The sequence below is a fragment of the Dama dama genome, chromosome 15 (assembly GCF_033118175.1).
Source record: "Dama dama isolate Ldn47 chromosome 15, ASM3311817v1, whole genome shotgun sequence".
NCBI lineage: Eukaryota > Metazoa > Chordata > Mammalia > Artiodactyla > Cervidae > Dama > Dama dama.
The window spans coordinates 96,320,540-96,600,610 of record NC_083695.1 but is presented as its reverse complement, the minus strand read 5'-3'; the positions used below and the strand labels follow the sequence as shown (position 1 = coordinate 96,600,610).

Below are 280,071 nucleotides of genomic sequence, written 5' to 3'. Positions count from 1 at the left end.
CTCCCGCTGCTGCAGCACAACCTGCGTCACCACCTGCGGAGGCCGCTGACCAGCATCGCGGATGTCCTGGAGCAGGCGGACAGGTGGCGGCCGGCGCTGGCCCCGGGGAGGCGGCGGGGGGCAAGGCTCGGGGTGGGGATGGAATCCAGCTCCTCTTCCCAGAAAGAGGGCAGGAGCCCACGGTGTCCCCCAGAGGTGGCGGCTCCAGAGGCCGCCGGCCGTGGGGCAGGGCCCTGCGGGGCAGACGGGGACGCCCAGGTGGCACCCGCCTGAGCTCGAGAGGGGCCGAGGGGAAAGGGCTTCGTCAGGGGGGTCCTGGGCCGCGTGGCGGGTGACGGTGGGGGGCACGGGCTGTGGGCGCAGGCGCGGGAGGGGAGGGGCCGGATGGGTGAGCAGGGAGGCCTCCGTGTCTCTCCTCTCCTGCCCGGGCAGGACGCCCCCGGGGGCGGGTGTGCTGCAGGACAGTCCCTGGCAGACACGGGGCCGCGAGATGGGGGCTTGGCAGAGGAGAGGCGTGCAGGGTCACCTGGGAGGGCGTCGGCTGCAGGGAGGGGCCGTGGGGAGCTGCCCCGCCCCCGTCTGCCTCGGAGACGAGCTGCGCTGTGTGCTGAGTCGCTCAGTCGTGTCCGACTCTGCGACCCCGTGGCCCACAGCCCGCCAGGCTCCTCTGTCCATGGGAGTCTCCGGGCAAGAATACTGGAGTGGGTTGCCATGCCCTCCTCCAGGGGATCTTCCCGACCCAGGGATGGAACTCAGGTCTTCCGCATTGCATGTGGATTCTTTACCGTCTGAGCACCAGGGAAGCCCTGAGATTAATCAGGGGTGAATTTTGTCGCCATCGTGAGCCCTCCCTTGGAGCAGGGTTCCCAGCAGGGGAGCCAGGGACCTGGTCGTCAGCCTGTGGTCTGGCGGCTGTCTGTACCAGCACCATTCATTTCCTGCAGGCACTTGGGGATCTTGACCGTGAAGAGTTACATCTCTCTTCAAATCTGGGATTTTTACTCAGAAGGAGAAACTATTTTTAAATGAGTAAAAATCCCAGATTTGAAGAGAGATGTAACTCTTCACAGAGGAGATCCCCAAGTGCCTGCAGGAAATGAATGGTGCTGGTTGTATGATAGCTCCTAGCCCAGGCTCCCGGGCTCCCTGCAAAACTTCCTTGTTCACAGCCCCACCCCCTCATGTGACTCACACCAAATTCTGGAGATTTCATGCAGCCCATTAGTTCTCTTTTATTTTGCAAATTCTCTAATTTCTTCCTCTTTAGCCTATATTTTTAAATTTTAATGGCATCCTCTTCCAAAATATCTTATTGTCATATTTGTTTGGTTTTTTAAATAACACCTAGTTGCCCTCCTTTTTTTTCTCTGACAGTTCTTTTTCTGATTAACTTTATTGTGATATAATTGCATACAACAGAATGAACACGTAAGTGTCCACTTGCGGTGTTGTTTCTTAACCATGGAGGGCTGATGAATGCTTCTTTAACTATTGAGAGGAGCTCTGACTTTTCTCTTTTGATCTTTAATGTGGCAAATCATGCTGACTGGGTTTTGAGTAGTGAACCAACCTTGCCTTCCCTGCACGGTCTCGACATGCGTGCTTTTTTCTGTATTGCCGGGTTTGATGTCCCTTAGTGTGGTTAAGGGTTTTGCGTGTATATTCGTGAGGATGTTGGCCTGTGATTTTCTTCTTTTGTAATGCTTTTGCCAGGATTTGACATGAAGGTCATGCCAACTTCATTAAATGATTTGGGAAGGTGGGAAGGATTCCTTCTCCTTTGCTTTCTGAAGGAGTTTGTGCAATATTGGTGTTTTCTTCCTTAAATGTTGGACAGAATCCAGTGAGACTATCTGAGCCCATCTGAGGTGTTTCTCTTTCCATCCTTTCAACTCTCATGCTGTGGACCTTTCGATTTAAAGTGTAGAACACAACTCTTAACATCATGTCTTGTCAACAGCATGCAGCTCGGTCTTTTTTTAAATTGTGTGTGGTCGTCTCTGCCTTGTGATTGGATTGTTTGGCCCCTTTGGGTTTAGTGTGACTTCCAGCTTGTCTGCAGTCTCATCATCTGTTTCCGCCTGACCCTTGGGTTCTGCTGCGGCTCTGTCCCTGCCTTCTGTGAGGCTGCTTGAAGTTCTGCCATTGTGGTTTTCCTTCAGTTGGTCGGCTCATCTGTCCACGGTACCCCTGGGGCGGGAGGGGCGTCACTGTAGGGCTAACAGGGCACGTCCCCCTTCGCCGGGTCAGTGGGGGGAAGCCTGTCTGCCTGCCCGTCGTCCACCCCACTGTGTGGCTGTTCCTTGTCTTTTACTTCTAAATGTGTTATACGTACATCTTACAGTGCTGTATTGCTCTTAGCAGCTGGTGTTGTTGTTTTTAAAGAAAATTACAGAAAAAAAACATCTCTTATATTTGCCACTTCCTCGGCGATCCCGCAGGCTCTCCCTTCCTGCTTACCCTCAGATCCAGGTTTCTGCCTGCAGGTATTTGAGCCGGAGCAGCTTCCTTTATTTCCTCTTGTAATGCATGACTGCTGGTGAGGAATTCTCTTGGCTTTTGTTGACCTGAAAAATGGCTTTCCCTTACCATCACCTCTGAAGGTTATTTTCACCAGTTATTGGATTCTGGGTTTGTGGATTTTTTTCTCTTTAAATACTTTGAAGACGTTGTTTTATTTTCTTCTTAGTTTTTGCTAAAAACCCAGGAGTTATTTTAAGCGTGGTTCTCCTGAATGTAATATGTCTTCCCCTCCCTTCTGTTTTCAGATTTGTGTCTCTTAACTTTTGCTTTCTGCATTTTGCTTATTACTTTGCCGACAAAGGTCTGTCTAGTCAAAGCTATGGTTTTTCCAATAGTCATGTATGGATGTGAGAGTTGGGACTATAAAGGAAGCTGAGCGCCAAAGAACTGATGCTTTTGAACTGTGGTGTTGGAGAAGACTCTTGAGAGTCCCTTGGACTGAAAGGAGATCCAACCAGTCCATCCTAAAGGAGATCAGTCCTTTGAATCAGTCCAGTGAATATTCACTGGAAGGACTGATGCTGAAGCTGAAACTACAATACTCTGGCCCCCTGATGTGAAAAACTGAGTCACTGGAAAAGACCCTGATGCTGGGAAAGATTGAGAGCAGGAGGAGAAGGGGACGACAGAGGATGAGATGGTTGGATGGCATCACTGACTCGATGGACATGAATTTGAGCAAGCTCCGGGAGTTGGTGATGGACAGGGAGGCCTGGCATGCTGCAGTCCATGAGTCAGTCACAAAGAGTCGGACATTACTGAGCAACTGAACGGAACTGATTCCTTAGAGCCTTTTTAAAAAAGGCTTTCTTGGGGTTTGCTGATATACTCAAATATGTAAGATGATATTTTCATCAAATTTGGGAAATTACTGGCTATTATTTTTTTAAATATAGTTCTGCCTCAGTCTTGCTCTTTTGGGGGAGTATGAGTTACAACATTGAATAGTGTCTTAACTGGTCTCTAAGGCTCTGTTCATTTTCTTCTGAGAATTTTTTTTTATGTGGACCATTTTTAGAAATCTTGTTGAATTTGTTACAGTATTGTTTTTCTGTTTTATGTTGTGGCTTTTTGGCTGCCAGGCGTGTTGGATTCTTAGCTCCCCAACCAGGGATCAAACTCACACCTCCTGCTTTGGAAGATGAAGTCTCAACCACTGGACTGCCTGGGAGGTCCTGGCTCTATTCATTTTTTAAAAATCTTTTTCAATATATTCTTCTGGTGGGATAATTTCTATTGATCTGACTTCAGGTTCACTGACTCTTTTTCTGCTCTCCAATCTGCTGTTAAGCTCAACCAAGAATTTTTTCATTTCAGTTATTACAGAGTTTTTGCTGTAATATTTCCTTTCTTCTTTACTGAGATTCTGTATCTGTTCTCTCATTAGCAATGTTTTCCTTCAGCTTTTTGTACATATTTATTTTTGTATTGTGATATCGGCATGAAGGACTTACCTGCTAACCCAGCGTCTGGCCCACCTTGCGTCCTGACTGTGGGCTTTACCTTCTCCTGCTTCCTGGCCTCAGCTGTAGCTGCTTATCGTGTGCTGGACGCTGTGGCTGCTGCACTGTGGAGTCTGTGATTCTGTGATCTTTTCAGGAAGTGCTGGTTTTTGCTTGCTTTCGTGGGCACTTCAGTTACTGGCTGAGAGGTGGCTCCCTGTTTCCTTGGCTGTGTCTCTGGAAGGTCATGGTGTTTTCCAGCCTGCACCGTGCTCCCTGCAGGCTCTGATGCACGTTCTGTTTGGGCGGGTCGAGAGCGCTCTTCCTGGGCCCTCACTCCTGGGGAGAAAGCCCGTGCAGTCTCGGCTGACGTCGGATGAGAGAGCAACACCCAGCTGTCTCCTCTCTGGCGGGCAGGCCAGCAACAGCTGGTCCGGTTCCAGTCCCAGTTCCACTTCTCCAGCCCCGAGCAGAGGGCACCCTCTCTGGACTCCCCACCCCGGCTCCGTGGGTCCGCACTCCGCCCGCGGTGCCGCAGGACACTGTCTCCAGGAGGCCGCAAGCATGGGCCTTTTCTGAGTTTCCTGCTCCAGGGCCCCAGGCTTGCACTGCCCAGACCTGGGGCTGTTGGGTCCAGCTTTACGCCTGGCAGAGACCTGGTCACCACTGGAAGCAGAGTAGCTCTGAAAATCACTCATTTCGAATGCTCTTCGTCTGACCCCGTTGGTCCTGTTTTGGCAGGGGCGGGGCCTCTCATCTGAGTTAGCTCTGTGTACTGGCCTCATCTGCACGGCCTCCTTGAGCCGGAGCTTTGCTGGCTTGTTTCTGGAAGGACTGTTCTGCTGTGTTGCTCTTCAGTCAATCTTGTCAGACTCTTTGTGGCCCTAGGAACTGCCGCACGCCAGGCCTCCCTGTCCTTCACCATCTCCCGCAGCTTGCTCAAACTCATGTCCATTGAGTTGATGGTGCCATCCAACCATCTCATCCTGTGTCAGCCCCTTCTCCTCCTGTCCTCAATCTTTGCCAGTATCAGGGTCTTTTCCACTGAGTTGGCTCTTCACATCAGCTGGACAAAGTATTGGAGTTTCAGCTTCAGCATCAGTCCTTCCAGTGAATATCAGAGTTGATTTCCTTTAGGATTGACTGGCTGGATCTCCTTGCTGTCCAAGGGACTCTCAATCGGCTTGCCTCAGCTGGCTCCTAGGGTGGTTCAGCCCGGAACGGGTCTCACATTGCGGATTCAGGCTCAAGCTGCCTGCCCTGAGCACACCCCGAGGCCCTGGGCCGACTCCCTTCTGCGGGCCTCCTCTCTCCCTGCCCCAGAGGGAAGGGACCCGTCACTGGCTACCGTCCAGGCTTCCAGGCAGACGCTGTGGACCCAGTCCCCTGATGGGAGCACAGACCTCACCCTTGGCCTCACCCGGGTGCCCTCGCCTGCCCACGACGCCCAGGTGCCCTGACCGCTGCCTCCTCACCCCCGAGGCCACAGCCCCAGCCTGTGACGCTCTCGCCTTGTTTCGGTGGGGGGTCAGTCCGTGGGTCCCCTCGCACTTTAACTGGACCCAAGTTATCGGCCGTGTTGATGCTCCTGTGCAGGGCAGAGGCTGTGCGGGGACTGCAGGTGCTGCTGATGTGAAGGCTTTGGGGAGACTGTTTATTGTTTTAGACGTGGGCGGCTCCAGCAGGGACGCAGCAAGAACAAGCTCCAGGCAGGACCCACAGCCCATGGACGCGTGGCTGTTGTGAGCTGGGATGTGTGAGCCATGGCCGAGGAGATGGAGAGACTCAGAGCAGAGCAGAGAGGGCCCCGCCCCCCAAGGCAAAGCCTGGGCCTCAGTTCAGTCGCTCAGTCGAGTCCGACTCTTTGCGACCCCACGGACTGCAGCACGCCAGGCCTCCCTGTCCATCACCAACTCCCAGAGCTTGCTCAAACTCATGTCCATTGAGTCGGTGATGTGATGCCCTGTCGGCCCCTTCTCCTCCTGCCTTCAATCTTTGCCAGCATCAGGGTCTTTTCCAATGACTCAGTTTTTCTCATGAGGTGGCCGAAGTATTAGAGTTTCAGCTTCAGCATCAGTCCTTCCAATGAACACCCAGGACTGATCTCATTTAGGATGGACTGATTGGATCTCCTTGCAGTCCAAGGGACTCTCAAGAGTCTTTTCCAACACCACAGTTCAAAACCATCAATTCTTCAGTGCTCATCTCTATAGTCCAACTCTCACATCCATACATGACTACTGGAAAAATCATAGCTTTGACTAGATGGACATTTGTCCATTTGTCCATGACTAGATGTTGACAAAGTAATCTCTCTGCTTTTTAATATGCTGCCTAGGTTGGTCATAACTTGTCTTCTAAGGCACAAGCGTCTTTTAATTTCATGGCTCCAGTCACCATCTGCAGTGATTTTGGAGGCCCCCAAAATAAAGTCTGTCACTGTTTCCATTGTTTCCCCATCTATTTGTCATGAAGCGATGGGACCAGATGCTATGATCTTGGTTTCCTGAATGTTGAGCTTTAAGCCAACTTTTTCACTCTCCTCTTTCACTTTCATCAAGAGGCTCTTTAGTTCTTCACTTTCTGCCATAAGGGTGGTGTCATCTGCGTGTCTGAGGTTATTGATATTTCTCCCGGCAGTCTTGATTCCAGCTTGTGCTTCCTCCAGCCCAGCGTTTCTCATGATGTACTCTGCACATAAGTTAAGCAAGCAGGGGGACAATACACAGCCTTGGCCTCGGGCGGCACTGAGCTCACTTGCTGGTGATGCTAGGAGCCCCCGCGGTGCCGGGCACCCTGGCTTTCATGCCTCGGCTGGTTCTGGCACGGACCCAGCTGGCCCACCTGCTGCTTCTCAGCCCTGGTGCACCAGTGGTCTCTGAGATCTCCCGGGGTCCGCAGGGCCCTCTTCTTCTTCCCTCGTGTGGGTCCTGGCAGCAGGGCAGGCGGAAGGCAGGGCTGGAAAGCCCGGTACCGCCCCTGACGCTGTCTGCCCCCCCAGCCTCGCGGCCCAGCTTCGCTGCCAGGTGCACCTGGAGATGGCGCACATCGAGGAGGACGCGGACCGGCTGGAGCCCGCCATGGAGCACCTGAAGAAGGCCATGGTCCTGGACGGCCTGGGGCTCTACCAGGACAAGATCAAGATGGCCCTCAACCGCCTGCAGCTGTGCGCCACCTTGTACCAGGTGCCCGCGCGCGACGAGGACAAGGCCACCATGGCCATCGAGCAGGTGCCGCGGGCTCGGCTCCCGGGCGGGTGGGCCCGTCAGACCCCGAGGGCTGGGCAGGAAGCCGTTCAGCACGTCGCCTCCCCTCTACAGGCAAAGAAGGCGATGCCCAAGGACAGCGTGCGCAAGAAGCGGGCGCTCCTGGTGAACGCGGGGCTGGCCCTGGCCCCCGACACCTTCCAGGTCGTGCTGGACAGCGAGAACGAGGCCAGAGGTGCGCAGGTGCTCCCGGTGGGGGCGCCCGCCTGCCCCGACCTCGCCCCCCGGCCTCTGCGCCCATGTGCGGCCTCCTGCCCCACTCTCCCGCCCTGACTCGTGGGGTCAGGGGAGCCTGTCTCCTGGGCCATACGGCCCCGCCCAGTGGGAGGATTGCCACCTGTTTCCTTCCTGTCCTGCCAGGCGTGAGGGCCTCGGGCCCTGAAGGGCAGGCACCCCGGGCACACGGGGCTTGGTGTGCTGCACCCGGCGAGGGCTCGGGCAGGAGAAACGGGCTGACGGGCAAGGGGCTTCAGCAGGGTCTCCGCCAGCCAGCTCCTGAAGACCTGGGCATGGGTGGCGGGCATTGGGGGCCGGCCTGGCGGCTCGTGCCGCCAGTCATTCTGCCCACCAGCTGCTCTTGGCGCCTGGAGTCCCCTCCCAGACAAATCACATTTAGCAAGACCTAACTCTCATGAAATCCAACCAGTCCATCCTAAAGGAGATCAGTCCTGGGTGTTCATTGGAAGGACTGACTCTGAAGCCAAAACTCCAATACTTTGGCCACCTGATGCGGAGAGCTGACTCATTTGAAAAGACCCCAATGCTGGGAAAGATTGAGGGCAGGAGGAGTAGGGGACGACAGAGGATGAGATGGTGGGATGCAATCACCAACTCAATGGACATGGGTTTGGATGGACTCCAGGAGTTGGTGATGGACAAGGAGGCCTGGCATGCTGCGGTTCATGGGGTCACAAACAGTCGGACATGACTGAGCGACTGAAGTGAACTTTCATGAAAAGATAAAAAAATGTCCATGGGAGGCTCCGCCCCACCCTGTCCCGAGTCCCACGTGGGCTGGTTTCGGGAGTGTTCCCGACTTGCCGCGTCAGCACCCCATCCCGCTGTCCCCCTGCAGTTTCTACCGGGAAGACCCGGGGCCGCTTCACCTACCTGTTTGCCAAGGCGCGGCACCACATGCTCAGCGTGGACAAGGCCGTGGGCCATCTGCGGCGCCTGGGTGGCCAGAATGACAAGGAGCGGTGAGCAGCCCGGGGGGTGCGGGGCCTCGGGTCTGGGGGGACGTGGCACCGGCCCGCCCTCCCCCCAACCTGCGTGGCCTCTGGCCGGCTCCCCGAGCAAGCTGTGGCCTGCACGTCTGTGCAGGATACACATCTGGGCAGAGCTGGCCAAGGTGGCCCGGAAGCAGAACGTGTGGGACGTGTGCCGGACGGCCAGCCGCTTCTGCCTCCTGTACGACAGCGTCAAGGTGAAGAAGCCGGCCAAGTTCAAGCGAGGTGGGTGACCCCATGAACCTCCAGCCGCACACAGGCTCTTCCCAGGCACTGTGGGGTCACTGTGGGGTCCACCAGAGCTCAGGAAGGGGTCATGGGGCTGGAGCCTCCAGGCAGAGGCTGGGCGGGAGCGGCCCTCCACCGTGAGCACTGGGTCCGGCTGAGTCTGGCCTGCAGGTCCCTGGAAGCGGTGGTCTTGGGGATGGTGAGGACACGGGGGCATGCCAGGGGCCCCAGGGGGCGGAGACATGGGTGTTGTGGGAGTGTTGGGGGCTTCTTGAGGGGCAGAACAGCACATGCAAAACCAAGAGCTGTGCTGTCTGTTGGGGAATCAGCTGGAGGTTCGCTGAGGCCAAGCTGGCTTTGGGCAGCCCTCGCTGCCCCTGGGGCCCTGTGCTTGGGAGGCCTCCCAGAGATGCCGCCCCTCACCCCACCCCCCTTCTCGGGGACCATGCCATCCCTGAGAAGCACTTCAGGCTCTGACAGGCGGCACCCTGGTGTTGCAGGCAGGAAGAAGAAGGGCTGGGATGGCCCAGGGCTGGACTCCTGGGGCCACTCAGAAGCCACCCTGCAGAAGCAGGCATCCCCCACGCTGCTGCGCAAGTTCGCGGAGGTGGGCTTCATCAGCGCCGAGGTGCGTCCCCTGTATCTGCACAGACGTGACCCTAAGCATCCATCCCTGCTCCCCAAGTGGCCTGTCGCTTACGAAAGTTTTCCTGCATTCTTGGGAGGTTTTCTGGAAGAAACATATGTCAAAATGTATCGTGAGGAGTGTTGATATTAATTGTCCTTTGAAGGAGTGTGTGAACTGTGAGTCCCCAGTGATGTGGGTCCCAGGGGCTGGTTGGTACTGGACCTGGGCATGTCCTGGCCCGCGAGTAGCTTCAGAAGCACTTTGAGTCAGGTGTGAGAGAGAAACCTGGCTTCTGATGTCATCTTGGAGGCTGCTGGGCCCACAGCGAGCCTGGCCCCCTCTGTGCGCACACAGAGACCCCAGGCCAGCTGGGTGATGGAGCGGGGGGCCTGCACATGCACACAGCGGTGAGGCTGCTTGGGGTGGTTTCTTTTGGGGGTCGAGGGAGCAACCCGGCGTAACCCAGACAGAACGCTCCCGGGCTTGGTCAGTGAGGGCCTGCCGGTCACCTCCTGAGGGCCCGGCCAGTGCTGTGAGTGGGGGCAGGTGGGCAAGCCCGGGGCCCCAGGCAAGGCACCTGCCCCCGTTGTCAGTCCCGTCTCAGTCCCGTCGCCCTGCCCAGGGGCCTCGGCCACCTCCGGGGCGTCCGTGCATGGCCGCAGAGGACAGGGACCAGGACTCGGTGGCCCCTGAGGTGTAAGGGGCACGTTTGTCCTGGGGGGCTGCATCTCTGAGTTGCAGGTGTGTGGGGGAGGAGATGTCCCCTGGGGTAGGGAGGGTCGGGGGTTGGGAAGGCCTGTGGGCACCGTGCCGGCCTCTGCTCAGGGGCCGCTGGCCACTCCGTCCTCCGCAGGCCACCGTCCACCTGCTGCGGTCGGAAGGCGTGCAGCTGAACGACCGGCCCATGCCCCCCGAGGACATGAGCCAGCACCCGATGGGCTACATACCCGAGTCCCCGGAGGACAATGCCGAGTGGATCACGTACCGGTAGGGGCGCCGCCCGCGGGGCTGGGGGCACAAGGCGGGGGCTGGGCTGAGCGCAGCGCTGAGAGGCAGGGGCCACTGCCCGGCATGTCTCGTGGCTCACACCAGCGCCCGTGTGGCCAGTCTTTCCTGTCACTAGTGGAAACGGGGTGTGAGGGGGGTGGTGGTCACGGGGGAAGCTGTCCTGGGAAGTCCGTGATCAGGACGAGGGTCCAATCAGGAGAGCGAGGTACTGTCGTAGCAACAGTATTTTGCTGTTTTCATCTGAAGTGAAGTATAAAGTGAACGTGGCAGTGAGTGACCGTCCACGGGGCCGTCCCGGGAGCCGAGGCCCTAGCTGCCCACTGACCGCAGGGATGGGTCTGCCCCACTGGCTCCCCCGGTGGCCGGGCCCTCATGCGTGCCCGCTGTGGGGGGCCTGCATGCCCTTTGCCCAGGAAGGGCTCAGGGAAGGACCCCGACTCTGTGCAGACGGCATTTGTCTGGAGGTTTCAGAGCACAGCCTGGGGCTAGGGCCAGGCTCTCCATGCCTGGAAGAGGGCCTGGGCCGCATCTGACCCACAGCTTTTGTACAGCCCGCCAACTCACAGTGGTTTTGACACTTTTTAGTTTGTGAAACTCAATAGCAAAAACGACACAACAGAGAAGGGACTGTGTAGCTGTCAAACCCCAGGGTACCTGCTGTCTGGCCCTTTACGATAAAGGTTCACCAAGCCTTGGTCCGAGGCCAGCAGGTGCCCGGTGTCCACGCAGACCGAGGAGGGCGGCCTGTGTGTGATGGGCCAGGGAGACCGGCGCAGGCAGATGTAGAGGTGGACAGGCAGCTTGCAGGCCTTGGCCGGGGGTCCAGCCTCAGACAGGGATGGGCAGGGAGATGGGAGGGCCGGGGGGAGCCAGGCAGGTCCTGTCCTTCAGTGAGAACGATGGGCAGCCGCTGACAGGGCAGCCTTCTGAGCCCCGGCTCCAGGGACGGCTTCTGGGTGGCGTCCGAGTGCCGGCTCAGGCAGCGTCTGGCTCCTGGAGAGCCTGACGGATGCCTCCCGCAGGAACTGGATAGAGGGCCTCTCGCAGTACGCCATGAACTGCTGGCTGCGCTCCGCCGACATCGGGCAGGAGCTTCAGGAGCCGTGGATCGTGCAGAACGCCGTGGTCTACGTGCTGAATCACAACCACCACCTCCTCAAGGCCGGGCGGCAGCGGGAGCTCCTGGACGCCCTGTACCACCTGCTGGGCATCGTGAAGGCCGTGGGCCACAGTGGGTGCGTGAGGCTGCCCAGGCTCCGTCCTGCCGCTGCCAGAGACCCTGGGCTTCAGGCTGGGAGCCGGGGGGCAGACGTGCGTCCCCTCGGGGGAGGAGCATGTGGGGCCACCAGCACCCAGCGCCTGGCAGTGATGGGGCTTCTGTCTAACTGGCTGTGTACCCCAGGCAAAACACGCACCCTCTCTGAGCCGCAGGCAGGCACGTGGGGATTGCTCGGGCGCCCTCATGCCCACACGCAGGCTCCCAGCCTGTCCCATTCTGTTCCAAGCAGAGGGATTCTGGGACAGGTTGGCAGAGGCCGGGGTCTCACAGAAACAGGGCTGGAAGCTGACCTGGGTCCCTGTGTTTCCTCATCCAGCTGAGAAGCATGAAAGCATCAAGTCAGGTCAAAGGTCACAGCTTTCCCTCACGATGAGCTAGCTTTTGAAGCCCTCTTTGTGTTTTCTGTTGGTTTGGCTTTTAGTCTAAACACTCAGATTTAAAGGTTTTTGACAGATCCTGAAATAGGAAGGCTCGCTTGAACCAGGACCCAGAGATGTCTGCATAGGAGCACACAGCGGAACAGGCCGCGGGGCAGGGGCCTGCCTGGGGCCCTCAGCTCTCCTTTGGGCACGAGGCCCCGGCAGGGTCCCCGGGACCATAGGGCTGCTGGGGGGCATGCCTCTCAGGGGCCTGCCTGGCGCCCTCAGCTCTCCTCTGGGCACGAGACCCCGGCAGGGTCCCCGGGACCACGGGGCTGCTGGGGGGCGTGCCTCTCCTTCTCAGGGGGTGCTGGGGGGCGTGCCTCTCAGGGGCCTGCCTGGCGCCCTCAGCTCTCCTCTGGGCACGAGGCCCCGGCAGGGTCCCCGGGACCACGGGGCTGCTGGGGGGCGTGCCTCTCAGGGGCCTGCCTGGCGCCCTCAGCTCTCCTCTGGGCACGAGACCCCGGCAGGGCCCCCGGGACCACGGGGCTGCTGGGGGGCGTGCCTCTCAGGGGCCTGCCTGGCGCCCTCAGCTCTCCTCTGGGCACGAGACCCCGGCAGGGCCCCCGGGACCACGGGGCTGCTGGGGGGCGTGCCTCTCAGGGGCCTGCCTGGGGCCCTCAGCTCTCCTCTGGGCACGAGACCCCGGCAGGGTCCCCGGGACCACGGGGCTGCTGGGGGGCGTGCCTCTCCTCAGGGGGGTTCTGGGGGGGCGTGCCTCTTCTCCTCAGGGGGGTGCTGGGGGGGCGTGCCTCTCCTTCTCAGGGGGGTGCTGGGGGGGCGTGCCTCTCCTCCTCAAGGGGGTGCTGGTGGGGCATGCCTCTCCTTCTCAGGGGGGCGTCTGTATCTGAGCTCATGCAGATCAGGCGTGTTTGCCGGTTCTGACGATTCTGGCACTGAGACGTTTCAAAGAGAAACAGGGAGGTTCTGGCCCAAGTCCGCTTACCTGGCACCCGATGGAGGGCCTGCTGGACGGCCCAATGGCGGGCATGGCGGCCAGGCAGGCCTATGCGTCCAGGCCCCGCGGACTCCCTGGGGGTCCCGCCCATGCGGCACAGAGGGTGCCCCGCAGCCGGCCGGTCACAGCACCCCCGCGGCTCCCCCGGGGCGGCCTGGCCTGGACGCGCTGGTCTTGCAGGGACTCGCTGCTGCTGGCGATGCTGTGCAGTGCGCTCGCGCGAGGCCTGATCATCCACTGGATCCCAGCCCTGGTTCCGGAGAAGGCCAGGAAGCAGGCGCGCTCCAACCCGCTCCACACGCCGCTGGACCCCGAGGCTGCCTCTGAAGTCAGGGCCGCTGTGGAGGTACCGCCCGGCAGGTGGGGCGGCGCAGGGAGGGCAGCTGAGGAAGTGAGGCTGGGGGCTTCTCAACTGCCCGGAAATGGGGCTTGGGGCGGGGGGACTGGGCGGGATGTGCTTTCTCTAAAAATGAGGACTCTGTAGGGTCAGGGACATCCCTGCATGGCTCAGACCGCAGAAAAATGTGATGTGAGGCTGGAGAGCAGGGCCGGTGCGGTTCAGAGGGGGATGCTGCAGAACGAACACAAAGTGCGGACCCCGGTCACCGGCGGTTCCACAGTGACCGGGGCGGGGGGATGTTTGTCCCCTGACTTTACTTCCTGGTGACGTGGGCTGTGGGTGGCCATCCCGGTCAAGGAGGATGGATGTTGATGGCGTTGACCAGCCCAGAGCAGCACCTCCTGCAGGAGTTCAAAGACCACCTCTGCCGCCTGCTGCGGGCCCGGCTGTAACACAGGGCGGGGAGCGAGGACAAAGGAGCCGCCGTGTCACGCTGCGGGGGCGCCTGGGCCCTGGGAAAGCCAGGCCGGCTGCATGTCTGGCAGGGATGGCAGAGCTGGGCGGAGTGGGTGAGGGCTCAGGCAGAGGGCAGAAGGCAGGCACTTGGGAGGCTCCAGGGATCCCACCAGATAGGGAGGGGTGAGCCTGGGCTGCCCTTGCTGGGGCCTGTCCGGCGGCTTCCAGACCGTCCAGGCAGGCAGGGTATGAGGCACAACTGTCCTGTGGCTGGGTGTCCGTCAGGAAGGGCCGGGCCAGCGTGCCCACGGAGGGCAGGTGGCTGCGTCTGGGATCAACCATGCCCTCTGCTGCGGGGCCTGATGGGAAGGGGTCTTCCCAGGCAAGCCCAGGAAGGGGGGTGTCCTTGACCAGGCTGCACAGAGGAACAGCAGGGGTGGGCCTGTCAGCCCCCTGGGTTTCTGAGCTGCAGGGTCCTGAGCGGTTCATGAAAGACAGGTGTTCATGTTACACTTTAGGGGAAAAATGAAACCTCAGAAAACATGGAGCAAAATGGGGCGCATGGTTAGTGCCTGGCTTGGTGGCTCCAGGGGCCAAGCCTGTGACAGGTGATGGGGTCCCAACGCCAGTGAAAGACAGGGAACAAAGGCCTCATTCATGCAGGCGGGACAGGGAGCTCAGTCCTGGCCGTGCAGCCCCCAGAACCAACATCAGCCACTGTGTCGAGGCCGGTGGGGACCTGTGGGGGGACCTGATGGCAACACCAGGGGCTGGGCTCACTGCAGCCGCCATGCCTCATCGCCTCAGGACTTGGCCTGTTTGGACCACTTTGCCGGCTGGACCGAGAGCCAGGTCCACTTGTTTTTGCAGATGGGGTCTTGGCCCAGCTTCCCTGTTTGGATTCAGGTGTCATGAACAAGAGCCCCTCCATTTCAGATCTGCGAGTTTGCCCTGAACCTGACCAACGGGATGGAGCCCGAGGAGGTGGTGCCCGTGAGTGCCCGGCAGCAGCTCATTGCCACGTGGGTGAAGGGCAAGCAGCTCCTGCAGCAGCAGATCGGGCCACGGCTGGGCACGGAGGAGCAGGTGCTATGAGCAGCCTGGGGGCGGGGCCGTGCTGGAGGCGGGGTGGGGCCGTGCTGGGAGGCTTCCTTGCAGGAGGCTCTGTCCTCTGTGGCTGCCACCCGTAGGGGTGAGGCAGAAGGCCTCCTCGAGCTGCCTGGTCGCAGCCTCCCTTCCTTCCTCCAGCCGATGGCCGTGGTTCTAACTGTCCAGCAAGAGGGCTGGGCTTCTGGGGCACTGTCCACCCGCTGATACCTCACTTTGGCTTATCTGGAGGCGCCTCCAGGCCAGAGGGGGCGCCCCCTTGGCAGGGCCTTGCAGCCCCTGAGCCGTGAGCAGAAGACCACGGGAGTGAGGGGTGGGGAGCAGCCGGGGACCCAGCAGACGGGGCTGGGACACGGATGGAGCCCACGGGAGGCTCCCTCGGCCCGGCTGGAGCCGGGACACACTGCTTTAGGTGGGAAGTGAGGCTGGCGAGAGTGTGGCCCTCAGGGAGGGGCATCTGATCTCAGCAGGAGCAAGCGTGGATTGGAGCCGGTTCACGGAGGTGGCCCGCCGGCACAGGGCTACCTCTGTGCCTGGCCAGTTGCCCTCCACATCTGGCCGGGTCAGTTAGCTGCCCAACCACCTTAGGGCTGCAGTGCCTGCTCCCGCTTATCTCATGAGAAGATAACTTGGAGACAGGAAAGAAGGAAGGGAAGGGAAAGTTGCTCAGTCGTATTGCACTTTTTGTGACCCCAGGGACTATACAGTCCATGGAATTCTCCAGGCCAGAATACTGGAGTGGGTAGCCTTTCCCTTCTCCAGGGGATCTTCCCGACCCAGAGATTGAACCCGGGTCTCCTGCATTGCAGGCGGATTCTTTACCAGCTGAGCCTCAAGGGGAGTCCTTGTGGCTTCCCTCATTGCCAAGTCTTTTGCTTCCCTCGTAGATCAGTCGGTAAAGAATCCGCCTGCAGTGCAGGAGACCGGGGTTTGATTCCTGGGTTGGGAAGATCCCCTGGAGAAGGAAATGGCAACCCACTCCAGTATTCTGGCCTGAAGAATCCTGTGGACAGAGGAGCCTGGCAGGCTCGGGGTCATAAGAGTTGGGCACAACTTAGCGACTAAACCATCTTGGAAACAGACTTTCACGCTAACAGCTCCTGTTGTCGCTGAAGAGCTGCTGTGTCTCAGGGCTCACATCCCCAGTATTCCAGGCTCTCCAGCGCTTGGGCCTCACGGGCCCTCTGCCTTCCTCCCACCAGAGCACCAACGAAGACATCAGCTCCATGACCAGAGTTCTCGTCGCCCTGGAGATGTACTCCTGCAACGGGCTGGGCCTCATGGACTTCACTGTGCCCCCCTTAGCCCAGGTAGGTGTCCCCCTACCCTAGAGGTGCCGCCTCCTCCCGCAGACGTGTCACCTCATATCCCACAGGTATCCTCTCCCCCCACAGGTGTCACGCCACCCCCAGGTGTCCCCTCCCCTCACAGGTGTCACCTGCTATCCCACAGGTGTCCCCTCCCCCACAGGTGTCACCCCACCCTCCAGGTATCACCTCCCCTCACAGGTGCCCCCTCCCCCACAGGTGTCCCCTCTCCTCACAGGTGTCCCTTCCCCCACAGGTGTCACCCCACCCCCAGGTGTCCCCTCCCCCCACAGGTGTCCCCTCCCCCACAGGTGTCCCCTCCCCCACAGGTGTCCCTTCCCCCACAGGTGTCACCCCACCCCCAGGTGTCCCCTCCCCCCACAGGTGTCCCCTCTCCTCACAGGTGTCCCCTCTCCTCACAGGTGTCCCCTCCCCCACAGGTGTCCCCTCCCCCACAGGTGTCACCCCACCCTCCAGGTATCACCTCCCCTCACAGGTGCCCCCTCCCCCATAGGTGTCCCCTCTCCTCACAGGTGTCCCCTCCCCCACAGGTGTCCCCCCCCCCCCACAGGTGTCCCTTCCCCCACAGGTGTCACCCCACCCCCAGGTGTCCCCTCCCCCCACAGGTGTCCCCTCCCCCACAGGTGTCCCCTCTCCTCACAGGTGTCCCCTCCCCCACAGGTGTCCCCTCCCCCACAGGTGTCCCCTGCTATCCCACAGGTGTCCCTTCCCCCACAGGTGTCACCCCACCCCCAGGTGTCCCCTCCCCCCACAGGTGTCCCCTCCCCCACAGGTGTCCCCTCTCCTCACAGGTGTCCCCTCCCCCACAGGTGTCCCCTCCCCCACAGGTGTCACCCCACCCTCCAGGTATCACCTCCCCTCACAGGTGCCCCCTCCCCCATAGGTGTCCCCTCTCCTCACAGGTGTCCCCTCCCCCACAGGTGTCCCCTCCCCCACAGGTGTCCCTTCCCCCACAGGTGTCACCCCACCCCCAGGTGTCCCCTCCCCCCACAGGTGTCCCCTCCCCCACAGGTGTCCCCTCCCCCACAGGTGTCCCCTCTCCTCACAGGTGTCCCCTCCCCCACAGGTGTCCCCTCCCCCACAGGTGCCCCCTCCCCCACAGGTGTCCCCTCTCCTCACAGGTGTCCCCTCCCCCACAGGTGTCCCCTCTCCTCACAGGTGTCCCCTCCCCCCACAGGTGTCACCCCACCCCCAGGTGTCCCCTCCCCCACAGGTGTCCCCTCCCCCACAGGTGTCCCCTCCCCCCACAGGTGTCACCCCACCCCCAGGTGTCCCCTCCCCCACAGGTGTCCCCTCCCCCCACAGGTGTCACCCCACCCCCAGGTGTCCCCTCCCCCCCCAGGTGTCCCCTCCCCCACAGGTGTCACCCCACCCCCAGGTGTCCCCTCCCCCACAGGTGTCCCTTCCCCCACAGGTGTCCCCTCTCCTCACAGGTGTCCCCTCCCCCACAGGTGTCCCCTCCCCCCCAGGTGTCCCCTCCCCCCACAGGTGTCACCCCACCCCCAGGTGTCCCCTCCCCCCACAGGTGTCCCCTCCCCCACAGGTGTCACCCCACCCCCAGGTGTCCCCTCCCCCACAGGTGTCCCTTCCCCCACAGGTGTCCCCTCTCCTCACAGGTGTCCCCTCCCCCACAGGTGTCACCCCACCCCCAGGTGTCCCCTCCCCCACAGGTGTCCCCTCCCCCCACAGGTGTCACCCCACCCCCAGGTGTCCCCTCCCCCCACAGGTGTCCCCTCCCCCACAGGTGTCACCCCACCCCCAGGTGTCCCCTCCCCCACAGGTGTCCCTTCCCCCACAGGTGTCCCCTCTCCTCACAGGTGTCCCCTCCCCCACAGGTGTCCCCTCCCCCACAGGTGTCCCCTCCCCCCACAGGTGTCCCCTCCCCCACAGGTGTCACCCCACCCCCAGGTGTCCCCTCCCCCACAGGTGTCCCTTCCCCCACAGGTGTCCCCTCCCCCCACAGGTGTCCCCTCCCCCACAGGTGTCACCCCACCCCCAGGTGTCCCCTCCCCCACAGGTGTCCCCTCCCCCACAGGTGTCCCCTCACAGCCCAGCTGTCACCTCCCCCGCAGGTATCACCTCAGCCCCCCAGGTGTCGCCTCTCCCCACAGGTGTCACCGTCCTCTCCCCAGCCCAGGTCGGTGTCACTGGGGTCTGGTGGGCATACCCAGGGGCTGTGCCCTGACAAACCTACCGACTCCGGTTGGTTATTTGAATCCTGTTGCTGAGACCAGGAACCGGGTAGAGGGCCTAGCCCTGCGGCCGGAGTCCCACCCGTGTCTAAATCACAGCACTCACCCGCCTCCCAGCAGCGCCGAGGTTCCCTCAGGGCCTCCGAGTCTGGTTTCCTGAGGGCTGTGTCTGTGCTTCTCCGCACTCCGCCCAGGGCAGGGCCGCCCGTGTGGAGGAAGGCAGTGTGGACACTGGGACGTTTGTCCCCGACCTGCCAACCCACCCGGGCTTGGCCGAGGTTGGCAGCTAGTGCTTCACCCTCATGGGTGGCTCAGCCAAGACCAAGTGGCCAGTGGACCCGGGGGAGGTCAGCCTGCGTGCTGGCAGCAGAGACGCCCCCCACTCACAGACACCCCCTCCTCCACGCGGGCAGCTGGTGAAGATGGCCTCAGAGTGCACCTGGTCCGACCTCCTGGTGGAGTTGCAGACCCTCATGCGGCTGACCCACTTCACCTACGTGGCCCGAGACCATGAGGCCACCATGGCCTGCTCAGAGAAGGCCATCCAGATGGGCATCAAGTACCTTCGGACCTTCAATCCGTGAGTCACCCCGGGCCTGACCTGTGCCCCCATGGTGAGGCGCCTCCACCGGGGCTCACCCCCCACCAGACAGGCCCCACAGCCGCCCCGCGCCTCCCAGCCCCGTGTCTGCCAGGGCGACACCTCATCCGGGGGCCCTGGGAAGCCATGCTCAGCCGCATCCTGGGGGCAGAGAGGTGGAAAGAGTCTCACAGCTCAACCCACGGCGCCAGAGAGGAAGCTACCTTTAAAGTGGTTTTGGGCTGGTGACTTAGGAGGCCAAATAAATTCAGAAGTAATTAAATGGTGATTACAGGGAAAGGAAAATGTCCCCTGCCCCCAACCTGGCTCCTCTCTACCTGGGTGCTGCCCGCAGCCTGCTCTCCAGGGCCCCCGTGGCATCCAGACACTCCCTCAAAGCCTCGTCTGTGGCCCTGTGCCCCGGGCTTCCTTCAGCTCATAGGTAGTCAGGGCACTCAAGTCTTCTCTCTTCGCTATCATGAGCACTTCTGCTGTATCCTTGCGGCTCTTCTCTTCGACGTATTCCGAGTTTATTTCCTAAAAGAGGGGGTCCGTCCTGGACCCCCTGTCAGGAAGTCGCCCACTGTTGCAGCCAGCTGGGCTGGTAGTGCAGGGCCGGATCCAAGACTTCGCTTGTGAAAGATTCCCAGACGCCGCGTCCTGGCCTCACTGCAGGGTGAGGCGCATCAGAGGGGCCAAGGGCTCAGGGAAGATGAGGGGCGGCAGCCCAGGTGCCTGGTGTGGGGAGACAGAGAAGGCGCAGGGGTAACACACAGAACACCCAGTTGCCCGGCAGGACATCTGACACCAGGCAGGGACTTGGAGTTCTTCTCGGAAGTCTTCCTGGGGTTCCCCGCCAGGCACTGGTGTCCGCTGACCACTGTAAAGCTATGCCCATCAGCAAATAAGCCATATTCATCATGCATGAACTGAGGTTTCTAAGAGTTTTAAAAGGATTTCAGCTTTAAAGAGAACACCAACATGAAGAAATAGGGAAAACTGCTTAGGATGAGAGTGCCATAATAATATAACGGCCAGCTATCTCCCAGGAAAAGCAGGCAGATTCATTCAGGGAACAGCAGAGGAATTGCACTTAGGGAAATGCAAACTTTGGTGGACGACAGGAAATCCAGAAAATAAGGAGGAGAGCTTGCTTTTATATGGAAAAGGGGGTGTCAGGAGGGCCTGCAGTGACCAGAGTCATTGGGGAAGCTGGGCGTCTGAAGTGAAGAAGGCTTCCTTTTGGCTGGCTGTGACCATCTCTCCTGGCTGGGCTTTCAGAGAGTGGGGGTGGGGGGGGCGCGGAGGCACTTTTTCTGCCTCCATCTGGACAGTAAGCAGAGGCATCTGTCTGGGGCGTGTGGTGGGGGCGCCCTCCTGTCCGGGGTAACTGAGGTGCGTGGCGGGCATGGGACCTCCCCCACAGGCCTGGCCCAACTCAGCTGTGCTTGAGGCCTCAGTGATTCATTCCACATATTATATGATGATCTGAATGAACATTAAAAAAGTAAATGACTTCTAATATCTTGAGAAGATGTAACATTTAAAAATTAAAATGTAGTATTGTGGAAAAGGAATAAGGAGCAAAAGGAAAAGGATTAAAGACCTCTTGAAAATTAGAAAGGTAATTTCTGAAGTTGAAAATAAAGTCAATGAAGAACTGGAAGATGAAGTGTGAGGAAATCTCTCAGAAAATATATGAAGAAGGACAGACAGAAAACATGAGAGAAAAGCCAGAGGAAGTATGGGAATTGTACTGCAGATCGAAGACCCAACTATTGGAATTACAGGATGAAGGAGGAAAGAGCTCTTAAGAAAGGAATTTAAAAAAGAGTGGCGCAGGAGAGTTCCCTGAGCAGGGGACACCCTCTCACGACTGACTCTCCAGCCCTTTGACCAGTGAGAAGAATGAAGGGATACTTGCATCCAGATGCATCACAGGATAGTCAGGTCATAAGAAGCCTATCCTATAGCTTTTAGAAGGAAGCGATCTACAAAGAAGTAGGAAATAGAAATGCAACAGTCTTCTCAGGAGTCATCACTTGAAGCTAAAAGAAAGTGGAGTGGTCTAAGTGGAAGCAGATTTCTACATGTAATTCCAACTCACCCAAACTTTCAGGCATCCGGATAAAGAAAGTTACTTTTAAACAGAAAACGTATTTGCCATACATCTGTTTCTAGAAAGTTACTTGAGGATACAATCTGGAAAAACGAGAGAGTAAACCAAAAAAGAAAAAGATGTTGGATGCTGCAAATAAGAGATTCAATCCAGAAAAGTTGCCCAGCTTTGCTGCTGGCTGAGGGCCACCTCAGCCAGGATGTAGGGGCAGGACCGGAGGAGGAAGAAGGGAGAAAAGGCAATTGGAAATGCCAGAAAACACGAAAGTGATATACAGCTTGACTCTTCAGTGAAACACGTTGACATTATCATGGTGTTTATTGATATTTCTGTGTTAGGACTAGCATTTTGACAAGGAAGATTTATCCATGGTTACCCAATAAAATGTAAGGGTCACCAATTTTGACAGCACAAAACTGCAGTGAAAGCACAGTTAACATATTTCAGCAGTGGGAAGAGGGAGAGAACAGGTGTAAGAGCTGCATCTGGGGAGCTGAGGAGTGGGCCGGCACTGGAGGGTCTACAGGGTACTCGGAGGTACAGAGATGATAAATGGGGGAAATAAAAGTAATGCCAGGGCCAGGAAAAGTGCAGAAGGAAGGTCTGAGGAGGCCACACTCCGCGTTTGCCCTGGTGAGACTTCTGTCGGTTATGTGTAAAATTCACAAACCGGGAAACCGAGAAGGAAGCCCCTTTTTGGAGAGAAGAATGGATCCACTCGAAGACAGAGCCGAACACGGGTCAGTTCTTCCTGGGAAGCAGACTGGGAGCTGGGTGGAAAGTTCTTAACCACATAGTATGTGCCACCTCGATAAAAATTCAGAAGCTAATTTTAAAAGAAAGGAAAAGCTGGGTGAAGAGCCAGTGCCGCATCGTCTCCCGGGACTGATGAGGCTGACGTCCCCGCTCGGCAGGCACAGCCGGGCTTGTCCAGGACCAGAGCGGCACCGGCCGGCCCACCTTGGTTTCATCAGTGGTTCTTAAATTGAGTTTTATTTTGAAACAGCAGCTCCTAGCCTAGTAAAAGAGGCTAGAAAGATCAAGGTTTACATATGGTGATAGAGAAAGGGCTGGTGGGATGAGACAAGTTTGATTTTCGCTTAGACCTCTGAGAACGCATTGGTAGACTACTGCTGCCCTCTAGCGGCGGCCGGTGGCACTGCACCCAGCGGGGTCACCGCTCCCGGGGCTTGACCGCGGACTAGACCTTTCTCACCCTCACAGCACTGCTGTCTCCAGGTCTGCAGCTGGGCGCTGGGAGGCTGGAGAGGCAGAGGCCAGTGGTCTCTTCAGGGGTGCCACACTTCACGTGGTCCTGCTGGCCGCTCAGAGCCCTGTGCCTGGCCCCAGTCAGCAAGATGCACAATCAACTTCAGCCCTGTGGCATGTGCTGCAAGTGATTCACCTTAAAAAAAAAAAAAAAAATACATATATATATATATACACATATATATACACACACACACATACATATATACATACATATTTCAAACTTTTATGCTATTTTTCTATTTTGCAAGTTACATAAAGAAACTTAGTGTGGAATTGGTCACAGAGTAATTTTTATGATAGCATTTCACAACAATACTGCAAATAGTTCTCAGATCTTGGTGAAAAATAGTGCGGTTACTAGTCAACTAGTATTCTCACATGGATGCATGACACACAGTGGATCTCATGGTTGTGCTCTTTGAGGCCCCATGGGTGGCAGCCCGCTAGGCTCCAGGAAAGAATACTGGAGTGTGCTGCCATGCCCTCCTCCAGGGCAAGTGTGTGATTACCAGAATCAGTTTCATGTTTATACTATTAATGCAAAATATAAACTTCACATAGATTCCTAAAGTGAACCAACATAGGTTACCTTTCTACTTTGTTTAGCATTTTTATTTAACATAATCATCATCACTGTTGGGTCTTTATAACTTGATAAAATACATGAAACGTCTGTTTCCAGACACTGACCAGCAGATGGCCCAAGGTGGCACTTCCTGCAGGAAGAGACCATCAGACGTGAACCCCACACACAGCCTCTGCCTGGGGTTGGGGGACAGGGAGGTGGAAGAGCCCAGACAGAAGAAACGCTTGAGGGGGCCAGAGATCAAAGCGGGGGCCTGCTGGGGCAGCCGACCCCACAGGATGCGGGGCAAGTGGAGGTTCTTGGGGAGAGAAGGCGCGATGCATGCCTGGCAGAAGCAAGTGAACGAGATGAGGGAGTCCCTGTGACTCCCGGGAGTCGGGGAGTGCCCACTGAACCTCTCCTGTTCAGGAAGAGCAGGCCTCGGGGGCAGGGCCATCAGGGCTCTGTGAGACCCACCCTGAGAAGCCTCACCCAGATCTCAGACGGACAAGGATGAGCCACAGGAAACTCACCGGCTGCCAGCTGCCAGAGTGAAACCCAGTCTCCCTTTAAAGGAGGCTGTCTCAGCCACGCTCTGAACAATACAGCCCCCATCCCCAGTGCCCAGCGTAGCAGCAAAGGTTGCTAGACACATGGGAAAATGAGAAAACGTGTGGCCCAGGAGAAAAAGCAGTCAGCAGACTCAGACGTGACACAGGTGTTGGAGTTAGCAGACGATGCACTTAAAACAGTGATTATAAATGCAAGGAAGAAAGGACTTTGATAGACAAATTAGTGTATAGGTGAGGAATTTCACCCAAGAAATGGGAACTATAATAAAGAACTAGGGAAAATCTGGAAGTGACAAGTATGACCTCTGACATGGACACCTCACTGGGAGGGCCTGAACACCGGGCAGCAGACTGTGGAAACCGAAGCACAGGAGGCACGGCCTGGAAAACAGGAGCAGCGCCTTCGGGGGAGGGGCTGCGGCCGCGCAAGTGCAGGTGGGCTTTGGAGGTCAGCAGCCAGAAAGCAAGGTGGAAGTTGTCTCGAATTAAAGATATCAACACAGAGGTCCAGGATTTTCAGTGAACCCCAAGCAGGATAAACATATAAAGGATACCGCGCCTATATTTATTGTAGTCAAATCGCTGGACTACACACCCAAAGGTGACAGGAAAACCCTGAAAGGAAGGTGGAAGGGAAATAGACGCGTCACACTCAGGGATGAGACCCACGTTCTCATTGGGAGCAATGTAGCCCACTTTAACTGGTGGGAAAGAAAAAGCCTGGTTGATCTAGAACTCTATGTACACGAAAAATAGTCTTCAGTAAATGAAGGCAAAATAAAGACATTTTAGACTGATTAAAACTAAGGGAATCCATCCCCAGGAGAGCCAGCGCGGAACAGTGTGCTCAGGAGGTTCTCCTGCCTGAAGGAGGGTGGTCCCTGGTGGGGACTCCGCTCGGGAAGCAGTGACAAATGCCGAAATGGTGGACGTGCGGCTGCGCGTGCCGTTCTTCCCCCTTCAGTTCCTGAAAAGACACTCGACCGTGAGCTGTGATAAGTTGCTTCAGTCGCGTCTGACTCTGTGCGACCCCGTGGACTGTAGCCCACCAGGCTCCCCTGTCCATGGGATTCTGCAGGCAAGAAGACTGGAGTGGGTTGCCATTCCCTCCTCCAGGGGATCTTCCCGACCCAGCGATCAACCCTGCATCTCTTATATCTCCTCCATCTCTTTACCACTAGCACCACCTGGGAAGCCCTTAAAAGGCACATGCTGTTTTAAAACAAATACATGCTGTGCTGTGAGATTGTCGACAAATGTGGAAGTAAAGTCTGTGACAGTGACCACACAGAGGGTGGGCTTGAGGGACGCGCGTGTGGTGGTGTCCTGTCGTCCGTGCAGTGACATGATGTCAGTTAACCAGACTGTGATTAGTGAAGGGTGTACTCTGTGATCACTCGAGCAGGTACTCCAAACACAGTAAAACAAACGCTTATGATGGAAAACCCAATAGAGAAGATAAAGTTGGATACTAAAAAATATTCAATTAATCCAAAAGGGGGTGGAAAGAAACAGAACATGTGAGACAAAAGGCAAACAGCAAAGTGGAAGATCGAACCTGACCGTACCAAAAACGGTGTTAAACGTGAACAGACCAACACTCCAGGTACAATGCAGAGGTTATCCCACTGGATACAAAAAGCAAGACCCAGCTGAGGTCATTTTCAAGAGAGACTCTCCAGATACAAAGACACAGAGGCACAGTTTAAGGGGGCAGAGGATGGACTCTGCCAGCCTTGGGTGTAAGAGCACTGGTGGGGCTGTAGGAAATGAGATCAGAGAAAAGGTTCAATCGGCAAGAAAATGTAAAATCTCAAGTGTGCACATCCTTAACGGCAGAGCTTCAAAATTCAAAAATCAAAGAATTAGACACAGTCACAGTTACAGCTGTAGATTTCAACACTCCTCTCCAGCAGCGGACAGAACAAAAGAACACTCAGCAGATCACCCAACTGTCCTTGACCGACTCTCCAAGACCCTGTCCTGGTCTTCATGTCTCCAGGACGCCAAGGCCCACTTGGGCGGGCTCTCCCCCACCTCCTGGGGGACGGAGCCAGCTTGCCATTCATCCCAAGAGTGGACTTGACCGGGCCCTGCAGACCCTGATCCCTGCAGGCCGAGGAGCAGCCTCCTTCTCCCCTGGACTCCTGATGGACAGGGTGGCCGAGCAGCTGGCGGCTCCTGCAGTCAGGTGCCTGCCTTCGGGGTGTCCCGGGCCGTGGGGAGGTGGGTCTCCCCAGGAACCAGTGCTTTTCTCCTGGAGAGAGTCTGGTGCCCTGGGCCAAGCTGCAGGAATGCACGTCATGTGAGTGCACGAGCCGTCACTCGGCTGAGAGGAGAGTGCTCATGGCCCCTGGATGTTGCAGAGTCTGAACTGTAGGCTCTCAGTTCTCAGCGCAGAGCCAAGGCCGCTGAAGAAGTCATGCTCTGCAGCACTGGGGACAGGGCCCCCTTGCTCCCGCAGGGCCGGACCTCGCCTGGGGTGGGGCCTCCTTCCATTCTCATTGCCACGCAAGACACCCTACAAAGTAGGCATTCAAACATCAGTTTATGATTCTGTCTCATGGTTCTGCGGGTTGGCTGGACTCAGCGGTTAGTTCTGGTTCGGGGATGTTCACAGGCTTACTCTGGACGCCCCCAGCACCCTCCCCCACCAGGCGGCTCCTGGGGCCCTCCCCTTCGCAGCACCTTCCTCCCCGCGGAGCCCCCTGTGAGCCGAGGCGCCTGTCTGTCCCCAGGGTGGAGGTTCAGCTGCTGGCGGAGATGCTGAGCTTGGTGGCCTGCACCCAGGGTAGGAGCATCATGGAGAACCTCAAGGGGCGGAAGCAGCTGCGCCTGGCGGCCGCCAAGGCCTTCATCGAGAGCGCCAGGTGCGCCTTGGCTCTCGAGGGCCACTCACCGTGGGTGGAGATGTGGGGACCACGGTGCATGGCGCTTCGTGGGGACTGCCCTGAGGCCCACCCCTCCCCGGGGGCCCTGTGGCCAGGGTCATCTCCCGCCCCGTGCAGTGACCCCCAGTCCACCCCCAGGGTCCCGGGCAGCATGAGCGGCTGAACCGGGATGGGCCCAAGAAACCGGGAGCGGAGGGTGGTGCGTGGTCACAGCGTGACTGCCAGGGAGGAGCCCGTCCAGGCCCTGCAGAGCCGACCTGGGCCCCCACCCGCAGCGCCACCCTAGGCCAGGCCTTCCCCGCAGGTTTGCAGGCATCGCAGGGAGCAGCGCCCTGGTGATGCTGGCCGCCCGGCACTTCTGGAACACCTGGCTCCCGCTGCTGTCCTCCCCCGGCAGCCGGAAGAAGTGCAAGAGCGCCACCCAGAGGATCATCGGCATCATCAACAAGACGGAGGCCAAGAAGCAGGTGCTGGGCCGCCTCTCGTCCGGCCTCCTCCTGGGGAAAGGCGGGCGCCGCGGAGCCGTGAGGGCGGGGACGCGAAGGCCGCCTGGGGGCGGGGGCGTGGCACCGCTGAGGCCCAGCAGGCGGGTGGGCGGCTCCGCGGCGCCCGCCCCCTCGCCGGGAGCTCCAGTGTGACAGCAGGGCGGAGGCAGGCCGGGGGCACAGGCCACCCAGGGCCCAGGGAGGCCCCCCGAGGCGGGGAGGCGTCTGGGGACCTCGGGGCGCAGCCTCCCAGCTGCCCGGTGCTCATGTGGGAGGGTGGTCGTGGCCCCGGGAAGGGCCCTTGACCTGAGGCCTCAGTGACCCTCAAGGAGCAGCGCGCTGGCTGCGGCTGTCTCATAGCTTTATTGTGTGGAGGGCTTCCCCCGACTCCTGGTTTTCCGGGAGATGTGATGAAGTGTTTTTGGATTTTGCCAAGCGCCTTTTCTCCATCAGTTGAGATGACCGTTGGTTTTCTCCTGTTTTCCTTGTGTTAACATGATGCATTCTTTATGTGGAACTAGCCTGTGTCCCTGGGGTAGAGCTCACTTGGTCATGGTGAATAATGTTTTACCATATTGTTGGATTCAATTTGCAATTCGGCAGCGTATTTTGTTGAGAATTCCTGCCTCTATATTCATAAAGGATATTCATCTATCATTTTCTTTTCTTGTGATGTCTTTATCTGGACCCCCTGTCAAAGTAATGCTGGTCTCATAGAATGAGTTAAGAGCTATTCCTTCCTCTTCAGTTTTTTGAAGAATTGAGAAGGATCGGTGTGATTCTTTTTTTAAATGTTTGGTAGAATTCACCTTTGAAGCCATCTTGTCGAAGACTTTTCTTTATTGGGAGGTTTCTGATTACTGATTCAGACTTTACTGTTAGAAGTTTGTTGAAATTTTTTATTTCTTCTTGAGTCAGCTTAGGCGATTTGAGTGTTTGGAGGGATTTCTCCATTTCTTTTATGTTATCTAGTTTGTTGGAATAGAGTTGCTAATTGATTGATAGTCTGTTGATATGGCAGCTCTTTTTATCACTGTAGGGTTGATACTGTTATTTCCACTTTCATTTCTGATTTTAGTTATTTGTGTCTTCTTTTTCTGTCAGTCTAGCTAAAGGTTTGTCCATTTTGTTGATCCTGCATTTTTTCCTGTTATTTTCTGTGCTCTATATTTAATAACTACCCCCCAACTTTGGATTTAGCTCTTTTTTTTTTTTCACATTCTTTAAGGTGTAAAGTTAGATTGTTGGTTTGAGGTCTGTCTTCTTTCTCAATGCTGCTGTTTGCAGCAATGATCTTCCCCCTGAGCCCTGCTTTTGTCGTGTCCTGCTTTTGTCGTGTCCTGAGCCCTGCTTTTGTCGTGTAAGTTTTCCTAACATGCCCTTGACCCTGTTGATTCAAAGCTATAAAGCTGCCTCGGATGCTTCGTGGCATTAAAAGCCATAAGCTATGTTGAGGGGCTAGTCTGTGTGTATGTGTGTGTGCCTGTGTGTGCATTTGTTCTAAGTCAGTGAACCTCGAACTGCAAAAAAATGTGATTCCACTTCTTGGGACTTAGTATTTCAGAAATTTAGCTGTGATTTCCATAATTCGATATGGAGCCAAATGAAAAACAAACTGATGAAATAATAAGTTGCAGCTTTGACGTCTGTGTTGTTAATCTGTTTTTACTTCAGGAGAAAGGGGGAACACTGCTCTTGCACCAGTGGCCCACGGCCGACTTCCAAAGTGGAGGGATGACAGAAGGGAATTTCCTCCCAGGTTTGTAGGCTGGGAAGTGCCCACGCTTTTAGATGCTTTTAGAGTCTCTGTAGAGCTGGCAAAGTCACGGCCATGAGCACAGGTAGTACCAGTCCAGTGCTGAATGCAGGGTGGGCACGGGGCGGGCCCTTTGCGAGCAACCAGGGACCCCCACTGTGCTCACGAAGAAACCAGCCCGGATGCCGCTACCCGGGGTCTCCCAGGCAGCCCTGCGCTCTGCTCTCCGGGTTATTCTGGCAGGCACCTCCCACTTCCGTAGCCACAGAAACGTGGAGATACATTTCTGAGGGAAAAAGTGATCTTAAAGCAGTAAATGCTTTATAATTTATTTCTAAGACAAGACGACGGTCTGCTAAAAAGTGGAGTGGCCCACCCTTGCTCGCATGGGGCCGAGGTGTGCACTGGGAGGCTGGACACGTGGATTCGAGCAGCAGCCGCTGCAGGGTCTGTGAGAGAGAAACTCTGGTTTAAAATAGTGAACGTGAATGTGACTGTGTGTGATTATTAAGCTGAGCGCTAGACCCAGCAGCTCAGACTGTTTGCTGGTGTGGCCGGGGGAGACGCGGACGGCGGCCCAGACCCTCAGGACCTTCGAGGAGCTGGGCTGCGGGGGAACCTGCACCGCCCCGCACACCCGCGCCCCGGCAACACTTTGCTCCAAGTGCTGAAATGTACATCAGATGGCTACAGTGTTAGCGGCTGTAAAAATTCAAATTATAGAGAAAATGAGAAACTAGAATTGAGCAGAGCAGTGTTTTGAGGAAAGATTACTTCCTAAAGTTTAAAGTGGTCAAAAAGGCATACTTACAGATACATGAAAATTTTAATGATGAGAGAATAGTGAGAAATGCAGGAAATTAAAAAGTGAACACTGGAAAGGTATTTGCGTCCAGTTTGGCAGCTAAATGGTACATTTCTGTGATGCCTGAGTAGTTGCACTAGTCAGCTTAGGCAATGCCGAGCTCATAACAAATAGCCTTGACTGTGAGGAGCCTTCTCGGCCCAGGCATGTGGTTCCACGTTGGGCTGGCTGAGGTGTGGGGAGAACCCTCACGATTCCTGAGTGTCAGACATTGACCAGGTCATCTGGTCATGGGCCTAAATCCACCTGCTCCTGTGAATTCCGTCCCAGCACTGACGGGAGTGCTGGGAGGGGGGCGGGGGAAGGGGAGCACAGGAGCCCTCGGGGCCTGGGGGGTGGGAGTTGCTGCTGTCCTCTTAGCCGGCAGGCTGATGACATGCTGGCAGGATCCTGGGCATGTCCTCCCCTTTGCTATAGTGATTCGAACACAGGAAAGAGAGCTACATGGTCACTGATGTAAAACAGGACAGCCTGAGCATCTGGGACCAGCTGTGGGGACTCTGCTTCAATGGACAGTGGGGCTGAGGCCACTTTATTGCTTTATTGACTACACCAAAGCCTTTGACTGTGTGGATCACAACAAACTGTGGATGATTCTTAAAGAGATGGGAATACCAGGCCACCTGACCTGCCTCCTGAGAGATCTGTGTGCAGGTCAAGAAGCATAAATTAGAACCGGACATGGAATAACAGACTGGTACAAAATTAGGAAAGGAGTACATCAAGGTTATATATTGTCATCCTGCTTATTTAACTTATATGCAGAGTACATCATGAGAAACGCTGGACTGGATGAAGCACAAGCTGGAATCAAGATTGCCGGGAGAAATATCAATAACCTCAGATATGCAGATGACACCACCCTCATGGCAGAAAACAAAGAACTAAAAAGCCTCTTGATGAAAGTGAAAGAGGAAAGTGAAAAAGTTGACTTAAAAGCTCAACATTCAGAAAACTAAGATCATGGCATCCGGTCCCATCACTTCATGGCAAATAGATGGGGAAACAGTGGAAACAGTGACAGACTTCATTTTTTTGGGCTCCAAAATCACTAAAGATGGTGACTGCAGTCGTGAAATTAAAAGATGCTTGCTCTTTGGAAGAAAAGCTATGACCAACCTAGACAGCATATTAAAAAGCAGAGAGATTACTTTGCTGACAAAGGTTTGTATAGTCAAAGCTATGATTTTTCCAGTAGTCATGTGTGGATGTGAGAGTTGGACTAGAAAGAAAGCTGAGCACCGAAGAATTGGTGCTTTTGAACTGTGGTGTTGGAGAAGACTCTTGAGAGTCCCTTGGACTGCAAGGAGATGGAATCAGTCCATCCTGAAGGAGATCAGTCCTGGGTGTTCATTGGAAGGACTGATGCTGAAGCTGAAACTCCAATACTTTGGCCACCTCATGAGAAGAGTTGACTCATGTGAAAAGACCCTGATGCTGGGAGGGATTGGGGGCAGGAGGAGAAGGGGACGACAGAGGATGAGATGGCTGGATGGCATCACTGACTCGATGGGCATGAGTTTGAGTAAACTCCGGGAGTTGGTGATGGACAGGGAGGCCTGGCGTGCTGCGGTTCATGGGGTTGCAGAGTCGGACACGACTGAGCAACTGAACTGAGTCGACTGACTGACTGAACTGACTGACTGACTGACTGACGGGCTGAGACCCAGGCGGCACTGTGCTGCGTGGAGTGAGCGGTGCCCAGGATCTGGGTTCCGGCCTCCACCCCAGGCCTGCAGGGCCGAGGAGGCCTGGGGAGGCAGGGCGCAGCAGGGCACTTGGCGGAGGAGAGGAGGTGGGGGAGGGGGGCAGGGGGCGCCGTGAGGACCCCTGAGCCATCACCCCCAAAAGGACTGAGGCATTCCCCCGAGGCTGACCCCGCGGGGCAGCCCTGCGCGTCTGAGGTTCTGAGGCAGGTGGCCTTGGCGGCTGTGTCCCCAGTGCTTCCTGGGGCTCCTGGTCCCGCAGGCTCCTGGGTGGGGGCCACCTCAAGCTGCTGGAACCCCAGTCCCAGGACCCTCACCCGGTGCCCTGGTGTTCCCAGGCCCCCCTGAGCCCCCTCTCCCACCGCAGGGACCGAGGACGACCTAACGCTGCGGGCCGCGCTCTACGGGCTGCTCTTCCACAGCCATGCCGACCAGGAAGACTGGGAGGGCGGCCTCAAGGTGCTGGATGAGGCCATGCAGGTGCTGCCACGGACGGCGCACCGCCTGTGAGTGCCCAGCTCCCAGGGAGGCCCCCGTGCAGCACCCCCTGCAGCCCTCCCCAGGGTGCCCCCCCAACCCCCCAGGGTGCCTCCCCCCAGCCCCCCAGGGTCCCCCCCCAGCCCCCAGGGTGCCCCCTCTGCAGCCCCCCAGGGATCCCCCCCTGCAGCCCCCAGGATGCCTCCCCCCCAGCCCCCAGGGATCCCCCCCCGCAGTCCCCAGGGAGACCCCCTCACAGCCCTCCCCAGGGTGCCCCCCAGCCCCCCAGGGTGCCCCCCTGCAGCCCCCAGGGTGCCCCCTCTGCAGCCCCCCAGGGAGCCCCCCACCCTGCAGCAGTCCCCAGGGTGCCTCCCCTGTAGACCCCATTGCAGCCCTCCCCAGGGTGCCCCCCACAGCCCCCCAGGGTGTCTCCCCCCCCCAGAGCCCTCACTCTCCCCTTTCCTCTGGTGATTTTATTTCCCTCCTAAGAACTCAGCACAAGAAGAGAAGGGATTTAACACCCAACACACACAAATGACAAATTAACAAGACACAACACGCCATCTCCAATATAGTCAACTTTTGTTTTGTTTTCTCTTTGTGAGTGGGAACATGGACAAGTACGTCCGTTTGGGTGCATTCTGTATGCTTGTGGCTTTTACTGTTCAGTTCAGGCATTAATTTCTCTCTGACGTCTCTTCAGCCTGATCTTCAAACACATGGTCATCGTGAAGGCCAAGCTCGGCCAGAGCTTCCTGATGGAGATCCAGAAGTTCCGGGACCAGAGCGAGGAGTACCTGGCCCGCATGTGGCAGCGCCTGGCCCTCAACTCCAAGAGCGTGCACGGCGAGCTGACCTGCTACCACAACGCCATCCAGGCCCTGCAGGTTGGCGGGGTGCAGCTGGGGGCCCGCACTGGGGTGGGGAGGCGCCCAGTGCCTTGGGAGGAGAGTGGGGCAGGGGGCAGAGCGGGCCTGAGACGCTGTCCGCCTGCCCGAGGGACGTGGCCCCTGCAAGGCTGTGGGGCGGGGGGGGGCGGCCAGTGGGTCAGAGAGGACACAGGACTCTGCAGGGTTTGGGGTCCTTGGGGACAGCCCGCACCCCCCAGAAGTCAAGACACAGGTTCCTCTCGGTGCACTTGGGAGATCTGGGGAAAGGCAGGCACCTTGATCTGAGCACTCTCGGGTTGGGGTGTCCCCCGGGAAACGGTCCAAGCACAGGCTCCTGTGGTCAAGTAGAGGCCTGGCTCCCCAACAAGTGGCCATGGGCACCCCTGCACCTCACTCCTGAGGCCAGGCCAGGGGTCTCGAGGCCAGGTTGGGGGGTGCCGCTGGCCGAGCTTTTGGTAAATTCACAGGGCTGTGCAGCCTCCGTCACAGTCCGTTTCAGAACACTTCGGCACCCCCAACCCCAGGTCGGTTGGCTGCCTGTCCCTCCCTGCCTCCCTGCCAGCCCCAGGGAGCTGGGGTCACGAGGATGGGAGCAGGCAGGCAGGTCCTCTGGATCCTCTGGATCCGGCCACCCTCCCGGGGCCTTGTCTTTGAGAAATGTCAGATCCTTTACAGATTTTTTAATTCGGTTGTCTGTCCACTTATTCAGTTCAGTTCAGTTCAGTTCAGTCGCTCAGTAATGTCCAACTCTTTGCCACCCCATGAACCGCAGCACGCCAGGCCTCCCTGTCCATCACCAACTCCCGGAGTTTACCCAAACTCATGTCCATTGAGTTGGTGATGCCATCCAACCATCTCATCCTCTGTCGTCCCTTTCTCCTCCTGCCCTCAATCTTTCCCAACATCAGGGTCTTTTCAAATGAGTCAGCTCTTTGCATCAGGTGGCCAAAACATTGGAGTTTCAGCTTCAACTTCAGTCGTTCCAATGAACACCCAGTACTGATTTCCTTTAGGATGGACTGATTGGATCTCCTTGCAATCCAAGGGACTCTCAAGAGTCTTCTCCAACACCACAGTTCAAAAGCACCAATTCTTCAGGGCTCAACTTTCTTTATAGTCCAGCTCTCACATCCATACATGACTACTGGAAGAACATAGACCTTTGTTGGCAAAGTAATGTCTCTGCTTTTTAATATGCTGTCTAGGTTGGACATAACTTTCCTTCCAAGGAGTAAACGTCTTTTAATTTCATGGCTGCAATCACCATCTGCAGTGATTTTGGAGCCCCCCAAAATAAAGTCTTTCACTGTTTCCACTGTTTCCCCATCTATTTGCCACAAAGTGATGGGACCAGATGCCATGACCTTAGTTTTCTGAATGCTGAGTTTAAGCCAACTTTCTCACTCTCCTCTTTCACTTTCATCAAGAGTCTCTGTAGTTCTTTGTTTTCTGCCATAGAGTGGTGTCATCTGCATATCTGAGGTTAATTGATATTTCTCCCGGCAATCTTGATTCCAGCTTGTGCTTCATCCAGCCCAGCGTTTACTTATTATTGGGTTGTAGATATTTTTTGTGTGTTTTGGATACAAGCCCCTCGTCAGATACATGATTTGTAAGTATTTTTTGTCATTCCGTAGGTTGTCTTTTCAGCTACTTTCTCATTTTCTTAATGATGTCATTTATAGCACAAAAGTTTATAATATTGATGAAGTCCAGTTAGTCTATTTTTCATGCTGCTGGAGCTTGTGCCTTTAGCTTTGTATCTGAGAAACCACCGTTCAGCGCCATGAAGATGTCTGCATTTCCTTCCAAGGGTGTCGTGGTTGTCAGGGTTGTCAGGTTTAAGTCCTCGCTGCGTCTGGAGTCCGGCCTTGTGTCTGGTGTGACGTGAGGGCCTGCTGTCTTCCTGGGTCTGTGGTTCCCAGTCTGCCCAGCCCCACTGTTGAAACGATGACCGTGCTCTCTTCCACGCCACTTGTCCCCGTCACCTGCCTTGCACAGCTCCTGTCAAAGCTACCAGTGGCCACAAACGCCACGGCCATTCTGCGGCCCCATCTGAGCCCTTCTCTGCACTGATGCTCACCTGTCACCTGGCTTCCAGGCCCCCCACCTCCAGGCGTCTGCCCACATGCTAATGAAGGGGAGGACCTGCTCAGGGCGTGGCGTCCAGCCCCCCGCCCCCGGGCAGCTCTCCCCCCTGCCCCGTGGTGGTGTCAGGCCGTGTCTTAGGCTGGTCCATCCTGCCCTTGCGTCCCCCCACCCGGCCGCCTGCCCTGCCCTCAGACTCCTGCCCCTCCGGCTGTTCGTCGTCCTAGGTGCAGGGTGTGGGGCCCAGTCTGAGGCCCAGCAGGTGGGGGCGGGCGGGCTCCTCGGGGCGGGACGGGGGTGGGGGGCAGCGGCTGCCATCCTGCCGCGGTGGGTGATCACCAGTGTCGGGTCTGTGCGGCCAGGCCGTGGGCGCAGCACCTCCCCTGCCCTCCTCGCCCCGCGGGCCACGTGCTGGAGGAGCCCCAGGGCTGAGGTCGGAGCGCCTGCAGGGAGCCCCTGAGGCCGCCGTTGCCCCGGGGGCGGGCGGGCCGTGGGGCATCCTCGGGGCGCGGAGGCCGGGACACTCGCCAGGCTTCGGCCCTGCTGCCCGTCGCCCGTGGTGGTCTGGCCGAGCCTGGTGGGCGCCCTCTGCCCTCGCGGCGCCCTGCGGGGTCCGCGTGGCTGCCGCGTCCGCGTGGCTGCCGCGTGCTCCAGCCTTTTGTGTTGCATCCCGAAGAAGCCGGATAGCGAGTGGCAGAAGGTGGACTCCATCATGGAGTTCAGCGAGTGGCTGTACCACAAGCAGTTCCCTCTGGAGGACGTGGCCTTCCACCTCAAGTGGGCAATCGACATCCTGCTGCGGATGCAGCCGGGGCGGCGCGACCGCGAGCCAGCCGGCGCGGGGGCCGCGGACGCGGGGGACGCAGGTGAGGGGCGCCTCTGGCTGGGGGCGGGCCACCCACCGCTGGGGGCTCCGCGGTCACCCCGTCCCCCTGCGGGGCACGCTCCCTGTGGGCTTGGCGAGGTTAGGTGCCCGTGCAGCCGGCAGGCCCGCCCAGCACCCTGAGGGAGGCGGCGGCTGACGCGGTGAGCTGAGCTCGCTTAGGGGAGGCCGGGGCGGGGCGCGTGGCCGCTCAGCAGCTGCCCTGGGTGCCCCCAGGGGGCCAGCAGAGGGCCCCAGGGCCGCTGGCCGGCGTTCCCAGCCCCGAGGCGGCCAATTCCTGGGGCTGCAGAGTTCAGGGTCGGAGAGGGCCACCTCCTGTCTGCACAAGCTAGAGGCGCAAGGGCTTGTCCGCTTGGTGTCCAGGCCCTTCTGGATGTGTCCACACACCCAGCTCAGACCAGCTAGGGGTAACCATGGTGGGCGGGGGGCTCCAAGTAGACCCCAGAGCTCAGAACCCTACCCCAGCCTGGGATGTGGCCAGTGTCCCTGCAGGCGGGCCAGGGGAGCCCTGGGAGGCCTGTCCCTGAGGCCGACCTTGAGCCCTGGGAGCGGGGCGCTGTCCCCTCGGGAAGAGAAGCAGCCCCAGGCTGGGGGCTGGCGGGCCCTGGGCTGGTCAGCGGGGACACCAGCAGGGGCCTGTCTTCCAGATGAGCAGGCGTCCAGTCTGGGGGCCCTAGAGGGCCCGGGGGGCGCAGGGCCCCCCTCCCTGCAGGAGCTGCAGAGCGTGCGGCAGCTGGAGACGCTGGCCCGTGCCTACACCCTGCTGGCCCTGGTGGTGACCCCGTGCTACGCTGGCCACCAGGACTACTGCCTCATGGCCTACGCCTTCCTGCACCGCATCTGGCAGGTGAGGCTGCCTGCCATGCTGCCGCGGGTCCCGGTCTCTCCTGGGACCACGTCCGCCCCTCCTCCCCAGCGCCTCCCACCCCTGGCTCTGGAGACTCGAGGGGGCTTCCTCCTTTGCAAGACTCAGGCCAGTGCCTTTGCGCAACCACCCTCAAAGCCTCTCTTCCCACCGCACTGCCTCTGGGCTTCCAGAGCCTTCTGTGCGCCCCTTCACATAGCTGCCTTCCTACCACCTGTCTAGAGGGCCCCCAGGGCAGCGCCTGGTGGCCTCGTCTTCTCAGGAACCTCCCTGGGCTGTGCTCCCCAGCAGGACAGCGTTGGCAGGACAGGCCTCTCTTCTTGGGGCGAGTTCGCCCCCCTCCCCCACCCAGCAGGGCCATCGGCGTTTGGCAGCAGGAAGGACAAGGAAGGCCATCCTTGTCTGCTAGACTCCCCAGGCCCCCCTACCCCACCATGCAGTTGCAGTTCTTTTAGGAGAACCATTAAAAGTCACTTGAGTGTGTTCTCCATTAAAGACATTAATTCATTTTACGGAACTGACAAACCCTTCTTTAAGATCAGCCATGCATCTCTCCAGAGTCCTGGAGGAAGTGCCCTGAGTGCTCACAGCCTGGCCACTCCCAGCCTTAGGGTCCTCAACCGGCCCTCAGATCTGCATGGGGGGAGGGAAACCCACTTCTGTCATTGTTGTTCAGTCATGTCAGACTCTTTGCTACCCCATAGCCTGTCCTTCACCATCTCCTAGAGCTTGCTCAAACTCAGTCCATCCAGTCGATGATGCCATCTAACCATCTCATCCTGTGTCACCCCCTTCTCGTGCCTTCAGTCATTCCCAGCTTCAGAGTCTTTTCCAAGGAGTCAGTTCTTTGCATCAGGTGGCCAAAGTGTTGAAGCTTCAGCTTCAGCATCAGTCCTTCCAATGAACACCCAGGACTGATCTTTAGGATGGACTGATTGAATCTCCTTGTTGTCCCAGGGACTCTCAAGAGTCTTCTCAAACACCACAGGTCAAAAGCATCAATTCTTCGGTGCTCAGCTTTCTTTATGGTCCAACTCTCACATCCATACATGACTACTGGAAAAATCATAGTTTTGAGTAGACGGATCTTTGTCAGCAAAGTAATGTCTCTGCTTTGTAATATGCTGTCTGTGTTGGTCATAGCTTTTCTTCCAAGGAGCAAGCGGCTTTTAATTTCACTGCTGCAGTCAGACATTAACATTGCAAATTTGGATTTCTTTTCACAGGTTTCTTTCTCAACAGCGGGAAAATCCACTTCAGAAAGTAGAATTTCAGCAACAGCAAGCTCACACTTGTTGTTGCCTAAAAAAGAGAAAGAGAAAAGCAGAGACAGAGACAAGGACAAGATCAGAGACAAGGAGAAGGACAAGGACAAGGACAAGGACAAGGGGAGGGACCCGAAGCAGGTGACCGTACCCTCTGGTAGACAGGCTGCACCCCAGCCGCCCCTGAAGATCCTTGTGCCAGACGCTGGGCCGCGAAGGGCGAGGAACGTCCTGGCCCCTCTGCCCGCTTTCCTCCTCTGGGATGTGAGGCGGCCTCAGTGCCTCTGCCCCAGGTGTCAGGAGGCTGACATGGGGAGAGTCTGGCTTCTTCCTGGTGACCAGCTGCTTTCCCGGAGCCCTGGCTATGCGGGGCAGAGCAGCACTTTCTCTGCATCCCATGGGGGCCTGTGCATGTCACTTTGTCAGCTGGAGGGACTGCCCCCACCCTGGCCATCCCACTGGACTGACCCCTCGGGAGACACCCCGCCTCCTTCCTGCAGCCCTGCTGAGCTGGGACGTGTTGGGGGGGGGGGCACGTCCAGGGCACAAGCTCCGAGTGGCTGTGGGAAGTGATGTCAGCTATCATCTGTGGCTCAGGTATCTCCACGGAGCCCCGCCACACCCATCCCCAGAGGTGCTGCCTGCCAGGGGCGAACGACCTCTATTCCCACAGGGCCCCCTGGGTGTCTACCTCCAGATCTACCTCCCAAAGCAGAGCCTGGCTTCTTGCTTTGCAGTTCCAGAGTCCTGCTCCTGGCAAATGCCTTGAAGACTTGCCCTCAAGCCTAGAAGAGTGGGCTTCCTATGCCTGCCCCGAAGAACTCATATCTGTATTCAAACAGGATCAGAGTGACTTTACCATCAACCCGTCAACTATCCAGAAGCCGGTGGGTGGACCCAACGCCTCTCCTGCAGGCCTGCGTCCCATGTCCCACCTGCTGGGCTTTCTAGTGTGAAGTGGGTCCAGAGAGTGGCCAGGCCCCTGGCCCTCCCCAGGTCCCTCCGTAGGCACCTGTGCGGCGTGTTCCCCGCGCCGACCACACCCCCGCGCGGACCACACCCCTGCGCCTGCGGTCCCGCTGGGCGCGCTCCCCCCCCCCCCCACCCCGGGGCGTCAGGTGCTGCTGAGTGCTCCGGCGGGAGGGTCTTCCCCACAGCTCCAGAGGCACGGGTTCAAAACTTGGGCTGCCGTCTAGGGGTCTGTGGTCCATACCCCGCCCCGGCGCCCGGGAGGGTCCTCCCTACCTCCCCCAGCAGCTGGGCTCCCAGGCGTGTGCCGCGTGGCTCCCGTGTCTGCCTCTGTGCTCATGAGGCTTCTCCTCTGTGTCCGTCTCATCTCCTAGATGATTTTGGTAATTTATCCGCAGATTCTTTTGATTTTATGTGTGTATGCAAAATATGCATTTTATCTGCAAACCTCTTCCCTAATTTGGGATTGTTACACTGTTTCCTCGCCTCACCTGACTCGCCAGGTTGCCTCCAGCTCAACACCACAGGTGGCGAGGCCTCCCGGTCTTGGCAAGACTCCGTATGACCGATGCTCGTTGGGGGTTCATAGACATTCTTCACTGGTTAAGCGAGTTCCTTTATTTCTGTTTGCTAAGAGTTTTAAGCTTGAACAGCTATGAAAGTGAAAGTCGCTCAGTCATGTCTGACTCTTTGTGACCCCATGGTCTATACAGTCATGGAATTCTCCAGGCCAGAATACTGCAGTGGGTAGCCTTTCCCTCCTCCAGGGGATCTTCCCAACCCAGGGATCGAACCCAGGTCTCCTGCACTGCAGGTGGATTCTTCACCAGCTGAGCCACAAGGGAAACCCCATAAACAGCTATAGATTCTTATCAGATATTTTTCTCCATTTATTCAAATTATAATTTTTTCTCTTTCATTCCTTCAACTTGGTTGACATGTATTATCATTTCATTTATCATCAGGTTCAACAGGCTAATGTTTTATTTGGGGTGTTTGCCTCTCTGTTGATGAGAAAAGTTGGTGTTCAGGTTTCCTTTCACACTACATGCTTGTCAGGATGGGATGAGAAGTTACACTGACTCCAAGCTGTTTTCTGCTCCCAAAGCTTCTGACCCCCACATGTGGATTTCCACACAACAGCGAGTTCTCAGCGCCCCTGTGGACACCAGCCAGGGGACCACCCCACTGAGCTCGGCTCTGACACTTAACTGCTGGGTCAGTGTGGGCCCCAGGGATCAGGGCTCCCTCGAGGCCTGCTCCAGCAGACACCCGTCATGAGCGTCGTGTCCCCAGGCCACCGCACATCTGTCCAGTGTGGCCACCAGTCGGGGTCCCAGGCTCCTCCCCAGGTTTGATATTTGCTATGACGGCCCCCAGACTCGGGGAAACTTAGCAGATACGCTGGTCTGTTATAAAGGATATTGTAACGGATACAGACAAACAGCCAGAAGAGGAGGTCTGCGGGGCAGGTCTGGAGGGTCCCAAACACGGGAGTGTCTGTCCCCGAGGAGCTGGGGGCCACTAGGCCCCTCCCTCCTGGCAGGTGGACGTGCTCACCAGCCCAGAAGCTCTCCATGCCCCCTCCCGTAGGGGGTTCACGTAGGTTCCAGGACAGGGCATGACTGGTCCTCTCGTGGCCGTTGGTCCCTAACTTGACCTCCAGCCCCTCCCCTCCCCAAGTATCGGGGGACGGGCTGAGGGTCTCACTGTCCTGCCATGTGGTTGGTCCCTCTGGCCGCCGACCTGCCTCCTGAAGGTCTGCAGGAGCGGCCGAGTCCCCTCGTGGGTTTGAACTCAGGTGGGGTGAGAGGGTTCTAGGTGCTCAGTGCTGGAACCAGGAGCAGGACCAGACGCGCGTGTCGTGTTTTCTCACAGCATCACACTCACCTTTCAGTCAATTCCAAAATGTTCCTTTTTCAAGCTCTTCTTGAGAAGAATTTGTATAAAATTAGCTATTGTTTCTTCCTTAAACGTTTGGAAGAATTCCCTGGTGAAGAGTTCTGGGCCTAGATCTATTTGGGAAGATATTAAATTATGGATCCACTTTATTTAATAGTTACAGAACCCTTTACATTTTTAAATTTTTTTTTTGTAGTAATTTTGGTGGGTTGTATTTTTCTAGGATGTTTCCAGTTAATATAAAATATAAGATATACTGGTATAATGTTGTTTTTAATATCCTGTTGTTATCTTTTTAGTGTCTGTAGAACCTATAAATATTTCTGTCTCCCTCCACCCCCTTTCTTGAGCGGCCTCATCAGGAATTATCAGTTAGTCCGTCAAAAAGCCACGTGCTTTCCAGGCCAGTCAGATACCACTGGGCTTGAACGTGACAGGGCTGTTTTACTTCATTTCCCTTAAGGCTCAGACACAGACTTCTGGGACCTGATGGGAGCTTTTAGCCTTCGGTGGGCCCTCAGCTCCACCCGACAGGGAAGTCAGAGGCACGAGCAGGCTCTCCACTGCCTCGGCCTCAGCCAACACCCAGGTCACGGCCCCAGTGCGCTGAGTTCACACATCTGAACTCCCCTCTTCTTGCGCTAAATGACTAAAAAATTAGTCATTTTTTCCGAGTTGTTCAGTCCTCAGTGCTTTAAGCAGATTTTTTAAATTGTTCATCCATATTTTCCAGTTTTCCACTAATGAATAATTGCTTTATCAAACCTAGTCCAGCATTATAAGAAGTATTAGTGCATCTCTGCCTGTATTTAATTTTAAAGCAGTTGGTGGGTACATAAAGAAAACAAAGACTCTCTAATTTGAACGAAAGCAGGTAGATTATTCTCGTGAGGAGCTTTAGCTGTGTTTGTGCTAAAAAGTCTAGGAAGTTGCACGTGACAAGGTGAAAGCTGTTGATGAAGCAGAGGATGCAGAGAGCAAGTCACTGGTCCCCTCGGCAGACGGGAATCCGCACCGCGTGTGGCTCCGGGGGTGGGGGGACAGAGCTCCCGGGGAGGGCCCTGGGGGCCAGGACCTCATCCTCGGCGCCCTTGACCTCGCGTGTTTGCTGTGTTTTGACGCAGACGTACAGTCTGTACTACCTGGACCGCTTGGTGGAGGCCCTGCAGGAGATGTTCCTTCATGAGCTCGCAGTCCCGGTCCTGCAGCTGGGGGCGCTCGTCGCGGCCTCCGTGGTTGAAAGCGAGAGTCTGGCGAGCCTCTACCACCTCCGGTGGGTGCGCCTGCGCCGCAGGGCGGCTGGCGCGCTTCTGTGGCTAAAGCGAAGACTTGCCCAAAGCAATATGGAGACAGATCAGACCTTAAAACATTAATTCCGTGGCTGACTATTTATATAAATAATAAAGTCGCTAAGATTTGTAAAGCCAAGTACGTCAAAATACTTAAACATAAAAATATTCTTAATTTTTTAATTTCTACTTGGTTTTTAAGAGAGTATCATTGTTTCAAGGAGATACACGCTGACGCAGAATAAGCAGAGTAAAGGGGCATTGTGTCCTCAACCTACTCAAATAGTCAGGAAAAAAATTACATATATATAAAAATTTTATATATTTACCCACACATAATTTTTTATTCTGTCCTGAGCTATATATAAAATTTATATATGAAGCAATTTATATGTATATTAGTATAATTTTTGTACTATTGTATATGTAGATAGAGAACCTGGACAATGAAGGATGTTCAATAATTCTTCGTAGTGTTTGTGTAACTTATCTGGAAGCTTTCAAATCATTTCAAAATAAGAGTGTTTTGCACAAAAGTCAGAGCAGAGCTCGTCGGCTTGCAGTTGTGATGGGGTCAGAGCCGCACCGTGCCTCGTCGCCGCCTCTGGAGGTGACCCTGAGACCCCGAGACTGTAAATGTGTTGAGGAATCTGATGACGGCGTCTGCTGTCTCCCCTGGTGACTTGGCTTGGCTTTAGAGATCATTGAAAAGAGCCACAGAGTATCTGTTCCTTTTCCGTTTGCCCATCTGTGCCCCGCCTCCCGAGCCCAGGGCAGCCTGACTCAGGGCTGACGCTCCTCTCGCCCCCAGACTTGCCCTGGCTTGTTCTGACTTGAGGTTGAGGGAGGCGGCCACGTACCACGAGGAGATGGTGGGGCAGGCCTACATCTGCGACGTGGAGCAGGCCAGGTGAGCCGCTGTGGCTGGCGCGGACCCCCTTCCCCCTGTGGCAGGGCCCCCTGCTCTCACCCCCCCCCCCGTGTGAGCCCCCCACTGTGGTGTGGACCCCTCCCCCACTGCGGCGGGGCCCCCTGCTCTCACCCCCCCCCCTGTGTGAGCCCCCCACTGTGGTGTGGACCCCCTTCCCCCTGCGGCAGGGCCCCCTGCTCTGACACCCCCGGTGTGAGCCCCCCACTGTGGTGTGGACCCCTCCCCGACTGCGGCGGGGCCCCCTGCTCTGACACCCCCCCCGTGTGAGCCCCCCACTGTGGTGTGGACCCCTCCCCCCCTGCGGCAGGGCCCCCTGCTCTCACACCCCCGGTGTGTGCCCCCCACTGTGGTGTGGACCCCCTTCCCCCTGCGGCAGGGCCCCCTGCTCTCACACCCCCGGTGTGAGCCCCCCACTGTGGTGTGGACCCCTCCCCCACTGCGGCAGGGCCCCCTGCTCTGACACCCCCGGTGTGTGCCCCCCACTGTGGTGTGGACCCCCGTCCCCCTGCGGCGGGGCCCCCTGCTCTCACACCCCCGGTGTGTGCCCCCCACTGTGGTGTGGACCCCCGTCCCCCTGCGGCAGGGCCCCCTGCTCTGACACCCCCCCCCCCGTGTGTGCCCCCCACTGTGGTGTGGACCCCCTTCCCCCTGTGGCAGGGCCCCCTGCTCTCACACCCCACCCCCGTGTGAGGCCCCCACTGTGGTGTGGACCCCCTTCCCCCACTGCGGCGGGGCCCCCTGCTGTGACGCCCCCCCCCCCGTGTGTGCCCCCGACTGCGGCGGGGCCCCCTGCTGTGATGCCCCTCCCGGCCCCCATGTGGCACAGACCCCCTGCTGTGATGCCCCTCCCGGCCCCCATGTGGCACAGACCCCCTGCTGTGATGCCCCTCCCGGGCCCCCATGTGGCACAGACCCCCTGCTGTGATGCCCCTCCGGGCCCCATGTGGCACAGACCCCCTGCTGTGATGCCCCTCCCGGCCCCCATGTGGCACAGACCCCCTGCTGTGATGCCCCTCCCGGGCCCCATGTGGCACAGACCCCCTGCTGTGATGCCCCTCCCGGCCCCCATGTGGCACAGACCCCCTGCTGTGATGCCCCTCCTGGCCCCCATGTGGCACAGACCCCCTGCTGTGATGCCCCTCCCGGCCCCCATGTGGCACAGACCCCCTGCTGTGATGCCCCTCCCGGGCCCCCATGTGGCACAGACCCCCTGCTGTGATGCCCCTCCGGGCCCCATGTGGCACAGCACCCCTGCTGTGATGCCCCTCCGGGCCCCATGTGGCACAGACCCCCTGCTGTGATGCCCCTCCCGGCCCCCATGTGGCACAGACCCCCTGCTGTGATGCCCCTCCCGGCCCCCATGTGGCACAGACCCCCTGCTGTGATGCCCCTCCGGGTCCCCCATGTGGCACAGACCCCCTGCTGTGATGCCCCTCCGGGCCCCATGTGGCACAGCACCCCTGCTGTGATGCCCCTCCGGGCCCCATGTGGCACAGACCCCCTGCTGTGATGCCCCTCCCGGCCCCCATGTGGCACAGACCCCCTGCTGTGATGCCCCTCCGCGCCCCCATGTGGCACAGACCCCCTGCTGTGATGCCCCTCCCGGCCCCCATGTGGCACAGACCCCCTGCTGTGATGCCCCTCCGGGCCCCCATGTGGCACAGAACCCCTGCTGTAGCGCTGACCCCCCTGCCCTCTGCCTGGGCTCGATGCCGGCCCTGCTCTCAGCTGCATCTCCTCGGGAAAACTGGGAGTCATCTGTGCTGCTAAACCAGGGGAATTTTTTAAAAAGCCTTGTAAACACGAGTGGATGTTGTGGCTTTTATTTTGTATTTTTTTGATTACTGTTGAACATTTTCAGGTGCTCTGGCCGTTCTGTTTCTTTCTTGGCATAATGCTCATTTTACTCATATTAGCTGCAGAAAAGAAATTGCCTTGAAAAAGGAGAAAAATAAGGAACCTCTATTAGAAGAAAGTCTGCCAGCACTGAATGAGCTCCCCGCTTCGGCCCCGCAGGCAGAGATGAAGCCCCTCATAGCAAAGGATAAGGTAGCCTTGCTCTGCAGAAGCTGCTTAACTCCTGGCCCAGTGGGGGCGACGACAGGCCCAGCTCCAGCCACTCCGCTTGGACCTGTCCTAGCGGCCAAGGCCTCCTGATCCTTGAGCCGGCTCCTGGGAAATCCAGAGACTGATGGGGTGTGTCCCTGCCCCTCCGGCCCTCAGGGAAGGCGAGACTGCAGGGTTTGAACTGTGGTTCAGAGAGGACAGGCTGGGGGTGGCCGGTGGGGGGCGGGAGCTCCCACACCAACGGGAAGGGGAAGGGCGATCCCTCGCAGCGGGCGCAGAGCAGCTGGGAGGCCTGAGTGCCCCCGCCTTCCCCGCGCGCAGTGGGCCTGCCTCTAGCGCTTGCCTGTGAGGGAAATGACCGTCCCATGTGTGGTCCAAGGCCGCCTGTCACCGTGGCAGTTCCGCCCCCTGCACCCAGCGCTGCTCCGTGGCCTGGCCGTGAGCAGGGACGGGCATCCTGGGAGGACAGCCTGGCCACGGGCCCTGGAGCAGGGACTGGGCTCGGGCGTGCGGGGCCGGGGGCAGCCGTGCCAACGGCGCCCGTCCTGCACCCACGCAGCCGCCATGGGCCTGTGCGTCTTACAGATCCTGAAGGTAAATGAAGAGACCGGCAGGGGCCTGGACGGAACATCCTTCCCACTGCTGTGGACCCTCAAGGCCGAAGTCCTGCTGAAGATGGAGCTGTACCAGCCTGCGCGGCTGCTGCTGTCAGAGGCCTACCTGGCCTTCCAGGTGAGGCCACACCTGCCCAACCCACTACACCTGTGGGGCCTGCTCCCCCAGAAGCAGCCCCACCCCCAGCCCCTGGCTAGGATGGCTGCTCTCTGGGAGGCAGGGACCTTCTGTGCTGAAGACTGTTCTAGAGCCTCCATCTGACTGTGGAGGTCTATCTGCTCCTCTAGCTTCATTACAGCCCGTTTGCTATAACTGCGGCGGGTCTGTGCTGCGTCCTCTCTTCCTCCTGGGCCGCGGAGACCACGTGTTTCTGAGCAGGCCCCTCATGGTGCGTGTGGACGATGGGGCCCTCGAGAGGCCGAGGGCTTCCGTTTGTTCTCAGAGGCAGATGGCGTCCCAGGGCCCCGACCTGCTCCAGAGCTCTGTTCTGCTTCTCCGTTTGGGCCCTGCAGGTGTCTGTGGCCACTCGGAGGTCTCCCCAGGGGCCTGGGTTTCCCTCCAGGCCCCCTTGGAAAGGCTCCCTCCAGTGTGGACACCCAGCCCTCGGCTCAGCCTCTCAGGCCCCTACCGTCTGCTGGCTTTCCTGAGGCGGCTCGGCTGCTCCCCCAGGAGGGACCTCCCGTGTCGGCTCCTGGACGCCTCGGCTCCTGCCTCCTCTCTCCAGCCTGACTGAGACCCTCTTCCTGGGCTCCGTCCCCACAAGGATGGTGCCCTGGGGAAGGCCCAGCACGGAGTGGAGCCAACCCATGTGTCCCTCCCTCCCTGGAGGGGGTTGCTGGGCTGCAGCATCAGCAGCTCCCAGGGCCCCCAGTGGGCGGCTCCATCTCCGGGCAACGTTCAGGATTGTTCCCTGGGAGGGGGCGGCAAGGTTGTAGAACTGTTCGAGTTGGCCGTTGCTTTGGAACAGAACCCTAGAGAGAAACATCGCTTGCTTTCTGTCTCAGGCAGGGGGACAGCGTGGCCGGGGGAGGGACTGAGACAGCCGTGTGACTGGTGGAGCGGAGTGGGCAGGACGGGCCTTGGGGGATGCGGGGGGACCCAGAGGGGGCGCAGGAGGTCAAGGAGGCAGGGCTGTGAGCCAGCACCCGCCGGCCCCGGGCACTGCGACCCCATCTCCCGGCCTGCGCCTGAGCGTCTGGGACCTTCCCGGTCAACCTCCCTCAGACCCATGAAAGGGTGGTCCACACTCTCCGAACCTCTGCCCAGCGGCCGCCCGGCCCTCCTGCTGCCGGGAGGGGCTTCCTAGACTCTGCGGAGCAGGTCTTCACACACACAGGCATTGAGCTCAGCGCTGGGTCCCTCGTGCTGCAGGCTCATCCCTGGACAGGCACCAGGACCTGGACTCCATCTCTGCCTCTCTATCTCTGCCTCGCGGTCTCTGTCTCTGTATGCGTCTCTCTCTGTCTCTCTCGCCCACTGCCCCACCCCATCCTCCGTCCACACGCACCTCCTTTGCAGGAGCTGGGCGATCCTCTCGCACAGTCCAGGTGCCTGCACTTGCTGGCCCAGCTCGCCAACAAGGAGAAGAAGCACGGGCAGGCTCGGCAGATGGTGGAGAAGGCCCAGCGCCTGGGAGGGAGCGAGGAGTTCTGGTACCAGTCCACCCTGACCCTGGCGGACTCGCTCCTGTCCGCAGAGGGCGAGAGGCGAGAGACCCTGGTGAGGGGCCGCTGCATGCGGGGCGGGGGGCCGGTGGGTGGGGGGTGGCAGGGCCATGGTGACTCCGCCAGGCCTGCCCCAGGTCTGCAAGCTGTTCCAGAAGCTCATAGACACCTTCAACGTGCTCAAGAAAGAGAGGCCAAACCGAATGCCCATGTTGGAATTCATGACCACAGACCTGGAAGCCAGGTAACATTCTGTGAGGAAGAACGTTGATCACCGTGAAAGTTGTGGTGTTCTTCTTTCTGCTATTAATTGTAAGTCATATTTCGAGCCTGTGAAGTTCAGAGACGTGCAGGACAGGGGCCTGTGTCCACAGCTGCCTCCCGCATCCCTTCCTTGGCAGCCAGCCTCTTTCCTGGGACCAGGCGGGCTGGTGGCTTGTTTGTCCCTGGACTCTCAGCTCCTCAGAGGTGGCTTGATACCCAGGAAGCCCCTAAGGCTGGAGAAGGTCCGGCCACTCCTCTCCCTGAAGTCAGTGTGGGCGCCCCAGGTGGTCAGCCTTCTCCCGGGGTCTGTCGGCCTGCCTGCCGCTCTCCCCTCCAGTTTTCGGGCTGAGCGTCTGGTCCACGATCACAGCATCAAGCTCTCTGCAGAAGCCTGAGGGGCGGGAGGCCACAGGACAGACTCCAGGCAGGAATGTATGCGCTCAGACGAGTAGTCTGTCCCTGAGCCGTCCTTCCAGTTGGTCACTGGGCTTCTGGAAAGCAGCCTCCCGTGGTCTCAGCTCCAGCTGCACGGGCCTCTTTCTAGGAACGCACAGAGCCGGCCCCAGGTCTGTCTGTTAAGTCAGACTTGCAGGTCCCGCCTTCAGAGAACAGCTTCTGCTCCATGACCAGAGCACCGCAGCTTTTGCCTGATTGGGGTTTTTTTTTACTGCCTTCCTCTCTGTTGAACTCCTCCTGTGCTGGGACAGGGCTCCTCATGGCTGTTCTGTCCCACCTCCGAGGGGGCCCCTTGGTCCTCCCCCAGCAAATGCTCCTGGACCCCCAGCTGCAGGTTTGACACGTGAACAGGCTTCATTTCCGCCTGGTTTTCCTCTCTTCTCCAGAGTTCTTTAAGAGAGGGATTTCGAATTTTCAGAGGGATGGAGAATGCCTGGGTGGGGAGATGTTAGTGTCTGACTCCGTGGCATTGTCACCAAGGGCGTGGCTTGTGGTGTCTCCAGTGCTGCCCCGAAGGTGCCCCTCCCGTAGCCCAGAGCGAGCTGGCTGTGGGCGGCGGCCGGCCCCCCAGTCGCAGCGTCGCCCCGCCCCCGCCCCCGCCCCCGCAGGTGTGTGAGCCTTCAGATCAAAGCCATCGAGGAGCAGCTGGACAGAGACCCCCAGGAGAACTTGTTTCTGACGCTGGAAATAGACCGCCGCTTGCTGGAGGTGGAGGAGAAGTTTGCCAGCATCGGCCACAAGGAGAAGTGCATGGACATTCAGCTGGAGCGGGCCCGCATAAAGAGGTGGGGACCCGCTGTGCTCCCTGCCCTGGGGAAGCGCACGGACGCAGCCCCCCGCCCAGCCCCGGGCACGCGAGCGTCGCTCCGCGTCTCACTCAGCCGTGGACACGCACACCTTTTCACACTCAGCCACACGCGTGTCGCCTCAGAGGCCAGGAGCTGCCCGCCCCCAGCAGAGCCGTCACCTCCCCTGGCCGCGCCCATCGTCTGCCCATCCCCCACAGCCTCCCGAGGGCCACCCCACGTGGGGGCCACGCAGGGGTTCAAAACACAGCAAGCAACCAAAGGCCGGGCTTACAAGTAGTCTCTATGAGGGAAAAGGCACGCGCCACCTGGGAGCCCGCGCAGCAGGCAGCTGTGGTCACCGAAGCCGCTGGGGTCTCGTAGGGCGTGGGCACACTCAGACACGGCCGGAAGTGAGGGGCCCGCGCAGCCCCCCGGCACCGCAGCGGCCGCAGCGCCTGCAAACGAGCTTCAGACCGTGCACGTGCGGTGCTCCAGGTCTCCACCTCTCTTCCAAATAGGTTGAGAGGATCTTTCCAGTAACACACCCAATTATAAGATGTAAAGTGCTAATGAAATATACATTGTAATTACATGAAAATTACATGCTACACATTTTTAGTACTGACAATGTAATGCTTTGACGGTTTTGTTCTAAATGTCACTCTTCTTCTGGTAAAGGTTGTCTGCCCAAAGTGAGAAATTTGAAGAGCAGAGAACTGCATGTTACTTGGAAGCATACGACCTGGCCCAGAGAGCCGTGGCTGGAGCGGTGGACCTGTTTCTCAGTGTCCAGAGCTTACTGTCCCTTCACGACGTAAGGATGTTATATGAATTTAACCTCAATTTTTAAAAATCCCAGAAAGCTATGGGAGAGATGCCCAAATATTTGGAAAGTAAATAGCATACACCAGAATAACTGTGGGCCAGAGAAAAAAATCAGAAGGGAAACTATTTTGAACTATAGTGTGTGTGTGTGTGTGTGTGTGTGTGTGTGTGTGGGGTGGTGGGGGGCACATATCAAAATGTGTAAGAGATCTCTAATGCAACACTTAGGGGAGCTTTTGTAGCACCAAATAGTTGTGTGAGAAGAGAAAAAAACCCTAAATCAGTTATTTCAACATGAAAGTAGAAAGAGCAAATCAAACTCAAAATAAGTAGAAAAGAAATTAAAGACCACAGTGCAAACCATTGAAATAGAAAACTGAAAAATGGAAAAGTCAGTAAAGCCAAATACTATTTCTTTAAAGAGATCAATAAATTGATAAACTTCTAGTCAGACTGATTAAAGAGAGAGAAAGAATATAAATTAACAATATCAGAAATAAGAGATGTGACATCACTATAGACTCTATATGTTGAAAAGATAATAAGGGAATTTCATGAACAACTTTATGGCATATGTTTGACAATGGAGATGAAATGGAAAATTCCTTGGAAGACACAAACGACCAAAGTTCAGTCAGAAAGAAATAGATAATGTGAATAGCCCTCAGTCTATTAAATAAATTGGATTTGTAGTTAAAAGTTTTTCCATGAAGAAAATGTCAGACCCATATGCATTTACTAGAGAATATCAGCAAGCATTTAAGGGAAAAAAACAATACCAATTCTGTACAGATTCTCTGGGAAAATTGAAAAGGAGGGAATACATCCCAACTCTTCTGTAAGGCTGGTGTCAGTGTGATACCAAAGCAAGATAAAGATATTAAGAAAAACCCTATTGACAGTTCTTCTTCATGATCATAGATGTAAAAATTCTAAACAAAATTTGGGAAATTAAGTCCAACAATGTGTAAAAAGGATAATATACCAGGTTGATCCCAGGATTTGTGTAACAGTCAAAAGTCAATTTGGTTCACCAGATATTTTTAAAAATTAAACATTATTGGACTTCCCTGGTGGTACAGTAGGTGAGAATCCACCCACCAGCGCAGGGGATGGGGTTTGACCCCTGGTCTAGGAAGATGCCGCCTGCCGTGGAGCAGCGAAACCCACGTGCATGGCTGCTGGCCTGTGTGCTGTGAAGTTTGCGCGCCCAGAGCCTCTGCAACAAGAGAAGCCCACGCACCACAACTAGAGAGTAACCCAACTCGCCACAACTAGAGAAGGCCTGTGTGCAGCAGCAAAAGACCCAGAGCGACCAGAAAGAAAAACAGGTATAAGAAAAAAGCACTCAACAAGATCCAACATCCGTTCCTGATAAAATAAAACAAAACCTCTTAGCAAACCATTCATAGAAGGGATCTTCCTCAGTCTGATTAAGGGCATCTGTGAAAAAAACTAGAGCTCACATGTTGAAAGACTGAATGCATTTTCCTTAAGATGAGGAATAAGATAGTGGTGTGTCCTCCACCACTTCAATCCAGAATGCTATTAGAGTTCTAGCCAATTCAATCAGGCAAGACAAAGAAACTAAAGCATCCAGGTTAGAAATGAACATGTAAAACTATCTTTGTTCACAGATGATGTGGTTGTCTGTGTAGAAAACCTTGTGCAATCTACAGAATAATACAGCTGCTAGTACTAAGGAGTGAGCTTAGTAAGGTTGCATGGTACATGAACAGTACACAGACACTAATTGTATATCCTATACACTAATAATGATCAATTGTATATTAAATATGACAGCACACATATGAAATTTGACCCAGAAAGTGAAAACTCATACCCTGAGAACCACAAAACATTGCTAGAAAAACTAAACAACACCTAAACAAATGGAAAGGTATATTAAGTTCATGGCTCAGGAGACATGATGTTATTAAGATGTCAATTCCCCCCTAAATTATCTACAATCCTGATCAAGATTCTGCAGAGTTTTTTTAAACAGAAATTGACAAAGTGATTTTTAAATCTATGGGGAATTTAAAAGGCCTAACATAGCCAACACAACTTTGAAAAAGAAGAACAAAGTTGGGGGCCTAACATTACCTGATTTTAAGACTTACTGTAAAGCTACGGGTGAATAATTTAACTCAGATGACCATAATATCTACTACTGTGGGCAAGAATCCCTTAGAAGAAATGGAGTAGCCCTCATAGTCAACAAAAGAGTCCGAAATGCAGTACTTGGATGCAATCTCAAAAACGACAGAATGATCTCTGTTCGTTTCCAAGGCAAACCATTCAACATCACAGTAATCCAAGTCTATGCCCCGACCAGTAATGCTGAAGAAGCTGAAGTTGAACGGTTCTATGAAGACTTACAAGACCTTATAGAACTAACACCAGAAAAAGATGTCCTTTTCATTATAGGGGACTGGAATGCAAAAGTCGGAAGTCAAGAAATATCTGGAGTAACAGGAAAATTTGGCCTTGGAGTACGGAATGAAGCAGGGCAAAGGCTAATAGAGTTTTGCCAAGAGAACTCACTGGTCATAGCAAACACCCTCTTCCAACAACACAAGAGAAGACTCTACACATGGACATCACCAGATGGTCAATACTGAAATCAGACTGATTCTATTCTTTGCAGCCAAAGATGGAGAACCTCTATATAGTCATCGAAAACAAGACCAGGAGCTGACTGTGGCTCAGATCATGAACTCCTTATTGCCAAATTCAGAGTTAAGTTGAAGAAAGTAGGGAAAACCACTAGACCATTCAGGTATGACCTAAATCAAACCCCTTAAGATTATACAGTGGAAATGACAAATAGACTCAAGGGATTAGATCTGATAAGAGTGCCTGAAGAAGTATGGACGGAGGAGGTTCATGACATTGTACAGGAGGCAGTGAACAAGACCATCCCCAAGAAAAAGAAATGCAAAAAGGCAAAACGGTTGTCTGAAGAGGCCTTACAAATAGTTGTAAAAAGAAGAGAAGCAAAAGGCAAAGGAGAAAAGGAAAGATATACCCATCTGAATGCAGAGTTCCAAAGAATCACAAAGAGAGATAAGAAAGCCGTCCTCAGTGATCAATGCAAAGAAATAGAGGAAAACAATAGAATGGGAAAGACTAGAGATCTCTTCAAGAAAATTAGAGATACCAAGAGAACAGTTCATGCCAAGATGGGCTTTATAAAGGACAGAAATGGTATGGACCTAACAGAAACAGAAGATATTAAGAAGAGGTGGCAAGAATACACAGAACAACAATATAAAAATGATCTTCATGACTCAGATTACCACAATGGTGTGATCACTCACGTAGAGCCAGACATCCTGGAATGCGAAGGCAAGTGGGCCTTAGGAAGCATCACTATGAACAAAGCTAGTGGAGGTGATGGAATTCCAGTTGAGCTGTTTCAAATCCTAAAAGATGATGCTGTGAAAGTGCTACACTCAGTATGCCAGCAAATTTGGAAAACTCAGCAGTGGCCACAGGACTGGAAAAGGTCAGTTTTCATTCCAATCCCAAAGAAAGGCAATGCCAGAGAATGCTCAGACTACCACACAATTGCACTCATCTCACATGCTAGTAAAGTAATGCTCAAAATTCTCCAAGCCAGGCTTCAACAATACATGAACCGTGAACTTCCAGATGTTCAAGCTGGATTTAGAAAAGGCAGAGGAACCAGAGATCAAATTGCCAACATCTGTTGGATCATTAAAAAAGCAAGAGAGTTCCAGAAAAAGATTTACTTCTGCTTTATTGACTACACCAAAGCCTTTGACCATGTGGATTACAACAAACTGTGGAAAATTCTTTAAGAGACGGGAATACCAGAACACCTGACCTGCCTCTTGAGAAATCTGTATGCAGGTCAGGAAGCAACATTTAGAACTGGACAAGGAACAACAGACTGGTTCCAAATAGGGAAAGGAGTACGTCAAGGCTGTATATTGTTACCCTGTTTATTTAACTTTTATTCAGAGTACATCATGAGAAACACTGGGCTGGATGAAGCACAAGCTAAAATCAAGAATCCCAGGAGGAATATCAATAACCTCACATATGCAGATGACACCACTCTATGGCAGAAAGTGAAGAAGAACTAAAGAGCCTCTTGATGAAAGTTAAAGATGAGAGTGAAAAAGTTGGCTTAAAACTCAACATTCAGAAAACTAAGATCATGGCATCTAGCCCCATCACTTCATGGCAAATAGATGGGGAAACAGTGGAAACAGTGACAGACTTTATTTTTTTGGGTTCCAAAATCACTGCAGATGGTGACTGCAGCCATGAAATTAAAAGACACTTGCTCCTTGGAAGAAAAGTTTTGACCAACCTAGATAGCATATTAAAAAGCAGAGACATTACTTTGCCAACAAAGGTCCGTCTAGTCAAAGCTATGGTTTTTCCAGTAGTCATGTATGGATGTGAGAGTTGGACTATAAAGAAAGCTGAGCACCGAAAAATTGATGCTTTTGAACTGTGGTGTTGGAGAAGACTCTTGAGAGTCCCTTGGACTGCAAGGAGATCCAACCAGCCCATCCTAAAGGAAACCAACTCTGAATATTCGTTGGGAGGACTGATGCTGAAGTTGGAACTCCACTACTTTGGCCACCTGATACGAAGAACTGACTCATTGGAAAAGACCCTGATGCTGGGAAAGATTGAAGGTGGGAGGAGAAGGGTACAACAGAGGATGAGATGGTTGGATGGCATCACTGACTCAATAGACATGAGTCTGAGTAAACTCTGGGACTTGGTGATGGACAGGGAAGCCTGGCGTGCTGCAGTCCATGAGGTCGCAAAGAGTCAGACACAACTGAGCGACTGAACTGAACTGTAAAGCTATGGGAATCGAGATAGTGTGTTTTTCATGTAAAATTACACATCATTGGAACATAATAGAGAATCTAAAAATAGACACATGCATACAGAAAGAAAACTGACTTTCAGCAAAGGTGCAAAGAGAGTTCAGTGAAGAAGGGCTCACCTTTAAAACAAAGCTCCTGGAGCAACTGGACGTCTATCCCCCGGAATTACCCTCCATTCATACGTCACACCCCGTGTAAAAACCAGCTCAAGACTGGTCGGTCACAGGCCTACATGTGAGAGCTGAAACTGTGACACCTTTAGAAGAAAACATAGGAAAACGCCTCTGCAGCCTTAAAGTTTAGCAAAGCTTTCTTATCCATGACACCAAAATCATAATTCATCAAAGAAAAAATTTATAAATTGGACTCAGCTCTTCAAAAGACACCATTAAGAGAATGCAAAGACAAGTTGCAGACTGGGAGAAAATATTTACAAATCATTTATCTGACAAAGGTCTTGTATCTAGAATATATTAATGTAAAGAACTTTCAAAACAGACATAAGCAACCCAATAAAAACTGGCCAAACGTCTGAACAGACAATTCTTCAGAGAAAATACGTGGATGGTAAACAGTCACAAGAGAAGACTGCAAGTTTATTAGTGAGTCAGGGAAAAACCACCACACAACTGTTAACAGGGCTACAACTTGAAGGACCAGTTACACCAAATGTTATCAAGACGTGAGAAACTGGGACACCCCTCCCACGCTGCCGATGGGGACAGCACGAGCGACCACCTGGGAATGGTTTGGCGGTTTCGTGAAGAGTGAAGGCACGGGCCCCCTGGCCCAGCCACCCCGCTCCTGGGCGTGTGCGGAGCGCTCACAGCAGCGCTGCCTGCCACAGCCCCAAACTGGGGGTGTGGGAGCAAGCAGGCAGACGGCCCGGCAGAGCGCGGCTCGTCCGCGTGGAGGACTCACGCACACGCGCCCCGCGCTGCAGTCCGTGGGGTCGCAGAGAGTCTGACATGGCTGAGCGACGGAACGGCTCCCAGGATGGACACAGCCTGCAGAGAGCAGGTGCTCTGCGGTTCCATTACGTAAAATCTGAGGAACAGCAACTGACCAGCCGAGCCGGCAGAGAGGCTCGCCTGGGAGGGAGAAGCGGAGGGAGAGGCGGGAGGGGCCGGGCGGCGGGCAGGGGCGGGGCCGGGCGGCGGGCAGGGGCGGGGCCGGGCGGCGGGCAGGGGCGGGACCTGGCGGCGGCGGGCGGGACCTGACGGGCGGGGCGGGCTCGCCTAGGAGGGAGAAGCGGAGGGAGAGGCGGGCGGGGCCGGGCGGCGGGCAGGGGCGGGGCCCGGCGGCGGGCAGGGGCGGGGCCTGGCGGCGGGCGGGGCGGGGCCTGGCGGCGGGCAGGGGCGGGGCCGGGCGGCGGGCAGGGGCGGGACCTGGCGGCGGCGGGCGGGACCTGACAGGCGGGGCGGGCTCGCCTAGGAGGGAGAAGCGGAGGGAGAGGCGGGCGGGGCCGGGCGGCGGGCAGGGGCGGGGCCCGGCGGCGGGCAGGGGCGGGGCCTGGCGACGGGCAGGGGCGGGGCCTGGCGGCGGGCAGGGGCGGGGCCTGGCGGCGGGCGGGGCGGGGCCTGGCGGCGGGCAGGGGCGGGGCCTGGCGACGGGCAGGGGCGGGGCCTGGCGGCGGGCGGGGCGGGGCGGGGCCTGGCGGCGGCCGGCCTGGCCCGGCTGTGCTCCCGCGCCCTGACGGCCGGCCGCACCCCGCAGCTACAGAATGTCAGCAGCCCTGTGATGCGGAAACTGCGGTACCTCAAGCTCAGCCTCGTGGAGGGCTGTCTGGACACGCTGCAGCTCACTTGGGAGGACGCCCGGCGGCGGCAGCTGGAGCAAAGCTCCACGGACAAGCTGCTGTCCGACTTCCTGCAGAGCCCCAGCGACTACACCGCCGTCGGCCTGGTAACGCCCCGGACACGCGCTGGGGGGCCTCCCCCCGTGTGCCTGACCAGCCACTGGGAGTCCGGGAGGCCGGGGTTCACAAACGTCCCCCGAGATCTCTGAGCAGAGGGGCTCCCTACCCCGGCAGCTCCCAGCAGCCCAGAAAGGCCCATCTGACCGGCCAGTGAGATCGGGGTCTTCCTGGGGGAGGTGCCCCTTCCCAAGGTGTGTGCTCTGACGGCTGTGTCGTCACAGGAAGGCGTCCGCAAAGGTGAACTTCAGTCTGTTAAAAAGATGTCACCTCTGCAGAACAGTTCTGAGCAAAACGTGTTCTGTTGTTAGACTGTTTCGGATTTCGGGAAGTGTGGACCCAATGAACTTGACGTAACTAAATAAATCAAATGAATCCTAAATGGAACTCAGTACAAACTCCCGCCCATGTCAACCTGCCCCAAATTGAGACTCCTCAGCAGACTCTGGAACCTCCCAGCACCTGAGCATTGGAGACCCTCGCCACATTGCAGGGCTTTTGGAGGGTGGGGCCTGGGTGGGCAGCAGCGGTGGCCCTTGTTGGGTGACTGAGGTGGTCTGTGTCCCTGAAGAAGTGGTTCAGCCTGAAGCACAGCCTGGTCCACATGGTGCTGGCGCAGCTGGGGAGCCTGCAGTCGCTGAGCGCGGACTCCGAGGAGCCTCACCCATGGTTCCTGGGCCTGGCCGGGAAGACGCTGCACCTGCTGGCCGAGAACTGGGACCTCCTGCTCCCCGCCTGCTACTGGGAGGAGAGCCTCTGGGTGCGTTCTGGCTGGCTCCCAGACTGACCACTTAGGCCTAAAAATCATACACTTAGAGCTCACGGGATCTTAGTAAGAACTGGGGTAGAAAACAGGCCTTGAATTGTCCGGGGTCAAGAAGCGTGGTGTGGGCTGTGGAGGGAGGACAAGGTAGGCCAAAGGCCCGACCCCCGGAGGAAGAACGGGGAGAAGGGGCGAGCAGGACAGGCCGTCCTAAGTGGGGCATCCCACCCCCGCCCCACGAGGCATCCCTGGGCGGTGGCTCCTGGCGCCTCTTTCCACCCCAGCAGCTCTGTGCCTGAGGACCGGGCCCCCGCCCTACCCGGGGATCGGTCCTGCCCACCCCCACTGCTCCCCCACTCCCCGCCCCCACCCACCCACACGGTCCAGAGAAGCCCTCCTCCCAACAGCGCGCCAGTGCACCCAGGCTGGCCCTCTTCTCTCCAGGACCCACCCCCTGCCAGGTTGCCCTGCAGGCCTGGTGCCCCTGAGGAAGCCCCTGCCCCTAGGAAGGGATTCTGGTGACAGCCGCCACCATGGGAGCTCCTGGTCATCGTCCTAAATGCCTCTGTAGACGCCAGGAGGCACCTGCCCAGGTGCAGCCAGGCCGGCCCCAGGGACCTGGCTGGGTGTACAGCCCTGGGGTCAGCCCAGTGGCGGCTGTCCGGGCTTCCAGGCCCTCAGACGTGACTCACATGTGGGTGAATTGGTGGCATTTTGGCCCTGCATTCAACCAGTATTCACTGGGCACCTGAAAAGGTGGTTCTGGGTCAGGTAGACACGGACCAGACATGTGGCCCCTCTTGGAGCGGGCGCCCGTCTGGGAAGCTGCGCTCACCACACCCCCACTTGGAGGGGCTGCCCACCTTTGTCTCATCCCCACAGACCCACGGCTCCCCCAACCTGAGTCTCCTGGGCCTGCTGCCCCCCAGGCAGGTCCCCCTGGCCTCCCGAGGACCCCTCCAGGTGCCTTGTCCTGCAGAGGAGACAAGAGGAGCCTTGTGCTTTTGGCCCCTGGGCCCCTGGGGCAGACGGGCACCCAGCTCCCCCAGGCCTGGTGCTCAAGGGAGGGGATTTGTGGGCCCTGAAGGGGTGCGGCACAGAAGGCCATCCCCACGGGCATGCCCAGGCTCCTCCCTGCGACATCTGCCAGATGCCGGCTTCTCTGCCAGGCCCTCACCGGTCACCTAAATCAGTGAAGGGTGGGCTGCAGCGCGCCTGCCATGCCCCCTCACCCAGGGGTCCTGCAGAGACGCGCTTCCACACTGCCCTGACTGCAGGTGTGTCCTCTGTAGGGGGGCGCTGATCTGAGCAGCCTCAGGGGTCTGGAGATCAACCAGGAGGACCCGGAACATGAGGGGCCCTACGATGAACTGCCGTCCTTCAGGGCCACCCCCGAGGAGCGGAGGAAGGGCTGGGATCAGAGGGTACGCCGGCCCCCACCCAGCCCCAGGCCGCCCGGCCCGCAGAGCCCGCCTGAGTCTGAGGTCCCCCTGCGGAGGAGGGTGGTGCTGGCGCAGCAGTACCTGGCCCAGGCATCCGAGGTGCTGCTGCAGTGCCTGCATGGGGCCCTGGGCAGCAACCTACTGGACATCGCCGCGACCGCCAGCCTGGAGATGGTGGAGTGCATGGGCATCCTGGAGCCCACGACCGCCTGCCAGTTCCTCGCGCTGTCTCAGGTATGCTCGGCTCCAGGCCCCTTCTGCAAGGCCCCCCGAGGCCCCAGTGCTCCCTCTGCCGGTGGCCCCACCCACCAGGCTGCGACTGGGCTCTGCTTTAAGGATGGCGCTCATTGGAGGAGGCACCCCGGGTACCAAGAGAAGGGCGTCTGGCCCCCCATCACAGTTCCCATGGGCGCACGAGCAGCGGAAGCCCCCAAACTTGTGTTCCTGGGGCTCAGGGGAGAGCAGAGCGCTCTCCTCCCCGCATCCCGAGCCGGCAGCCCGCGGGCTCCACGGTGAAGGCGGGCTCGCCCGGCCTGTCGGCTGTGCCAGCCGCCTGGAGAAGCGCCTGGGTGCCCACCTGCCATGGGCAGTGCCCGGGCCCCCCCGGCAGCCTCCACCGTCTGTTTCAGAGCTGCTCGGCCTCCGAGAGGATGCGCGATGTCCTGTTCGCAGCCACGGCCAACACCAGCAGCTCACAGCTGGCCGCGCTGCTGCAGCTCCAGGACAGACTGAGGCGCCAGGAGAGGACCTCCACCAACCTCTGTGCCAGCGTGGAGCAGAGGCTGGCCGCCACATCCAAGGTAACCAAGCCGAGGCCGCCCTTGAGCCTGCCCCACCCCGCAGCTCTGCAGATGCCCTCGGACCGGGTGCAGATCCCGGTGCTGCCTCCCGCTTGCTGTGTGGTTCTGGGGGGGGCCACTCACCCTCTCTGAGCTGCAGCTTCTCATGGGCCCAGTGGGGAGAGCAGCCCACCTTCAGCACTGGTGAGACTCTGCGAACTCACAGCACAGACACCCAGGCCTGTGGTGGTCACGAAGAGGAGGGGGGAGGATGGGGCTCTGGGGGGGGTCCGTTTCAGTTTATGCTGTGTTTTAGGAAATATTTTATATTCAGCCAAGTCTTAGAATTTAATTTTGGAAGAAATGTGCAGAGCATGGTAGCTCATAGCACCTCCTCTTTTATTTGGACTAGCAAATGTGAATTGGAGACCTAAAGAAATTAAACTTGATGAAGTTGAATACAGAAAACAGGCCAGAATGCTCTGGTAAATCCCGCCCTCCTCCTCCATGGGGCTTCTGTGACCGCTGGTGTGGGCCCACCTCGTACCCCTCGGGCCAGGCTGCCTTTCTCCTTCTGACCAGTAGGGATGGGATGACACTCTGTGCGGGCCGTCCTGTGTGTGCCAGGGGTGCTAGCGGCAGCCCTGGCCTCCAGCGCCTTCCCACGTGACACCCCAAAAATGTCTCCAGGCCAAGAGCCCTGTGACCCAGGGACAGGAACCGCCCTCCTGCAGGGCGGGGCCCGCCTGGAGGGGTGAGAGGCAGTCTGTAAACCCTGGCAAGACTCATCAGTTGAAAGCCCAGCAGGGCTCTGCTGAGACACGGTACTGGAGGGGACGACCCAGTGGCCAGTCAGCGGGGACCCGCGTCCCCAGCCCGTGAGCACCAGGGAGAGTTTCAAATGTGTGAACAGAACCGACCCAGACAGGAGCCGCAGACAGATCCTCGGCTCCGTGGGGAGGCTGGACCCATCCTCTCAGTTGCTGGTAGAAGGAGAAGCAGCAGCAGCAGCAACCTGCAGGAGTGTGCAGAATCGTCCCCGAGTGCGGGAGGTCTGAACGGACTTGGCCTGACGTTCAGGGAACGGGGAGACAGTCTGTGGGCGGAGCCTTTACCAAGCCGACCATCATTGGCCACAGGATGCCTCAGCAAATGCCAAAGCACTGAGATCATTCAGTTTGTTTTCTAACCACAAGGAAATTAAAACAGAAATCAATAACTAAAAGATCCATGTGAAAAAAAGCTGCAGTTTCCTTGAAATTCAACAGTATGTTTATCATCATCAATTGGTCAAAGAAGAAATGATAATGGAGTTTACAAAATATTTTAAATTGACTTAAACAATGAAAATACTATATAAGAAAACTTAGGAGACTTGTCTAAAACAGAGTTTAGGGGAAAAAATACACCCTTGAGCACAAAAAGAAAGCCTTACAAAAACAGTGATTTATACTTTGATTTCAAAAAGCTAGAATAAAAACATCTAAGAAAAAAGGAAAACAAATGAGAGATAGAACAACAAAACCCATGATATTAAATCATGCCTACAGCAGAGGAAATCAATAATAGCAAGAATGGGTTCCAAGGGGAAAACTACTAATAGTAAAATTGATAAACACTTAGGAAGACCTGACAAAGAAAAGAGGGAAGACAGAAATTTCAGGATAGGTAATATGACATCATGAGATCCTTCAGACATCAAAAAACTAGTAAGAGATTGTTCTTATAACCTTAGTCTAATAAATTTGACAATTTGAATGAAATGGAAAAATTCCTCAAAAAATATAACCTACCGAAGCTGACAACAGAAAATCTGAATAACTTAATCTCTCTTCCAGAAGTGTCTTGACACTTAACACTCAAGTGTCTTAACACCGTCACAAAGAGAGTCCCAGACCCAGTTGGCTTCATCAACAAATTCCGCCAAACACTGAAGGAAGAAATGATCTTTCAGGGGCCAGGAGCAAGAGGAACACTCCGTGACTGTCCTCAGAGAGGCCCCGCGAGCCTCCATACTGAAGGCCCAACGAGGACCTCACATGCGGGGAAAATCTCTTATCACCGTGGACACACAGTATCAGCAAGAAGACCCAGGAACTGTGAAAGGGATAACGCAGGAGGATCAGGTGCTGTGCACCATGCAATCTAGTATTTTAACTCATTCAGTATAGTCCACCGTACTAACAGGAGGAAAAGGAGAAAATCGTAAGCCCATCTTGATAGATGCAGAAAAACCGTTTGTCAAAATTCAACACCAGCCCATGATTTCAAAAAATCAAGATAGGAGATAATTTTTTTTAAATTTATTTGTTTTTAATTAAAGGGTAATTGCTTTACAGTATTGTGCTGGTTTCTACCAAGCATCAACGTGAATCAGCCGTGGGTTTACCCACGTCCCTGCCCACCTCCCTCCCCATCCCACCCCTCTAGGTTGTTACCCAGCCGCGGATTGAGGTCCGAGTCACACAGCAGCTTCCATTGGCTTTCTGGCTTACATACGGCAATGTATGTTTCCATATTACTAAGAAGATAATTTCCTTAATTTGATAAAGGATGTCTTTAAAACCCTATAGCAAAAATCATACTATACATTAATTTTCAGAAAAATTCTGAAAACTTTTCTCTTAGAGTTGAAATGACACAAGAAAGCTATCATACTTCTATTCAATAGAATAGTTAGACTAGGAAAAGGAATAAAGGGCAGAAGCATTGAAAAGGAAGAAGTAAAACTGATTATTCAGAGTCAACATGATTATGGGCCTTAAAAGTCATCAACTCTGAGACACAGCATGCAGACGGCAGGTCACGACTGACGGCCGTCCCGATGATTGCATCTCTACACGCCAGTTACAAACAAGCGGCTACAGTGTCTGAATAACACCATTTTCAGTGACATCAAACCCAATCAAACACCTAAGGAAAATCTAACAAAAGACATATGATCTCTACCCCCAAAGCCATAAACCTCTTTAAGGAAAATTGAAAAAGAACTGACTGAGAGAGGCAGCCGCGTCTGGGGGAGGAAGACTCTGTGTGAACACGTTTGTAAGGAAGTGGCAGCTTCCGAACAAGATAGCAAGACCTGCTTGAAGCGGCGGAAGAGAAGACACGACAGAAAAAGGCCAGGAACAGGCCCACCGCACACGCCTGACGCACGTCGAGGCCGACACTCAGGCGGGGAGGGGACGGTGCAGCCCCGCCCGGGGGATGGCTCCCCCCGAGAAGGTGATGCAGTGGAGCTCACGGAGGAAGCTTTCGGAGACGAGCCTCCTCATCACCGGGAAGGAGGTACAAACTTTACTACATGCTGCTAACCCTCTGTTCATCAGAACCACAGCCCGGGAGTCAAAGGCAAACCTCAGAGGAGGTCCAGCACACACGAGTGACCGGGAGCTGGAATCCCGTGTGGAGAAAGGAGGTGGCTCTCGGAAGGAGAGAGACTGACCCTCCAAGAGAGGAAATGCACGCGGCTGGACTGTCACAGAAGACACCCAAACAGCCAGTAAACCCTTAAAACGCTGCCCAGCTTCACTGGTCATCAGAGAAATGCACTACTGGACGTCCACCAGAGGGGCGGAGAGCACCCAGGGCTGAAGAGGAGGGGGCCCCGGGGGGGTGGGGTGGGGTGGCTAGGGTCCCTCCGCAAGTAGCCCCTTGGGAAGTGAGTTCAACCCAGCAACTCTTCCTGCCGGCTGTGGTCCCCAAGAACAGACGTCACAGCAGTATTTGTGCCCCCTGGCCACAGACGGATGAGAGGCTGTGCCTTCCCAACGGGACACTGCAGGCAAAAAGGGCAACAGGGTCAGCTGCCACGGGTGCCAGCCTGGAGGGACCCGGGACACTGGGCGGAGGCCGCTGGAGCTGAGGAGGTCTGGCCCCTGTGACCCATCCCCCAGCTTGGGGAGCATCCTGCTTCGATCCGTCTGCTCCGCTGGAACAGGCGTTCCCCGCGCCCCCTGCAGGGGACCTGACTGTGGACACTGGTCAGCCCCTGCAAACCTGAAGCTCATTTCATCAGAAAGCGGGGGGAGGGCGTGAGCGGCTCCTCTCTGAGGGTGGTCTGCGGGCTGCCGGCGGCTCCTGCTGCAGACCCGCAGCAAAGGGACCGGGGCGCAGGCGGGCTGAACCGCACCATCTACGGGCTGGGAGACTGACTGCGGGCCTCGGGGCCTGTGTCTGCGCGGGGGCGCCGCGGGGCCGCGGGGAGCGGAGGGGCGGAGCGGACGGGCCCTCCACGCGGCTGGGTCCGTGCCTTGCTCGGCGGTGCCGCGGCGAGGTCCGCGCGCTTCTGCTGCCCCCTGGCGGCGGCCGCCGGCCCACACTGACCCTGAGGGTCACCCGCAGGCTTGGCAAAACCTCCGCGTCACCGAAGAGCACTTTAACCTCTTGAATGACATTCCTCCCACCGTTCGGGTCATCTTCCTGCACCACTCCAGGGACGGGTGAGGCCTTCTCCCCTGCTCCCCAGCCGCTCCCAGGGCCCTGCCCCCTGCGCCGGCGGTCACTGTGGACACAGCACGGGCCGGGGTGGGCTGCCCGTTGGGATGGGGAGGGTGGACCACCCCTCTGCCAGGGTGCCCAGGCTGACGGGTATGACGGCGGGGGGCCTGGCACAGTGCCGCCTCCTGCCAGCACACAGCCCTGATCTAAAGGGCACGGTGGAACTGCAGCAGACACCCCGGTCTGCCAGCCTCGCCACGCTGCAAAGTGCTGTGGGCGGGCGAGCGGGTGGGGGGGAGGCCATGTGACTCCACGTCCTCACTTGGCTGAGGTTCAAGGGAGGGGCTCATGTTGGGGCGGCGGGGGGTGGGGGGGGTGGCCCAGAGTCGGCCTCTTCAGGGTTCCTCTGGGACCCCACCCCGTCCTGCCAACAGGACCTGTCTGTATGGCGCCTCCTACGACAAAACCAAGTCCGTCCCTGCAGCCAAAGGCAGAATACTCCAGACAGGGGGTGAGTCGTGCCACAGCACCGCCCTGTGCGGGGTTGGGGTGTCCCTGGGGGGCGGGGCAGACAGAGACCCAGGGGTTGCCAGCCCCCATTCAGGCATCTTTCCCAGGTAGGGAGGGGGCATCAGGCGGAAGCAGCAGAGCCTGGCCCGTGTGCCTCCCACTGGGGAGACCCCCCCAGCATTCCCCCTCCAGCTCCTCCCTAGGCCTCAGCACTTCATTCCACCTGCCCGTTCACTACAGCCACAGATGGAGAGCCGTCTGCTCTGCCCCAGGGCCCCCTGGATACTTCCTGGTGCCCCGCTCCTGAACGTCAACAGGAGTGACACCCCCCAGCCTGACCCCTGCTGGGGGCCAGACCCCGTTCCCTGCTGAGCCCTCACGGTGCCTGCACACAGCCTGGGCACATTGCGGATGCCGAGTTTCTGTCCGCCTTCCTTCCCAGCCTCTCTGGCCGTCCCCTCTCCAGGGTTCTGGCGCTGACTCCTTCTGGGGAAGGTCCCAAAGCGTTGCCCATAGCTTGCCACCCCCCATCAGTCCGGCGGTGCACAGCGTTCCACCCGTAGTGCTCTCAGCCAGAAGGGTGGTCTGTGAGGCCCTGTGTGGCAACGCGCCTCTGTCTCCGCAGGCTCCTGCAAGGTGGCTCGGGTGGCCGTGAGCCCCGCTGACTTGTCCCACCTGCTGGCCAGTGTCCAGCAGTTCCGGGAGCAGGCCCAGGCTGAGGCCTACAGTGAGGACATGGCCCTGAGCACTGGCCTGGTGAGACCCGAGCCCACGGGCAGGGCAGGGACCACCGCCCGGCACTGCCGGACCCCAGGTCAGGCTCCCCAACCAGACCCGGCGCCAACTCTGCTTTGAGTCCTTGAGCCAAGCCTGGTGCAGACGCCCCTGCTGTGCCAGCAGAGGAGTGCCCTGGCTCTGAGCGGGGCCTTTCCTGGGGGTCGCTTGCAGTGTCTGGCCCCTTCCTTCTCACCGCCTGGGGGCTCCAGGGGGCCCCCTTTGACACCTTCTGACCTCGGCGGTTGTTTGGGTTGAGGAGAAGTCGGAAGGCGTGCACCCGACGGGGGAGGACCGCGCTCTGCTGAGGTTCGAGGTGGTCTTGAAGTCCATGGAGCAGTACCTGCAGCCGCTGTTCCCGCTGCTCAGCTGCCCCCCGGAGCCCAGGTACCGCCCAGGGTCGCCTCCCGAGGGGCTCGGGCCCCCGAGTTCTAGCCGGACTGCTGGAACCCTGGGGGCGGAGGGTCACGGCGTCCCTTTCCCCACAGGTGCGCACAGGTCCCAAGCAGTGTGACGCCCAGGGTGAGGGTGGGCAGGCGGGGGCTCCATGCAAAAGCCAGCTCAGCCTGCAGCCCTGAGCCCCGCGGCGAGCCAAGCGGCTGGCTGTGGGCGTGGGAAGGTCAGAGTTTGTGCGGCTGAGGCCACGCCCCAGGCTTCTTTCTCTGCGGGATCGGGCCAGGGACTGACCTGGAGAGACCACGGGCCCTCAGAGACAGAAGCTGGGCTCTGCCCGCCTTCCGTCGGGGGGACGTCTGGCCCTGCCCCAGACCTTTTCTGGGGGACGTCCCTGCCACGCGGACCCCCGCTGCCCTCTGGTCTGGGTGTGGTGGAAGGGAAGAGCCTGGCAAAGGGCCTGTGGATCTGGGTTTGGGGGGAAGGAAGGTGGAGGGGTCAGCACATGGACTCCCTGATTAGCCAGCAGGTCAGAGCGTCCTGATTTCAATGTGTTCACGTCCATGCCCCGGTCTCGGGAGACGGGCCCCCAGCAGGGAGCGTGGGGAGCCTCATGCCCTGATGCTGCCCTGGTGACGCGCTGCCCCGAGGACTCACTGCCCCTTCTCAGTGGTGTTCATGGGTTTTTTCAACCTGAATCTGTGCCTTTGCTTTCAGAGCACCGATCCCCGTGGTTGTTTCAGATTCTGGAAAAACCAAGGGCAAAGACAAGGAGAGGAAAGCGTCCCTGTCCCAGGGTGAGCGGGGCCTGGGGCCTGGCCTGCTCTGGGTGGTGCTGATCGGTGCCCTGGCAGGCCACGTGCAACCTCCCGCTGCCCACCCCGCCCTCAGGCCCCCCGGCAAGCCGAGGGCCAGAGACCATGGCGATGTCACCGTCACCCTCAGGGGCTGACGGCCGGAGCAGCCGTGGGGTCCCGGGAGCACCGCCACACTTTCTGTAACGGAGCTGCCCCGGCGGCCACGGGCCCCTCTGGACGGTCCTCGGGGAGCGGGGCTAGCACAACCTCCCGTCCCTTGAAGGGGCTCCTTGCTGGGAGGAGCCGAGGCTCCAGCACTTGCCTCAGGAGTGCCTACGGAGCGCGGGCGGCCCTCGGCACCACAGAGGACATGCCGTCCCCCCACCAGGCGGTGTCCAGGCCCTGGCTGTGCCCAGTTCAGCCTCCTCGCCGAGTCCCTCGCGGGGTGGGGGTGGGGGTGGCGAGGGGCAGGGGTCTGCTGCCTCCAGGGGGCGGTAGCCGCTGCGTTCCCCCCCTCCCCCCGCAGTGCAGCCCGAGGTCGCAGACGACGTCATCCTGATCGCGGACAGGCATCTGCTGGAGCTGCCGCTGGAAGGGCTCTCCGTGTTCGACGACGGGCTGGTCTCCTCGCTGTCGCGGGAGTTTTCTCTCCAGATGCTGTGCAATCGCCTCCGCAGAGAGGAGCCAGGTGAGGGCTGGGCGGACACCTGAAACGTGCAGATGGCTCTCACGGTAAGAGCGCAGCTCTTGTCAAGAGGCGGTCGGCAGAGTCGCCCTGCTTTTCAAGGCCCTGGTGCATCTGGAGGTGCTTGGGGAGCACCTTCCATGAGCCAGCGCTCTGACAGCTGCCAGTGTACCCCAGGCAGGACCCTAACTTCCCTCCTGACCTCACAAACGTCTGTCTGTAAGGAGGGGGCTGGTGGTCACCGGCCAGCGATACAGTTGGTCATCGATTAGATGGTGAGAGGCAGCAAGGGAGAGGGCCGGCAGGCCTGGCCTGGCCTGGGGGCAGGGGCGGGCCAGGCACGGTCACTCTGTTTCACGAACATGCAGGGCATGCAAACATCCTCCAGGTGGTACATTTGTGCCGTGTGGTTTCTGGCATGTATGTTTCACTATGATAAATATCAAATTACATTAAAGATAAAGAGATTGGACTTTTATTTTCACCCAAGATAAGGTGAAAGAGACCAGATATGCCGTTCCAGCTGAAACAACCAAAACCCAGACAAAAATACATGAAGCACCAATTATCAGATATTGGCAACCAGGCAGTGGGCCCAGCGATCCCCAAGAGAGGAAAACAGGCAGCTGAGCCGCAGCTTTCTGCCCGGAGAGTCTCAGGCTGCAGCATGTGAGGGGAGGCCCAGGCAGAGCCCAGCGGTCTCCCCAAGGTGAGCAGAGGGGGACTGTGGACACATGGCGATCCTGGGAGGAGAGACACGCAGAGGGTCCCCTCCGTCCCCAGCTGCGACCCAGTCGTGACCCAGTGCAGGCGCGCGTGGAGACGACACCCAGAAAGAAACCTCATGGCCGCCAGCATCGGGCACAGGGGCTGAGGGTGCGGCTTCTGTCCATGGGAGCCGGTGTCAGCCCCACCGCCAGAGCTGAAATACTCCTCAAGGCATCAGACTGTTTCCAGGTAACCTAACTGTGTCTCAAAATAAGGTTTCAGATGTAAAGAATTAAAAAAAAAAAATCCAGGACCCAACAAGGTAAAATTTGAAATGTCTGACATCCAATCAAAAAGTACTTGCCTTCAAAGACCGCTAAAGAAAAATCAGTCAAAAGCAGCAGCAGAAATGACGCAGGTGATAGAGTCAGCCAACAAACCATTCAGCAGGCCCTGGGCCTGTGGCCCACGTGTCAGGAGGTGGTGGGAGGTGGAGTGTGGTGAGCAGAGACGTGCAAGGCGTGAAGTGGACCCGAACTGAGCTTCTGCTGAGGAGAGACACGCCCTGGGCAGCATTGCTGCAGCCGGCACGGCAAGAGGGAAGCCTCGTGAGCTTGAAGAGATTAAAGAAACAAACTGGGGGAAAAACAGAACCAAAAAACTGGGGGAAACAGAACAGAGCGGCAGTGAGCTGCTGGACGAGGTAAAGCAATGAATTTGCCTGTAGAGGAGTTTTCTCAGGGGGAACATCTGAGTTCATAATGACCAGTTTTCCCCCCAATTTCATGAAAACCGTCATCTTGCAGACCCAAGAAGTTCAGTGAATCCCGAACACAAGAAACGAAGAAAACTACAAAGGGACCATTGTAGTCAGAGTGATTAAAACCAGTGGTGGAGTATTTTGCAAGCAGCCAAGGGGAAAAGAGCCAAGAAGAGGTGGCAAGAATACACAGAAGAACTGGACAAAAAAGATCTTCGCGACCCAGATAATCATGATGGTGTGATCACTCACCTAGAGCCAGACATCCTGGAGTGTGAAGTCAAGTGGGCCTTAGGAAGCATCACTAGAGGAGGTGATGGGATTCCAGTTGAGCTATTTCAAATCCTAAAAGATGATGCTGTGAAAGTGCTGCACTCAATATGCCAGCAAATTTGGAAAACTCAGCAGTGGCCACAGGACTGGAAAAGGTCAGTTTTCATTCCAATCCCAAAGAAAGGCAATGCCAGAGAATGCTCAGACTACTGCACAATTGCACCTCATCTCACATGTTAGCAAAGTAATGCTCAAAATTCTCCAAGCCAGCCTTCAACAGTATGTGAACCGTGAACTTCCAGATGTTCAAGCTGGATTTAGAGAAGACAGAGGAACCAGAGATCAAATTGCCAGCATCCATTGGATCACTGAAAAAGCAAGAGAGTTCCTTTATTGACTATGCCAAAGCCTTTGTGTGGACCACAACAAACTCTGGAAAATTCTTAAAGAGATGGGAATACCAGACCACCTGACCTGCCTCTTGAGAAATCTGTATGCAAGTTAGGAAGCAACCGTTAGAATGGGACGTGAGACACCAGGCTGGTTCCAAATAGGGAAAGGAGTATGTCAAGGCTGTATATTGTCACTCTGCTTATTTAACTTATATGCAGAGTACTTCATGCGAAGTGCTGGACTGATTGAAGCACAAGCTGGAACCAAGATTGCCGGGAGAAATATCAATAACCTCAGATATGCAGATGACACTGCCCTTATGGCAGAAAGTGAAGAAGAACTAAAAAGCCTCTTGATGAAAGTGGAAGAGGAGAGTGAAAAAGTTGGCTTAAAACTTAACATTCAGAAAACTAAGCTCATGGCATCCGGTCCCATCACTTCACGGCAAATAGATGGGGAAACAGTGACAGACTTTATTTTTTTGTTCTCCAAAATCACTGCAGATGGTGACTGCAGCCATGAAATTAAAAGACGCTTGCTCCTTGGAAGAAAAGCTATGACCAACCTAGACAGCATATTAAAAAGCAGAGATGTTACTTTGCCAACAAAGGCCGGTCTAGTCAAAGCTATGGTTTTTCCAGCAGTCATGTACAGATGTGAGAGTTGGACTATAAAGAAAGTTGAGCACCGAAAAATTGATGCTTTTGAACTGTGGTGTTGGAGAAGACTCTTGAGAGTCTCTTGGACTGCAAGGAGATCCACCCAGTCCATCCTAAAGGAAATCATTCCTGAATATTCACTGGAAGGACTGATGCTGAAGCTGAAACTCTAATACTTTGGCCACCTGATGCGAAGAGCTGACTCAATGGGAAAGACCCTGATGCTGGGAGGGATTGGGGGCAGGAGGAGAAGGGGACAACAGAGGATGAGATGGCTGGATGGCATCACTGACTCAATGGACATGAGTTTGGGTAAACTCTGGGAGTTAGTGATGGACAGGGAGGCCTGGTGTGCCGCGGTCCATGGGGTCGCAAAGAGTCAGACACGACTAAGCGACTGAACTGGACTGAAGGGGAAAAGACACCCTGTGTATCAAGAAGCAAACACAAGAGGCACAGCAGGCTTCTCAGCTGAAATGACACAAGTAGTGAAGGACGTCTTTAAATTATTACAGAAATAAAAAAAGAAATATCTATCAATGTGGATATTTTAAAAAATAACTCTCAAGAACAGTGGTGAAATTCTTTTTCAGAAACAGATGAGTTGAATTCTTCCCAGCAGGCCTGCTTACCCCACAAGAAAGGCTGAGCATGCTCTCCAGGCAGGGAAAAAAAGGTGGGAGTCCACGTCTACACAAAGAAATAAACACCAGAAGCTGGAAAAGGGTGGGTGGGCCATTAAAACTTTTTTCTTAATTTAAAATCTCTTTAAGAGATGTTGACATTAAAAATTAACAGCAATGTGTGGTGGGGTTTACAGCATTATATAAATGAACGTGTGGGGCAGCAAGGGCTGTGGGTGAGAGTCATGTGCTGACCAACCAGCGGCCAGCGACCTGCGGCCAGCACAGCAACTGGACACGGAGACAGAAACATGCAGCTGGGACTCGATGAAGAAGAGGAAAGAGAATCATGAAACAGCAGGACTGACCAGAAGCAGCCAGGAGGAGGGGACACGGAGAAAGCAGAGACAGGACAGAGAGAAATAAAACAGCAAGATGGTGTGTTTGCACCCCAGCACCCCAGTAATCAGTCTCCGTGCAAGGTCAAAACACCCATATCAAAAGGTGAAGATCCCCTCCCTGGATGGAAATGCAAGGCCTGGCCCCAAACATGCTTCTTTAAGGAAATCAGCTTAAATCAAAGGACACTAATGGGCCAGAAATTAAGGGTGGAAGAGACCCTGGGTTCCTGGCCCACCCAGAGCACAAGCAGGAGTGGGGTGGGTGGGTGGAGCCTGGTACAAGCCCCGCCCATTTGCACCCCTGCGGCTGGGAGTCCCACCCCTTTCACATTTTATGGGCTATTTGATGTCTTCGTTGTGAGAATCTGTTCTAGTTTTTCGCCAGTTTTTGCCTTGGGTGTTCCAGGTTTTGTTCGTTAGGTCCGCATACATTTTCTGATCACTTGTCTGAACTGCCAATCTCCTTCTCAAGCTCATCTCTTCACTGGTACCTGGTACCTCTCCATGAACAAAGTATTTGAATAGAGTCCAGCGTATCCATCTTCTCAAAACTTAACACCTCGTGCTTATGAGGTCTTTTAAAATAAAACATATATTTTCTTACCTGAAGACCATGAAGATACTCTGTGATGTCCTCCATGTCTCTTTTTCTTCACCTTTCATGTTTTTGTCTACCTTCCACCGGATACTGGTTTTTGTGTACAGTTAAGGGTTAGTTTTCTTTTTTCCGCGTGAGGCCCCAGCTGTCTGCACACCATTATTGGAGGGCCTTCCTGTCTGCACTGCTCTGCATTGCCAGCGTTGTCTGGAAGAGCAGATCATCCTGTGGGCATCCGGCGGTGATGCAGGACAACGTCCCAGAGATGTCCCTCTCTTGATCCCCAGGCCCCAAGAGGATGCGACCTGACGTGACAAAAGGGCCTTCGCGGGTGTGGCTAGTGACAGATCCTGAGGTGGGGACATTGTCCTGATTGTCTGGGTGGCCCCGTGCCATCACCAGGGTCCTGAAAACAGGCAGGGGGCGGGCACGGAGGGAGTGGAATGAGCTCCTGGCGCCTCCAGGGACTGGAAAAGGCAAGGTTGCCGATCGTGCTTGGAGCCTTGAGGAGGACCCGGCCCTGAGCACACCTCGGTTTTAACCCAGTGGGACCCCTTTTGATTTCTGGCCTCTAGAACTGTTGTTTGAAGCCCCTGCATTTGTGGTAATTTGTTACAGCAGCAACAGCACCAACGCAAACTCTCACCATAAAGTAGCGAGCACACTGCGTGAATGTGAGCTGTCTTTCCGAAGCAGTGTTGAGTGGGGATGAAAAAGAAGGATTCCGCATACCCCTGAGTGAGGACTTCTCAGAGCCTGGAACCCTCAGGCTGGAGGAGTGCTCTTTGAATGTTAATTATTCACGGCAAACCTTTAAGGATAACCACAAAAGAACACAACTGGTGTATAAATTCCAAACCAATAAAGAGGGGAAATAAGCAAGAGAAACAAGTGAACCAAGACCTCAGTCAAGTTACAAGCAGCCAGTGATGGAGACCCACACACAGAACAGCAGGGCGAGGTGCCAGGACCCGTCCATTAGATCGAGAGCCAAAAAGGTGAGCGGCCCCACCTGCCACTAAAGGCAGAGTGAGCCAGAGCATGCCAGTCGGCGCTGTCTGAGCGCCCGACTCCTGACCAGAGAGGAGCCACGGCAGCCGGCAAGCAGAGGAAGACATGAGAGGTGCCCGGTGCCACTGGAAGGGCGCCTTCTCTCTCTGCAGCGGAGCCACCTTTATCGCCTCGGGCCCCGCGGGGCAGGGCCGTCACTCGGTGACCAAGGAGCCCCAAACAGGGGAAGCACAAGTGGCAAGAACCTGGGGCGAGGCTGGGGCCCACGCTGGCGATGGGCGAGTCCAGCCCGCGGCCAGCACTGCCGGCATGAGCAGGAAGGGCACAGACAGGCTTTGAGCAACAAAGCTAACAAACTCGGCCTCATGGACACATGGATCTTGTATCTAGAAATTAGAGAAACAGGCTGAGACCATGTGTGACTGGGTCAGATACCAGTTCCCAAAAGATGGATTTTTTTTTTTAAATCCCCATATTTCAGAAATTTTAAAACAGTGACTTCTAAATAGCTCAGCTCATGGGACTCAGAAGAAGTGACCACAGAAATGTCAAAAAGACTGGATTACAGCAGACTCGAGAGGAAAAGGGCTGGAGGCTTTAAGCTGAGCATCTAATTTGGGAAGTTAGAGCAAGAGCAGCAAAAACAAAAAAACAAAAGAAAAAACGAAGAAAGCAAAGGAAAGCCTACAAAAAATACATGAACAGACACCAACAAAATTGGAAGCAAAGATAAACATTGGTTGTTTGAGAAAATAAAAAAAAAAAAAACTCGTAAAATAGACACATTCTTGTGAGAATGATCCAGAAAAAAATAAAGGTACAAATATACAATATTAGAAATAAAAGAGACACAAACTCTAAAGAGCATTAGATATTTAAGATAATAGACTATTGTGAACAACTTTGTGGCAATATATTCAAAAATTTAGGCAAATTTTTTACAACATCCTAGGGAAAAAGAACTCGAGACTCAAGAAGGAAAGAAAACCCCAACAGCCTCATAGCCAAGAAAGAAAGATCAACAGATTTACATTCCCCCACAAAAATACCAGTTTTACCATTTTTTTTCTGTTGAATTCTACCAAAATTCCAAGAAACTGTTCTTGTCAGTCTGTTCACATCTCCCAGGTAGAAGGGAAAAGTCTATCTTCTGCTGGCCAGGGGTGACCCTGACGCCTGCACTGCTCAAGAATAGGAAAGAAAGAAAAATATAACATTTCACCACCCCGTCTGATCTTAAAACCTATAGATGTCACAGGTGAAGAGAGTAAAGGGAAAATGAACCTGTAAACATCTCAGATGATGCATGTGTTCACAACAGAAATTCTTAGCAAGCCAGGAGTGGAGTGAACGCCTCTTCTTGATGGAAGAATTGATCTGAATCTAGAGCAGGCTGCCTCCTGTGTGCCCCGTAAAGTCAGGCCTCGGCAGAGAACCCCCATGTCAGTGCTTACATCTGTGCTCACCTGGAAGCCTCCGCAGAGGTCAGTTCCCTCCACCAGGAGAGGGACGGGCAGGGAGCAGACGGTGTGAACTCTCAGGAGGCCGAGCAGCCAGCAAACAGCGCCCGCCCGCGATGAGTGGGCAGGCGGCACGCACATCGGCAGGTGACCCGCGTGGTGTGTGAATGGTCAGGTGTGCAGGCCTGGGCGCCTCTGGCAACTGTTCCTTTCTTGTGACCTCCTGGCCCAGGCCTTTCCCAGCCCTGGGAGCTTTTACATTTGAGAAATTACTGCCATTTCAGATTTACCAAAATTAAAATCAACTGTTCTCAGTGCTTGTTTTTACATTGAGGTGAGATTCACATAATATAAAATTAACCATTTTCAAGTGAACGATTCAGTGGTGTCTAGTGCCCTCAATCCTTGTGCCTCTGTCTAGCTCCATGACCCCACTTCCTGTTACTGTCTCAGCAGAAGGGAACATGAAGAAGGAGAGCAGAGGCAAAGACCACAAGAAGAGGGGCGCAACACGGAAGGCCAGGAAGGTAGGTGGTCTCGGCCCCGCTGAGCCCCAGGGCCTGGGAGCCTGAGGCCGGGCCCCTGGCTGGAGCGGGCCAGCTCTGCCCGCAGGCCACACCCCGAGGGACTCCTGCCTGTCTTCACAGGGCAGCATGCCCCGCATCGTCCCCTCCCACTGCGTCCTCGTCGACTCGGACAACTTCAAGTGTATCCTTTGATGCTTCACCCACCCCAGACACGGATCCTGGGGCCTAGTTCTCCTTAACCAAGGCCCAGTCGTCGTGGACCCCTATGAGGAGGCCCAAGGCCCAGGTGAGTGCTCCCCGCCACGGGCCGCCCCCAGCACTGGGAACATGGAGGCCTGGGTGCTGGCCTCTGAGCCTCTGCCCTGCCTCCATGTGGCCCTGGGCCAGCTCCTGCTTCACCTCCCCTGGGGAAGGGGGACGGTGGCCGTGTGCTCCGAGACCCACCCGGCCTCTCGTCGGCAGCCAGGGCAGGTCAACAGCGTGTGACAGGGACCCCTGAATTGGCAGGGTGCCGCCACCAGGTGTGGACCTGTGGCAGAGGGTCGGCCCCGCGGCTCTGGGACGATTCCTTGGCTCTTGGGCTGAGCTGGTTTTCAGCGTCTTCACAGAGGAGGGAACGGGCGCCACCCCTCCACTCCCCCAGGCTCCTCGCCCGTGAGGAGCCAGGCCCCGGGCGCCCGCCGCACCAAGGGCCACCCCGTGGCCGCACCCGCGACGCCATCCCATTCTGGTCACCGTCCCATTCTGGTTGCAGAAATGCTGACTCCTGTCTCCGTGACCCGGGAAATTTTGGAGAGATTCCGAGACACGTTCACTGGGAAATGGACGGGGCACCTGGGCAGTAAGCAGTTTCCCAGGTTGGCCTCTGGGCCCCTCCCGCCCTGACCCCCTTGTTTCCTCAGCCCCTTCCTCCCTGCCCGGAGGCGCCTAGAGTCCCAGCGCCCGGATAGACCTAGGCCCAGGGGGTGCGCTCCCACCGGCTCAGCTTCAAGGGTCTCCAGGCGGCGCCTCGCCGAGGGGCGGGGCCCTGGGAGGGGCGGGGGCGGGGCCTTGGAGGGGCGGGGCGGGGCCTTGGAGGGGCGGGGCGGGGCGGGGCCTGGGAGGGGCGGGGCGGGGCGGGGCGGGGCGGGGCGGGGCGGGGGCCTGGGAGGGGCGGGGCGGGGCCTGGGAGGGGCGGGGCGGGGCGGGGGCCTGGGAGGGGCGGGGCGGGGCCTGGGAGGGGCGGGGCGGGGCGGGGGCCTGGGAGGGGCGGGGCGGGGCGGGGGCCTGGGAAGGGCGGGGCGGGGCGGGGCGGGGCGGGGGCCTGGGAGGGGCGGGGCGGGGCGGGGCGGGGCCTGGGAGGGGCGGGGCGGGGCGGGGGCCTGGGAGGGGCGGGGCGGGGCCAGCTGCGGGCCGGTCTCGTCCCAGCCAACGCCCTCGGGGACTTGGGCTCCTGGGCTGCAGGAAGGTCCCTCCGCTGCTACTCAGAGTAACCGCCCGGGGGAGGCCTGGAGCGGACCGCGGCACAGGGTGCTCACGGTGGCGGCCCTGAGTCCCGTCGCCTCCCCGCCCCAGCTTCTTCTTCCTCTCCTGCCTTGGCAGCCAGGCCGAGTGGGAGCAGCTTCTGGGCAGCTGCACAGGCTTCTTCTTCTACGGGATGGAGAACTTCCTATCGCACATATTAGTGGAAAGGTTGGCCGCCATGAACTTGGAAGGTGAGACCTCGGAGGCCCGCCTCTCTGCTACACCCGCCCGCACAGGGCACGGGTCGAATTCGCACAAGGACAGAGCACGCACCCTGCGTCTTATCAGGTGTCTCCGGTCCTCTGATGCAGGGCTGGGGGCTTTAGGACCGCACAGCAGGGCCTGGGGGTGGGGCTGAGGCCGCTCCTGCCTCCGTCCCCTCCTCCATTTCTCTGAGAGCGCAGGCTCGGGAGCTGGGGCAGGTCACCCTTTAGGACTGGGCCTTCAGAGTCCAGGAGGGCTGGGCCGGCGTTTCTGGAAGGTGCTGGTCACAACCCTCCCCCGCTCCCAGTTCTCGTACCTGAACTGCAGGCTCTGGCCCCGTTTCCCAGTTTCTTCTCACTGCCCACTGGCACCCGCATCACCCCACCCCACCCAGGTGCCCCCATATCCCACCCCCACCCTCATCCCCAGCCAAGCCTGTGCTCACAGCTGGAGGTTTCGACTGCACTGGGGATGGCCCCCGAGGCAGGCCCACAGTCATACTGCTGCGGGTAAGCAGAGGTCGGCCTCGGCCGTGGGGCTTTCTCATGCCCGCACCCACGTGCTCCATTTCCGGCCCGGGCCCTGTTTCAATGGGCGCAGGAGGCCGCTGCCTCGTAGGGGCAGCTGGGAGCCGAAACCCCTCCTGGAGGTCGGGGAGCTGCAGCAGGCCCCCGTATGGCCTAGAAAATGGACCAAAGTCTGAGCCTCGGGCAGAGGGGGCTGCATTCCCACAGCTGCCTGTGCCCTGGGTGACACCCCGCCCACAAGGTCCCCCCGCCCCCGGGCATGCCACCGCTGAGACCCGCCTGTGACCGCAGAGTGTCAGATGGCAGTGCTGCTGGACCTGGCCCAGTCCTGCGAGAGCGTGCGGCGCCATGCGGAGTCCGCGGAGAGCAGGAGGTGCCCGGGGCCCCCTCTGGCCCCTGACGGGAGACCTGGGGGGCATGTGAGCGGTGGACGTCCATCTGGGGCATTGGCCCTGCCCCCCACAGCAGCCCGGCTGCCGTGACCTGCCCCCAGACTCTGCCCTGGCAAAGTCCCGGGCCGGGGGTGGGGGGGGGTTGCTGCCAGCACTGACCACAGGCCTTGCTGGAGCCTCGGGCAGCTGGGCTTGGGACCGGAGACAGAGGGGGCAGTGGGGAGGACACCTGGCCCCAGCACCCCACATCACCTGTCACACACACCCCAGGGCTGCGGGGGCTGCGGGCAGCGGGACTGCAGACCACCGTCTGCTGGGCGTTCATCCCCTCGCCGCCCCCCCCCCCCCCGCCGGCCGCAGGGAGCCATCCAGAGATGTGCTGGTGCCCTGAGATGACTTTTCTTGCTAAATGGCATTTAACTGTGTACATAGGGGGGCCGGCGGTGGGTGGGCAGGTGGGATCTGGACTTTTCAAGAAGCTCAAGGATGGTGAGTCCAGCTACCGGGCCCCACGCTTGGCGCTCTTCGGGCTGTGGACGGGCGGCTCGGGCCGGACCCCTTGTGCCAGCCCACGATCTCGGTCCCCTGCAGTGAACTCCAGCTGTCCTTGGAGGAGCCAGTCGAGACCGCCATCCTCCTGAGCCTGGTGGGGGTCGGGAGCATCGTGGTGAGCCAGTGGGCTACGGTCCTGCAGGACAACGCGATGCGGGCCCGGGTCTTGTGGGAAAGTGAGTGGTTCCGGCACTGCCGCCCAGTCCTGCAGCCACGCGGCCTCCTGGGGCCTGTGGGGGGTGGACGGCCCATCTCAAGGCTGGTTCTTGTCTAGATCTGTTGGCGGTTGGCAGGCCAATCGGGAGAACAACCCGCCTGCTTCAGGAGGTGGGAGCCAGTGAAACTGCCTACCACGGTAACTAGAAATGGGCTCTCCTCGTCCAGTCCCTCGGGCGTGGGGTTGGGGGACTCTCACTTCTCCTGTTTCCAGGGATCCTCAGCCTCCTACAGCCCACAGCCTGTGTGAAATCTAGCATCCAGTGTCTTTAGGGAGAAACACACAAATGACTAGAACATCTTTATCTTCAAAAGGCTCAAGTCCTCAAACCCTGAAAGCCCCCCAGGGTGCTCTTGGGGGGGAAACCCACCCACTCCTCCAGCGCAAATGAAACCCTAATGTCCACATGTAGCAACAGCGTCCCACATGGATTCTGGTGTGAAAAAGCCCAGTGCAGCACCAGGTAGCTTGAGCAGCACGCTGACAGGAGCATCTGCCATAACTAAGAAAGGTTTAGCCTAGCTCACGAGATCTTCAAATACAGAGTGCAGAAGGAGCTTAAAGTTTAAAATCCCGTGGTCCACAGTGCCAGGAGGTGGTTGCCAAACAATAAACGCTTGTTGAATGAGTGAGCAAGTGAGTGCATGAGTGAGCCAAGTGTGTGTGTACATAAGTGTGTGAGTGAGCAAGTATGGGAGTATGCGTGTGAGGGGGTGTGTGAGTGAGCATGTAGGAGCAAGTGTGTGAGGGTGTGTGAGTGAGGGAGCCGTTGGGCGGGCGAGTGGGTGAGGTTGGCCCGTGGCTCCGCAGCGTCCACACCTGGGCAGTGCGGAAGGCAGGGCCCGCGGCACCATCCCCTCCGTCGGGCTGGCCCCGGGTGTCGGTCCCTGTGAGCCCGCATCGCGTGCCTGTCCGCTCTCCCCAGACGAGTCCTCGCACGTCTGGAAGGATGGGCCGGCGGCACTCCGGCCGCAGCTGCAGGGCTCCGAGCGGCTCCCGATCACCCTCAACATGGTGCTCTACGGGCTGCCGCACCAGGCCATCATGTGAGGGGCGCCCGGCCCGCTCTCGGGGGTCTTCAGCCTCCTCCTGAGACCCCTGCCAGGCTGCCCAGAGGAGCCCCCACCCCGTTCTGCACAGGGTGGCGCCTGCGCGTCTCCACCGTGAAGCCAGGGCCCCGTGGATGGAGGAGAGTCTCTGGGGGTGGGTGGGGGTACCCGGGCCCACCCCACAAGGGCCCACCCCTTGTTTCTCCAGGCTCTCCCGGGGGCCCCAGGCCTCCATGACTTGGCTCCTAATGAGGACACGGTTCTGTCCATGTGCTTTAATAAACAGCTTCATCACCTCTGAACTGTGTTTCTGTGCCCCCAAAGCAGGGACCAGCCTGGTTCTGCCCCCCGCCTGGTGCAGATGCCAGTACCTCCAAACTCACAGGGAGATTGTGGCCATGTGACCTGAGCCCCGGGGCCTCCCTGCCCCAGCTTTCTGTCCGGGGCTGGGACTCACATCCTGGGTAAAGGTGACCGTGTGTTCAGGACTCCCAGGGGCCCAGCCTGACCCACTGGCCCTGTGGGGCTTTGCCAAGGAGATGGGAAGGGCTGGGATGTCCACTGCAAATGCCTCTCGGTGGCGTGGCCGGCGTGGGACTTGACAGCCCTGATGTCCCGGCCCTGTGGCGGGGCGGCCTGGTCTGCGCTCTGACGGCTCTAGGGCATACCCAGCTCCGCAGGCCTGTGGGGACCAGGAGGGGACAGGCTGGTGGCAGGGGCAGGCAGAAGAGCCAGCGGGGAGACTGGGGCCAAGACCTCGTCTCCCCTGAATCGAGGGACCGGAAATGGCAAAGCAAACACGCCAGGAATCCTTGGTCTCCCGTGTCTCTGGAAGGAATCTAAAGTGGTGCAGCCCTTCTAGAAAAGAGCTTGGCAGGTTTTCATAAACTGTGTGTGCAGTTAGCACCTGAGCCAACCTCTGCACGGATCCCAGGGAAATGGAAACTTAGGTTCACACAAACATACCTGCATGAATGTGTCTGGCAGCTTCATCCCATTAGAGCAAAAACTAGAACCAACCCAAAGGCCTTCACCTCGAGTGGTTAATAAGCAGGCAGTGCATTTACTTGCTGGAACGCCCATGGTGGAAAGGAAGCACCCGTGGCTGGACTGGACCTCAAGGGCATCGTGTTGAGCGGAGAAGCCAACACCAAGGTCACTCGCTGTGGTGTCGTTCAGACAACGTCCTCAGAGCGCAGAGCAGCTGAGGGGAGAACGCGCCCACGGAAGGCCTGGGGCAAAGCCGGGTTCTGCACCTGGGCTGTGACCAGGCCACAGATCTACACTCGGGAGAACACTGCACCGCGCCCTGGCCACACACAGACGTGCACACACACACCAACACACACAGACAGACACACACAGTCACAGGGAGACACAACACAGGCATAGACACGAGCACACGCAAACACACAGACACACACAGAGGCACACAAACATACAGACACGGAAACCCAGACACAGACACACACCTCACAGACGCACCCCTGTCGGGGTGACGGCGGCAGACCCAGGTCCACGCCCGATCGCAGCACCAGCCTGGGCCCCTGGTTTGCCTGGGCTGTTTCCGCAGCTTCCTGTGAATCTATAATTAATTCACCATAAGTTTTTTAAGACCTCATCTTTGATTATATTGAGGTGATGATTCCCCTCTTTTGTGTTTGATTTTTTTCTTTTCTTCAAACATATACACATATTTGTTCCAGTTTTTTTTTTTCTTCTCTTTTTTAAAAAAAGCGCTAACTAATGACCAGGGAATAAATTCAAATGGGGCAGCGTTGGAAATATGAGCTTCCCTCTAGAAAGATGCTGGCACCCTCCCAGACAACAAGGATAAAAGCTTCTGGAAATACTTCATCCATGCAGCGTCGCATTTTTCACCTGGAGCCGTGTCTCTCCTGTGAGAAATGTGAGTGCCGTTCTGTGTAGCCGAGGCTTCAGTCGCCCTCTGAGTTATGTCCCGGCAACATGACAAATCACAGTATCAATTAGCTGCTGTAACACAAGTGGCATTCTGTAATATATTCAAGCACGAAAAACCGCGTAGGTGAAATTTATGTAACCCTAAAAACTATAAGGAGAGAAAAGATCACTTGGAATTTATTGGTAATAATAGGAGACAACGTAATTCCAACAGTGCACGGCCCTTTGAGAAAGGGCGGCCAGGCCTGCAAGTTGTGAGTGTTCCAGAAAGGACGCAGGTGGGTGATGGGGCGCCCCGGCGCAGGGGAAGGGGACAGCGTTGCCTGGAGATCCCAGCCCTGCCCCCACCCAGCCTCCCCCTTCCGGAGCAGCAGTTGGCTCAGGGCCAGGCTGAGCTCCAGAGTCCAGACAGGCTCCCCGACCTTGAGCTGGTCGTCCAGGAGCCCCAGCCTCCCCGGGACAGCGCAGCACCCAGGATGGGGCGGGGCGAGGGTGGGGGGGGCGGCGGCGGCAGGGGCTCACAGCAGCCGGGGATGGGACCAGTCGGTTTCTGCTGGTCAGTCACCCGCTTCGAAGTTCAACTTGCTTTCCGAATTTACGTCTTAGAAACAGTGGTTTCCATATTTTTAAAATATGGAGTTTCTTTCAGCAGTATGCTTTATTATAGGAAACTTAGGGGGGAATTAAAGGGAGAAAAGCACTCAGATTTCCTGTTTTCGCACAGTGAGCTCCTGGTGTTTTCGCACTTGGTAAAGGTCTTGTCATTTTGAGATGTTAGTCGGAATCTTGCTCAAAGTCTTCCTACTCTCAGACAGGCTGCCTGCAAGCACGACAATTCCAGTGCCCCGGAATAAGGGTCAGTGGGTTGGGGGGGGATCGCTGAATGGGTGAGGAGCCCAGGGTCCCCCTCATCGCTGGGGGTCTGTGGGCTGTGGAGCTGGGCCAGCCCAGGTGGGGGTTCATGTTCCTATGATCTGCCCCAGGGGTGGTCCCAGCTCCCCCCCGGACAGCACCCTTTTGCTCATGGAATCCCACATAACACCATCACCAGGCAGACCAAGGTCCGTCTCCCGGGACGTGGCCCCTGCCTTCGCCTCGAGGGAGACCCGGCCTCTGTCTGTCCTGGCGCTGAGCTCGGCCCCCTGCATCAGGGCACCTGCCTTGGTCCTCTCCGGGGGGCCGGCCTACGGTTCTAGCCAGGTCCCCTGTCCCCCGGGGCCTCCGGCACCTGGGCCCACCTTCCTCTCCCAGCAGTTAATTCCCTCTCACAGCTCAAACAGTCCTTCTGGGTTGATCAGGATTAAGAAATTAGGTGGGTTAATAAAGCTAAAATGTCCACAGACGCTTGTATATAAATTTCTATTAAGTTCCCTCATTCAACACTGGTCTCTTAATAGTTTAATTTCTGTATTAAATAATTAAAACTCTATTTTCAATTGCTGTGAACAATTGTTTTCCTTAATGATCTTCCTGGAGGAGCCAGTAATTTTATATCTTGTAAAAATGATTAACTGGCATCATTATCCCATATGTCTGAAATATAACCCAGCAACTTCAAGAAAGGCCATTTGTATTCAATTAATGCTCCCTTGCATTAAGACATACAATATTACTTCACGTCCTCTCATTTTATTATGACGATGATGGAGATAGAAACAACCAGTTTCATTATCCCATTTCCAACAGAGAAATCAATTTTCAGCGCGTCTCTGCCCTTACAAAGAAGAAGGCGGCGTGGTTCCTGGGGAGCGGCTGCTGCAAACTCCCTCCGGGCGGCGGCCCAACTGCAGGGTCCTCCCCTGGACCGGGGGCTTCTCCATGGGCAGCCCTTCTGGGGCTCTGAGAGGGGCCCGTGACCTTCGCCTCCCGGGGGTTGTCCGGGAGGGGAGGGGCCTGCCTGCTCCTCCCCTCCCCCAGCATCAGTCTGGCCCCCGCCCCATGGGCCCCCATGCCCAGATGGGGGTCTCCTGAGAGATAGCCCTGCTCCCGGGACCCGTGTTGGCCTTGGACAGACCAGGCCCCCACGTGGAATCGGAGGGGCTGGGGGACGCCCTGCAGTGAGCAGCCCCTTTGTCAGGGTGATTCAAGGGACGCGCCCTGCCTCGCCACTCAATCAAGGGCGCTGGCGACCAGGATAATCTAATTGTTTGACGTTTTTATCACAATTCATTGAGACCAGAGGCAGATGACTAGATTAACACCCCGTGCTGTTGGCTGATGGCCGGGAAGGAGCTGATGGGGAGCTCTTAAATTCTCTTATTACAGATTTTAATTCTCTGACACACAGTGAGAGGCGGCCCCAGGAAAATGAGGTGGAGCCTCCTCGGCCCAGCGCCCTGGGATCGGGGCGCCCGCACACCCTCCCTGTTCTTCTGGGCACCTGCTCTGAGCCAGGCTCTGGGACAGGGGTTCTGGGGGCAAACAGTCCGGGGGGACCAGGGGCCTTCCTGTCTGAGCCTTGGGACTCCCGCACCCGGGAAACATGCTCTGACAGGTTGCTAAGCTCTAGGGCTCAGAACCGTCCCCGGAAGAAGCTGTGCCTGGAGCCCCCAGACTCAGGGCTGCTGGGGGCCAGTGTCTCGGGGGCAGTTTGCATAGAATTTCCTTGACCAGTGAGTTGACCATCTTTTCATGTATCTCGTGACTCGGAGGCCAGGTATAGAGCCAGCAGGCAGGGACCCCCTGGGGACTCTGTCGGAGCACCTGGTGAGGTGGACTTGGCGGGGCCTAGGCGTCTGTCCTCCCCAGGGCCAAGTGGATGTTCTACAGAGGACTTTTGGTTTACTGTTACATTTTAGTGAAAGCGAAAGTTGCTCAGTCATGTCCAATTCTTTGCGGCCCTATGGACTATACAGTCCAAGGAATTCTCCAGGCCAGAATACTAGAGTGAGTTGCCATGTGCTTCTCTAGGGGATCTTCCCAACCCAGGGATTGAACCCAGGTCTCCCACATTGCAGGCAGATTCTTCACCAGCTGAGCCATTTAAGTCGTGCATAATATGTGATGGAGAACACTGGATGCGGGGATGGGGTGACTGCTGTCCAGAGGATCCTGGGGGGCCGCCTCCAGGGGTCTGCTGGGCCAGCAAAGCCCCTCCCAGGGCAGCGCAGGCCTCTCAGGGGGGCAGCTGTGCTGGACGGGCCTGGCTGTGGGAGAGGCTCTGGGCGGGGGCTGGGACAGTGTGGACGGAGCCCCCGGGCAGGCAGTGGGGGCGGGGTGTGGAGGGGGACAAGCCTGGGGAGGGGGCGTGTCTGACCTCCGCCGCTGCAGCCGGGAACCATGTCAGGATGATGTCCGTGTGGACATCAGTAGTGGTGGAAGCTGTCACACCTGACCCCTGAGCCTGGGAGTGATGGGACAGTGAGGACAGAGAGCCAGGTGTGGCCACACATGTGGCCGTCTGCTGAGGGCTGGCGTCCTGGAGCAGGATGCCCTCCAAAGGCTCCCACCCTGGCTGCCTATCGGCCCTCCAGCCGCTCACAATAGGCTAGCTTGGATTTTCCCGAAAACTGAGCGCAGACATCATCCTTAGGGCCGAAATCTCAGGGTTTAAGTAAAAGGGGGAAGAAGATTTGTCTGCAGACTGAACCACCTTCTGCTGGCCTGGCCATGGCCTCCAAGCCCCAGGGCTCTCGGCTCAGCATCTGAGTCCCCTGACCACCCAGGTGTCCCAGCTGCAGGGCCAGTATTATAAAGCTACAAATCGTCCCCTGACTTGCTGGAACTGGAGCCAGTTTGGATATGCAGTGAGACATTAAGATAAAAACAAACGATCTTGCCCAGACTCAGGGCTCCGATCAGCTGGAGAACAGCAGCCTGGTCCTGATCGGAGCTGCCCCAGGCAGGGCACGGAGGGGCCAGATCAAGGTGGGGCTGTCCTCCTCCCACGCACCCCCCGTCCTGCCCCCTTGCAGCCTTCTTGCCCTGCAGCCCACGACCAGGGTGCTCCCATGCCTGCCCCTCGTGGCCTTCAGCCTGCCCCTCTAGCCGAGTTTGCAGCCCCCTGGAGGAGGCTCGTAGCTGCTCACATGGCACCCCCCACCGCGGGCTGGCGCTCTGCCGCTGGCCCACAGGTCCTCCCCAGCCTCTCCCGGCACGAGCGGCAACCGAGGAGGCTATCCTGCTGCAGGGACCAGCTCCAAGTCTCGGCACGCGCCGCGGACCCCAGGCAGGCCTCGCGGTGAACGTCCCGCGTGGGGGTGGCGGGGTGGAGTCTGCGGTGGATCCTCGGGAGGGCCCCAGCCAAGAGCGGAGAGGCTCCTCCTGCATGAGCTTGGGGCTGCAGCCCAGCAGGTCTGGCCCCTGGGTCCAGTCAGGGGGGCTTGCTCAGAGCACCCGCACGTCACGGGCACCCCACGGCCAGAACCACCTCGCCCGCTGACCGTACCACACGGCCGCCCCTGGGGCTCCAGCTTCCTCTTCCCGTGTCGCTAGTTTTGCTCACAGACCCGCAGTCAACAGGGCGGGAGAAGACGGTCCCTGAGCTCAAACAGACGCAGCCCGGCCTCATCCGTCCTGACCAACGGCCAGTCAGCTCCCAGGATGTGGACCTTTGATGTCTGAGTTAATAAAAGGGATCATGTACACAGGAAACACGGGGAAACGCAGTGGACACTGCAAAAAGGAAGGAAGACAGAATACGTCCTCTCCCTCCTCTGCAGGCCCCGCCCCTCCCCCAAGTCCCTCCCACTTCTCAGGCTCCACCCCTCCAGGTCCCTTCCCCTTCTCTGCAGGCTCCGCCCTCCTCCAAGTCCCTTCCCTTCCTCCACAGGCTCCGCCCTCCTCCAAGTCCCTCCCACTTCTCCACAGGCTCCGCCCCTCCAGGTCCCTTCCCCTTCTCTGCAGGCTCTGCCCCTCCTCCAAGTCCCTCCCACTTCTCAGGCTCCACCCCTCCTCCAAGTCCCTCCCTCTCCTCCGCAGGCTTTGCCCCTCCTCCAAGTCCCTCCCACTTCTCCACAGGCTCCGCCCCTCCAGGTCCCTTCCCCTTCTCTGCAGGCTCCGCCCCTCCTCCAAGTCCCTCCCCCTCTTCACCGGGCTCCTCCCCTCCCCCAACCTGTCCCTTCTCCCCAGGCCACACCCCTTACCCGGGCTCCTCCTCCGCTCACAAGGCTCTTCCCCCTCCCGCGCAGACTCCTCCCCAGGGCAGCGTTTGGTGCCATGGCTACTTATGAGATTTTTCTCTGGATAAGTGTCCATATATTTAACGATGAAATGACAATCTATTTAATGAAATGATGGCACATTTTCCCCAAGTGCTATTATATTAGAAAAGCTCTCAGAGAAGGCTGCCCCCATCGCGCGTGTTTTTGTGGATGTCACACTTCACACACAGCCCAGCTCCAGGTTACTGTTCACCCAGGATACAAGCAGTCTGTTTACTTCGGTGAAACTACTGATATCTGCTTCGAGAATAATGTGCGGCTGCTCCCGTAACTTGGTCGTGTCTCTGTTTTCAGAAGAGAGAATTCAATATATTTACTAGACCCCAGCACTGATCATTCAGCCCTCCACTCCCCGCATCTGACTTGGGCCATCATGGATTAGGAGGGTGAGTTAAGGTTCACGACCACAGTTTGGTTTCTTTTTGCTTCTTTGTGCATTTCTGTCGCTTTTTAACTCTTAAGGATTTTGGTGCCAGGTTTCTCTTCAGAACAGCTTGTAGCTTCCACTGTTATCAACTGTGGCTTTGAGTCAGACCTCAGAGGTCTTACTGTCTGGCCACACATGTCTGTAGGTCACTCACAGACTGCCTGTTGGCAGGGACGCGCCCACCTTCCTCACCAGGACCTCACAGGTCTCCCTGGAGGAGCCCCTGTGTCTCCATGTTGTGTCCTGGCCAGAGGAAGACCAAGCAAGCAGAAAAGCAGACCGGATGACAAAGGGAAGAACTGGGGGAGCCACAGGTGAGAAGGGAGGCAGGACATCAGGGACCGTCAGGGAAGTGAAGGAATATCAGAGAAGTGCGTCAGGGAACGGAAGACCAGCGGCACCGCTGGAACCACAGCTGAACTTGAGGTGAGCCACACAGGATGAACTTGAGAACCTCTAGATCTGCTCAGAGGCTCAGAGGGACTCGCCCCAACACGGCCATCAGGTTCTGCACATGTGCCTCGCGGCCCTCCCGGGACAATCGCTAAAGGTGGGAAACTGGGGAAGCTGAAGGCGCTGGCATACAGACTGTGGCACACCCACAGAGCCGCTCGCGATCCTGGGTCCTGCCCGGCGGCGCCACGCGGGTGCCAGGACACAGAGGGGCCTGGACTGGAGAGTGTGTCAGTTCTGGGTGGGGGTCTTACACAGAGAGACCGCCCACGGGGGGCGTATTTCATCTGCTCGGCGCTTAGGGGTCGTGCCCCCGGGGACCAGGGCAGTGCCGGCCCCACAGGCTCAGGCTGCGGTCGGTCATGCAGGAGAGCGAAGCGGTGAGCGGAAAGGAGGCTGGCCACGCTGTGGAGTGGGCGCTGAGCCGCGGCAGACGGCTCCTTTCTTCATCGGTTCAGTGTTTCACAACTGGTGTCTGTCACCCTCATGACCATAAGAAAAGCTCTGTTTGAGACAAAATTGCTTTCCACTCAGGTCTTTGTCAACTGTCATTTATCCAAAGATGTCAAGAATGCCGCCCTGGCCTGAGGCCGTCAAGGATACCTTGACAGCAGAACCAGGATCCAAACTGCCTTCAGTCAGTCTCCACCACGGCTGGAGCCCATGGGGCCCAGGGAGCACCCAGCCTGCACCCGGTGAGCCTAGCGCCCTCCTTTGTGCACAAGACCCCCCCCCTCATGTGCCTGGGGCCAGGACCCACGTGTGCCTGGGACACCTGCCACGTGTCTGGGACCCCCCGTGTGCCCAGGACTCCCCCGTGTCCCCCTGTGTGCCTCGGACCCCCTCCCCCATGAGCCCAGGACAACCTTTGTGCCCGGGACCCCCACGGGCCAGGCAGGAGGAACTCTGGCCAGGAGGGTGGATTAACTTCCTGAGGTGAATTAAATTAGGCACAACCTCTTGGGGCCCTTTGTAGGAAGAGGCAACCAGGCCGTGAAACGCAAGCTCACAGGGTCCCACAGACCAAACTTCGTCCTGATGTCATGGGCCACCAGCCCCTGGGGCTGCCCACACCCCTACCCCGTGGCAGAGGGGTTTGGTGGCCTGGCAGCTGCAGAGTTTTGAAGCCCTTGGGGGGCTTGGGCCAGACTAGCCTCTGGGCCCAGCTCACTGCCTCCCCAGCCCTGCGAGACCCATTTCCCAGACGGGGGGTGGCCAGGCAGTGGGCAGCCTGGACTGGGGGTCGGAAGCCCCCAGGCATTGCAGGAGGCGTGGGGTTCTCTTTGTCTCACATGGCAGATACATTCCTCAAAGTCAGGGGGACTGTTCGGAGCCTGGCTGTTCCCTTTTAGGAGCCTAGAGGAGAAATGCCAGGCTGCGGCCAACGCCAGCCCTGACCTGCGCTGGTGGGAGAGGCTTTCCGTAGACCAAGGACCCCTGCCTGCCGCCCCCTCAGCCCAGAACGGGGCGGGGACCTCAGCGTGCTTACCTGAAATCCCTCCTGGTCCAGCCAGCTGCCCAGTGACCCTTTAAAAGGGCGAATAGTTTCCCATCAGGGGCAGCTCCTCCCTGGAGATGACCCCTGCCTTCTGGGATGGTCCTTGGGGTGGCCCTGCCCCAGCTCCCGCCCCCTCCACGGGTCTCCTGGAAGCAGGCCCTCCCCCAGGCAGCCGCTTGGCCCCCTCAGTGACGGTGCCGGGGTCACCCTGTCAATAACGTCAACCTGCGTTTGCTGGGCTTGGTCGTTAACTGGCCTCCTGTCTGCAGCCTCCGTCCCGAGGCATTTTAATAAAGACCTGGGGATACATGGACGCTCCGGCCTGAGCGCCAGACCCCGCCCACGGCGGATAGAACCGACGACAGCGGCGGGGCCCAGGGGTGGGGGCGGCGCCCAGGCGTGGGGGCGGCGCTGGTCACAGCACAGCTGGACCCTCACCCGCCAGCAAGCCCCCATGGGCTCCAGAGCAGCCTGGAACACAGCCAGACGCCCTTCCGGAAGCATCCACTTGGCCAGCGTGTCCGAGCCATCCTGGGAGCACAGCGAACATGCTGGAGCCGATGCCCTAACACAAATCTTGCGCTCGGCGCCCAATTAGCACGTTTGGCACGCGGTCAGACCCCCGGGAGAGCAGCCCCGGAGAGAGATCATTACGAGACTGCGCGTCTGGTGCGGGGGTCCGGGGCGGGGGGCCTGGGATGAGCTTGGGGCTGATTTACGGCCGCGCTGTCTTTGTCCTTCCCTGAAGGAGACGCGAGTCTTGGGACCCCGAGGAGCGCTTCTGAGGCGCCATGCGGCTGCACCTCCTCCTCGGGGCCCCTTTGCCTGGCACAGAGTGGGGAGTGATTTCCAGCTCATGTCAGAACATTCGGGGTGCGTGCCCCAGCTGGGCCCCCTCCATGGAGGGAGTGGGAGCCGCACTCTTGGAGGCTGGAGTCCCCCACCCCCGCCCCGGCCCAGCGTGGATGCGGCTGCGAGGCACTGGGGGCCACAGATCTCCAACCAAGAGCCGAGCACCACCCAGAAGCAGAAAGCGGAGCAAAATGGCAACCCCAGAAAGGTGCTCGGAGCTGGGGGGCCTGCGGGCCTGGAGGCAGGAGGGGGAGAGGTTGAGGGGCAGGTTTGTCCATGCCTTTGGCCTGGTCCAGACCCGCATGGGCGGTTCCCTCCTGAACCCCCAATTCTCTCGGCCGGTGAGGTGTTCATACAGCCAGTCCTTCACTCGAGCTCTTTGCAGCCTGGGCCCCTGGTGGGTCGGAGCCTGTCCTGGACCAAGAACCTTGCAGGACCTTGGAAACGAGGAGGCGACCCAGCCTCGGTGCCCATTGGACGTGGAACGTGTGAGGGGGTGGGTAGCCGACCTGGGGGCGGGGCCCCGGGGAGGGAGGAAGCCCAGGTGGGCGGGGCGGCGGGGTGTGGCCAGTGCCGCCCACGTGCTGGGGCCAAGAGTCTGAGGCCAAGCCCGCCCAGCAGATGGGGCCTCCCTGCTGATCCCAGGTGCACCGTCAAGGAGGTTGCAAGATGCCACCCTCTTAAGAAGCTGCCTGAGAAGAGCCTGAAAACAACTGGGCCTACGTCAGCGGAGGGTGGGCGTCTGTTCGTACGGGGGCACCTCCCAGCAGGCACGAGAGGCCTGTGGCCATGTGCCCCCGGGGAGGGAGTGACCCAGAGTCGTGAGGTCAGATGACTCAGTACCGTGGGGCCCTGCACAGCCGCAGGTCCCGGGAGGCCACGTGGTCACAGCCGCCCCGTTTCTGTGGGGCGGGCGAACAGTCTCAATCTGGGTGTTTCTTTCAGGAGAAGGAAGGCGAGGTCCACACACAGCATGGTGAGAGGCGGGGGTCTGCCGACAGGAAGGAATAGTGTGGTTCTGTGCGCTGCTCTGGGGATGTTCCTACGTGTATCAAGACGCATAACTTTGAAAGTACAGGAGCTGGAGAAGGGGAGCTGGGGCGAGGGGAGGGGCTCTGCGGGGGTACGCCCACCTGAACCTGGCTGGGGGCGGGGCTTCAAGCCCAGAAAAGCCGGAGCCTCGCCGCGCACGGGGGAGGGGTGGGAGCTCCCCGCAGGTCCGGGAGCCCTGGCCCCTGTCCAGGCCGCCTCCTGCGGGGAAGGGGCGGGCAGCCCGGGCCCTTCGGCCTCTGCTCCCGGGTCTCTGCTTCCTTTACAGACCTGCTGGGCCCCTCCCACCCGCCACGGGCCCCAGCCTCCCAGGGACTGGCCAGCATCTTCCCAGGGAAGGTGCTTGGCTCAGAAAGTCCCGTTCAGGGACACCCACACGCCCATGGTGTCTGACACCTGAGCACAGGGCTCTCTCTGGGGGAGCCCAGGCTTTGAAGCCTCTGAAGCCTGGAACTGGGTTCATGTTCGTTTCTTGACCTTGTAGCACTCAGCCCCCTGGGTGCCCCAGGCATGAGGGGCCTTTGCAACCGGGAGCCGACTTGACGGCAGGTGCATCAGTGCGGAGGGGCTCAGAGCGGACCGAGCAGAGTGAGCCTCAAGACGACGAGAGCCCGCGGACAGTGGTCCGGGGGGTGGTGGAGGGCAGGGCGGCAGCAAAGGGGCCGGTGTGGGGGTCAGAGGGGAGGGGGCCGCTGAGGGCCTGGGTCTGAGGCTCACTAGTCATCTCATGGGGAATTAACCCAAACGGATTATGGGGGGCAGGACTGGGCTTCAAGTAGGGGGGAGAGGGTGAGGTCGGGCTGGCGCCCCGCTGGGCCTCCTCTCGTGGCCACCGTCACCCCTCCCTATCCCCCGGCCCAGGCGCACCCTCAGCCCGCAGTGACCCTTCAGGCAGTCACCCTGCGGGTGGCGCTGGGGGTCGGCGGAGCGAAGCCGGCAGGGGATCCGCCAGCTGCCTTTCCGGGGTCGGCCAGGCGAGGGCACCAGCGGGATAGGCAGGGGTCCGGTCTTTCCCGGCAGGGATGTCTGCGGGGAGGGGTGGGGTTTGCGCCCACCCAGCTCCCTTCAGCGTCTGCAGAACCTGGGAGGCCCTGCAGCAGCACAGGCGCCCATCAGGCGGCCTCTCCGGCTCCAGGGCCCCGGGGGCCACGCCTCCACCCGGACATCCCTGAGCCCCAGCTGGCAGGCACTTGGTTCTCTTGACCCACCACTCCCTGGTGAGCAGCCCCCTGACTCCGCCCCCAGGTGCGGTCCCCTCCTCTTGCTCCCGAGGTCGAGGACTGATCCCACGTGGGAGGACAAAGCCAGGGTCCTTTGCCATTTGCAGGAAGCCATCGAGGGGGCGTGCTTGGGGCAGGGGGCAGCTCCACGACTTACCAGCCAAAATGGCAAATCTTCATCGGTTTGCCAACTCCAGAGCTATCTGCTTGGTTGGAGACGGGATCCAAGCTCCCTCCAGAGACGCACCCCCTTCTTCCCCTCCGTTCCCCGGCCCCACGCCGGCCAGGCTCTGACCCAGTCCGGGCTAGGACACCGGCTGGTCCTGGCTGGCCCTCCTGAGGGACCACCTTTCCTGACCTCCCTCTTCCTAGCTATCATTGGTCCCGTTCCTCTCCTGCACGGACTTGCGGGGTTTTGTTTATTGCTGAAGAAGAGGGCGGCAGAGGATGCGATGGTTGGATGGCATCACCCACTTAGTGTACATGAATCTGAGCAGCTGCGGGAGCCAGAGGAGGACAGGGGAGCCTGGCCTGCTGCAGCCCATGGGGCCGCAAAAAGCCCGCCGACTTGGCGACTGAACAACACCAGTCGTGCCCGCCGGGGTGCAGGGTGGCGCTCGCTGTTCACGTGGCTCTCCCAGAGCGCGCCTGACACGGAGCATGACCCGATAAATAAACGTGACTAAGTCAAGATCTCTGCCAAACCGCGAGTTCCGCGCGTGCCCGCGACGTCAACGTGAGAGCGAAGCGAGGCGCACGGCCGCCTTCCTTGGCGGGGCTTCTCCTTCGGTACCAGGAGGGGGCATTGGCAGACCCGTCCGCTCCGGCCGAATCGGCTCCGGCGGCGGTACCCGAGGCGCTCCTTCCCCGCAGAACTCTCCCTTCCCTGGCCGACCCGGAGCGGGGAGGCGTTTCCTTCGGTCCTACCCAGGGGGCGGCTCCCGGGAGCGCCGGAGGAGAAGGTGGGGCGGGGGCCGGGCTCCAGGCGGAGGCACGCAGCCCCGGAGTGCCCGGAGATGGCGGGCCGACAGGTGGAACTGGTTGAGCCTACACACCCGGAACTGGGGCGCTGGGGTCGGGGGTGGCGGTGGGGGTTCCGTGCCACCGCGTCTGGAAGGGTAGGCGGGCGGGCATCTGGGGCTTGGGAACCCCCGCGCGCGGGGCGGGAGAGGGCGCGTGGAGAGGGCACCGAGACACCCCCCGCCAGACAGCATGGAGATGCAGCTGCCCTCACCCCTCCTATGGCGCCCCCCAACCCACTCTGGCCCCTCCAAACGGCACTCCGGCCCCCCATTCCGCACCCACGGCACCTAGCTCCCTGGAGAGCCAAGCGCGCTGCGGCTGCAGGCGATGCAGCCCCACTCGCAACCCCAAGCGTTCCGGCCGCAGCCTAGGGAGGGCCCCGGGGCGCAGGGCAGCGGTTCGGCACTGTTTCCTCAGAGGGAAGGAGGATGCAGAGGACCCAGCCTGGGGTTCGAGGAGCCGAGCGCGGCGCCCAGAGCGGCAGTGTTCCTCCTGCCACCGAACCAAGGTCTCGGGGAGGATAATGCGCCCTGTCGACTGTCCGGGCACGCCACGCCTGGCCCGCCAAGGGGACTTTGGCCGCAGCAATCCAGAACCTGCTCCCCGGGGCAGAGTCGGGAAAGGGAGCCGGCCCGCCCCTCACGTGGCCCCGCCCCAGTCCCCCTGGTCCCTCCCCCAAGTCCTGACCTCCCGCCCGGATCAGAGGCTTGGGAGGCCCGGCCGCCGCCTTCCAGGAGCCCAGAGGGGCCCAAACCCGGCAGAAAAGGATCCGCGGCTGCGCTCTCGGGGCACACAAACGCTGTGCCCCAGGTAAGGGGCGCAAGCCAGGCCCGGGGCGAATCTCAGGGCGCAGCCGCCATAGTGAGCGCGGAGAAACTCGGTGTCCGGGGTCTGGCTTGGCTGGTGCGGATCGCCTGCGGGGCAGCCGCACCCGGATCCTGCGAGTGCGGCCCGGCCAAGCAAGCAGGAAGAGAGAAACTCCCTTGCGCGCGGGCTGCACCGCACACGAAGCCGGCCGGTATCACGCGCGGTGGCGCGCCGCCCGGGACAGCACGGTGCGCGCACACGCGGGCAATGGGGGCCACCTAATGCCCGCCCAGCCCCGGCGGCAAGTGGCTTTCTTAGAGGCGATCTGGCGTAGGGACTTGCAGCACCACACCCGTAGAACTGCACAAAACGAAAATAGACCCCTGGAGATCTCGGTACCAGGGGACGCTGGGTCCCCGCCCAGAGCCGAGAGGGCTGCTCTCGTGTGCGCCACCGAAATCCTGGCGGCCCGGGTGAAACGGGAAAGTCGTTGCTAACCGGCTGCACCAGGCCCGAGAGAGGCCGGCTGGCAGACACCGCTCCCTACCCCGCGCCCCCCCCCCCCCCCCCCCCAGCCAGCCCCGGACACGAAACAGCAGCCATCAGTTGGTACGCGTTCCCGTCACGGTCCCAAAGGGCAGTGAATAATAGTAATAACCGTCACTTAATATGTGACACCACCCAAGAGAACCTAGGAGGCAACGTCCACGATTGTACTCGGCGCCTGCTCTCCGCCGGCGCTCGCAGTTTACTGCGATCGTATTTGAATCCGCACTACCATCTACCGGGAGGGAGGAGTGCTCACCCCGAGGACTGCACCACGCGCCCAGCGTGCCCGTCAAAAGGCCGCGCTTCTGCCCGCGGCCCCCCACGCCCCGTGACTCGGGCCCAGTCTGCCAGGGTCCCCGACCCCAGGCTCCGGCCGCGCTTTGCGAGGGCGCGGCGGCACCTGAGGCCCCGCGCGGCGTCCAGGCCCGAGCTCCGGGTTCAGGTTGCCTCCCAGGAGTGAGTGCGACCGCACGACCAGGAAATATCCCAACCCGGCCGCGTACAGCCCCGCGGGCCGGGACTGGACGGGGACCCGGCCCCCATACACTCCACGCGCGACCCGGAGGCCCCGGGGCAGGCCTCGCCGAGGCGCCAGCCACTGCGTTGGGAAACAGAGCGGATTCTCGCGGGCCAAGTCTAACCTTCGGCTCGTGGGCACGGACGTCCCGCTTCTCGCGCCCTCTGCATCCCAGAGCAGGAGGTTCTCGGAAACGTTCTCAGTCCTCCCTCAAACCTGGGACCGTGACCCCGGGACTGCCTACCGGCTCCCCGCGCCCTCCCACTGGCGCCTCTGCTCCGAACAGGGCGCACCGCGTGTGCCGAGTGGATCCTCAAATCTGCATTCTCTCGGTGATAAAATATGCTCTCGTATTTTTTCCTGATTTCCCATTAAAACCTTTGCCTAACTAAACTCCCATCCAACGGGATTTATTTCGTCCCCGGGGAGATAAATCAGGGGGCAAATTTACGGCCCGGGAGGGACCCGCCGCGCTAATGGGCGCTTCATGGAGTGCGCGGCGGGGGCGCGGACGGCGGGCGCTGGCCAATGGCCGGGCCGCGGGCGCCCACAGCCAATCAGCGCGCGCGCCGCGCCAGGGCCCCGCGGTTATCAGCGCGTCCGGCCCGCGCGGCGCCGCTCGGACCGGCCCCGGGGCTGCCGCCGCCGCCGCCTCCCGGAGCGCCCCCGCCGCCGCCCGCCCTGCGCCGGAGCCGCCACCCGCCCTCGAGCCCGCCCTCCGCGCCGTCGGCGCCCTCGCCCAGCGCCCGCCCGGGCCGCGCGCAAACTTCCCGGGCCGGCGGGCGGCGGCGGCGGCGGCGGCGGGGCCCGGATGGGCGCCCGGGCCGGCGGCGGCGGCGCCCATGGACGCTAACCGCCCGGGCGCGTTCGTGCTGAGCAGCGCCCCGCTGGCCGCGCTGCACAACATGGCCGAGATGAAGACGTCGCTATTCCCATATGCGTTGCAGGGCCCGGCCGGCTTCAAGGCGCCCGCGCTGGGCGGCCTGGGCGCGCAGCTGCCCCTTGGCACCCCGCACGGCATCAGCGACATCCTGGGGCGGCCGGTGGGCGCGGCGGGCGGCGGCCTCCTGGGCGGCTTGCCCCGGCTCAACGGGCTGGCCTCGTCAGCTGGCGTCTACTTCGGGCCCGCGGCCGCCGTGGCGCGCGGCTATCCCAAGCCCCTGGCCGAGCTTCCCGGGCGCCCGCCCATCTTTTGGCCCGGAGTGGTGCAGGGCTCGCCCTGGAGGGATCCCCGCCTGACCGGCCCTGGTAAGTGGCCCGCGCGCGGGTTCGGCGTGGGGCGGGCGCGGGCGGGACCGTTGGCCGCACTCACCGAGCCCCCTCTGCAGCCCAGGCCGGCGGGGTCCTGGACAAGGACGGCAAGAAGAAGCACTCGCGGCCGACCTTCTCGGGCCAGCAGATCTTCGCGCTGGAGAAGACTTTCGAGCAGACGAAGTACCTGGCGGGGCCCGAGCGCGCGCGCCTCGCCTACTCCCTGGGCATGACTGAGAGCCAGGTCAAGGTGAGGCGGCGTCGCGCGGGGCTCGCTTAGCCGCAGTCCGCTCGCTCCCCCGCGTCCTGCGAAAGGCGCGCAAGCGGCCGCGCTGCGGCCGGGGCCGGAGCGGAGGGGCAGCCTGGGGCGGGCCTTGGCGTCCGCGCGGGCGCCAGCGGCTGGCCCAGGCCGCCGAGGGGCCGAGCTGCCGCCGGCGGGTGCTCCGGGGGACCCCGCGTGATGGGCGCCCTCCACCCCAGGTGTGGTTCCAGAACCGCCGGACCAAGTGGCGCAAGCGGCACGCGGCGGAGATGGCGTCGGCCAAGAAGAAGCAGGACTCGGACGCCGAGAAGCTGAAGGTGGGCGGCTCGGACGCGGAGGACGATGACGACGAGTACAACCGGCCCCTGGACCCCAACTCGGACGACGAGAAGATCACGCGGCTGCTCAAGAAGCACAAAGCCCCGAACTTGGCGCTGGTCAGCCCGTGCGGCGGCGGCGCGGGGGACGCCTCGTGAGGGCGCGGGGCCGGGCCGGACAACCAGGGTACGGACGCGGGCCGGCGCCCTTGCCAGCCGCCCGCGCCGCAGTGTGTATATATATTTTTACAGAGTAAGTTATACGGCGGCCCGGCTCAGGCTCTGCATCGGGGCCGCTGGCGCCGCGCGTCCCTGGTGGAATCACTTTGTATAATCAATAAATTATTTAACACGTCCCCGTCGGAGCCGCGGCTCCGTAGGCCCTTCGCCTGTTTCTTCCCATTCGGAAAGCCGCGGGCGAGGCGGCGGCACGGCCTCCGCTCCTGCCGGGGACACCGTGCCGGGCCGCTGTCCACTGTCCAGGCCCGCGGGGCCCGCGCCTTCGGCTGGAAGGGCACCTGGGGCTTGCGCGGGCCGGGCTCGGCAGCGGGCCCGACGGAGGCCGGGGGTCCCGCGTTCCGGGCGCCCGGGCGGCAGCAGCTCGCAGAAGCGAGGGCGCCGAGAGGACCGGCGCGGGGAAGGCGGCCCGGCCCCGCGGACCCTCGGACCGCCCGCCGAGGGAAGGGGCTCCCTGGCCGGGAGCCGCGAGGAGCCGGACTCCGCGGGCTGGAGCAGAGCCGACGGCGCGGGGAGGAGCAGGGAGCAGGTAGGGCCTCTTGTTCCCCGCCCCACTCTGGCCACCCCAGGGCTAGGGCCCTCCTTTCGCGGCTCGGACGGATGTAGTTTGGGCAGGTTTAAACACATTCCCGGTGCCCGCCCCACCCCGGGCGGTAGCTTTGGGTAGGTGGGGGGTTGGTGAAGGTCGCCTGTGGGCCCAGGCTCCTACCCACCTGCTCTGGTCTGATTATGTAGATTCAACCGCCCAGCCTTAGTAGCTGCAGACTTTGGAAGTCGCGCTAAACTCAACATAGGGTGAAATAAATCAGGTTTTAAACTCATCAGCACCATAGCTGATCTGCTGCTATTATTTAGACTTTTTATGGGTAGAAAGTGTGACTTAATTCAAAGGACTACAAAGATATTTTATGGGTAGAAAGTGAGATTTAATTCAAAGGACTACAAAGAGAAGCCCAAAGTAATTCTGCCAGCAGCTCATAGTTCTCTGGGGGCCCTGGGGTTTGCACCGAAAGTATGTCTGGCGGCCTCTTGAGCTCCATGCCCCTCCCGGGCAGCTCAGCTTGCACCCCAGGGTGCCCCCACCGGCCAGACCCCCCAGGCCCCACCGTGGAGAGGCAGGGACGCTCTCCTCTCTGGCGTGTTCTTCACCCCCACCTCAGAGGCAAGGATTCTGGTGAACAGCCTGGATTTCTCTGGTTCACGGGAGAGTCCCCCCCCCCCACCCCGGGCCCCCAGACTGGATGCTCCCCGTGGTTGCAGCTTCATGGGCATGACTGTGGTGTTAATTTTAAAAGTTAAATATAAAGGGTTATATTACTGTAAGATTTATCTTGGAAGTCATTACTGGAAATGTTAAAAGAGTAAAAGGCTGAGTTTTTTTCCACACAACTGCACCAATTTTAAAAACAGATGCTTTCCACTGACTGGTTTTCTTTTTAAGAGAGAACTTTAAAAAAATTTATGTGCATAAAAACTATTCTTTCAGCTCTAAGTTAGGAGCAAAGGAATTTCCAGTTTTAAAGTTTTGAGGAAGGCAATGCATTTATGTAATTTCATTTAAAAAATGCTGAGGGGTAAATCCCAGTAGGTACCTATTCCAAAAGACGTTCTTTCTTTTCCCCATCACGGCTCAGCTCTGTGACAGAATCCGACGGGACATGGGGCCTGGGTCGCGGACGAGGTGACCTGGACTGCAGCCTGCAAAGGGCCCGGAGCGCCAGAGGAAGAAACACAATCAAACGTTGTTTTCACCAAAATCAATTTTATTGCTTAGGGACCGGAGCGGTCATTTCCAAAGGCCTCCAGAGTGACCAACAGCTGAAACCCTGCTACACAGAAATCACCGTGGGCCGGAACGGCCGTGCGGCACGTAGACAGAGTAACCACAGCTTGACACACACCCCAATCTTTCTGTCGAGGATGCAGACTCGGCCGGTGGACGCCAAACCGCTTGCGACGGTAGTGATTCACCTAAAGCAAGCATCGCCCCGGCGCCTGCACCCAGCCCGGAGTTCTGTAGTGTTAAAGCAGATCAATAAACGTCATTTGTGTTTCACCCTCGGGCCGGGCGCCACCTCTGACCGCCGTGCTGGGTGTCGGGGGCAGGGACGTGTGGCAGGGTCACGACGAGCCGTGGGAGGCGCGGCAACCGGGGACGCATACAGTTTGTTTCTCTTAATAGTTTATATACAGCCCATGTTAAAAGCGGTTTCTATCGGAAGCAGACTAGGCTAGTTTTATTTCTCCCATGATATTATTGTTTTGTGTAGAATACTTGGCACCATAGAACAGTAACAAAAGACGGACAAAACGGTTTACAAAATTCTTGAAAGGTACACCCGAGCTAGCTATAAACTTCACATTCAGTTCTTGATATTACACAGAAGGAGGCCTAGGAGTCTGACTGCGCGCGTGAGCGCCGCGGGCCGCCCGAGCCCCGCCACGCGGCCGGGCGCAGTCCCGACTTGACAGGCGTGTGTGGGCGCGCAGGCGACCAGCTCCCAGACTCAGTTCCACTGCTGATAGGACACTCAAGCATTCATACTGGAAAGTATATTTAGCGTAAGTTTTGGTAAGGTTTATAAATTATTTTTAAAAAGTATATATTTATATATATTTATATATATAAAAATGGAAAGCAGCTGCAGTGTGACTCAGAAGCCATGTAACATGGCATCAGAGTGACGACGGGGAGGGGCCTCCAGAGCGGAAGCGGGGGCCTTGTGCCCCTGGTGTGGAGCCTGGCCGCCTGCTCAGCCCCCGCCGCAGGGTGACTCAGCCCCGCGGGGTTTCTGCACCCGAGAAGCTCCTCCACGCTGACAATGATTAAAAATCGAAAACCGTGACATCTAAAATACACATCTTTTTGCTGTCTATTAGAGTTTTGGCAACAGGACTGTGACTCGTTAAAAAAAAAACCCAATGTTTCTACTTGATGCCGCATGGACAGACACGACGGTGAGGTATGTGAGGCTTGTCCGGAGCGCCGTCCGGGGCTGAAGCAGAGTGTGGGGCCGGCCGTCTGGCGGTGGCGCTCGGGCGGTCTGGACGCAGCTGTCGGAGGACGTGGGCCCTGGTGCTACGGGGGGGTCTCGCCGGGGGTCCCCTCGAGGCGCTGGCATCGCCTCCCTGCCGTGGAATCAGGCGTTGGTTACAGAGGCACACACACCGGGAAAAGCTCAGAAAGGTGAACTCGAGGGAAGGAGGCATATTTACCACCACGTCACTGCACCACACAACACTTGTGCACACGTGCGTGAGGTTTACCTGCCCCGGGCGCGATGCGGAAGGCCAGGAACACGGGCTGCGGGGGAGAAGAGAGGTCGTCAGGGCCGACCGGCCACGGCCAGCGGGCCCAGCGCCGGACCCTGTCCTGGGGAGCTGGCCCTGGGCGACCCAAGGCGGGAGGCAGAGAGCCTTCGTGCTCCATAGAGACAGCATTATTTCCACATAGAAACCGGTGTAAAAGCTCATTTCAGAGCTGCGATTCAGGCCCCGAGAACACAGGGAAGGACGGAGCCTGGCCGGGGATCCAGCCGCTGGGTCACTGAACGACTGAAGCACCAAGCCACTGCCACCAAGAAGCAGGTGGGCGGCCGGCCTAGAAGGGGAAGCGGTGACCGTCTCTCCCGGGCCGCCGGGGACACAGGACCCGTGGCCCCACGCCCCTCAGAGGGGCTGCAGGCTGGGGGCCGGGCAGAGTCACACATCCAAGGTTGGTCCGGGAACACTAGGTGGTTCCCTGAAGCTGGGCGGTGACACGGACATCTCTCCCAACCCGGGCGGCAGGGGCGGAGGCCAGTAAGATGCTCGGGTGCAGGCTCGGAAACACCTCCAGAGGGACCAGGGGGCACGGTCCTCTGGCAGACACGGACTCCGTCTCTTTCTGCTGTGACCAGTCTCCTGTCTTCCTATCCACCTGCCTCACCACCCGCTACGCACCTGCTGGTGCTCCATTAAAATCAAACACAGGCGGACTCGGCCACGTCTGTGAAGCCGGACCAGGAGGCGGAGGGGGGGTCAGGAGGAGCACCCCGACAGCCCCGCCCCCCACGGCCCCCACGCCCCCGCACCGGTCGGTCACCTTGTGGTCTCCCATGCAGACGTTGGGCCCGATGTGGTCGTAGGTGACGACCTTCTCCTCGCTCTCCGACTGGGAAAAGCAAACAGAGGAAGAGATGTGGGAGGCAGAAGCGGGGGGCTTCCTGGGCAGCAGCAGGGACAGCCTCTGTGGCTGTGCCACCCTCTGCCACCCTGCCCACTCCTCCCTGGGGCTCCAGCCGGCTCAGAACCGCCAGTGAGCCGCTGGCCCCCAGGAAGGAGCGGCCGGAGGCAGCACTCGGCCCCTGCTCGCGGAGGGGAGGGCTCCGGCCTCGGGGGGGTGCCAACCTTCCTTGGGGGCTGGAGGCAACGTTCCCTGGGGGCTGGCGTGGCCTCTGCTCACGGCCATCAGGGCAGATGGGAGCTCTCCTTCCAGGTGTGTTCCTGTCACCAGAGAGTCCCACCTGGTCTCCGTTTTCCCCCTTGGCATTTGTTTTTGACCCAGAACTCCCTGTTCACAGGAGAACAGATGCTCCTGAACGCACAGGGCTGCGCGCTCAGGCCTCCCCGCCGCCAGCCTGCGGGCGCCGCCCAGGACGTGCTGCTGGTGGTCAGTCCCAGCTCCAGCTGGGCAGGGCTTTCACAGCCGCGGCTGAAGCCTCTGAGACCATAAACTGAATTATCCTTAATGCAGTAGGAAGCGTAAGGTCAGCTTTACTTTCCAGCGTGGTCGTCTGCCAGGAACTGCGACAACAGACCCCCGCACATCCGTGGCGGCCGCAGCGCCTCCCTGGAGTGGGAAGCATTCATCAAACGCAGCGTGGTAATTTACAAAGGCAGCATAAAATTGTGGATTTCCAAGTGCATAATCGTGAGACAGATAAACAGATCACAGCGGACTTCTCACACCTCCCTGCGCATCCATCACGGCGGCCGCCCCCTCCGAGTTCGGGGCGGGAAGTAGAACCGACATGACACTGAGCTGACCGAGCGTGGCATGATGGATGACGCCTCGGAAGCCGCGGCGAGGCGGCTGCTGGGCCGGTGACGCCCACCACCGTGGGAGCCCCCAGGGGAGGGCCCGCAGGGGAACCCGTGGCCAGGAAGGCTCCGGGCCCTCTCCACAATGGGCCACCCAGCCAGGCTCCGTCCCCACGAGTCTGCAGCATCAAACCTCCGGCCTGAGAGCGGAGATGAGGCCACTCGCAGGTGGCCGTCTGCTGTCCGCCTTCCTGGACTCTGCAGCCCTGGGTGCCTCCCGACACCAGGCACTCCGGCTGTCCTGGTGGCTTCACCGCAAGATGCCTTTTCCCTGGAAGATGACCCTCACCTCCTCTCTGCCCCGATGAGCCCGCTCTGGCCGCAGCTCGGGGCTCCGCTGGCCCAGTGCACTCAGAGCTGGCAGGTGTGGCCCACCGTGTCCACTGTCCACTCTGCTTCCTCTCGGCCCATCATGGAGCCCTGGGGGCAGGCCAGCAGGGGGCGCGGGGCTGAGTCTGAGGCCACACGTGTGTGCAAGGTCTGTGTGGTCAGGGCCCGCCTGTCCCTTGCGGCTCATGTTGTGAAGGCTGCTCGTGGGAGGGCCCACGGCCCGTCCTCCGTGCTGGGCTCTGGGGGCCTGCCCGCCAGCTGTCCAGCCAACCCCCAGGCCCCGTCACAGCGCACTCAATGCAGCCTCCATGCACCCAGCCCAGTTCAGGAGGTCTCTCCCCGGGACCTGGCTCACAGCAGGGTGTCCAGGGCTGCCCGCCCCAGAAAGGCCAGCAAGATCTTCCATAGGGGGTGCCACCGGGCCGCGGGTGGGGGTCGGCGTGCACCTGGCTGGTCCCAGAAGCTCTGCCCTCCCGGCTGTGTCTCTGGATGAGGCTCTGGGCCCCGGAGGCAGACAGGACTCCTCAGAGCAACCGCGGGGGCCATGCAGGCTGGTGACCAGAGCCCCGGACGTCCTGGGTTGAGGTCGGGGGACCACCCGCCCCATCCTGACTGGCTGCCCACGTCACTCAGAGGCAGGACTGCTGCCCTCATGAATCAATGCACTTCATTATTGTATTTTTTCATTGATGGGGTTGACAAAACCAGTGCAGATATTGATTCTTGAGAGCAGTCCTTTTGTGCTAAACGTGGGTATTGAAAACCCCAGGAATCGAGAGGCTACAGGAGCTGGAGCCGCCGCCCCCCACCCCAGCACTGCAGCAGCCTCCAGTCCCGGGCGTTCGTGTGACTCAGCTCAGATTTACAACTTAAGGAAATAGGACGACTTCACAGCTCAGGAGCTCTTTCGAGGACAAGAGCCCATTGACTTCTCCAAGCACGCAATAAACTGAAACGACTCCTGACACCCTGGCGACCGACAGTTTACGCTGTTTTGACCCCAGAACCTGGGCTGCATCCCAGCCCGAGGACTGCGGGTGGAAGGCAGGAGGGAGCCCCCAGGCCGGGCCCGCCCCCCAGGTCGGCCCGCCCCCAGCCGGCCCGCCCCACCCCCGGCCCTCCAGGCCTCACTCACCCTGAGGATCAGCTCCTTGGCGGACGGGGACATGAGTACGCGGTCACACCAGGCGGGGCAGCGGGTGTTCATGTACTGCCGGCCCTGGCTGCAGTCCTCACTGTACGGGTAGCTGGGGATACAGGACAGGCGCGGTCAGCAGCCGCCGCCGGCCCCCCTGCAGCCCCTCCTCCACGTGGGGGAGGCCCCGCGGGCTGCACCCCAGAAAGGCCCAGCCTGTCTGGGAGACAGAGAGGCGACAGAAGCTTGCAGAACCGAATCCCGCACTGTCCCTCCCAGCACTTCAGATAAATCCCCCCAAGTACGCGGCTCGTCTTCTCAACTTGGCTTTGCTTCTGGACGCAGCCTAAAGCACAAACCTTCAGGATGCCTGTGGACGGCTGGCTGACCCGTTCCTTTGCCCTCAGCACGTGTCCTGTGCCCCCGTGTGTGGGAGGCCTGGACCAGCGGGACAAACGTCCTGGTCCCCTCCTAAGCACCAGGCCAGGCACACAGCCTTCTTGGTCAAATATCACCATTTTCAGTTCAGTTCAGTCGTTCAGTCATGTCTGACTCTTTGTGACCCCATGAACCACAGCACACCAGGCCTCCCTGTCCGTCACCAACTCCCGGAGTCCACCGAAACCCATGTCCATTGAGTTAGTGATGCCATCCAACCATCTGATCCTCTGTCGTCCCCTTCTCCTGCCCTCAATCACCATTTTATATTTATCATTACAGACAAGAACCTACACATGGTCCAACTCTGAATTAGGGACCACGGAGGTGTCCAAGAAGCACTCCCTAAACTTTAACACAAAGGTGGACCTGTCCACTGCAGGGAGGTGGCCCCTGCTGGCCTCATCTGTGCGATGCATGCTGTCCCTGTGTTAAATGCATTTTTGTTTTTCACAAAAGTGAACGCTGCAGCTTTTTCCATAATAATTTGTCCTGTAAAAGCATCTCTCCCCACGTGGAGCACTCATCCATACTTGGGAAGGGATGAATCCCTGTGGAGACTTAGACACTCTGCCTGGGCAGAGCCAGGACATGTGCGTCTGCCCGGTGTGTTGGTCACAGTCGCCCCAAGGCACACACCTGGGCAGAGCCCCACGCAGGGGGCTCAGCAGCCCACTCCCAGCCAGGGCACCCGACCGCAGCCAGCTGCCTGGGACCCTGCTTCCTGTTTGCTCCCAGACCCGTTTCAGCAGCAAACATCTATCCACTGTTGGAGGCGTTTTGGTTACTTCTAGGTTTGGGGAGTGCTTGGCTGTGATGGGTGGACCCCCAGGGGCCCAAGACTCTGTTGGGGGCTGGAAGGTAATCTCTGTGCTCGTGGCCACACAGACAGGGCCCCACCCCACACCGGACAGGCAAAGCCATGGGAATGATTCCTGGACTGGATCTCGAGCCTGTGAGACCCGGTTTAGGAGTCGGTGGGAGGAGTGGGGAGCACGTGGAAGGTAGGACCCTCAGACCTCAGGGAAGGGAGGTTTGGAAGGGGCTGTCCCGAGGGCAGGGGGCAGGGCAGGGCTGCGTGGGGGCGAGGAGAGCCTTCCACGTCACGGGAAGTCGCTGCCGCGCCTCAGTGGGAGAGCTCGCTAGGCCATCTCACTCACACTTTGATCCTTGTTTGCAAGCCAATGACAGTGTGATTTGGAGTGTGTTCACTTCTGGGATGATGAGGGCAGAGGTAGAGAGGCTCTGAAAACCAGGTGTGCCAGCCAGAGAATGCCAATCAGTACCCCTGCTGTCTCAGCAGCTCCTGCCTGCTGGCACCAGCAGTGCCCATGGCGCATGATTCTCTGGTTGACAGGCTGGATGCCCTGAGGTGGCCACTGTCTCTCAGGCGGACACTGTCCACCAGCCTCTGCCCCCAGGAGATGCCAAAGCTGGGCAGCCAGTGGAGCACCGGCCGTCTCCACAAACGCCAAGAGCCCGCAGCCCCGGAGCCCATGAGCCTCTGTCCTGACCACCTGGCCCAAGCGAGAGGAAGAACTGTTTTCACAGAACAGTCATGAGGATGATGCAGGCCTGGGGAGTGTGGAGAGGAGCAGGCGTGGCCCTTCTCTGTGACTGCGGCCACTTGTACAAATCCGGATGTGGTCTCCCTCCCTGGCCAGTGCTGCTTCTGGACAGATCCCCCGGGGTTCAGCCACAACAGAACCAACAGAGCCAGCAGGTTCTGCCTTTTAACCACAGAGGGCAGCATGGTAGAGCCCAGGCCCAGGATGCCCTGAGCTGGCAGATGTGCCCGAGGACATCCCCGCACACCTGGCAGCACACCCACCAGGTACACACCTTCCAGGTACAAATCCATCCAGGTACACACCCATCAGGTACACATCCATCAGGTACACACCCACCCAGGTACACAGCCACCCAGGTACACACCCACCCAGGTGCACATTCACCAGATACACGCCCACCCAGGTACACAACCTCCAGGTACACACGCATCAGGTACACACCCACCAGGTACACTCCCACCCAGGCGCACATTCACCAGATACACGCCCAGGCAACACACTCACCCAGGTACACACCCTAGCCATACACCCAGGTAACACTCCCAGGGAATGCATATACTCAGGAAACACACATGTATACACATACACACATGAGTTTTCTACCATATGCACAAAAACTCATGAATACATCATGCACACACCCCCACATAAAAATCTACACACATGCCAATACCTGTCTGCTCATATGTGAATATACCATGTACATGTGCACACGGAGCTCATGCATACACACACCCACACCTATGCAATGCACACCTGTACACACTCATGTATTTACACGCACATACCACACACAGGCCCATATATACACGTACCCATGCACAAGTGCATACACAACCCACACCCACAAGACACGCTGCATACACCCCTGCACACATACCCACATATCCACACCTGTGCCTGTGTAACCATGTCTGCATACACACATGTACATATACTCACACCTGTGCACACCCACACCCGTGCACTATGGATACCATATGCACACATGCAGACCTATGCACTGCACAAAGACATGCGATTAGTCTATAACCCGGCCCCATATATCCTGCACACACACCCACACAAGTACATACCGCACACACATGCATTCACACCCATGTGGGGCCACATCAGGCACATGTGCTGACATAGTGCACACAGTGAATATACCCATGCACGATCCTCTGTGCACACACTCTACACGCGTGTGCACGGGAGCTCACGCCTGCACATACACAGGCAGCTCTCCTGGGATCACTTATTTTCTGGTAGTCAGAGAACACATCTGGGTACCAAGTGGCCACCATTTCTAACCATGTCCCCGCAGCTGCTTCTGCTGACACGTTCCCAGTGTTGGGACAGCTCTCCAGACACGGGGCTGTGAGTGCCACCCAATGGCCAGGAACATGGTTTTAAACATGAGGGAACAAAATAGAGGGGATGGGTATGACCTAGGCACTGGAGGAGGGAAGGTGGGTAGTGGGGGAGGGGATAATAAGGTGGTGGGGAAGGGGGAATGACCCGGGCAGTGGGGGAGGGGTGGGTGATCTGAGCAGTGGGGGAGGGGCCATGACCTGGACTGTGGGGGACGAGTGGGTGATCTGAGCAGTGGGGGAGGGGCTGTGACCTGGGAAGTGAGGGAGGGGTTGATGACCTGTGCTGTGGGGTGGCGGGGGGTGGGTGGCCTGCCTTGGAGACTCGGTCCTTGCATGCAGGCTGGGAGGTCAGGGGCTGTGAGCGGGGACCCTCAGCTCAGGGAGCCCACGTCTTAATCTGTAAACCGTGACCTTTCCCACCTTAGAGAACCTGAAATGCTACTTCCCAGTTAAACGGAGAAAGTCTGACCCCTTGACTGATGGGCCTCCCAGTGGCCCCTGCCCCCTGCCCCTCCCAGACCACCTCCCCTCAGGGGGCGGCCCCACCTCCAGCCAGAGAAAGGTCTCTGGCCTAGACATGCTTGCAGGGAGGGGACACCGTCCTTGGAGAGCTGGCACGGCCCTAACACGCCGGCCAGGTCACAGGACGTCCGTGGTTCCCGGACGAGGGGAGGACGTCTCAGGCTGTTCTCCTGCCGCTGGAGCCCGTCAGGCCCGAGGCAGGTGAGGCCCAGAGGGCAGGTGATCTCCGGGTGCCCACAGCCCGGGCACCGCCCTCCCGTGTGGGAGTTCCTCCACGTGGCACCAAAGCATCCCCACCCCCAACAGTCCGACAGGATCTCACGGGCCAGGCCACGCCCCACCTGGGGGCCACGCCCCTTCCCAGAGCCCATCCCTGGGGCCTGGCTGAACCCCGAGGTCTGTGCAGGCCGACGGGCCCCTCCCAGCCCTGACATGCCTCTCTGCTGCCCGGGGGATGGGGGCTCGTCGCTCGGCCACCCGAGCGGACCACAAGGTCCTGGGGCTCCTGGCGGGTCCGTCCCCCCACACCTTCTGCGCTCTGTGCCTGGCTGAGCGTCCAGGCTGCAGGGTTTGAGAAGCTCACGGACAGCCACCTGCTCGGGCTGCTCGGGACGCGGATGCCCACAGGTCCTCCTCCTGGCCGGGCCACAGCCCGTGTGCACCCTGATCAAGTGGGAGAGACGCCCGGGACCCCTGCACCACCCCCGGACAGGAGGGGAAACCAGTCCCTCAGGACGGCCGTATTTCCAGCGGGCCTTGGCGGCTTGTGTCACCACACACTTTGTCGTTTCAGTAGCGTCACGGCCCAGGGACGACGCGGCGGGGCAGCTCCTGGACACGCTGCTGAGGCCGCCTGCTCGGTCCCAGCTGCTGAGTCACCGGCTCCCAGGCATTGGAGCTGCTGCTGGGCGCCTGCGCCCGGGGGCCACATCCCTGCCTCTCTGGCCCCTGAACCTCGAACCACTGGTCTGGGTGCCGAAGGTGAGCGGCAGGTGCCCGGCCACCTCAGCCAGTCTGGACTCACAGGGAGTCCTGGGTCCAGTGGACTCGTCTGACCTCTGGAGTGAGACTCGGGAAGAAGGCTGAGCTTCACGGGGAGTCCGGGAGGACCTGTGATGCAGATCTGACGTGTTTACCTCCCGCAAGGCCCGGCACAGACTTGGTGGGGGCAGACGGCGCTCTCAGCCCCACCGGCAGCGGCTCCTAGCAGCCCTGCTCCCTAAGGACAATTCCCTGAACCTGCCCAAGGCCCATTTTCTCCCAAGGGGTAAGAATTCCCACTTGGAATCTGTAAAAGGACAGAGACGGAGGGAGCAGCCGTGGGGGGCGTCCATGTCCTCCAGATGGGCCTGGGGTGGCTGAGCGGGCCAAGTGTCCTGGGCCATTTTGTAACCGGCTCTCTTTCCCCACACCCCCACCCTGCCCCTCTGCGGCCCCGGGCAGGTCAGGGAGGAGCAGGCTGCTATAGCTGCGGATTTCAAAATTCTGTAAACACCAGAGCAAAACACCACAAAAGCTCATGTACCTGAGAAAGACAGAACGAACACCCGCGTCCCAATGGCCCCAGAAAGATCCAGAGCTTGGAGCTGCCTCAGTGGCCCCTCGTAGGCTCCTCTGGGAGGCTGTGTCGGCACCCAGGAGAGCAGGCTGGGAGGGGGGCGGGAGGAGGCACGGGGGGCAGGGAAGCATGGACGGGAGGTTACCTGCGCGCCAGCGAGTGGGTGGTCCTTACCTGGGAGGGAACGAGATGTCCAGTTCATACAGTCTGTCCTTAAACACAGACAGCTCTTTGTCGAATTCTAAGAGCTGAGGAAAAGAAAGAAGACAAGGGTCGCTTGGGCTTGCATCCCTGGGGGCACCGGGCAGCCTGGGAAGGGACACCGTGACTTCCGACCCTGGCACCTGCCCTGCACACCACCCGGGCCGTGAGCGAGGGCTGCTCAGGCGTGTGGCTGGACGGTCCTGCAGGCCCCGGGGTGAGGCCAAGCGCTGAGCAGCCGGGGCCGCCTCGCCCCGCTGAGCGCGCAGGGTGCGGCCACGGCCGCGTTGGAGTCGCTCTGAGGTGCCCTCACCCGAAGGCAGAGTCCAGCAGTGGGGACGCTGTTCTGCCCCAGTGGAGCCACACTCCCAAGCGCGGGCCTCACCGGGAGGACCACAAATGGGACTGGCCTGATGGGCTCCTCAGAGCCACACCCATGGGCACTGCGCCTCCAGCAGGCAGGCCCTGCAGCCACGAGTGCCCTGGGCACGTGGTCACTGCTTACGCCCTCGGCAGCATGTGGGAGCGTGGCATCCCACAGGCCCGAGGCCACACGGTCCCCTCTCCTCCCGCCACCTCAGCCCTGCAATCCGCAGGCCATGTGCCCAGCAACCCTGGGAGCCAGGATTGACCTGAGCCGCCTGCCGAGCCCGCGGGCAGCAAGCCAGCCCTCAGCCGGGCCACTCCCCTCAGGTGGGTCAGAGGGAAGCAGGCCGGACACCTCCCGGCAGGAGCTCCTGGGGGTGATTACAGGGGTTGAGGGGGGACCGAGGCTCCTTCTGCACAAACAGGACGCTTCAGACACAGCTGCCTGATCCCAGTGGCCACCAAGCACTGACCCTGCCTGATGAGGCTGGAGGCTGGGTCCACGGCTGCCACCGTGAGCCCAAGTCTGCTGCTAAGAGGCACCAGTGGCAAGCCTTGCCCCACTCAGCACCCATCATGGCCCTGCTGGGGGCCTAGGGGTGCAGGGCCAGAAGTGGGGTGCAGAGAGGTTTTGGGGGGAGGGGAGGCACAGGGCGGGGGCTCTGCGGGGGTGGGGGCATGGGACCAGAGCCCCTCAGCTCCCAGGCGCAAGCAGCCTCCTGCCCCCACCTCTAGGGAGCAGCTGGGGCCAAACAGCTCCTGGAAGGTTCCGGAGTCGGTGTCTCAGGGTGCCTGGGGCGGGGAACAAGTCTCCAGGGAGGGCGAAGCATGGGCATGGGGCCTGGACCAGCTCTGGGTTCACATAGGTTTGCATAAATGTGTGCCTGGAGACACCCTCACAGCACGCTCGCAGGACGCACCCCCACAGGGCGGCGGCAGGCGTGTCATCCATAGCCTCCCAAGCGTGAATGCTCGGCCTTCTCAGCTCAGGAGGAGGATGGCCCTGACCCCCGCGGAGCCTGCCAGCATCGCTGGCTCATCGCCCCCGGCGGCCCGCCGCCAGTGTCCTTCTGTAGAGGGGTCTGGCGCTGGGGTTGCTCTCAGTCTTGGCGTTTGGTGTCCTGCTCGGGATGCCCCGAGCTCTTCAGGACCGCGCCTTCCACCCCCGCCAGCTCCAAGCGTCCCTCTCGTGTCCCGCCCACGACCCGCTGCACGAGCCCCATGCCCGGCGCTCCGTCCGTCCGGACACTCTGCTCCCCAGGGCAGACTCTCCCGTCCCTGGCTGCTGCGAGAGCCGCTTATGTGTCTTCATCTGCCTGGACTTTTCAGCATATGGTGTTTATGTTTCTGATTCTTTCCTGTTTGCTTCATAGTCTCAGAATTTTTATCAAGCACTCCGTGATCCGACCTCTTGGACGCCCGCTTCCGTGGAGGGCTTCCTGCTCGCTGTGTCCCTGCGGCCCTCGGGGCTCCCTGCCTCGGCTGCGGGAGGCCAGCACACGGCGTTTCAGGGATGATACTGCATTTCTGTTGAAATGGTAATCTGTATCTCTTTGAGATTTTTCACAGCCTGATAACCAATTTCACATGTATCTTAAACATTCTTCTTGATTACAAAGTGAGGAACAGCGCGGGGCGTGTGTGGACAATGATGAAGCGGTCGGCCGGCCGGCCGTATCTGTCAGGTGCCGTCCGGGCCGTGCACCTTTCTCTGCTGCTGCAGAGGTGCGGCGCTGATGAAGGGAAGAGGCTGGAAAATCGATGCGGCGGAGCCGGAGCAGGTGCTACACACACAGAAAACATCTCTATCCAACGGGCCGAGCGCCGGGAACACTCCCGCGCCTGCCCTGGGACAGCCGTGGAGAATTTAATCTCTCCAAATCCTCACCAGGGCACTCCATCCTGCCGCCTGACAGCCACACTTATAATTAATTATACAATTTCGATGGGAATATCGACTAAACAAAGCTATAAATCATAGAAAAAGTCAATAGGCATGGACACATTCAATCATGTCCCGGCCAATGATTACTACTCTTAAAATACAATAATTATTTTCAGAGCCAGCTTGAATTAAATTTCTGTCAGGCGGGAACAAGACCAGGGGTTGATCAAGGATGCGATGGACCCGGGACCGCAGCTGAGCTGCACATCCATCCTGGTGGGCGTCTCACCCTGAAGGTGAGAGCTTGTCCGGAGGCCCCGGGGGTCTGCATGCCTGCCTCCTGCAGGGGGCCGCGGTTACCGTGGAGCCAGCCCTTCACTGGGAGGCATGAGGCCTCCACCCCCAAGCTTCCTGACCCGACCGGGGGGCCCAGGGGCCCCCCAGAAACCCTCGGGGAGGCCTCATCTCTGCTTCGACTCCACCACGTCCTTTCATCTTGGGGCAGACTCAAACTTCTCCCAGATATTCAAATTAATTTTCCTCCACATTGAAAGAGCACAGTTTCACAGAATAAATTGATACGTCTAAGGCAGTGTCTGCTGTTTCCAGGTAGTGACATGCTTCCCAGGCAGTAAGGGAGGCCAGCGGGGGCTCTGGGCTCAGGGGCACCTTCCCTCTGCCCACCCCCCACGCTGTGGGACGCAGAGGAGCTCACCTCCCCGGGACCTGAGGGTCCCCAAGGAGCCAGCTGTGCACGGGCCGTGGGCCGAGTGTCCAAGGACACCAGGCGGGTGGAAGCGGCAGAGGCGGCTCGGGAGCGCCTGGGGCCGGGGTGCACTATGCAGCGGCGGAGGCGGGCTCGCAGAAGGAGGGCAGGGCCCCGTGTCGGGCTCAAAGCTGGGCCTGAGCGGATGGCCGTGTGACTGGGCCTGGCTGAGCTCCAAGCTGGGAGGGGACGGAGGGGCTGGGGTGCAGGAAGGAGGCCAGGAGGAGGGGTGGGGGCCGGGGGTGGGGCAGACTCAGGTGGTGGAGAGTCCAGGCCCCAAAGCCAACGGGCTGGAGAGGTGAGGGGTCACGGCGGGTGACAGGGGTTTCCCAGGGGCGGGCGGGCAGGCAGGCAGGGTGGGGGGCTCTGTGCAGGGGCTCGAGACTGGCAGGGCCTGCCAGACAGCTGGACAGCCCCCATCCAGACAGACATGCCCTCCTCTGGGCACCTGCAGATGGTGGACCCTGCTCGGGGAGGCGCAGAGCCCCCACGGGACCTGAGGAGACGCAATGCAGAGGTGGTGCCCAGACCCTGCAGGTGGCCTGGCCGCCCAGGGTGCCCGGAGCACGGAGGGCTGAGCCAGGGCAGAGGGACAGACAGGGCCTGAATCCCAGCATGGCTCCGGCCTCTGGGATAAAGACATCCCTGAGAGGTCACAGTGGTCTTGGTGGGGTAACTGGGAGCTAAAAATGGGGACCGCGGTATAGCTTCACTACACACACACACACACACACACACACACACACGGGTGTTGGTGGCACGGGATGCCCCTCAAATTCTCAAGATGGTCTCTCCTCTTTCCAAAGCAAGCCCAGGCCTCAGTGGGTGGGCCCTGAACAGAGGGTCTGCACCCAAAGCTGTCAGCCCTCTGCCTCTCACCTGGGGGGTCCCCAGTGCCAAGGGCCATGCTGACCGTCAAAGACAGTGAAGCAGGTGGCTGCAGCCTGGCCAGAGACAGGAGGCACACCAGTCAGGGCCCAGCCCGAGGTGAGGGGAGGCCCGGGGTCCGCGCTGCCTGGGGCAGCGGTGGGACTCACCGCCGTGCCGTTGTCGTCCCGGAAAACCTCCTGGTTGAAGTAGTCAAAGAGCTTCTTCTCCAGCTGGAGCATCACCTGTTGTGGGGGGAGCGTCAGAGCAGGCGGGACCCTCCCCAGAGTGGGGCCACGAGGGGGTGTGCGGGGGTCAGAGCAGGCGGGACCCTCCCCAGGGCGGGGCCACGAGGGGGTGTGCGGGGGTCAGAGCAGGGGGCCCTCCCCAGGGCGGGGCCACGAGGGGGTGTGCGGGGGTCAGAGCAGGCGGGACCCTCCCCAGGGCGGGGCCACGAGGGGGTGTGCGGGGGTCAGAGCAGGCGGGACCCTCCCCAGGGCGCCAGCCGCACCCTCCGCACTCACCTTCCGGTCGTTGTCTGACTCGCGGAATATCAGCTTCACGACTTCGTTGGTGTCCGCGGCCCGGACGGTCTGCATCGTGGCCTTTGTGCAGAGAGTCTGGGAAAGACACGGAGGAACTTGGTCTGAGACCTGCCGCCTGGCCGCCCGACCCGGTTCCTCTGCCCTCACTGTCCAGCTGGATTGGGAGCTCACTCCTCCCAACTGCCCGGCCGGCCCCTCTGCCCTCCGTCCAGGCTGCTCTGTGGACCCAGAGGCCCAGGAGGCCCCCACGGCCACGATGGTGAAGGGCAGCCAGGCAGGACCTGGAGGGCAGCAGGGAAGCAGAGGCCATGGCGGAGGGGGGGAAGGGAGGGGCCCGGCCTCCCAGCAGGTACCCCTGGTCCCGCCCCACCCTGGGCGTGGGGCAAGGACAGGCCACAGCAGGAAGGTAAACGGGGTCCCTCCCCAAAGTCAGGACAAAGCCAGAGCCTGGCCGGGGGTGCAGGGCAGCACTGGCCAGACCCCGGTGCAGTGAAGAGAAAGAACCGCTCAGGAGGGGCTGAGAGACGGCCAGGCTCGGAGACGTGCTGGCGAGGACCCGGGGCCACTCAGCTCCCTTCGGAATTGTCCGTCCGCAGGGTCCACACAGAGAGGCCGCGGGGGTCAGGGGCCAGAACCGGATTTTGCTCTGTGTGTAAGTTATACCTCAATGGAACTCGTTTTGTTTTTTTTTCCATGGTTTTTATGAAAAAGATAAAGAAGAAAGACTGCTGCAACAGAACAACTGATGTTGACTTGAAGAAACCGTTTCGTCCGAGGAGCCTGTGGGGTCACCTTGGGGTGGAGCGCAGGGCTCAGGCCGGGGTGGCTGGCACTGGGGGGGCAGGCACTGGCATTCAGGGCACACACAGCAAATCAGGTCAAGCCCCCAAAGTGGCTTTTGGACTCATGTGTCACAAATCAGTCTGGCTGCCTTCAAACGGCCGGATTAGAACAAGGGCCCCAGCAACCCAGCCAGGGCGCGCCCCCCAGCCTGCGAAGAGGCCGCGCCATCCAGATGCTAATGTGCTAAGGGGCTTAAGAGCCCTGAATGGGGAGGCCGGCAGGCAGACGGCTTACTCAGAGGAAACGAATAGTCTTCGCCCAAAGGCGGCTGCTGCAAACTTCTTAAAAAAACCGCTTTATCGCTCCCCCTCGCACAGGCTCCCAGCGGATACACATCTGCCTGGCCGGCCCCTCGCGCTCGGCCGCTCCCACATTCAGGGCGCCCAGGCCGCCCCTTTCAGCCGCAGCCGTGACCGCTCGAGCAGAAAGCCCAGGGCAGGGCCTTTCCGGCTCCCTTTACATAGGCATTTTCCTCTTTTCAAAGGAGAAAAAAATTCCCCAAAAGCTGTTTTTGAAGAACCATCTGAGGTTTATTTCGTTATCAGTAGCCGCGCGGAGGCCCCGGAGGGTGACGCGGGGATGTCTGACTGGCACTCGGGGCCCCGGGCTTTTTGCTCGGAATTTGGCGATGCAGCCGCTGCCAAGGATGGGCGCCGTGAGGGCCCCCAGGACGGCGGGGCTGGAAAGGCAGCCTGTGGTGTTCTTCCTGCGTGGCTGGCCCACTCCCCTTCCCTGGCACAAACGCGGCCCCCCACCCCCCGGGTCCGAATTTCAGTGCAGGTGGAGCCCCTCGGGCCCCAGGACGTGAGCCCGTGAGTGTGGCCTTACAGAACCTGCTCTGATCTCTGTCAGACGGAGGGGGCGAGGGGTGGACAGCCAGCCCCACACCCGAGGATGGGGGCCCACCGTCCCAGGGTCAGCCAGGAGCTGGTCAGGAGCGTCCTGGTCAGAGTAAGGCCTGGCCTGGGGGGGTCTGTGTTCTGGGTCGAGAAGCGCCTTTTGGGAAGAGTGTGCAGTGAGCTTTGGCGTGCAGAGGTCAGAGGCACACCAGCTGTCTCCTCGCTGCAAGCGCCGAGTTTCTAGGTGGTCAGGAAAAGTGACGAGGCTTTCTCATGTGTGCACTCCAAGAGACAGCGTGTGTTAAAACAGCGTCTCAGTCTTTTTATGATGTCCTGCCAGGTTTTAGACCAGTTATAGCTGTGATTCCGCAGACCCTGCTTCTGTCTGCACCCAGCACGCTGGACCACAGGAGGGGGTCCTCTGCACCCCAAGTTCCCAAAGGACCCGAAGAGGTTAGGCAGGCGGGCACCTGCGGTTGGCGTCCAGAAAACACAGCCTGCACGGGGGGCACTCCTCGGGCTGGGGGTGTTGGGGAGACCGTGACGGAGCTAACAGAGCAGGGAGCCTGGTAGGGGCCCCACGCAGGCCGAGACCAGGGCGCTCACCCCGCCCCGGGCCCCACAGGGCCGCCCGTGAGGGGGCTAGGCTCAGAGGACGCTTTCGCCCCTGACCTGTCCTGACCAGACCAGGTATTAGAGCCAGGGGCGCCCTTCCTGCAACCAGACCCCCCAGGCCCCATGTTCCTGGCTTCTGGGAGCCTCCGTGGAGCACCCGGGTCCCCGGGACAGCTGGGCACAGCCAGGCGACCAGCAGCCAAGCGGCGCCCCTCCTGGACCCCGACATGGGGGCACCACGGCCTCTGCACAGATTCACCCCATGCTTCCTGACCTCAGCACCCCCCCCAGGCCTGCACCTGGGGCATGGGGCCCCGTCAAGCCTGGGCGGCGGCCTCGGGAGAGTGAGCAGGGTCACTGTCTGGGGTCCTGATGTGTCGGGGAGCGCAGAGGGTGGGGCAGGTCTAATCCCGACTTCTGGCAGCGAGGAGAGCCAGTCGGACCGGAGGGAGGCTGGTTCAGGCTCGGCAGGGGTGGGGGGGTGTGCCTGCCCCCCCGCCGAAGGGGCAAGGGCTCAGACGAACCAGAGGAGCCCCCAGCAGTCTGGCCCCAGAGGCCGCCTGGCTCCAGCTCCTTCCTTGTGCCTTCTCTGCTCATGTGTGACCCTGAGGACACGTGTGTGGGGATGCTCTCACTGCGGACAGGGGCCGGGCACCCACGGGGTCCAGCAGCCTCATGGTGGGGCCGCCTGCCACTGGTGTAGGCCTCTCCCCGTCAAGGGTATGGGAGGTGCGCCCACAGCGTCCTCACCCCAGATCACTCAGCTTCTCAGACCTTTGGGGATTAACTTTTTTCCCATCAAATGGAAAGTAAACTGGGCTTCAAATGGAAAGTTACCAGACAGCAGCTTCCTGAAGTTGTGACGCCCAGCCAGCAGGACCTCGGGTGCATCCCCCAGACATGGACCCACAGGAAGGACAGCTGGCCTCCCCCTGGGAGGCCAGCCGCACTCTGCGGCCCACGGACTAGACGCAGCCTCACCAAGCTGGGGTCCGTCCACTGCCCTAAATGGAGCCGTGCATCCAGAGAACTCGGGCCGGCCCCGCCCCGGCTCCAGCCCCGCAGAGGGCGGGCGAGCCCCTCCAGCCCGTTTCAGCCACTGAGGGACGGGTCTCCTTCTTGCCTGGGGAAGAGGAAGGAGCTGGTCTGAAGAAAGCGCAGGTCCCTGCTGCAGGCCGGCCCTTCCGGACACTTAGGCGGGGGCCGGGGCGGGGGGAGGCTGGCTTCGGGGCCCGCTGGTGGGTGGGCTCGGGGTGCCCCACGCCAGGGCTTTCATCCCCTGACAACCTCACGCAGGAGACATGCGGACCCTGTGATAGCGTGAAATCGGAGACAAGGCCAGGGCACAAAGAGGCTGACTGGCCGTGGCCGCTGTCCCCCCTCCAGCAGCCAGCATGCCCCAGGGCCAGCACGAGGGGCTGCCAGAGACAGCTCGGACAGGAAGCCCATCCCGCAGGATCTAAACGCGGTGCCCGCAGCGTAAGGACTGTCGGCTGCCCGCCCACGCACGGCCGCTGGCATCCAGGGGCCCCTCTGCAGGGAGGCCCGTCCTGCCCCACCTGGGGAAGGACAGCAGCCTCGCTCCGGGGGGCCCGCTCTGGGCAGCAATGCAGGCGCAGGGAGTGAAGCTGGAGAGGCCCAGACCTCGGACGAGGTTCCGTGTTCCTCTCGGGTCTGAGAGGCCTGGTTGCGCCCAGCCCCCACCCACCTCGAGCCCAGGACATGGGTGTGCACACGCGGCCTTCTCGGAGGCCCTGGGCTCCGGCCGCTCACGTGGGACTGGGCTCTGGAGGACCGGTCCCTGCTCCCCCACGAGACTGCTGCCCAGACCTGCCTCCCAGGGTGGAGGGCGAAGGCCACCCCCTGCACCCCACTCACAAGTCAGCCTGTGGGGGCTCTGGGCCTGACGCTAGGCACTGACACGTCATGGAGCACAAAGCCCCAAACACTGACGGCCAGTGGCCCCGCAGGTCAGGGAACCGGAGCAGCCTCGCCCCCCAGGGAGGGCCCGGGTCCTGGCCGCCAGGGCCCGTGGATGTCCTTTCAGCCTCCTTCCCCATCACACGTACGCACACACGTGCATGTGGACGCAGAGCCCGGCACACGTGGACACACTCAGCTTCTGGGAGGCCAGAGCCCTGGTTAGCCTGGCCCTGCTCGGGTTCTGGGCCCCCTGGGTGGCCGGGCCGGCCTGAGGCCCAGGAGGCCACCGTGCTGGTGGGGGCCGGGGCAGGGGGTCTGAGGCCAGGGGGCTGGGCCACATCGCGGTCCTGGGGCAGGGGGACTCATGCTGTGGAGACCGGTGTCACTGGGCTGCCTCCACTGCTCAGCTGCATGAAGCGGGGCCCAGAGCAGGCACCCCGAGAGCAGGGGCACGACACCCCCTGGCGGCCTCCATGCTGCGGGCTGGGGTGTGAGGCCACAGGAGGGGCCTGGCAGGGGCCCCGCCCGCAGGGATGGCCTCTGGTGACAAATCCCTGGCTATCAGAGTCCGGCGGCCTGACTGACAGACGGAGGGTACAGTCCCAGACCGGCCGAGGATGGGAGGCCGAGCAGCGCCCATGTGGGGTCCTCACCGGAGAGCACCAGGGGGGGTCGCCCTGCGTCTGGAGGGAGCTGCCCCCCTCACACCCCACTCCACGCACTCTGACCCTCACAGTGAACACCATCTTTTCAGAGACTTTCCTGGCAGGGCCCTGGGCCCTGGGAGGAGGGACATCTCTCGAGTGCCGAGAGCCTCAGACTCGGAGGGCCCAAAGCCACAGACCCCACGTGCGGGAGCCACCGGTCTGTCCGCGGAGGCCCCGCTGTGCGGCCGCGCCCATGTCAGAGGCGCCCTCGCCCTCTTTGTTCTGTGTTTTCAGTTGTTCAAGAGAACAACAACCCCCATAAAGACCCTTTCATCTCTGCCCCAAGATGCTCGCCGACTCCCTATCCGTCCACAGCGAGGGGACAGTGCCCACACGCGGCCGGCGGGGCAAACCAGGGGAGCACGGCCAATCTTTCTGGAAGGAAGCAGCTTGGGCTCGTGTCCAGCAGGACTGGGCTGTTGTGGGTCTGGCCAGGGGGCCTGCCACACACCTGGTGCAGCCTTCCCCAGACAGCAGGCTTGGGCCTGCGGGGCCGCGGGGGCAGGACAGGCTAGGCGGGAGAGCGAGACCCTCACCACCTTCTTCTGTGACCGAGCAGGATGCCCCGGGGCCTCCTGGGACTGACCAGGCCCTGTCCGCCGCCCGCCTCTCGTTTGCAGAAAAACGTCAGCCTCCTAGGCTCTCCCTGAGTTCCAGAGAATAAATTTAACCAGAGAAGTAAGAATATGCAGAGACAGGCTGGGTGGGTTCATGGGGCCTTGCAAAGGGCCAGCCTGGCTGACAACCAGGGGTGAGGCCCTTCCCGGCCGCGTGGGAAGCCGCCCTGCCCTGGTCGTAGCTACAGCCAGGGGCAGGAGGCCATGGGCAGCCCGTGTCCTCTTCGGGCTTGCCACGGGGTGGGCTCTGCGCCTTCCTGTTCCCCTCCAAGGTGGGCTCCAAGCCGTCAGTGCTGGGAGCCTGGCTGCCCCTGCAGCAAGGCCTGGGACCCTGAGACCGTGTGCGCCGGGAAGGCTGCAGTCTCTGAGGAGCCGTGTCCTCGGGTGGGGGGGCACCTGAGCCTGTACCTGTCAGCAGCCAGCAGCCGGGCGTTAAAAACCGCCGCCAGCCTCTGAAAATGCACCCGTCCCTGGGGCTGTCGGTGGTGACGCATGGCAGGTGGGCGTGGCCGGGCTGGTGGAGATGGGAGCGCCTGGCGCTGCTGTCTCTCTTTGTCACTGGCCGGCTGGGTGCCCAGCTGCCAGCTGCCACCACGCAAGGCACGGAACATGCCCTCTGAGCAATCTTGCTGGCAGGGCTGAGCGCCGTTAATTAGTTCGGGACGCACAGCCCATTAGACGGTGTGTGATCACCACGTTTACTTTTGTGTATGTTTTAATTACAGCTTCGGCAGTGCCAGGCTTGATCACTGGACCATCTTCTCGGTTCTGCTCTGCGAGCTTGTTCGTATTAATTTGCATCTGAGACGTGAAGCTCTAGTTCTGGGGGGACAGCCTTTCACTGTGCATGTCTTTCTGAGGCTGGTGCCCAGCAAGGTGCCTGAGACCCCGCACTGCAGAGGGTCACGGCCGGCCAGGCTTCCTAGAGGCCCTGCCCGCTGCAGTCCGGCACAACCAGCTGCTGCCCCCGCCTCACGGCTGCCTGGCACCCTCGCTGCCCTGGGAAGGAGCCGACTCTCGTCAGGGCTCCCCTAGGGGTTGGTGCGGTGAGCAACCAGGAGCAGGACGCCCCGGGCACCCCAGGGGCCCAGGCGGGGGAGGACGCACCTGCCACTCCAGGGCCGGGGACCAGCAATGGAAACCAGAGCCCCGGCCGGCAGCTTCTCGTCGGGCCGGCAGAGGGTGACCTGGGTTTCCCTCCTCAGGGGGGTCCCGTGTCACCTCCAGGCGAGAAGATGCTGGCGGGCAGACGTCCCCTGTCCCCGCCTCCTCTGACCTTCCTGCCTGCAGGGCTGCCGTGTGGTCTGGGTCGCTCGGGGTCGCCTTGGGCCCGACGCTGATCTTGGGCAATCTGGAAACTGTGGGGTGACCCGCTAGCTGCGGGCACAGGCCTCCCCAGGAACACAGGTTGGGACCAGCATGGTCTCTGCTGCTCCACGAGCTGGTCTGCAGACCAGTCCCAGGCGTCTCTCGGGGTTGCTGCTGGGGCCGCTCACACCCGGGGGAAGGTCAGTCCCGGGCCACGGCCCCGGGCCAAGCCCTGTGCCTGCTGTCTGGAAGCAAAGGGCCGGGGCCGCAACTCCTGGGCTCAGTCCTCAGAGGGGCACCCCAGCCCCGCCCCCCCTTCTGGAGCCCCCGTTCCCCGGGGCCGTGCAAGCCCCAAGAAGGAGCCCCCCACCCTCACACGGCTCCCTGGTAACAGCCACGGCCCTGAGGCGGCGAAGTCCCAGCAGTCTCGCCTGGCACCGGGTTCTCACGCTGCCGCTCACGTCAGGAAGCCCTCCCTCTGCCCAGCGGCCTTTTGGGAAAACGTGGGGAAGCTTTCTCTGGTTTCTAGAAGCTTCTTCAAGCGGCTTCCACAGCAAGAAATCTTTCCAGAACGGCCCGTTGGCCAGCAGACCCCGTCAGTCCACAAGACACTAACACTGCAGGTGGAAGTTGAAGATCTCAGTAGGAAAGCTGCTGAAGTTAACTCAACAGAGGAGCTTGGTGGTCTTCAGCTGACTGTTTAGATCCAGGCGTGCCCACAAGCGTGTTTTCCGAGTTACCGACAGCATCAGCTCGGGCGGGAAGAGCAAGCCCGCGCTGGCGGGAGGGCGGTAGCTGCACTAGGCTCAGTGGCGGCCTCGCTGCGCACCCAGCCTTGGCAGACGTGACTGGTCACGGCCCTCCCGCCGAGCTCCCCCTGGATTTGGGGTGGCCTGCGTCCGCTTGCACTGTCCGCACACAGGCAGGGGGGCCAGCAGGCTGGGAGCCCGCAAGGACCAGTGGAGGCTGAGGGGCACTGGGGCCCCCAGAGCTGACGGGAGGGAGGGATCCCCTGAGCTCAGAGCCCCCAGACGCCACTGCAGGGGCCCCGGGGCCGTGCCCGGGAGGTGCCGCCAGGCAAAGCCGTGTCTTTAGCAGGAACTTCAGGACACATGCGGTCGCTGTGACGTCCCTGACTGGTTGCACGTGCCTGGGGTCAAAGGCTACATGGCGACTGTATGAGACACGGGGGTGGGCCCGACATCACGCGCCACGCTGTGCGTCCTCGATGCCCCACAGGACCCCTGCTTCTCTGAGGCCAGGGCACCCGGCCTCGGGGTCTGGAACCAGGCACTACTGTGAAGAGCTGTTGCTCAAACAACCATGGTTGGGGAACAGGGGGACCCTGACCATGCCCCCCCTGGGCCTTCCCTGGCCCGAAGATGGTCCCGGCCACACCCCTTGCTGGGCAACCTTGGCCCCACCTCCCCGCGCCAGGCAGCCCCTCGGCCCTCGTGGCCCCAGACCTGTCACCGCGTGGGTCCCTCTGGGCTTCCCGCCCCTGCGGAAGTGCGGTCCACAGTACAGTCAGTGGGGCTTCCAATTAAGACATAAAACGCCTAACCTGGAGCTCACAGCTGATTCACTGCCTGTTAATTCACCTCCCGAGGAAGGGACGCGGGCACGCGGGGCGTCTACGGCTCTGTTAGTGGCCGAGCTACTACCCTGCACCCGCTCTCGCGGGGTCACCCGCGGGAGAGGCAGGCAGGGTGGGGTGCTCGGCCGGCGCTGGGTCTGTCTTATGGGGCAGGGCACCAGGGTCGGGGGTAGGTACAGGGTGGCCGGCCACGGAAGCCGAGGGCGGGGAGGCCGGGGCGGCCCCCGCGGGGCCGGGAGGGAAGGCCTGTGCATGTGCTGCGGCCCCACCGATAACTCGGCGGCTGGTGAGAACCGTGTGCAGACAGCAGCGCTTCAGGTGGCTCCCTGCCTAAGTCGGTCAGTCAGCTGGGAAGGTGCCCAAGAACGAAGACCCCCCAGGCCTTCTGGGAGGGAGAGGAGGCTGGGGGCCCTCCTGAAACCCAGGGCCTGTGGCCTTCAGAGCAGTGCGTTGGCACTCCGGGTCTCTCTGCAGATGCCCAGAGCAGGCAGCCCTCTGCACACTGGGGGCCCACGACCTCCCCACAGCGTGGCCCTCACGACCCTGCTCCGGCCGAGCCGCCTGGTCACTGCCCCCCTGTCCCTCGTGGCCAAGGACATGGGCCCCAGTGTCCTCTGGGTGCTGGGCTGAGCGGGCCAGGCTGCCTGCTCGGGGCGAACACAGCGGGACCGACAGCCCGGCCCTGGGCAGCGCCTGCCCGGCCCCGCCCAGAGCGCCCTGAGACCCCGCCCAGAGAGCCCTGAGACCCCGCCCAGAGCGCCCTGAGACCCCGCCCAGAGCCCGCTGCGACCCCGCCCAGAGCCCCCTGCGACCCCGCCCAGAGCCCCCTGAGACCCCAGTCAGAGCCCCCTGCGACCCCGCCCAGAGCCCCCTGAGACCCCGGTCAGAGCCCCCTGCGACCCCGCCCAGAGCCCCCTGAGACCCCGGTCAGAGCCCCCTGCGACCCCGCCCAGAGCGCCCTGAGACCCCGCCCAGAGCCCCGTGAGACCCCGCCCAGAGTCCCCTGCGACCCCGCCCAGAGCCCCCTGAGACCCCGGTCAGAGCCCCCTGCGACCCCGCCCAGAGCGCCCTGAGACCCCGCCCAGAGCCCCCTGCGACCCCGGTCAGAGCGCCCTGAGACCCCGCCCAGAGCCCCCTGCGACCCCGGTCAGAGCCCCCTGAGACCCCGCCCAGAGCCCCCTGAGACCCCGGTCAGAGCCCCCTGCGACCCCGCCCAGAGCCCCCTGAGACCCCGGTCAGAGCCCCCTGAGACCCCGCCCAGAGCGCCCTGAGACCCCGCCCAGAGCCCCGTGAGACCCCGCCCAGAGTCCCCTGCGACCCCGCCCAGAGCCCCCTGAGACCCCGGTCAGAGCCCCCTGCGACCCCGCCCAGAGCCCCCTGAGACCCCGGTCAGAGCCCCCTGAGACCCCGCCCAGAGCGCCCTGAGACCCCGCCCAGAGCCCCCTGAGACCCCGCCCAGAGCCCCCTGTGACCCCGTCCAGAGCCCCCTGCGACCCCGCCCAGAGCCCCCTGCGACCCCACCCGAGCCCCCTGAGACCCCGGCTAGCACCAGACATTTGCGCGGTCACTGTGTGGTGGAAGTTCTTCCTCTAGGGTGACGGGGTGGGCGGTCCCTGAGGTCAAGCTAAGGTCTGAAGGGGAAGAGTCAGGAGAAGGGATGCTGGGTAGATGGGTCTGGGGAGGGGAGAGGGGTTGCACATTTTATGGGGTGTGCGGTTGGCCCGGCTCCACACACATGCCCGCTCACGCCTGCACACGCCCGCTCATGCCTGCACATGCCCAGGGCCATGTCCTCTGCTTCCCACTTGGGAAGGAAGGGGACAGCGCTGCAGGAGGCCCTGACTGTGTTGCCCACGCTCCCCACTGGCCTGGCACTGCCCCTCCCCTCCAGGGGCCGCTCACCGAGCTACCCCCGCCCCCCGCGGACACCAGAGCCCCGGGCGCCCGTGTCCCTGGGCAGTCCTGCCTGGTCCCGGAGCCGCTGCCGTTTCTGTGGTGTCTGCCCTTCTGGGGAAGAGAAGGTCACCCTGGAAACCTCCTGACTTTTCCCGGCGCGCAGCTTAGCAGCCCCCAGGCACCAGCCCTGGTCTGGCCACGGCCTGGCATGGGGCCTCGGGCCAGAAGAGGGCTGTTCCGGGCACAGCAGGCTCATCGGGCCCAAATACCGGCCAGACATGCCCTGGTTCGGGGGCTCAAGTTGGGACAATGTGGCTTTTCAACCCATGAAGAGGCTCTGCGGGTGAGGGCACGGCTGTGGGCACCGGGGCCCGAGCCCCTCCCAGCAGCGCGTGCACACGGGCATCGCCCGGGCCTCAAAGGGGCGCGTCCGGGGCATCTGTGCCGCTGACTGAGCCAACGCGCGCTTTCATCATTTGTCTGAAAATGCCAGAGGGGTGGACAGCCGCTTGCCACGCTCACGTGCCTACGCCCCCCGCAGTGCTCAGATTTAAGAGGAAGCCTTCTGCAAGGAGGGAGTCACTTGTACCTGAGAGGCCAGAGGGAGACGATGGGGGACACGGTCACCCACACGCCCACATGTGGTGGGCCCATGCTGGGCGGGCTCTGTGTGCTGCCCCCTGCCAGGCCAGGGTCTGGGTGGACCTGCTACCCTCGGGCAGCAGGCAGAGTCCCCACTTCGAGGCCCTGTCGCCATCAGCCTGCAGCCCCACGAGTCAAATGTGGCGGCGGAGCACCAGCTCAGAGAAGCCAGTCCACGGCTCCAGGCCCCCCAGCTAGGACCTGACGGACCCGGGCACCTTCCGGCTGGTCTGACCCGGCTCCACCCATGCCTGCTGCTAACTGGGTCCTCACCCAGCCCCCTGAGGGCTCAGGAGATGCTAGGGGAAGCGGAGGCACTGGGGGTGAATCGCTGACCAGGAGGTATCCTCACCGCAGCCTCCTGCCCCAGCTTCCCATAACGGGCCCCCCATAACACTACGGCGTTCTTCACGAGGCATTTCAGCCGTAACCAAACCAGTGAGCAGGAGGGCAGGAACGTGCCCGTCGAGGACCACGGGCTCTGCTGTTTACACAACACGACCAAACGCAGGTGAGGCTCCCACGGGGCCTACCTCCACCACGGACTTGGAATCCAGCCGGAAGTTGAAATCACCGAAGACAAAGTAGGATGCCTTCTCGAACCGCTGGTCGATGATCCTGGGAGGAGAGGAGGGAAGGAGTCACTGAGGTGTAGCCTGCCTACCACGCCTGACCTCAGCCCTGAGCCCCAGAGGCCGTGATCCTCAGCGGGGCTGGTATGGGAGCCACACTGCCTTGGGGGGCAAAGGAAGCCTGCACTGGTCACCTCTGGCTCAAAGCAGGATGAGATCTGTCGCTGACAGGACCGCCCGCAGGACGGATGTGCGCCCCAGCAGAAGGGAAGGGCGGCTCGCTGCCCAACCGTGGCCGCACGGACGCCCCCACTGAGACGGGGCAGCGGGGCCCCGGGGCCCAGGGTGGGGGGCGCCCACTCGGCCCACGGTGGACCCTGAGAAGGCGCATGTCATGGGCAGGCAGAGCCAGGGAGCACCGCTCACCCCCGATCAACTCAGAAACTTCTGCCCGGTTACCCCTGCGGGCCCCAGCGTGGAGGGTGAGGGCAGCCCCCCGGGGCGGCCTTTCCCAGGGACTTGTTGGCTGAGAAGGAAGAGGTGGCCAGGAGCAGCGTCACCGCCATTTCATGGCGCTGGGTGGGGGCCCATCACCTGGTGGGGGGCTCTGCCCGTCCATCCATCCGTCCGTCCCCGTCCATCTGTCCCCCCCCCGTCCCCGGGAAGGCCGGCGGCCGCTCCTCTCACACATGGGTCCACGCTCTCCTCACCACTGCTCCTGCCTGCTTTTCTTTCTGGCTCCTTGCCTCCAGCGTTGAGTTCCAGGAGTTTCCCTGGAAAGTGCACCGTGAGCCCTGTGCTCCCGGCACTGCCCAGGGGCCTTGAGTTCCTCATAGGAAACACACCCACTCCCCCCACTGGGCCGCGGGCATTCTCCCCCAGGCTGGCTCCGCTCCGCGCGGAGTTGGCGGCCTTTAATCCATCTGGAATTGCTCTGGAGGATGGGTTTTGAGTCCATTGGTCTCTCCAGAGGCGACTGGTCCTAACCCTGCAGGAAACGCTCAGTCCTCCCTGCCGGAGCCTGCAGAGTCCCTGGTCACCGGGTCTTTGGAAACTCCTTTCCTACACGTGTTTGTCCCGTTCCTGTCGCTTTAAGTAACAGCACTTCATGACAGATGTGCTTCTCACTGAAATTCTTCTAAAAATCTCAGCTGTTTCCACGTTTTTCTTGCATATTAACTGTTGTATCATGTTGCTGAATTCCACAAAAAGTCTTGTTTTCTGGTTTAACTGGATTGATTCTCACACACACCAGTTTGAAGAGAAAGGACATATTTTAACAAATTGTTACTAACGGTGCAGATGAGCAGTAACATAGCTTCTGGGGTTAAAGTTAAATCTTCTGTGGAGGAGACACTCCCCAGGGATGAAAACTCGGGGAGGCCCTAGGGTCGGCCCGGGGGAGCCCTGCGCCTGGGACCAGCCTTGCCCCTTACCCCACCCACCCACTGGGCATCCACGGGCGGGGTTGGGGGGGATGGAACCTCCCCACAGACTGTCGAGACCTGAGTCATCTTGAAAAAGTGAATCTTCAGAGCTGTTAAACGCTTCCAGAAGAACACACCTCAGAGAACCTGCGCAGTGTCCCCATCAGGACGTCGGGTGCGGCCCCCGGGTCACCCGCCTCCGGGGCCCCGAGCACAGCCCCCCCTCCCCAGGAAAGGAGAGGCAGCAAGGCACCCCCCCAGCCCTGCCTCCAGAGCCCAGCGGGTGACTGGGAGCGATGCCCACAGGAAACACCACCGTGCTCTACAAAAAGCCGCCAACCTGCTCCACTCACGGCAGCCCTCCCAGCCCTGCCTCGACCACTGGCTGCAGGACGCGGGGGGCGGGGCGGGCAGGGGAACAGGGGCTTCCCGTGCCCTCCAGCCTTATGCTGGGCAACCCCACTCCCCGTGGAGAGGCCCGGAGGCCCCCGGGGTCAGCTCCTGGCCTCTGACCGCCGCCCTGCCCAGGGGGGCTGCTTCCAAAGGGAGACGTGGGGGCGGCCCTCAGTGCCCCAGGTCAGGGGGCCCCGGGTCAGGGGACCAGCAGGAGGCGGTGACCCCCACAGGGGCCTGGGACCACCTCCCGCCAACACAGGACCTCAAGCCACTCAAACACCTCACTTTTCTTTTGCTCTCTGTATTTATTAACTTTTTAAGGAAAACTGAACTGAGGCAAAGCTTCCGCTTGATCTGAAGGGAGGAAGTAGACACACCTCACGTGTCACACGCCTACACTGCCTGTCCTGATGGCCTGTCACCCTGTTTATTAAGCCGAGGAGCAGGGTCCCCGAGAACAGCCCTGAACTCAGGCAAACCCGCTGCCCTCGGGCATCGCCCCGCCGCGGTGTTGGCTTGTGTGTCACACGTGAGCACGGTGACGGACACAGCTTAGATGCAGGGGCACCCGAACCCTACACATTCTCCAGCCAGCGCGTTTGTGCTCAATCTTATTTTTAAAGAACCTGCCCTGTTCCCTGAGGTGGGAAAGGCCAGGGCGCCACGCTTCCTGGGAACCCCCCATCCCGCGCTCCAGAAGAGGCCTGGCGGCACTGGGGGGCCACGGCCCTCTCCTGCTCCCGGGGGCGGGAGGTGGCCACGGCCAGGGGCGGAGGGATGCATGGGGTCGGCCTGGGTCTGGGCTCCGGTCCCCACGGGGGCTTCCCCGGAGGCCCGAAGCGCCGAGCAGATGACGGAAGGGCTGGTGAAGTGGGAGCCCAGCCGACGGCCCTCATCACCGGGGGACAGATGGACCCTGAGACCAGGAAGCGGGGCAAATGGCCGACACAGAACCGGGGAAGCAGACGACTGTTCGGCCTGTTTTGGGGGTAGTTTCCTTTTATACAAAGTAACAGACTTCAGATTTACTATCGGACTGAATAGACTTTGAGAAGCTTGGGGGTTTGCAGGGTGAGAGGCTGCGTTGGGCAGCCTTCCTGGAACCCGGCCCAGTGGTTTCTCTTGTGACGGCCGTGGTGACTGGTGACGGATTTCATCACCTTGTCTCGTCGTGTAATTCCATCATTAAAACCCTAAACTTTATCATATTTCCGGGCCCTGCTCTTTCTGCCGTAATGGCCCACGCCCATCAATAACCGCAGCGTGGGCGCGAGATGGAGCGGCTGTCCGCAGAGGCAATCGCCGGAGAGCGGGCGAGGCCCGCGCTTTTAATCTCAATATAGCGCCGTTCGGACCAGCAGGAAAAAGAGTTGTTTTAAAATTAATTACCTTGTCAGTAGCTATTATGATTAAAAAGTGTGCCCACATCAATACCGTGTGCCTAATTCAGAAACAGAGTCACAAGAAAGGCCATAAAAATCAATGGTTTAGGCCTTGAAGACGGAGGCTCTCTCTGCTGACGGGTGAGCTCACTGCGTGATGCTCAGGCCGCGGGCAGGCTGCTGGGCGGGGCAGTGGGGCATGGGGCCTTCTTTTGTTAGTTTTATCTGCTGAACGTGGTAGAAACCAACCTCCCAACCTTGGGCTTGTCTCGGATCTGCGGGAGGCCATGTGCTCGGAGAGAACAACCTGATCAGCAAAACACGGCGGTGGGAGCTTCTGACAACCAGGCTTCCCTCTGAGCTGCCGTCAACAGGCCAACCTTCCTGGAAGCCACTCTTGGGACTACATGCTTACGCTGCCCCGTGTGGTGTGCGGGCCCCCGGCGTGGGCTGGGGGGGCCGCAGCCCTGGGGACGGTCCCTGGTGTGGGCTGGGGGGGCCTCAGCCCTGGGGGATGGTCCCTGGTGTGGGCTGTGGGCTGGGGGGCCACAGCCCCGGGGACGGTCCCTGGTGTGGGCTGTGGGCTGGGGGGCCACAGCCCCGGGGACGGTCCCTGGTGTGGGCTATGGGCTGGGGGGCCGCAGCCCTGGGGACGGTCCCTGGTGTGGGCTGGGGGGGCCTCAGCCCTGGGGGATGGTCCCTGGTGTGGGCTGTGGGCTGGGGGGCCGCAGCCCTGGGGATGGTCCCTGGCGTGGGCTGGGGGGGCCTCAGCCCTGGGGGATGGTCCCTAGTGTGGGCTGGGGGGGCCTCAGCCCTGGGGGATGGTCCCTGGTGTGGGCTGTGGGCTGGGGGGCCACAGCCCTGGGGACGGTCCCTGGTGTGGGCTATGGGCTGGGGGGCCACAGCCCCAGCGACGGTCCCTGGTGTGGGCTGTGGGCTGGGGGGCCGCAGCCCCGGGGACGGTCCCTGGTGTGGGTTGGTGGGGGGCGCAGCCCCGGGGACGGTCCCTGGTGTGGGTTGGGGGGGCCTCAGCCCTGGGGGACGGTCCCTGGCGTGGGCTGTGGGCTGGGGGGCCGCAGCCCCGGGAATGATCCCTGGAGTGCCAGCTGCTGGCACAAGGGGCCTGAGGTGGGGGCAGGGAGGGGGGCCCAGGTGACTGGGGAAGGACCCTCTTGTTGACAGAGCAGAGCCAGGCGGGTGAGCCCCTCCAACACGCCCACCCCCGGGGGCCCGCCAGGTCCCTGCGATTCACAGGCCCGAGGGGCCCCAGGGACCTGCCCGCCACACCCACTCCCCCAGCCACCGTCTCCCAGGCCGGGCGCCCCAGGACCCATGATGGGTGCATGCCTCGCGCAGCGGGCAGCCAGGCTGAGCCATCACCACAGCCCCGGGGCCTCACTCAGGGTCCTGGCACTGGAGACACCCGGGCCCCAGCCCTCACGTGGGGCGGACCCGGGGAGGCCATGGCCCAGAGCAGCAGGACAGAGAGCGCTGGGCCACCTGCTGAGCTTCCCAGGGGCTGCACCCCACGTCGAAAACACCCGCCCTAGTCTTAGTGGGCTAGTGGCCAGAGCTCTGCTGTTGGAACGAGGCCTGAGGCCCTGCTGGGCGCTGGGCTGTCACCGCAACTCGTATGTTGAAGCCCAGTCCCCTCAAAATGGTACTGGAGACAATTAAGGTCAAATGGGGTCACGAAAGTGGACCCAGATTCAACAGGACAGGTGTCCGTGAGAGAAGAGGCCTGCAGCTGCTTGTGTCTCCCAAAGACGTGGCAAGAAGGCGGCCATCGCTGTCCAACCAGGACGCGGGCCTCCCAGAGCTGGCCACGCTGACTGAGCCCAGAGCTGCAGGGATGCACATGCTGCCCCAGCTCCTGCCTGAGCTCCGTCTGTGCACAGACCGCCCCAACCACGGGGCTGCCTCGGGGGCTGCAGGCCCTTCTCAGTCAGATCCCCGCGGGGCATCCGCGTCTCCAGGGCCGGCTGCTCCAGGCCTCCCGGGCGAGCTGTCCGCTCGCACTCACTCTCACTCGCGCTTTTAACAGCACGGTGACGTCACAGCACCTTTCTGCTCGGACGCCACCACCGGCGAGAAGCAGAGACGTGCCCCAGCCTCCTGGGCCGCTGGGCTCCATGCGCAGCCCAGGAAAGCAGCACCGGGGCTCGGGAACGGGACCTTTCAGCCCTTCGGCGCCCACGAACACGGGCCCTCGGGAGACGCAGGCCATCGGGCGGCTCCGCCTGGCTGAGCGCGCGGGCTGGCGGGGCCACAGTCCAGCAGCGAAGGAGGGCTCGAGCAGTCTAAACAGCGGCCAAGAAAGCGAGGCCGGCGGGCGGACGAGCACGGAGGCGCCGGCTCAAGGGGCAGTGAGCTGTGGCGTGGACGTGCTGGAGCCGGGACACGCCGCGGAGGGAGTGGTCATGCGCCGTCCACATGGCGGTCGGGATGTTATCTAGGACGCACGTGGGAGCCCGCACCCCGCAAACACGGATGCTGCCAACACACCATGGGGACACACACGGGTGTGAACGCACACGGCTGCGCGGGAACATGCAGGGGGTCCCCGGGTGGGGTGGGACGACCCTGCACTGGGATGGGGAGGGCGGGACGCGGGCTCAGAGCGCGAGCGCGGGCCCTGGCAGCACCCTCAACTCTGTCTGAGCAGGACAACACGGAAACGGCGATGTGGGCGCGCTTAGTGGGGGCCCCGACTTCACCTCCGCTGGTGCTGTGCTCGGCTCTTGTGACGCACAGGCTCACAGCCCCGCAATGTCAGGACAGCAGCTTGTTCCTGGGCCAGCCCGGGACCTCGCATGCCCTCCCGCCCAATGCCAGGAACACGCAGGGGCCCTGCCCTCTGGCCAACGAGGAGCTGGGGTGGCGAAGAGGCTGCCCGTCGGGCCTGGAAGCCCGCGTCCAAGTTGGGCTCCGACGCGGGGACAGCGGCCGCCCGGGGGGCCCACCGTGCAGGGCGTCCCGACGACCCACATCCTTAGCACGGGGCCTGCCTCTGCCTGGAGACCAGAGGTTTTCTTTTCTGCCGGCTGGCTGGCGGGGCGAGCTCTGGGAACGGCCCGGAGAGAAGCCCCGGGACGCGGGCCTTTGAGCGGCTGACAGCTGACGGATGGCCGCCTGCAGGACGACAAAGGGGGCTGTGTGTCTGCCGCGTCATGCCGCAGCTCCCTGGGAACTAATTGCTCGGAGTCGCCCCGGGCAGCTTTATTTCTCTGGCAATCATTTTCTCTGAATGCCCCAAAATGAGCATGAAACAACTCTTTTGACCGGACATAAAAGTTAAATGTCCCAATGTTGACCAAATTAACTTCAGTGCTGTGACAATGGACTGTATTTGTGAGCAGACACCAGGGGACAAAGGGGCGCTTTCTGCCCGGATTTCACAGTTGTGATGTAAAATTGTTCCTACGGACCTGGCCAGGCCGCGCTGCAAAGGGAGACACAAGAGCCCTGTCACTTGTGGAAAAAAACCTCATTTCACGGCCGAGAGCTTGGGAGAGGCCAGGAAGGGCTGTGTGAGCTGGTCTCTGCTGCTGGGTTGACACCCAAAATGCTCCCCCCACAGGGTGTAGCTGTGTGCCTGACAGGGACCCCCCACGGGTACAAAGGTGCACACAGCCCCCCAGAGACCCGGGCAGGGTCCGAGCCCCGCCCAGGCGGATGGGACCCCAGCCCCATGCAGAGGCCCTGACACCGCCATCCCCGCATCTTTAAGCTTGGTGTGCTTCCCTAACTAGAGGTCTGTCTCCTTCTAACCTTTCAGAACAAGAGATTTCAAGCAAGAAATTAGTGCGCAAAACATCAGTTGTTATTTGCCATAAAACCTGCCCTCTAGTAACACTGGAAAGTCTATTTTCCTGCGTTTCTGGGGTGACTCCTCCCCACAGAGCCCCTCGCAGCAAGAAGTGCAGATACATCTGCAAGTTCACACACTTCAGACCAGAGTCTTCCTCTTGGGTGTTTTTCTTTATAAGTTAGCTTTTCACTTGGAAATAATCTTAGAGTCACAGGACAGTTGCAAGCAGGGCACGAGGTGCCTCTCGGTCTTAACCCAGGTCCCCTGGGCCAGCCTACGGGGGCAGGACGTGGCTCGCCGGGCCTGACACCCACACCCGGGTGGAAACACGGGCCTGTGAGGCCCTCCAGGGAGATTAAGACGGGACCCCCACGCTCCCTCTCTGCGTCCACATCGGCCGCAGACAATGTTCCCAGAGGTTCCCAACGCCCTGAATGGGGCCCCCTTGGTGGCAGCGTCCATTCAGGGGCCAGCGTGGCATTGTGCTCCCATCGGCAGAGCAGAATGCAGTCTGCTGGTGGCTGCCAAAAGGTTAGCAGCCCCGATGAAAGGGCGTCCGTCACTCACCGCCACAGAACAGCCCTTTGTGCGGGCGCCGGCCGCACCGGGAGGTCCGGACGCGGCTGGCTGGGCGCCCCACAGACGCCGTCCATGGGAACGCGGAGGCCGCTTCCCGGGGGCCGCGCAGCAGCAGTTCAGGCCCTGACAGGCCCTGAGGCCACTCGCCTCTGCTGACCGACTGCAGCCTCCAAGAGCGGCCCATTCCCTGGCTGGCTCAGCGCTGCCGTGAAGACGGCCTGGGAGGCCTGTCCGGCCACTGAGAGGGTCACCCCTCCCAGCGGGGCTGCTCCCGAGTCTGCCGTGACTGCATGCGCCCCTCCCCCTGGACCAAACAGCCTGTTTCAGCTGGGCTGCAGGCCGATGCCCCCGAGGGCTGACCGCCCGGAGCCTCAGCACCGACCCGGCCATGCTAGCGCCCAGCTACCCTGGCATCAAGCGGCAAAGGCTCGGGTCCAGCGTGCTGTCCCTGCCTCCGGTGATCGACACCCAGCTCAGGCCATGGCTGGACGCCCAGCTCCGAGGAGAGCTCGCTGTGGAGGCGGCAAGGGCAGGTAGACCCCCGTGTCCCCCACGTGCGGGGTCTCAGGGGCCGGACGGACCTCAGGGACCCTGGGAGTGAGCTGGTGACCACTGCCTCATCCCAGGGCACAGAACCCTGGCCTCCCACTCCATCCAGGGCGCGTCCTGACCAAGCACAACTTGGGGGCTGGGCGGGCCGGCAGGGCGCTGGGGAAACTGGAGACGCTTCCCAAGACCAGGCGGGCCGGGGCCCCCGAGAGTGGGGGCTGTGCAGGGGGGGCTCGCAGATGCTGGGCTCTGGCAAACCAGGCCTAAACGGCGGATTAGCTGGGGTGAGACTGCCTCTCCCTCCCAGATGACAGCGCGTCGGCGCTGACGTGGCGGAGGTCACGGGAGATCACCGTGGACAGACGAGGACCAGAGGGCCCAGGTGGGGCCCTGCGCACTGGCTCCGATGGGGCCGGGTGGCCACGAGCCGGGGCAGGAGGTGGAGGCCGGCGTCCTGAAGCCCACCGAGGTGGCCTCCCCTCTGGTCAGGGGCCCGAAGCTCGGACCAAGAAGCAGGGGCAGAGCGGGGAGGGAGGCGGCACTCAGCGGGCAGGGGTCAGAGGGCAGAGGTCAGGGGTCAGCGGGCGGGGGCGGGGGTTGGGCCAGGGCTTGTGCTTTATCCCCGGGCTGACATTTGTCAGTTTGTATTTTTGGTAAACAGGGGAAAGCAAGCTATGACAAGGTGGAAAGCCAGCCTTGATCCTCCCCAGAGGCGGGCGGGCGGGGAGGCCCCTCAGCACTCACCTGTCGAGCACGTAGCCCAGGGCCTTGTGCCGGATCCCCGAGTACACAGAGGGGCTGGTCTCCCAGGCAACCAGGTTGGAAGCATCATGGAAGAGATGGATGTTCACCAAGTCGAAGGCACTGCGGGGACAGACAGGAAGCTCAGGACGCGGGCTGGAGCTGCTGGGTCCCCTGGGCGGCCCCCTGCCATCCCACCCCGCTCCCCGAGCAGGTGCCGCCAGGCTGCCTGGGGCAAGTCCTCCTCTGACGTGTGGTCGGATGACACGCTGGACTCACGCGCGCGAGCCCTCACACAGGAAGGACCCACACACAAAGGTCACCACCAGCGGCAAAGGGGCCCAGAGAGGATGCTAGGACCGTTCCCCAAAACAGAGGGGCGGGGAGGACGGAGAGGAGCAGGGAGGACAGAGAGGACGGGGAGGACGGGGAGGAGTGGGGAGGGTGGGGAGGAGCGGGGAGGAGCAGGGAGGGTGGGGGACAACGGGGAGGAGTGGGGAGGGTCCGGGAGGAGCGGGGGGCGGGTGGAGGAGGACAGGGAGGAATGGGGGGGTGGGGGAGGATGGGGGAGGGAGGGGGAGGGAGGGGGAGGACGGGGAGGAGCAGGGAGGACGGGGGAGGAGCAGGGAGGGTCGGGGAGGATGGGGGGGGAGCGGGGAGGGTGGTGGATGATGGGGAGGAGCGGGGAGGGTCGGGGAGGACGGGGGAGGTGTGGGGGTGGGGAGGATGGGGGAGGACAGGGAGGAGCGGGGAGGGTGGGGGAGGACAGGGGAGGAGTGGGGAGGGTGGGGAGGAGCGGGGAGGAGCAGGGAGGGTGGGGGACAACGGGGAGGAGTGGGGAGGGTCCGGGAGGAGCGGGGGGCGGGTGGAGGAGGACAGGGAGGAATGGGGGGGTGGGGGAGGATGGGGGAGGGATGGGGAGGATGGGGAGGAGCAGGGAGGACGGGGGAGGAGCAGGGAGGGTCGGGGAGGATGGGGGGCGGAGCGGGGAGGGTGGGGGAGGACGGGGGGGGGGAGCGGGGAGGGTGGTGGATGATGGGGAGGAGCGGGGAGGGTCAGGGAGGACGGGGGAGGTGTGGGGGTGGGGAGGATGGGGGAGGACAGGGAGGAGCGGGGAGGGTGGGGGAGGACGGGGGAGGAGCGGGGAGGGTGGGGGAGGACAGGGGAGGAGTGGGGGGGGCGGGAGGACGGAGAGGAGTGGGGAGGGTGGGGAGGAGAGGGCGGGGAGGAGCTGGGCGCTTGCCCAGGCCTCAGCTCCCTACGTAGCTGGCCGTGCACCCGAAGGCCCCATGCGGGTCAGCACTCCGTGTAGAGGGTCGGGGCACTGGGGGGTTCAGTTCACTCTGCAGAAGCAGCCGTGAGCTCACAGTCCCTGCGAAGCCTTGGGGAAAGACCACGGCCCACGTTTCCTGCGGGCCTGCAGGGGCGTGGGGAGGCTGGGTGGGCCCGTGAGTGCCAGGAGCCCTGGGGCATCGCTGGGGCCTGTGTGGCTCACAGCAGAGGGGGCGGGTGGGTTCCATGTCCCCTGCGGAGTCGGGGCCACCAGGCCCTGAGACCCAGCCTGACAGCACGCCCCCCGCCCCCGCCCAAGCACATGGAGGAAGCTCCAGCTCTCTGCTCTGGCCGCATGGTGACCACTGAGCCCAGAGCCCCTCCCTGGGCCATGGGCGGCAGTCGGGGGCCGGGTCAGGAGGCTGCGGCGGTCTCGGCTCCTCCCACCCCAGAGCTCTGGGACCCCTGCCCAGGGGACGCCCCGACTGCGTGCTGCCCCAGCAAGGGGGTCGTGTGGACATGGGGGGCGGTCCCAAGGAGGGGCCGCAGCGGTCAGCCAGCGGCAGGCTGGGCCTCCCCCAGCGGAGCACTCGCAGTGCCGACCCAGGAGGACAGGCACACGCCGCGTGGGTGGGGCGCAGGCTCCTCAAGGTGCCCTGTCCCGGGGCGGGGTGGGGGGGGCGCCCAACTTCCCGAGGGACCCCCACCCATGCTCAGAGTGCTGCTGGCCATGCGGCCTGGGCCTCTTGGCCACGCTCGGGGTCCCCGGGCATCGCAGGGCTCACCAACCCCGTCCGGCCGGGGAAGGGGGGCGCTGGCCGCAGGGGCTGCGGAGCACATACCAGTCTGCCAGGCACCACCGCGTCCGGAGGAAGCCTTTCCGCGACCACTTGCACTAGAAGGCAAAGAGGCCACACTGGTCAGTGGGGGCGGGGGAGGGAGGGAGGCCCGCGACGGCTCTGTGATGCCGCCGTGCTGGGAGCGCGGGCCACAGCAGCGTCAGCGTGACCCAGACGGCCACGCGGGGCCCTTCCTGACCCCCAGGCTGCAGCCTCATGCCGGCACGGCTTCCTGGAACATCTGCCTTCCCAGAACAGCCCAGGGCTGGTGCCCAGGAGGAGTGTGGGGAGAGCCCGTGGGGACAGGCAGGGGGCAGGGGCGGGGGCCAATGTGGTCCCAGCGCTGCGCCCGTCCAGGGAGGCAGGGGCTCCAGCCTGGCCACTGAGCGCAGACACCCAGCTCAAGGGCCTCCCCTCACCACCCACCCAACAGCCAGACTTCATGAGACACCCGCTCCAGCTGGTAGACCCCATCCTCTGCACGGCCTGGGCAGGCCAGGTCACAGCGGCCTTGAGTCTGGACGAGTCTTTGTCAGGACCCTGCCTCACTGGCCTTCTCTCCGACCACGGCTGGTTAGAACCACCTCGCTGGTTGGTGCGGCTGCTGCGGGACCTGGGAGCCCCTAAGGTTGAGAACGGCACCCAGGGTCACGTGGGCGTGGTCACCCGCAGGGGCCGGGGGGCCGGGGCAGGTCCTCGGGGGGCCCTCGCCCTCTCCTAGCGCCAGAGCGGGAGGCGGAGCGGGGTCTTCAGGTGCACCAGGCATTGGTGCCTCCCCGCGCCCCGGTGGCCTCTCCAGAGAAGCAGTGACTGACCCTCCACCCTCTGCCCCTGCAGAGAATGGGAGGTGGTCATCGCCACCCCGCTGCCCTCGGGCACGTCAGGAAACCAGAAGCCGCAGTGCAGAGCGGCCCTGCCTCAGAGGCCCGGCTTCTGGGCTCAGGGCGAGCCTTCGGAAGCAGGACCAGGGTCCGGGCCCCCAGAGTGGCCTGCGGTCCGCACCCACGTGGAGGGGGCTGGGGCATCCGAGCAAGAGCTCCTGGACGTAGGTGCCTGTTGCAAATGGAGGCAGGGTGCGCGGGCGGAACTGGGTTCTCCCCTGCCTCCCACTGTCCCGTCCACCCTTCTGGGCTCCCTGGCCATCGCCACCTTCTCCAGCCCCCGTGGCGTCCGGGGGTGGCCGGCTGCCCCCCGGCACCCACCCCGACTCTCAGAGAGGCCCTCGCCCCTGGAGAGGAGACCACGGGGGTCGGGGGTGGGGGCACGCCGTTCAGCTGACAATATCAAGTCCCCGCTCAGATGCCCCGTTAATAGGATTCCTTTACCAGCAGATGGATTGCGCACACAGGCGGCTTCATCTACTAAAAGACGACATAAATCTCGGTGAGAAAAGGGAGGCTGCGGGAGGTTATCAGCACACAGGCCCCGTGAAAGGCCCGCCTCGGAGCATTAGCGGAATTAATTCATCTTTCATAAGAGCTCGGAGCGGCCCCGTGATCTATGGCAACAAGCAATTTCTCACTACGGGCTTGAGGAAAAAAAAACGCCTCAGCCCCAATCGACTACACAAATCTGCTTTTTAAAAATGGTCTCGCATTATCTGAAGTGCTGCTCCCAGAGGTAGTGTTTGAAACGCATGTCGAGCCAAAAAAACCCGTAAATCAGCGGGGAGAGTTCTGTTAGTTTTAGACGCGGTGGGCTGTAATTATTTGGAATGGCATTATGCCTCCATCATGGTAATTACATTTAGATTATCCTTAAGCGGTGGTAATAAAAGAAAGAGAAATCAGTCTTACACTAATTCCCTCCCCCAAAGTGTGTCTGAATGAAGCGGCCGGGCGGGCCTGCCTGCAGAGCAGGAGCGCCTGCCGAGGGCCGGCTGACCCCACGGGCCCCTGGGGAGCCTCCGGTAGACACGTGGTCCTGCCAGGGGCCCTGGGGTTTCTCACACCCGAGAAATCCCGGACTATTGACAGAATGGTAGAAGCTTGTGTGTTTTTCTCAATAAGATTTTCCTCCCGTTAATTCATCAAGATGAAAGGAAAATGAACAAGTCCTGGAAACTTAGACAACGTCAGACCCAGCAGACCACACACGTGGGCGATTCCGTGGGGTGGAACGGGGGCCCCAGGCTGGGGTCACCTCCTCCCAGGACACACTGCCCTGGTGCAGATATCTGGGTCCACACAGAGGCACCCCGCCTCCTTCCTCCAGAGACACACTCTGCCCTCTCTCTGTGGCGGGCAGGGGGGCCCCGCGGAGCCTGCAGCCTAGTCAGTCCCTCCCTCAGAGGGTGTGTGTGTGGGGGACCACGGCTGAGCCCCCAGCACGCCCACCCATCCACCTGCCCGCCTTCGCCCCCATCACGCCCCCAGGGCCTGGCAGGAGAGAGACGGCGGGGGGAACCCCGGGCACACTGGGGCCTGGAGAGGGAGAGACAGGGGGACCCCAGGCATGCTGGGCCCTGGAGAGAGAGAGAGATGGGGGGACCCCAGGCACGCCGGGGCCTGGAGAGGGAGAGAGACGGGGGGACCCCAGGCACGCCGGGGCCTGGAGAGGGAGAGAGATGGGGGCCCCAGGCACGCTGGGCCCTGGAGAGGGGGAAACGGGGGGACCCCAGGCACGCTGGGCCCTGGAGAGGGAGAAACGGGGGGACCCCAGGCACACTGGGGCCTGGAGAGAGAGAGACGGGGGACCCCAGGCACGCCAGGGCCTGGAGAAGGAGAGGGACGGGGGACCCCAGGCACGCTGGGCCCTGGAGAGGGGGAAACGGGGGGACCCCAGGCACACTGGGTCCTGGAGAGAGAGAGAGAGAGACGGGGGACCCCAGGCACGCCGGGCCCTGGAGAGGGAGAGAGACGGGGGGACCCCAGGCATGCCGGGGCCTGGAGAGGGAGAGAGACGGGGGACCCCAGGCACGCCGGGCCCTGGAGAGGGAGAGACGGGTGGACCCCAGGCACGCTGGGGCCTGGAGAGGGAGAGAGACGGGGGACCCCAGGCACACTGGGGCCTGGAGAGGGAGAGAGATGAGGGGACTCCAGGCACGTCGGGGCCTGGAGAGGGAGGGAGACGGGGGACCCCAGGCACGCTGGGCCCTGGAGAGGGGGAAACGGGGCGACCCCAGGCACACTGGGGCCTGGAGAGAGAGAGAGAGACGGGGGACCCCAGGCACGCCGGGCCCTGGAGAGGGAGAGGGGGGCGGACCCCAGGCACGCCGGGGCCTGGAGAGGGAGAGATGGGGGGACCCCAGGCATGCTGGGCCCTGGAGAGGGAAAGACGGGGGGACCCCAGGCTTGCTGGGGCCTGGAGAGGGAGAGATGGGGGGACCCCAGGCATGCTGGGCCCTGGAGAGGGAAAGACGGGGGGACCCCAGGCTTGCTGGGGCCTGGAGAGGGAGAGATGGGGGGACCCCAGGCATGCTGGGCCCTGGAGAGGGAGAGATGGGGGGACCCCAGGCACACTGGGGCCTGGAGAGGGAGAGACAGGGGGACCCCAGGCACACTGGGGCCTGGAGAGGGAGAGATGGGGGGACCCCAGGCACACTGGGGCCTGGAGAGGGAGAGATGGGGGGACCCCAGACATGCTGGGCCCTGGAGAGGGAGAGATGGGGAGACCCCAGGCACACTGGGGCCTGGAGAGGGAGAGATGGGGGGACCCCAGGCATGCTGGGCCCTGGAGAGGGAGAGATGGAGAGACCCCAGGCATGCTGGGCCCTGGAGAGGGAGAGACAGGGGGACCCCAGGCATGCTGGGCCCTGGAGAGGGAGAGATGGGGAGACCCCAGGCACACTGGGGCCTGGAGAGGGAGAGATGGGGGGACCCCAGGCATGCTGGGCCCTGGAGAGGGAAAGACGGGGGGACCCCAGGCTTGCTGGGGCCTGGAGAGGGAGAGATGGGGGGACCCCAGGCATGCTGGGCCCTGGAGAGGGAGAGATGGGGGGACCCCAGGCACACTGGGGCCTGGAGAGGGAGAGACAGGGGGACCCCAGGCACACTGGGGCCTGGAGAGGGAGAGATGGGGGGACCCCAGGCACACTGGGGCCTGGAGAGGGAGAGATGGGGGGACCCCAGACATGCTGGGCCCTGGAGAGGGAGAGATGGGGAGACCCCAGGCACACTGGGGCCTGGAGAGGGAGAGATGGGGGGACCCCAGGCATGCTGGGCCCTGGAGAGGGAGAGATGGAGAGACCCCAGGCATGCTGGGCCCTGGAGAGGGAGAGACAGGGGGACCCCAGGCATGCTGGGCCCTGGAGAGGGAGAGATGGGGAGACCCCAGGCACACTGGGGCCTGGAGAGGGAGAGATGGGGGGACCCCAGGCATGCTGGGCCCTGGAGAGGGAGAGATGGGGAGACCCCAGGCACGCTGGGCCCTGGAGAGGGAGAGACAGGGGGACCCCAGGCACGCCGGGCCCTGGAGAGGGAAAGACGGGGGGACCCCAGGCTCGCTGGGGCCTGGAGAAGGAGAGACGGGGGACCCCAGGCACACTGGGCCCTGGAGAGAGAGAGAGATGGGGGACCCCAGGCACACTGGGCCCTGGAGAGAGAGAGAGATGGGGGACCCCAGGCACACTGGGGCCTGGAGAGGGAGAGAGACGGGGGACCCCAGGCACACTGGGGCCTGGAGAGGGAGAGAGACGGGGGGACCCGGGGCACACTGGGGCCTGGAGAGGGAGAGAGACGGGGGGACCCGGGGCACACTGGGGCCTGGAGAGGGAGAGAGACGGGGGACCCCAGGTACACTGGGGCCTGGAGAGGGAGAGAGACGGGGGACCCCAGGCACACTGGGGCCTGGAGAGGGAGAGAGACGGGGGACCCCGGGGCACACTGGGGCCTGGAGAGGGAGAGAGACGGGGGACCCCAGGCACACTGGGGCCTGGAGAGGGAGAGAGACGGGGGGACCCGGGGCACACTGGGGCCTGGAGAGGGAGAGAGACGGGGGACCCCAGGCACACTGGGGCCTGGAGAGGGAGAGAGACGAGGGGACCCGGGGCACACTGGGCCCTGGAGAGGGAGAGACGGGGGACCCCAGGCACACTGGGGCCTGGAGAGGGAGAGAGATGAGGGGACTCCGGGCACACTGGGGCCTGGAGAGGGAGAGACGGGGGACCCCAGGCACACTGGGGCCTGGAGAGGGAGAGAGATGAGGGGACTCCGGGCACACTGGGGCCTGGAGAGGGAGAGAGACGGGGGACCCCGGGCACACTGGGGCCTGGAGAGGGAGAGAGACGGGGGACCCCAGGCACACTGGGGCCTGGAGAGGGAGAGAGACGGGGGGACCCGGGGCACACTGGGGCCTGGAGAGGGAGAGAGACGGGGGACCCCAGGCACACTGGGGCCTGGAGAGGGAGAGACGGGGGACCCCAGGCATGCCGGGCCCTGGAGAGGGTGCCCCGTAGAACAGAGCCTGAGGGTGAGGGGTGTGGGTGCCCTCAGAAGGGGCCACGGTCCCGGGAGGGGTGCAGGCCGGAGCCACAGCGGGCGGGCTGGGGGTGGGCCGGGCTCACGGAGGCTCTGGGTCAGGCGCCGGGCCCTCCCTGCAGGGAGTGGCCTCATCGGTGGGGCTCCTCGGCCTGCCCAGGAGGACACGGTGACCCTCACGGACGACCTTCTCCGAGGACTGCCACAGTCCCTGGCCGGGAGCCTCCGGGGACCCGGCTCCAAGGCCACAGGGCAGTGAGAGGACCCCAACCTCCGAGTCAGCTGCAAGCGACGGGGACGAGGGGCTCTGGGGGGTCAGCTGAGTCTCCGGGGTGACAGGGATGTACCGCACACGTCCGCTCCGGGCCAGGTCACCAAGCGCGTCCCGCCCTGGCGGGTGTGGAGTGGGACGACATCCCGGACACCAGGCAGCCCCTGGGGGCAGTGGCCGGGGCAGCGGTGCTGCGAGGGAACCGGCGGGCTGGGCTTCAGCAGAGCCTGCCCGCTGGCCCGGGTGCCTGCCAGTCAGGGGCCGCACTCGCCTCGGCCCGTCACGGTTCAGGAATCGAGTGCTGATTAAAGGAGAAAGTCGCAAAGAAAGATACTAAGCTAAAAAAAAAAAGAAAGAAAGATACTAAGCTGCTTGGGCGGGGTGGGGGGAAAGGGGGGGCTACCTCAAAGGCTCCCCACCCGGCCGTCAAGTCCTTACCCCGTGAGGCCCTGGGCCTAGCACTGCCCGCGGGCTGTCCAGCCCCTGCACTGACCAGGCGAGGTGCCCTGGCCTTCCCTGCTGGGTGCACGGACCCCGGACATCACCAGGGGTGTCAGGGTCCCCCCTGCAGAGAAGCTGCTGAAATACCAGAGCCTCCTACTTGGCCGGTTCAGGGCTGTCCCTTAACTGCCCCCTGGACCCCTGCAAGCTGGCTCTCCCCCTGTCAGAGGCCAGGACCCTCCCTGTGGTACTGCAGACCCCTCCACCAGCCTCCCCCGAATGGAAGCATTTCCACTGCCGTCCCTCTCAGGCCGGGGCCAGTGCTGGCTGCAGCGAGCCGTGGGGAGTCTGGATGGGGTGGGGCCAGGAGACAACTCGGCCTCTCAAGCTGACTTCTCAGCCTTGCCCTGTTCCCGGGAAGCTCAACCACCCTCCTGCTGAACGGGCTCTGGCCAACGGACTGGGGGGACTGCGGGGCTGAGCCGCATTGGGGTGGGGGGTGGGGGTCAGGGGAGGGGGTGCCCCAGCCACGCCCTCCCCAACCCACAGGGCAGAGGGGACAGCCCCCGGGGCAGGGACTGCGGCAGGCGGGGTGGATGGGCTGGGAGGCGGCCCCTGACATCAAGTCCTTGGCGGGGACAATGGATGGGGAAGCTGTGCCTGGCGGGATGAGGGGCTCATCCTTCATGGAAGCGGCCACAATTCCTTCACCGCAGGAGCGGGTCATAAAGCAAGTTAATAAAGCCATGGCCTTGCTGAAATCAGCTCGAGTGCCGGGTGCGGGGCGGGGGCGGGGGGGTGATGCTCCTCCAGTCGGGGGAGGGGGCGGGGTGATGCCCAGCTCTCCACGACCCCCAAGCTTCACAGGGTCACGTCCCACTCTGTGTCCACAGGCCCCCAGGGAAGGTGATCCGCCTGGTCAACCTGTGGATTTCACTGTCAGGAGGCTCTGGAGATGCTGGTTATTACAACATTCTCTAAAAGTACGGGGATCCAAAATTGTGTGTGCAGCGTAATGGCTGCATAAAAATAACAAAATTGTACAAAAGCGCCTGAAACCCACAGGAACCGCACCCAGGCTTTCTGTGTCCGAGCAGTGGCGAGAAACAACCCACACCTCCGTGTGCTCCCAGAGCTCTGGGGAGCAGGCACCCGGGGAGGGGGGAACCGCACCCCAGGGCTTTCCCTGTGGGAGCGTGGGGGCTGGTCAGCACCCTGGGGACGGGGAGAGCCCCCCGAGGGCCTGCACCCCCAGTCCCAGCGCTCCCGTCCGGAGTGTCACCAGCAGACCAACACGCTCAGCGAGGTTTGCTGGAAGCCCCAAGGGACAGTCCTCCTGCACCCTTGGGGGAAGGGCCTTCTGCCTGGGAGTGACGATGCCGGCTGACATCAACCACGGGTCCTCAGCCCTCACCCGAGGACACCCCGCCGAGCCCACCCGGGTCGAACCTCCAGCAGAGCAGGACGCCAGGGCATGGCAGCATGGGGGTGCGGTGGGGACATCCTGTCTTGGAGTGTGACGCGTTCGCGGCCCAGGCCTGCACTGGGCTGGCTGCCCCGGCGGTGACCTACCTCGGGGAAGTAGTCCTGCGGGAACTTCTCCTTCTCCAGCATGGGCGTGCTCTCCAGCGTGTCCGAGTAGATCTCCTTGCCGGTCACCTTCTTGTACTTCTTGGCTGGAAGAAGGCCCAGGGTGACTTCAGTTCTGCCCCCCACCCCTGGCTCAGGGCCACAGTGTCCACGTCCCACCCGGGCAGCCCCGTGCGGGGCGAGGGCTGCAACCCCGGGCAGGCAGCTGCTCCCAGGGACCCGGGGCCCATAAATCGCCATCCCCACGGCTGGACCCTGACCCTGGACTTCATCTCCCTCGGAGCGCCTGGCCTCAGGTTTACAGGGGCTAATTGGCTCCTGTGAGCAAACGGCTGCATTTGAAAGGGCTGTGGCGTTACCGTCCTCTCATGCTCAAGGTAAATTTATTTAATAACATTGATTTCCTCCTGCCATCACTCACAGCTAGGGAAGGGGAGTCCTTATGTGAGATTGGGTCGGGGGGGGGGCGCAGGCAAGGTGGCCGGGAGCTTTGGGCCCGCTCCCCGCCTGCCCGCATCCAGCCGACCCCCGCACACAGGGCCAGCACACCCAGGCCGGGATCACTCCCTTCACAGACCATTGTCTCTGCATCCGCCATGGGGCTAAACGCACACTGTCACTGGGCCGGGGGCAGAAGGCTGCGAGCTTCCCCCAGACACCGGCAGGGTGCCTGGCTGCAGGAGGGCCTGCTGAGACCGCCCCGGGGAGCCCCCACCGGCTGCAGGGACATCACGCTTCCCCTGCTCCCTGGGGGCCGTGGGGAGGGCCCTGGGTGCTCAGGCGGAGGATGAGCTGCCCTGCCAGAGTGCCCCGGGTCCGGCCCCGGGTCCTGCAAGCAGCCCCAGCTGGGCTCTATGGAGCAGCGCCCGCCCCTCGAGCCCAGGGAGCAGAGACGGGATGTGACGAGAGCCCCCCACCCGGGGCAGGGCTGCGCAGGGCCCGCCGCACCTCCGACCTTGTCCCCAAACCAGCGAGCCGGGCCCCTGCCGATGGGCACCTCTGCACCTCAACTGCCCCCCAGGTCCCCAGACTGCCAACTCCCAAGGCCCACGAGCTGGCGCCAGGGGGAGGGTAAACGGACAAGGGCCGAGAGAGGCCCGAGCCACCAGGACGGAGGGAGTCCACTCCCGAATGGGAGCACGGCGGCCAGTGCACAGGACGGGTGGGGTCAGAGCGGGGGAGGTCAGGGAGCCCGTGGGGCAGGGCGGGGCTGAGCCGGCGGAGGAGCCAGGGGCGGCCTGGGCCCCCGCGGCATCTGCGGAGGGCACGGGCCACGTGGAGGCCCAGCCCCGGGGACACCCTCCTCCCGTTCGTCTGACCTCAGCAGTGGGAGGCGCTGCCCGCCGAGGGGCCTCCAGGGGAGCAGGGCCCGCACGTCCAGGCGCCCTACACGGGTGTTTATCCCGCCTTCCGAGGGTCCTCTCGGCTGACAGCCATGGCCTGGGTTTGGCCCAGACCTGAGAATAAAGGAAGTTCTTTCTAAAGGTCTGCTCAGGACAGGGATCCTCGGATCAAAGCTGAGTCCTCGCCACAGCCAGCCCGGGGCATTGGCTTGTGTGCTGCATGGGGTGGAGGCCCCCAGAACGGACATCCTCAGGATGGACGGACGTCCTCAGGACAGACGGATGTCCACAGGACAGACGGACATCCATGGGACAGACACCCCCGCCCTTGGCGCGCCAGGCGGGCACAGGTGTGGGACCAGCCTGGAGGCTCGCCAGAAGGAGGGCGGGGGTGGGGGCCACGGCAGGAGGCAGTTCTGCTGAGATGAAACCTGGGTCCCTTGAGGAAAGAGGAGACTGGGGAGGGGTGGGTAGGAGAAGACCTTGGTCTTTCTCAAACAAGTAAGATTTTATTTTTAGAGCAGCTTGGGGATTACAAAAACTGAGCTGCAAGTGGAGCGTTCCCGTCCTCCTGCAGTTCAGGAGACCCAGGTTCAGCCCCCGGGTGGGGAAGGTCCCCTGGAGGAGGGCACAGCAACCCACTCCAGTATTCTCGCCCGGAGAATCCCAAGGACAGAGGAGCCTGGTGGGCTACAGTTCCCGGGGTCACAAAGAGTCAGACACGACTGAGTGACTAACTCACTTTCACAGCTTCCCAACAGCCTGCATTGGTGGGCTCGTGCGTGCTGGGGGTCCCGACAAACGCAGACATCACAAATGCACCTATCCACCACTGCAGCCTCACAGAGCACTTCCTCAGCCCTGAAACCATGCTCCACCCAACCCGGATCAGCCAGCCTCACTTCTGCTGCCTCCACTGTGGGTGGCCTTCCCCAACGGGCCACGTTCCCTCAGGAACACACGTTTGAGCTTCCTCCGTGAGTTTTTGTGTCTTGATAGTCATTTAGTTTTGCTGCTGGAAGATATTTCAAGTCTGGATGGCCCACAGTCTGTGTATTCCTTCATCTATGAAGGACACACTCTGGTTACTTCCAGTTTTTGCTAATTATGAAAAAAGATGCTATAAACATTTCTGTACAGGTCTGTGTGTTGTCATTAAGTTTTCCACTCATTTGGGTAAATCCCAAGAAATATAAGAGTGTGTCTGGCTTTGCAAGAAATCATCGAGCTGTGAACCGCAGAGGCTGGACCGTTTTGCTTCCCCACCAGCAAAGAGGGAGGCTTCCTGCTGCCCCACATCCCGCCAGCGTGTCAGCAGACTTCAGGTGTTCTCACAGGTGTGTGTGGGTTTTAACTTGCATTTCCCTGATGGCATATGATGTTGAATAGCTTTTCATCGCCCACTCCAGTGTTCTTGCCTGGAGAATCCAAGGGATGGCAGAGCCTGGTGGGCTGCCGTCTATGGCGTCACACAGAGTCAGACACGGCTGAAGTGACTTAGCAGCAGCAGCAGCTTTTCATCATATCTGTGTATCTTCTTGGGTGAGATTCTGTTCAAATCTTTTGCTGTTCAGTCGCTCACTCGTGCCTGATTCTTTGTGACCCCCTGGACTGCAGCACGCCAGGCTTCCCTGTCCTTCACTATCTCCCTGAGCTTGCTATAATTCATGTCCATTGAGTTGGTGATGCCATTCAACCATCTCATGCTCTGTCGTCCCCTTCTCCTCCCACCTTCAATCTTTCCCAGCATCACGGTCTTTTCTAATGAGTCAGTTCTTTGCATCAGGTGACCAAACTATTGGAGCTTCAGCAGCATCAGTCCTTCCAATGAATATTCAGGATTGATTTTCTTCAGGACTGACTGGTTTGATCTCCTTGCAGTCCAGGGGACTCTCAAGAGTCTTCTCCAACACCACAGTTCGAAAGCACCAATTCTTTGATGCTCAGCCTTCTTTATAGTCGAACTCTCACATCCATACATGACTACTGGAAAAACCATAGCTTTGACTAGATGGACCTTTGTTGGCAAAGTAATGTCTCTGCTTTTTAATATGCTGTCTAGGTTTGTCATAGCTTTTCTTCTAAGGAGCAAGTGTCTTTTAATTTCGTGGCTGCAGTCACCATCTGCAGTGATTTGGGAGCCCAAGAAAATAATGTCTGTCACTATTTCCATTGTTTCCCCATCTATTCTCCATAAAATGATGGGGCTGGAGGCCAGGATCTTTGTTTTTTGAATGGTGAGTTTTTTAAGCCAGCTTTTTTACTGTCCTCTTTCACTTTCATCAAGAGGTTCTTTAGTTCTTCTTCACTTTCTGCCGTGAGGGTGAGGGTGGTGTCATCTGCATATCTGAGGTTATTGGTATTTCTCCTGGCAATCTTGATTCCAGCTTGTGCTTCATCCAGCCGAGCGTTTCTCATGATGTACTCTGCATATAAGTTAAATAAGCAGGGTGACAATATGCACCCTTAATGTATTCCTTTCCAATCTGGAACCAGTCTGTTGTTCCATGTTCTATTCTAACTGTTGCTTCTTGACCTGCATATAGGTTTCTCAGGAGGCAGGTCAGGTGGTCTGGTATTCCCATCTCTTAAGAATTCCCCACAGTTTGTTGTGATCCACATGGTCAAAGGCATTAGTGTAGTCAATGAAGCACAAGTAGATGTTTTTCTGGAACTCTCTTGCTTTTTCTGTGATTCAATGGATGTTGGCAATTTGATCTCTGGTTCCTCTGCCTTTTCTAAATCCAGCTTGAACATCTGGTAGTTCTCAGTTCACATACTGTTGAAGCCTGGTTTGGAGGATTTTGAGCATTACTTTGCTAGCATGTGAGAAGAGTGCAATTGTGCGGTAGTTTGAACATTCTTTGGCACTGCCTTCCTTTGGCTCACTTTTAAATTGTGTTATTTTCTTATTGCTGAGTTTTAAAGAGTTCTTTTTTATTTGGATAACAGTCCTTAAGTGCCTTTTCAAATGTTTTCTCCCAGTCTGTGGCTGGTCTTCTCATCCTCTTAACAGAGAGAGAACATGGTTTTCACTCCAGTAAAGTCCAGCTCACAGTTTTCCCTTTCACAGAGCATGTTTTTGGTGCTGCATCTGAAGAGTCATCACTAAACCATCATTAAAACACCTACATTTCCTCCTATGTTATCGTCCAGGAGTTTTATAGTTTCACACTTTACAGTTGGGTCTCTGATTCATTTTGAGTTAATATTTGTGAAGGTGCAAGGTCTGTGACTAGATTCATTTTCCTCGCATATGGACAGACCCCAGCACCACTTGTTGAGAAGACTATCTTTGCTCTATTTTATTACTCTTGCTCCTTTGTTAAAGGTCAGTTGACTTTGTGTGTGAGGGTCCATTTCTGTCCTCACTATTCCGTTTGATCTATTTGTCTGTTCTTCCACCAACATCACGCTGTTTTGATTCCTGTAACCTTATAGAAAGTCTTGACGTTGAATAGTGTCAGCCCTCCAATCTTGTTCTCCTCCTTCAATACTGGGTTGGCTATTCTGGGTCTTTTGCCTCCTCTCCATATAAACTTTAGGATAAATTGGTCAGTACCCCCAAGAAAACTTTCTGGGACTTAGAACAAGCTTGTGTTGAACCTATGGATCAAGTTGGGAAGAACTTGACAATCCTGAATCTTCCTATAAACGAACATGGACTATCCCTCCACTTAGTTGGGTCTTCTTTGACTCCTTTAATCAGATTTCATAGTTTCTCTCATGGAGATATTGCACATATCTTTTAAAAATAATCTAATTCATCTTCGTATGGCCGTGCTGGGCCTCCACTGCTACACGGGCTTTTCTCTAGTTGCGGCGTGTGGGGGCTGCTCTGGTTGAGGGGCACGGGCTTCTCACGGCGGTGGCGTCTCTGGCCGTGGAGTGTGGGCTCTACGGTGTGCGGGTTCCGGCAGCTGCAGTTCTCGGGCTCTGGCGCACTGGCTCAGTAGGTGTGAAGCTTAGGCTCTGTTGCTCCGTGGCGTGTGGGATCTTCTCAGATCGGGGGTTGAACTTGTGTTTCCTGCATTGGCAGGAGTATTCTTTACCACTGAGCCACCAGGAAACCCCAATGTTGTATGTATTTTGTTAGGTTTATTCCCAAGTACTTTTTGGTATGTGAGCTAATGTAAATGATATTGTGTTCTTAATTTCGAGTTCCACCTGTTAAATGCTATCAGCGAAAGCCCTTAACTTATGCTTATTAACCTCACATCCTACACGCTTGCTTATTGGCACTCATTTCTGCTGCTGCTGCTGTTGATGTTAGTTCCTTAGGATTTTCTATATAAACTCGTCACCTAAGACGTAAGACAACACCTTCCTATCAATAAGACTTTTATGTCTTTTCTTGTCATATTACAGTAGCCAAGATTTCCAGTGTGACGTGGAAGAGAAATGGTGGGAGTGGACACCCCCGCCTAGATACTGACCTTAGGAGAAAAGCATCTAGATCTAGTTTCTCACTATTAAGCATGACTTCGTGCAGAATCTCTGTAGCTGTTCTTTACCAAGTTGAGGAAGTTCTCCTCTATTCCTAGTTTCCTGAGTTTTTATTAAAAATGGGTATTGGATTTTCTCAAATTTTTTCCTGCATCTATTGATATAGTCATGTGATTTTCTCTTTTAGCCTATCGATGTGATGGATTACATTGATTGATTTTTGAATGGTGACTCAGGCTTACATACCTAGAGTAAATCTGAATTGGTCACAGTGCATAATTTTTCTTATATGTTGCTAGTTTTGAGTTGCTAATATTGTCAATATGTTGAGAATTTTGCTTTGTATGTTCATGAGAGATACTGGCCTGTACTCTTCCTTTTGTGTAATACCCTTGTCTAGTCTTGGTATCAGGGTAATGCTGGCCGTGTAGAATGAATTAGAAAGTCTTCCCTCTGCTTTTACTTTCTGGGAGAGATTCTAAAGAATCGGTATAATTTCCTCCTTGAACGTTTAGTAGAATTCACCAGTGACACCATTTGGGCCTGAGACTTTCTTGTTTAGAAGGTTATGAAGTACTGACTGAATTTCCTTTAACAGATAATTCATATTATCTACTCCTCCTTGAATGAGTTTTGATAGACTATCTTTCAAGGAAGTGGGCCATCTAAGTCATCAAATCTACAGGCGCAGACTTGTTCACAATATCCCTATATTATCCTTTTAATGTCCACTGGATCAGTAGTGATGGTCCCTCTCTCATTTCTGATATTAATTTGTGCCTTTTATTCTTTGTTAGCCTGACTAAAGGTTTACCAATTTTACTGATTTTTTCAAAGAATCAGTTCCTGGTTTCATTAATTTTCTGTTCTGAGTGTCTGTTTTCAATTTCATTGCTGTGTGCTCTGATTTTCGTTGTTTCTTCTCGTCTACTTACTTTGGATTTAACCTGCTCCTCTTGCTTGCCCAGCTGTGACAGGAACCTGAGGGGAGGCTGGGACTGTCTATCTTTCTCCCCGCTGGCTGGGCCTTGATCAGACCCCAGTGGGCTGCATGCTAGTCAAGGGTTTTCCTTGAGGTCAGGCGTCTGGGAGGAACAGAACGCTCTGGGCGTTTCGAATTGCTACTCTCCTCTCCCTTGCCAGAGGCATGCAGGGATTTCCCTTCATCTTCATCCTGAGAACCTGGTGGGGCTCCTGGAGGCAAACCCACGAAGGGGGCCCTAAGGATGACCCTGCGTGGTCTCCCTGCCGTGACCTGACTGCATGATGGTCTCTGCTCATGGCTCTGACTCTCAGGCCTGCCCGGCCATCTCCCCAGCTTGAGGGGCAGCAGTCTGTCCCGTGACCTTGCTCCTCTGAGGGGTCTACGGAGAGTCACCTATTTACAGCCGGTTTGGATTGTCTCTTCTGTGAGGCTGAACTAACAACGTCCTCGCTTGTCACGTGTTGGACCAGAAACTGAAACCCCTTTCATCTGTCTCATCTCAACTTTCTAAGTAGGAAAATATCTGTTAAAACCCAGGCTGTCTGTTCTTTAAAGTGTGTTCAAACTGCACAAATCTGGATTACTTTTGCTGTAGCTCAGTTTCAGGCAGAAATGCAAGCCTTGAAGAGCAGGGGCTGGGGAGCAAGGGCCGGCGGCCACGCCTGCCCGAGACTCCGGCCGCGCCCACTGCTGTGGGTCGGTAGGAACACCCGCCACGCCGCGGCTTGTTGGCTCAGGGCATGACCACAGCCCGTGTTATCACAGTTCTTGTCAATGACAATGCACAGGTCTTGCTGGAGTCGAACGTACATCTAAGGTACAGCTGTAAAGAGACTGTGGGCTAACCAGGCACTTCATGATGACTTTGATGTAGTCATGCAGCATTTCTGCAAAGCCTTACTTGAAAAGGGGAGAAGCTCAACAGAGGGGGTGCCTGTCGGGCCAGAGGTGCAGGTTCCTTAGAAGCAAAGCCCTTCTGCTGCAGCTGCGCCTGGAGCCGCTGTGTCTGCATCCTCTCCCCACCTCGCTCACGGCCCTGCGGCCACGACACTCAACGTCCAGTGTCTGCAAGGGCGTGGGGAGAGCAGCCTGCTCCCTCCAGGTCTGTTGGCCGCTCTCAGCCCCTCGGTGGGGCAGCCAGGGGCTGCGTCTCAGGTGCAGAGAATCTGCAGGCAACGGCCTGGTGAAGACCTGCTGTTGGGACCCTGTTCTCAGGCTGATGGAATCACTGCTTCTCGGCCTGTGGGCACGCTCTGTCTCCAGAGTGAGTGGAGAGGATGACTATGAACAGACTGCAAGGCAGGCCGCTCCACAGTCCTCACCCCGGGAGGCATCGCAGAGGCCTGTTATCCAGTTCCACGGGCCTGGTGCGGCTCAGAGCGCTCGACGCTCAACATGCAGAGTCGAGCCCGCCTGCGCGGTCAGCGCACACGCACCCTGCAGGCAGACGCGTGGCCTCCACGCGTGGGCACTCGGGGCCCCGGAGACGCAAAGGGCTTGCCCAGTGAACACGGGCAGCGCTGTCCGCTCCGCCACAAACAGGCTCTCACCCGCTCTTTCCTGAAACATGTGGTCTGGCTGTGTTTTTCATTTTTCTCACTTTCTCACATTTGACAGACACACAGATACAAACCGTTCCCTTCTCCTCTTAACTCTATTACAGGAAAACCAGAGTCCCCAGCCTGAGCCGTGAGGGTGGCAGGGGTGTGGCCCAGGCCATAGGGGAAGCCGTCTGGGGCCAGAGGGGAAGGGCTGACCATCGAGGCTTCAGAGAAGACACAAAGCAGGAGTCCTCCCGAGTCCCTGCCTGTGACCATGGAAACCCTCGATCAAACCGGACACGCAGTCCTGTCGCAGGGATGCTGGGTGTCCTCCCAAGTCCCTGCCTGTGACCGTGGAAACCCTCGATCAAACCAGACACACGGTCCTGTCGCAGGGACGCTGGGCAGAAGGGGCCGGGAGAAGCCAGACCACAGGCAGCGGGCAGGGTCCAGCAGGACAGAAAATCCCAGAGGGTGTAAAGGACAGCGGGGCGTCTTACCTTTAAAGTCAAATTGGTAGATGTTTTTTAAGGATTCGTGAAGAAAGTAAAAGCTTCCTAGCGCCTGCAGAGTAAAAAGAGAAACCAAGTGAGCGGCGTGACAAGATTCTAAAGCGGTTTTGCGCAAGAAGGCGAGTCCAGCTCGTGGCGGCCAGTCACAGCCCCTAAGCCTTGGCGGCCAGCGCCCACACCTCTGGAGCTAGACACCCCACGCTCCAGCCTCGAGCCAGGCCCCCACGCCCAGCCCGCTGCCCGTGTCCACTGCGGGGCCACCCTGCAGGACGGAGCTGTGGCCCCCCTGCCCCTGAGCCGCTGACCACGAGCAGCACCACCAGCCGCCCGCCAGCACCGGGAGCGGCTCTGGGCGACCAGCTCAGGCCAGTGCACCCTCGGGAGAAGGCCAAGTGCAGGCCTGGGCTGGGAGGGATGGGGCACCCGAAGCTGGAAGTTACTTGTTTACCTGGAATTCAAACTTCACTGGGGGTGAGTGCACGCGTGCGTGTGTGTCTGTGTGTGATGGGGACTCAGGCGTGTGGTCAGTGGCTGGGGCTCACACAGGCACAGAATAAACAGCCCATGGGCCGCTCACCTGACCCCAGCTGTCACCAGCTGCCCTGAACCCTCCCCGAGAGGAGTCGCAGCCCCTCCATGCGCATGCTCGAGGCCCGGCCTCTGCTTTCTGTTCTGATCTCGGGCAGCCCCTCCGAGAGGAGGCCTCGAGCAGCAGGGGACCCCAGGAAGTGCCAGGACCACACCCGCCAGCGAATCCTAACAGCTGCTCTGCTCACGCTGGCCTGTAAATGGGCATCCTTTTATCTCTGTGAGGAAAGCCTAAGTAAATAAATGTGATTGCAAACATTTGAACTATTGCCTCATTGAATGCAATAAAGCTAATATAATATTAAGAAGTTTATGATAAATGGAAAATAAATTGCCAATGTAGGAATAGAAACTGTAATTCATGGAGTCAGAAAATCCATAATTAGCTCTAATGAATATTTCAAGTCAAAGTGCCACCCAACTTTTCTGACATCTAACCGACCCCATCGATGCAGTTCAGGGCCCGTTTGTCAGCAGCTGCAAGGACCCCTGGAGGGGAGCGAGCAGGACGGGGCGCCGGCCCGCAGGTCCTCTGACCCCACACCTGTCAGCAGTGTTCGTCTTGTCGGAGAGTATTGACTCCTTGCCTGCTTTGCTAGAAACAATTAAAATGCTTTTTACATATTTATAAACCTGACTGTCAGGAGTGCTTATTAATTCTCCACTAGTGAAACACAGGCCAGCCACTGCTGTGTCCACTGGAGCTCAGGCACGGGCAGGAGCCCTGACCGAGGGCAGCAGCGCGGCCTCAGGGGCAGACTCGCCCGGAGGCTACGGGGATCCAGCGGCCAGAGTTCTCGGGGCAGGGCTCTGAAGGGATGCAGCATGAACCTGGAGGCACGAGGAGGAGCTTCTCCCATGCCTCAGCTCACCTTCTCGGTTTTCTGTGGTATCTTTCAATAAACGGAAGTTTTTACGTTCAAGGCAGTCAAACGAGTCGACATCTCCTTCACGGCTTTAGGCTCCCGTGCTTTGTTTGGCGAGAGTTCCCTGTGACTCCACAACAAGCCTCGGTGCTCTCTGATACCCGGGCTGATCAGAGGAGGCAGCGTTTCCCCGGAAACCAGCAGCATCCAGCTTCACGTGAGAAGAGGCTGGCGAAGCAGGTAACGCCCGAGATGGCTGAGCATGGCCGTCCTCGGGCTGGAGGCCAGCGCGGCCAGAGAGGCTGTGGTGAGGGGGGCGACTGGAGGGCGGGGGCAGGGCCGGGCTGAGAGGGAAGAGGCGTGAGGCTGCTTTTTCCAACACCAGGGACGTATCTGTGGGCAGGGCACAGGCGCCCGGTGCTACCTCATCCACGCCGATTCCATCGTTCCATCCATGTGGTTCCCCATCATTCACGAGAAGGCCACACTTCCATCTATCCCTGGGGTCTGTTCTCTGGGCTCTCAGCTCTTCTCATCGGTCTATTTCTAACAGCATTTTCCCCTAGTTCAGCTTTATAATAAGTCTTCACATTCAGTAGCATAGATAAATGCCCCGTTTTGCTTTTCTTCACAATTGCTTTCGTTATTTTTGGCTGTCTGTACTTCCAAGCGAAACTCCCCAACAGCTGCCAAACTAGACCCAGACATCCTGCTGGGGTCAAGGTCTCACCCAAAGACTGCCCTGGGGACAATGGACATCTTCACAGCACTCGGTCTCCCTTCCCGTAAAGGCAACACGCCTTGAACCACACTCAGGTCTGCTTTATAGGTGGTTAAAGTGGAGCACTGCTCTAAGAGGGTGTAAAAAGTCAGGCCAGCCTTGCACTCCTGGCCCCAGGCTGGCTTGATCACAACGCATGTGCTCACGCTCGCTGGGTTCTGGCGGCTGGACTGCGTCCCGGACCTTCGCCTGCTCCCGGCCTGGTCCTCTTCCTCACCATCCGGTGACTTCACTGAGCCGAGTCTGTGACGGCCCACCTGTGAGTCAGAGTGAGGCTTCCCGGGACCCTTGGCATCCCTGCAGCATGGACGCCTGACCCCGCAGAACACCACCCCGGGGGCCCTGCTCCGACTCCACAGGCAGCCGCACAGGCCCCGTCTCCCAGCTGCCAGCTCCAGCATGGTGCCGCCGGGGGTCAGCCTCGGGTTGACCTCGGACACGCAGCTCCCCTGCTCACGTCCCATGGACTCGGAGCCCTGCGGCATGGCCCCTGTCTCCCTCTGGAACCCCAGCCCTCCCTGGATGGGGAGTGCCCACCACCACGCCCTCCCCGAACGGCCCCTCCCCGTGTGACCGCCGCTCACGGCAGTGCTGGCCCTCTGTCCCGGCTCCAGGGGGGCCCTGCCTCCCGTGCCGCTGTGGTCCCTGCACTCCTGCCCCTCCGCACCCCCCACCCCCGCCCGCTGCAGGGCCACCAGAAGCCTGGCCCTGTCCCCCTCTCTCCGGTCACCGCCCTCACCACAGCCCCCCGGCTCACACAGCCCTGGCCACGCTGGCCTCTGGCCCGAGGACGGCCAAGCTCTGCCACCACAGGTGTTCCTGTTTCGCCACCTTCCTCTCGCGTGAGCCCTGATGCTGCACGTTCCCATAGAAATGCTGCCTCCTCTGAGCAGCCCTCCCGGACTGCAGCCCCTACACAGCACCCCCTTCTGTGGTGCTGCCCACTCTGGCTGTGTGCTTATTTCCTTCTCAACCAGGAGGGGAGGGAGCTCCCTGAGGGGGCCTGGTCACCTCTGAGTCCCCAGCACAAGGCCTGGCATGCGGCAAGAATCACTGGACAGAGTGAGACACAGAGGCGTACCCCCCACCTGCCCAGGAGACGGTCCACGGCTCGGAGCCAGCGTGCCACAGGTCTCAGAGGACAGCCCAGCCCCAGCTTCACAGCGGCTCCGAGAAGCCAAGCCCGATGCACCGAGTCACACGCCTTTACCAACAAGGGGAACGACCCTCTCTCTCACAAGGGGAAGCCCCCAGACTCCTGGTTTTAAAACAATTTAACAGATTGAGTAATAAATCAAAGCAAAGTTACTGCAACATTCATTAGATTATAAACAATAATAAATGAAACAAGGCTTCTGCTTCAATCAATGCAGAGCTTCATTGATCTTCTCTGGCATAATAAACTCACGGATGGCCAGCCTAATTGAATGAGGCAGCTTGACTGTCCATGCTGGCCTGCATCACCGGAGGGCGGCCTGCAGGAAAGGCTGCACACAGGTGTCACCGTCACGGCGCCCGTCCCCGAAGAGCTGGTCTGTAACCCTCGCAAATGAGAACTGACTTGTTCACAAAGTGCCGACTTTCCAGGTCAGCCCCTGGGCTGCACCCGGAGTGACGTCCAGGCCCCCGCTGACCTCCGCAGCCCGCCCGTGCCAGGGACCCGTGTAATTTCATTTTGTCTCCTGCCCGACGGCCAGCATCAGAAGTTAATCAAATTGGCTGTCCATTGTATTCATCTACGTACAAAGCTAATGATATTCTGCTGCTGAATTAAAAAGCATTTTATAAAGCGTGCACCATGCGCTGAACCCTCTCACAGCCCAGCCCTGCTGTCCCCACTCAGGCTGCCCAGAGGGGCAACAGTCACTCAGCATCCGCTGCCCCCGGCAGGCCCCTCGAGGTTAACGCGCCGTTGACATGTCTGATCACTGCGGCAAGGAGGCCGACATGTCACCAGGCCCTGCAGACACGGGCCATGGAGAGGGCACATCACCAGGTCCCCAAACTGCAGGGACACTGGTCCCAACCCACCTGGGCAAGGCCCCCTCGGGCCAGGACAGCCCTGCCAGGGCGCCAGCCCTGCAAACCCCCAGGGCCCCCTCGGGCAGTGAGGAGTCCGGCCTGAGAGCCTGTGGGCGGGGTGAGGCTCGGGACGGTGACCAGGACTCTGGACAGAAGGCCAGCTTCTGAGCAGGGGCACTGTCCCCGGGATGTCCTGAGAACAGACAGGGCCTGGGCGACGAGCCCAGGGTTCCTGCCGGCAGCTGGAAGTGGATGCCACCATGGCCTGAGGTGGGGATGGCTCAGAGGGGAGGCGTTCAGCTTTGGATGAGCTGAGGCTGAAATGGCCCCAAGACGCCTCCCAGGGGTGGCAGGCCTGGAGTCCAGGACAGAGGTCCAGCCCCGATGTAAATGCAGTGGTTGCCGTGTGCAGAGTCCTCAGCAAAGGTGCTGCGCTCCCGGGAGAACCAGAGCCAGGGCGAAGGGCAGGGTCAGCGAGGGCCCAGGGGTCGGGGGGCGGGCAGGGGTGACGGGCGGTCCTCAGGGACACGCAGGGATCAGCGGGGGTCAGGCACGGTGGGGAAGAGGCAGGGCAGGAGGTGTCCTGGAGCCGAGTCTCCAGGGCGCCGGGACACTGAGGGCTTGGGAAGGGGCGCTGACCCTGGGCCCAGCTCGCGGGCAGGGGCGACGTGCAGGAAGTTCCGGCTCGAGGGACTCCTCGCAGCCCGTGGCCCAGTCCGGGGACTCGGGACTCCCCAGACCCACACGGCACCTGGGGACACCTCAGCTGTCCCGTCCATGGCCCAGCCCGCCCCCCTGCAGAATCACTCGTCTCACTCAGCACAGTATCTTGGACCTCGCTTTTCAGAAGGGAAAGGCTCCTGACTCCGCCTGACTTAACAGGTTACAGGGGCCGCCGCCCGGCCGTTGGTGGGAGAGTAAACCTGTCCATGAGAGAATTTCCTCCCTGGTGGTGGAACACTGCAGACCCGGAGCCCCTCAGCGAGCACCCCCAGACCACCTTCAACCCCTATCTCCATCTCATCCTCTCAAGAGAAGAGTCCTTTGCAGTATGAATGCTCTTTTCAGCAATACTTTGCAAACGGAAAGCTTGGATAATAAGCAAAGAAAAACATCAGACTTAAAATGCCTAGTCTTGTTTATGAGATTCGTTGTCATATTCCCCATGTCTAAATGATCAGCAAAGCAAATCGATAAACTTTTATGCCAATTAAATTACCCAGAGAGTTTGCATCGTAATTAAAGCAGCTCTGACTTCATCTTTCGTCTTCTGAAAATCTTTAGCTTTTCAATTACAATTTTGTTCTTAATGAGTGTTCTGGAGAAACAGGCTATGCACATCAGGGACAGAGGACGGTTAAGGGAAAACGCGCCACAGCGCCCCCAGCACCGGGCTACGCTGTTTATAAGACGCGTGCGCCGTGGAGACGCCTGCGCGTTAAACGCTACGAGGAAGGTTTAACCTATTCTCAAACTTCACCCCCACTGGGAAACTGCCATCTACTTCTGCTTCGAATAACCTAACGCCGCCCCCATTCCACAGAGATGCTACCACAGCAGCACCCGCAGAGGGCACGGCCCACGGCCCCAGCCCCTAGGAGGGCACCACCATCCCCTGCTGCTAGAGGGCCTCGCGCCTCCGTCTATGCCGCAGGCCGTCTCCCCACCGCTCGCCCCGCCAGGCCCGCCCTCCCCCGGCCTGCGCCCCCTCTCCCGCCCTTGCCGCCCAATGCCCACTGCCTTCTGGCGGCCTCTCCCTCCCACGAGGAGGGCGTCCTTCAGGGTGTGTCCCTCTGGACCTGCCCACTGCAGCCGACTCCTTTCCGGTTGGTTTCGCCCTCCATCCTGGACGCGGGACTCTCCGCTGGCCTCTCCCTCGAGGCGTGGCCGCAGCCATGGAGATGGCCCTCAGCATCACGGTCACCACGGCCCCTCTTGGGGACCCGTCTTCCCCACGGCCGCTTTCCAAGAGGCCCCTTGGTCCAGGGCTCTGTTCCATTTTGCTGTGACCTCTCTGGGCGCTGATTTATCTCCCTGAATGTGTGTATTTGTTGCTCATCTGTTGGGAAACTGTCAGTTTTCTCTTCAGGGTGGCGTCCCCTGGGCCACGTCGGCGGGCGCTCACCTCCGCGCGCCCGGCGTCTTTCCAGACGCTCTCACGCTTTCTGCGAGCCGCCTGTGTCCACGCTCCAGGTCTTCCACTTTGAAGTCTCCAGCCTCGAGACTGGGCGCGCACACAGGCTCTCCCTGGTGGGGGCGCTTGGTCCAACCCGCCCTCGGAGGCCTGCGAGGGGCCGCGCACGCATCAGGAAGGCGCACAGGGTCCTCCGCGGTCCCCCTGGGGTCAGGGCGCCGCCAACTCCCACCGCCGTGCTGCGCCTTCCGCGCCCGGGGCTGACCTGGCCCGACTGTCCCCCGCCACACCGGGCTCAGGCCCGGCTTCCTCCCCGGCCGCCTTCCGGGCCGATCGGCACAGGGGGCTCAGACCTCAGTTCCGGAGCACAAGCCCGAGCTCACCTCCTGCACCTGCTCCTCCTGTCTGGGGAGGTGGTCGCGGGGGTCTGCCTCCCCCAGCCCCGGGCGGAGCTGGATCAGTGGCCCTCCAGCCCGATGAGAGGAAAGACAGGTCCGTCCTCCCTGCTTGCTCCTCGGGCCAGACCAGAAGGGCCCCCGACCCCGACACGGGTGGGACCTGCTGACTAGGGCTCAGGGAGGCGGTGCTGCCTACCACCTGCGCTACGGCCCTGGCCCCACTCAGCTCCGTGTCCTCTGAGTGGACAGTAAGAGAAGCCGAGTTTTCCTGGGGCCTGGGGGAGAGGAGGTCAGGAGCGTCTTTCCAGGAAAGAGGAAACAGCGGCCTGTGTTTGCTGATGGGGAAGGCCGGTGGCGTTGGTGGGGTGCTCCCTGCTGGGAGGCCGTGGGGGACATCAAGTCCCAGCCACGAGCGTGATGCCTGCGGCAGTCTGGGACAGGCACACGTGGCCCAGACGCGCCCTCTCCTCGGCAACCAGGGCCCACGTGTCCTGCTGCCTGCTGGTCAGAGCTGACCCCCAGTGGCAGAACCACACGGGAAAGGGTCTGGAGGTGGTGGGGGGCAATGCCGGTGTAGGGGGGGGACACAGGGCCCAGGGGCCAAAGGCAGGTCAGGGAGGAGCAGCTCCAGGCCTCGGTGGTGCAGTCGCGAGATTCTCAGGGGGAGGCTTGTGATCCTGGTTTTGCTGGGTGGTCTGGACCGTCGGGGGACTTAGGTGCTAGAGAGACTGAAGGGAGGGAGGGAGGGGCTGCCGGGGGCTGTGAGGGCCGCCTGTGTGCAGGCAACACTGAGCGCTCCGGGAGCCACTAGCCAGGGTGCAGCCTGCAAACCCCACCCCCACCGCGGGAAGACACGTCGAATGTGAACAGGCGCCCGGGGCTCACGGCTAAGACCCCAGCACTGCAAGCCCGCCACTCCCACGCTGCGACATCTCAAAGTGCAGCACGCAGTCCCGCCTCAGCCAGGGTAGCCCTCCCCCAGCCCCCCGCCCGAGGCCGCCCCCCACTCCTGAAGCCAGCAGGCGGGCCGGAGCATGGCCACCCGTCCCAGGAGTGTCCTCGGGCAGCGTCCTGTCAAGAATGAACCCGGGTCGCTATCCTGTCCTCTGAACGGATGCACCGGCAGGTCTGAAGGCGCGAGGTTCAGAACACGTGTGACTTCCCTGCGGTCGAGTGGCTAAGACTCCGTGCTCCGAGTGCAGGGGGCCGGTTCCATCCCTGGTCCGGGGTCTGGACCCCCCATGCCACAGCACAGACCGAAGATCCTGTGTGGTGCAACCAGGACCTGGAGCAGCCAAATGAACTAAGTACTTTTCAAAAAGAACAACACACGTGTGTGTTCGCTCTCTTTATCGTCCACCTGCATGGCCACAGAGGGCCTCAGGTGGGGCCGTGGGGGCCGTGCCTGTGACCCTCCAGACTGCCCGCCAGGTCTGGTCACTAGCGTCTCTGGGCCTTTCTGTCCCCAAGCCCCCAGCCTTAAAGACTGGGGTCGTGGAAAGGTTTTCAAAACAACCCTGGCAAATGGCAGGTGCCCAGTGAAGGCAGCAGAGCGGGGGACACCTCAGCACAGAAATCACAGTGCTTAGCCCAGCACGTGCTGCCGTGAGGTGCGGCCTCCCGGGAGAGGACACGCAAGGCCGGCAGGACAAGCGAATCGGAGAGCACGCTTCGAGGGCACCCCGAGGAGAGACGCCGTGGCCCCCACGCCCCGTGGAATCCGAGCCCTCCTGCTGTGGGAGCAGCATCCATCCCCCGCCCCCATCACGCTCTGATTAACCCTGTGTCGCTGCTTACAATAAGCCATTAGGACAGCGACCGGGAATTCCATTTTTCCCTGTTGAGCCGTAAAATCAATCACGCTGAGTTTTTATTACGTAACCTCCTCAGAGGGAAACGGTCCGAGGTTAAGCTATTTGAAGTGCTCCAACATGGGCGGGAGGAGTCTGTCCACGTGCTCCCCCTGGAAGGGGAGGTCTCAGCTCTATTTACACATAGTCTCCCCCTGCAGCGCCTGGACGGGCGGCGGGGGCCGCTCTGACTGCAGGAGACTTGGGAGATGAACCTGAAGGAGGTAAAGGGCTGCGATTTCCCGGGAAATGGGCGAGACCCACCCAGGTCCTCTCGTCTAAAAGGCGCCAGCGACACCTACCCGGCCCACCCTCCCGCTGTCGGTCACCGCACAGCCTGGACGCGAGAGTGTCCCCGAAACCTGAGGCTTCTGTGGGCTGGGCCGAGACATACGAAAGCAGAGCACACAAAAGTTACACCTGAAAGATCTCTGCTCCAACTTCTGGTCGATGCGCTCAGCCAAAAGGTCAGAGCGCGGAATTTGCTGGATAAATAAATGTTGGTGAGGCGGATGAATCACCGGAGAATTGGTGCATGGCAGCGAATGAATAACCTGCAAATGCCGCCCAAACCCCATTATTTCCACTTTTCCCGGAGCCTGAGATTCATGTCCCCGCATGCCGCCAGTTCATTACCGACCAGCATCATCCCTCTTCCGCACTCGCTGGGCAGCACGCGGCCCCTGGGGGGCCCTTTACTGCTTAATTCCCCATCATCCGCTCCACTGAACAGCTTAATCTCTGCTTGTATGATCAATACTATATCAGTGTAAATTAAAATGACAATTTTAAAGTAATTAAGCCTGTTAATGCTCGATTCAAATGTCATTATTTGCACAAGGGATCGAGGAGAAATTACACGGTGTCCGGGGTGACAGGAAGATGTCTGAGCCGCAGCCGCCCGCCGCACGGAGCCACCAGGGGCCTCAGCAAAGCGGATTAACTGCGCCGCGCCCGGCCAGGCTACCTGCCCAATTTCTGAAGAGGATAACGCAATTTGATAAATCTAATTCCAGCGACAAACTCAATTATTGTGATAATAGATGAAAACTGGGAGGAGATTCTGTACCAGGCCCACAGTTTAGAAAATACACTTAACTCCGGAACGAGGTACAACAGCTATGATTTGATTGGATTTGTTCTCTCTCTTCGGGAAACCCTTTAGGTAATTTTGATGGTTGGAAGAAGGGCCTGCGTTTATTGAATAGCGGGGCTCTGAGCCCGGCGGGGCCGCAGCCCCGAGGGGCCGGGTCACAGCGCGGCGTGTGCCGCATGCTCGGGCCGCCCCGCTTAGACGGCACAATCAGGTCACGTGTTCCCAGGTCCCGGGGCGGCACAGAAGCCTCGGCCTCGCCCAATCCTGGCAGGTGTGGGCCCAGCTCGGACAGCTGTGTCCAGCCATTGTTCTCCTGAGTGGTGGGTGGGAGTGAGAGGGTTAATAGAAAATTAGACAAACAGCAGACCACCTTTACCGGCCGTGACCAGAGCACGGGGTGCAGGGCCCGCCCGTCTGACCGAGCCTCCTGTGCAGGCACTTTTCCACTTGAGCCACTTAAGCGGGGCGCACACGGGGGGCAACGGCCCAGCCCGGGGGCCTCTCCAAGGGGACGCCGGCCGGCCCTGGGCCCCGCCCATCAGAGCAGCAGTAAAAACTGACAGCCAAGCATTGATATCAAGATGAAGAGTGAAGCGGAGCCATTTCTGCCTGAAAGACAGGTAGGCTGTGCAGCCGGTCTTCCGAGGTTCTCTGCAGAAGGCGGCCCAGGGGAGCAGGAGAGGCCCGGCCACCGCGGGGCCAGGACCGCGGGCTCCGACCACAGTGTGCGGGTCGTCGGAGCCTCACGCCCGCTGCCAAGGAGGGCCCGCCGGGACCCCTAACCGGGCGAGCTCACACCCTTCCCTCCCCTCTGGCCGACGGCGCTGGGACACACAGAGCGTGGCACAATGTGGACGGGTGAGTCCCACAGGCACAAATCCAGAAAGGATGTCGCGTGGCGCAGAGCAGAGCGTGAAGGCCACAGCCCCCGCCCGCCGAGTTAAAACCCACGGGCCCCACAGGGTGAGGCCAGGGGGCAGGACCCGCCCGGCCAGGAGAGGGGGCACCAGGCGGTGCTGCTCACACACGTGGTGCAGAGGGAGTGCAGGGGACAGCCGGAGGCCGGCCGCCAGGGCCCAGCACCAGGCCCACTCACCGTCCAGCACTGGGCCGGCACTCGGACCGGGGACGCAGCCCTGCCCGCGCAGTGGGCACAGGACGGCCTCCCTGAGACCACACACCTAGGGCCCTGTGGGCGGGCCACGGACAGTCTTCAAGGCAGAGCCCGGCCACCCCATGCCGCCCCGATCTCTGCCAGGACCCCAGCCCACCGCAGAGACACAACATCGTCCATACAGACGGCTAGCCGGTGTCCATCGCCCGGGAAAGGCCCTCCTCAGCGGACTTCACAGCACCCCGAGCCTGCCTTCCTATGGGAGCGGGCTCTGAAGCCTGAGGTCCCCACAGCTCCCGGCGTCTCCCGGCCAGCGGCCAGCGGTGGGTGGAGGAGGTGTCCACTTGGGTTGGGGGAGCTGGCGAGCTCAGGGCTGGGGGGGGGGCAGGGGTGAGGGGAACATGCCACTCAGGCCGATTGAGAGAACAGCGAGGTAAACACGAGTCGACTCGGCCACTCTGCATCCAGCGCTTCACTGATTTCCTGTCAGAAAATGCTAACAAGCACCAAAGTCCTTAAGAGCTTTACAATTTTTCAGTTGTTCACCGGGACGTTCCCAGGCTGCATTTGTTTCCAGGCGCGGGTGACACACGCTCCATCACACCTGTCTGCGTCTGACCGATCGCAGCTCGGCCCGCACTGCCCGACAGCCCGGCCACGCCCGGCTCCCACCCGCAGAGCTGGCCGGGGGGGGGGGGGGGGGGGGCGCAGGAGGGGCCTGCGGGGTGGCGGCAGAGACAGGTCACGCCACCATCAGGGATCCGGGTGAGGCAGGGGGCCCCGCACCGAGCCCCCTGAATACCACAAGCGCCACCGGAGGGGGCGCTGCCTGGGGATACACGGCGGGGGCGGGGCTGGGGGTGGGGATGGGGGTGGACACACGGCGGGGGTGGGATGGGGGTGGGGATGGGGGTGGACACACGGCGGGGGTGGGATGGGGGTGGGGATAGGGGGTGGACACATGGCGGGGGCGGGGCAGGATCCACCCGTGGGGATGGCGGCAGCTGCCTGTTGCCATGGGGACTCCTCCTGGCACCACATGGCTGCCAGGTACCCCACTGCAGACCACGGTTCCAGTGCAAATGATGACCAAATGGGCTGACTCCACGCGGGAAGACCGCGTCTGCCCGCCAGGAGACGGTGGGAGAAAATGTGCTGCAAAGTGAACACTAACTAGTTTACTGAGTTGGAGCAATGCAAGATCCGACACCCACGATCCAGAAAGCCTCACTAAACCTAAAGAATGAATTTCATTCTCACGAGATCTGCACAGAGTTACTCATGCTCTGCCATGACATCCTGCGGAGGGTTAGCTTTCCTGGACCATGAGACACACACGGCAGATTGCGTGGCTTTGACGTGAAGTCATCAGGTAATGGCAATATTCTTGTTCAGTTAAGTAATCTGAAGTTTGACGGCGTCTCGGCGATTAGCCACGTGACTGTTCACAGCGCTCTGGACGGACAGCTGACATTCACCAAACCGTGGACGCCGCGTGTGCAGGGTGAGGTGACGGGACCGCAGACGGCGTGCTCTGAGGGCAGCCTCATGCTGGTGCCCGCCGTGCGCTCGCGGCTCGGCAGGTCTTCCTCTGCCTCTGCTGGCGGCACTCAGCTGGTCCTGGAGCGGGTCCAGGCTTGCTGGCAGATGCTGGCGTGGTCCGCAGCCTGGGGGTGAAGCTGCCACAAACATCTGCGTCCAGCCCCGTGGGGACGTGCGCCTTCATCCCTCTGGCGGTGGGACGGTGAGGTCTCACGGCCGCTCGTTCCTAACTGCTCAGGCACCTCCCCACGCGTCCGCTCCACGCGTCCTCCCCAGCGACATCTGACAGGTCCGGCTCCTCCTCGCGCCCGCCAGCACTGGACATGGCCGGTCTTTCCACTGGAGCCGAGACTGGACACTCGTCGTCCTTAGCGAACAGCGCGCTCTTCATCTGCTTCCGCCCCACTAAGGAGGCCGCTGAGCATGTGCTCACGTGCCATTCCTGCACTTCCTCTGCTGAAGAGTCTGTTCAGACCTTTCAGAAATTCAGTTGTCTGGTTAGTACCCATTTGTAATAGTTATTTACATGTAGCACTCGAGATAAATTCCTTAACCACAGATCTCTGCAAATATTTTCTCTTGGCTGTAAACTATATTTCTGTATCTTTTGAAGAACAAGTGATTTTCATTTTGATGAAGTGCAATAGCTTAGTAATACTTTTTGCTTTTTGTGTCATATTTAAGGAATCTCTGCCAAAGCCAAAGGCCTGGAGAATTCCATGGACTGTATAGTCCATGGGGTAGCAAAGAGTTGGACACGACTGAGCGACTTTCACTTGCCAAAGCCAAAGTCACTAAGAAATCCTCCTACGTGTCCCTACAGACGTTTTACAGTTTTGGAGTTAAATTCTCACAAGTTTTGAAGCGAGGGTCGAGGCTCCCTTGTACATAGCCGTCCCTTACAGCACCATTTAGGGAAAGATTGTCTTCCGCGCTGAGGTATCCCAATACCTTCATCAAAAATCAATGGTGGGTCTGTTTCTAGATTCTCACTCTGGTTCATGATCTATTTCTCTGGTTTCAAAGCAAGACTGCACGTCCTGAGTTCTGTAGATTTACAATAAATCTCAATCAGGCAGTGTCACTTCTCAATCTCCGTTCATTTCCAAAGTCGTTTTGGCTATTCTAGGTTCTGAACATTTCCATGTAAATTTTGGGACCAGTTTGTCAATTTCTATAAGAAAAAGCGGCTGCCCTGGTTTTAACTGGTGCTGCACTGAATCTTTACATAGATCTAGGGAGAAATGAAATCTTAACGGCACTGAGCCTTCCATCCATGAACATGGTCTACTTTTCCACATCTTCTTAAACTTCTCTGAGCAGTATGTTGTAGTGACCCTCTCTTTGGCCTAAGTTAAATGTTTCATCTTTTGATGCTATTATAAATAGCAATGTCATTTATATTTCATTTTCCACCTAAATCATTTACAAATTGACAGCTTACAAGCTCTAACTACATGACTAGATTTTAAATACTTTACATTAGCAAATCAGAAGTAGTGACCTGCTTTGATTTTACTTTCTTAGCAAATCCAAAGTGACTGTTCATGAAAGCACTTCATTTTGTATCATTTTTCCCTGAAAAAGACATTGTTCCCGTTACATTCAATGCAGTCATTTTTAGTAAAGTTGATCTCAAGCCTCAAACAATTCGCCCTTGGCTCTGGACTGTGTTTTCAAAACTGCAGCACAGAGGGGCTGATACACACACATGTAGGAGCAGCGTGACCTGGCTGGAGTGAAGTGCGTGTGGCGGGGCGCGTGGGGGGGGTGAGCTGTGCTCCAGGACTGGTCACATCCTGCCTTCCTCATCCCGGGAGACGCAGCCTGCACTGTCTTCACCTCCTGGGTTCAGCCCATTTCTCCTCAGCGTTCACCAGGGGACGTGCCCTGGACCGCACGGGCTCAGAGCAAAGACGGCACAGAGGCGGAGAGTGAATGAAAGTGGGCCAGTCTGTGCACCGACTTCAACCAGAACTTGGCTGATACGCTTTCACATTCCACACAACCCATCTGTCCCTTCTCTGCCCCTCTGGTGGCCTCACGTCTTTCCCCAGAACTGTTCACATTCACATGCAAATCCCTCTCCTGATGCTGAGGACTCTCCTGGACCCCAGACTCCTCCCTCGCTGCAGTCTCTTACCAGCCTATGCTCAGAGAGCCGGGACACGGGACGACCTCCCTGCTGCTGCCGCCGCCTTCTCCCTGCACCGGGGCACAGAGACCCACGTGCCACCTCCACTGCCCACCGCGGCCTTCACGAGCCAACACACAGCCCCACATGCCACCACTTCTCACAGCTGCCCACACGCCCCAGACCCGCGCGCCAGCTCCCTGCCACCACTGCCCAAACACCACCTCTCCACCGCATGTCTTCTCTGAGGTCACCATCAAGGGAGGGAATCTCTTCCTGCTATTTTTTTTTTAAGTTTGTCTGAAAAGTTACAGTTCTGCACGGCTTATTATGGAAAAATAGCAGTGCCCTGATAATTTCAATGTTCTACTCCCCAGAGGCCATTACTTTCTTTTAATTGTTTTCTTTTGGTATTTACCTCCATGCTGCTAAAGCTTACAATGCTACTTCTTGATTTCCTAGTCTTCAATATTAACTATTGATTTCTCTGCTGTGGAAAACAAGGATTTAATCCCTTTATACCACCTTCCTTCACTCACATGCCTGACACACGGACTCACAGACACACACACACACACACACACACACACACACACACACACACTATCCCCGAGCCCCATCCCCGGGATAAAAACACATTTTTATTTAAACTAATAATCAGCTTTACATCATTATAACTTTAGAATGCTCTTCACAATAGAACCACTTACTGCATTACAACTGCTTTTCCTCTCTTGAACAGCTCTTTGTTTTCCCTGGAGTTCATTACTGCTTCTTTTTTTGTTAATTGAGATCTTTAAGGCGCATTTGTCCCGCTTCGTTCACACACTGTCTAAACCTCATCTCAGTGTTTCTGCTCACCAGTCTCACCTTCCAGGAGACGCTCAGAAACTCAGCCAGCTGCCTGCTCCCACAGGGCACGCGGCTCTCCCCCGGGAGTGCCTTCACCACGGGCCTGGGGGCTCCTTTGAGAGCGGAGAGGCAGGTCTGGCACAGGGGCGCACACATCAGTGTTTGCAGAGCTGAAGGCAAGGACACCCGCTCTTCACACCCAGGGAGCCGGGTACAGCCTCTGCAAAGGGCCTGGCAGACACCCGGTCCAGCTGGAGGCACCCACTAAGCATGTCCGGGCCCTGCCCCCACCTCCAGGGAGCCGGCTGCTCAAAACCCGGGGTCCCATGCTTTCTGGACTTTGCGCAGAGTACCAGAGCTTCCTGACCCAGGCACCAGGGACATACCATAAACGCCTGACACATCTGAAACACAATTCTCCTTTTTTCCTACCTGCAGTTCACAGGCTGCTGGGTGGGACTCTGGATGGGAATTCTAGCGTGCCAGAGCTTGAGGTCTGTCTTCTGCCTCTTGGTGTGGCCTCGGGAAGTGGGCGCTGCCAGGGCCCTGCCCCTGGCCCGTTCCTCTCCTCCCTCAGAGTCACTCCCCGTGAGGCCTCCGTGCTGGGTCTTCATACCCTTGCCCCTCAGTCACCAGGGTGGGCTCCCTGGGCAGGACATGGCTCAGGGCTGGCAGGCGGGCAGGTCATCTAGGACCACACGCCCACAGCCAGCAGCGTGCCACCCCCAGCAGAGCGCGGGGCCCATCTCCATGTCTGCCGTGGCCCCGCGCAAACATGACCACCTGCCGCTGCCCTTCCCCCTTCCCCCGCCCACCCCCGCATGCCCTCCTGGCCCCACTAAACATGGCCTCCTCAGAGCTGTCTGGTCTCCACTCCCATCTCCAAGAGGCCTGCGGGTGGTACAGGGCAGCAGACACGTTCACACCAGCTCTTTCAATCTTGTAACCACACAGCATGGGCTTGACCCTGGACTCTGCAAGCCCCACCAGGGCACAGAGGGAGGGTGTCCGGTCATGTGTAGGTAGGGGCCGCACGCAGTGTGTCTGCGTCACGTGCAGGGGCCGCACGCAGCGTGTCTGCGTCACATGCGGCTGAGTGTCGTGTGTTTGCACGTGTGCTCACTGGAGTGTGCATGCTCCAGAGGGCAGAGCGTGTGAGTGCTGTGGTGGCCTGTGTCTCTGCGTCTGTGGCACCTGCAGCAGGCCCGGCACACGGAGCACAACACGCGTGTCCTGTGGCCACACGGATGGCTTCACGGCACCGTGGTGCCTGGGACGCTGGGCCACGCCCCGCTGATAACAGCCGACCCTGCTCTCGGGAGGCGGTACTCGTGGCCTGGGCTCCGGGGCTACAGCAGCCAGTGTGGGCCCTTGTGCAGCTGCCTGGGCAAGTCCTCTGCTCTTTGGTGGGAAACGGAGGGCCGCAACCTAGAGCTTCTTCCTTCAGCCAGCAAGCCTTCCGGGCACACCTTACGAGCACGCCGGCCTCTGAGACATGCGCTCTCGTCTGAAACCTGGCTTCTCAGGGGAGGTGGTGCCCAAGGCGAGGGGCAGGTACTGGTGATCCAGGAGAGGGCATCAGCTGGAAAATACGACCCAGGACTGGACACTCAGGGGTAGCGGCACTGAAGACAAGTGCCCTGCGGAGGACGGGTCGTCCCAGCCTCCCAGGAGCTGGCCTCAATCCGGGGTGGCTAGGCTCCGCCTGCCTCCCACCGAAACCCCGGCAGGCCACTGTTGCACCGGGGCCCTGTCCCTCCCACGTGGGTGCAGCGGCCACTGCTGCATCCCCCTCACTCCACGGCCTCCAAACCACGGAGGAGAAAAGCAGCCCCTCCCTCTCAACAAGCCCGTAAGACCCCCACAGGCTCTGGCCTCTGTCGAGGGGCCACTGACCCCCCGGCGCCCCAGCCAGTGGCCCTCCTGCCCCCCTACCAGCACGCCGGCCACTCTTCGAACATCTGCCCATCCTCCCAATTTGGGCTGGCCTGGATGGGGCAGGACCCTGGGCACTCAAGCCAGGCTCTAAAGTGGCTTGTTGGTCGGGGTTCAAGTCTAGGTGAGGCAGAGATGTCCTCCATCCACTCAGGGCGCCCGTGGGCCAGTGAGGGAGCCAGGAGGCGCCTTCCTGGAGGACCTGAGGGGCAGACACAGCCCCGCACACGTGGTTCCCATGTATCTGCAGCATCAGCAACACTGCAGCACAGTCCGAGGACCTCTGGTCACTGCTTCGCCCGGCACAGGGAGGTGTGAGGGGCACTCTGGGCACTGCGTGGCGGCCTCGAGAACATGCAGCGTGGGATGGGCCGGCGCCAGCCCCCCAGGGCCGCCCCCTTCTACCTGCCCCTGCCCCGGCCCGGCCCAGGGAGCTCCCCTGCCTGGCGGCATCCCATCCCGGGCTCCAGACGGACGCAGCCACTGGCTCTCGGGGCAGCCGGCCATGCCGCCGGCCAGGTGCCCTGTTGTAAGTCCACAACGGCCACACAGAAGGCGCCACACAGCACCTTCTGTCCGTCCCGGGCACCCCCCCCCCCCCCACCCCGCCACCACCTTCCAGCCAGGCCCAGGGTCCGGGCTGCATGGTGACCCAGATGCGCCCAAGCTTCGGGGCCTCCGCAGCAGCAGCCCAGGGCCGGCGTCTCCCGGGGACCATGGCATTGCAGACTCGCACGCACAGTCGCAGGCAGTTCTCTGACCCCCAGGTCACGCCCTGTGCTCAAGGGGGCGCTTGGAGGCCAGGGAGGGCTCAGCCCTGCCACAAGCCATGCACAGCCCCGCGGGACACCAGCTGGAGGCAAACCGACCCACTGGCAACTGTCCTCCCCGCCAGCTAGCCCAGCACGGCTCGTCCGCTAGACGGAAATAAAAAAGTCGAGCCTAAATGCATAAAAAATTATGACGGAGGCCCTAAATAAGGCCAGGCCCGCATGCTTATTGAGTCAAAAATCAATCAATCAATGAGGAGTGGATTAGCCGCACCTTATAAGCCCCAAAGAAACGATTTGCCCAAACACTGGGATTTAACAGCGGAGGACCAGATTCCAACACTTTTAGGAAGTAAATAATGAAAAATCAATTTAAAGAAAAAACAGATCAAGAACCCTGGACTCTGACACGCGGACACATTTACTGCCGAGTGCCGTCTCTCGGCTGACCCGAAAACTTCGGAAGGTGTTTATTTACTTCCAGCACCTTCCAGAGATCAATATTTTTAATTTGGACCCAAGTTATTATTTTTCACATCACAGCAGCGGGGAGCAGAGTAAAGTGGCTCATATTTTAGTGCTAAAAAGATCGATATGACAGTTTCACCTTCCCTCAGCCCTGCCGCTGCCGGGCCGCACATCACTGCGTCCCGCGGGGCCGCCGGGCCGCAGGGGGAGCGGCCGCCCCCGCCCCCGAGGCCGGCAGCCGTGATTTAGCTGAGCACCGAGGGCCCCGTGCCCTCGGAAAACCAATCTTGCTTCCCTCACTTCATCAGGCCTGTCTGGACCCGCGGGCGGGGCAGGAGGCGGGGCTGGAGGGGCTACCGCAGGTCGTCCTGCATCCCAGGACGGTGCCTCCCTGCCCTTCCTCGGACCGAAGAACTGCAGCCAACGCCATGAGCTCTCCGTAAATTTCCCCCAAAGTCTTACCCAGGAGAGCAGACAGGAGGAGGCCACGGAGCAGAGTGACCCCTTGGAAGGAGCGGGCATCAGGCCAGGGGGCGGGGGGGGCGGAGTGGGAAAGAGCCGGTGCCCTCCAGGTGCCCGAGCTGGAGGACGGGCCCAGCTCCTGCTGAAGGAGACCACAGGGCCAGTGCACCCCCAGTGAGGAGCAGAAGGAGCCCCAGACATGGCGCCAAGGGGGGAGGAAGGAGCCGGTTTGCTGGTGACCTGCTGCCCAGGCATCCTGGGCCCAGGAGCCACCAGAGTGGACACCAGCCAGCAGGGGGAGCAGAGCAGGCCCCCCAGGGCAGGAAGGGACCCCTCGGTGCGGACAGACCCCCAACCCGGGCGCCAGGGTCTGCCCCGGGCCTCCTGGTCTGACCACGAGGGAGAAACAGGCCGTGGGGGCTCCTCGCCCGGTGACCGGGGGCGGCGGGCTTGCAGAGATTGCAGGGCTGCCCAGCTTCGGCAGGGAGGGAGGGGGCTTCCTGGGGGACTGAGACGGCCCTTCTCCCGACGTCCACGGCCCCACCGCCCCCGCCAACAGGGCCCAGTCCCAGGAGACCCTCGTGACCCGTGAGTCCATGTCAGTGGGACTTGGCCTGGCCGCACTCTCACCCACCCACGAAGCCCAGGAGGGAGCCTCTTTCCAGGATCCAGGTCAGTGGGGACGGTGGAGGCTGGTGGGGGGAGCGGGGGCCGGCAGGGCCACGGGCAGCAATGCCTCCATCTTCTAGGCGGCCCAGGGACTCGGGAGGCAGATGCCAGCACACTGACCTGTCTGTCCAGATGGAACCCACTTCCAGAGCTTTGAGGGGAAGTCAGAACCTCCGCGGGTTAGGGCAACACCGGGTTCGCCAAAGCAGGGTGCAGAGCCCTTGGGAGCCTCTCCTTGGTGCCTCCACTGGGCGCAGCCACAACGCAGCATCTCCACAGGCCAGGAGGGTCAGCCCCGCCCGCCCCGTCTCCTGCATTTGCCAATGCCCTGCAGGCGCAGGTGAGGACCGGCCAGGTGTGTGGCCACCGGCTTCACCCCACGCCTCATGGCCCCCACCAGGTTTGTGCCCAGCAGGTGGTGCCGGGGACGGCCCGGGAGCCGCCCCAGGAGGGTCTCTGGGAGCAGGGAGTGGGCGGGCGGGGCCTCAGGGCCGGGGAGGGCGGGCACCTGAGGGGCAGCCCCTTCCTTCTGGGGTCTTACTTCACTGCCCATGGCTTCCAGCTCACCCGGCCCCCTCCTCCCCAACTACACGTGAGCCTTCCGTCTCCCCAGCTCCAAAGTGGAGGCCCCCGGCTCAGAGCCCCTGCACTGGAGAAACCCACCCAACCCACGGTCTTCAAGGCACGCAAAGCCCGACCACTGGGATCCGGGCCCCCTGCCCCAGACCCCGCCCAGCTGCTCAGACAGTCTGCCGAGCAGCTGGCAGGCGCTGAAGCAGGCCCAGGCCCGGTCCGCTCAGGGACGGATTCGCTGCTCCCAGACTCTGGATCCAAGGGGCAGATGCAGAGGGCAGAAGGCCGACAATGAGCGCATCAAAGTGGCCGTGGCCCGAGGCGAGGATCCAGGGGCCAGAGGGCTGGGCTAGCCTGCAAGCTCTAGCCAGCCCACCCAGCTCATGTGTGGCTGCGTCTAACCCGAGGCCAGGCTGTCAGCCCATGAGGGCAGTCAGCGAGTTCCCAGGAGCAGGACGGGCGATGGGAGGCTGGGGCACAGAAGGCATAGATCTCCCAGAAGAAAACAGGCAGGCAGGGGACTGGCCAGCGGGCAGGGTCAGAGGCAGCAGAGCCGCCCAGGACGGCCAGTGGGGGATGCTCTGTCTCCTTAGGCCCGAGTGAACCACACGAGCCACTTGCTTCAGTGAGCGGCCACTCAGGATGGTCTTCGGGAGCAGACAGGATTTGGCGTTATCATTTTAAGTCTAAAATCTGAGCTTCCAGCAGCTCCGGCTGGGATGGGAGGTGCTGCTCTGGCGCCACCTCCTGGTGAAGGCCAGGACCTGCAGGCCCCTGCTGAGCGGCTGCACCCCCCAACCGAGCCCCGCCCCCCCAAAGGCTCCCCGCCCAGGGCCCAGCTCCCCCAAGCTGCAGACCCCCCTTCCTGCTGCTGAGGGCTCTGGGGCCCCCACCTCGTGTTCATCACCAGGGGCAGCTGCAGGTTCGCCCCCTTTCTGGGAACAGGCTACTATTTTCTGATCCCTATTAATACCTGTGACAGCATTTATGTACAAGATAAATTCATTTCAATTTCCTTTTTCAATTAATGGCCTATTATTTGAACCACACTCAGCTAAAAATATTACTCCAACGCCATTAATCTTGTAAAAATTAAATTTCCCTCCCTCTGACAGGCAGAGGCCAGCAGGCTGGGGCGAGGGGGTGGCCACATGGCTGCCCAGTTCTGCCCAGAACCGCAGGGGCGCAGAGGTCCCTCCACCAGGATGGCCAGAGGGTCCAGCAAAGGTGGTTCCACGCACGACCCTGAGGGGGCAGCGGACAGGCACGCAGGGCCAGGGCCAGGCAGGCCTTCATCTCAGGTCGTTCCTATACCAGGGGAGATGCTGACAAATGCACGCCTCCCCTGATGCAGAGCGTCTGGAGCGAGGTCCGGACCCGGGGTGTGGAGCTCTGTGGGCATTCCTGCCCGGGAGACGCAGCCACGCAGGACGGCGTCTGCAGGCAGCGGCACCGGGCAGGAGCAGGCCACGACCCACAGGGTGAGGGAGGCAGGGAGTGGGGCCCCCACGCACCTCGGGCAGGTCCGGTCTCCAGCCTCATCTCCAGACCCTGTCGGGTCCCATGGACCCCGGGAGACAGAGCCTCGGGGACCTCAGACCCGGGCTGTCCCCATGTCCGGGCTGGCATCCAGTGTGGGGTCAGGCTTGCCCAAGAAGGCGCCACCCCGAGTGCCTTCCCGGGCTGAAACGAAGCAGGATGGCCCTGTGGCCATCAGCGTACTCAACAAGAGAGGGAAGGGCTGGCGGCTCTGATAGAGACGCCACGGGTGTGAGAGGCCGAGACTCCAATGGTCCCTGGTCCAGAAAGAACAGGAGGGGCGTGGCCTCAACGCCCAACCAGATGGCAGGGTCTTCTGTGTGCGTCATCTGCAGCGGCTGCAGATTATTCCCAGGTGGCTTGCCCACAGTGTGAAAATGTCTAATTCTGCATACTTAAAATGACTTCCAGTTTTCACTGGCAAATAATTTTTGATAACCTTCCTTACACATGACTGTCTGCACAACGGTCCTTCCTCCAGAGAAGCCGCTGAGTGACGGGGATGCTCTGCTGCAGGTTCCTGTCTTCCATTGCAAATGGAGAAAGCCCTCTTTGAGATAAACCTCCAGGGATGAGGCCCCCAGGCGCCTGCACCGTGAACCATCCCTCACCCCGCCAAGCACCAGGCTGGAGGAGGAGTGCAGCTATTGCATCAGCACGGCATGACAGGTGCCTCTGAGCAGAGCAGAGAGCTCGGGAACTGGCGTTTCCAGGAACGACGGAGACTTCCAAAGGCTGTGAGACAGACAGGTGGACGGGCGGCGGGCACTCCCGGCCTTCCTGCGGCCACGGCCTCTGCGGCCGAGAACCAAGGCCCCGTCCACCGACGAGCTGATTGACGCCACTCTTCACAAGACAGGGACCCTCGAGGCGGTGACAGCCACCCAGAGCTGCCCAGCTCTGCGTCCCGAGATGCCCACCCCTCCCCACACCCAGCACACCCCTGGCCGTCACGCCAGCGGGGGCTGCTGTCCGTGGTCCCCCCACCGTCACATGGAACTCACGCACGGCCCAGGCCCGGGGCAGGGCAGCCCACCGTGTAGGGGACGGCAGGGCACACGGGCCCCCGCGCTGAGGAGGAGCACGCTCACCGTGAAGTGCTCCTGGGACTTGTAGTTCTCGTCCAGGTAGACCCGCGCCCGATTGTACTCCTTCATCGCGTCACTGGAGAGCAGCTCCCTGGAAGGAAGAGGGACGTCTTTACACACGTCACGCAGGCAGCTCCTGTTCCCATAGGAGCGCTTACGGGGGCAGGAACGGCCACCTGGAAACCATGGGGAGCGGGGGAGCGGGGAAGGAAGTGGGGAAGGCCCATCTCTAAGACGTGGCTGGAGAGCAGCCGCCACGCACCCCCGGGGTCTGCGATGGCTCTGGACGGATGGGGGTGCCTGACCCCCCCGAAGGATGTGCCCCAACACCGCCCGGCAAGGGGAGGGGACACGAGTGCCCCACTGGCCTTCCACCCGGGGCGGGGAGAAGAGGGCTCCAGCTCTGAGAGGTGAAGGCCAGCAGGCAGGAAGGAGCGGGGAGGAGGGCTGGGAGGATGAGCCTTGAGCAGGTCAAACTAGTGCCCGAGCCCCGGCTGCCTGCCGGACAAGCCCCAGCGTGCCCGCGGGCAGAGGCAGGGTGTGGGCACGACACCCAGCAAGTCAGCATGCCGAGAAGCGGCAAACAGGACCCGTGCCCCACAAGAAAGTCAACAGAAACAGACCCTGAAAGGACAAAAGTGATGCAATTCACCGAAAAGAGACTTGAAAGAGCTACTATAAATATAACCAAAGATGTAAAGGGAAACGTGGACAGAGTAGTAAGGAAAATATGCACACAAATGGTACTTCTAGAGCTAAAATTACAGTACCAGAAGTAAATTCACTGGATGGACCTCAGAGCAGATTAAAATGTAAAAAAAAAAGGATAGATTAGTGACTAAAAGACAGGACTATTCAAACTGAAGCAAAGAAAAAAAGTATGAACTGAAAAAATCTGAAAGAGCTAGACTGTGTGACAGTCTAGCATCAGAAGTGGGAGTCTGAGAACAAAGAGAAAGGAAGCAACAACCCAAACGCTTTCCTGAAATTTCAGTAAAATTATGAACCTACAGGTTGGAAAAGCTCAAAGAACTCCAAGCAAAAGAAACACAAAGAAAATCAAACTAAAGAAAAACAATCAAGTTGCTACACACGAGCTAGAAAGACAAACTTCGAGTCGGGGGAAAAAGACACAGTATATACAGAAGATGAAGACCAGAACAACAGCCAATTCTGCTCAGGAACAAGGCCGCACAGAGGACAATGGAACAATATCCTTAAAGTACTGAAGGGGAAAATGGACAAGCTAGAATTCTGTTTACAACAGAAACAGCTTTCAAAGACGAAGACAAAGACTTTCTTCAGACAAACAAAAGCTGAGATAATTGATCAGCAGCAACTTGTGTTGAGATAAACGTTAACGTTCTCAGGTCGGAGGAAGATGGTGTGGAGAGAAAGCTGACAAGGCCGTGCCCCGGGGGCGGCAGGTGGCCACACAGGGGACGCGTTCCTGCACTTTTTAACCTCTGAGAAAGGTAGCCAACTGGTTCAGAGCAAAAACGGCAACACCCGTGTTACGCACAACTCGGGCAGGAACAACAGCAGGACGACGGCAGGGGACAGGAGCATGCGACGGCGTGGGCATGGAGGTGAGACCCTGCAGCCACGTCTGCTCATCTCTGAAATGCCCGGCGTCACCAACAGTGTTCTCTTCTTGTTGACTAACTAGAGTTCTTCAGATATTTAAATACTGACAATTTTTGTCAGTCAAGTACATTGCAGATATCTTTTCCCAAGTGTGGCTAAACTGTGACTTTGTTTATCATGTCTTTGGATGAAGACTTCGTCACCACGGTCCAACGTGTCCGTCTTCCCTCTGCTGGACCTGCACACCTTCTGAAGGAGCCTCTGCCCGGATGCTCTCCTGCACTTCACCCTCGGGCCATCGGACGGACCACCCTGAGGCCTCCTGCCCCGGCTCTGGCACAACTGGAACTCAGCCCGGGAAGGGGGGCAAGGGAAGGGGGACAGGACAGGGTGGGGTGGGGGGCCGGGCACCAGCACAGGCGGGGGGACCAGCTCATGGCTTCCTAACCCAGGGCCCCCCAGTGCCCTCCCGACCCAGCTGCCACTGGCCACACCCGGGGGTGACGTGGGGGGCCCTGCACAGCCCACCAGGTGTCACCCCGCCCCCACACACGGGGGGCTCGGGGCCGGGCAGTGAGGACGCCCGCCTCACTCTGCTGCCGGATTCCTGGGGCGAGCCCTGGCCCTCTGCTCCTCTACGCTGACTCTAGTATTAGTTTCAGTGCTAAGAAAACATTTTGATTGAAATTGCTTTAAGTTATAGGTTATCTGGGGAAAATTTGGAAGTTTTTAAACATCTGTCTTTTAACAAATGAGCCACAATGTGACAGCTGAAAACATGGATGACTTGTGTCCACCCACAGGGGACTGAGGCCGGTGATGGCTGCTGGGCTCGGCCTCGGGCTGGGGCCAGGCTGGACCCCAGGCTGGACACCCCCCACAGCTGCCTCGGAGGCGTCACCTCCCCCTCCACCAGTGGGAGCCGCCACGGCGCCTGGAGTCCGGGTCACACACAGCAGAGAGGGCGCCTGCCGTCCGGCCCGCTCCTGCCCACCCCCGCGTCCAGCTCCCAGGTCCGCGTCCCTGTTCCCGGGCACCGCGCGGCTCTGGGTAGGCCTGACCCCCACAGAGCCACAGGGCACGCCTCCCACGGACAGCGGCGCTCTGTGCCTGCCCCACTGCGACCAGCGAGCTGTGAGCTTCTGATTGGACACCCGGCCCATCCGTCCACCTGTCCTCAGCAGCAGCAGGCCACACAGCCGTCAGGCCACAGGACGGAATCTCAGCCTGGACCCGGGGCTGACATTTCTGAGCCCAGAGGTGCCGCTGCCCGGAACCCTGAGGGGTGCCACCACCCCGTCGCTACCCCGCCCCCCACGCCCGGGCCACGCCCCCTCTTGGACAAGGCACCCCAACCCGGGCCTGGCCCTCAGTGGGGCTTGCCCCTCACCCCCAGCCACACCCACCCCGCCCCAGGAGGAGAGAGAGGCCAGGCAGCTGCCCCCAGACTTACTTGACGAACTTGTCCACATGCGACATGGACGCTTCATAGTTCTTCCCTCCAAACTCCTGGCAGTGCAGGGCCAGGAAGTGTGGCCTGTGAGCGTGGACGACCTGCAGAAGAGAGGCAGGCATCAGGGTGGCCCCCGACCCCGGGGCGTGGTCCCCAGGGAGCTCCCCGTCTCTCAGGAATGCTGGTGTCTCCCCCATCCCGATGGGAGCTCCCACGTCGGCCACAGAGCAGCGGGCAGGGCCAGGAGGACAGCCGTCCTGACGCTGCCGTGGCCCCGCGGGGATGCGAGTGCACGCGTGTCATATGTGTGTGTCGGCGCTGTGCACACATGTGTGCATGTGCCCCACCATCTAGGAGGGAGCAGGGCTTCCCCGGTGGCTCAGACAGTGAAGAATCCGCCTGCAACACGGGAGACCTGGGTTCAATCCCTGGGTTGGGCAGATGCCCTGGAGAATCGAATGGCGACCCCCCGCCCAGTGTTCTTGCCTGGAGAATCCATGGACGCAGAAGCCTGGCAGGCTACAGTCCACGGGGTCACAGACAGTCAGACATGACTGAGCGACAGGCACGCACAGGAGGAGCAGAGCTGGCCATGAGGGCGGGCGCTGTCTCACGCCCGGCTGCTCGACTCGCCCTCGAACCCAGCCCAGCCCCTGGCGAGGTGGGCGCGGCTGCGGCAGTCAGCGGTCAGCGGGACTGGGTGCAGCCAGGCAGGGGCAGGCGGCAGAGCCGGCAGGCCCACTACTCCAGGCGCGGCTCGCCCCCCAGCCCCCGGGGCCAGGCCCGCAGCGTCTCCCTGGTCACCAGGGTCCCCCCGGGCTCCAGCCAGAGAGGCCCCAAGGCGGCACCGAGCCGGGCCTCCCTCCTGTCACTCGAACTCGACCACGGAGTCCTCCTTGGAGCTGCGGCCATGCAGCCTGGCAGCTCTGCGGGGAGCATGAGAGGGCCATCCTGAGGGGGAGCCAACCTCAGGGGGAGCCGTCCTGAGGGGGAAAGCCGTCCTGAGAGAGCCGTCCTGAGAGAGCCGTCCTGAGGGGGAGAGCTGTCCTGAGAGAGCCATCCTGAGGGGGAGCCAACCTCAGGGGGAGCCGTCCTGAGGGGGAAAGCCGTCCTGAGAGAGCCGTCCTGAGAGAGCCGTCCTGAGGGGGAGAGCTGTCCTGAGGGGGAGCCGTCCTGAAGGGGAGAGAGCCATCCTGAGGGAGAGAACAGTCCTGAGGGGGAGAGAGCCGTCCTGAGGGGGAAAGCCGTCCTGAGAGAGCCATCCTGAGAGAGCCGTCCTAAGGGGGAGCCGTCCTGAGGGGGAGCCGTCCTGAGGGAGAGAGCTGTCCTGAAGGGGAGAGAGCCGTCCTGAGGGAGAAAACAGTCCTGAGGGGGAGAGAGCCATCCTGAGGGGGAGAGCCATCCTGAGAGAGCCGTCCTAAGGGGGAGCTGTCCTGAGGGAGAGAGCTGTCCTGAGGGGGAGAGACCCGTCCTGAGGGGGAGGGAGCCGTCCTGAGGGGGAGGGAGCCGTCCTGAGGGAGAGAGCTGTCCTGAAGGGAGCCGTCCTGAGAGGGAGAGCCATCCAGCGGCCTGGCTGCCCTGCAGCCCTCCCTGCATGGGGTCCTGACACAGGCGATGGCCTGGACCCGCGTCTCCCCTGGGCCCTGTAACAGGCTGGGAATCGGGAGCGATCCTCGGGTCACCCGGGCAGGTGTGGACCCACACGGCTCACGAGGGGACCCGGAGGCCGCGGCCCCACACCCCAGGGCGCCCACAGCTGGGGGCGCGGGCAGCGGTGTCAGGACGTTCACGGCAGGGGCGGCGGCCAGGGTGAGGCCCTCAGGAGACGGACAGCGAGGGCGGCGCTGGAGCTGCAGCGGGGCCCCGGCCGTCCACACCCGCGCCCCACCCGTCCTCCGCTCTGCGCCTCCCTTGGCGTGGTGACACGGCCGGCCCTGCAGAGCCCACCCTGGCCTCCCCCGCCCACCATCCCAGAGGCGGGAGACCCACGCGCAGGGCCACAGTGTCGCTTCCCACGCCGCCTGCACCCAGCCTCGGCCACCGCATCCTGCCCAGAGGTCAGCGAGCCGTGGGCGGACGGGCCGCGGTCCACAGGCTGAGACACGGCTCCTCTGGGCACAAGGGCAGAGAGGTGCCCGATGGGAAGGGGCTGCACCCGGGGCTCAGCCAGCTGACCAGAGAGGGGGCTGGGGGGGAGGGACGTGGGCCAGGCCCTGGAGCGGAGCGCAGAGCGCCAGGCGGGCAGGAGGGAGCCCCGCTCAGCGGCAGCTGCCCCTGACCCAAGATGGCGGGCGGCACGTCCAGCTTCAGGGAGGGTGCCTGGACCCGGCCGTGCCCTCAGGGAAGGGCACGCAGTGACACCCGGCTCGCCCCTGCACTCCGCCTGAGCAGGGTACAGGATGCTCACCAGCGCGCTCTCACTGCCCCCCAACACTGGCCCAGATCCCCCGTTCCTGGACTCCAGCCTCAGGGCTCGGGGAACCAGGCGGCAGGCCTCCCAGTGGGCGCCTCACCCAACACCGCACAGCCGGGCAGGGGCCCGGGCACTCGGGCAGCAGATCACCTCCACAACCAGGGCAGACTGCAGGCTGGTTTCCGGGCCCGGGCCCGGGACCGCAAAGGGCACCAGGGACCCCGGTCAGAAGCGGCTCCGGGCAGCCTGGGTCAGGGCACCAGACGGCCTGGCCTCAGGCCCAGGAACAAGAGACACCACAGTGCAGTCGCGTGAAAGCCACCACAGGCGGCGTGATGTGTGCAGCTGTCCCCGCCGCGTCTGGGACCCGGGACAACACACAAAGCCAGACCTTCGCGAGGGGCGCAGGGCTCCACCCGGGCGGCTCCTCCTGGGATGCCGGGAGCAGCACAGGCCGGGAGGGGCGTGGACAGGCGCAGGTCATCCCGAGGAAGCTGGTGGCTCACAACCCTGCTCAGGGCTGCGTTCTCCAGGCCCAGTCCCCCTTGTCCAGCAGCTCAGGCCCAGCTCCAGTCCGGGGGTGGGAAGGGCAGAAGGCATCCCGGAGACGGGCAGGGGATTCGTGTGGGCTCCTGCAGGTTACACCGCCACGCCGTGTGCAGAGGCTGCGGGTCCCCAGAGTGTGGCAGGGACCATGCCCAAGTCCCCAGAGAGGGCCGAGCAGAGCGGCTTTCCAGGGACACCCCGCCGGTAACTCAGGGAGGCCAGGACCTGATGCCCCGAGCAGCCGCCTCAGGCCGGGCGGGTCCCTCTGGGCAGGGCCTTGCTGCCGCCTTCACACCCGCACGCGTCTTCCTCACGAGACCACTCATTCTGTCATGGTCTGAACTAAAGTGGCCTTTTAAGGCACGGAATTCACTCTTCATGTCACATCAAACTCCTCAAACACTTGACTCTGATCCCACAAATCTCGAAAAAATGAAGGATCCAAAAATAGCCCACCCGCGCCCCCCGACACGTTGGGGAGCCCCTGGTGGCCTGCAGGCCCAGCCCACCCGCCACAGGGCCCGGTGGGGAGGCCCCTCCACATGGAGGACAGGAGAGGGCGCTTCAAAAGCCACGATGAGGCGCCGGGATGAGCTCACGTGGGAGTGGACGGGAGGAGACAAAGGCACGTCTTGCGTGAGAACGAAGGTGCTGAAATGACGGGTCCTCATCATGAAGCGTCTGGGGAGGAAAGTGACAGACGCCTGCAGGAAGGGCCCCACGAGCCGGGAAAGCGGCCACCACGCCCCTCTCCGCAGACTGCAGACCACGCGCCCCCCATGCCAGAAGCTACACGGGGTCCACGGAGGCTCTCCCTGGGCAGCCCAGGGACGAACGCACAGCCGGGAACGGGGCTTGGGGGAGGGAGCAGGTTCAGAGGAGCCTGGCCCCCACCAGGAGCATTGGGATGGGGGGTTTGGGGGGCCCTGCAGGAAGTGGGAGAGGAGCCTGACGCCACGTCGGAGTTTAACCAGCACTCCCCCTCCACCCAGGACAGGCCACACACACACACACTCTTACATCCATGAGCTCATGATGATGCTAACCACCCGCCCCCCCACGCCAGTCAGAGTGGAGTCAGGACACCCCTCTGAAAACCGGTGGATGAAAAGAATGAAGCCTTCCTTCCCTCCTGCATCTCTGGGGAAATGGGAGGGCAAGCCCCTCTCAGGGAAATGTCAAGCCAAGAAATGGAGGCGAGGCACCGGGACCAGACTATGCACGGCCACACGGGAACCCAGGGCTTCCGGCTGAGACGGGAGGCGGGTACAGAGAGACCCCCGTGTGAAAACCCAAACCAACTTTCAACCCAGGTGGAATCACAGCAGCCGGACTCGGAGGCAGAGTAGAAAGGGTGAGGGGGCGGGGGGCAGGTCACCAGGCTCACAGCTTCTGGGTCTAACGGGCAGCCGGGCGACCAGCCCACACGGCTCAGTCACACCCAGCCATGGGCAGGGACGGCCCGAGGCGGCTGCGGAAGGCAGGAGACGCTTGGCCTGGCGGGTCCACGGGCCAGCTGCAGGGTGCCAGGAGGCCCCGCTTCTGCAGAGCAGGGCCGCAGGGAGGGCGGACGGGCTGCAGCAGGAATGTGAGCAGGGGAGCAGGGGCAGGTGGGCGCTCTGAGACGGAGAGGAGGCATCCCGTTGCCCACAGCAGGCAGCACAGCTCTGCCGGACTTTGCCAGATGGACAGAAGAGGGTGCTGTGAGGCCAGGAATGCGGCAGGCAGAGGAAGGGCAGGTCTCCGCAGGGCTGCCGCCTGCAGGAAAGCGCACCCCCAGGAAGAGGCCCGCCCTCGACAGAGGCACAGAGCAGCCCAGAGCTGCGAGCCCCCTGCAGACAGAGCCAAACATCCAGACAGGCGCCGAGGGGAGGAGAAACGCTTGGAAACAGAACGAAATTAGAAACGGACTCGAAAGAGACCAGGATCAACCTCAGGACAGAAATGGGGAAAAGGACAAAATCGTCACAGGAAAGAAGAGCACGTTACAGAGCGCCCGAGGGAGAACCGACTTCAAGGAAAGTTCAGCAGGGGCCACACAGGCCGGAAAAACCCAGAAAGTGAAGAGAGCGTCAGCAAGAAGGCAGGGGGGAGCCCCTGCACCCCGGGGAGCTGCCCTCCCCGGGGAGAGGGCAAGGCAGGGAACTCGGGGCCCAGGGAAGCCTCCCAAGGCAGGGGGAGCTGAACTCACACTGAGGGGCATCTGAGCACCCGAGACAATCACCCCAGAGCAACGGACTCCCAGACAAATCCCAGCGAAACACACAGTGCTCCAGGCCCCCAGGAAACCGAACCAGAGACCCACAGCAGAGCCAGAGACCCACACCACAGTCAGAGACCCCCACCAGAACCACCGACACCCACACCAGAACCACCGTGCAGGTGGAGCAGTGGCAGAACCACCTTTTATAAAAATCCTCAGTGTGACCAAGCATGAGCCAAGAATCACACAGCTCAGTCAACCGTCCTTCAAATGTCAAAGCCAGAGAGGGCGTCTTCGTGAGTAAACTCGGGTGGGCTCTGTCCCCGTGAGCCTGCGCGGAGCTCCACTAGAGCAGGCTGGGCAGACGCTGACCGGGGCCCAGGGCAGACTCAGGCCCGGCAGCCAGCAGCCTCGGGGCAACACCCCTGGGCAGGTGTGGAGGCCGCCCCTGGGAACCTGACCCCAAGCCAGGAGGCAAGTCAGACCGGCTAGGGTGGGGAGCGGGGACGGGGTGCTGACACTTGATTTGAAGTAGCAATTGTAAGTCATAATTTACAGCCACCGTAACCCGCCGGCTGGAGTCCCCAGTGCAGGCGGAGGGACAGCACATGCTGCTCGGAAACCTGCGCAGTCCCAGCGTGTCCAGGCGGCACACGAAGGAGCAGGGTGTCAACCAGAGGCAGGCGGACTCAAAACCCACAGAGGCCAGGAAGACATTTCATGAAAGGCAAGGCGCCAGTAAACAACTTCAAACGGAATGCGAAAGAAAAAGAGAAACAATCCAAAAGAAAGCAGAAATAGGGAAATAAAGGGACAAACCAGAAGGTGTAAACATAAAACAGACAATACAATGGCAGGTCCCAAACCTACCGTGTCGATGGTCACATTGAATGCTCATGGTCTGGACCGCGCTGAACGGTAGGGCTGCCTGACAGCCGCGGACAGTGACCGCCGTGGACAGTGACCGCCGCAGACAGTGACCGCCGCGGACAGTGACGGCCGCAGACAGTGACCGCCGCGGACAGTGACGGCCGCAGACAGTGACCGCCGCGGACAGTGACGGCCGCAGACAGTGACCGCCGCGGACAGTGACGGCTGCAGACAGTGACCGCCGCGGACAGTGGCGGCTGTGGACAGCACAGAGCAGAGCGTCCACCACAGAAGGTTCCGCGAGACAAGGCCACGCTGGTGCCTGAGCCCCAGGGGCTGGGAGGCGCCTCAGTGAGCGGCAGGGGCTCTAGAGGACGACCACAGAGGGCTCGGAAGGAAGACACACACATGTGCACGGCCAGTGATGGGAACGCACACACGTGCGTGTGGACACTGCCCTGACAGACAGCCCAGGACGCGGCTGCGGGACACACCCTCTCCTGTGGCCCACTCAGCAGGAAAGGCCATCGCTAGGCCACAGAACAAACCATAGGCTGCTGCCCGGCCTTTCAGGGATCACAGTCAAAGATGGAGAAGGTCCACACGGTCAGCAAAGACAAGACCGGGAGCTCACTAGGGCTCAGATCATCAGCTCCTTAATGCAAAATTTAGGCTTCAATTAAACAAAGTAGGGAAAACCACTAGGCCATTCAGGTATGACCTAAATCAAATCCCTTATGTTTATACACTGGAGGTGACAAATAGATTCAAGGGATTAGATATGGTAGACACGGTGCCTGAAGAACTGTGGATGGTGCTTGTAACATTGTACAGGAGGCGGCCAAAACCATCCCCAAGAAAAAGAAATGCATGAAAACAAAACGGTTGTCTGACGACGCTTCACAAATAGCTGAGGAAAGAAGAGAAATGAAAGGCAAAGGAGATGCACTCATACCCATCTGAATGCAGAGTTCCAAAGAACAGCAAGCAGAGATAAGAAAGCCTTTCTCGGTGATCAAAGCAAAGAAACAGAGGAAAACAATGGGAAACACCAGAGATCTCTTCAAGAAAACTGGAGATATCAAATGAACTTTTCATGTAAGAATAGGCACAATAAAGGACAGAAACAGGAAGGACCTAACAGAAGCGGAAGATATTAAGAAGAGGTGGCAAGAATACACAGAAGAACCATACAAGAAAGGTCTTAATGACCTGGATAACCATGATAAGTGTGGTTACTCATCTAGAGCCAGACATCCTGGAGTGTGAAGTCAAGTGGGCCCTAGGAAGCATCACTACGAACAAAGCTAGTGGATGTGATAGAATTCTAGCTGAGCTATTTAAAATCCCAAAAGATGCAGCTGTGAAAGTGCTGCACTCAGTATGCTAGCAAATTTGGAAAACTCAGCTGTGGCCACAGGTCTAGAAAAGGTCAATTTTCATTTCAATGCCAAAGAATGTTCAAACCACTGTATAATTGCACTCATTTCACACGCTAGTAAGGTTACACTCAAAATCCTTCAAGCTTGGCTTTAACAGTATGTGAACTGAGAACTTCCAGATGTTCAAGCTGGGTTTTGAAGAGGCAGAGAGACCAGAGATCAAATTCCCAACATTCACTGGATCATGGAGAAAGCAAGGGAATTCCAGAAAAACATCTACTTCTGCTTCACTGATGATACTAAAGCCTTTGACTGTGTATATCACAACAAACTGTGGGAAATTCTTAAAGAGATGGAGTACCAGACCACCTTACCTGTTTCCTGAGAAACCTGTACGCAGGTCAAGAAGCAATGATTAGAACCAGACATGGAACAACTTAGTAGTTCAAAACTGGGGAAGGAGAACAACAAGGCTGTGTATTGACACCCTGCTTATTTAACTTGTGCAGAGTACATCATGTGAAGTGCCAGGCAGGATGAAGCACAAACTGGAATCAAGATTACCGGGAGAAATATCAACAACTTCAGACATGCAGATGATGGAAGAAAGTGAAGAGGAACTAAAGAACATCTTGATGAAGGTGAAAGAGGAGGTTTAAAAAAGCTGGCTTGAAACTCAACACTCAAAAATCTAAGATCATGGCATCTGATCCCATCACTTCATGGCAAATAGAAAGGTGGAAAGTGGAAGCAGTGACAGATTTTGTTTTTGTGGGCTCCCGAATCACTATGGATACTGACTGTAGCCATGAAATTAAAAGACGCTTGCTCCTTGGAAGAAAAGCTATGACAAACCTAGACATTGTACTAAAAAGCAGAGGCATCACTTTGCCAACAAAGGTCCATCTGGTCAAGGCCATGGTTTTCCCAGTGGTCATGTACGGATGCAAGAGCTGGACCATAAAGAAAGCTGAGCGCCGAAGAACTGATGCTTTTAACTGTGGTGTTGGAGAAGACTCCTGAGAGTCCCTTGGACTGCAAGGAGATCAAACCAGTCCATCCTAAAGGAAATCAGTCCTGAATATTCATTGGAAGGACTGATGCTGAAGCTGAAACTCCAACACTTTGGCCCCCTGATGGGAAGAGCTGACTCACTGGAAAAGACCCTGATGCTGGGAGGGATTGAAGGCAGGAGGAGAAGGGACGACAGAGGGTGAGATGGTTGGATGGCATCACCGACTCGATGGGCATGAGTTTGAGTAAACTCCGGGAGTTGGTGATGGACACGGAGGCCTGGTGTGCTGCATTCCATGGGGTCGCAAAGAGTAGACACGACTTTGCTGCTGAACAACAACAACCTGTTTTCCCAGGCTCTCTGAATGTCCCCTTCCTCACGCGCCTGCCTTGTTCGGTCACTGTGCTCAAGACAGACGCACAGCAAGCACCGGATGGCGTGTCCGTTCAACACCATCGCAAATGCCGCGGGGGCAGGACCAGCTGTCACCAGGGGGACCCCGGGACTAGGAGTGAAAGTGCCAGCCCGGAGCTCTCTGGGCCACTGAGGTCAGAGCTGCAGGCCTCCCCCCGCCTCCAGGAAGGAGCCTAGACGGAGAGCCCTTTGGGGAGGATGGCATGGCTGTCTTGAGGGTGGATGGGAAAGTTCCTCCAAGATGTGGGCAGCAAGCTCAGGCCATGACTGGTGGGGAGGAGCTCAGAGAAGCAGGAGCTGGATGGGCAGGGGGCTCCTGGCCCTGGAGAGTCAGGGTCGGGGCCTCCGCTGCGTGGGCTCTAACTGGCCCCCCGCCCTGCCCACCTGGGATGGGGTGGCTGCTCACATCTGCACATGCGCTGGGCCAACATTCTTTACCAAAAAAAGGAGCTTCTGCGAACTCTAGGGGGGAAACATAGGCAACTGATTGAAATACACGGGTTCTTTCATAGGAAGGCTCAAGAAAAATATTTTGGAAAAGAGTGAATTAGAGATTTTGGCAAGGAAGAGCTGAGGGAATTAAAAATAAAAACAAAAACACACCACTCAGCCAAACAAAACCAGACCCTGTCCTGACGTTGCACAGGTGGCGAAGAGAGGGCGGCTCTGGTCTCCAGGACACGCAGAGCTGCCCAGCCCCGCTAAAAATAGCAGCAGCCAGGCCTTGTTAGGCCTGCTCCAAAGAGGAGTATCTGAGTTACCTAAAAAGGAATTACGTCCTACAAACAACCCAGCGCAGGCCGGACAGCCGAGATAAGGAGCCGAAAAGGGACAAAGGAATTTCTCCAGAGGCGAGATTGCTCTTTACCAGCTACGCCTGAGAACACCCTGCGGAGACGTCTATGACCCTCGGCCCGGAGGCGGGGTCCTCTGGACGCCCAGCCGCCCACCCTCCGCCCCAGGGCTGCGTCGGGACGGTGTGGGGGAGGCGGGGGCCTGCCCCCCGAGAAGGAAGGCCCGACCGGACGCGCTCCCAGAGCCCAGGCCCCACACCACTGCCAGCCGGCAACGAGGACAGAACGAGGCTCCGTGAGCCCGCCAGCAGGCCGGGGGCCTGGCCGTCTGAGCAGCGAGGGCGGCTCCCAGCCCCCGTGTGGGCAGGAGGGCCGCTCCGAGTCCTTGGGGCTAGAGGGTTCCTAGTGTGGCTGTTGGCCCTGGGCACCCACAGGCCTGCGTGACCACCGGCCGCAAAGCTGAAGCAGCGTCCGGGGGTGAACCGTGGCTTTACCCCAGATCCGGACGGACAGACACGAGGCTGTGCCTTTCAAAGGGGCAGAAATATGGAGCTTGGTCCGCTCTGAACACAGCCTGTTGCCTGGGCCATCAGAGGTCTCTAACAACGACTTGATTTTCATTCAAGAAGCACCTTCCCTGACAAGGGGCAAGCAGGATGGAAGCAGGTCCTGAGCCGACGGGGTGCCCCCGCCGCCTGGCTCTCCCCGCGGACCCCGGGGCCAGCTGATGGCCACAGCTTCCTGGTCTCAGCCTGGAACCTCCTCCTCGAAGCCGCCCGATTCCTCAGGGTGGTTTCCAGTGCGCGGGGACACACACAGTGACCACGGCTGAGAGGCTGCACAGAACACCCCCTGCAGCCTCTGACCACAGCAGCCCCATGGGTGTGAGCAAGCTCCCCCACTATCCACCTCGGGGGGCCCGTGGGCGTGAGCGAGCCCCCCAACTATCCACCTCGGGGGGCCCATGGGCGTGAGAGCCCCCCCAGCATCCACCTCGGGGGGCCCATGGGCGTGAGAGAGCCCTCCCCACTATCCACCTCGGGGGGCCCATGGGCGTGAGAGCCCCCCCACTATCCACCTCGGGGGGCCCATGGGTGTGAGCAAGCCCCCCCCCAGCATCCACCTCGGGGGGCCCATGGGTGTGAGAGAGCCCTCCCCACTATCCACCTCGGGGGGCCCATGGGTGTGAGAGCCCCCCCACTATCCACCTTGGGGGGCCCATGGGCATGAGCGAGCCCCCCAACTATCCACCTCAGGGGGCCCATGGGCATGAGAGAGCCCCCCCAGCATCCACCTCGGGGGGCCCATGGGTGTGAGAGCCCCCCAACTATCCACCTCGGGGGGCCCAGGGGAGTGAGCAAGCCTCCCCAGCATCCACCTCGGGGGGCCCATGGGTGTGAGAGAGCCCTCCCCACTATCCACCTCGGGGGGCCCATGGGTGTGAGAGCCCCCCCACTATCCACCTTGGGGGGCCCATGGGCATGAGCGAGCCCCCCAACTATCCACCTCAGGGGGCCCATGGGCATGAGAGAGCCCCCCCAGCATCCACCTCGGGGGGCCCATGGGTGTGAGAGCCCCCCAACTATCCACCTCGGGGGGCCCAGGGGAGTGAGCAAGCCTCCCCAGCATCCACCTCGGGGGGCCCATGGGTGTGAGCGAGCCCCCCCAGCATCCACCTTGGGGGACCCATGGGTGTGAGAGAGCCCCCCCACTATCCACCTCGGGGGGCCCATGGGTGTGAGCGGGCCTCCCCCAGCATCCACCTCGGGGGGCCCGCCTCTCTCCGTACCAGAGGCAGACAGGAAGCCGCGACTCTGGCTTGGGGGTGGGGGTGGGGGGTCCGAGGACCCGGGTGTGATGCTTGTATGCGCCGGGCACTTACAGGGGCAACTCAGGGTGTGCGGGGCAGACGGCACACCCGATCCCCGCCCGGCCGAGCTGCTAGACGTGACTGCGCTGACCCAGCAATCAAGCAGCTCTTCAGGGCCAATGAGGATTGTCATCGGGCCCCCGCGGCCCCCTGGGAAGTGTGCCCTCTTCACAAGCCACGAGGGCGGGCCCTGCGGGCACAGCCCAGACTAGTGGCATCGGCAGCCCGTTGAAGGCTCGGCAGGTCTGCAAGGAGGACCTCGCACCCCGACACGGAGGAGGCTGGGCACTGGGGGCAGCTGCAGACTCAGGCCGAGCCCAGAGCAGAGAGCGGCGGGCGCGGAGGGGCCCCCCTGCCTGCGCCCCTGCCCCCGGCCCCCATCCTGCAGGAACGCACCCTTCCTGTCCCCATGCCCCACACCAGCAGGCTAGGGCACGAGCCTGGCTTCTCAGAGGCTGACAAAGAAAGCAGTGGGGACCCCACCTCTGGCCTCCTTGGAGAGGGACACCTCCCTGCTTCCTAGGGACTTTGCTGACTGCTCTCATCGCTGCACAGACGTTCAGCTCACTTCAGTCGCTCAGTCCGACTCTGCGACCCCATGGCTGCAGCACGCCAGGCCTCCCTGTCTGTCGGGAGCCGTTATGGGAGGTCCCGCCCGTGACGAGGTCATGAAGAAAATACCGGGCAGGCAAGGCCGTCTGAGACCCCATCCATGACGAGGTCATGAGGAAAATACCTGACAGGCAAGGCCGTCTAGGATAAGGGACCCTCCATGTTGGCCTCGGCCTCTACCCCACCCTATATCCTCCCCCCTTTTCTGCTGTTGTTCTTGTTCGCCCTGCTGCAAATTCTTGTGTTGCCTGCCGAGAGCTCTCCTGCTCCTCTTTCACTGACTGAGAACCAACTTAAAACCCTAATTAATAAATCTCCTGGACGCTGGTACCCTATGAAGGGTCCAGAGATGAAGGAAATGCTTCAGTTCAAACCCTTTAGCTGGCATTCTGGCTTGTTTGATAAATGTGTGCTCTCATTGCACAAAATGCTCATGATTGTTCTAAACATCCTAAGCACAGTACGCTAACAAAAGAAACTATTAAGCATAGGCCCCTTCGCGGGGTGAAAAAAGCTCCACAAATATTATAGCCACAAATGTGCCTAATAGAAAATAGTTTAGATAGAGATTAGCTGGTGACTTCTTGCAGGTAATTAACTTTTGGACTAAGAGCCTATTTTGTGCCATATCTGCTGTTTTTGCAATCCTTTGCATTTCTGTTCTGTGAAAATGTAATCCTATCTAGTTCCCATAGAGATGACGCTTATTAGAAAGAAAATAGATTAATTATAAGAAAGACAGGGTCGGCTACTGAAGTTGCTTAAAGTTGCACCAGGTGCAAACCATAAATTGTCAACAGGCCTGAAAGCCAAAAGATATTATACATAGAGATTAACCATTAAAAAGGCCCTAATAGGCACAGAGCCCTTTGGGGGGGTGAGGAAGCCCTATAAGAAAATACAAAAAATATTGTTTTAAAAGTGGTTATTAGATCAACGTTTGATTGATGTTAATGTGCTGAGGTTGTGCAGTGGACACTATTTGTTAATATGGTTAAAGATAAAATAAGAGTTTAGCCCTAGTGTAAAAACAATAAGATAATTGTTAATTTTAACCAAGAGCGCTAATCAGGGGCTGCCTCACCAGAGCCACAGAGTCTTTGTGTGTTAAACTTTTTAGATAAATTTAGCTGAGAATTTCTGCAAAAAGACTGACTTTATGTTAACAGGATTGTATTTCTATTATGTTACAACTTGCTGTACCATGAGACTGCCAATTTTCTGTTTTCTGCTAACCTCAAGGCCAGAAGATAATGTACAAAAAATCTATGGGAAAAGACTCTCATAAACAAAAATATACAGAGCACACCTGGTTTCATGAAGGACAAGCTGATATAATGTTAAACTAAGTCTGTGTGCTTATCTGCCCCTTAGAAATGTACCGACTTAGGGTATAAAGGCTACGGTAAAAAATAAAGCAACTGCCAGACTCTGCTGCATATTCCTGGTCTGGTCTCTTTCTCTCTCTCTCTCTCTCTCTCTCTCTCTCTCTCCCTAGCAGACTTGGCCCTATCAAGGCCGGTCCTACGTGTCTCTCTCTCGCCGACGCCGTTCATCCCGAGGGTTCCCCTGGATCCTGCCGGGGCTGGACCCCAGCACCTGTCCATCTTCAACTCCTGGAGTTTGCTCAAACTCATGTCCATTACGTTGGTGATGCCATCCAACCATCCCATCCTCTGTCGTCCCCTTCTCCTGCTGCCTTCAGTCTTTCCCAGCATCAGGGTCTTTTCCAATGAGTCAGTTCTTCGCTTCAGGTGGCCAAAGTATTGGAGTTTCAGCTTCAGCATCAGTCCTTCCAGTGAACACCCAGGACTGATTTCCTTTAGGATGGACTGGTTGGATTTCCTTGCAGTCCAAGAGACTCTCAGGAGTCTTCTCCAGCACCACAGTTCAAAAGCATCAATTCTTCGGTGCTCAGCTTTCTTCACAGTCCAACTCTCACATCCATACATGACCACTGGAAAAACCATAGCCTTGGCTAGATGGACCTTTGTTGGCAAAGTAATGTCTCTGCTTTTTAATATGCTGTCAAGGTTGGACATAACTTTCCTTCCAAGGAGTAAGCGTCTTTTAATTTCATGGCTGCAATCACCATCCGCAGTGATTTTGGACCCCAAAAAAGTAAAGTCTGACACTGTTTCCACTGTCTCCCCATCTATTTGCCATAAACTGATGGGACCAGATGCCATGATCTTAGTTTTCTGAATGTTGAGCTTTAAGCCAACTTTTTCATTCTCCTCTTTCACTTTCATCAAGAGGCTCTTTAGTTCTTCTTCACTTTCTGCCATAAGGGTGGTGTCATCTGCATATCTGAGGTTATTGGTATTTCTCCTGGCAATCTTGATTGCAGCTTGTGCTTCTTCCAGCCCAGCGTTTCTCATGATGTACTCTGCACATAAGTTAAATAAGCAGAGTGACAATATACAGCCTTGACGTACTCCTTTTCCTATTTGGGACCAGTCTGTTGTTCCATGTCCAGTTCTAACTGCTGCTTCCTGACCTGCATACAGGTTTCTCAGGAGGCAGGTCAGGTGGTCTGGTATTCCATCTCTTTCAGAATTTTCCACAGTTTGTTGTGATCCACACAGTCAAAGGCTTTGGCGTAGTCAATAAAGCAGAAATAGATGTTTTTCTGGAACTCTCTTGCTTTTTCGATGATCCAGCGGAGGTTGGCAATTTGGTCTCTGGTTCCTCTGCCTTTTCTACATCCAGCTTGAGCGCAGACATTAACATGTTTCATCAGATGTGTGGCCACTGCTTCATTTCGGCGCTACTGCGCACACTCACATCTAACATAAAAGACGTTCTCAGGGTGCCCTGGGTGCTGCGCGCTCACCGCACTCACTGACAGTAGTTAGCAGCCACATTTCTGCGCATCCCTCACGGCTTCCTGAACAGCCCGTCACAGCTTCTGCCCAGGCGCAGGCCAGCTCCCTCCCTTCAGTCTGTAGGACTCTACTTCCTCTCTGGCCAGAGACTCCAGACTCCGGCGAGGACCTTCACCGCCCAGCAGAACGCAGGCAGGCCCTGCGCCCCCCACTCCAGGGTCCCGGCAGGAAAGCATCTCGTCCCCCAGGAGCCATGCCGTCAGGCTCAGGGCGTGAGTGCTTGTTACAGAAGCTCCTTCCATTCAGCTTGCCGGAAGCTTTCATCAGAAATGGTTACAGAATTTCAGCAAATGCTTTTCCTGCATCTGCAGAGACGATCGTGTGTTTTTTCTTCACAGTTGGTTGACGTGGATGATCTTATTTATTAATTTTTGAATGTTAAGCCAGGCTTGCACGGCTTGGTGATCACGCATAACTTTTTGATACGCCGCTCTTTGTATGCGTGTGTGTGAGTGAGTGTACTGCATGCATTGTTACACACGTAAGCAGTTGTACGTTTGATTTGCTGAAGCTCCTTGAACTCGGGCGTTTACTCCACGCAGGAGGCTGACCTGTGTTTTCAGAGATGACTCTGGCTTTGTGTCACAGCGTCACGTGCCTCAACCTTCCTGAAATGCTCGACAGAAACGTCAGTGTGTCTTGCTCAGACGTTTGACAGAACTTTTCAGTGTTGAGCAAAACTTGAATAAAGAGCTCGTTTATTTCTTCTCGACTTAGCTTTTGTTGCTTTTCCAAAAACATCTTCCTTTCATGTAAGTATCCAGATTTATTGGCAAATAGTTGTTCATGATAATTCCCTTACTATCTTTTTATTGTCCCCAGGATCTTCAGTGACCATTCCCCAGTGTCAAATTTCTGAAATTGATCATTCTTATCTTCTACTTTCAGAAATTAGATATAGAAGAGCAAATTAAGTGGAAAGTAATCAAGAAAAAGGAAAAAAATAGAGAGCAGAAAACAGTGAAGAAGAAATCAGAAAACAACTGGCAGAATAAAATCAAAAGCAGGCGCGCCGAGGCCAACACAACTGGTAAACCTCTAACCATGCCGTTGACAGAAGAGCCCGATGTCCCTGCATCTGTGCCTGCCTGCTCATTTTTTACTGGTTGTAAACATCAAATTGTGCATTCCAGCTCCTTGGACACTAGCCTGGGTGTCCTCAAGGGCTTTAACTGTGGCCAGTGCAGCCTGGCCTCTGAGCCCACAGCCACACTGTCCTGCCTGCCCACTGCCTGAGGTCTGAAAACCAGCATGTCTCATACGTTTTCTTGTTTTAATTTGGTACCTGTTTCTGCGTGTACCCAGGTTCGATCTCTAGGTTGGGAAGATGCCCTGGAGAAGGGAGGGGCTACCCACTCCAGTGTTCTTGCCTGGAGAAGCCCATGGACAGCGGAGCCGGGCGGGCTACAGTCCACGGGGTCGCAAAGAGTCGCAAAGAGTCGGACGCGAATGAGCGACTTTCACTTTTCACTTTCTCCGTGCTAGCTGGAAGCAGATATTACTCATCACATTATTTTTTTAAATAATTCTCAGGGAAAATTGTGAAAGGCTTTCAAATGGGCATAACAGATTGGGGGCGCCCTGTCCCTCTGGGGGTTCTCTCAACCTTAGTGACCCCCGAGCTGTGGTACAGTCCCGTGAACTCTGAACTCCAGCAGAAACGCAAGGATTCAGGACTGCAGGACGCCGGCGCCCAGCGCAGCGCAGCTCGCTTGGCCGGTCCGGCACCCGTGGACGTGGGCTCCCCTCGGCGTCGCTGACAGGAGAGCCCGGTGTTCCCCTTTGGACTCTTCTTTGAACCAGTTCTAACACCTTACTGGTTCTCTCGTTAGTAAATAACAAATATCTGTTATCTCAATAAAAGTCGTCACCACTTGCTCATTTGTCATGTCTGTGTGTGAGCCAGCGCCCCACGTGCCGTCAACACACACGCGCGATCCTGTGACCGGCTGAGGGCAGCACCTTCTCCCTGGGACACGCAGACATCGGGCGGGAGCTCTGACGTCAAACTCGAGGCAGAATTCCTCATCTCTCTGCGCAGTTCCTCACTCTCATCCAACCGAGAGCTGAGCACCCCATGTACACACACTCCTGGGTGCTGGACGCAGCCGCAGGACAGGCCTGGTCACGTGTGTACCGCCTGTTACAGCCGACTCCGCCAACCTGGCTCAGTCTGAAGAACGAGGCTTGGGGACCATCGGAGGCCTCAGGTCTGGTGGCAGCCTCCTCCAGGGCCCTCCTGGGGACCCCGTGAGCAGGGTCCAGCCCCCCGGCCCAGCACTGTCTCTCTGCAGCAACGGAGGCCCCCGAGGGCGTGTCCGGCCCACTCCCCCCGCTGAGCAGCGCCTGCACGTGGCGGACACCTCCCGAGCCTCATCTGTCCGTGCGAGGTACTCACCCCACGGGCCCCCGAGACCTCAGCTGCCCCTCAGCCCCACAAAGGCCCCAACTCAGGCACCTCATGAGGACGGGCTGCGGCACATGAGCAGGGGCACGCAGACATACAGGCCGGGCATCTGGAGCCTGCACCTCCAGAATGCGCATTCAGGCAGAGGAAGCCACCGAGCAAGACAAGGCCAGGGAGGCCGGGAGGCTGGGAGGGCGCCGAGAGGGCCTCTCGAGGGGCAGCAACCTCCAGGACCAGGAGGGGGCAGGCGGGGTGGAGGGAGCAAGTGCAGAAGGAGGCAGGGAGGCCCCGCGTGGACCCCCGACCCTCAGCCCCTGAGACAGGAAGAGGAAGGGTGGCAGGACCCGGGCTCCCTTTGCAGGGCTTGCCACTGCTCTCAGAAGACGGAGAGGGTGAGGCAGCCGGGGAGGTTCCGGGGGGGCCGTGAAGGGCCCGGGAAGACTGCCGCTGACCCAGAGGAGGGTGAGGCGGGGGCTAGGCCTGCGGCTGCGCTGGACCCAGGAGTTGGATGCCCGGAGGAGGCCAGGGCCAGGACACACGCGGGGGGCAGCTGGGATGACACCAGGCTCTGCACCTTCTGGAAGGTGGCCCACTCTCCGTGGTGCCGAGACCATGCTCGGACAGAACACGTGAGAACCACAGCTCAGAGCCAAGGACGGGAACATGGACCGCGTTTTCTCCGGCTCCTACATTTTCACAGGATCAAGTTTTACAAAAACGGCATAAATTATTCCAAGGATTCTAGGAAAATGAAGGTTCTATCCAGTTCTGTTTGTAAAAGCAGGTAAAGCCTCCTTTGAGAAATATCAGAACTGCATAATAGAAACTCCAGGATTAAAATAAGGTCAGCCCCCAGCCCCCTCCCCTGGACCGCTGGTCACCTTGGTCTGGGCGAGGCCGCTCCAGCCCAGTCCCGCAGCTGCTGGGCCACGGGCGGCCAGGGTCACCCCCCTGACCGGGTCAGCCCAGGAAGTGAGGGGGCCCTTGCTGCTGAGGCTTCTTCCTCCAAGACAGGCTGCGCCTGCTGCCCAGGGTCTCTCCGCCCAGCGCACGCGCTGGTCCCCGGGATCGAGGCACATGTTCCGGGAAGGAGGTGGGCATCCAGACGCTGACGTGGAGGAAAACGCCTGTCTGGCCCCTGGGCTCCGCTTCAGGGAACAGCTGCCGGGCTGCGTGTGCGGCTGGGAGGCTGGGTAGGGGCGCCCCTGTGGCCTGCGTGTCCTGGGCTCAGAGCCGGGAGGAATGGGGCTGCCTGGCTCTGAACTCCCCCCGGAGCAGCAGCCACTGAGTGTCCTGAGCCAATGGTGACTCCAGGTCGTCAGTAAAACGCAGGCAAAGGAGGTTGGACGTGAACCCCACGCCTCCAGCCTGCTTCCCGACCGCCCCAGGGGCTCTCGCAGACGGCAGCCCCAAGGGACCCTCTTGGAGGGTGGCCCCAGGGGGCTCTCGGGGATGGCGGCCCCTGGGGACCCTCTTGGAGGGCGGCCCCCACGGGCTGTCAGAGGGCAGCCCTCGGGGGCTCTCGGGGATGGTGGCCCGCGCCTTCACAGGCCTCCCGCCTGCCCTCGTGGGGCCGTGACCGCCAGGACCCCTCTGAGCCTGGATCCAGGCCCGCCACCCACCACCACCCTTGACATGCTCCCACTGCGTCTCATACCCGCCGGGGCCGGCTGTGAAAAGCAGACAGACACCCAGAGCAGCGGTTCTGGCCAAAACCGATGGAGCGGCTACTGACAGAGAGTGGGGAGCAGACGGCGGGGACGGGGCTCCACATGTCAGGGCCTCTCACTCCACACTCAGGCCGGGCCGCCGCTGGGGCCTGAGCACGTCTCGGAGGTCACCCTCCCCGGGAAAGGGGCCTCGCCCACCCCACTGGGCCAGCTGCCTGCTGGGAGCTGACCCCACAGCTCAGCCGGGCTTTGTCTGGGGGCCCTAAGGCTGCTGCCCACCTGGGCGGGTAAAATCGGGGAAGGACGGGCTCGGAACCCCCCGTGATGGGAACCAGGCCCATGCCCCACCAGACGCTCCCCTGGCACCTCGCACCCCCCACCCTCCTGGGCCTTGGGTGGAAACCCGTCCCCCTTGGCCAAGACTACCGACCCTCCGACGGCCCAGGCCCTTCCTGCCGGACCCCGGGCCTCTCGATTCCAGAGAGGCCCTGCTACCCAGCCTAGCCCCTCGCCCGTGGTTGGAGCGTCTAGGGGATGTGGACTGCCCACACCAGCAGACTGGACAAGAAGCTGCCCCAAGCACCAGCGTGGACGGCAGGAGTCGGGGGACAGCCGGACACAGACGGCCCCCGAGCGGATCCGCCGTGGGGCCAGCTCCCAGCCCCAGGGCCTCAGCGGCCCGGGACCACCCAACTCCCGTACCTCCTCCTGCCCTCAAAGCACCTGCGCCCGCCCCACAGACCTGTCGCAGAAGCGCCCCGTGCCGTCGGCCATGCGGTCCCCGCCCAGCTCCCTGGTCTGCGGCCACGCCAGCCTCCAGGGGCCAAAGTCACTGGGCAGCCCTGGCCGAGCAGGACTATGTTCACCCACCAGTTCCCAGAGGCCTCTCAGACGCCCTGCCGGGGTCCCATGTGAGCCACCCACCGGGGACCACAGGCTCCAGGAGCAGAGCCCTCTGTTGACCCTGCAGAGCTGACCCCGACATCCAGGAGAGAGCTGAGCACAGATGCGGGGCCCCATAGGGGGCCGGGAAGGGCAGCTGGCCTGACAGGCCTCGCCTGGAGCCTCCAGCCAGAGTCCAGCCCCCGTCACCACCATGCATCCTGCCCAGACCTGGGGGCACACACAGGCTTCACTGCCTCCATCCTGTACCCAGGTCCTCATGAAGGTCCCCGCTGACAGGCAGAGCCCCAGCCAGGGGGGCATCTGAGAAGGGAGGGGCCTCCGAGGAGGAACCAGGAAGTGGGAGGCACCCCCCTCCCCCCCGGTGGGTTCCCCCTCCCCCCTCCCCCAGTGGGGTCCCCCTCCTCCCTCCCCATGCCGGGGGGACCCCCCACCCCCCGAGGACAGCGGGGCCACAGGACAAACCCGGCCTCCAGCAGCCCAAGCTGCTCCCTCACATGGGCCGGCTGCCGCCCGGCTCTTACCTGATAAAACTCCCGAAGCCAGTTCTTCTGGAGGTTTTCTGGCTGTAAATTAAAGAGAAAAAAGAAGACGGTCAGGCCCGTGACACAGCCCAGCAGCCGTGAGCAGAGGCGACCGTGACAGCCCGTCTGCGTGTTCACTGCAGCCTGGGGCACGACGGGGCGGGGGGGGGGCCCTCCCGCTCCGGGGCCTGGTCCACCGCTCAGTGGGGTGAGGGGCAGACACTGGAGCCTGGACCCACAGCCAACCCCAGGCCTATAGGGGAGTGTCCCAGGCGGGGCGTCGGGCAGGACCCAGTGGCGTGGGGTCCCAGGACTGGCCTGAGATCGGGCAAAGAGCTGTGTGGCCCCAAGGGTTGACTTCGGGCCTGCAGACCCTGGGGGAGAGCCAGCACAGGGTCCCCGAGAAAATGGGGGTGCGCCTCTTCCCACACATCCTGCCAGGCTCCTGGACCCCCAGGCCAGCCAGCCGAGCAGGGCACGCGGCCCCACCCAAGCCAGCATGGTCCAGGCGCTGAGATGGGGACGGGAGACACACGGGGACCCTCATCGGGCGGTGCAGAGCTTCAGACTGGGAGCCGAGCAGCCCCCAGGAGCTGGTGACACCAGCACCAGTGACCGACGCCGCTGGGCCACACTCAGCAACGGGAAGAAGCCGCATCTGACGGCGCCGGTCACCCGCCGCAGCTCAGCACAGACAACCCAGCACCCCTCGGACCCACACCCCGGATCCAAGCGGGGCTCTGGGCACCCAGGCTGCGGGCGGAGCCAGGGGCCGGGCTGACCACTGCCGGGCCCAACACAGCAGCAACAGCACCACAGGCAGCGGCTGCCGCCGGCGGAGGTTTCCACGTGTCCCGAAAAGCAGGAAGACTGGACTGTGGACAAACCAATGAACAAAGAGAAAAGACGGCTGCAGACCCAGAGTCTCACAGACCGCAGAGCAGGGGGCGGAGGACGTCCCAGGCACCTGCCGGACAAAGACGGTGGCCTGAGAACAGCCAGGTGTGGGGTCTTCTGGTCCCCAAGGCCAGGTTCAGGAGCCAGGCCCCCAGCCCCACGTCTGAGCAGCGAGGGGGCACGCCCTGCCCCCTCGAGCGCCCTCACAGGCGAGCAAAGAGATGGCAGCAGGAGACCGGCAGCCGGAGCAGCCCCAGCAGAGGCTGAACATCGATCACTGGGCTTCAGGGAATCGCACGCCCGAGCCAGAGAGAGTCCACCCTACGTCCTCGGGAGGCCGACAGCAGACAACAGCGAGCGCAGAAGCGGACCCCCAGACACGGCTGGGGGTGCAGGCGCCGTGGGAAACAGCGTGGACTTGCCATGTGGCCCGGCGATGTGCCCACGAGACACGGACACTCATCCACAGAGACAGAGCCACGAGCACTCGCAGCAGCTGACCAGGAGCAGGAAGGCAGGAACCACCCAGAGACCCAGCAGCTCACAGATGGAGGTAAAACATGTGGTCACACACCACGCCACAGGAGCCACTGACATGGGCCACACACGGACAGGCCTCAGAAACACCACGCTCATGGAAGAGGCTGGACTCCAGCTTACCCAGCGCCCAGAACTGGCAGGTCCACAGACGGGGCAGACCGATGCCGGCCCCGGGGTCTGAGGGCTGGAGCTGGTCTGCGCTGACCACGGGGAGGGCGGCTCCGCTTTGAGAGCAGGGACAGCACCTCTCCCACAGACCCCGCTGACCCCCACCTGAGCCAGGGACGCAGCACACCCCACACCGGGGCCGGCACAGGGGCAGGGACCACGGTCAGTCGGCCTCGGGCCCTGAGGCGATCAAAGAAAGAGGACTTTCAGTGCAAGGCCCCCAGTTCCACCTCTGTCCCGGCTGAGGACAGAGGGGCTGGTCTGGGGGTGCAGTTGGCCCCACCAGCATTTCAGCAACCTTTCCACACCAGCGCCCGTGGGCTCAGCCTGGAGACAGAGGAAGAAGAGGTTTGGTCCAGAGTCCTGGCGTCCAGGGGCACGGCCTAACATGAGGCCCCTAACCCTGCACTCTACCCTGTGGCCCCACCCGACACACACATGTCCCTGACATCCTCGCAAAAACCCTGCAAGAAGCGGCCCTTAGTAGGAGATGGGAGGCCTTAGGACCAGCTGAACTGCTGCTGCTGCAGGCCCCTCACCACATTCCCAACTGACCCACAGGACAGGCATGACCGGGACCCTCCATCCTGTCCCCGGCCCAGGACCCAACCTGCGTGACTGCCCAGGTGGGCCCGCGAAGTCTCCAAGGGCGAGGACCACCCACCTTCCTAAACCTGAGCTTCCCACCTCGGGCACCCGGGGCTCACTCCCTCCAGGAGGCGTCCAGGAGTTGCCCCAGAGCTGCTACACAGGGGCATGAGCCTGGAGCCGGAGGAGAGACCTGGGTGGGCACAGAGCAGGGCAGTCAGGCCCCTGACAGCAGGCGCGATGACCCCATGTTTGAACCAAGTGTCCTGCACGAGGAAGGGCTGAGTGAAGCGCTAGGGCCAAAGGGCCTCCCTCTCCTGAGACAGGCTGGACACTGGCCGCAGGCAGGGCACTTGCCCCGTGGGTCCCCAGGGGAACACGGGCATGTGGACGAAGCAGGCTGCCCTGCGTGACTCTGGACGGCACTGACTAGAATCAACACAGTGACAGAGGCCCGCCATGTCCCCTGTAATGGAAACCACACGCACAGGCCCCGGGGCTGAGACAACAGATTTCTCCGCATGGCCTGGGCTCCGTCCGTAGCGCCGCCAGCTGGTTCTCAGGCCTCCGCTCCTACCACCCCTACCGGGCACTCAGAACCTGGGCCAGGTCCTCCACGGCCATGCACACACACGTGTACACACACCACAAATGCACACCTAGTGCACATACACTCCCACACGTGCACACACCTGCACACGCACACACATGTGCACACATGCGTACACACATACATGTGCACATGCGTGCCCATGCGCACACACCTACACATGCAGACACATTAGTGCACACACACGTGCGTGTCTACACATACCACCACCTGGACTTGGCCCTGTGGGGACGGAGAGCACGGCTCATGGCCCAACCTCCCCCGTCACAGACCTGCACAGCCTCCTGTAAGTGGTGCACGGCCTCCCGTAAGGGGGCGCCCACTCTGCCACCGCCCAGAAGGCCCTGGCCACACTGACCAGAGCGTGCTCCACAGTGGCTCACGGAGAAGCCCACCTGCTCCGGGAGTCCTCGGCCCCAAGCAGCTTGTAAGTCATCTGGGTGCCCTGCTGTGGCCTGTGAAACAGAGCAGAACCCTCCGAGGGGGTCGGGCCCACGGCCTGGGGGCGGTTCAGCCAAGTCAACGGCCTAAGAGCAGCACAGGGACGCTCCGCAGGGCGGCCACGTCGGGAGGGGCGGCAGCGCCTGACACTCCTCTCGTCAGACTCCGGGTCACCAGCTCGCTTAGATCTCCAGTATGAAACCAGTATGACTCTCAGCCCAGGCGGCTGTGGGTTCCCCGAAACCATTAACCCAACAGTCCTAATGAAAGTGCTTTAAACAAAGATACACCCGTGTTTATGTTTAGAGAGGCCTCCAGAGGCTGTGGGATAATTAAAGGGCAGCTCTAAACAGACAACAGGGGGACCAAAATTACTCTGAAACAGAAGAAATCCACTGACTGGGGACGAGAGCGTCCAGAGGACCCAGGCCACCTGCTCATCAGGGCCACGCTGACCCACTCGGTGACCCGACCCGGGCACTCTTCCTGGCCAGCATCTCACCGCCCAGCTGACTGCTGGCCTCTCAGCCCCTCCGGGTCCCCGTGGGTTGTCCGCTCACCCCTGACCTCCACACGGGGACGTCGCTTTCCTTTCACAAGCACTCCTCACGGCCTCACCCAACTCCAGAGCCCCCAGCCTGAACCCTGAGTGCTGAGGGGGCAGCACCATGACCCCAGGCCACCAGACCTCGGGCTCCTCTGCCCTCCCCGCCCTCACACTCACACACACACACTCACGCAGACACACGCACATGCTCACACACTCACACATGCACATGTGGACACACACACAAGCGGACACACAGAGATACACACATGCCCACAAACACGTTCACATGAGGACACACGGCTCACAAACTCACATGTGCACCTGTGGGGACACACACATGCTCACACACTCATACACATGTGCACACACACATGCTCACACATACACCTACTCTCACACCCACACACATGTGTTCACACACATGTGCACATGCAGACACACACATGCAGACACACAGATACATACACATGCTCACACTCATACACACATGTGCACATGTGGGCACACACATGCACATGTGGGCAGACACACACAAAGATACACACATGCTCATACACAGTCATGCAGACACACACACAGATACAGACACATGCTCACACATGTTCACACATACACCTACTCTCACACTCACACACATGCACACACACACAAATACACTCACATGCTCACACACATGTGCACATGCAGACACACACATGCAGAGACACACAGAGATACATATACATGCTCACACTCATAAAGACATGTACACATGTGGGCACATACGTGCACATGTGGGCAGACATACACACAAAGATACACACACACAAGCTCACACACTCACACACACCTACTCACACACACACAGATACACACTCACATGCTCCCACACACATGTGCACATGCACACACATGCACACAGAGACACACAATGCTCGCATACACATGGACATGCAGACACACACATGCAAACAGACGTGCACGTGTGGACACACACATGCAGACACACAGATACTCACAGGCTAACACACTCCCTTGATGATACACATGCTCACACACTCCCATGTGCACATGTGGACACACACACAGATACTCACAAGCTCACAAACGTGCATGTGCAGACACACATGCTCACACCCATAGACATTCACATATGCTGACACACGCATGCTCTCCTCACACACGCCTGCGTCCCCCGGCCCTCCCCAGCTCCTCCATCCATCTGTCCTTTGCCTCTGCCCCAGGAGCCGCTCTTGGCCAGGCCTGGAGGCCTCCTCATAGTTGCAGCCCATATTTAGCTAATGCAGAGTTATTTTTAAAACCACTAAAGTAAGAATAAAAGATAAACACACACACTAGTTCTTAAAGAAATATTCTCATCTCAGCCCAAAGTGTGGGCCAGGCCGGCTCTGTGAGCTCAGAGAGAGCACACACCACCCTGAGCTTTCATGCACCCTGTCTGCAGAGCAGAGACTCTCAAAACACACTGGGAAACGTTAAAAATACTCATTCTTCCCAAATGTGAAATTCTATTTCTGGAAGTCAATCCTAGAATAAAGTAATCCTAAGCAACAAAAATGCTCTGCACACAAACAAGTTCACGATGGCATTGTTTATAAGAGTTACAGTTAAGAATACCACAGAGAGTTCACTGATAAAGAAAGTCACGTGGGCCGTCTACGGAAAGGAAGGAGGCAGCAACAGAAAAATTCCTGAAATGGTAAATAAGTCTTGAGTATAAACATGCTGGGAAAGACTGAAGGCAGGAGGAGGGGACGACGGAGGATGAGATGGCTGGACGGCATCACCGACAAGATGGACATGAGTTTGAGTGAGCTCCGGGAGTTGGTGATGGACAGGGAAGACTGGCGTGCTGCAGTGCATGGGGTCGCAGAGAGTCGGACACGACTGAGCGACTGGACGGAACTGATAAACCTGGTGCTGCTCACACAACACCGCAAACGGGATGGAATGCCATTACAAAAGGCTAAGAGGGTAAGGTGTGTTTTATTCAAAAAAATACACAACATCTGATGAGCACACACGAACACGGAAGCAGCTTATACCTTATGGAGATGGAAGGAGCACAGAGTGATTCACGTCCACGTACAAGCCCCACAGCAAGGACCAGGCCAGCACCCAGCACACCCACCTGCTGAGAAGCCCCTGCAGACCTGGCCGCCCACGCGCACCACACCCTTCCCCTGGGCCCACATCAAAGCTGGACGGCCCACGTGGTCCAGGAGGGATGAGGGGCTGAGTGGGAGGCGGGCGTGGGCGTGGGCGTGGGCGTGGGCAGGAAGCACGTGGGCGTGCTCTGGCCAGCTCCCGCTTTAAACTCTGCACCCGGGCAATAAAAAAGACTGAGCAAAGAGCACCAAGACTCTGAGTAGCTGTATTTCTTTCTCTTTTTCTTTTATTTTCTCCATTTTAATGCTCATAATTACATTACTTTCATGTCTTTAACTCTTAATTTTAAAACCTTGAGGAAGAGAAAAACAACGAAAGCTCTCAGAATACTTTGGCAACATTTAAAACAACTGCTATTCCCTACAAACAATAAAAAAAAAAAAAGGCAAATGACAAACATGGAAAAGTATTTGCAGGTTATATGAAAAGTATTGGGCTCATCTGCTTATTACTGCACAAAAATAAGTCAGAAAATCAACAACTCATACACCACACCACAAACATGGACACACACTCCATATACCACACCACACACACACACACCACATACATACACACCCCACACACTACACCACAAACACACACAGACACCACACAACACATCACACACCACATACACGCCACACAGACACCACACCACACACAAACCACATACAACAACACAAGCAAACGCCACAAACACAAACCTGCTCAAAGCCGCCTGTGGCCGGTGACCACCGGCCTGGATGGAGCAGATTTCAGAACGTTTCCATCAACACAGGAAACTTCTCTGACTCAAGACCAGTGCTGTCCAATCCCTGTATGCGATGATAAGAACATTCTCTATTTGCACCAGCTGAATTTCCACTTGAAATGGGCTACTGTGACTAAATAACTGAATTTAAATTTTTATTTAACTTTGATTAAATCAGTATGAGTCACATGTAATTAGCCATTACTAGACAGTACAGCTCCAGATAACAGAAAAGGAAGAAAAACTTTGCGGTCTATCATGAAAAAAACATAATATTGACTGACAGAGAAAGGAGAGAAAGACAGCATACAAAAGAGGGGGAACTTCAAGCCAATCTCACAGCGCAGTGCAAACGCCCCATGTTACAGAATGCAGCAGCAGGTAGAAAATTCACAATCAGAACTATGCAATAAACCATGAAGGAACGGACGGTTCAACATGAGGAAAGCCTCTAATGCAACTGACCAACAAAATGAAGAAAAGAAATGATTATCTCTACACGGACCGAGAAGTTAACCAGAAGCGTGGCAGAGGAAGGGCTTGGCTGGGGCTCCGCCTCCTGTGGACGGACTTGTCCCTTGTCAGCCTTCCCATCTCGCTCCAGGGATGCGGGTGGGGGAGACGGGACACATGAGGGTCACAGCCCAGCGGCAGAGGCCCCCAGCAGAGAGAGAAGTCACCACAGACTGCAGATCACCTTGCCCCCTCCTTACCCCACACGAGGAGGCTCCAGGGCAACAGTCATGGACTCCAGATGGGAGAGGGCAAGACACAGGGGCCCCCAAACCAGGACACGGGGGCAAACCCGAGACACAGGGGCCCCCAAACCAGGACACGGGGGGCGGGGGCAAGCCCTCTGACATCACAGCCTCAGCTGACAGTAAACACAGCCCCACCCCCGTCCCGCACTGTAGGCCTCAGTCCCTAGGACCCAACTCATCACGTGCAGATTTCAACAGAAATTACAAGGCAAGAGAAAATCAGTCTAAACATGACTGCCTGATCAATTTATATTTATCGACTGGCCGCACCACGCAGCTTGTGGATCTTAGTTCCCCAGCCAGGGACAGGACCTGGGCCACTCCTCAGCCAGGGACGGGACCTGGGCCACCGGCAGCTGGACGCTCAGAGTCCTCGTCACCAGCACGTGCACATGCTCAGCCGCTTCAGTCGTGTCTGACTCCTTGCAACCCCATGGACTATAGCCCGCCAGGCTCCTCTCTCCATGGGATTCTCCAGGCAAGAGTACCGGAGTCGGTTGTCATGCTCTCCTCTGGGGATCTTCCTGACCCAGAGACTGAACCTGAGACTCCTGCATCACAGGCAGATTCTTTAACTACTGAGCCATCAGGAAAGCCCCCTAATCACCGGACCTACAGGGAATTCCCTAAAGACATTTTTTAAAATGCATCAGAATCAGACTCAATTATGACACAGATTTTGGAATTATCAGAAAGGGAATTTAAAATAACTGTGACAGAAAAAGTGGACAATTTTCAGGAACAGATGGGTAACATAAGCAGAGTGATGGAAACTGTGCGAACCAAAAGGAAACACTAGAAATCGGAAACACTAACAAAAATGAAGTCTGCCTTCGATGGCTCATGAACAGATTAGACATAGCCAAGGAAATAGTAAGCTTGAAGATATGGCAATAGAAGCTTCTAAAACTGAAATGCAGAGATTATAAAAATGAAAAAAATTACAGAACATCCAAGAATTGTAATACAACTTCAAAAGATAAAATGTACATAAAACAGCAACATCAGGAGAAAGAGAGAAGAGGGCAGGTGAAAAGTGTGAAGAAACAACGGCCAAGAACTCTGCAAAGTTATGACCAAACTGCAGATCCCCAAGGCTTACAGAACACCAAGCAGGATAAACACCAAAACATCTAAACCTCATCTTAGACATTCAGGCACAGCTGCTGAAAGCTAGAGGAGAAACCTCGAGAGAAGGAAGGAAACAAACGCACCTAATCTATGGAGGAACAAGGACAAGAACTACCGTGAACTTGACAAAAACCACACGAGCGAGGGGAGAGTGAATCAAATGTTTCATGTGGATGGAAAAAACCCCAAAACACCAACCCAGATTTACGTGTCCAGCAAAATTATCTTCCAAAAGTAAAGGGGAAATAGACTTAACTTTGGACAAAGAAAAGTGAGGCGATTCACAACCAGTTATACGTGAACCCGAAAGTGATGGCTTCAGAAGCTTTTCAGGGAGAAAGAAGATTATATAGGGGACGTAAAATAAGGGGGCTTAAACAAGGGGAAGAAATAAACGAAGGTTAAAAGAACTAACTGAAAAGTTCTTCAATAGAAGCAACATTTATGATAAAATCATAATCAGCCAGGATTTGGTCAGTCTTCCTGGGCGGGCAGAATTCCAACAAGCCTCCAGGCGCCCCACCTGGGCACTCCCGCCCCAAGCTGGAGTGACTGTAAGATGCCACTCCCCCACCTGGCTGACACGCGGCCAAGATGAAAGGCATTCTGCAGAGGTAATGGCATTCCAAAATCAGCAGATCTTCCGTTAATCAACAGGGGGATTATCTCAGGGAGGTCTGACCTTACCTGGTATCAGGTGAGTCATTTTAAAGGGTCTAAAGGTCAGGGTCTGGAAGCAAAGGATCTCGCTCTCCTTTGCTGCCCCGACGCAGCGAGACGCCGTGAGCTGTGGAGCCTGGGGAGCTGACCCGCAGCCTGTCCCCCTGGGGGCTCCAGACGAGCAGGCGGACCCCGAGAAGGGGACACTCCCCACCCCGCAGAGGAGTGACCTGCGAGCTGCTGAGTCTCTGAAGGCCGGTTCACAGCAGAGCCCATCGCCTCCCTGATGCTACAAACACGAGGGTGTGTGTGCAGTAAAATGAGAGGCGTGTTGCTTTAAACGTTTTCCCCCACTCTGATTTTACGTGGTGTAATGTCTCGGGTGAGGATCTAATTTACAACGTTATCCAGATGGTTAAACCCTACGAGTAACCGAGTAACCGTCGCTCCCAGTTGCTGCTGCATGGCCAGTCTGTCTGCGCCTCCCTCCCTCTTTCCTTCCAATAAGCAGCCTTATCAAATATTTATTTCACTTACATATTCAAACAAACAACTCAACATTTCCTTAGTTTACTGCTTTCCTGGCCTTTTCCTGTTTCTTATTCAGTAATGTTTGGATTCATGTTTATCCTTCCCACGTTCCTTCAGTTTATGGCAGAGTTCTGTATCTTATTTTGACTAAAGTGTTTTCTTTATTTTTATTACTATCACAACTTTGACAATCACAGAGTATATTTATTAGAAAAACGCCACAGCATGCACACCTCTGCACCTCATCCTAATGCCAGTCCCTTCTTCCTGCAGACAGACCAGCCAGGCCAGCCCCTCCGGGGAAGGTCAGGCACCTGGCAGGCTGCCCACCATTCCCACGTCCACGCCACCACGTGAGAAGCAGCCACAGGCTGCCCGCATCACCGAGGACACGGTGCATCTGGGAAACACGCGGAGCTGGTGGTGAAACTCAAACAACAAAAGAATTGGGGGGGGGGGCGGAAATGGCAGGATTAAAAAAACTAACATACAAAACCCAACAGCAGTCACAAATACAAACAATAGCCCGTGAGAAGGTGCAGGGGAAAGGAAGCCCCGTTTATCACAGCAACACAAGGAAAGGGACCAGCGAGGAGTGAATTGTAAATGTGACAATTTTACAAGAGAAAAGTGTCAAGACACTCCTGGCAGAGACGAGAGTCAGACGTGAGTCACCGGAGCGCCTCCCGGTCCTCAGCCCGACTCCCGTGGAGCGTCAGGGCTGATGCCCAGTGAGCCACCCACCCCACCCAGCTCCACCAGATAAGCGGCTCTAAAGTTCACAAGGAGAAACGAGCCATGACTCAAAGTTCGAGTGCCATTTTTAAAGAGAATCATGTGTTCAACTACAAGTTTTTAAAAATTGCAAAAAATTAAAAAAATAAAAATTGCATGGCAAAAAAATTAGTAAAATAAAAAACTGCGAAACTGATAGAAAATATCTGTGATATAGATGAGCGACGAAGAGCTTACCTTCCTAATGTTTGAAGAATTTAAAGTCCAGGGGGAAAAGGCAAAATATGAAAAAACCCAAACAGCATCACAGAAAAGACATCTGACTAACTTCTCGTGGGAGAGAGGTCACTTGCTTCCTAGACGGGAGGGGCCGGGCTCCCAACGTGGGGCAGGGGGGCACCTGGACCCCAAAGTCCAACCGGAAACCAAAGTGGGGGCACATAGGGACCCAACCTGCAGTCACCCTGCAGGACAGCGGCCTCCAGGATGGTCATCGGCAGAAGGATCAGGGATGGGGGTGGGACTGGAAGAGAGAACCGTGACCCCAGGCCCACGGAGACCCCGCACCACGGGGAAACCATGGAAAGCAACGCGTGGAAGAGACCGGGCTTTGTGGCAGCAGAGCCCGCAGTGGTCAGACGGGCACTGTCCTCGGAGGCAGGCTGTTTGCCGCCTCCTCTCTAGGCAGGTTCCACCCCGGCCAACAGCCCCTCTGCACGCAGGAGGGGCCTGGCTGTGGACGGTGGTCAGACCGGGAAGGCGCAGGCGGGCAGGAGTGGGGCGTGTGGGCCCAGAGGGCAGAGCTGTCAGCGGGCCTCCAGAGCCCGCCCCACTCTGACCCCCAGTGCTCACCGAGGGCTCCCCGCCTGGCCAGCCTGGAGGACAGCGCTTGTCTCTGACTCATCCTGCCCACAGCGGTCAGCGGTCCGAGCAGCTTCCCCTCAGCACCCACGGAGGGATCTCTGCTTCTAGCTTGTTGTTGCTGCTCAGACCCTCAGTCGTGTCCGACTCTTTGTGGCCCCGTGAGCTGCAGCACGCCAGGCCTCCCTGTCCTTCACCATTACCTTGATCCCCGAGTTCACCCAAACTCATGCCCATTGAGTCGGTGATGCCATCCAACCGTCTCATCCTCTGTCGTCCGCTTCTCCTCCCGCCCTCAATCTTTCCCAGCACCAGGGTCTTTTCCAATGAGTCAGCTCTTCCATCAGGTGGCCAAAGTACTGGGGCTTCAGCTTCAGCATCCATCCTTCCAATTAATATTCAGGGTTGATCTCCTTTAGGATTGACTGGTTTGATCTCCTTGCAGTCCAAGGGACTCTCAAGAGTCTTCTCCAGTACCACAGTTCGAAAATATTAATTCTTTGGCACTCAGCCTTCTTTACAGTACAACTCTCACATCTGTACATGACTACTGGAAAAACCATAGCTTTGACTATACCAACTTTTGTTGGTAAAGTGATGTCTCTGCCTTTTAATACGTTGTCTACATTTGTCATATCTTTTCTTCCAAGGAGTAAAGCAGTGTCTTTTAATTTCATGGCTGCAGTCACTATCCACAGTGATTCTGAAGCCCCAGAAAATAAAATCTGTCACCGTTCTACTTTTTCCCCATCTATTTGCTACGAAGTGATGGGACTGGATGTCATGATCTTCATTTTTTGAATGCTGAGTTTCAAGTCAGCTTTTTCACTCTCCTCTTTCACTTTCGTCAAGAGGATCTTTAGTTTCTCTTTGCTTTCTGCCATTAAAGTGGTGTCATCTGCATATCAGAGGTTGTTGATATTTCTCCCAGCAGTCTTGATTCCAGTTTGTGATTCATCCAGCCCGGCACTTTGCATGATGTACTCTGCAAAGAAGTTAAATAAGCAGGGTAACAATATACAGACTTAACACTTCTTTTTCAACTTGGAACCAGTCTGTTGTTCCATGTCCAGTTCTAACTGTTCCTTCCTGACCTGCATACAGGTTTCTCAGGAGGCAAATCAGGTGGTCTGGTATTTCCATCTCTTGAAGAATTTTCCACAGTTTGTTGCGATCCATACAGTCAAAGGCTTTAGTGTATTCAGTGAAGCAAAAGTAGGTGTTTTTCTGGAATTCCCTTGCTTTCTCCATGATCCAACGAATGTTGGCAATTTGATCTCTGGTTCCTCTGCCTTTTCTAAGTTCAGTTTGTACATTGAGAACTGGAAGTTCTCAGTTCATGTACTGCTAAAGCTGAGCTTGAAGGATTTTGAGCATAATCTTGATAGCATATGAAATGAATGCAATTGTATGGTAATTTGAACATTCTTTGGCATTGCCTTTCTTTGGGATCAGAGTGAAAACTGACCTTTTCCAGTCCTGTGACCACTGCTGAGTTTTCCAAATATGCTAGCATATTGAGTGCAGCACTTTAACAGCATCATCTTTTAGGATTTTAAATAGCTCAGCTGGAATTCCATCACCTTCACTAGCTTTTGTTCATAATAATGTTTCCTAAAGCCCACTTGACGTCACACTCAAGGATGTCTGGCTGTAGGAGAGTGACCGCACTATTGTGGTTCCAGGTCATTAAGACCTTTTTTTGTATAGTTCTTCTTCTATGTATTCTTGCCACCTCTTCTTAATCTCTTCCGCTTCTGTTAGATCCTTGCTGTTTCTGTCCTTTATTGTGCCCATTTTTGCATAAAATGTCCCTTGGTATCTCCAGTTTTCTTAGGAGATCTCTAGTCTTTCCCATTCTATTGTTTTCCTTTATTTCTTTGCATTGTTCTCCTTTATTTCTTTGCACTGTTCACTGAAGGCTTTCTTATCTCTTCGTGATATTCTCTGGAGCTCTGCATTCAGCCGAGTATGTCTCTCCCTTTCTCCTCTAACTTTTGCTTCTCTTCTCAGCTGTTTGTGAGGCCTCCTCGGATAAGCACTTTGCCTTCTTGCATTTCTTTTTCTTGGGGATGGTTTTCGTCACCACCTCCTGTTCAATGTTCTGAACCTCCATCCTTAGTTCTTCAGGCACTCTGTCTACCAGATCTAATCCCTTGAATCTATTCATCACCTCCACGGTATAATCATAAGAGATTTGGGAAGTGGCAACCCACTCCAGTATTCTTGTCTGTAAAATTCCATGGACAAAGGAGCCTGGCAGGTTACACAGTCCATGGGGTCGCAGAGTCGGACACAACTGAGCAACTATCACTCACTCACACCTGAATGGCCTAGTGGTTTTGCCTACTTTCTTCAATTTAAAGCCTGAAGTTTGCAATAAGGAGCTGATGATCTGAGCCACAGTCAGCTCTAGGTCTTGTTTTAGCTGACTGTATAGAATTTCTCCATCTTTGGCTGCAAAGAATATAATCAATATGATTTTGGTACTTACGGTCTGGTGATATCCATGTGTAGGCATCTCTTGTGTTGTTGCAAGAGGGTGTCTGCTATAACCAGTGTGTTCTGTTGGAAACTCAGCTGGTAAAGAACCCGCCTGCAATGCAGGAGACCCCAGTTCTATTCCTGGGTTGGGAAGATCCACTGGAGAAGGGAAAGGCTACCCACTCCAGTATTCTTAGGCTTCCCTTGTGGCTCAGATGGTAAAGAATCTGCCTGCAATGTGGGAGACCTGGGTTCGATCCCTGGGTTGGGAAGATCCCCTGGAGAAGGCAAAGGCTACCCACTCCAGTATTCTGGCCTGGAAAATTCCATGGACAAAGTCCATGGGGTCACAAAGAGTTGGACACGACTGAGCGACTTTGACTTTCACTTCACTTTTTCTTGGCAAAACTCTGTTAGCTTTTGCTCTGGTTCATTTTGTACTCCAGGGCAAACATGGCTGCTTCCCACTGGCCCAGGCCAAACTTCTGTTCCCTGTGGGCCAGGGCCCCGTTTCTCGGAGGTAACCAGACTGTGAGCAGGAAAGGGTACTTGAGACGTGGCACCCGGGGAGCCAGGGGCCAACGGCAACTCTCCCTGCAGGGCCCCAGGACGGCACGGCCCCCCAGCCAGGGTCCCCGCCGGGAAAGGAGCGAGGCCACCTCTTCCTAAAGGTCAGACTCAGGCCCCACAAGATGGCCACCAGCGCTGGGACGGCCGCTCAGCACGTCATACTCCCACCAGTGATGAGCATCCCTTTCACACACCCAAGGGGCCACTGTGTCAGCCGCTCCCTAAGGTTTCAAACTTTGAAGCTGAGTCTGAATTCAGAGGCTAAAAACGTGGAAAATATGCTTTTAGCACCTGTGGAAGGTGGCGCTGGGACTGAGGGAGCTGCCCTGGGACACGGCCGGGCACCCAGTGGCCTCGTGGCCTGGAACCTGGGCTTGGGGCGACGCGGAGTCAGGGTCTTCAAAGCCCCAGGGTTCTGGAGGCAGAAACCCGGTCCCCAGGGAGGTGACCGCACCCGCCTTCCAGCCCAACAGTGACAACGCACGACCGTGAACACCAGGACGTACACGCGTCTTTCTCAAATACATCCTAAAAATTTCCAAGGGCAAGTCACTAGAAACAAACAGCGGCCTGCGCTCCCCGCTCTGCGCCTGCGGCGAGGCCTCCGGGCACTGAGCTGCCCCGGTTCCTCAGGAAATCCTGCCCTTCGCTGCACGCTTATCCCTCTGGAAAACCGTTTCCTTTCCCGAGAAAGGAAATCTTGTCCCTGGAGGCACGAATGCGGAGGCTAAGAATAGCTCTACAGAGGAAGTGCTGGTAGGCCGGCCACCAATCAACGGGACACGCAGCGTGGCGGGCAGGGAGCGTGCCCTGAGGCACACCTGTCCTCTTTGCCACGTTAGGCCTTTAGATAAACCCGGCAGAGCTTAAAAAGGAAAGCATGAAAGGAAAAAAAAGAAAATAAGGAAAAAAATGACAATAAGGAAAAAGGTGAAAATAAGAAGAGCGAGGAGGCTTTCCCACGACAGATGACCCAGCAGCACCCTCCTCTTTAGTGAAGAACGAGACAGAGCCAGCTCGCATCTACAAATGCTGCCAAAGCCCCTCACAGAGGCCTGGGACTTGAGAACCTGACTCACCGGGATGCAGGGCCTGGCAGAGCCTAGACAAAATAGACATCTGCCCCTAAAGAGTGCCCTGGACATCATGTATTTAAATAACGATCTATCCCAGGTGGTGCAATTGGTAAAGAATTCACCTGTCAATGCAGGAGACACGGGAGACACAGGCCTGATCCCTGGGTCGGGAAGACCCCCTGGAGGAGGGCGTGGCAACCCACTCCAGTCTTCTCGCCTGGAGGATCCCATGGACAGAGGAGCCTGGTGGGCTACGGTCCATGGGGTCACAGAGAGTCGGACATGACCAAGCACACACAAGGACAGACGCTTCATCTAACAGGGTCAGATTCTAGGAAACAAAGCAAGCTTAACCTAGCAATGACAGTCTATGAGAACTGAGATGATCCACCTCCGGGGCAGCCACCAGCGCTAAGGCCGGGTGCGAGCCCGCTGCTCAGCCCGGGTGCGACTCCGCGTCGCCCCAAGCCCTGTCCAGCTGGACCATCGCGCCAGGTGCAGAAGGACACAGGCTGGCAGGCGGCCACCGTCGGAGGCAGGCGTACCATCAGCGGGGAAACGCGCCGGGTCTCCCGATCCGAGTGTGTCAGCACCGTGAACCTCAGCGTGGGCGCTCCTCCCAGGACCCAGCTTTCCCTCTGGGACCCCAGATCCTGCCATGACCTCGCTTCAGGATAGAACAGCAAACGGGGTGTGCCAGGACGCCCGCCCAGCCCTGGGGTGGCAGAGGAGGGGTGGGCTCCACCTCAGGCCCCACGCCACCCCGCCCCACAGGTCTGCTTCCATCCTGCCCCATCGCAGGCATCCGCCGGGGTGGGGGTGGGGGGAGACCCACCTGAGCCGCCGCCCAGTGTCCCCGCCCCGTCCTCCAGACCCCGCCAACACAGCACACGTGCTCTCTTCCTCACACCAATCCTGTGGGAAGGCGGAGAAACAAGAGGAGAGCAGGCCGCACGTCTGGGCTGAGGACACTGTGCGTGTGAGGCCTAGGTCCCCAGGACTGCAGTTCACAGGAGGCCCAGGCCCCAGAAACACAGGAGGGCGCCTGGGAAGCATGAGCTGGGGCACCGATGCGTTTCTGTCCGACTTATAAAGACGCTTCTTGAGCAGCGGCTTGTGGGCGGTGAGCTACCATTGGGCAGTGTGGCAGGAAGGTAATGTCGGGAGGTCCCGGCCGGGGTGCCGACTGGGGACATGACTGCAATGCGGGCCTTTGGATTTGAGCCAAAGAAGGAAGACGTTAGAAAGATGACAGCTGAGACTGACAAAGAAGGAAGCGACACCATCAGTTTTGAAGACTGTTTTGCCACGGTGGTGGCATAGTCGCTAAGTCGTGTCCAACTCTTGCAACCCCATGGATTGTAGCCCACCAGCCTCCTCTGTCATGGGCTTCTCCAGGCAAGAATGCTGGAGTGGGTTGCCATGCCCTTCTCCAGGGGATAATAAGTGTAAAAATGAATGAAAAGCATGAAAAAGAACTATTGAAGGCTTTCACATTATTTGATGATGATGATGATGCAGGAAGTGTATCACTGAACATCCAGTGGGTTGCTAAGAAACTAGGGGAAGGGTTAACAGAGGAAGAATTTCAGGAAATGCTTGATGACGCTGATAATGATGGGGATGGAGAAACAGGGGAGGAAGAATGTTTGAAAATGATGCAGAAGACCACTCTTTATTAATACTGGTTTTTTTTTTTTTTTCCCTTCTGGAAAGTTAACAAGTTTGTATTTGTTTCAAGTTCCGTAATAGCTGAATGCATGTATTTTCAGCGTTTAAGTTTATATACACAAACTGCTTTCGATGTCTAACCCATGTGAGAAGTTACATGTTTCTACCCATACGTCGTTAAATCTACAGCATCAAGAAATAAAATGTAGTGACTTCCTTAAACCATGAATCCCAGAACAGTATTAATTCCAAGTGCTATTTTTAGAGCTTCAGGTGCTAAAACTCAGATTTTTTTTTTTAATTTAAGGAAATTGGCCTCACATCTCATGAATCTGGCCAGCCAGCCATTACTTTCCCTATTTGTGCAACTCTAAAAATGATGAACATGTCCTTTTTAACCAATTATTCAGATGTGTGTAAAGTCTTAAATAAAACTGGCGACTTCAAAGAAAAATTAAAAGGAGGTTTCTTTTCAAAAGAGAATCACACTCGTTTCAAAAACTGGGGGAAATTCAGCAAAGAGGGGGCCCAGAAATACAATCAAGCTGCTGCCGTCTGGGGCCCCCGCCCTCCCAGCTGGCCGTGCACCGCAGCCGCTCTGTCGGGAGGCCTCCCAACCCCAGGGGACAGGTGATCCGCGGGCGCCCGGCCGGGCAGGGCTGGGAGGGGCCTCGTGGGGCTCGGGGTGGGGGCGGCGGCGAAGGGCCACGAGCAGATGGGGGCAGGGCAGACAGGGGCCTCTCCCTGCGGGGCGGGCAGGGGCCTCTCCCGTAGGTGACCGTTCGGGCGACCACGCCAGGGTGGGATTCCGCAGCGGCCCTCTGGCCGGAGTGCCCCGCGCCCCTGAGAGTGGGCCAGGTCGGCGAGAGGCGGAGACGGTCTGGGAGGGCGGGAGACGCGCAGGAAGGCGGAGCCCTGCACGCGACAGCGCCGCCCACCTTCAGGGCCCGGCGCAGCAGCCCACCTCTGCGGGAGAGCCCGAGGGGCACGCCGACCGCTTGCGACACAGCCCCCCATCCACACACCGCCGTCTGCGGGGAGGAGCGCTCCAGGGCGGGCAGCGCAGCCGGGACCACGGGGAAGCGCGAGGAGAGACCGCGCCCCGCCTGGGCGGAGGCCCAGCCGGCGCCCACCCACCAGCCCCCTGGACGGCTCAGGCCGCCGCAGTGCAGACAGACGCTCGCAAGGACGCAGGACAGCCCCGGGAGCGACCCCAGGTGGGCGGGCAGGGAGGCCAAGGGCGCAGGGCCAGCACTGGACTCGCTCTGGCTTGTGAACACGCCACACCTCACACTGGAAACACTAAAGCGGGGCCAGGACCCTCCGCTTCAACCTGCTCAGGCCTAGCAAGCCCAGAGTCCTGGGCGGGGAGTCCTGGGCGGGAACGAGCTGCCCCCCGGCCCCCTGGGCCAGGGCGGCCAATGCCACCCTCGGCCAGGGCTGCAGGGAGCAGACTGGCAACGATGACCAAGCCCTGGGCAGAGGGGCAGGAAGCGGAGGACACAGAGGATCAGTGCCGGCACCAGGAAGGGGCTTCAGCACAGACGTGCGCGAGATGTAAGAGTGTGAACGCCACACCAGCGAACGCCGTAAAAGTAAAGCAACCCAGGATGAAACAATAGCTTCATCTCCTACAGAGCCCGGCTGTGCACCAAACCCTTCCCACCAAGTGCAGATGGTCGCGCTCGTGAGCTCCATTGATCACTTAAGGAAGAAACACTCCCATCTCACTCAGCTCTTTGAAAATAGAGAGCACGTTCCAGTTTCTTCTAAGAAGCCAACGCAACGCTAACGCCCAAAGCCCTTAATGGCACAGCAGAGGAAGAAAATTACAGACCCGCGTCTCTTATGAATGCATACAGAAACCAAATGCAGAAATACATAAAAAAAGAATATAACTTGACCAAGCAGCCCAGGAATGCAATCGTTTGGTTTAGCATTTGAAAAACTGACATAATCCACCAAATTTACAGAAAAGAAAGAAAAACTATAGGATCATTTCAATAGATGCAGAAAAAGCATTTAACAGCATCCAACATTCTTTCATGGCTAAACAAAAAAACAAAAAAACAACCTCTCGGCAAAATAATAGAAACTTCCTCAGTTTGACAGAGGGCAACTGAAAAAAGAAGAAAAGTAGCCCCCCAGCTGCCAGCATTGTTACTGACGAGCTGGTCGATACTTTGCCTAAAGCAGCAGCACTACACTCACTACCTGATTCCCACGGCGTGGCCAGCCCTGAGCGGGCAGGGAGGCAGAGAGCGGGGTGGACAGCAGGCCTGCCTGCAGATGCTGGCAGAGTCCTGACCTCTCTGGACAGCTACAGTTTAGCAAGGTCACGGGACACCAGATTAATACACAAACCTCATATGCATTTCTATTTAACAACAGCAAACAACTGGAAAATGAAATGTTTAAAAATACCATTTACAGCAGCATCCAAAAAATGCAAATTACACGGGAATGCATTTAACAAAAGCCACGCAAGCCTCTACACTGGGAACCACAAAATGCTGTGGGAAGGATTAAAGACCTAAATAAAGGAAGTGACACCTTGTCCAAAAGCAAAGCCATGAGATCGCCGAAACGTCAGTTGTCCCCACACTGGCTGTTATCTCAGCAGACCATCTGTAGAAACTGACAGACTGACCCCAAGACGTGCCTGGAGATGCTGCAGGCCGAGAGTGCCTAGGGTAAGAGGAACAGTGGGAGGACCTCCCCCAGCACCAAGGCCGACAATCAGGCTACGGTCGTCCAGACAGGAGGTCCTAGAGCAAACCTCACTGGGAGACCAACGGGGCAGGACAGTGTCCAGAAAGAGCCACACGGACAGTGATTTTCAACAAAGGTGCCAACGCGAAGCCCAGGGAGGCAAACTCACAACAGGAGGCAGTGGGCCTCACACGGCAACCCCAGCTCACCGCGCATACAAAACTCGCCTGCGAAGGACAGAGCCCCGAAATGTCGACGGGGAAACCCAAGAGCTCCTCAAAGGAGCGAGAAGTCCGTCTTCACGAGGGGGTGGTCGGCAAAGACTCCTTAGGGCACAGAAACTGAGGATGGTGCAGGGGCCCCAGGTGAGAACTCCTGCGGCTCGAGCAGGACTTGGCTGGTGGCCCAGTCGTTAAGACTCTGCCTGCCAACCCAAGGGACGCGGGTTCGATGGCCGTTCCCGTAAGATCCCACGTGCCAAAGGCTCTGCAGCGCTCGGGACACTGGGCAGGGCAGCTGCCGCCACGGCGGGGAAGGGCGGCCCTCAGCCAACGTCAAGACCCTCCCCGGTGGGCTGAGGCCGACAGGGCAGGGACACAGGCAGGACCCCCAACGGGGAGTCCCAGGACAGGCAGAACTCACTGCAAGCGGTCAATCGGAGCCGGGGCCTGGCGGGGCCAGCCAGGGAAATGGAAGGAGAGCCTTCCGGGGTGACGGTCAGGTTCTATGTGACGATAACAGTTTGGGTTGAACAGAAGCATTTGTGAAAACTCAGCAAATGTATGCCTAAATGTGTACATTTCACTGTACATAAATTTTGTCTCAGAGAAAGAACTAAACCAATACTGAACTCTAGCCAGTGACATTCCTACTGAAGTATTCAGAGGGCGGCTTCCCTCATAGCTCACTTGGTAAAAGAATCCAGCGATGCGGGAGACCTGCGTTTGATCCCTGGGCTGGGAAGATCCCCTGGAGGAGGAAATGGCTACCCACTCCAGTACTCTTGCCTGGAGAATCCCATGGACAGAGGAGCCTGGCGGGCTATAGTCCATGGGTCGCAAAGAGTCAGACACGACTTAGTCACTAAACCACCACCACCCCCTGACGGCTGCAACTGGCTGTGAAACGCATGGAAGACAAGAACGACGATGGTGAGCAGGTGGGCGAACGTGATGAAAGCCTGGTGACTCAGTTGTGACAGCATCTAGATGGGTGACACACAAGTGCTGACCATAAAATTCTTTCAACTTGATTCTATTCTTGGAACTTTTATCATAAAATGTTGGGAAAGAGTTTAAAAGAAAAAGCAAAGGGTTGAAGCTGACGGTCTCTGAGGTCCTTTCTGTGACTTCCGCCACGAAGCAGAGTTTGCTTTCCTTTTTTCAAGCAGAATTCCTCTCTGCTCCAAGCAGGCAGGCAGACCTGTCCCCAGAACCTCTGGGCAGGCCACTGCATTAAGCTGACTCAGCCCAAACCCTGGAGCCACGGAGTCCCTGTGGGAGAGAACACCACGGTGGGGGGAGGCCTTTCCAGCCAGGGGGCCCCCCACAGTCCAGGCTGGGGGACAGAGGAAGCGGCCCTTCGAGCCTTGACAGCGGGGACTGGGCAGGAGATGGGAGGCAGGAGCCACGGAAAGCCCGTCAGGGTCACGGAGCAGTGAAGCAGAGCATCCTGCCTCCATCAGACATGCTAATTCTGCATCTCGGGAGACTTCTGAAAAATGTAAAACTCAAGTCCAGAATAACTGAAGTCTAAAAATAGGGCCCCTGCAAAGTAAACACACTCGAAATCTTTCCAGCTTCTCCTCTCCTTCTCACTGGCAACCGTAAGGCAGCCAGCGCCTGAGCGGAGCCGGGTGTCACAGCGCCCCCCAAGCTCTGCGGGTCCCCGGCCCTGGAGAGGGTCCCCCAAGGCCCCTAGCGCGGGCAGGTCTGGCTCTCACACACACACGCACACACACACACACACACAGAGGCAGGGCTGGCTCTCTCTCACACACACACACACACACACACACACACACACGGGTAGGTCTGGCTCATACACACACACATACACACACACGCACATGCACGGGCGCGGCAGGCAGTGATCAGGGCGCAGGGCCGGGGGGCCTGGCTGAGGCCATGGCAGGGTGGGCGCCAGCAGTGTGCTCAGGGAAGACAGAGCCTGGAGGGTGGCCCACCCCGGAGGCCAAGGGTCCCGCCCTCCCCCTGTCCCGGGCCCCCTGTGAGGGAGCCGGAGCCCCAAGTGCCTCGTGGGCCCCATGCCCCTGCCCTGCCTGCAGCCAGAGCCACGGCGCCCGGAGGCCCTCAGCACGTGGCAGACAGACCTCCAGCCTATACGACGCTGCCGGCGGCCGAGAGAGACTCCCACCGCCCCCGCACGTGTGGCCGCTGCTGACGGGGCGGGGGGGGGGGGGGCCAGCCAGGAGTCTGAGGCCTGGCGAGGACGAGGCCATGTCCCCGGCATGCGGGCTGGGCTTCCCCGTCTCCAGCAGCCCGACCCGCGGGGCTCCCGAGCACGCGGGAGGCCCTGTCTCTGCTCGTGTCATCCTCGCCGAGGGTGGCGGCCCCGGCCTCCAGTGCGATGGGACACAGCAGCAGCAAGCAGCCCCAAGCACGTGGCATCCCCCGTCCGGCTCTGAACGCAGGTCTGGAAAACAGTCTGTGCTTTCCCCAAATCACGGCGTTGTTCCCAAAGAAATCAGACAGTCAATACATGGCAGGGCCCCTCACGACCCCCAACCATCAAGCGCCGCCCTCTGCTTCCCGCCACCTGACTTCCCGGACAGCTCTGCTTGTGAACAGCGGCCTCTTCCACTATTTTCTGCGCGCCTGCAGAAGACCCTGCCCCTCCAGGACTGCTGACCACGCCCCCCCAGGAGGACGCGTGACCTCCAGTGACCTGGCCCCAGCCCCACAGGGTCTCTCGCCTTAGCAAGCCTCCATCCTCCCCGAGGTCACCTGACCCCCGGGTGCCCTCTCCGGAGACTCCCTTCCCACCAGCTCACTCCAGAGCGACCCTTCCACACCCCACCGTCACACTCACACCAAAGACCCCCACAGGCCCCGCGGCTCTCGGCCTCCTCCGTGGCCTTGGAGACCCTCCCCGCAGCCGCGCCCCCGTGCTGGGCCAGTCCCCCACCACCTGACCCCCATTGCCACCCACCCCCGCAAAGCCTGCTGTCCAGCGCTCTGCACACCCCCAGGGCAGCGGCCGGCAGGCTGCCCCTGCCGCAGCAGGCCGCTCCGCCAGGTTCTCACTCCATGCGGCGTCCAGAGGCCAGCGAGGGGCCAGTGTCCCCCGTGCGCCCTGCGGATACACATGCACCTTCAGGAGGTTCTGTCTGTGCTGGGAAACCCACCCTAACGGTGCACAGCGGCGGAGTTCAGGCGGGAGGGGTCCCGTGCCCCCAAACCAAAGACAGACACAAGGTCAGAGGGCCCTGCTGCCCAGCACGGCCGAGTGTGAGTGTGGGTGTGAGTGTGAGTGTGGGTGTGGGCCTGTGCTGCCGCGGGCCTAACCAGACCCCGAGGGGTACAAGGCTCTTCCCTCCTATTTACTTTGAGGATTCTAGTTTCTCCTTTTGATGCAAGTTCAACATTGAGTCTAATCTCAAAACAGATGCTAAGGTCAGACTGCTAACTTTCAGCAAATGTCCCCACAACTAAAATAACCCAGAAACCTCAACATCTCAGCCGCTTGCTGCCCACCCTGCGGAGCTCTCCCGGGGAGCAGCCCCAGAGCCCCTAAAGGCCTGAAAGCCCACGCTTCTCTCCCAAGTCAAGAGCTCGACGGCTACTAGGGAACCAGAGAGAGGGGAGCCCGAGGGGGACAGAGGAGGGTGGAGAGCCGCCCAGCGTTTGCCCAGGGGGGACGGAGGGGGACAGAGGGGGACGGAGGGGGATGGAGGGGGGCAGAGGGGGGGCGGAGGGGGGCAGAGGGGGGCGGAGAGCCACCCAGCGTCCGGGACATGTGCCAGGAATGCCGCCCTGCCCACAGGGACAGGACCTCTGAGACCGACTGGGGAGTGCCGTCCACCTTCTGGCTGGGCCTCCCCCAGGCCCTGGGCTTACAGAGCGGACAGCGTACACTCCAGGCAGCAAGAGCGGGGCTCAGGCCCGTCGAGGGGTCCCCTTGACTCAACAGCAAACACAGCTCTTGGAAGCAACGTGGATGGTCTGAGCTAATGTCCCAACACACGCACTGCCGGCCCACAGAGTGGAAGGCAGGTGTCCACGTCGTGCAGTGTGGGCTTGGGGCTCAGCTAGAGGCGGGGGTGGGGGGGAATGGAGGGGCAGGAGGAGGAGGCTGCCCGGGGGACTCCCGATCCCCCCAGGACTAGGTCCTAGAAACATCCGTCTCCCCACCCTGAGCCCACCCTTCACCCTGCAAACAGAAGCCAAACCCTACAAACCCAGAGCTCTTTCCACCATGACCAGCACAGCACGGTAGGTCCTCGGGGAGGGACTGCACCGCGGACCCCCTCCCCAGCCGGCAGCCCGCTGCTGCATCAGGGCCATGCACATGGCTGAGCGCGAGCAGGGGGCAGAGGTCAGCCAGTGCGGGCCCTCGCAGGGGAGGTGGGGCAGGGAGAGTCGTTTTCCTGCAGTCCCCCGTCCAGGAGCGGGCAGGAGCCACGGCATCCACTCCCTCGGATGGCCGCCCGAGGCCAGCACAGGAACAAGAAGAGTAGACTGCCCCCCCAGGACCCGGGTACAGGTGCGGGAGCACTGGGCGGGGAGCACCAGGCGCGGGCAGGGAGCACTGTGTGGGGAGCACTGGGCCCAGGGAGGGCTGCGGGGAGCACCGTGTGGGGAGCATCAGGCAGGAGCACCAGGCGCGGGCAGGGAGCACTGTGTGGGGAGGACTAGCCCAGGCAGGGCTGCGGGGAGCACCGTGTGGGGAGCACCAGGCAGGAGCACCAGGCGGGGAGCACTGTGTGGGGAGCACTGGGCACGGGCGGGGCTGCGGGGAGCACCGTGCGGGGAGCACTAGGCAGGAGAACCAGGCGGGGAGCACTGTGCGGGGAGCACCGTGCAGGAAGAATCAGGCAGGAGCACCAAGCGGGGAGCACCGAGCACGGGCAGGGCTGCGGGGAGGGCCACTCTGACGGCCGACGGCGGAGGCCCCCGCAAGCCATGGGCTCGAGTTCACTCTTGATCGCTCCTCGCCAGTGTAAACACAGCTTTCAAAATTTCAAATAAACGGATTTCTGCAGGAAAAAGTCTAGAAGTAAATACACGCCTGCTGTGGTCTGCTGAGGAAGTGGACGGCGCGGTCTTTCCATTTCTTGCTGGTTCCACGTGACTGGATGTGGTTACTTGCCTGAGCGTCCAGCCCCCAGACGCGCCAACGGTGGGTCTGCGGAGAGCGCCGGCTCACTCCTGCCTGTGCACCCCGCCTGCTCTGACCCCGGGGAGCTCACGGGGAAGGCATCTGGGAGGTGGTCGTCCACAGGCGTCTGCAAGGGGGCCAGGGGTCAGGGAGAAGCACCAACACTGAGGCAGAGAGCAGGCGCTGTGCACACATGCGGCCAGGCAGGCAGGCAGGCGTCAGGCAGTCCTAGAGAGATGTGCAGGCCCCGGGCGGCAGGGAGACCACGGGCCTTCACATGGTGCATGGAAGAGCCCAGACGGCTGCAGTGAGCCCGGGACCCCCTCGCGAGTTAATGCGAAAACCATCCCACAGAGCAGACCCCTTCTGCACCGGACGTGCTAGAGAGAAAAGGCCCGGGTCAAACGGAGACGGCATCGGCGCCTGTCCACAGACCAAGCCCCAAGTCATGCTCTGCACTGGTCATTGTCACTTGGCTGCGAGGCTTCCAGACAGGAGGCTCCCCCCCAGGAAACCACGGCGGCCCGCCTGCCACCGCCCTCGAGCCCGCAGCTTCGGGTGCAGTGGACGGAAGCCGCCTTCACAGCCCCCTTTAAATCAGAGGGGAGCACAGCCCCCTCAGGCCACGTCCACCAGGACCTGGCCAGCGTCCTCATGGGCCCGCGCGCACCACGTCCACCAGCACCATCTGCGGAGAGCTGCACAGACACTCAGCTGGGCAGACACAAGCCTCCACTGATCCAGGAAATGACCCAGGTCCCCAGGCGGCCACCCTCAGCAGAGCAGGGGGCGCCTCGGCCCCGCCCGCTGAGAGCGAGAGGGGACGCCCCCGAGGTCGCGGGCACCGCTGGGGGAGTCACCCCCCCGCCTCCGCTGTCCCGAGAGCTGAGTCAGCCGGCCTCCCTCAATCCCGCGTCCACGCCCCACTCCACAGTCACTGCCCTTCCCGATGGTCCGGCTGGTGCCTCGGCTTCCCTGTTAGTGCTCGGGAGTGGGGGAAACGCAAGGATGTCGGCACTCAGAAAGACAAGGACGTGTAAGAGTGTGAAATGCAAACACCCAAGATGCATGGGGCGGGGTCTGAGGAGCCCCAGGGGGACCTCCCTCTCCCCGACTCGCCCTGCAGCCAGCAACACTGCCCAGAAGCATGGGGCACCACGCAGAGTCTATGAACAGGATCTGGAGGGACCCCCCTCCAGGGACCCCACTCCCCAAGCTCATGCCGAGGGCCAGGGTCACAGGGGGCATCCTGCCGCCCCCGGTCCCGGGGGTCCAGGCTGCCACAGCTCACTGCACTGGTGCAGATGGGGCTCACCAACAAGGAGACTTTACAAGACTATCCTAAGTCAGCCTCATAAAATAAGATATTTAAGTAAACTCAGCTGAGCTATTTCAAACCCTAAAGGATGATGCTATGAAAGTGAAAGTGCTGCACTCAATATGCCAGCAAATTTGGAAAACTCAGCAGTGGCCACAGGACTGGAAAAGGTCCATTTTCATTCCAATCCCAAAGAAAGGTAATGCCAAAGAATGCTGAAACTACCACACAATTGCCCTCATCTCACACGCTAGCAAAGTGATGCTCAAAATTCTCCAAGCCAGGCTTCAGCAATACATCAACCGAGAACTTCCACATGTTCAAGCTGGATTTAGAAAAGGCAGAGGAACCAGAGATCAAATTGCCAACATCTGCTGGATCATTGAAAAAGCAAGAAAATTCAAGAAAAACATCTACTTCTGCTTCATTGACTACACTAAAAAGCCTTTGACTGTGTGGGTCACAACTGGAAAATTCTTTAAGAGATGGGAATACCAGACCACCTGACCTGCCTCCTGAGAAATCTGTATGAAGATCAAGAAGCAACAGTTAGAACTGAACACAAAACAATGGACTGGTTCCAAATTCGGAAAGGAGTACGTCAAGGCTGTATATTGTCACCCTGTTTATTTAACTTATATGCAGAGTACATCATGAGAAACGCTGGGCTGGAAGAAGCACAAGCTGGAATCAAGATTGCCAGGAGAAATATTTAAAGATTAATATTTTCTTTGTATTTAAAGAAAATTAATAACATATTATCAATAATCAATAAGCAGATGATACCACCTTTATGGCAAAAAGTGAAGAACTGAAGAGCCTCTTGATGAAAGTGGAAGAGGAGAGTGAAAAAGTTGGCTTAAAACTCAACATTCAAAAAACTAAGATCATGGCATCTGGTCCCATCACTTCATGGCAAATAGATAAGGAAAACAATGGAAACAGTGACTGACTTTATTTTGGGGGTCTCCAAAATCACTGCAGATGGTGACTGCAGCCATGAAATTAAAAAACACTTGCTCCTTGGAAGAAAAGCTACTTACCAACCTAGATAGCATATTAAAAAGCAGAGACATTACTTTACCAACAAAGGTCCATCTAGTCAAAGCTATGGTTTTTCCAGTGGTCATGTGTGGATGTGAGAGTTGGACTGTGAGGAAAGCTGAGTGCCAAAGAATTGATGCTTTTGAACTGTGGTGTTGGAGAAGACTCTTGAGAGTCCCTTGGACTGCAAGGAGATCAAGCCAGTCCATCCTAAAGGAAATCAGTTCTGAATATTCATTGGAAGGACTGATGCTGCTGTAACTTCAATATTTTAGCTACCTGATGCGAAGAACTGACTCCTTGGAAAAGAACCTGATGCTGAGAAAGATTGAAGGCAGGAGGAGAAGGGGAAGACAGAGGATGAGATGGTTGGATGGCATCACCAATCTGATGGACATGAATTTGAATAAGCTCCAGGAGTTGGTGATGGACAGGGAAGCCTGGCATGCTGCAGTCCATGGGTCGCAAAGAGTCAGACACGACTGAGAGACTGGACTGAACTGAACTAAGTGAAACTCAAATTGTTTTTAACCTCAGAGAGTCAATGATAATCTGAAAGAAAAAGATGCAGTGTCAGAATTTAACACTGCTTATTGCGTGACCAGAATTCATTAGACATTTCTGGATGTCCACTGTTGAAAACAATATTCGAAACATACACATATCAAAAAAACAACAACAACAACAACAAAAAAAACATACACATATCACTTGCGATCTACATTTATTTTGGAAATATATGTCATGAATTCATATTTACTGTTTTTGGCAATAAAATTTCAATCTTTATTAACTATACTTCCATTGTTTCACAAAATTCATAATGATTTGCTTGAAGTGGAAAGCTCGAGGGTTAATTAAAATCGTTTGAAAAGCCTGTTGATCTCACGGGGCTGCCAGACACACTTCTGAACTTCCAGGACAGACCTCCCTATCAGCGCCAACGAAAGTGGTCTTCGCAAGTGTCTGCATGAAAAACCTCATCTGGACCTCACACAAGAAGAGCAAACACAAGGAAGAATGGCTGAACTTTCACCAAAATTTATGGAAATGTTTTCCAGATGTTGTCATTGAGCACTAAACTATCGTGTGATGACAAAAAAGTTGGGAGTATAATTCACATTAAATAAGCTTTATATTTAAAGAAAATTAATAACATATTATCAATAATCAGGCACTGAAATAACCATGGGGGACGGTCAGCTGGGCCTCGGGGCAGACGGCAGGGCCCAGGGAGCAGGCGCGGCTGTGAGAAGCACGCCAAGTGGCGCAGGCCCCTCGTGAGGCCGCCTCACGTGGACACGAACACTCCGCATGTGAACGTCAGTGAGACGCCGGCCGGAAGGCAAGCCGCTCAGACACGTGGGCTATGTGCTCTGTCCTGCTCACCAGCTTCTCCTCAGAGCCCAGAGTGAGGCTGGAGCAGGACGGACAGGCCAACATGGTAGGACGAACGTACTGACTTTTGCGAAGATGGCTGTGGATTCTGTGCGTGTGTGTATACGAGCGTGTGTGTGCACAAGTGCATGTGTGCCGGCATGTACACATGTGCGCGTGCTACTCAGAAAGGTCTTTTCTAGGCCTGGATTTTTTAAGACTCGCTTTGGTACTTTCCCTGATAAGTTAAGAATCCCTGGTTAAGAATCCACCTGCAATGCAGGAGACCCTGGTTCGATCCTTGGGTCGGGAAGATCCCCCGGAGAAGAGACAGGCTACCCACTCCAGTATTCTTGGGCTTCCCTTGTGGCTCAGCTGGTGAAGAATCCGCCTGCAATATGGGAGACCTGGGTTCGATCCCTGGGTTGGGAAGATCCCTGGAGAAGGGAAAGGCTACCCACTGCAGTATTCTGGCCTGGAGAGTTCCATGGACTGTATGGTCCCTGGGGTCGCAAAGAGTCGGACACGACTGAGCGACTTTCGCTTTCTTTCACTTCCTTGGTACTTTCCCGTGTCTCATCTGCTCAGCGTGCGGATTCAGCGCCCTGCCCAGAGAGGGCACGGCTGGGACCCTCCGCCGTGGTTTCCTGGGCCCTTCCTGAGAACTCGGTGCAGAAGGTGAAGGTGCCCCGCCCCAGCAATGCTCTCGGGTGTGGGGACGGCAGTTGGTCTGACTCAGCTCTGTTCTTCATGGGCCACCGGGTCGCTACGGACACCCCAGAGCCCCACCGGCTCAGAGGGCAAGTTTGCAGGCACTGCTGGGTCTTTCTGGTTCTTCGTGGCCCCCTGACCTCGTCCCCAGCTTCTCTGAGACACAACTGACGCCGCAGGTCACACGCATTTTCAGCTGTACAAATGAGGACTTGACACCTGTCTATGGAGCAGGACAGTCACCGCAGGAGGGCTGCCAGCTCACCTCCCAGGGTCACGGTTCTCCCCTTGAGATAAGAAAGCCTAACCTCTGCACCGAGACTCTCCTGGCAGCGTTCAAGTCTCCAACACGGCCGTGTGAACTGTGGTCACCTGACCGCCCGACAGAGGTTCCAAAGCGCCAGAGCCCCTGGCGTGCGCCCACCGTACCAGCGGCCGATTGCCGCTCATCCCTCTCAGACCTGTGCTGGCTCCACTGCAAGTGCCCCCCCTGGGGATCTGCCAGCAGAGCTGCTGCTCTAGGGGCAAACGTGCCCATCCCGGGCCCCATAAGCAGGCCGGCTGGGTGAGACCGGGGGCCCCGGGGGGCCTCCCAGGCAGGCTCTGTCTGTGACAGGGGGTCTCCCGTGACCCCCCAGGAATAAGCACCCAGACCCTGTCTCCAAGCAAAGAGCCAGACTCTGGAGAAGTGGCTGACTCCAGGGCTGGGCAGGGAAAGCCCAAGACGAGCTGCTGGGAGCACCATGTCGGGCCCAAAGTCAGGAAGCGCTCAGAAAACAGTGGGATGGGCGTGAATGTGGAGCCGGCTGCAAGACTCCCCACGGCCAGCGCCGATCACCTACGCCCCTACATACGACAGTGACGGCTGTGACTCAGGAACAGGATGAGGGTCCATGAGTCCACGCTGAGAGGCAGCTGAGCGAATGAACAAACAGGAAGGACTAGGAGAGACTCAGACACGACACATGGATGCCCCGGGAGTGGGGGGCACCCGGTGACCAGCAGGGCAGGATGGGACGGCGGGGAGATGCCGGCACCAGCTTACCCGGAGACGAGGGTCAGCATCACGGTACCAAGTCCTGCCGGGGTCAGCCCCTACATAACAGTTCATTCAGGAGCAGCATCAGGGCACGAGGTCCCCCGGGGCCAGCCCCTACGTGACAGGTCATCCCTGTGCGATTCCTTGCTATGCACAGGATGCCCTCTGCGTCCTGTCTGGATGCGAGGAAGGCATTAAGCTCACCACTAAGTGCTTTTACTGTGCACTGCAGGTTTTCAGAAGACCCCCCAGCGCGTCCAGCCGCGTGTGACTGTCCACGCTGATGCTGCCGCAGCAGTGCCACTCACAGCAGCGCTCTCACCCGTCTGCTGATGACACGAGCAGCACTTCCCAAACATACTGAATAACCGTGTTTGTGGGTGTGCGTGTGTTCAGTCATGTTCGACTTTTTGGAGCCCAAGGACTGAAGCCCGCCAGGCTCCTCTGTCCACAGGATTCTCCAGGCAAGAATACTGGGGTGGGTTGCCATTCCCTTCTCCAGGGGATCTTCCTGGCCCAGGGATCGAACCCACATCTCTTGTGTCTCCTGCATTGCATTGCAGGCAGACTCTTTACCACTAGTGCCACCTGGAAGCCCCAAATAATCATGTTTACATCAAATATCTTTGTCTTATCCCTGAACCTAGCGGAGATGTTTGACTTCCATGTTTTAAAATCGTATTAAGGATACAGCTACTGGTTTCAATTTTATCAAAAGCAATCATTTTTAATCAAGAGATGCTGAATTTTATCAAATATAGCTTTAGCATCTATGGAGACGACCCAGTGAGGGATTTCCTACTGATAAATTATTAACTCTATGTGGAGAAAAGGGAACCCTCTTACACTGTTGGTGGGAATGCAAACTGGTACAGCCACTATGGAGAACAGTGTGGAGATTCCTTAAAAAACTGGAAATAGAACTGCCATATGACCCAGCAATCCCACTGCTGGGCATACACACCGAGGAAACCAGAATTGAAAGAGACACATGTACCCCAATGTTCATCGCAGCATTGTTTACAATAGCCAGGACATGGAAGCAACCTAGATGTCCATCAGCAGACGAATGGATAGGAAAGCTGTGGTACATACGCACAATGAATATTACTCAGCTATTAAAAGAAACACATTTGAATCATTTCTGATGAGATGGATGAAACTGGAGCCCATTATACAGAGTGAAGTAAGTCAGAAAGAGAAACACCAGTACAGTATATTAACACATATATATGGAATTTAGAAAGATGGTCATGATGACCCTATACATGCGAGACAGCAAAAGAGACAGATGTAAAGAACAGACTGTTGGACTCTGTGGGAGAAGGCGAGGGTGGGATGCTTTGAGAGAATAGCACTGAAACATGTATATCACCATATGTGAAACACACGACCGGTGCAAGTTTGATGCATGAAGCCAGGCACACAAGGCCAGTGCCCTGGGACGACCCAGCGGGATGGGGTGGGGAGGAAGGTGGGAGGGGGCTCAGGACGAGGGCACGTGTACACCTGTGGCCAATCACGTTGGTGTGTGGCAAAAACCACCACAGCACTGTAACTATCCTCCAGTTAAAGTAAGTACAGTAATTTAATAAAACCATTAACTCTAATATGCTCGACTACCCAGCCGGGCCTTTCTGGGTCTGACCTTCCTGATCTGCTGCTGACCCCCTGGGGCCGTCTTGCAGCGGTCTGGTGCTGCCTCCGCGGCCCCAGGGCCTCATGGGTGGCTCAGACAGAACTGCAGGCGGGGCTCCCAGAGCGTCCGGGGGGGCCCACTCTGGGACACCTGCAGCCAGAGCCTCCTGGGGCCAGGCCCTCACAAACCCGCTGACCTCTCGGCTCAAATGACTGGCCAGTTCTGCTTTTCTCTCTTCTCTAGGGTCAGCGTGCTCATGTATATTTTGCTACAAAACTATCCCTTTCATCAACTTTTTCAAAGTTACTTGAACACGTTTGAATAAATTAACACCTTAAAGATGTTTTCCTTTTGATAGGGCCCTTGGGGAACCCAAGGGGTCACTGCAGGTGGGCAAATGGGGCATGCCAAGAGTGCTCCCAGCGGCCGGCTGGGACGACGGGGCCTCACCGCCCTCGAGGCGGTGACTGCCTCCCTTTCCTAAGACCCTGTTGAAGTCCCCACGACACAGGCCCAAACTCAGCCTCGTAACTAGGAAGAAGAGCTGTAGAGGGGCGTGTGGAGAGCCTCGGCCAAAACGGACGCTCCAGCCCTGACCGCGCCCCCGTCCAACTCTCGAGTCCAGGGGCCCATCGGATCACGGCAGACCCCGAACACCTTGCGTGTCGTCCACACCAGCGGGCTGGATGCCGAAGATGGAGAGATGAAAGATGAAAAGTGCCTAAGGAAAAGCCTGGCTCGTTTCTTAAATATTTAGATTTGGAATGAAAATAAGTCTTCAAACAGGCAGGAAGTGACACAAATGTGGGGACGCGTCGCACTCGGCCAAGGCTGCAGGGCATGCCGTGGGGGCGGGCGTGTCCACGCTGCTCCCCAGAGCAGGCACGGGGCAGGGGGGCTGCCCACCAGGCTCGGCCAGCTGGGCCTCTGAGGACAGCTTGCCCACCGGCACCATCCCCCAGGCCGTGCAGGGCCGGGCACACGGCGGGCACACGGCACACGCACACGCCACGGGAGTCAACCCCAAGGGAGCCCCTTGCAGGCCGGAACACCCGGGTCCCCAGGGGAGTCACCCCCCATGAGATGTGCTGGGCACCCAGAAACCACACCGTGCCCTCTTCACCCTGCCCATCCATGGCTGACTTTGTTAACTTCCTCATTCTTATTTTATTTACTTATTCATTATTTTGGCCGCGCTGGGTCTCTGTGGCTGTGGGGGCTTTCTTTGGCTGCAGCTCACGGCCTCCAGAGCGCCGGCTGAAGGGTCCTGGTGCACGGCAGAGGAGCCCGCAGGGGCAGCGGGGGGCCTGCTGCTGTGCCCGGCCAGCCCGCCTGCTCTCATGACGGGGTCTGCGGGCCTGTGCGGGGGGCCCTGGCTGGCAGGCTTCGTGGGGACGGACGTCCTTGCCGCCCGAAACACGGAGTGAGGAGGACCAGGTACCTGAAGCCCGCGGGTCAGGCCAGCCAGCCCGCCTGCTGGGGGTCTGGGCTCGTCTCCCTCTTGCCGCTCCTTTCTTTGCGGCTTCTTTCGAGGGACACCCCCTCACACTTTGCTTTTCAGGAGCGGCGCTGAGAAAAGAATGCCTTTGATCTTAAAGTTACTCGCCACGCAGTGTGTGATGAGGACCCTCTCAGACCGCGGGTGTCTGCAGTCGCTTTCCCTGCCCGGGCACGTTTTACACGCACTCACTAACACACGACACCTGAGCCTTCCTGTAAAACTCGCCAACACGAACACGCGCCTGTTTAATTTCTGTCTTAAATACGAAGCCAGTATCTGCACCAGAGAGCCCTCATCCTCCAGGAAAGACGGAGCCACCCCCGCAGGGAGAGCCTGACTTCAGGCCTCACAGGGCGTCCCGGGCTGCTCCCCCAGTGGAAACCCCAGAACCAGAAGCCTGGTCCAGGATTGGGGGTCAGGGGCCGGCCGGAAGGCAGTGAGGAGACCCCAGTACCAGGTCCAACCCCGAGACCAGCTCTGGGCCCGGGCTTCATGGCCTGGACTCTGACCAAGCTCAGGCTGCTGCCTGGTCCTGCCCAGGCTCCCAATTCAGACAACAGCCCCTGTCACCCCTGAACCTACAGGCCCCGTTACCCCTGAACCTACGGGCCCCATCACCCCTGAACCTACGACCCCCATCACCCCTGCTCCTACGGCCAAAGCAGGTCCAGAGAGAAAACGCGCGGAGGCCACAAGGACACAGACACCCCCATCGTCGTGGCCAGGGGTCCGAGACACCCCCGCGACCCCAGCCCTGCTTCAGCCCCACCCAGCCAGGCCAGGGAGCCTCCGCCGCACAGCTCCGTCTCCGTGGGTACCGGGGAGGGGGGACAATGCCCGCCTCAGACAGCCCTGGAGGCTCGGGCCCCCCGGCCGATGACAGCGTTGCCAGGTGTGAAGGGCTTAAAAACAGCCCAGCAGGCCTGGGTGAGCCTCTGAGGGCCTCCCCAGCACTCATGCAGGCACCTCGGTGCCAGCCCCACGGGGCCAGCCCGCAGGTGGGTGCCCTCATAGCTGAGAAAGGCCCAGGGCGGCCGGCAGCGGGTCAGCCTCGGCGGGCCCCAGAGGAGCCATGCACTGTGGCCGGGACAGCCCCGCGGGGCCCCTTCCTCAGGGACACCATCCCTCGTCCCCTCCTGACCAGGGCGTCTCTGCCCTTTGCATCAAGGGTGGGCGGCGGACCAGCCAGGCTGGCCAGCACACACGGTGGGATGAGCCCGAGTCCCTCTTGTGGTGTCTAAGCCGCCGAGGGCCGCCTGACATCCAGACACGCGGGGAGGCGTCTCGGGCCCGAGGACCGGAGGGCCCTGAGGCATGGGGCACGGGGCTGGGGGCCGCGTCTGCGGTGGTCCCGGGGCGGGGGGGCCAGGGCACAGGGCCGGTCCTGCAGGGCCTCGCTGCGCCTAGAGACCCTGACCCACATGGGGGCCTCCCTCTTCCTTCCGGGTCAGCGGCCTGGGCAAACGTCCAAGAGCGCGCTGCTCAGTGACAGCCCCGGGGCCACGTCTGAACCCAGGACAGGGTCCGCGAGACCCTGGCCAGCGGCTCCTCCCCGTGGTTCAGACGCAGGAAGGGGGGCCCTGCAGGGCCAACGCCCTCCCTAAAGTCAACAGAGACCACAGCACTCACTGCTCGTGTGTTTCTAAAAACCGGTGTTTGCGAAGGAGCAATAAGCGGAAGGAGTTTGTGTTACGACAACGCCTGTCTACACACAGACGCGTTAAATCTACACACACACTCACGTGGTCTCCATCTCAGAGCCATAAACATCCAGCAAAGGCCATTTTTTTTAAATCTCCAGGAAAGCAGACACAAACACGCGTGTCCCAACACAGACTGCTTTCAAGCAGCTCGGATGGCAGAGGAGACAGGCAGGCAGCCCCACGCGTGGGCCCTGCAGGCCCTGATGGCCCCGGCCCCGAGCACCCAGCCCTGCACCCGCCCAGGGCCGCTGGCTCAGGCGCGACCGTGAGCAAGGAGCCACGAACAGCCTTCCCTCTGCTGACGCTCTTGTCCCGTCACTAAGCCACGTCCAACTCCACGACCCCACGGGCTGCAGCGCGCCAGGCTTTCCTGCCCTTCCCTCTATTAATAGCTCTTCCTTTTCTGTTTTAGACTAAAATGGCTGTTTTTAGGCTGCTAATAACAAGCTGCTGGAAAAGAATATTTTAGGCCAAAGTATTGCTGTTCATAGTGACCAGAATTTCACGCGGGCCGTGTGAAGACCTACCGGCCGGCGTGCCCAGAGGGGGTCACGCAGCCTCAGGGTGATGGCGCCCCGGCCAGGCAGGGCCCCCGCGGAGCCCAGAGGAGCCGCCTGCTTGTTAAACTTCCCTTTCCACTCAGACGAGCAAGACCAGCTCTGCCTCCGGCGCCGGAGCCCGGGGCTGACAGCAGGTAACCCGGCTGTGGTCCCCTGCCACCGGCGGCGGGGCTCAGACCCGGGTCAGTGCAGTCACGCCACCTCTAGAGTGGCCTCCACCCCCGGGAGGGCCTGGCGCTCGCCTCCAACAGAGCCCAGGACACAGCTCGGGCTCTGCAGGGATGGAAGAGACTCCGTGGACCCCTAAGGACCCCGAGCGCTGGGTGTGGGTGCCAGGCCGAGCACTCAGGCCAAGGCGGGCCTCTTCCCGCCCAGGCAGGGTCCGGAGTGTGGTCAGCGAGAGTCAGCCCAGGGCTCCAGCCAGCCCCAGAGCTGAGACTCGCTCGGGTCCCCCCAAGGCGACTCTGTGCTGGGAGCTGGGCCCTTGACCTTCAGGGCTCCTGGCAACCGTGAGGTGGCTGAGTGGCAGCAGGGGGAGCCGGGCGGGGCACACGGGTCGGTGCGTCCCCCAGGAAGCTGTTTCCCGAGGACTCCTGTCAACCCCCTGCTCACACTGATGACGCCAGACCCGCCAGACCCGCCCGGCTCCGAGAAGCTGCTTCCCTCCTGGGACGCGGGGCAATGATGGCGGGGCTCGAGGCCACCTCTGGTCCTCACGGGCGCCAGGAAGCCGCCCAAGGCGGAGAGCGTCCACACTCGTGGGGGACCAGGGCTGGCCGCAGGGGCAGCCCCCAGAGCCAGCTGCGTGGGCTCCTCCGGGGCGGAGATCTCCTCGGGCCACCAGGAGGCTGGACAGAGTCCCCTGGGGTCGACTCGGACGACCCTAGACACACTGTGCCTGCCTGTGTCAGAGGGACCCTGCCAAGAACGGAGCCCGTGACGCCCGTGACAACCCTCAGGGGCTCGGAGCCACCAGCGTGGGGCCCGGGACGCCAGAGCGTGCAGGGGGCCCTGCTCTGCGTTCATTCAAGCAGCCGGCTCAGCCAGCAAACTGCAGTGAGGGCCGCCTGCCTGGGGCTGGGCACAGGGGAAAACTGCCCAAAGCTCTCCATGCAGGAAGAGGACCCGAAGTCAGAGCCACCAGCCACCATCAGAAGGCCAGCTGGGGGACGAGTGAAGCCCAGAATTCACATGGAAATGCAGAGACCCAGGGCAGACATAGAAGCTTGAAAAAGAAGAAGCTGGAGGACATATGCCTCCTATTTCAACACTCGCTACGAACTGCAGTTACCAAGACCCTTTGGTCCTGGCACACGGACAGACAAGAGGTGAAGAAAATAGAAATGAGAGGCCAGGAGGAAGTCGATACGTCTACAGTCAATTAAGGTGGGTAATTACATTGAGCCAACAAGGCGGTTCAACGAGGAGAACCGTCTTTCCAACAAACAGCGCTGGGGCAGCTAGACACGCACACACCCAAGAACGAGGGCGCCGCCCCAGCTCACGACAGGCACAAAACCTGAGTCAGGATGAATCTCGGGACTGCATGCTCTGTGTGCCTAGCCACGTCCGACTCTTTGCAACCCCAGACTGTAGCCTGCCAGGCTCCTCTGTCCATGGGATTCTCCAGATAAGAAGACTGGAGTGGGTTGCCATGCCCTCCTCCAGGGGATCTTCCCAACTCAGGGATCAAACCCAGGTCTCCCACGTTGCAGACAGATTTTTTACTATCAGAGCCACCTAAGTCAAGGTGAATCTAGAATCTGCATGGAAGAGCTAAAACTATTAGCTTTAGAAGAAAGACAGGAGTAAATCTTCATGACCTTGGATTGGCAATGGGTTCTTCTCTCTGCTGTCTCTCTCTCCCTCTTGTTTTCCCTGTATTTTTTAAATTGAAGTATAGCTGATTTACAATGTCTCAGGTGTATAGCAAAATGATTCAGTCGTCTGCGTGTATGTTAATCGCTCAGCCACGTCCAACTCTTTGCGACCCCATGGGCTATATCGCACCAGGCTCCTCTATCTATGGAATTCTCCAGGCAAAAATACTGAAGTGGGTAGTCATTCCCTTCATCAGAGGATCCTCCGGACCCAGGGATTGAACCTAGGGGCCTCCTGCATTGCAGGCAGATTCTTTGCTATCTGGGCTTCCCTTGTGATTCAGATGGTAAAGAATCAGCCTGCAATGTGGGAGACCCAGGTTCAATCCCTGGGTTGGGAAGGTCCCCTGGAGAAGGGAAAGGCTGCCCACTCCAGTATTCTGGCCTGGAGAATTCCACAGACTGTACAGACCATGGGGTCACAAAGAGTCGGACGTGACTGAGCGACTTTCATGTTCACACTTTCATTTTCTTTACCATCTGAGCCACGAGGGAAGCCCCTGTGTGTGTGTGTGTGTGTGTACATACTTGCATGTATGTGTACACACATCCTTCTTCAGGTCCTTTTCCATTACAGGTTATAATAAGATATTGAATACAGTCCACGGTGCTACACAGCGGGACCTCATTTTATCTGTTTTTATATTCAGTAGTGCATACTCAGTCACTTCAGTTGTGTCTGACTCTGTGCGACCCTATGGCCTATAGCCCGCCAGGCTCCTCTGTCCATGGGATTTCTCCAGGCAGGAATACGTGAGTGGGTTGCCATGCCCTTCTCCAGGGGATCTTCCTGACCCAGGGATCGAACCCCCATCTCCTGCGTCTCCTGCACCACAGGCGGGCTCCTCACCACTGAGCCACTGGGAAGCCTTGCATTTGGTATTGTGCGGCTGTTAATCCCCAATTCCCCAGTTACCCGCCCGCCGCCCCTTTGCAACCCGTAGCTTTGCTTTCTGTGTCCGTGAGTCTATTTCTGTTGCATAGATAGGATCATTTGTACCACACTGTAGCGTCCACATGTAAGTGATGTGTGTGTTTGTTTTCCTCTGGCTTATTTCACTCAGCATGTTCATCTCTAGGTCCAGCCATGCTGCTACAAATGGGATTAGTTCATTCATTTTTGCGGCCGAGCAGCATCCCAGGCAGATATGTGCCACGTCCTCCGCATCTGTCCATCCGTCTGTGCACGCGTAGGCTGCCTCCGTGTCTGGGCTGCTGTGAGCACTGCCGCTACGAATGGCATCAGGGTGCAGGCCTCTGCCCGCATCAGCTCTTCTCATTTCCAGGTACATGTCCAGGAGTGGGCCTGCAGGATCCTAGGTGGCGCTATTTCTAACTCATAAGGAACCTCCATGCTGCTCCCCACAGGGGCTGGACCAGTTCATGCTCCCCCCGGCAGTGGAGAAGGGTTGGCCACGGCTTCTTAGACGTGACATCTGAAGCACAACCAAAGAAAAACAAACAAACTGGACTTCATCAGTGTTCAGCATGCTGGTGCTTCAGAAAGACACCGTCAAGGGCGTGAGGGGAAAGCACAGAGAATGAAAGCAAACATTCGCAAGTCGTGTGTGTGCCCAGAATCTACCCCAGAAGGTACACAGAAAACTTCAACAATTAAAAAAATTTTTTAAACAGGCAAAAAATTTAAATAAACGCTTTTCCAAAGTAGGTAAACAAATAAACAAATACCCAAGAAGCACGGGGCAGGGGGAGGGGGGACACTCGGGGTCCTCGGTTGTCGGGGAAACGCAGGTCACCGCACCGCACACCCAGCAGGGTGGCTAGACTCAACCGGACGAATAGTAACAAGTGTTGTCTCCCCATGGGGAAAAGCCGGGACCCTTGTGCGTTGCTGGTGGGAACTCAAAATGGTGCAGACGCTTCGGAAAATAGCCTGGCAGTTCCTCGAGAAGTTATACACAGCTATCCTATGACTCAGCAATTCCACGCCTAGATACATACCCAAGGGAATCTAAAACATGTTCACACAAAAACCTAAACACAAATGTTCACAGCCACACGATTCATAAACGCCAAACGTCCATCAGCTGCTGGGCGGACGGAGTGCGGTCTATGCTTCTACGAGGTGGTGCTCAGTCGTGAACAGGGCGGGTTCTGATACACGTACAACGTGGATGAGCCCTGACCACAGGATAAGAAAGGGGAGTCAGGTCAGGTGTCTGATGGCACGCGCAGGAAGCATCCAGAACAGGCCGATCCCCAGACATGGGGCGGACCCGTGGAGGCCAGGGTCCGGGGAGGGTGGGGGGAGTGACCGCCGGCAGAGCATCTCCCGGGGAGTGACACCCGAGGGCGGGGCAGCGTGCTGGCTGCTCAGCCTGGAGAACACGGGAAAACGCTGGGCAGTAGGCCCAGGAGAGCGAAGCTCACAGTGTCTGAAGCTTGTCTCAACGTTTAGATGATAATGTGTGTGTGTGAGTCACTCAGTCGTGTCCGACTCTGGGACCCCCACGGACTGTAGCCTGTCCGGCCCTTTGTCCATGGGATTCTCCAGGCAGGAATCCTGGAGTGGGCAGCCATGTCCTACTCCAGAGATGATGACAACAACAAATGAATGCAGGCAGTGCAGACCTCCCAGTGCAATGACGGGCCCCCCACTGTGGGCAACCTCTGCAACACGTGGGCCGCAGCCGGGGCGTGACCAGATGGGGGTCCAGGCCTACGCGGCCACGCAGGAGGGAGCCACCACGTCGCCCGCCTGACAGCAAGCACAAAGGCCAGAGCACAGCGCCCCAGGCGTGCTGAGCGGGCTTCCTCTGGAGCCAGGAGGGACCCCACCACCTGCTCTGGCTCAGCAGCACCTCACCAGGTCCTCTTCAGGGATCCCGGGATGAGAAGAGGCCCCTCGGGGGCCCAAGGGCACCAGGCTGGGGCTGAAGGGGCAGCAAGAGGAGGCTCACGTCAGCGACACTGAGTGCCTGCTCCCCGCGAGGTCACACACCCGTGGGCCCTGGCATCTCCTGGGAGAGGGGACCCCAGGAGGACAGGCAGAGCCTCGGCCGGGGCCCCGGTGGGGCTGGACCTGGGAGGGAGCCCGTGAGTGCCCAGAACTCTGCCGACAGAGGGCGCCGGGCTGCAGGGACGCACCATCCGGGCCCGCTCTGCCTCCCAACAGTCGAGAAGTCCAGGCCCAGAGACTCAGCAGCCCATTCGCAACAAGGCAGGACTGGCCTGGAGGTGCCTCTGTCCAAGCTCCACTTGCCAGGACACATGGATGGACACGCAGCCAGGCTCTGGACGGGGCACCATGCCCACCCGCCCTGCTCCAGAGAAGCAGACCCAGAAAAGGGCCCAGTTCTGTGGCCCCAGCGGGCGGGCTCTGCCCAGCGGTTAGGGCCCCATCCTCTTACTAGTCGCCAGAACCCCACTTTGCGTCCACAGCACAGGTCTGTGACACAGCAGCTGCCAAAACCACTGAAGTCTCCCCGGGGCCCGCCTGGGCCGCTGGCTCGAAGGCAGTGCCCTGCAGAAAGCAGAGGAGGTGCTTTGGGGGCCTCCGGGGCTTGTCACATGACTGTCCTTAAGAAAAACAAGCTCTCAGGGTCATCATGGTGCACAGATGTCAATCTCCTCCTGGAAACTAGGACGAATTCTCAACTTTCTGAGTGGAGAGGCCACACACTGGTGCTTCTGCTTTGCCACCCTGGGCGCCTCAGGCAACCCTCCGGAGGGACCCCCCTCGAGGGCCCCCCTGCACCTGGTGCACCGCTAGGGGCCAGTGGTCTCCAGCAGCACCCCCGAGGGGTCAGAGCGTGCGCCCTCCCGGCCCTGAGTCCCCACGTCCTCCCCTTCTGCACCGACTCTTATCAGCTGTTACACAGGCAGACGGGTCACAGGCAGCTCCCTGGAAGAGGGAGCTGACCGTCCACACCAAGGCCTGGCCCCCGCGTGTCCCCTGCAGGGCCTGGGGCCCAGGACCAGGCTCCGGCATGATCAGGTGCACAAACCATCCTGCAGCGCTGGCTTCCAGCTCACCGCCCACACGGGCCGGGTCAGGCCACGCCGGCCACACCACCCGCCGCCCACGCGGGCCACGTGGCCTCCCCAGCAGGCCCGGCTGCCCGCTTCTTGCACCGCTCCCGCCTGCGACGGCCCCAGCAGCCACCCTGCCCGAGCTCGCCGGCCGACTCCCATGTCCCAGACCCAGGACCTGGCCCTGCGTCGGCCGAGGAGGCCCTCCATGGTCTCCGTGCTCGGGGCGTCGCCTGAGCGAGTCACTGCCGAGGTCTCTGATGGTCTCCGGCTTGCACTCAGCGGCCAGGGCGGCCTGGGACCACACACAAACCGTGAGCCGGGGGTCTGGGGCAGCGCTCCCTCTGCCCTGTAAGCAAAGGGCGATGCCCGGGGGACGTGCTGGCCCCACAGGCCACGTGGAGGCAGACCTGCAGGCTCCCAGAGCCTCCTGGACCCTGAGCCTCAGGACCCCCAGCAACCTCTTCTCCAAACACTCCTCCCACTCCCAGAACACCCCTCCCAGACCACGCCCCACCGGGCCCCACCTGCCTGGCGTCCCCCCGGGCCGCAGACCCCTGCTCCATCAGCCAAGGACGGCTGGGGCAGGCGTTGGGGACGTCGGGCCAGGAGCAGCGCACGGGAAGCCGCCAGCTCAGAGACGCGGGTTGGTGGGAAGGTGGCATCGGCAGGGGGACCGGGGCACCGCCTCCAGGCTCAGGCCCTGGGGGAGGGTCCCACCTGCAGGGCTCCCAGTGAGCTCCCCTGGGTGGGCAGCTGCGCTAACCGCCCTCAAACAGGAGCCTCTGCGGTGCGGGTGTCACTGCGTACCTGCGCTCGGCGGAGGCTGGCTCCGAGGACACAGCAGGGCCCTGGGCCGCCCGCACGCCCTGCCCTGGGCCCCCAGCAGCCCCCGTGTCCCCAGGGCCACGTGTGCAAGGCCGAGGTCCCAGGGGCTGCTGCTTGGCCACTGAGGCGAGCCGCCACCTGCTCTGCTGAGACAGCCCCGCGTCCACCCCGCCGGCCCGCTCCTGCAGCCTGCGTCCTGCCAGCTGCTCTGATGACCACGACCCCCGTCCCCGCGGCCTGCCGCCCCCTGCCCGGGCCGCTCACCCTGCAGGCGGCTGGGAGGGAAGCAACCACGCCTCAGCAAAAACAGGAAGTTACAACAGATCTGCAAACCGTGGCAGGGACGCAGGAGAAAACAAAAGCAAAACAGCTGTCCCCAAAACTTGCTGGTTACTTGGACAGATGTCGTTCTTAACAAGTGAATCCAACTGAAAGGAAAGCCCACATCACCGCGAATTCCAGCACAGCCACGACACGGGGTGGTCTGCCCTGCAGCGCAGGGTAGACAGCCCTGCACTGGACCGGGCGCGTGCCCCTGAGATGCCCCAGCCAAGCCCTCCGCAGAAGAGATGCAGTGGGGAGAGCGCCCGGGATGCCAGCAGGCAAACCGGGATGGGTGGGCCTGCCCCGGCCCTTTGTGGCGGCCTCCCGGGGCAGGGGCCCCAGGGGAGCTGCGGGAGGAGCCTGCGAGGGTGTTGGCAGTGCTGAGGGCTGGAGCCGGGGCTGCCCCCCACGCCCGGGGTCACCACGGGGCCAGAGCGCCCCCGCCCAGCTCTCCACCACCCACACGGACGCTGCCCCGAAGCCCCGAAGGCAGGATGGGTGCTCGGAGCGGGAGTCTCAGGCCTCTGGCCCAGCCCAGGCGGACACCAGAGCAGCCCCTCCAGGAGGACCGCAGGGCCCTGAGCCCCCTCCCCAGGGACGCAGGCCCGAGCAGGGACCGCCGTACCCCACAGGTCTCCGCAGATGCCTAATGTGCAGAAATGACCACCGCGTCAGGCATAGACGGCAAGAGGCCGGCTGGGCTGGGGGCAGGCCTCTCAGAGCCTGAACACCTGCCACCCACACGGGGACCAGAGGCAGATGCTCTCCCGAGACAGGGCACAGGCCGCAGGGCCACTCTTGCTCTTCCAGAACCAAGTGCCCGGAAACACGGGCACCTGACCGCACCCTGCTGCCCTGCGCAACACCGCCCTCCCGGCCCTGGAGCCCGGACGGGCATGGCCACTGCCTGCGGGAGGCCACATGCCCGCGGGGCTGCCCCTGGGGCGGCTTCCCAGGGACCCTGCACCCGGGGGCAGGCGAGGCACCCGCAGGCCGCTCGGAGCTGACCTGAGGCCGCGCTGGGCTCACAGCCCCTCTGCCAGGAGAGAAGGCAGCAGGGTGGGCATGGAGCTCAGCCCTTAACCTGGGGAGGCGCGCCCCGCGTCGGGGTCAGCAGGAGGGGGCGCGCCCAAGGCCTCCCCTCGCACAGAGTGAGCAGCCCGCCCCGGGGCAGGGCGCGGGACTCGGCCGGCACACCAGCCCCGCAGGGAGGGGCGCTGGATGTCCACCCCTGGCCCCGGCAGAGCCCCCGCAAGACACTGCTCAGGGGGGCGCCCCAGTCATAACCCCTTCTGTCCAGGCAAAGCAGGCCTCTCGTGGGGGATTCCAGCTCCCTCTGCCCCCCACCAGGGAGGGAGAAGGGCGACCCCCAAGGAGCCACTGCCGTCCACACAGTCAGCAGTTTGCAAAAACCATCAGTGAAACATGGCAAACTGCCCCCCTGCGTGGGATGCCAGTTGGTCTGTCCCCTCAGCAGAGCAGCGCTCAGCAGGAGGGCCCCGGACAGCCCGAGCCGTGGGACCCGCAGTGAGCAGGGGGTGAGCAGCTGGGAGCTGAGCCCTGCAGACGGCCAGGAGGGCACGGCTTTGGGCTGGACAGTGGGGACGGCTGCACAGCGGCCAAGCTTCGTTCTCGGACCAGGGGCTCCACCCTCACGGGGCGAGCCGCCCGAGATGCGAGTCCCGCCTCCCCCAACGGCCACACCTGTGCACCGACCGCCGGGGACAGCTCTGACACTGGGCCCCGGCGCCCACAAGGTGCCAGGCGGGGTCACACACCTTCCCCAGTGCAGCCTCCGGGAGGCTAGTCCTCGCTGCTCAGCCCACTCGCCTCCTCCAGCGGTGCAGCCTGAGACGCATGCCGCCCCCGTCTGGCGGGGTCCAGCAGGCCGGCGGGCTGGCTGCAAGGCCTGGTCCACGGCCATCAGGGCGGAACCCCCAATCCCGGCCCCGCACCGCTGGTCAGAGGCCAGCACGCCCGATCACCCCAAGACATGACAAAAGCCTAGAGCTTGTAATTAATGGGGGGAGGAGAAGGCAGCACAGAGCTGGGCACAGTGACCCGTGCCAGGAGGGGGCGCATCTGCTGCCCAGGGCCCAGGACTCCTGGCCTGATGCCAGAGCACCGAGACGGGAGAGCGCACCCCGTCGGCGGAGGGGAGGTGTAGCTGCAGGCGCTCGCGGGGCAGGCCGGAGTCACGCGTCGGGGCCCCTGGGAAGGAGCCCGTGATCGTGGCTGGGCCATCCTGCTGGCCACACCCGCGGTGAGGGAGCCGCCAGGAAGCGTGAGCACGCCCGGCCCGGGACACGGGCTAGGACGAGGCTGCAGTCCTCCGAGGCCTCGTGGGGACGGACGGGACAGGCCGGCCAGCCCCAGGGCCCCACGCCCACCGGGGCGCCCGTAACGCCACGACCCCTAGAGGCCACCGTGCCACTGTCCCTCCTCTCTGCCTGATGCGGAGACGGCCCAGGGTCACAAGGACCCATGCTGACCCATGGCCGTGCTCCCAGAGACGGGCCGGGCTTCTTACCCAAGAGGAAAGCAAAGCTCCGTGAGCCTGGGCAGCGCTGCATGCGTCCCTGACGGTCAAGACCTCTCGCTGCGTGTGGGGATGATCAGGACCCCTCATCGAGTGCTTCCCTGATGGTCAGACCCCCTCGCCGTGTGCACGGCCGCCCACCCAGGCCCGCTCCGGGAGCTCGGGGTCTGGCGCTGAGCAGGAGGCATCCCAGGTCAGGTGCAGGGCGCCCCTACAACCCACGGCCCTCGCTGCTCAGCCCGCTCGCCTCCTCCCACGGTGCAGCCTGGGCCGCACGCCGCCCCCATCCCCGCACACGCAGTGACCTGAGGGGACCCCTGCCCCAGCGCCACGTCCATCTCCCAAACAAACTTGCTGCACTCCCGGTTTCAGTTTTAGAAAATAGGTCTCATCACCAGACCTAAGCGGATGCAGGGACCATGACTGAAAAAGGGTCTGGAAGACCCCGGGAAGTCCGGGATGCTCCCCAGACAGAGGCCCACGTGTGCCCAGCCTCACCCAGACGGGCAAAGGAAGGGTGTTCCCACAGGCTCAGGAACACGTGGGCGACCCCTACCCTCCAACCCCGGAGTTACAGAAACCATGGCCCGACAACAGCGCTGGTGACGCCTCTCATCCCCTCGACAATCAGGGGCCTGTGCTGACCCCGCGTCTCAGCCGCACCGGGAGCTGCCCTTCACCCGCATGCACCACCGAGGGCGAGCCCCCCAGTGTCCCCCCGGGGCTCAGAGCCCGTGTCCCGCAGCCCAGAGCCCGTGTCCCACAGTTCAGAGCCTGTGTCCCCCCGGGGCTCAGCGCCCATGTCCCATGAGCTCAGAACCCGTGTCCCCCGGGTGGGCCGTCCCGCGAGCTCAGAGCCCGTGTTCCCCGGGGTGGGCTGTCCCGTGAGCTCAGAGCCTTTCTGGGGGCGCACCGCCCACCCAGCCGGCCTAAGAGCTCACGTCTAGTCACCCCTTGGGCTCATCGGCGGAGCGCCCCACGCCCCGATTAACTGAAGCAGCCACCTCTGTGTCCACTGGGGAACACGCCACAGTCTCCCTCTCCCACTCCCCGGGCCCATGACCACCCCCCTGAAACTCATTCGCATGGGAAGGGGCCCCCACCCTGCAGACACGGAGCGAGCAGGGCCGTGGCCCAGGAGACACAGAGGATGGGGGGGCGCTGAGACACCCCTCAGACCCTCTGCTGCCTTTCGGACGAGCCTCCCGGCCCCATGCTGACCCCCACCCACCGGACCCCATTCCTGGACCGGGCCCACCCCCAGCAGATGCCGCCGCTCCACTTCCCACCCCCTGCCCACCGGGGCAGGCACTGGAGGGTCTACATTGAAGGATCCATCCTGCCCTAGTTCCAGGCAGCCTCCCTGCTTCCCCCTCCCTACTCCTGGGTCAGATGGCGGGCTCCATAAAGGAGGGCCGTCTCCTGGGAGGCAGGCCTGGTCCGAGTTCTGTAACTTCCGAATCAGATCTGACACATTGTGGAATCGCCCCCAACGGCGGCTCCCTTCCCAGAGGCAAATGCCCACGAGAGACGACCCCGTCAGCAGCGGCAGCCCCTCTTCCCCCGGAAGGCTCAGTCCACGTGCCGACGGAGTGCACAACACAGGCCCAGAGCCTGACCGCACAGAGGGATGGGCCTGAGCGGCAGCGGGCGTGAACGCGCCCCAGGACCCCATCCTTCAGGGCTCTCCCCCCGGCTGCCCCGCCAGGCTCACGCCACTGGGTTCAAAGCACGCAGAACACCTGAGACGTTAAAGCTGAGCAGTGTCTCCGCCACAGCAGCCGCCGCCCGCCCCCAGCGTCTGCAGCGCTGATAAAACAGGAAAGGCCGCAGGTGACCATGCGCGGCGGAGGCCAGTCGGGGTCGGCGATGGAAGGACGGGGCAGGGACGTCTGCAGACAGACGACGGGCTGCAGACCCCGGGCGTACCGCGGCGGTGGGATGGTGGCTCGTTGCAGCCACAAGAAGGTGTGCGGGTGCGGGCGCGGCCTCCTGACCTGGGGGAGCAACCCCAAAACCCCTCCAGGCTGACCCCACCACCCCGGAGCCGGGTGGGGCCCCGTCTACAGAGAGACCCAAACCTGGGCACACAGACCAAATTCCCACAGGGGAAGTACGTGGAGGTCCCAGGTCAGAGGAAGTGAAGCCAGAAGGACGCAGAGACACCTCCGCGCTGGCCGTCTCTCCCCCACGGCCATCCCCACGCTGCCGGGGGATGGGAGAGTTCTGCAGAGGCCCTCAGGGGCCTCAGGGGCCTCGGGACTGAGGAGACAGTGCAGGAAGCACCGCCTCTGAAACTGAGACCGTCCTCGAGGAGATCTGGCCACCGGTCCTCAGCTCCAGCCGAATGCTCCAGACCTTCTCTGGGGTTGGGTTCTCCTCCTGCCTCCTGGGCGTCCGTGTAGAGACCTCGTTAAAGACCAGGGTCCAGAGAGATGAGGTCCTGTGAGGCTGGCATGCGATCCTGGGAGGCGGGGGAGAGGCCCAGCACAAGACTTTGAGAAAAGACAGGTAACGCTGGGCGCTGGAGGATGTGGAGAAATCGGAGCCCTCGAGCTGGGCTGGAGAGGATGCAGAGCAGGCGAGGCTGCAGAACGGTCGGCAGTTCCTCAAAAGACTCAACGGCGCGAGTCACCGTGGGCCCGGCCGACCCCCCGCCCAGGAGCAGGCCCAGGAGAAGCAGAACGTGCACGGCAGGCCGGCGGTGCTGGCCGCCGGACACCCAGCGCCGGCAGCGGACAGACACGGCCGGGTGGTAGAACGGTCCTCGGCCACCAGAGTTCTGGAAACACCCAGCCAGCGGCTTTTACAAACTCCCGTGAGCACCCAGGACAGGCTGACGCACAGAGACAGGAAGCAGGCAGGTGGTGACCAGGGGCTGGGGGCTTCTGGGGGGATGGACGGAGTTAGCGGGAGAGGGCAGCTAAGGCGTACAGAGTGTCCTTCCCAGGTAGAAAACAAGCTTACGCTGGCGGTGGGGACAGTAACACAGCTGTGTGACACCAGAAACCGCCGGGCTGCACGCCTTACAGGAGTGAGGTCCGTGTGCGTGAAGGGTGCCGTGGTGAAGCCATCGCCAAATGCAACTCCTTCAAAAAGTGCAGGGGGACGTCCCCCGTCAGAGCAAGCGAGCAGACCGGGACCAGGCTGGCCCTGCACGAGGCCCCCGCGGTCCCCCCGCACCCTGGGCTGGAGGGGGCGGCCCTGCACACAGGGCTGGAGAGGGGGAGACAGAGCTGAGGGGGGACCCAGGGCAGGGCACTTTCAGGATGGAGCGGGAACGGGACTACAGGGCAAACGGACGGTGCTGGAGGGAGACGCAAAGTGTCCGAGGTGCCCAGCCCAGCGCAGGGGCTCCCAGACCCTGAAGCACAGCCGGCGCCAGCCCCAGGTCCGGGTGCAGAGAGGGCTGCTCCCGAGCAGACCGGGGGAAACGGGAAGCGGCTCAGGGCTGATGCGGCCAGGAAGGCAGGGCAGGACCCGTGCTCCAGGCAGACACCCAAGAGTGAGCCACGCTCTCAGAGCCCCGCTGTTGGCTTCATCTCCTTCCCAAGAAGCAGCCTTACCATGTAAGGGTGGGACTGAGCTCTGAAGCCACAGCTGCAAGAATCCACCTTCCCAGCTAACTTCTAGCAAAAAAAAAAAAGGCCCACCACGTAAAGAACCAAAAGCTAGAAACCTCACTTGTCTAAAAGCCAGCCATCTCCAGCAAAGCGATCAGGTGAGGAGCGCTTGCCAGAAAGCGGCTGGGGACAGCAGGAGTCCGACAGGCAACTGTGGAGAGCCTCGGGCTCCCCGGGGGCACCCAGAACAGGCGGGCAGCGCAGCCAATGCCAGGCCCCAGCCAGGGGGCAGCCCCCCACTGCAGGCTCGCCCCCAGCCAGGACGGAGGCCCTGGGGGCCAGGGGAGCGGCAGGTCCCAGCTTTGTCCACAGCAGGACAACACAAGGGCTCAGGCTCCGTCCCACCATCTCCCATGACTGGCAGGGCCTGCCAGGGCTGTGACGTGCGAGGACTTCTTCCTTCTAAGAGCACCTGCAGTGGTCTGTTTCCGGCATCCTCAGTCTTTCTGGACTGTAGGTTATGATCAACCTGACCGAGGACTCTTCAGGTGCTCCATAATTAAGCGGGAAAAGTTTGCAAACCACTGTACCGTGGACTCTGACCACCCCCTGGTGTATAGCGTCACACAGTGAGAAGCAACCTGAGGGCCCTGTGGGGGACAAGGTGCTGAGCCATCCCAGACCCGGCGGAGCCCAGGGGACAGGCAAGGACACAGCCGGCCACAGACAGGACGCTCTGCGGGTCGCAGGGGGCTGGGGCCAAGCCACGTGGAAGTCCACATCCAGCGCTCCACGGGGTCACTGCAGGACGGGGAGGGGTGCCAGCAGAGCCCACAGTGCAGCACAAGCAAACACAATCACCTGTCGCTCGAGCAGGAAAGGAGAGTGTGCCCACCCCAGCAGGGCCATCCCCCCGGAGGGGGCCGATGTCGCCCTCCGCGTGCCCAGCCACACAGCGGAGCTTGGTTTCCAGATGTTGTAACTGGGCCATCTGAGAGCATCAGTGCTCAGGGCGCACGCCACACAAGAGAGTCAGAGAGCAGCCCTCCTGAGGCCGCCTACGAACCGAAGGGTCAAAGCATCGGCTGCTTTCCCCGGCCAGGCTCCGGGGGACTGGCTCATGCCCACCCCGGCTTCTCCAGGCCACTGAGGAGGGACGGTCCCCAGCCAAGCTGCACACTATTAAGAAAGATGTGGGTGAGGACAGATACGTCTTTCCCGGCCCTTGAGTCAAAAGCCACCGAGCAGAATTAACCCATGCGCTGCTTACCAAAACAAAGTTTCCTTCGTGATACAAACAAGATGCAGCACTCCACACAGCCTTTCAGAAGAATGGAAAAATCAGAGAGAGTCTGTGCTAACCAAAAGGAAACCAAGTGATCCACTTTAACGTCCACGGAGGGAAGCGTGTGTATACAGCTGAAACACAACAAAAACGCTAGAACTCGGAATCAAAAAATCACTGGGAAGAAAGTCTGCACAGCAGAATTCTCTTCCCTTTGAGACTGAAACGCCCACCGTGCTTAACTTTTCTGACATTTCTGAGGCTCTGAAGCCACAGCGCACGGATCTGAATCATCTGAGTAAAACCATGTTAGAGTGGATGTTACTGGAAAACCAAGAATAGAATGCTAAATATACAGACACACACCCAGACTGGGCACTTTTGTAGAAAATGATCAAACGTGAAACTAGATGAAGCTGTCCTGTCCGTGCCAGAGAGCAAGCAGCTCACCTCCAGCAGGGAAGTATAAAACACTGCGCCTGGAAGCTAAAACAAGAAAAACACAAAAATAGCGCCTACCTTTGATCAATAAAATCACTCCTCGCCTGTGCATGAACTTAGCCTAAGAAACACCTCACTGATGCTCACTGCCAGCCAGCAAAGGAAGGCAGGGGTGGAAGGCATGTTTGCCTCCTGGCCGGCTTGGTCAAGGGGCTGCCCCACCACTCACCTCCGCGGGGGTGGGGGGTGTCGTGTGGGGCTGCCTGGGGCTCCATCTGGGCCATCACCCTCTTTTCTGAAACAAGCACGCCACTTGGAGCCGCGTTCTGCTTTATTTGGGTTGGCAGTGTAAGTATCAACAGCGGGGTGGCACCACGGCTGCAGCGCGAACTAGGTCAGCCTGGGCCTGCCTCCGGAGCCGGGGGAGCACCAGGCCTTGGCTGACTCTTCTCCCGGTGGCCTCGGGTGCCGGGTGGGAGGCCCCAGAAGGTAAAGGCCTTGGACAGTCAGCATCCTTTTTCTGGCCTTGAAAAGCTTCTCACATCTTTCTCTTTAACAGGCAAGAAACATAAAGTCCTCCGGGCTGTCAACAGAAGCCCCTTGTTTGAGAACTAGAGAGATACTAAGTTACAAGGTAAAATGAGGGCACGCACACTTGGGGGCAGCCACCATAGGCTAGGCAGGGAGACAGGCAGACCAGCAAAGGGCAGGGCCATGGACTGGAGAGGTGGGAGTCAGGGGTTGGGGCCCAGGAGACACGGGCTGGGGTCTGGGAACCAGGGTTCAGGGTCAAGCTTCCTGGGTCAACACTGGGTACCAGGGTGTGGGGCCCTCGAACTGGGGTGCTGGGGTCAGGATCTGGGGACCCTGGACAGGGATCAGGACTAGGATTTAGGGACTTGGGTTCAGGGACTGGCCTCAGGGTTCAACCCATGGAGTTTGAAGGCTGGACCTGGAGACCAGGATTCCAGGGACTGGGCTAGGCTCCCGGGTCTAGCGCTCAAGTCTGTGCCTGGGTGCCAGGGATCCGGCCCGGGTCCCGGGGCTCAGGACTCGGGGTCTGGGTCCTGGGACTTCGGGCTTCGGGACCGAGATCCTGGTCCCCGGGCTCAGGGTCCGCGGTCTGGGGGTCCCGGGTCCCGGGTCCGGCGCCAAACTTACGTCGTCGAAGAGCGAGCCCACGTTGGCCGTGACCAGCAGCACCGCGGTGCCCGGGGCGGCCGCCTTGCCCGCCATCGCGGCCTGGGCCGGGGCAGCCGCTCTCCGGAGCCGGCCGGCCGGGGTCTCCGCGCGCCGCGGCGTCAGCTGCGCCGAGGGCCGGCCCCGGGGCGCATCGCGGGCTCGGCCGGTCGGGCCGGGCCGGGCCGGGCCGGGGTCCGGCCGCGCTCGCTCTCGATCTCCGCGGTCCCGCGCCCGTCGTTCTCCGCCCGCGATCACCGCGGCCCGGGCGCAGCCATTAGAATCGCAGCCGCCGGAGCTCCCGCAGCGCCGCCGCCGCCGAAAGCAGAGGCGAGGCCCGCCCGGGTCGGGGGCGGGGCGAGCGCGGGGCGGGGCGAGCGCCGGGCGGGGCCTGCTGAAGTGGAACAGGGAATACGAGGGGCGGGGCGGGGCTCTCGGGGGCGGGGCCAGAGGGCGGTAGAACAGGGGTACTAGGGGAGGGGTGGGACCTGTGGGGGGCGGGGCGGCACTGGGGAGGGGAGGGGCGAGGACTGGGGAGGGGAGGGGCACGAGGGAGGGGCGGGGCGTGGAAGGGGCGGGGACTGAGCGGAGGGGGGGGAGGCCATGGGAGGGGACGGGCTTGGGACGGGGCGGGGCCAGAAGGGCGGGGTCTGCGCGGAGCGCTCGGGCGTTAGCCTCCGCCGCGCTCCTGTCAGTCAGCGGCCGCCCCGCCTTCCCCAGAGCCGCGGCTGCGCACAGACTCCTCCCGCACCCCATGACGTCACGGCCCTGCTCCCACAGGGCGCGTCTTAAAGGGGCCGTGCGCTGCTCTCGGCTGCTGCCAGGCGCGACCCCCTGGCCCTCAGGCGAGGGTTGCGGCAGGAGCGCGTGTCCCCTTGCGAACTGCGCCGGACCCGCATAGAGGAGGGCGACGAGGGCAGACCGCCGGCGTGCTGGGCCAGTGGTGTCCCCCAGCCCACGCCGCGCGCCCGGCGGTCCGCGGAGGGGACTGGACGCGGGGAAAGGCGACAAGGAGCCGCGCTGAAGCTGGCGCTGGGCGCCGTCCGCGGGCCGATGCGGGTCCCACGTGGTTCCCGGGGCTCTGAAGGCACCTGCCAGCGCGACCGCCTCCCCGCGTCGCTGGGTCCGGGGGCGTGTCCAGGGAGACTGTCGGGGGGACAGTGTCCAGGGGGCGTGTCCAGGGGGGACAGTGTCTAGGGAGCGTGTCCAGGGGACAACAGGGCGGGGCGCAGCCCTGCGGGGAAGGCGTCCCCTCCTGCCCACATGAAGCCCATCTAATCCCTGCGGCAGCTGGCTGTGGACTGAACGTGTCCCCAGAGTCCCCAGGTGAGGTCCACCCCCACGGCTTGTGTGGCCTGCCTCTGGAGGTTAATTTAAGTTACAGGCGGTGATGAGGCTGGGACTCTTTCTCAACAGCCTTGATTCTGTGAGAGGGGACCCAGCACACTCGCTTCCCCCCACCAGCTCCCACTTTGGACAGAAAGCAAGAAGAGGTCATGGGAACACAGCCTGACAGTGGCCGTCCACAAAGCAGAAACAGAACTGGAAGAAAAGAAGCTGCTGTTGCTTAGGCGCGGGGCTGTGGTGTTCCGGCTCGGCAGCGTGAGCTGACTGACGCTGGGTCTCTCTCTTACTTCTTGACAGGAGCAGCCCGGGCCGAGGGCACCCTCACAGAAGCTGGTCCAGAGGCCTTGCTGCCGCCCAGAGCCTGTTTCCTGGGCAGAGGCATCGCCCCCTACCTCGGCTTTTTTCTCCCTCCTGGCCAGTTCATTGTAGTCCAGGAGCAAGCCCCACTGCACACGTGCACACCCGCACACACACGCGTTCTCTCTGAGACTGTGCCTAGGTTAGGGAAAACTAGAGAGACTAACCCCATGCCCCCAGCCAGCATCGCGCCGACCTCAGGGATGTCCACGCTGAACACCAGGCCTTCTGGCCGCTCCTGCCCCATCACTCCAAGATGGCACCCCTTCCCCTCCCGCTGCAGGCCATCAACAGGTCCTCCCACCCAGGGATGCCCGGACCCCTCAGCAGGGGAGGGTTTGTAGTCAGAGGTGTTCCTGCTGGGTCAGCAGGCCTCTGGCACCTGTTCCTCCTCCCTCTGGCCACCCCGTCCGCGTGGTCCCGCCAGCTCTGCAGCCATCATTTCCCTCCCTCTGTCTGCTCGCTTGGCTGCAGACCCGGTCCTTAGAGTCAGGCCATCTCTCCCCAGGGCCGGTGGGCTGCTCCCTCCCAGGCCCTCGGAGCACACTGCGGATCCTCACTGTGATCCCAGTCTCCTGATTCAGCCATGCGCCCGGGTGCCTCACTGGACTGGGCCATCTCAGACCCAGCGAGTGGCCACAGACTGCTGATTCCTGCTGTTTCGGACCTGCAGCCACAGCAGGGTTCAGACCATGTGCCCCAGGGGGGACTCAACCAGCTTCTTCTGGCTGGTCAGGCTTCTCAGTGCCCCTGGTTCCATCAGACCCCTCTGACCCTTGCCACCACCCCACTGACCCCTGCTGCCGCGCCCCTCTGACCCCTGCCGCCGCACCCCACGCATCCACGTCACAGCACCCACGTCAGCATGGAAACCAGACTCTCCAGTCCCCTCAGCCTGTTGGCTGCCTCCCCTCCCGCACCACGTGGGCACAGCCTGTCACAGAGAAACACTCCAGAAACATGTATGCGTGTTTCGCGTGAGTCGATGACACGCAGGAGTCATCTCTGTGCCTGGGGCCAGGGCTGCCCGACCTTCAGAGTGAAACTGAATGTTGACCACTTGTGTTAGAAGCCACGTTCATGAAATCGTCTTTCCCTGATGCCCTTCTTTGCCTTTTGAACATTGTTCCATGTTTGTTACCTTTGCAATAATAATGAAAAGGAGGAGCAGAAAGAAGTTCTGCAAAGTTTCAGGAGAGGACGGGCCTGCCTGCCTTTGCTTCCTGCTTTTGATCATCTACATAGAAAATCCTCAACAATCTACAAAACATGCCACTGAAAAAATGAATTTAACAAGTTCACGGAATTCAAGTCAGTATTCAAAAATCAGTAGTATAGCTATATATCAGAAATGAACATTGGAAGAATAAAATTTTAAATCATTTCTATTTATAATAGTGAGAAAGTGAAAATGTGTAGGAATAAATGTAACAAAAGGTGTACAAGAAACCTACAAAACACGAAGAATTAAAGGTAAAGGAGATCTGAGGACTGCCCTGGTGGTCCAGTGGTTAAAACTCTGCTTTCCAATAAACGCAGGGGGTGAGCGTTTGATCCCTAGTTCGGAACCTAAGATCCCATGCACCTCGCAACCAAAAAACCAAAACATGAAACAGAAGCAACATTGTAATAAATTCAACAAAGACTCTAAAAATGACCCACATCAAAAAAAATTTAAAGAACATCTAAGTAAATGGAGAGATACACCATATTCCTGAGTTGAAAAATTCTGAGATGTGAAAATGTCAGTTTTCTTCACCTGATGCATAGATTTCATACAATCCCACTCTAACCTCAGAAAGCTTTTTTTGTGTTTGATTTTCTTTAGAAATTAACAGGTCGATTTTAAAATATATATGGAATATATATATATATATATATATATATATATATATGGAAAGGTAAAATACATAGAGTAGTTAGGAGAGTTGTGAAAAAGAACAAAGCTGGGGTCCTCACATTGCCTGGTTCAAGCCTGACCATGAAGCCACAGACACGAAGACAGTTCCATCGGCAGAAGGACAGACACGTGGATCAGAGGGCAGGGCAGAGAGCCTTTACCTGTGTGGTCATCAGTTTAGACAAAGGAGCAAATCAATGGGGAAAGGATTGTCTTTTCAACTGATGGTTCTGGGATCCGTTGGACATCCATATGAAGCAAAATACACCCTGATGCACAACAGCTAAAGTTTCTAGGATCAAGTTTCTAGGGACACTTGAGGGTATTTCTGGGACTTGGAGCTGCGGAGGCTTTCTTAGAGAGGACACCAAACAAGCTGCTTGTAAAAGAAAGAGAAAAAGAAAAAAATGCATTTTATCGAAATTTTAAAACTGTGTTCTTTGAGAAACAATGTTAATAAAATGGAAATAGCCACCCTTTTAATGCTGCAGCATCCATCAAAAGAATGGGCGGAGTAAGAACCCTAGTGCCCACACACGACGGAATAGTGCTCAGTAACAGAAACGACACGGGCCAGGCTCAGGCGCAGACACAAACGTGCGCAGACGGCATCCCTCTTTCTGTGAGTTCTGAAAAGGGCACCTCTGTCCCCCGTGGCAGAGGGGACCAGTGGCTGCGGGACCCAGGGTGGGGCAGGGTTGCGTGCCAGGGGCAGAGGAGGGAGCTTGCTGGGAGAAGGAAACATCCCTGATGTTGGCTGTGGTGGTGGTGATAGGCACTGCATACGTTTGTTGAAACTCACAGAACTGTCCACTGAACACGCCTGCTTTTGACTGTAAGAAAACTTCAATAAGGTGAATCTGAACCATTTGGAAAGGAAAATAGACTAACCATTATGATTGTGCACATCTACAATTTCTTTTTTAAAGATTTTGACTCCTTAATTTTTTATTAATTTACTGATTTTTGGCTTCCCTGGGTCTTCGCTGCTCCAGGCAGGCTGTCTGTAGCTGTGGCGAGCAGGGGCTTCTCTTACTGCAGAGCGTGGGCTCTCAGGCAAACGGGTTCAGTTGGCCCTCGGCGTGTGGAATTTTCCCAGACCAGGGGTCAAACCCTTGTCCCCTGCATCAGCAGGTGGATTCCTAACCTCCAGGCAAGTTCCATCTGCAATTTCTTAGGCACGATAACATAAACCCAAATCCTCTAAAACTGGGACGTTCTTCTTTAATTTGTTTATTGGCATAACCTGGAAGGTACAGCAAACTGGAGTCCAAGAATCCCTCTGGGTGCCTCCCTTGCGGACGTGGGTCCCCCGACCCCTGCTCTTTGGGCTGCGCTGTGTGTGCGGTATGCAGAAATCTAAATCTTTCTAAAATCTGCACCTAAATTCCATCTGGTCCCACGGGTTTCGGGTGAGAGATATGGAACTTGAATTGTGACCGTGCCTGAGAAGATAGACCGGTTCAGACCTGCACTTTCATCCTTAGAAAATGTACTCCAGCCTCTGGAAAAGGAACAGCAAGAGGCTGCTCTCCGTTCTCCCGCCCCATCCCCCCAGCCTCACCTCCCCGGGTTCTGATCTGATCAGAGCCTGAGGAGCTGCAGGCACCTGGGGGTGGGGGGCGGAGGGGCGCCTGACTGAGAGGCTGGCCTGGGGCACAGCTCCGCTGAAGAAAGGGAACCTCCGAGCGAGCGAGGGGTCACTGACCCGGGCTCCGGCGTCAGGGCTGGGAGGAGGCTCCAGGACGCCTGTCCTGACTTCAGAGGCCCTCGACAGCTCCTCCATTTGGTTTGTTCTTGTCTGCTCTGTAAGATTAATAGCGCCATCACCGTTCCCAAACTTCTAAGGTTCGGGGCAACCTGCTGGCCTGGGCCTCGCAGTCTGGACCCTTTGGCCACTCACCTCCAAATGCTGACCCATCCTGAACTTCCCCTTGCGGCCTGACCTAGGGGTGAACCTGGCACTTGACTTCAGGGAGAATCAGAGTGAACCGTGGTTCGTCAAGGCAGTCTCAGCGAGGCCTGCTGTCTAGGGAGGGTGGTTAAACTCCGCCCCCTTGGCAGAAAGAGATTGCTGACAGGGCCAAGTTATTTACATAAAATTATGCAGACAGAAATGCTGGCCTTTCCGTGATTCCGGCAGGCAAGTGCTCACACACCCCTCAGGCAGGCTCCCAGGGTGGCGCTGCCCAGGCCAAGGCAACACCAGCCGGGGTTAATTAACCCTCTGTAGTCACAAGGACAAGTAGGTTCCAGAATGGTTGAGTCCTGGATGATAACTGAGACAGAGTGCGGATCACCGTACGAGGAAAATCTGTGTCAGCGCTGGCAACGCTCTTTTAACGTTGTCAGAGCTCCAGGCGCGCCGGCTCCTTTTGAGGGTGAGGAGAGAGGCTGTTCTTTCTCCCACTGACCGGGCGCTGAAGACTCCTCCTCTGACCAACAGCACCGCTCAGAAGGGCCGTTCACGGCCACGGCTTTTTAAGGATCTCAGCCCAACTGTAACTTCTGTTTTGCAACTTTGTATTTATGAAATCAGCTTTATGAAGATTCATCTCCATTTTCCCTCCAAAAATACCCTAACTTTATAAGAAAAAACCCTCCACAAGTATCTAAGCCCTTAATCAACAGCAGTCTGTGAGCACACACAGACTTTTTTTCCTTCTCCCTTTTTTTTCTGAGCTTTGTGTAAAGAGGGTCCTGTTGGTTTTATTTGTCAACATGGAAACAGGGCCCTGTGTGGACGTGAAAGCTGCCGTTAGTCACTCAGCCGTGTCTGACTCTGCGAGCTCATGGACCACACCCCTCCAGCTCCCTGTCCATGGACTCTCCCCGGCAGGAATACTGGAGTCGGGGGCCGTTTCCTCCTCCAGGGTGTCTTCCCAACCAAGGGATGGAATTCATGTCTCCTGCATTGGCAGGTGGGTTCTCTACCAGCTGAACCACCAGGGAAGCCCGTAGACGTGAATAGATGGTGAATAAGCAGGCAAACACAGGAATAAAGGACCCACTAGGAGGGACTGGGTTGATGAGAAGATAACATCCTATTAAACGTTGCCATCATTTTGAGTAGTGGCCTGGTCATCGTCAAACCTCACTACTTACGTAGGTTACATGTTTCTATTAAAATGAGCTGCTGGGTGATTTGTTTTTGCCAGCCCACTGCATCTTTGCTTGGCAGACCCTCCATATCCCCTTCCCGTGCTACTTGCTGTGTTTTTGAGGAAAATGGTAGGAAGCGCAGGGCAGCCCCTCCACCAGCCCTCCGGTCGGGGGAAAGTGTTCTACGCAGGCCGGCATCACGGGGCTGCACTCTAGAACCAGTTTTTCTGAGTTAAAAAGAGGAAGGGAGGAAAGAAGGAAGAAAAAGAAAAAGAGTGGGTCACCACGATCCCTGAAAGAGTTTTCCACACGTTCAGGACAGTTCAGTGACCTCAGACTCTGCCTCCTCAAGACTGAGGGTCACTGCTGTCCTCCCAGTGCAAGTGGTCCTTTTAGGGTGATGCCAGCCACTGGCCTCACCTCTGTTACAAAGGCCGTGTGTCTTCAAGTCTTCTTTCATTTAAAGTATTTGCTTATTTATAGCTGGTAATATTGAAACAGCTTCACGCCTAATAACAGGGTTGTCTGGATATTAGTATAATTAAGGCAGGCATACCTCCTGGATCATTGCATGGCCATTTGTTCATATCTTAGGGAAACTCAAGTCTAAGAAGAAAAATCAAAGTAAAGATCAAATATTTCATTTTTCTGTTATATGTATTTATGTTTTCTTGGTTCTTCTATTAAACAAATATACCATTAGTAATATTAAGAGTATTCTGATATAATACAATGTATTGCTTTATTTGGTAAAAGTTTTTATTATTTTCTTAATTATTAATTTAACCCCAGTCAAAATATGTCAATATAAAAAACAAGCTTTTCTATTAATGTAAGGATTTGTATATATCCTTGGTATAACTTCCTTTTTTAAATTTTCGCGTCATGCATACTTCTTAAATTCATTCCTGGGTATTTTAATCTTCTGCATTGTCGTTAGGAATGTGGCAGCCTCATTCATGTGGTTAGACTGGTGTGGTTTGCAAACAGAAACATTAACTAGCCTAAATATATATTTAAAAATTTAAAGTGTTGCTTCTGCTTTTCTCTCTTTAGTTATTTATTAGACATTCTCTTGGATTTTTCAGGCAGGCAGTCACATGAACAGATTTGAAATGATGGCGTTAATGCTATTTAAAGCTAAATTAAGATATTCCCCAAGGATGGAAAATACAAGACAGATAGTTTTCCAAACCATAAATAGACTCAATTAAACTGTTTATTTTTTGAAATGAGCCTAGTGAAATATTTACTTTACAGCGTGTCCTACCATAACGTGTTAAATGTCCTTCCTTGAGTAATAAACCATTCCGAGCAGTTCTTTCAGAAGAAAGACCTTGCTGGCACGGCCCGCTGGCCCGGCCGGGCTGGTGGGGAGGGGGCGCGGGGTGGGGCGCGGGGTGGGGCGGGGTCCGGCCAGAGGCCTGGCTCGCCCGCGCTCAGCTCAGTAGCCACCTTCTGCGGGTGGCCTCTGAGCCGGCGGGGGAAACTGCCCCAAACTTAGCAGAGTGCAGAGGGTGTGCCTACCCCAGGCACCCTCACCCTCCAGCTTTGACAGTGAGTCCAGGGCCAGCTCGGGGAACAGTCATGCTAGTTACAAGATTCATTCAGAACAGAAAGCCTGCTGAAACATGGCTTATTCCGCCTGTTCCAGCCAAGGTCCAGGAAACGCAGGCGCCCCGAGACTCTGGGGAAACAGAGGACGCCCACCCTGACCCCTTGTGGCTCTGGGGCAGCGGTCCCCACCCTGTGTGGGAGGAGGTCCAGCGCCCCCGGACCCCCCATCTGGGCACTGGGGCCAGGGGTGCTGCAGGGAGGCCTAGAGGAGCGGGTCACACCCAGGGCTGCCCCAGAGGACACAGACTGGGGGGAGGCGGGCTTCTGATCATTCGGGCCGCTTTGTGGGGGGCGGCAGGGGTTCCTCCCAGGGCTGAGTCTGACCCTGTGGAGAGTGAGACCCGCTGCACTAACACGCATGCACTTCGGAGAACCCGGGTCCTGGTACCAGACACCACCCTGTGTTTCGGGCAGGACTTTCAGACCTGGTTCCCCCTTTGAGGCGCAGAGCATGGCCAATTCCCAGCCTCTGAGGGTGCTGAGAGAGAGGGCACCCTGGCCTTGTGGTCACCCACGGGGCCCGGCCTGGGGAGGGGGGGATAGGGAAGCAGCCTCGGGACCCCTCTGTCCCTCATCCTTCAGAGTCCACTGGCTCCTCCCAGCTCCTCCAGTGGGCCTGGGAAGCCCCCTACCCTTCCTGGCTGACTTCTGAACAGCATGGCTTCTAAGGGGCACGAGTCGGGGCAGGACCCCTTCCACGGTTCCCCGGGCACCCTGCTTGCTCTTGGTCTGCAGGACGGAGCCCCACTCCCTTCATGCGTACCCTCGAGACCGGCAGGACGCAGGCTCTGCCGGCTCTCTCCCCTGGGGGACCCTTCTCCTGTTTTGCTGGTGCCAAGGACTGGGCTTGTCCTCTCATGGGGGTGCAGGGTCCAGGGGCTCCACGTCCCCCGACAGGAGGACGAGATGGACCAGAGCCACTTCTGCAAACTTCCCCGTGACAGAGAGGAAGGCGGGAGCCCACAGACGGACAGGCTGATGGAGCCTGGGACAGGGAGAGCCTCAGACGCAGAGGCAGACGTCGCCAGGCGGGGCTGGGGCCCCGACCACCCGCCAGCAGCACCCAGACCGGGAGGCACTGTCCAGCAAGGTGCCCGCCATGGTCAGCCTCGTCCCAACCCCCTCAGAGGACCCCACCCCGGGCAGTGTCTCGGGGTGACCTTCAACACATCGGGGCCCTTCCTGCACGTCCGGGGCGCAGGGATGAGACCCCCAACCGCTGGCCCGAGTGACAGTGAGGCTTCTCCTGGTGACCGAAAGCAGGGGCAGAAGGGCTGGGCAGGGTGCCAGTCGAGGAGCCGCACAATTCCTTCTGTCTGGAAGCAAAGGGCAATGCTAACTAAGCTTGGAATGAAATATTCATACGAGCAGAGATGAACTTTCATGAGAACGGAATCAGAGTCGTGGGAGGAGACCTGCTCACGGGATGAGCCACGTTTGTGCCAACACACAGGACGTGTAGCTGGGGTCTCAGCTCAGGTCCCCCAAGAAGCCCTCAGGCCTGGGCACAGAAGGTGACTGGTTCTGTAGGGAGAGAGGAGGAGGCAGCCAGGCAGAGCCCAGGGCCCACCTGCCGGGCAGTGGCCCCACAGCAGCGGGTGAGAAGGGTGGGCAGAGAGAAGGGCCCTGTTGTCTCCCAGGCCGGCCCTCGGGCTGGACGCAGGCAGAGGTCTGCGGGCAGGCCTCAGTTCAGCCTCTGAGCCTCTGAGCCACAGCAGAGAGGGAAGATGGGGACTGAGCGTCCCCTCCCGCCCCAAGGTCCTTCATAAGCTCTCTCTAGCCCCCTAGTTTGAGCAGAGGGGAGACACCCACAGCCCAGGCTTGCACCCCGCATCCTCCGGCTCAGCGGCCAGGCCTCACTGGCTGGGGGCCCTCCAGTCCCCAGTGGGTCCCCCCTGAGCGGCTCTGGGGGAATGGGCTCTCCCGCTGGGCAGGCTTCCTCCCTGGGGCGGACTCACATTCCCTTTCACATGACAACAGGTCAAACTCCCAGAGCCAGTTTCCATGCTTTATTTCCCTACAGACCCCTCGATCAGGAGGCCAACTGCACCTGCCATGGGGCACGCCCAGGCCCAGAGCCTGGGACCTGCCCTCAGGGTCCTGGCTCAGCTGGCAGCAACGTGCCAGAGGCCAGGCCCCTTCTGTAGGGACCCTTGAGGTCCTTCGTTGCTGTGACCTGGGTTCCGGGGCTGCTGCACTCTCCGTGGGCTCCCAGTGATCCTCTGACATCAAGGCTCTTGGGGCTCTGCTCAGCGGCGCCTGGCCCCCCGAGACGGGCAGGAAAGATACCCCCGGGCCCCGGTCCACACCGCGTCTCCTCCTTCCTGGCAGGCCGGGCTCTCTGCCCGCCGAAGGGGGCCTTAGGCAGCGGGGTTAGCCAGCACAGGGGTCCAGCCCCGGGGGCAGAGCAAGGGGAGACAGTGGGGGGGCCCTGTGGGGTCTGCAGCTGCCAGCACCACCAGCTGAGCTGCAGGGCCTGGGGGGACAAGGCCCGGAGATGGCCTGGAAAGACCTGGGTGCGGTCAGCCCAGGGCCACGGGGAGGGCAGGAAGGAAAGGGAAGTGGACGGGCGGGGAGGGGCCACGGAGCCTCCTGCCTCCAGCCGGGGTTGGGGGGGCCCTGGGTGGACACTCAGGCGCCATGAAAGGATTCTCAGCCTTTGTGGTTGGCGGCATGGAGCCGCTGGTTGGGCCTGATCCCACCTTCACAGGCGCCCCGCGCCGCCCTGCCGGGCGGTGCACCTACTTAATTTAAACTGGGCCTCAGGCGTCCCTCAGCTCCAGGCCTGGAGAGTCTCCTTGGCATCCAGCAGAGCTGGGACTGGGGCTCACAGTGCCCCAAGGGGGCAGCTCGCCGGCCACGGCCCCTGCAGAGCCTTCTGGGCTGCCCAGGTTGGGTGTAGCCTGAGGGGCACCAGGGTGCTCTGCTGGGCTCCCCTTGGAGCCCCCGGATGGGGGAAGCCCGGCGGCGCCCTGTGGGCAGCCTGCTTCTCCAGGGTCAACGGGGAGACCTGCGCCCTCCCCGAAAGAGGAGGTGTAGCTTGGTGGCCCCCTGGCACATCCCCACAGAGACATGGTCCTGCTTGGGCCAGGAGGGTACGGGCCTCCAGGTGTCTTCCTGAGCCCCCGAGTGACCTTGGCAAAGAGCAGAGAAGCCCCAGCCACCGCAAGGATGCGATGGCAGGTGAGGGCCTGGCCAGCCCCCCGCCTGGGCGCCAGGCCGAGTGTGGGTCCGTCCTTGGTCCGAGCTGGAAGAGCGTGTGGGAGAAGCAGCCTCCGCCGCTGCCCCTGCCCCGCGCAGCCCTCTGTCCACATCAAAGAAAATGACCTGCCAGCCGCACCCACTTTCAGAAGCGTTACGGCCGCGAGCCACAGGAGAAGAAGGCCTCCCCGCAGCAGACAGCTTTTCACCTCCAAGAGGGGCCCAACCCAGGCTATTTTAAGCATAGGCCTAAAAGTAAAAGCAGCTGCAGCGTGAGTGGTTTGAGGAACACGTCCGTTTCCTGGGGCGGCGGAGCCGAGGGCCGTCCAGTGGCCGAGCGGCCCAGCGTCCAGGCTCTGCGGGGGCCCCGCTAGGTGTGGCACGGCCCGATGCCGGCAGGCAGCCCGGCTTGGCAGGCCCGTCAGCGCCAAGGGGCAGTGGCTCAGCGCGGGGGCGCTGGACAGAGGCTGGGCCGGGCGTGGCCAGCGGGGCCCCCCACCCCAGGACTCAGGAAAGAGAGCACAGCCCCGCCCCGACCCTCTGTGGGCCGGCCGGACAGCGCCCCTGTGGCTGCCTCTTCCCCTGGACCAGGCCTCGGGCTGCAGCCGCCGTCCCCCGTGGGGCCTGTGAACCCTTCCTGCCTCCTTCCCCTGCCAGGTGCCTGCCTCCTGGGCCACCCGCTCCCTCTGTGTGTCCCCCACACCCCTGCAGGGTCCCCCCTGGCCACGTCTCACCTAGCTTGTTTGGGCCTGGACACCTCGACACAGACCGCACGGTTTGGGAGGTGAGGCCTTAGGAGCTGCAGGTCCCAAGACCACCCTTCTCCCGTGTCCAGGCCTAGGTCGGTGCCAAGGTCCCATCTCTGGGTCCGACTCAGCTGTGCTCCCCGGGGGACTCGGGGCCGGTGGGACCTCCACCGCAGGTGGTCACTCTCTCCCGGGCCAGGGTCTCTGGCCCCAGGCACTGGACTCCTCCCCCTTTTGGGGCCTGACTGCCAGCTTCTCCCCTCCCCAGCGGAAGCAGCTCTTTGCTGAGTGGCCCCCCGCTCCACCCCAGCTCAAGCCCCAGGGCCCGGACACCCCCTGCTCCGAGGATCAGGCCCCCTCCTGGGGGGGGGGGACGCCGGGCACACCGCTCAGTGGGCGGCCTCCTGTCCTGCTCCATCTCCTCCCGGGCTTGCCCACGGCCCCCAATGGGCCCAGGGTCTCCCGGTCTCAGCCTCTCATGCCCACCCCCCCCGCCCCAGGCCTCTGGGCTCTGCCTGGCCTCCTTGAGGCCTAGAGGTGGGGGGAGTTCCCACACTCTGGAAGGGGGAGGAGAGGGGAGGGGGAGGTGAGAGGGAGGAGGAGGAGGAAGAGGGCCCGGATGGAAGCTGGGAGAAAGCGGCCCTCCCGGAGTCCATCTGCAAGCGGGATTTCTAAAACAGAATCCAGCACTGGGAGGGGCAAAGCCTGTGTTCAGGCAGCCCCAGCTCTCCAGGTCAGTGGGGCGAAGACCCTCCCCTGCAGCTTGAGGAGAAGCCCACCCCCACCCGCTACCCGCCCTCCTCCTCCTCCGGGAGGAGGCCCAGCCCTCGCACTCAGCTCTCCCCTCCCCGCGACTGAACGGAGAGGCAGGGCCGGTGGACCCCAGGGCTGGACGCACGGTGGCAGGTGGTGGCCGGGCAGCAGGCCACGTGTATGGACGACACTCTTGCTGGGCATGTGGCAGGTATCAGGGCCACCTGCAAGGCCCTCAGCCCCCCGGAGCACCCAGCTCCTGCGGGCAGGTGGCCCTGGCCCCGTCCTGCTCTCTTTCGTCTCCACGGCCTCCCTTTGCTGGGCCAAGACCTTGACCTTGGTGGGGATGTCCCACCTGCCCCCTGATCAGGCCTCGCTTCCCCTGAAGTCTCCCATCCAAGGACAGTGCTTATTACTTTGAGCAAATAGGTGGGTTGATGTGGATGTTCAATCTTTCCTCAAGGCTTGTGGGCAGGTGGGCAAGAAGTCCCCTTGCCCCAGCCACCCACCCCTCCTTCACCCTGGGCTCAGGACCCACCCGGCTCCTTCTGGGGAGCCATCCGTGGGCAGGTCTGCATCCTGACCCGGGCTCCGGCACCGCGGGCCCTGCAGCCTGGGGCGCTGGCTTTGCGGGTCCTGATGTAGTGCCGCTCATGCAGGGCGGTGTCCATGGCAGGGTCCCCCACCTGTAGGGTCTCTGCTGCCACAGGGCCCCGCCCAGGCTGAGACCTGGGGGGGACACAGAACACTGGGTGGAGCCGGATGCGTGGGAAGGTGGCCCCGTGTGGGCACCGGCTGGAAGCCAGGGACAGGGCTCCCGCATCCCCTCAGCCTCTGGGAAGACACGCTGCGGTTGGTGATGCACTGAGATTGTGGGGCGGGGGGACGTCAGACGCTCGCAGGTGGGTGTCCCGCGCCCTGGACGGCCTTGGGCCCCTGGACGGACCTGTTCTCATCCCAGCCACTCTGACCCGTTGCCTCACGAGCCCAGGCGGGGCGTGGACAGTGACCTTTGCTGGCAGAGCAGCGGCTGCACCCCAGGAGTCCCTGCCAAGGACGGGGGCTAGCTAGGGTGGGGGCTGGACAGCCTCCCCGCGCATGCACTGCTCATGGCTTGGTGGAAGGACGGCAGCAGGCGGGCGGGCGAGGGGCGGCTTGCACCCCCTTTCAAGCTGTAAATTACTTTTTCAGGAGGAAAAGCCTCGTATTTGCCAGAAGGTCTGGGAGGCAAGCATGGAAATGCTCACTTCTTCTAAAAGGTCGAAGGACCCACAGGCTCCATGGGATGCCCCGCTGTGGGTCAGGGGTGAGCACGGGAATGGGGAGAGGACGGTCCCAGCATGGGTGCCTGCCTCGCCCTCAGCCTCTGGCGTCTTGCCCCGGGGTGGCCATGGGCACTGGGGGATGACCGGGGCTATCCCGGGCTACCTGGAGGCTGCCTCCCTGGGAGTGGCCTGAGCCCCTCTCCGGCAGCCTGACTGAGGGGCTCCCCTTGTCAGCATCTGTAAGTCACAGCAGGCCCCACCAGGACCCGAGATCCCTGGGTCCCCCACCAGCCCCTAGGACCTCATGCCTTTTCTCTTTGGAAACGGAGCATGGGGCTGTTCCCCCCCGCTGTCAGCTCCACCCTGCTGAGTCCAGGGGTCTGCTCTGAGCTCTAGTGCTTTTCTGCACCGCTGCTTGGGGGCAGTGTTAGCCCCCAGGATAACCGTGTGGGCGGGATGGGGCAGGCCTGCTGGGGGCAAGGCCAGAGTCCAGCCCTGGGCATGGGCGCCCCTCCCAGGGGTCCCAGGATTGGCGGTGTGGTGGCTGAGTTTGCACTGGGGTTTTCTCAGTCGCCCAAGCCTCTGGTTACAAAAGTGCCAGGTCAGATGGTGGGTGACTGAGGGAGGAGGGAGTGGCCAGAGCCCGGGGGTGGTCCTCTGGCCCAGCAGTGGCCAGCAGGCAGGAGGCCAGGTGAGCCTGCCCTCGGGTCAGCCCCCTGTCTCGGGGCTCTGTCCACAAGCTTCAGGGAGGGGCTTGGAGCACAGCCTTCCACTCTGAGGTTTGCCTGCGTCGGGGGATCCCTGCTCCTTCACTGGTGGACATGGCCACTCCGAGGTCTGTGGGCTCACACCAACAGCTCGGGGCCCAAGAGGTGCTACCAAGGAGCTGCTTTTCCTGTGGAAACAACGGCAGCTGGGGCATTTGGGACCCCCCACCCCCGGTGGAGTAACAAGCTGTGGCTGGGGGCTTCCGGACCCCTCCTGCCCCCGAGTGGCCACAGCTGGGGCAGCTCCTTGGCTCTGGGCTCTCTCCGAGATCCCTGATCATCTGAACGAGGGGCTTCCCCGTCTGCAGGTTCATAGGGGCTCTCTGAGCTTTGAGAGCACCCTCAGGGTGTGCTGTGGGGTTAGGGGGAGAAGAGGGTGTTGGGGGGGGGGGTTCGGGTGAAGGAGCTACAAGCCTTGGCAGTCCGGCTCGAGTGTACATGGCGGGACGGCCAGCAGCTCGGCCTCCCTGGCCAAGGCCGCGGCTCTTCCGGCCCCTAGAAGGGAGGCCCCCCAGGAGGAGGGGCTCTGTCCCAGCCTATTAATAACTCCTGCGCTGGCCCGGCCATCAGGCTATTTTTAGAGTCCCTAACGCAGACCCGTGTGACTCAGCAAGGCCCCTGCTGGGATGAGAAAGTCGCACGCTGGCCGATGGCCGGGATGCGCCAGGCAGCCGAGCGTGGGCAGCCCAGGCCCGGGCACAGTCAGGCTGGGGCCAGCGGAGCCCTCGGGCCTTGAGCTCTGGGTGCCTGGCAGCCTCCGGGCCCCTGCCCGCCCTGCTCCGCCAGCTGTTCCCGCCCAGCACTGCCAGCTCCTCCCCCAAGCAGAGCATGGAAAATCTGATGTCAGAATTCCAGCCTCAGCAAAGAACATGACCTGACCTTCACCTCCTGTGGAGCTGCGTGGAGCCCCACGGGGGCCAGGCCTGAGTCCCCCCTCCCTGCAGGCCCCAGGAGCCCTGGGGGCCCCCCACCCCTCAGCCCTCCCCGGCCCCCAGGGCAGCCCTGGCCTCTGGTAATCTCTGCCTGGCACTGGGTGCCCAAGTTACCTCCTGGGTGTCTCAGGCTGGTCCTGCCCCCAGCAGCCCGGTTCCTGTGTGCGACTAGCAGGCCGGGAGGTTTGTGACGGGAAGGCTTCTGGAGCAGGTCACCTGGCTGGAGTGGAGCAGGGAGGCCTCCCTCCTGTCCCCACACGTGTCACTGGAACGCCTGGCTGGTGTGGAGGTGCATCCCCTCCCCTTCTAGGGGACTTGCGTGCGAAATGGGGGGAGGACGCTGGGCAGGCACGTGTATGTAGGCACATGTGCTCCTGTGCGCACGTGTGTGTGCTCATGTGCTCATGTGTACATGCTCACTCTTGTGTATATATACTGTACACACAACATGTATATGCTCCTGTGCATATGCGCACATGCTCGCTCGTGTGTATACATACTGTTACACTGTACGAGCTCACTCGTGTATATATGCACTGTGCTCATTCGTGTGTATACTGTGACATGTGCATGTGCTCCGGTGCACACGCATATGTGCTCACTCATGTAGATGCACTATGCTCATGTGTACATGCTCACTCATATGGGTACACGCTGTGCACACACATGTACATGCTCACTCGTGTGTCTATACACCGTGCACACGTGTGTGTCCCTGTGCATGCATGTACGTGCTCGCGCGTGTGTACATATACATTGTGCACACGTGTGTGTGTGCTCCTGTGCACATGTGTACGTGCTCACTCATGTGTGTGGGTGCTTTGGTCCTTTGGAGTGAACTGCCATTTCCTCAGCATCTTCTGGTCCGGTGGAAACAGCCTGAAGTCATCCCCTTGCAGGCACTTCCCACACAGCAGGTTCGCACAGCCAGTACTCCAGTGACTAGGCCTCCCAGCGCCCCTGGGCTGAGAGGGGAGGAGGAGGACCCCTTGAAGCCAGGGCCTGTGTGGGGTGGGAGCAGCGGTTCTGTGGGAGCACAAGGCCCGGCAGTGGGGGGGGCGTGAGGCGACTCTGTGGTGGGCGGGACCTGGGACAACGGCCACTTGGAAGTGGGGGTGCGCGTGGACGTGGAGAGCCCGACTGAGACCCCAGAGCCCTCTGGCCGGGAAGCACAGTTCTCACAAGCCCTGACTCTGAAACTTCCCAGCAGTTCCTTGTGGTTTTGGCCGCCTCCGCCTCAGCAAACAAGAACAGCAGACGCCAGGAGACGGAGGCCCTGCCCCCGCCCGGCCGGTCTGCTGGGTCCCCCCCTCCCAGGGCTGTCCAGCTGCAGGCGTGCGGTCCTGTGTTTCCCAGAATGAGGTCAGCAAGAGACGGTCCTGCTGTTTCTGACCTTGGACTCACAGCCCTCGCCTGGTCTGTAGGTTGTTTTCTCTGCTTCAAATGTTAGGATGCTGTTATATTTAGGGAGGAAATTGCTTCCTAAAGATGGATAACGACAGGAAATTATACCTTGTTGATTCTGCATCTTTTTTTTTTTTATTCCTAAGTGTGTCTTTCATGAAGCAACAGAAAATAAAAAGATTTATGAAAGCCATTTTCTAGAGTGAAAGCATTGTGTTGTTTTTCATTAACTTCAAAATCACTTGGGAAAAAAGCTTCCATTAAAAATATCTGGCTGCCACTCGCTGCCCCAGGTGTCCTCTTAAACTTCCCAGTAAGAGACCCTCGAAGACAGGCAGGAACACAAAACCCCACGGTACCTGGTGGATCCCCCCCACCCAACACAACACATACACACACCGTCACACACCACTGACAACGCACACAAACACACGTCATAGAGCTCACATCATAGCCCTGTATAAGGAGACACAATGCCATCATTCTGATGACTCAGAAGAACAAATCTTTGCAGTCAAAAGACTTGCAGGTAGTCGGGGAGGCCATAAGCTCCGGGGCGGGGGTGGGCCCTGGTTTCCATGAAGGAGGAGGAGCTGGCAAGGTGAGTGGAGACAGGAGGTAACAGAACATGGTGGAGCATGAAGGCAGGAAGCCTTGGGTTTGAACAACCTATCAAGTGAGAGAGCAGACACGCGGGAGGCTGAGGTCCATTTACAGGGTCCATTTGTTCTCGGAGATAATGCCACTGAGGGAGATTAAGATTTAAATAATGAAGTAGAAGTAATTGTTCCACCAAATGCCATGTGTCATATAAAGAGTAGACTTGTTTGCAAGCACATGTTAGAGCTTTCTAAAATTTGTTCGTACACTGTGTGTGTGTGTGCTCAGTCGCTTATTCATGTCCAACTCTGTGTGACCCCCGCGGATGGTAGCCCACCAGGCTGCTCAGTCCACGGGATTCTTCAGGCAAGAATACTGGAGTGGGTTGTCACGCCCTCCACCGGGGCATCTTTTTGACCCAGAGATCGAGCTTGCGTCTCATGTCTCCTTCATTGGCAGGTGGGTTCTTTACCACCAGTGCCACCTGGCAGACCTCAGTAATTCCAAACAACTTTTTACAGACACCACGGATTTTCACTGCAATGAAATGAACTAGGCATGGAGGACAACTTGACGACAGCCCTGAAGTAGCTTAAGCTCGTGCACTGGGGCCGGACTGCAGGTGTGTGGACCCTCACTTCTGAGAAGGGACCCTCGGTGCCCCCCACCCCCAGGAGAAGGGATGGAGGGGCTCTGCTCCAGACCAGAGCCACCCAAGGATAAAGGGGAGCTGGGCTTGGAGCCCTCCTCCCTGGTGGACTGGGCCACCCTGACAGCTTACACGGAGACCCCCAGCAGCTAGAAATTAAAGAGAATCCTCCAAAATAGCTCTTGGGTCAACGAGACCAGCAAAACCACAACCCCAGGGTGTGTAAAACACAGTGAAGTGGAGAACGCTACCTGTCACGGTTCTGGGAGGTGCCAACAGCTACCCGCGGGGTTAACGGATGGACCTAAGCGTCACCGTTCTAAATAAGACTGAAGACCTAGAATCAGTAAAATAAACTAAAAAATAAACTTGGGGGGAGAACAGATCACTCCAGAAGAAAAGACTATGAAATTAAAAAAAAAAAAAATCAACCGTTGTCCTCCCAGCTCCCTGCGGCCCTGAGAGCAGGGCAAGGAACCCGTCTGGAGCTGCTGCTCCCAGCAGGAGTGGATCTGCCCCGTGCACGCCCCCGGCGTCCTACCCCCGCAGCGGGTGAGGCATGGGGACCAGAACTGTCCCGGGGGCTCCAGAAGGAGGTCAGTTCCACGTGGAGGAGAACTATTGACTGAATCCCTGTTTGTCAACAAGAATCTGGAGCCCCGAAGGCCCAGGGGTCTGAAGGCTGACCACCTTCAGGGTCTGGCGGGGCTGCGAACGTGGCTCAGGGGAGTGGTGTGCCCCCAGACCCCCGGTCGTCCGGTGGGGAATGCCCCTTCCCTGTTTGACCCACCAGCCTCCACGGCCAGGGCAGCAGGTCCAGGCTCTGCTGGGCCCTGTGAGGGTCTTGCTGGGGACTCAGCTCGCTTCCCATGGAGAGGGCTGGGGCTGTCCCCTCACATCCCCAAGGACACCCCAAGGGCACGCCCGTCTCAGCCCTTAGGCTCCAGGAAGTGAACGTGGAGCATGTTGGTTTCTGCTCCCTGCTGACCCGGGCGTGGTCAGTCACTGCCTACAGCCTGACCTCTTCCGGTCCACCAGGAGGCCCGTCTGTCCAGGTGGCCATGGTCCCCTCGCATGCCGACTCGGGACACTGCTGACCGTTCTGAGTGCTTCCAAGGGTTTCTTCCTGGTTTGCACAGTAAACTATAAACTCATGTCGGCCAGGACTGGCAGGTGCAGAGCTGGGCCAGCTGGTTCTGACCTCTGGGCCTGGGGCGAGCCTCCCCAGGACCACCTGGGGCTGCTGGGTGGAGGCGGGACTGGCTCTGCGGTGTCGGCTCCAGGCAGGTACACGAGATGGATTCTCGGGGTGCTGGGCCTAGAACTGGCCGCTGAGAATCCAGTGGCTGATGAGGCCTGAGCCATGGGTCCCTGCCAGATGGCCTGCATGACACCTGGAGCCTTGATCTCCCGTCCGCCCTGCCGTACTCAGCCCGGGGACCCGAGAGGCTGCCGGCCGCTCACAGGGCCCAGAGCTGTGGCGTGGTCGGGTGTGGGCACCTGCTTCAGTGTGCAAGGTGTCCAGCTTCTCAAGTACGAGGGCCCCTTCATAGAGGTGCTAATGCTGGGCTCCCCCTGGAGTGGCAAGGCCTAGACTCGGGACTTCTCAATCTCCTGGGAGAACCCCCCTTCTCTGACAAAGCCCGGGAACCATGATGACTGTTGAGAGAAGGTTCACACATGCCCGTGTGGACCCTCACGCCTTCCCGTCCAGCCCCAGACATGGGGCCCCAGGAGCCCAACCACTGGCTGACGTCAGGGCCCCCTTACCATGGCCCGCCTCGCTGTGGCCCTTCAGGTCCCCCTAAACTTCCTGAAGTCACTTCACACCCCAGTTCAGTCAACTCAAATGGTGCAGGGTCGTCAGGAGAGGACAGGAGGTCCTCCGGCTGCCCCCCCCCCTCCACGCCCCGGGCAGGCCCAGGGCCTCCATTTCTAGGTGACGGCTGGTGCTGGCCTGGAGCGAGGTGCCGGCTGGAAGGTCGAGGTCCAGGTGGGTCTCTGGGGACACGGGGCTGCACCGTCCATGAGGCGAGGGCCACAGGCTGCTCTGGGCAGGGGCGTGGCGGAGGCTGCTCTCACTCCTATCCCCGGTGTGGGGGGAGACCCCAGCGGGAGCGCAGGCTTCACGCCCCTCTTGCTGCCTTGCCGCAGCCTGCAGGGCCCTGAACGGCCTTCCTGGGTGTGTAGAGCATGGCCCTGCACCCCTGGAGCCGCCTGCCCGACCAGAGGAGACCCCGCGGCCCCCTTTCTTAGGGTTTCCTTGGAGCCCCAACTCCTCTGCCCAGCCTCCGGCGGCCTCCTCTGGGACGTTTTATAATATTCTTGCCAAATTGAAATGTGAGCCACCTACTTACAATCAGGACAGTCTTTCCCGGCACACTGCCCCGGCTCCGTGGAAGGACTGCTCCCTGGACGGCACAGCCGCCTCCGCGTCACGAGGGGCTCAGTGGTCATGCCGGGGGCGCTGACCTCGCGTGTCAGTTCTCGCTGGGGCCAGGCCCACTGTCTGCTGTGACTGGTCCACTCTGGGTGTGGCCCACAGGGACCCAGGGCACCGAGCCCCAGGTTAACGTGGGGGCGGGGGCCCTCCGTCCGGTCCTGGCCTGGTCTGGGATGCAGAGAGACTGGGCCTGGGGGGCATGGGAGCGCCAAGGGCTGGGGGCTTCGGCAAGACCCCCCAGGGCTTAGCTTAGTGCAAGGGCCTCATCCCGGCCTGAGCCCTCAGGGCCCCGACCCCCTCCTCATGGACATGAGCCCCTCCGGGGTCGAGCATGTGTGGGCTCACAGGTGAGGACGGCCCCTCCGGCTCAGGATGACCAGCGCAGGGGCCAGGCTTACCTGGGGTGGAGGTGGCACTTTGCAGGGCGCTCACTACGCGGCCGCACGGGCCCAGCCCGGGTCGGAAGGAGGCAGCCGGGCTGCCGGGGGTGGGCAGCTGTGAACCGGGGCCACCCTCTAGGCCCCTGGCTCCACCTGCCACGCTCACCAGCCTGAACATAACAGCTCACCTTGCGTTTGGTGATTCAGAGAATGTCCACCAAGAACAAGCTCCCACCGTCTCCAAAAGCAGAGACTACTCCCAGGAGAGGCGCAGCCCCTGAACCCGCTCACCATCTGTGAAAAGGGCCCCACCGCCGTGAACCATGCAGCTGGCGTCCAGCCCACAGGGCAGCTCCCAGGACCCCCGCTCTGGGAGAGGAGGGGCCTGGGCAGAGCGTTCCGCGGGCAACCAGCCTCGGCCAGCCCTAGGGAAGCCTGGGGCCACCAGGGCCTGTGGGGGTGTCGCTGCGTCTCAGTCAGGCCTGAGCCTCTGAGCCCTGCACTGACCAGGCCCTGGACAGGGGTGGCACACTCCCCAGAAACGTCCGCTTGGCGGTGGCAGCTCTCAGGCCGGGGCTGCAATCAGAACTGGGCGAGGGGGGTATGGTTGGGGGGAGGTCAGCTGCTGTGTCTTCCAAACCCAGGGCAATAGCACCCTTTGACTTGAGCACCTCCCAGAGCTGGTTTGGCCAGCACGTGGGACGCCCCCTGTGTCCGCAGACCTGAGCTGGGCCAGGCCCTTCCTGGGGGGAGTGTGTGCAGGGCCAGCCAAGCCCCCCAGACGATGGGGTGTCCCCAGGAAGGGATGCCAAGAAATAAAGGGCTGGTCTCCAAGGTCCCAACAAGGACCCCCCAGGGATGCTGGCAGGCTCCATGCTGGAGCCCACTTGGAGGGTCAGTGGTCTTGGAGCCCGCCTCCCCGGAGGTCCAGCCAGGAGCTGCCCCCTCCCAGGGAAGTGTACAAAGACAGGCAGCCCTGTATCCGAAGTGCCGCTGTGGGAGAGGCTGCTTTCTGGAACCTTCCAGGCCTTCCTGGCAGGAAAATCAGAACCCTCGGAATTATTACTGAAGACTCTTTTTAACAATGAAAGATGAGCACCACTCCCAACACACACACACTCCCTCCCGGTCCCCACATGGAGGCTGAGAACAAGCTCACTCTGAGGGAGGAGTCATAAAAACATTATCTGTGCAGATCCTTAACAATGGCCCTTTCAAGTCATCCTTAGGAGGGATGAAGCTAAAAAAAGGTTTCCTTTGCCTTTGAGTCATCTTGGCCTAAATATCGTGGGAAATTTCCATGACCGCTCGTGTCGTGCACACCCGGAGTCCACAGACTCCCACACGCGCGGAGCAGGAGCCTGCCTGCCCCACGCGGGCCCAGCTCCCTGCGGCCGCCTGTCCACAGCAGGCTTGGCAGTGGAAGGCCAGGCCGGCCAGGACGCAGTGGGGTAGGTCAGCCTCCCCGCACCGGGGCGCCAGGGCTGGGTCTTGGCCTGGGATCCTGTCCTCACAGTGCCAGCCCTTAGAAACATCTGCTGAGAAAATTCTGTTGGAACACTGTCTTCAAAGTAAAGAAATGAATAAAACAGCTTTCCTGGACTATAACTCACAGCGCACACACTTCACGTATCCGAAGCATACAGCTCGATCGTTTTGGTGTGTTCACAGATATGTACAACCATCACCATGGTCCTTTTCAGAACATTTCATTACCCAGAAAAGGAACACCTACCCTTGGGGGATCACCCACCCTAACCGACTGTCTCTGCAGCCCTGGCTCCGGACATTGCTGGGATGGCAGACCTCCTCTGGCTTCATCTCTGAACAGCCCCCGACCCTGCACCCGGGACGTGTGTGCACTTGCTACATCCTTGTTCGAGTTCCAAGAATTCAAATTCCGGGAGCTCCTGGGTTCCAGCGGGAGTCCCCCTCGGGCCCTGTTGTGTGTGGGGCCAAACATGGCCAGGGTGCAGCCCACGTTCCCAAGGGGACCCTGGGCTGGAGGAGACAGCCAGGCCTGCTGCGGGCATCCGGGCAGGTTCCCCACCCACACGGAGGGAGCAAGGCTCCCCGAGTGACAGTCTGTGGCTGCTCCAGCCATCTGCACACCAGGCCTGCCCGGGCCCTAAGGGTGCCTGTGGGAAAGCAGAGCTGACCCAGGGCCTGGACCCACCACAGAGCTCGCTCCAAGGGCGCTTGCCCCAGCCCGGGTCGTCTGTCCTGGAGGAGACGGGCCCCAGACGGCGTGTGGCCTTGGGGAGGCCAGGATGACGAGCACCTTCCTCCCAGCCTGACCCTCTCAGGTTCTCTGGGTGAAGATGCTCCCAGACACCCTCAGAAACCAGACCAGCCAGATGGGACCAGCTCCACACCTGTCCCCACCACAGGGCATATCCCCACTGCAGGGCATGTCCCCAGTGCAGGGGACTCTCCGAGGGGCAGGGGGATGTGACTGGCTGGGGGTCTGCAAGGCCTTTCTGAAGAAGCAACAACTGAGGGGTGACCCAAAAGGTGTCCCCTCCCTGGGTCTCCAGGTCCACGAATCCCCAGGAGTGGATTCCTCAGCACCTCCCTTGAATCAATCCACCACCCTATTCCCAAAGCCCTGGAAACACCCTGAGCCCATCAGGAGGTGCCAGGGTTGGTGCTCGGAATGCCTCCCTCTGTGTGTCCTGGGGGGGTGGGGGTCCTGGGGGCAGGGCACTTCTGGGGTCTCGGGGGTGGCCGGCCAAGTGCTATTTTGACTGGGGTGATTGTTCTAAGGATGCCCAGTTGACGCGCACTCAGCCACATGTCTTCCTGGTATGGTTTTCTGTATCTGTTAATTTAACATAAAGAGGTGGGCAGAGGAGATGTCGAGCAGTGGGCATCCCCACTCTGTGCCCGGCCCCCCAACCAAAGCAGGTTCCTGAGGTGGGTGAGCCTCGGTCTCCGCAGAGGTGCCCAGCACCCACCAGCTCTCAGATTGACACGCTCATGTGGGAGGCTCTTGATGGCTGGCAGGAAGAGATCAGGGCTCAGTACCGTCAAGAGCTTCAAGACACCCTGCAGAGGCAGCCCCAAGCCTGCCCGGGCCCCGGGGGAGGGTCAGCGGATGGGCCTGGATCTGACAGAGCCACAGGCTGGCAGGAGCTGGGGGACCAGGGTGGGGGTGCCAGGGGAAGCGACGGTCACAGCCCAGAGCCGAGTGGTGGGAAGGAGGCGGGGCAGGGGGCCTATACCAAGGAGGAGGAGGCTCTGTGACCCCCTTGCCTCGGGGTGGGCTGTCGGTGGTCTGGCCAGCCCTAGCAGAGGGAGGGTCTTAGGGGATCACAGGGAAAGAGTGTAACACATGAGACGGAGTGTCATTCTGAAGATGAGAAGCAGGAAGAAAACTGACATTCACAGTGGGATGTGGGAGGCCCAGCCCCACCCGAGGTGGGGGACGCCTTCCAGAAGCAGGTTCGGAGGCTTCAGCGGAAAACCTCGGTGCGGAGGGCAGGCTGGTGGGGCAGGGGACAAGCATGCTCAGCCAGGAAGACCCTGCGTGTGAAGAGCAGACCCAGGAACCTTTCCAGGGCCGGCGATCAGTCCAGGGGCAGGACTGGGGACGAAGCGTCCGGCATCTGAGGCACCAAACCCGCTGTCCGCAGCGAAGGAGGAGCCGGCGTCCAGGCGCTCTGCTGGGGGGAGGACACCTGCCGCGGCCCCTGGAGAAGACGCTGGGCAGCACAGTGGTAACACAACTCCTGATCCAGTTTGCCTCAAAACGCTGCAAATACCAAGCTGCTGCCCATCAAACTAGTGGCGCCAGTGGTAAGGAACCTGCCTGCCGATGCGGGAGACATAAAAGATGTGGTTTGATCCCTGGGTCAGGAAGATCCCCTGGAGGAGGGCATGGCAACCCACTCCAGTGTTCTTGTCTGGAGAATCCCATGGACAGAGGAGCCTGGCGGGCTACAGGCCATGGGGTCGCAGAGAATCAGACACGACTGAAGTGACCACGCATGCAAGCACACCCATCAAATATGCAAACAGCTATTACACTATCCCTATGGAAGAAAACAATAGTAACATTTGTTATTGATAAAACCACATGTATTTTACTTTTCAGTATAGGCAGGGCAGTAATAAGGATTGTGACAAGGTTTGTAACACTGTCCAAGCATCCCTGAAGACAGGCTTTGGCCAAATGACAAATGAATCAGCGTGTTCCCCGTGCCCCCAGACTCTGCAGCCAGAGCCAGGCTGCGCAGCGCCTGCTCCTGCCCCTGGCCTGGCCCAGCTCTGCGGGTGTGTTTCTGCACCTCACCCCCTGCCCTCACCCCCACCCTCTGCCTTTGGACCCCAGGGCTCAGGGCCAGCCTGTCTGTCCCAGCTCCGGCAGGACCTTTCCTGTGGTTTGAGACCCTGACGGCAGAAGCACCGCACAAGCCCACGGCTCCCTCCAAGGTAGGGCTGTACCCAGGGCCCTGTCCCTGCAGAGGCTGTGAGCTGGGAAGGACCGGCCCTGCACAGAGCCCCTCGCTGAAACGTGCATTTATTTCCACTCACAGAGAACAAAGGCCACGACCCTGGGCTCCTGACGCCCAGCTCCTCGTTTTCCCCACTCTGGGATGGTGGATATGTTCACGCTCATCTGGTCAAGGGGCTGACCTCGAGCAGGGCCCCCGAGACAACCCCAGAAAACGCGTGTGGACGCAGGACCGAGCCGGGGCTCCAGGACAGCGCTGGGTTCCTGCTTGGCTCGTTCCCGGGGCGTCCGGCCTTCTGGAACGTGCGTGTGTCCCCTTCATGACCAAAGGAGACGCTGTCAGCTGGTGCACTCAGCGCTGTCTGCACACTCTGTCCCCGTCGGGTGACAACACATGTTCACTGCCAGTGGGCCACGGGCACGTGTTTTCTTCCTTCTGGTTTATGAATTGACCAAATTTTTATCATAAAGTGGCATTCCTTTGAAAGCAAGTCATTTCAGTTAAAAAATTAGAAATGGATAAAGGCAAGTGAGGGACGACCTGTCTAAGGAAGCAGTGGCCTGATAACCAGCAGGGGAAGGGGTTTCAGCTGTTCAGACAGGACACTGTCCAGCCCCGTGGTGGGCGTGAAAACACGGCCCGTTGGCCAGAGAAGGGTCTTCGGCAGCAGAGGGTGGGGGGGTGCCGTGAGCTGCTGGAGCTGCTCCCCAAGTACCCGGCCCCGGCCCCCCAGCACCCCCTCTGGCTCCAGGGGAGGCTGGGGGCCTGGAAATTGCAAGCCACCAGGTTCTAACAGGACAGGAGAGCCGGCTTCTGCTTCTGTTTCCAGTGAGACTCGTCCAGCGGAACCTGCTGGGTCACATGCCGGAGCCTGGGAATGCCCCATGGGCTTGACACCACCAGGACCCGGCCCTGGGGTGGAGGTGGGGGTATCCTGCTTAGTTGGGTGTGGGCTTTGCTGGGTGGGCTTGAGAAACTTCAGCAGGCACTAGGGACCAACAGGAGCTGACCCCGGAGCCCAGGGGCCCTCAGGGAGCAGCTGTTCTGTTCCCACGGTGCTCATCTCTGCCGGGCCCCGTGCAGGGCCCCGCGGAAGGGACAAGAGGGACCACCAGCTGCCATTGCCGTCATGAAGCGGCGGGGGACGCCCACCGGAGGTGCGGGGCCCTGAGCTGGGGCGGGAGCGGACACACGGCCAGGGACACACGCAAGGCCTGGATCATGCGGCAATCCCAGGACTGCGGCTTCTGCCCACCCTGGGTGCCCTGGGGGTGGAGGGCAGGCCCACAGCCCCACAGAGGGACCCCAGCCCAGCTCCCCCAGCCCCTGCTGCCCCCAGAGCCGGGGGTGGGGGGCAGAGAAGGGTCTGCTCCACTCTGAGGGGGTGGAGGCTACTGCCTGAAAAAACAATGCACAATGTGAGAGCTGGCAGTTAGGTTTTATTTGGGGCAAAATGAAGACTGCAGCCCAGGAGACAGCACCTCAGATAGCTCTGAGAGCCTGCTCCAAAAAGGCAGGGGAAAGGTCAGTGCAAGCATGACTCTGGTGAAGGGGGGTACGTGCAACCAGGCTCACATCTTTGCAGGTTTCAGCTGGTCTTGTGATGCTTCTGTGAGTCACGAGGTGCAGTCGTCACCGTGAAGGATTTTAGTGCTTTCCTAGATCTGAGGAGATAGAAGAGTCGGGCTCATAAAGTCGGCTCCTGAACATACCTCACCGTCCGAGGCTATCCTGAGTTTCCCACCGCCTCCGCCCCCGCCCAGGCCCTCATTCCTGCTCCACGCTGGAGCTCCTTCAGGTGCTGTCGAAGGTCAGAGGCCACAGCGGCCCACGGTTTAATCCACGTAGAGGTGGATCGCAAGCACCAACGTGTGAACGTGTGGGTGACAAGGCCACACGGGCCTGGCCTCCTGCTGCTCTCAGCTGTCCAGCCCCCCTCCAGGAAGGCCCATGGAGTGGTCCTCATTTGAAGACAGGAGGAGACTATCTGGGCTGTGCTCCCCCCTCCAGGTGGGCTGTGCTCCCCACTCCAGGTGGGCTGTGCTCCCTCCTCCAACTGGGCTGTGCTCTCCCTTCCAGGCGGGCTGTGCTCCCCCCTCCAGGCGGGCAGCCAGGGGATCTGGAGGAGCCTGGGGAGGACGGTGTGAGGAGGGGAGGGTGGTGTGAGTAGGACCAGGCTCACTGGACCAGGCTCAGTGTCTCCCATTTAGGAAGCAACATGTTCCCACCAGCAGGAGCTCGTGCCCTCTGGACAGGCTGAGATGCCCAGGTGCCCCCACCAGCCCACTCTGGGCAGTAATCTCATTGGCTGCGGGCTCCAGGCCTCTGATGTGATTCTCTCTGCTGCAAAACCGGCCCTGCCGCTCTAAATGGGCTCCTTGATTTGATTCTGGGTCCTCTGCTGGCCTGCCCAGGCCCCGGGGCCCCTACCAGGCCCCGCTAATGCGTTTAGCCATTTGTTGACCAAGTGAGCTTTTCGGAGGCCAGTGGCTCCGTCTCCAGGAGCTGTCACTTCTCCTTAGAGACAGAACATGAGGCCCCTCACGCACATTCCCCCATCCCGCCTGCCCCCAGCCCTGCGCCCGCGGTCTCCAACATCCAAGAAGGGTCAGCATCACCTGGGAGCTCGTGAGAATGCAGAGCCTCAGGCCATCTGGGGCTCCACGTAAGGCTCACCTGCCAACAAGAGCCCACGGGACCCAGTGTCCCTCGCGGGCCCAAGGCGCCCTTTTGGAAGGACCACTCTGCCCTCCTCAGACTTCGCCCCGGCCCACAGAGGAGGCGTCCACACACAGCCACGGCCCTCCTCTGGAACATGTGCCGGGAGCCCAGGACCCCAAACGCCCACCCCATGGTCCCAAGCCCACCTCCAGGACCTGCAGGAGCCCCTGCCCCAGGCCTGTCTGCAGGGGTGCACCGCTGCCTGCAGGAGATGTGGAAGCCCCCTCACCGAGGATGGTACAGAACTCCGAAGGCTTGGACACGTGTGTGAGGGGGCTTCAGTCAGCCCTTTGCCCAGGTGGCACTAGTGGTAAACAACCCGCCTGCCAAGGCAGGAGACATAAGAGACACAGGTTCGATCCCTGGGTGGAGAAGATCCCCTAGAGGAGGGCACGGCAACCCACTCCAGTATCCTTGCCTGTAGAATCCCAGGGACAGAGGAGCCTGGAGGGCTCAGACAGTTGGACACAACCATGGGGTCCACCGGGTCACAGACAGTCGGACACGACCATGGGGTTCACCGGGTCACAGACAGTCGGGCATGACCGACTTAGCACACATAGCACCAGGCCCTGACATGCTGGGCGTGGCTGCCACAGGCGGTTCATCCCTCCACCCGCACCTTCACTCCTTTATTCTCCCAATCCGTACTGGGTGTCTAGAATGTGCTGGGCACTGCCCTGGGCTCAGAGCACTGCAAGAGCGTGGCAGAACACCCTACCCCACGGAGCCGCCATCCTGGAGGAGGCAGCAGACAAAGGAAGGAGGCCCGGGAGTGCTGGCTGGTGAGAGCATGAAGACAGCTGGCACGGGAGGTGCCAGAAGCCCTGCTGAGAAGGGGCCTGGCAGAGAAAGGCCTGGGAAAGGCGGCCCTGGCCCCCAAGGA

At 59.5% G+C, this 280,071-nt stretch overlaps 3 protein-coding genes across 4 annotated transcripts in view; 2 read left to right on the top strand and 1 right to left on the bottom strand.

The window, feature by feature from the left end:
- The window catches only part of CFAP46 (cilia and flagella associated protein 46), a 99,333-nt gene extending 20,401 nt beyond the window's left edge, over positions 1–78,932 (top strand). Inside the window, exons 11-58 of the mRNA XM_061162951.1 lie at positions 1–83; positions 6,967–7,195; positions 7,286–7,406; positions 8,307–8,430; positions 8,555–8,685; positions 9,189–9,316; positions 10,170–10,303; positions 11,347–11,559; positions 13,161–13,326; positions 14,713–14,862; positions 16,086–16,193; positions 18,817–18,983; positions 26,250–26,381; positions 26,707–26,869; positions 28,562–28,646; positions 31,582–31,720; positions 32,395–32,578; positions 35,346–35,535; positions 36,200–36,399; positions 37,644–37,823; positions 38,420–38,569; positions 41,678–41,826; positions 42,654–42,752; positions 44,690–44,822; positions 45,426–45,572; positions 46,974–47,174; positions 47,257–47,363; positions 48,448–48,624; positions 49,306–49,441; positions 56,049–56,237; positions 56,819–57,007; positions 58,303–58,686; positions 59,082–59,252; positions 63,576–63,673; positions 64,106–64,182; positions 64,807–64,937; positions 65,218–65,342; positions 66,066–66,145; positions 66,672–66,833; positions 74,173–74,243; positions 74,364–74,424; positions 74,494–74,529; positions 74,998–75,100; positions 75,825–75,937; positions 76,769–76,850; positions 77,461–77,597; positions 77,696–77,776; positions 78,564–78,932. The exon at positions 1–83 is cut by the window's left edge and continues 108 nt beyond it. Of these exons, the coding sequence (XP_061018934.1) occupies positions 1–83; positions 6,967–7,195; positions 7,286–7,406; positions 8,307–8,430; positions 8,555–8,685; positions 9,189–9,316; positions 10,170–10,303; positions 11,347–11,559; positions 13,161–13,326; positions 14,713–14,862; positions 16,086–16,193; positions 18,817–18,983; positions 26,250–26,381; positions 26,707–26,869; positions 28,562–28,646; positions 31,582–31,720; positions 32,395–32,578; positions 35,346–35,535; positions 36,200–36,399; positions 37,644–37,823; positions 38,420–38,569; positions 41,678–41,826; positions 42,654–42,752; positions 44,690–44,822; positions 45,426–45,572; positions 46,974–47,174; positions 47,257–47,363; positions 48,448–48,624; positions 49,306–49,441; positions 56,049–56,237; positions 56,819–57,007; positions 58,303–58,686; positions 59,082–59,252; positions 63,576–63,673; positions 64,106–64,182; positions 64,807–64,937; positions 65,218–65,342; positions 66,066–66,145; positions 66,672–66,833; positions 74,173–74,243; positions 74,364–74,424; positions 74,494–74,529; positions 74,998–75,100; positions 75,825–75,937; positions 76,769–76,850; positions 77,461–77,597; positions 77,696–77,776; positions 78,564–78,688 (6,741 nt within the window). The 3' untranslated portion in view covers positions 78,689–78,932. The remainder of the gene's footprint in view (positions 84–6,966; positions 7,196–7,285; positions 7,407–8,306; positions 8,431–8,554; positions 8,686–9,188; positions 9,317–10,169; positions 10,304–11,346; positions 11,560–13,160; positions 13,327–14,712; positions 14,863–16,085; positions 16,194–18,816; positions 18,984–26,249; positions 26,382–26,706; positions 26,870–28,561; positions 28,647–31,581; positions 31,721–32,394; positions 32,579–35,345; positions 35,536–36,199; positions 36,400–37,643; positions 37,824–38,419; positions 38,570–41,677; positions 41,827–42,653; positions 42,753–44,689; positions 44,823–45,425; positions 45,573–46,973; positions 47,175–47,256; positions 47,364–48,447; positions 48,625–49,305; positions 49,442–56,048; positions 56,238–56,818; positions 57,008–58,302; positions 58,687–59,081; positions 59,253–63,575; positions 63,674–64,105; positions 64,183–64,806; positions 64,938–65,217; positions 65,343–66,065; positions 66,146–66,671; positions 66,834–74,172; positions 74,244–74,363; positions 74,425–74,493; positions 74,530–74,997; positions 75,101–75,824; positions 75,938–76,768; positions 76,851–77,460; positions 77,598–77,695; positions 77,777–78,563) is intronic.
- Positions 78,933–95,010: 16,078 nt separating this feature from the next.
- On the top strand, positions 95,011–96,157 carry NKX6-2 (NK6 homeobox 2). The gene is made up of 3 exons (XM_061161354.1): positions 95,011–95,416; positions 95,497–95,669; positions 95,900–96,157. Exons 1-3 carry the CDS (start codon positions 95,011–95,013, stop codon positions 96,155–96,157), a joined length of 837 nt encoding a protein of 278 aa, XP_061017337.1.
- A 1,820-nt stretch (positions 96,158–97,977) lies between these two features.
- Positions 97,978–250,629, bottom strand: INPP5A (inositol polyphosphate-5-phosphatase A). Of its 2 annotated transcripts, none has more exons than XM_061162949.1 (16): positions 250,527–250,629; positions 198,393–198,434; positions 177,882–177,982; positions 174,845–174,932; positions 151,949–152,012; positions 143,116–143,219; positions 135,418–135,470; positions 133,307–133,426; positions 124,380–124,464; positions 112,839–112,934; positions 112,485–112,559; positions 108,404–108,477; positions 102,783–102,894; positions 100,320–100,388; positions 99,452–99,539; positions 97,978–99,364 (listed from the first exon to the last, which is right to left on the bottom strand). In XM_061162949.1, exons 1-15 carry the CDS (start codon positions 250,599–250,601, stop codon positions 99,459–99,461), a joined length of 1,239 nt encoding a protein of 412 aa, XP_061018932.1. In that variant the 5' UTR covers positions 250,602–250,629; the 3' UTR covers positions 97,978–99,364; positions 99,452–99,458. The 2 variants fall into 2 exon arrangements, with proteins under 2 accessions (XP_061018932.1, XP_061018931.1); XM_061162948.1 differs by having other exon boundaries at positions 99,503–99,539.
- Between the last annotated feature and the right edge of the window lie 29,442 nt (positions 250,630–280,071).

Bases quoted from the DNA above. Each gene is read 5' to 3' on its own strand.
- NKX6-2 (XM_061161354.1), top strand. From the start codon at position 95,011: ATGGACGCTAACCGCCCGGGCGCGTTCGTGCTGAGCAGCGCCCCGCTG. The intron at 95,417-95,496 runs GTAAGTGGCCCG...CCCCCTCTGCAG, and splicing joins TCCCCGCCTGACCGGCCCTG to CCCAGGCCGGCGGGGTCCTG. The intron at 95,670-95,899 runs GTGAGGCGGCGT...CCTCCACCCCAG, and splicing joins TGACTGAGAGCCAGGTCAAG to GTGTGGTTCCAGAACCGCCG.
- INPP5A (XM_061162948.1), bottom strand. From the start codon at position 250,601: ATGGCGGGCAAGGCGGCCGCCCCGGGCACCGCGGTGCTGCTGGTCACG. The intron at 100,389-102,782 runs GTGAGTGAGGCC...TGCTTTTCCCAG, and splicing joins CCAAGGAGCTGATCCTCAGG to TCGGAGAGCGAGGAGAAGGT. The intron at 99,365-99,502 runs GTAAACCTCACG...ATTCCACGGCAG, and splicing joins CCGCATCGCGCCCGGGGCAG to GGAGGCGATGCCAGCGCCTC.